The sequence below is a fragment of the Apteryx mantelli genome, chromosome 5 (genome assembly GCF_036417845.1).
Source record: "Apteryx mantelli isolate bAptMan1 chromosome 5, bAptMan1.hap1, whole genome shotgun sequence".
NCBI classification, from domain to species: domain Eukaryota; kingdom Metazoa; phylum Chordata; class Aves; order Apterygiformes; family Apterygidae; genus Apteryx; species Apteryx mantelli.
This window is the reverse complement of record NC_089982.1, coordinates 18,757,451-19,003,485: the sequence shown is the minus strand read 5'-3', so window position 1 is coordinate 19,003,485 and position 246,035 is coordinate 18,757,451. Positions and strand designations below refer to the sequence as shown.

General features: G+C 39.2%; 4 protein-coding genes across 11 annotated transcripts; 2 read left to right on the top strand and 2 right to left on the bottom strand.

The window, feature by feature from the left end:
* Nucleotides 1–17,564: 17,564 nt before the first annotated feature.
* GSTCD (glutathione S-transferase C-terminal domain containing) lies at nt 17,565–105,384 on the bottom strand. Of its 6 annotated transcripts, none has more exons than XM_013951880.2 (13): nt 104,305–105,352; nt 100,920–101,133; nt 95,943–96,374; nt 92,271–92,729; nt 84,072–84,326; nt 83,302–83,395; nt 39,206–39,321; nt 38,941–38,985; nt 36,234–36,362; nt 28,041–28,174; nt 26,217–26,247; nt 21,575–21,644; nt 17,565–18,243 (listed from the first exon to the last, which is right to left on the bottom strand). In XM_013951880.2, exons 2-13 carry the CDS (start codon nt 100,992–100,994, stop codon nt 18,107–18,109), a joined length of 1,977 nt encoding a protein of 658 aa, XP_013807334.1. In that variant the 5' UTR covers nt 100,995–101,133; nt 104,305–105,352; the 3' UTR covers nt 17,565–18,106. The 6 variants fall into 6 exon arrangements, with proteins under 6 accessions (XP_013807334.1, XP_067153685.1, XP_013807337.1 ...); XM_067297584.1 differs by lacking the exon at nt 104,305–105,352 and adding an exon at nt 103,404–103,517; XM_013951883.2 differs by lacking the exon at nt 104,305–105,352 and adding an exon at nt 100,067–100,184 and having other exon boundaries at nt 100,920–100,961.
* A 119-nt stretch (nt 105,385–105,503) lies between these two features.
* INTS12 (integrator complex subunit 12) lies at nt 105,504–134,239 on the top strand. 3 transcript variants are annotated; one of them, XM_067297582.1, is made up of 11 exons: nt 105,504–105,592; nt 114,029–114,194; nt 116,314–116,466; nt 116,944–117,131; nt 122,101–122,260; nt 123,591–123,743; nt 125,313–126,898; nt 127,389–127,515; nt 128,403–128,505; nt 128,688–128,896; nt 134,162–134,239. In XM_067297582.1, exons 2-7 carry the CDS (start codon nt 114,039–114,041, stop codon nt 125,895–125,897), a joined length of 1,395 nt encoding a protein of 464 aa, XP_067153683.1. In that variant the 5' UTR covers nt 105,504–105,592; nt 114,029–114,038; the 3' UTR covers nt 125,898–126,898; nt 127,389–127,515; nt 128,403–128,505; nt 128,688–128,896; nt 134,162–134,239. The 3 variants fall into 3 exon arrangements, with proteins under 3 accessions (XP_067153683.1, XP_013807195.2, XP_067153684.1); XM_013951741.2 differs by lacking the exons at nt 105,504–105,592; nt 127,389–127,515 and adding exons at nt 106,760–106,793; nt 111,281–111,523; XM_067297583.1 differs by lacking the exon at nt 105,504–105,592 and adding an exon at nt 108,074–108,216.
* A 96-nt stretch (nt 134,240–134,335) lies between these two features.
* ARHGEF38 (Rho guanine nucleotide exchange factor 38) lies at nt 134,336–171,030 on the bottom strand. Its single transcript, XM_067297581.1, has 13 exons — nt 170,853–171,030; nt 160,338–160,528; nt 157,623–157,746; nt 153,211–153,358; nt 150,278–150,295; nt 145,248–145,447; nt 144,592–144,725; nt 142,790–142,894; nt 141,469–141,588; nt 138,796–139,116; nt 135,813–136,011; nt 135,395–135,657; nt 134,336–134,521 (listed from the first exon to the last, which is right to left on the bottom strand). The coding sequence occupies exons 1-13, from the start codon at nt 171,028–171,030 to the stop codon at nt 134,336–134,338; spliced, it is 2,187 nt and encodes a 728-aa protein (XP_067153682.1).
* Nucleotides 171,031–181,751: 10,721 nt separating this feature from the next.
* Nucleotides 181,752–218,781, top strand: PPA2 (inorganic pyrophosphatase 2). The gene is made up of 12 exons (XM_067297580.1): nt 181,752–181,929; nt 183,708–183,772; nt 185,437–185,481; nt 194,268–194,321; nt 196,845–196,964; nt 199,364–199,450; nt 200,714–200,840; nt 208,193–208,320; nt 210,077–210,162; nt 211,680–211,749; nt 217,503–217,542; nt 218,589–218,781. Exons 1-12 carry the CDS (start codon nt 181,788–181,790, stop codon nt 218,615–218,617), a joined length of 993 nt encoding a protein of 330 aa, XP_067153681.1. The 5' UTR covers nt 181,752–181,787; the 3' UTR covers nt 218,618–218,781.
* The last annotated feature ends 27,254 nt before the right edge of the window (nt 218,782–246,035 follow it).

Genomic DNA, 246,035 nt, shown 5'->3' with positions numbered 1-246,035 from the left:
ATCCCATTCATCCTATAGTGTTACTTAGGTACGCAGTCACTTTAAAACATGACTCTCTTAAAGCATGCATACTCCCAAATGAAAGTAAAATTGTTTAATCTCTCCAGACTGCACTCAGAATTTAAGATTTTCTTAGCATACTGTTTGGCACTCTTGTACGTTACATACAGACCACTATGTAACACATACTTGTGTGCTGATGAGACCTGGTATCTAATTAAAACTGTCAGCTCTCGGTTAACTTCCGCTGCCGTTGCAATTTGTTTTGGAATATCAGTGTGAAAAAACAGTTAACCAGTCACTAGAAAATCATATATTGGACCTCCATACCCATCAATGGGACTGAACATCCAGTCACTTACAGAATTAATTTATTTTGGAAATGCTTTATCAATGTCAGTGAAGTTTTTAAAGGAGGTAGTTTCTCATATCCAAGACACTGGAAGGATTACTAAGTAAGTGCAGTAACCAGATCACTAACAAATGAAAGATGTATAAAGCTGTCTTCCCTACCCCACTGTTATGTGGATGTGCACCACAGAAGATGGAGAGGAGATGGAGAAGCTGTTGGAGAAGTATTACTAGAAATGCTTTGGTATCTTGCATTTAGTGAAGCAGTCTGAAAGCCTGGCAAATGTCCAAGTCATACAGTGGGCTGACCTGATACTCATCAAGACATTAGTAATAAAAGCCCAGTAGCAGTCCATCAAGCACTCAAATGGGACTAACACATACCCAACTACCACACAGATGATGAAGTGGAGCATGGACAAAAGAACTATTGTCTACAAAGCTCTTTCAAAGGTACTAAAGAGACCCTTGGTTGAGTGCAACTTGACAGTCAGGTTTTTAGCTGCAAATTGGCAACAGTGAAGCAGAAACATGGAGGAAGACACAGGATATTTAGAATAGTAATGCTGTACCCTTGTGTATGAAAAGCTTAAAATATGAAGTATGCAGCAACAGCAAATGAGAAGGTAAATTTTGCCATAAATGGTGCTTATTTTACACAAGCATGGTGAACTATCTTCATTCTGCCACGCTTCTTTTGCTTTTCTCCATTCCCCCATAAAGATCCTGTGATCTCAAACCACAAGGGACTTGTGTTCCCTGTGCCCAAGAAGCCAAGCTGTCAGACAAGATCCTTATTTCAGATTTTCAAGCCTCATGGTAATCCTGAACTCAAGTTGAGACCCTTCCACAAAAACCAAGACCCTAATCTTACTAAGGTACTCTATATTGAGAGCAGAGGAAAAGTTTGATAAACTTGTTGTAGCTTGTGCCACTAGGAAGTCTGTTAAGTTCTGAATTTGCTAGAATTTCCCAGGGGATGAAGCCCTATGTATGCATTGTATCGCTGCATTCTAGACTGTGAGTGACAAAGACGCGCACAACTACACATAAAACTGCATTTTGGTGATGAGAAGGCAGAGAATGGAGAAATGCTCTGAAGAGTGGGGCTTGCTGTTCCTGCTGCTGAGGAGAAGGCAGGGAGGGTAACTGCTGCTTCTGGGATGGGTAGTATGACCGAGAGGCGTTTGGCACAGTATATTATATAAAGCATCATGCAGGAATGCGTTCAATATACCACTCAGGACAGTAGTTGGCATTTTTCCGAAAACATTGCAGCACAGTCTTAAACTCTGTTAAATAATCAATGCTGTGAGCAATATACATAGCTGTTTTTCTACGTAACATCAATTAAGAAACAGAAAAACAAGTTCTAATTAAATGATGCTTACTTATAGTTCTCTCTGATGAAATGCAGATGTTACATGTTTGGGACCCTGTTCTTCTTGAACAGTAATACTTACTTTTACTTCAACTGGGGTAGTAGGACAGTACCCAAACTGGCTGTCTCAGTATTATCAAGATGGGTGCAGTGAAAAACCAACTACAGTCCTAAATACAGGTCTCTAAGACATTCTTTGTGGATGTAACCATTTCTGGAAAAAAAAAAAAGTCATGAACAGTTTCTGGAATACTCTCTGGCATTAACTGGACATGCAGTACTAAGAAAAAGAGCTGAAAAGATGCAAGTGGTAGATACACATAAAATCATAACAGAACCCATCTTAAATTTATTTTCATTGCTGCAGATAGCTGCAAATTAGACGTAATCACACCAGTAACAGCTATTGCCTGGAGGCAATCTGCCAGGTTAACTTTTCTTTGAGGAAGGCATTAAATTAGCTTCCTCTTGCAAATCTCCCTTTTTTAGTATTAATTTCCTCCTTGTTTTCTTAAAGCACATTACAAATATTAATGAGTTAAGCCTCCCATCCAGCTGAATCAGCAATACTTATTGTGACTCCCCAGTTTATACAAGCAGAAATTACAGAAAGAAAGTGATTTTTGCCACAAATCAAATCAATCTGTCATGAAACTGGAAATGGATCTCCTGTTTTCCAATTTAATACTTAACCACAAATCCATCCTCCTTTCTGACTATGTATTTCACCCCCATCCAGACTAAGCAACTTAACCACAAATACCACAGTATCTCCAGTCACTAAAGCACACTATGACATAAGTGTAAAATACATTTCACTTATTTGTAGTTAATGGTGTGCATGATCATATTCTGCACTTGTAGTGCTAATATAACACGAACACTTCTTGCAAAATGGAACAGAAGAAAAGAATCCAAATCTATATTACCTATGAAACCTTCAATGTCATTTTATTTCATTTGGGGCTATGCAATTCTGATTTTCAACCAACTTAACACACGGTGTATTTAACAGCAGTACTTATTAAATAAATATTATCTCAGCTATACAATAGGTAACAAAATCTCTGTCACTCCCACACTAGTAAGAAAACCGTGAGGCATCAAGAAGGTGTAGTGACTGCAGCTAAATCAAATTTGGTGTTTCATCTCCTTCTTAGTAACCTTACCTGAAAGGGTAAGAAAGTCAGCAAAACTATCAGACACTGTACTACCAAATTACTTTCTGTGTACAGATAACCACTGCGCTTTGGAAATACTAATTCAAAAAGCTTCCAAATGCTTTTTGTGAATCACATCCGACTAATTAATTTGCTGCGTTTGCAATAAGCTTCTTCCACATAGACTTAATCCTTCTTTAAAAACTGTGAGTGGTATTTGTGCTGAAGTTTTCTAGATTTCATTACAGTGTGAAGTATTTCTTCTCCCCCATAAATAAACAACAGTTTTCACTTCAAAGCCCACTGAAATGGATTTTTGTTTCATTTTCATATTGCATACATCCTTTAAACAGATTTCCAACTGGCCATGTGATCAAATTTTGCACCAAAAGTACAGCACATTGAACATCAGAAAATGGTGGTAAATTGCCTGCACTGATGCCAGCCTTGTGTATACCATGCTCTCTGTGGTGCTAACCATGAAGGTCATGCAACTGTCGGAAAACGTGGGTCTGAGAAATTCTTTTGCGGACAAGACCACAAGCTACATTGCATTGATCCACATTTGCAGGCACAAAGGCAGAACTGGGATAACTTCTGCACCTGAGAGAAACAATTGTGAATGCCTTCTTCATACATTGAGTAGAAAAACATGCGTATGGCCTCTGATGCTGTCTAATAAAGGGAGAAAGAGGAGAAAGCCCTTTGCTGTAGAAACCTGATGAATAAAGGATTAACAAACTATTTTGTGCAGTCAGCACTGAACAGAATGCCTCCAACAAGACATGAACATCATCGCTGTCCACTTCAGCCTGTTTCAGCCAGTTACTTCTCATCCACCACTCCAGTTGGGTCAGCCTTTGGGAAAGCAGTCGCAACAAACCATCTTGGTTCAGTGAAAGAGATGTAGGGCTAAGTATCCTAAAGAGCCTCACTTAGTCATCCATCTGTAAAATATGTTTTCCACATAATTTTTGTGAGGTCCTACTGTTCCCATAACATAATGAGTCCAACACAACTCCTAAATAGCTTTACAACATGTAAATCATACTACAGCTCTTCATGTCCAGTTTTACACCGTGCAGCCAACATTCCTCAGGAAAATCAAACACTTAAATACAAAAACATCACACTATGTATCACTAACACATTACGCCCTAAATCATTTCATAACCACCTCCAATGGCTTTATGCACACACATTACCAGTCAAAGTGAGAAACCAGAACTAAGGCATAAGGGAGCCATTTAGGTTGACTAGCGATAAACAAACAAGTATCACTTATATGGTACGAAAATACACATATTCTGGAACACTCAGCATTAACGCTGTACTTTTTCATGGGTAAAGAGTGCAAAAATCCTTCTGTTCAACAGTATTAAAAAGTAGATGACAGAACCTTTAAAAACAAAAAACAAAACAAAAATCAAAACAGCAGGTTACTATCTATAACTAAAAGAAAATATAAAGAAAACAAAACAGGAAGAGAGTTGCACATGTCCTACAGAGGATAACAATAAAAAAGCTGTTAAGAATCCAAGAACCACAAAGATGTGAGTTAAAACCAAACTTTACCTTGCACTTTGTGCTATAACTTCTATTAAAGAAAAAGGCAACTAAAGAGATCTCCAACATGAAGACGCGTTCCTGACAACAGTCCTATTGTGCACTAATTTGTAGTAAGCAGGCCAACTGTCTGCATGTTATTTCAAATAATTATGGACTTGACAAGAGTCTTCTCTTTCCACTTGACTTTCATGAGCCCAGGCTGCAAGCTAAAGCTTCTCGGACTGCTAAAGAACCTTAATGTGTAAGAATAGGCACAAATCAGCCTGAAAAGTTATTGGAATTATCCTTAGGACAACAGAAGCAAATGAATCTGGTGCAGCATGGATACAATTGATTCTGTCCATGAAATACACTCCTTAAAGCAAGAAAGGCACTGGTAGATGCAGACCAAGAAGGAAATGATTTATGGTAGCCTAAGCTATCAGCTTTGACTTCCATGCAGTTTTTGTATCTTTGTTTCTCCCCATATGTTAATACAGGTATGCCACCCACACTACCTATATCAATTGTGATGATGCCTTTCCAGAAAGAGAGTTAATTAAGCACTACTTTAACTTGATTCTTTGGAATTTTTTTCCATACTGAATCTGAATTGCTACACAAATTTTTGCAAAGATACAATAATTTAATTCAAAATACATAAATCACTCTGGGTCCTGATTTTCCCTCTGTTTCATTTGATTTCAAGTGTGGTGTTATAACTTTGCTTGCCTCAGCTGTGTAAAGAGATGGATCCCCTGGTACTGGTTCCCTCTAAATTAGTCTAGAACTATTGACATAAACGAGTTTAGATTGCTATTCTCGAGGGAAAAAAGGCTTGTCTAATTCATTCAAATCCTCATGTAACTTCTATCTAGTTTTGCCATACAGAAAATTCCTAGTAAATTCTGAGATATCAAAGGTGCCTAGCAGGCAGGAAAACCTACTACAGATGCTCAGAGGGAGAGTTTTCAGATAGTTGTGATATTGTTGACCCAACTCCCCTGTTCAACCCTACGTAACTGCAATTGATGAATGAACTTTCAAAAGCTAAAATACGGTGGACATGCATACATACATTTTAAGACCAAACCAAAGAAGATTCCATACAAGCATAGCCCAGTAATTGTTATATAAAGCACCTGACTGGTATGATGGAACATAGCACACATAGCTGTTTGTGAGCCTTTTACTGCATTTCAGGATTACAGATTTTGCTTGTGGTTTTCATTAGTTATGATTTAGGAGACTTTAAAATGTGCATGAAATTCATGTCTTCAGAATACATTAAGAGAAACAGTAGGATGCAAAAGACTTAAGATGGGCTTAAGTGCTCAGTAGGAAAGGAAATGAAGCAGTTTCCGGGTTATCTATAGGTTTTGGCAGAAAGTTACTGATTCTTCTATATTCTGCTAAAACAATACAGTACCATTCAATTTTACTTTGTAGTGTGTTCTTTCTGAGGCTGTATATTCAAAAACAGTAAGTAACTACAAATAACACATCCAAAACAAAAACAAAAGGCACCAATAAAAATCATAGGCATGGATTTTTATGGATGCCATGTGAGAGAAGACCAAATATTTGGGGTTCAGTATTACAATGTACTTGGACATATGCCTGAACTGTCTAAATATACACAGAATTTTCCTAAACTGAGAATTTGATAAGGTAGAGAATACAGTAGTTCTGGCTGAGATGGATGGCAGCTCTAGACAAGAAACTTTTTTCTCTCAGCAATGAAGATATTCAGCAGAAGGAAAAAAATGAGAAAAATGCAGAAGCAGAAAACAAACTGTTACCAGTGGGGTGAAAGGAGATGAAAAACCTAGAAAGAGACTGGAGCAAATCTGTCAACAGCTTTAAAAATTGGTTAGCAAACCATGACAAAATAATCTAGGACAAACTAGAAAAAGTCCAAAAGGGACCAGTACAGCTTTGAATAGTTGGATGCACTAGTAAGAGAATTAATGAAGAGGTCTATACATAAAGAGAGAAGATGGAACTGGTACAAATGGATGAAAGTTGTTTCCTGTCCCAACTAAGAAAGTATATTTTATTCTTGTCTCTTTAGTTCTAATACATGAATAACCACAACTGATAACTGTACCTGGTCCAGTAGGGGAAGTATTAAGAGTTGAAAAGACAGGAAAGTTTATAGAAAGCTCTACTGTTTTCCAAGAACTATTGCTTATATTACTCTCTAAATTATTTTGCAGTAATCTGAACAATATAAAAGCTGCATGTTTAAACTGACGAACTGTCAGCTCTTGAAGGCAGAGGGAAACTATCCAGATAAGTGAGGTGTCATTTTTCCTTTGAGCGAAGTTAAAGAACGTCAGCTGCCCATCAGAAGATTAGATTTGCAAGCTTGTGTAAGTCTCAGTTTCTACTTCTAATGAAACTAAAGGCAGTAATCTTATTTTAAAAAAAAATACATTTTAAGCATGGAAAAAAAATCAGAAAGCACTCAAACAAAATCCACTTAAAGCATCAGATTTCTGTTTGTACTGCAAATGACATAAAGGATGCTAATCTTTGGTTCCTGGCTCACAGAAGCTTTTGATTTGGGGATTCAACCCAACAAACATTTGAATCCAAACCTAGTTTTATTCACATGAATCATTTTGCCAACATCAACAGCATTACTGACATGCATAAGAAGTTGGGTGTGTGCACACTTGTAGGATAATACTGTACATTATATATGGCTCCTAAAATGACTGCATTGGTGGGCACTAGAGACATGTTTCATTAAGCAGACAGGTTGTAGAAATTATTCCCTAGAATCCTACTGTATGTAGAAGCCTGACTGCTTTTCTCACCCGTCACACAATGACAACACAATCAAGGGTCTGGAGTACAGCTTAGAATTAAGCTAGCACCTCATTGCATTTATTGCTTTTAGTCATTTCCTCCTACTCAGCTTCATGGGTGTCAACTTCAGCTTTGATTTTCTTGGTTAAAACTAAAATATTTTTCAGTAAAGAAGGGTATTTTATACCCTTCCCCTACATGTGGAAGATGCATACACTTAGGAGAGACAAACAGCACTTACAGAAAACTTGTTCTGCTTCATGTAAGGTACAAGTCTCCTCAATTTGATCACCTAGTCATAAAGTATTACTGTCCTAAAATACCTTGAGAGCAATAATTACAAATATTGTCCTACAGCTTTTTTCACCATGTTGGCTCTTTTCTGTAGACGGAGGTAGATATTGAGTCATAGCAATTTGGTGCATGTGGACGCCTACATTTTCATGGTCAACAGATGACCTTCAAAAAGAAGTTAGCATTCTTCAAACTCAGCTGCATAGTAATGACAATCCTGAAAGATTTAAAAACTTCTGATAAAATAAGCACAGTAGATGTCTACATGTCAGAATCCTGCTGTGTCATCCTCAGAACTTGAGGATAACTTGAGACTCCTGTTTCTTTCAAGCAAGGTAAGTGCTAACATCAAATGAATTATATTTGTAAATGTCCTCCAGATTGATGGTATACATGGCAATAGCATTTATTTATTCTTGTAAAGTAGCTATTGTGTGTACTAATTGTATACAGATATCTTGCTAATGTAAGATTGTCAAATGCTAAAAACAGCTGCAATTGCAAATTCTCTCAGTAAGGATTCTTCAGCTGGAACATGTTTTACTTTAGATGGCTTTCTGGTACTTATTACAGAGCATATAAAAGTAATCCAATTGTAATACAGATTCATAAACTAACTGAAGGTTTCAAATTGCATAATTGCTTTAAACCACTTAAAATAGCATTTTCTTTTCCAGATTCATACTTTGAACATGAAATGTTATTGCAAAGTGGGTGATGCACCTATTTATAACGAGATGTTTGTGTGTAATGGTCAAATACAAAAAAGAGGAATTAAATGTTTATTTTAATCTTGATTTTCATCCAGTACCTCAGGTAATTTATCCTGCAACCCTAATTATATCCCCCTATATAAGCAGTGCAAACATGAAAACTGAGAGAAAATCTATTTGCAAGGGCTTTTTTTTCTCTTCTTTTTCCAAAGTAAAGAGATGCCTGCGGTCAAATTACTTAATGAAAAGAATTCAGTGTGTCAGCAATCAACGCAACAAAGAAAACATGTCCATTTACAGTATTGTTTAACTATTTCTATAGTTGGTGACCGCATTAAATGGGTATTTGAATGGGAACATGCCAGATGAATAAAAACAACCTTCATGGGTGCCAAGTATTAGCTATTTCTAGAAAATTAGCTAAAAGCCTGTAAAAGCAATGTGCAAAACTACACATATCTACTACAGCTACTGGCCTCTTAGGCTGCCTGAGTTGTCTATAGTTTATTCTAAGTGATTTTGTTTGAGAAAGAAATGTCAATAAAATACACCGGGAGTTATTACCAGTCTATTATGCAATCCAAGTTTATATTGAACCACAGCAATATATATATCATAGCTCAGGGACTATAACACAGCAGGCATATGAAAACTAGTATCTATTCATGAATGTAATCTACAATTTATACGGAGGTACATGAAAAATAACATTAGTTGTTAAAAAACTGTAATAACCAGAAGATGTGCAGTTCAATAACCTTGTAGTAATTTAAGAATTAACTGAATAAAAGTTAATTTTAAGAAGTCCGTCACTGCTGACCTCAATTAAAAGTGCCTTGACAAACAAAGACACATGGGATTTGCAACAGTGAATCAGAACTTTGCTTTTTCTGGTTTCCAACAGCAGTCCAGACTGGAGGCCTCAGAGAGAGGAACTAGGATGTTTTTAGCGAGTAGCGGTTGGCTGAAAGGTGTTGGCCTAAGTTCTAAAACATGAGGCTTCCATCACCCACAACTCTTTCCTGTTGGCTACTGTAATCGCAGATAACTTCGTTATCCTTGTTTAAAAAAAAAAAAAAAACTTTATTTAAACCCTTGTTTTAAATCTTGGCTCAGTGATAGTTTGCCACAAGGAATTCCACTGGCTAAATGCAGATGCCACAAAGAAACACGCATATTAGAAATATGATCACTAACTTAAGTTTGCAAACTTACTGGTACACCGGAGTTCTACATTAAGTACTAAATTGGTTATGTTACCCCAGGCCACCATTCTTGTATTTGCTTTGCAAAATAACAGGATTCTTTGTACAAAAGCTGTTAAAATCGCTAACATGATTTTCTTGACTGCTGTATGTTTTTAGTATGTATTTTTTTGTAGACTGAATGCAACCAAATAGTAGGTCAGCTTGTCACAAAAACCACATAAGCAACCCTTTCATCTATCAATCCAAACAGCCACAAATAACCCAGAAATGATCCACAGCCCAGGAAACGCCAGATGAAAAACCTCTCTCCAAATATGTTCTGTGGGTAGGGGGAAAGAGGGAAAGCAAACTGCTAGAGGGAGTGAGTTCCACAGCTGGAGCATCTCAGATAACCATCCTCCATTCAATTCACCCTTCCCTCTTCCACATTTATACCCCACTGCTCCACTCCACATGCCTGCACCAAAAGTACCTCAGTTGTCTTGAAAATATTAGACTAGTCTGTATTATAAAAATCAGTTCTTTAGTGGAGTAGTTACTCCATTACCTTTTTTTCCTTTTAATCAGTAAATTAAAACAGAATTCTAGACTTCGTGTTTATTTGATAGGCAAGAAAATACACTCACTCCATGTTTAACATTGTCCATCATATCACAGCCACAGCCTGTTTCCTCCACTTTGAGGCTGTTCTCTAACCCATCCAAGTCCCTAGAACTAGATGGCCTGTATTTGAGAGTACTGAGAGAGTTGGCTGACATGCTCTTTATTGCCTTTGAAAGGTCATGAAGATTGGGGAGGATCCCCAAAGACTTCAGCAAGAAGGACAATGCAGGGAACTGAAGGCAGGTTGCCCTCACTTCTGTCCCTGGGAAAAGCATGGAGCAAGTCCTCTTGGAAGCCTTCCAAACTGATGATTCCCTGTAACTGCGTAGCCTCCTTAAGAATCAAGTCTCACCTCCCAATTCAAGCTCTAAAACCACAAAAATTCTCTCTCCTTTTCCATACCTGCAACATCTTTTTGTCAACGTTTATCCTGGCATATCAATCCTTAATCCTTCCGGAATGACTTCTTGATTCACCTGTAACTGGAGTCATGCTAAAGTCTTTGACATGCTACTGTTATAGGGTGAACGATAAAATTACAGCAAGCCTAAGGAAAAACCACTGAAACTGGGAAACACATCAAGCTGGGCATCAAGACAATGCACAAGATAAAGGAAAGCTAACTGTGAGCTTTCTGTCCCTTGGCACAAGATTAATTTACTTTCATATTTTTGCCTAGACATGTCTTTTACTCTTTATTTCTTTCCTATCCCGGTGTTGATTTCCCTTTGTTTCTTGTGTCCATTATTGGATGACTGCATTTCTCTTGAATATAACTTAGAATTATATTGCTATAATTGAAGGCATTTTAGCTCCAATAGAGGGTGATGTTGGTAACAGTTTAGAGTAGGGTAACTTTATTTTAATAAATTTGAAAATAATTCCTTCTAAAACCTCCAATTCAAATTATAATGAAAAATCAAAGGTTAGAACATTAAATGCAGCAAAAGCAACCAAAAGCAAACCAAACTCGTAAAAATGTTAGAAATGACAAAAATGACATATTAGAATAAGGGGCACTTTAAGTACACTGGCATGTTATTTTAAATTGACACTTTACACTCAGAAAAGCTGTTCACAATTAAAAACATGCATGGAATGCTATTCCAACACACCCAAAGTGATAATATGGGCTGGAAAACTAGCACCGAGAGAGGAGAGAAAAAGAAAAATGGGAGCTATCATAACACATTATTAGAAAGATAAAATAACAATTACTTAGGACTGATGAAAGTATAAGAATTTTAAGATGAACCAAAATTTTTGATGGGTTAAAGTGCTCCGAAATACTGACTAAGAACAGTTTCTAAAATTAGACCTTGGTTATGGCACAGGAAGTGAACACAGCTAAGAAGCAGAAATGCCTTTTCTTCTTCTGGGTGCTGCATCTATTTCTAATGCTTTTGCAATTAACAAGCTGTAGTTTTTCCAGATTTCATGGCCATGTATATCATAACAAGATTATTAAAATTATTTTAGTTCTCACATAAATAAGATGCTCCTGTTTGGCTTCACTATTCATCTAGTTGCACTCTGATTTTGAAAGCAGACAAAATAGAGATTTTTTTTTCTTTCAGAAAAAAAAAAAGGTGACTCAATCCTCACCAATTTGCAAAAACCACATAGGGCGCTAGTGTTGATGAATGGATACCGAATTCAAGACGACACATACTGAAAAGAAGGGATGAGAAGAAAAAAGAGAAAGGCAAGACCAGCAGTAACATTATGAGTAATAAATTATTTCTACACTCCAATATACTTGCTGCAAACTAAACATAAACCACAGCTGGCAGAGGAAGTGTATAGGGTCTAAAAAGGCAAACAAATGATATCACATCAGCATGATGCCATCACATCAGCAGCATTTTCCAGCTTCAGACTTTTTAACTGAGAACCAGTTATGGTTGTTCTCTGTAGGTGGTTTCTATGCATTTTCATCAGTGGGTAGTGTATACTTTTTACAAGATTTTCATGGCAAGTCCAATAAAACTGAGTTGCAATACATCTTACTTCTCCTTGTGCCATATATAGGTGCAGTATCTTATGACCTGCTAATGAAATGCTTCCTTAGCACTAAAAGAATGAAGTCTGCATTGCGAGCATCTGTCCTATTTGATTTGGGCACACTTGGTACATCTCTCCAGGCTAGCACTGTATTATTATGCTTCGGTACTTACGCAAGCCATGACCCAGCTCACTTGCATGTCTGTGAATGTACAAAGAGCTCATTCTGGGTTAATATTTTTTGTTCTAGTTCCACACTCCATGCCCATTTTCCTTTCTGCTGTGTGCATGTCTACTTTAGCAACTTACAGAATGCATAGGATTTCTACCACTGCTCAAGTCCAAAATACATAGAACAGTTCAAGAGCTTTTCCTCTCTTTTGATCTGGAGGTCACAACTGCAATATTGTATACAGATTCTGCTAGCTAATTTTTACACAACCTCTCAGAAGATCAATTTAACCCAAACATTAGTATTGACATTTGACACTAACTCAGGTGTTTTTAAAACAGAAGCTCCTTAAAACAGATCTTAAAATTCTTCAAATACCCACAACAATGGAGTCCAAATATAGAAGGGGCTCTGGATAAAAGAAAAAAATAATAATTAGGCAGTCAGGTTTCAGCTATGTAAAGTCTGTGGATGAAAATCTGTCATCTTCAACATCATTGAGAGGTTGCCATTATCCTCAGTACAGATTTCAACCTTCATATATCCTGAATAAGTGCCATTCTAAATCTTTAAGCTCAAGGGAAACAATACACTCAAGGGAGAATGATAAATTTATTGCAATGAATATAACAGTAAAACTGCTGAAGCAATACAGGCAAGCTACTAGGCAAAGACAGGGGCAGTGCCATGTACTGAAAATAAGAGCTAAAGTAGGAACAGTGGAGATCAGTTGCTCACAGACTGCAATCAATTAACAAGACTAATTTAAGGTGCATTTCAGCTCACATAACAGACTCATGTTTCTGAATGATACTAAAAAACTAAAAAAACTAGTTTAGCGATAGAATTAGTAGTACTATCCATTAAAAGTATCACAATGTCATTTATCCAACCTGTTTCAAGGTCTCCATCACAGTTGGTGCTGTACAAACTTATAGAAGACCTGCAACAAACAGGTCTAAATAGTCTAAAAGGGAAAGAGCATAGCGTTAGTCAATAAATTAACCTCTAGAATCACATTATTTAATCAGTTTATTTAACTTATTAATCAGTTAACAAGAAAACCTCAAATAGTATCACCCACTTTGCATAAAAAGAGCATCTCCACTAGCACCTCTGAAAAAAGAAAGTATGTGAGAAATTTAAACACTTAAGTCTAAAATAATTTTGAGTTACAAGTTAAGATATATACCACCTGACACACACGAAGTTAAAACCCCATTCTACTTTCACTCAAAAATGACCTGAGTGAAAGGCTTATTAGTTTATTAATAAAGGTTTATAAAGGTTTATTTATTATTACCTTCTTTATAAACATTTATTTATGAGTTTATTATAACCTTATCCTAAATACTTTTCCTTATACATGAGGCTGATCATGAGAATTTTCAGAATACAGGTTATCTTCATTAAACATTCATTTCAAGGACAGGAGTGCAGAATGGGACACTTCATTATTTCATTAAATGTCTGAGTAAATAAAAGCTATAATCAAAGAGAGAATGAACCTGGTTTCAGTTTTACCACTTACATACAACTTTAATCTACTATTCATTTAGAAAATCTAGTGTCTTTTAATGACAGTTGTAATAAGCTGAAACTTGCTAAGGGCTAGCTACTGAACTGAAACCATGAAAGCCAGGTAGTTTAAGTGGAAGCTTGAGCGTGGAAAGTTCTGAGGTCTGCTTCCTTTTATTAAAGACGCAAATAAATAAAACTTTTCAAACTAGATATGTAGAGGTACACATACCATATCTAGTCTTTCCTTTTTTAAAAAAGCAAAAGAAGCAATAAAATGGAACTACAGGAGCTCAGACTGAGACTACATCAGGAGTCTGACGGTATACCAGGCAAATGCTCCTAGACAAAAACAATAGCAGTACTTTGATACATTTAAAGAAAATTTTGAACTCTGCTCTTCTTTCTGCTGACAACTAAGCAGCTAAGCACCAGGATAATTCTAAAACCATCACTTCAGCTGTTCAGTTACATTTTTTTAAGCAATGATCTTCTAGCCCAATACTCTTAAAAAAAAAGTTAGGAATGATAATCATAGGCAGGGTAAATTACTAATCCTAAAGCAAAATCTTGACTGAAAATAGCTGACACTGATAGTGCCTAGCCAAGCTAATACGCATATAAACCCATTATAAAATCAGCTGTTGGCCATTTCAATGCAGACCACTAAAAGCCCATAAATTTACATATGTACACACTTGTGCACTTGACACCCTGGGCAATATCTGCTTCTTGTTACAAGACAGAGCATTGCATTATAATGGCATGTCACCTAGGAAGGTAGCAAATAAAAAGACATTTCTGCTTATCAACATTCCCTTTAGAAATGAGAGACCTACCAGTTAACTGAAAATTCAAGCACTAATCAGAAACAGAAAGCACCAATCTACAATTTATTGCAGCCCTTCGAATGAATCATTTTGCATGTGTTGTACAAATAATCAATAGGGGATTTTGACAACATGTGTAACTTTCATAAATAGAAAGATTGGTTTAACAGAATAATACTTACACTGCCTCCAGGTTTTTTGTTAAGATTAAGCCACAAAGAAAACCTAGGGGCCACAGCGTTCATACCCAGGAATGCCCTTTGTACATTACTACCTATGCCTAAATATGGCAATATTAACACCTCTTGAAAGGTCCTCACTGAAGAAGCAGATAATTAACATGATAAGGATAAAAAGAAACAAGGGAAAACAAAGATACTCATACCCACAGATAACTAACATACTGAGGAATGCAGTTCGGTTTGGTCATCTGTTCCTAATTATAAACTTAGTTTTTCCAGCATTACTGGCTACAGGGGTAACATTAAGTCAGACTGGCAAGACAATGGAAAATTATGACTATGTTAGGACAACGTTTTGTTTGCCCTGCTCACCCAGACAGTCCCAGTGGGGCCAGACACTTGACAAAGACCAGTAGTATACAGGCCTGCATCTTGTACATCAAGCTAGTTCCTAGCATAACAAGCTGCTGGAAACAAACCCACCGTTGCTCACTTACCAGAATCACAATGTCCAGTCACCTTGCTTACAAACTTCTTGGCCCTATTCATTCCATACCGTTTATGCATTAACAAAATAACATATCTAAACATTAATATAATTGAACTCACATTTCTAGAGCAAAGTACACAGCACAGAACGGTAATTTAATCAGTAGCAAATCAGCCATGGTTAGCTGTTAAAAATATGCTGCTTATGTTTTTTTCATGTTTCTCTTCAGTTTACAATAAAGAAAACATCAGTTCACCTCCAAGCATAGTTCAGATTTTACTATTCATAGTAAGGTAACTCCATCCTTAGCCATGAGAAAGGCTCTATGCTCCTGAGAGGAAAAGAAATAAGAGCCCATTTATACTGACAGTGACCAGGGCAAAAAGCTGTGTTACGAATGGGATGCAGTCTCACCGGCTGGTAAGGTTTCAGGGTGACGGATAAACAAAGTGTCATCAGAATACCCACAACCTATGAAGCAACCTGTCACAAAACTTACTTTCCATAGTTTGGACCATCCAAGAAAACCGAATGCCACGATGCATATAAATACCACACTAAGTTTGCTGTTTCTCTCCATTGCTTCTGTAAATCATTTTCTTCCTGTGAAGCCTAGTTCTATGCTGGACAGAAGATTTTTGCTGCATCTGTGGGACTTTTCCTGTCTGCATTCAGAAAATAAAATAATTTAAGTCATAAATAGGCACACCTATGGGAAACTGTCTCATTAACATGAAAATAAGTACTTTAAAAATGACCCAAAAAAACCCCAAAACCAGAGACTGGTATTTGGATTCTTGTAGGACTTTAGCTATTTTTGATTGTGCCAAGTATCTAATGATCTCTTGGACACTTGTTCAAATGAGGTTCCACCTCTGTTTCCAAGAAAGACTGTTTCTTCCCGTTCAAAAACACCAGCTTTATCTTTTATTCAGTGATACCCATGCTCCCCATGGCACGTCTCAAATGCACTCCCCCTTCCCTGTTTTCTGGTAGATTCAAAAACTATAGGCTAGTCAGATATTGCAGAAACTTTGAAATACGTAACAGTACAGATTTTTGGTCTACTGAAAGCTAATTAACATTGTGCAATATTAGAACATGTAAAATATTCAACATCACCATATTTAAAACCAACATATTAGTATCCGTTGCTTGGAGCACAGCCTTGTGAAAATCCTTACCATGAACCACAATGAAGCTTGCATCAGGTGCCTTACCTTGATGAGTTCTTCCTTCAGCACAAAAGGGTAGTGAACAGACATTTTCTCTTCCAGATATAATACCTGGAGTCCCAAATAAGTTAATTTAACTGGAATAATGTTCAGACTTGAGACACAGCTATCTTAATTTTAAGTTCTCTTTGGGCGAGCATGAGAGAAAAGCCTGGAAGCAATTGGTGCTGCCACATATTTTGTATTCGATCTACATCCTTCTAACCCGCAACTCCTTCTGTGATTATAAAAAGTTTAAAAAAAAGTACTACAACATTATCTACTCAAGAACTCAGGCTAAAGGTCTGAAATCATACCTACTTGCATGCCTTTGTGCTTCCAAATAAAACAGTGTGCAGCTTCCTTCAGACTTCACATAAAAAAAACAAATATTCAGATCTTTTAGAGATATAACTTTTACAAGGAATAAAATATTTCAGGGTCCCTTTTCTCTCCAACATCTTTTGCTGTCCTGTAGGTCTGTTTGCAACACTCACTGAAGATATGTTCACACTGATGAGACTTTGAATATATTTAAACTAATCCACAGCAGAATTCATAGATGTACTGAACCCATAACCGTGCAGGAAAAATTTCATTTTCCATTGTGATAGTGTCTACAAATGATTTGAAATTAGAGTAGAAAAGTGTCCTCTAATCAGAGCACAGAACATATATTTTCATTTTACAGCAGCACATCTGTGGTTGATCTTTTCACATAGTTCCATAACTGCAACTTTTTTCAAATTTTAAACCAAATGTGAAAATAAATGAAAATTATGTATATAGACAAATGATTTGTTCTTAAATATTGCTTTTGTCAGTGAGTCTCTTAAGAATGGGAAGCAATACACTTCAGCTAGCAGAGGTGGCAGTGAAGTAGCAGTTTGCTGATATCCTCACCATTTCCTGCTGTCTGGTCAATGGATAAACAGGGTTCTGCTTTCTTTAACTACACACACTTTCAAATACCTGATCACAGAATTCCAGCATCATATTTAAAGATGATAAAAAAAAAATTTTTTAAGGACTGACAAATTAGAATGCATTTTTCTATAAGCAGAATGATACCAGAAGTATTTCTGCAAACTTTATTAAAAACAATCTTGCTACAGTAGCGTGGAATTCTTTAGCAAAGTCAAGCCACCACCTGTTGCACAGCCTGCCCTCAGTAACACTATAAATTTGATCTTTTCAGTTCCTCTGTTGATCTGCATTATGGGCAGATAAATGCTCTGCCTATGGGCACAAATGCTGTTTTGAACATGAATGCAATTTTGAAGCAGCCAAGACAGCTTTACTGAAAAGGAAATCGCTTTCCCTTCAATGAGACCAACTCTCTTCTGAACTTTTGCTGGTGGATATGATTCCATGGACAGGTGTCAGATCGAGAAACTTCCCAGTAAGAGAACCAAAAGCTGCTTAATGACACGTTACAAGTACGATTTGTGATGCTTTGCAGGCAGTGCACTTTCTAAGACTTTTCCTGCTGCTTCCTTTTTCCAAACACAATGAGTTCAAGATGCACGATGTCTGGCTCCCAGCTCTGCTCGTATCTGCTGGACATCATCATGCACCAAGGATTTAAGTTCAACTTCAAATTAAATGCAAGTTTCACACTCTAAGTAGGGGTGCCCACAAGCATATTGTTCTTTGGGGAACAACTCTCTGGCTCCATAGATATCACTTGGACAGAGTAATTTCGTCCTTCTGCAGCCCATGCCCGATCCAGATCCACAAGCCCCATGCACTGCTTTCCTAAAATGAGAGCAAAAGGAGAGCATAAAAAGTCTAAAAACATAGAAACACATATCAGAAACGTGCACTTCAATATTCAATGTCAGGAAAACATATCAGTAAGTAATATAAAAAAACCCTAATCTACTTAAAAATAGACAAAGCCAATGTTCCTATCTCTTTTCTCTTTCTTGACAGCACAGTTTAATATATTTGGGGTCAGAGATAAAGGGGAGACACAGGACTATTCATTCTGTTTACCATTAGGATATAAGTCAGGTATTTTGAACTACCATCGGGAACTGCCTACTTCTCTTCCTTGAATATATACAGAACTTGAATACCCAACATTATGAGCTCTGGTATGAATCTCTTAGGTGCTCTGCAGAAGTTTATGGTAGATGGCACAAATATGTCCCCCTTAATATCTTTGGATTTCAGTACAGCTGATGCACATCACACTTAAATACAGTACTCACGTTCAATCTATTTTTTGCCTTTTCACAGTGAACTGATGGTCAGAAGTATGTTCTCCTCCCCAGCTCAACTCCTGAGTTACAAAAGAAATTCACTGCTTCTACATCACCCAGATGAAGACATTTATACTCCATTCTGTTGGTGGCTCGAAATTTGAGAGAGGCAGTCATTGGATAGGAAACACTTTAGTGATATGACAATAAGGACAGGCCTGAAAAAGATCTTTCCAACTCAGTCCTATACGGATTTATATGTTGCAGGTAGAAATTATCACCTTATATATCCAAGAAGGATTGATCTCTGTCAGGTACTTGTTGTGGTACTCTTCTCTACATTTGGGTTTTCAAAGAAAACTACCTTCTGTGATTGGCCGAACAAAATGGCATGTACACACACATGCCACTGACAGCAATATCATTATTATTCAGAGTTCACTCAAAACAGAAAATATGAGGTGGGTTGGAGTGATGTTCATGAAAACACTGAGCATAATTACAGTCAAGTTCCACTACTGCATATGGTAGATAAAACAGATGTGTACAGTGTAAACAGAACTTTTTTAATTTAATAGGGAATTGCTGTGTGTAGTGGAAGTGGGTACAATTTTATATTTTTATATTCACAGAAACTACAGAAATTGGTGATATAACTCCTTTGAAAAATTTGCTGTTTCAACCATGATAACAGTCACAGCCTGTATGCTGTACTTGGAGTACAGCGGGGCTTCCAGAAACAAAATGGTCTGCAATTTCACTGAAGCTGTATAAATTCAGTGGGTAATTGCTAAAATACATTTTATTAATCCTAAAAAGTTGAAAATGAAACAGAACAAGTCATTTTCCACCATCTACAATTAAAAAATGTGACCAGCTGTTCAGGGAATATTTTCATTAAATGAAATCTACAGAGGTTTCTCAATAACTGATCATGCACTGCACAAAAGTAAATAAATAAAACCTCACCATGGCTGTAACACTAGTCTGATTCAACCTTTACTCTAATTATCTGAAAGCAGAATTTAAACTACTCCAACAAGACTCCTGCAAAACCAGTTTCAAAGCTGAAAAAGAAACCTGGAATGGGAATAGTCTTCACTGAAACAAATTAATGTCATGTGGAACTTAAAAGAAAAATTAAGATTCTTTAAAACAGAAAAGCCAATGAGGTTTCCTGTGGGGCAGGAAGAGGAATAAGATTTATGCTCTTTTTTTGTCATGGAAAAGCACATGAAAGTGAAATTTGTGAAGAGAAGTTGTAGTTTCAGAGGTAGAGAACAGACAACAGTTACAATCTTTCAGAAAAGTTGTTGGGTCCTTTTCCAATTTTCAGTTTACCTGGCTAGCAGCAGGAGACAAGGTGGGGTGCTACACTGATAACAGAAACACTGCCAAATTTTTTTTATTCCAAATACTGTGATGATAGCAAAAGAGCAGACAAATTTATTATAAAATAGATAGTTATCTCAGAATCTGTATTATTTTCTTTCTGTGCAATAAGTATAGGAAGTACTTGAAATTCTTCAAACAAAGCTTTTTAAAAACATTATGATTATTTGCTCCTACAGCTTTGATGTACTTCATAAGTGTTTTTTGCAAGCCAAGAATGCACAGTTACATCCTGAGAGCTCCCAGCCCCTTCTCTCTCTTTTCTGACCTGGAAGCTAGTTTATAGCTTCCATCAGAACATTAATACCATACAGGAGCATATTATGCCCCTTAATAAGTCAAAGAATACTAGAATCTTGCACATAATGAATAAATTGCTTTGTTTTGCTCACTCCAAATTTTCTGTTCTTATATTTTTATTGATTTCTATGTTGTCAGAATTTAAAAAACATTGCAAAAATATTCAAGACAATAAGATGTGAAGTTACCTATAACATATTTTTATAATGATTAAATATTTGAAGTTTTAGCATTTTGCTGTCCTTCTGAGTAAAGAAATTCTCTCTACATTTATGATGTCTTCTTGCATATTATTTTTCTCAAAAATTTTTGACACCTGATTAAGCAAATGAAATCTGAGGGATGAATTTGCCTTGGCCATGAATTGCATGGAAGTGACCTAACAGAAGGCAGCTGCTGCTACCCAAACCCATAACAATGTACACACCTGACACAGAAGCGACTGCCGAAAGGTGAAAACTGAAACACGCACCGTTTTAGCTGTGCCATAACTGGTCTTTTCCCAAGGGAAGGCTGGCACACTAGGTAAGGAGTAAGCCAAACTTTCTTCTGAGCAAACTCCTCAGGTTACAATTATTCTTCATTGTTAAAAAAGAACAGCAAAAGAAACATAAAACCTTCTAGGATTTTTTTAATTGTGCTCCTAACAATGAGGTGGGCTGTACGGGTTTGTGTGCTCTGAAGCCTGTCAATACTGAAGCTAGCCCCACCGCTGCTGTTTAGCCTGATTGTTTCCACCTGGCACTAGGTGTTTGCCCTGCTAAGGGAGCTATCATCAGTGACCACAAGCACAGTAAAGGGAGCATGCAGAAAACCACTACTAGGATTAAGATGTGCTTTTAGTGTGAGATAGACTGGCAACAGTAGGGCTCTGCTGAGCTTCATAAAAACATCACTCTTTTCAGGGAATGCTGCGAGAAAGAACAGGTGCAGAGGCAGTAAAAATGAGTAAAATGCAAAACTACACCCTTTAGCTCATACTGAAAAATCTGAAGGAAGAAAACAGTTTCAACTACCATAGTGGGCAAGAGCAAGGGGAAAAAGCTGAAAAACTCAAATTTTTCTAAGTATAATGAGAAGACAGCAACTTAATGCCCTGCTGATAAATGTAGTATTTCTTCCTTTATAAAAGAAGGTAAGCACATTACTACGTATAGCCTACACAACAGCTGCTCTATAGAAATTCATACCTATTAGTCGGCGTTCAGGTGGAAGCTGAACAGCTGTCTGATCTGCAAATCTGCAAAGAATCATGTGCTCCTAGAAAAAAAAGTAAAGAAATCTGATCCAATATCATTCCACTCTTCCAAACAGCAAAAGAAAAATCTGATTAAACACAAAGTACAAAAAAATGCTATCAGTTGAAGATGACATTTCTAGAAAAATTATCTGTGTGCAAATCCTAATTTGCATGCTGCCCTTGCTTGTGAAAGTGTGTGTAAATCAAGTGTTTATAATCAATCCCACATTTCTACTCAGAGTATTTGTTCCTGGTTTAAATTCCTCCAATTCCCCACAGCAGTGCAGCTGGATGCAAACTCTACAAGATAGCGTTCTTCAGAGGCATACTGCAGACTAATTTTTCCTTCAACTACTGATGAGCAACATAGCCTTCTTTTAGCACAGTCATCACTGGGCAGTATGTCTGCATTAATGAGCAGTCAAGACAGAATTCTTAAATAGGCAATTTTAAATACTGGATGTTTCTCCTAAGCAGTTACTCAGAATCCAGGAAGAATCATCTTGTTGGGAAAAACTTCCTCTGCTCTGCAAAATCAATTCAGGATCAACCTAAAAGGTGAGGCAAAAAATATCTGGCTGTGGATGGGAACATTTCCTGCCTCAACACAAACATAAATCACTTTCAAATTATCCCTGTTTGACTTAAAGCTTGTGCAAGGCTTCCAAAACACGTACTGTTGATTTCTTCCTTCCTTGCTGCCCAGAGGTATGGTGCGGTGAGGGGTAAGCGCTCCCCTTACTACCTGCCTGAACACCGCAGAAGCAGCCCAGAACACCATCCTCACTTGCCTTCAAAAAATGCTGCCTAGGCTACACAAATGATCTCTCAAAGATAAGCCAACCTAAGCAAGGTGAGTTAACCAGATGGTGAGAGGAAAAGCCTTGAAAACATAACAACGGAATTGATGCTCTAATGACAACTGTGCTATTTGGGACAGCTGCAATATTAAGCATGAAGACAGATTAATCAGAACCATTTGAGAACTGTACAACCTCCCCAAGTCTCCCACAAGGAGAAAAGAGAAACAGATAATAACAAAAAACCTCTGCTATGCAATGTAGAAAGCTTCCACAGCTAGCTTTGAAAAACGAGTTTGTCTCTCTCAAATCAAAAGAAAAATGTTCTTTGATTCTTGTCTAATATACAATGATGATTTTAAAGGCTTGGTTCTTGTAATAAATGAAGAGACAGCAACTTCAGCTAAAGATACCTTAATTCCATCTTTTTACTAGGGAATCATAAACATCTAAAAGTCTGCATTTCACAAAAACAACTGAAAGAAATCCTATCTTTATTAAATAAAGATGGTAGCTCCTTCCACAGTATGCTCCATCCAATCCCATAAATTTTCTAGACACCCAATTGCAAAGAAGTTTGCTCATACAATGTACCTTTTTAATTAAAATAAAATATTCTTGCTACCTGAAACTCAAAGATTACTGATTTAAATGAATATACAATATCTTGAGACAGGGATGTTTCTTCCCTAATACAGCTGATTTACACAAGGGTTTTTGGCTCACAGCTTTATAACAAACATGCAAGCAAGACAAGAACATGCTATAACATGTTTAGGACTTGGCGTAAGTTTTGCTCAGTGTAATTTAAATAGTTATTTGTGTAGTACAAAAGAGCCCAAAAACATTAAATCCAGAGTGACTACTGCAGGAGAGGGAAAGCCAGAGGCAATGTGGCTGCTGTTAGGCAGGTTGGGGAGAAAAAGGGGCTGGGACTGGCTGGTTTTGGAGAGGGAGAAGAGGCAAGTTAGCACAGAACTCCCCATCAGCCTGTAGGTACCAAGCCAATCTGGCTTCTTGCAAAACCAAGCTCTTGGCTTGTTAGACTAGACCAGAGCCAAGGTGAGCCTCGCCACTCAACCTGAAAATCTGGATTGACTCTCAAATGCGCAAGAATGCCTTGGCTTTCTACAGACACAGTCTGAAAAGTTAAAGTCTGAGTTATGACTACATCATTTTCCCATGATATAATCACCAAATTGTCACACCCCCTGTTGGCAGAAATGAGGAGAATAACATTTCTAAAGTAGCAAAGGTTATAACTATAAACTGCCCAAGCTATATGTGTGGATAAACAGTTAACCTGCCTTCTCCAACACCCTCAAATTTTATTAAGTTTTCAAAACTGTATTTCAAAAGTAACTGACTTCTACTTTTCAGTTCTCCTACAGGGAGCAAAGCAAATAGAGTCTCCAAGCGTATCATGGTAAAAATCTACAGCTACCATAGCCTTATTCTTTGCAGCTATAAACTAATGAATTATGGCATAATGTTCTCATAAAAAAAAGTTTTGGAAATGCCAGACTTCTAGATGTCTTTTTAGATCTCACTAAAATGGAAGATAAGAGAAATGAATTTGAAATGGGAACTTGGGGGGGGGGGGGGGGGAAGGACACAGACAGTGCCTGGTTAACACATGGCAGCTTTGGCTACTAGCCAATAACCTTTAACAATTTATTAATATGAAATATAAAAATCACATATAGCTAGCAGTATAACAAAAGTTATTTATATCTAGGATTATCTGAGGCACCATCCAGCCTAGGATGCATTTGTATATTCTCTTACATTATTAAGGGAAGCAATATTTTTAGCATTGTTATTGGCCCCCTAGGCACTTCTGCAACACAAATAAAAAGTTGCTGGAACTTCTATTGTGGTGATAAGTGCTGTGATTTAAACCTCCATGGATTAACAGATTTAAAGAAAAAAATCTTCACTGACTTTTAATAAGATTAGACACACTATCCTAAGCTAGGTTTCCTTGATTTTGTACTTGTTACCCTGTCCTTCTGTACTGTCAACAAGTCCACATTTAATAGTACGTTAGTAAATAAAATTCTGAACTCAAACCTGAGTTCTTCTTGATTTCAGCCATGCTGAAAGAAATGTTAATTAAGAGAAAAACTAAAGGCAAGTCCAAATCCACTGTGCCACTTTTAACATCTCAAATATTACTTGAAAATTTATTTTTCAAATTTGCCAAATAATTTAATTTGCAAATTTATTTCCATGTAAATTAATAAAACATAAACCTGATTGTCATGAAGATAAGATTAGTGCACTATCAAATAACTGAACTTTCCCTTATAAAGTGGCTGGAAATTTTCTAAATTTTTTAAAAATGCCCTGTTACTTCATGATCAAAAGGGACAATCTCCATTTTTCTGCTACATATAGCATCTTTGCTACACCCACTGTTCCACAAAGCATTTGGAGAGTATAAATACTCTTTCCTGCACATTTCTGTAATACAGGATTATTCTGCATCATACTTCCAGAATTCATAGGCTTTTCGACATTCTAACTGCTGAGACCCCGGTCCAGGATTTTACCAGTTCTTAGTAAAGTTCCGAACACCTTGCTTCCCTCTAACGCAAACATTTTCTTCCCTTGACACATTAACTGTATCTAACCTTCAAATCTCTGAACTAGTTGCTCTTCACCAGCTCAGTTATATATGCTAGACACAGCTTTAGGGATCTGTACCAGTTGTCTTCTGGCCACTTCTCTGCTCCTGTCCTTTTTCACTCCCCATCTGTTATCCTCCTTCTGCCAGTTCTGCGTGCTTCCTTGCTTCTTTCTCTCACTTCTCTCTTGGACTATCTCCACCTAGACCCCAGCTCCCCAACTTCTCAAACTCATGAACCACACCTATAGTTTCTGCCCATCAATAAGCATACATACTTGAGAAACACAGGTTTCCCATATATCAGATGAGTTTTTGGATTTAAGTTCTGTGAACTATCATGTGAATTAAAATTATGGCGAGGAATTTAAGAAAAGAACAAAAACAAAAATGAGGGCATTTCTAGTTCAAATCTCTAAATACAAAACCACAAAGATCCTTAAAGAAGATATGAGACCTATCCCAAGAAATACACAAAACCAATAAAATCTTTCTGTCTCTGTGTGAACTAGCTATTGAACAAAAGCTGCTAACAAAAGTTGATTACAGGATTAACTATGTGTTGGTTTAACCTCATGCTAGATCAAACACACTTGAATATGTTTTAAATCCTTTTGAATGAAGTTTTAAAAATTATACTGTATAACATTCTTGCTGAAGAGTATTATCTCTTCCTACTCATAATGTCCAATCTTCTGGCCATAACTTAGAGGGAGAAATCTGGTGTTTATCAGAAAATAAGATCCCTAGAAGCAATAATTCCACATAAAAAATTATTGTACATTTACATAGTACAAACATCAGTATTTAAGAGCTAAATAAATAAAATGATTGGTAACCTGAAATTGTTAACTTATATTTGTTGAAATAGCACTTCTATCCTAATAATATTTTAGCAGAGCTCATTTATACTTTAAGATAATAAAAAAAAAAGTTCTTTTGTGGAGAAACCATTTTATTTTATTGAAGGAAAAAAGCCTTAAAAAAGGGATGGTGGAAAGAAAGCAACACAAGGACATCTGCATTGCTAATCATCATCACATGTAACACATGCTCCCTCTCGCAGTTAAAAGATAAACACTGATATTTAATTTGACAAGACCCAGTGAAAGGCAGGAAAGGGCACATAACCCCCCCAACTCACAGCAGTATGTTTTACATACCTTGTAGGATAAAATTGCTTTGAATTGATGGCTGGGAAAAAAAAAAAGACCAATTCAATCAACATTAAAAAAACAGAGATGGAAAATAGAAGCAATCCTTACATATCTGACTACATTTTAAGCAAAACAGTAATATCCGTAGCCTACAGAAAGGTATTCAAAAAACTACAACAGTTCCAGTTTACTAGAATAGAAAAGCACATTAGGTGTCATTTTATTTTTTCTGTTGTATTCTTCATAGAAATTCTCTCTTTAAATCATTATAAATGCTACAGAATTTACTGTTTTTTCCACATTTTCACATAAATACTTTATTTTACATGTATACAACCTCTAGACATGCATATATCTTATGTGTGTCTTACCACAAAAGTAAGCTATCTCTAGGATGGAACCTGAGTATGCAATCTGGCAATATGTGCATAAGGGCAGGCTATCATGTTTTCTAATCCTATAAACTTAGAAAGAAAGAAAAAAAACTAAACTGTTACTCAAGCCTGGGTTGATATGCTATGAACCACTTATTTCCTACAAGGGCCAGGGCTTTAGATCCAAAATGCTGGCAAACACAAAACCACAACAATTTACATTCTTGCATCATCCACAGCAACGAAAGATTCCTAACAGGAAGGGCAGTCTTCATTACCTGCAGATGTAACTGGCCAAAAGTTAAACAGCATCTAGTCAATTTTAAAACAAGTCAATAGAGAAAAGTTATATGACCGCTAACTTTAGAAGGCTTTAATTTTTTTTTTGCCTCTTCCTTAAGAATACTTATTTTACTGTGTTAGAGGAAAAAACAAACAAAAGGGACATTTATAAACAGATGAAAGAATCCAATTGACTAAGAAAGCACAGTTAAATGCAAAGTTCATCCAACTGAAAAATATAAATATTTACTCCTCAAGCACTTTTACGACAGCACACTTGGATGTTACGGAACAGTATGAAAAGTATTTAATATGGAAGCATAAGCTTTTTTTAGATTTGTTGATTCCTTTTAAGACAGAATGTTTCCATTTCTTACTTTAGCAAATATACCTAAGAAAAAGTTGTAATTCCTACTAGAATTAAATCCAATCCATCTTGGACATCCAAAACACAAAGCTCAACTTTAGAAAAATAACTCTCTCCCCCATCTAACTCTGCCTTGGAAAGCTGTTATCTTCTGCCACTTTATGCCTACCTTTTACACTATATTTATATAGTATAAATCACAGTATATATCAGAGCCACTAAAATTCTTAAGCCTAAGAAATACAAGCATCTCCAACATGGCAGATTTGGAGAAGACAAAATATCTGCACAGTCCATTGAAGAAGTATTAAAAATACAAACTGAAATACAGGTGAGCTTGTCTACTTGAGAATAAATCAGAAGAACTTCACAAGCAGTAAACTGTGGTATAAAGCAGACCCATTTCTTTAAGCTGATCGCTTACATCTTTCTCTGACATTAAACTGTTAGTTCCCCTTCTTACAGTACCTTTCTTGAGTCTTCTATTAACACAGTGATTTCAAGGTAAGAGGTCTACATATTACACATATTCCCAAGTATCATATCTACTGTATTGATGCTATAAAGTCTTTGTGAACTGCTGTGAATAGATAAATCCAGAAAAAATATTTCAGGAATTAATAATGTCTCCCCCTTTCCAGGATACATTTGCAAAGAGAAAGAGGAGGAGACAGTTGTATTAAATGTGAACCTATTTAGCCTGGACACTTGCAATTATTTTCAACTGACTGCTTGTAATCTCTTTTAATATTTTCTTTCTTCTTTTATATTGGCATTTTAAAATTTATTTTGCTAGCCTTAGTTTACCTTTGTGGATATGTAAACTTCACTGTGTTTTGAATGAAGCCATAACAACATGGGCAGATGACAAAGGCTGCCTGAGCCTTGATGCAGTGTTCAATCACCATGTCCGTTGCCACACCGCAGGCATGCAGAGCTACCTGCAATGAAGAAAAAAAAAGGGGGGGGGAGGGGGCAAATTTTTATAGCAGTGTTGTACATAAAATCCTGCTGCAGTGTTTTCTTGGTTGATTGAGTTACTTAAATATCCAAAGGAGAGTCTGCAATGAAAGCTATTAAAGCAAAGACTTGGTCCTTAATTCCTCAGCTTTTCATTTCTTTTATTTCTATGTCAAAGGAACTCCATGACCCCTCCACTTAAGGAACTGTCGACACTGAACAAGGGTCACTCACCAAAAGCACTTAACAGGCAGGTGCACTGCATCAGATCAACTCAATTGAAAACATAGCTCCAGAAAAACATTAAAACATAAGCAACCACAGTGATAAGTCAAGTTTTATTTCAAGCAAAAAGCACCTAGAAATACAAACACGTGATCCAAAGACAGATTTCAGTATGAAAGGACCAGCAAAAACAGTAAGAGAATAACAGATATAGCTGAAGGTCACATTTAAAGGACAGTATTTAAGCATAAGTTTTGATCATTTGATTGTAAGGTACTGTATAGACAAACTAGAGAGAGAGAAAGGACAAGAGAGCGAGAGTGCTCTGAATACATTAAACCTCCTCTCCAGTGTATGGAAAAAAAACAAACCCAAACCAGCTACTGAATTGCATATGAAGAAGAATACTTAAATAAGCTGAACATGAAACTTACAGAAATTAAATGACAAAAAGTCATTTTTAAAAGGTCATTTAGCACTGCATAAGAAAATAATTATGTAACATCATCACTAGCACTGGAAAAAAAGATTTAAAGACTTAAGTTAATGATTATATGTAACAGCTTGGAGAACATTTTGGCATATCCATCATTGCTGTTATCTATAATACTCTTTTTTACTGAAAGAATTTAGGACTGCAGTTTAACAAACCCTCAACTATTTTTTTTCCCCCAAGTGCAACAATATGCTTTCATGAGACTTTTTTGCGAGGAGCTCCTTATTTCATAAATGTTGGTAAGATTAGGGCCTTATCGTACTCTGAAACTATATATATATATATATATATATATATATACACACACACTAAATGGTTGCATCTTTTCTCCCAAATTCACCTCTCAACTACATATATGATTTTCTTAAATAATAATTTGATTTTATATAAAGACTTTTTGTGATTGCAATTATTTCCAATACACACTGATTATATAATGGATTAAATGATATTGAAGTGGTAAAAGTACCAGCTTTCAGCCTATCTTTGTCTCATAAAATAGACAATTATTTTTTTCCTGAATAACTATGGTTCAACAGTTCTCTACCATCTTGAAAATGTAGAGCAATGTTGCATATATACACAGATGAAAGACGGCCTCCTGTGATACCAACCTCATATCTGGCACTGCCAGAGCTTTTAGATCTACTCAACCTCACCTTGAGACTGTGCCAAACTAATACAGTGCCTGTACACAGCATTTCTGTAAAATTCCTCTCCATGTACATTTTTTGAAATGGATGAAGGATTGTTAATACGATTGTTAATATGTTCAGGGATCTGTCTCAAGTGTTACATACATTAAAATCTATGAAAATCTACAAACTGCATTAAAAATAAGTTATCTCACAACAATTTTTTACTTTCTCTTCTGCATGTATTTCCAAAGATTAATACAAACAAAGATGTCAAAATTCACCTTCAACAAGCTCTTTTTATTTCAAACATTTTACTGTTTCTCTTATTTATCCCAAACCTACTACCACAGTTTTGTTTGACATTATGATGAGATACAACAGGAATTATGTTACAAAGACTACAAGCAGCAATAAGCAACAGGGATAGATGAGTTCTCAAGGAAAAAGAAACCTGTCTCATTTATAGTTTTTATTAAAAGAAAATAAAGCAAGGAAAGCAATCCAAAACATAATGAGTACTTTAGATTACTCTAGCAGTGGGGAAAAAATAAGCCATTTACTCACCCCTTAAGGATTCTTTACATGCCAAGAGAAAACAAAACCAGAAACAAACAAACAAAAATAACAGAAGAACCCAGAATGACTCACAGAAGTGTTCTAGGAGAGTTCAGAAAAGCCTTGGGGGGTGGGGGGGGAGAAAAGAACAAGGTGGGCAGACTAAGTGGCAAGACTAGGTTAAGATTTGTAGTTAGTAGGGAAGGTGTTTCTGAAACTGTATTGATTTGTTAGTACTGTGGGACACGTACTTATGTGTGAATAATTAAATCAGCTTCAAAAGTCTTGAAGCCTTGATATAAGAACCAGTTTTCTAATAGGATACCATTAGGACTGTTCCTCAGCAGGTAAATTCCATCTCTCTCTGAGGGTCAGTGTTCATCATACGTGAGATGAAACACTTCAAGCATTTAAAACTGATGTTTGAAGTTAACAGACATCTAGACTAATAACTCAAAACTTTGTACATTAAATGAATTCATTAAAAAAGTCTGCCAATGTATTCTATGGACAGATCAAATTGCAGAAGAGACTAGACTGATGCCCTGAAGTGTAATAGCAATTTATGGGTATGAACTTGGGAGATGCTAAGTTTCACATGTGTTACAGCTTCTCAGTTGCATTCAACACTCTTGGCCACTCTAAAGAAAGAAGGATTTCTAGACTTTTTCCATCTTCCCTAAAAAAAACCTTGGAGTCTAAAGAGACTGGATAATCTCACTCATTCACATACAAATAACAGACGAGATGATGATAAATTTCTCCACTGTCCTTCACCTTGGCCCCTTAAAAAATAAAACTTATGTCTCTCAGCTTCCTCTGAGTTTTGGTTCTCCTCTTCTGTATCTAGAGCAGAGGTGAAAAGCCTGCCTCTGTTTTGCTAGGTGTCAAAAAACCCTCCTATGTATTAAACCAGCAACTCATTTAATACTACCTACTAGGCACTATGGTACAAGACAAAGCTGCTGCCAGAAAGGGCTTCAATCTAGCAGTGTTAATTTCTCTGCTGCAGTGAAAAAAACAAAAAGAAAACTGCAAATTTCATTGACATGCCCAGATGGAAGCCACAGGAGATGGTTCCTACAACACTTTTTTTTTTTTTTTTTTTTAACTAAACTCAATTCTAGAGATGCATTAAGAAAATACCAACCAGAGTCTTACCAAGCACAGTCATGCTTTGCAGAGGTAATTACCAATCATGGATCTAAATCAAGAAACCTTAAACAAGGCTGGATTTTTCAAAAGCATGCCTGAAACTTTGTTACCTTCTTGCCCTTTCTCTGCCTTCTCTATTTGGCTTCCAAGCACCCCGGAGCTGCAACCATCAACCAATGTTTATACTGTGCCTCCCACAGCAATCAGACTAAATCTGCTAGGTGTCACTACAGTGGTGCTCCCAAACATAGTTTATAAAACAGGGTCAGTTATAAATATGTTATTATTATATGCAATCTTACTCTGAACTTCATGGAGAAACAGCATTCTCAACACCTGAAACTTCCCAAAATCCAGGCACAGAGACCGCATTATACCATCTCTAACATGCACTCTCCTCCATGACTAGCTCTGGTTGCTGTCCCCTCCAGTCGCCTTGGGACCATACAGTGCTGCAGGGCACAGTTTCTGTGTTCAGCAGGGCTCAGGGGTTGGAAACAAAACTGCATCCTACACCAGAATGATGATGGTGCTACGCTGGGTGAGCTAATGAGATGCCACCCCACACTGCAACCATGAAGGGAGGCAGAGCTTTCTAGTTCTAAGCAAACACCCTACTCAGGGGAGCAACCGCTCCATCCTTAACAAGTTACCTTTGATGTCCACACTGCCCCTAAGCACCACGCTTTTCTTACAGTAAGTTCAGTAAATACAATATGCTGAATCCTAAATTATCATTCTTAACTGTAGTGAGGTTGTATGTAATAGTTCCTTATTTAATTTCCCAGACAATTAAACAACAACTTCCTGAACACTACAAAGAATCACATAAATGCTTTTATACTTCGAAAAAAGATCACCGCATCACTGACAAAAGCCGTTCGCACATCGGAGAGCAATACCCAGCACACTTTTAAGTGCTTGAATCTGACAAGTGACTCTTTAAATGGTTTTTAAGTCCCAAAGAAAAAAATGTTGTCTTTTGACAAATGGGGAAGACAACGATAGTAAGTTCTTAAGTTTTAAAGACAGCAAAAAACTCCCATTCTCATTTGTACCTTATTAGACAGGAGAGAATCCCAAACATCAAATGAAAAATCAAGAAAAGTCAGGCCTCAAGTAGATCTGCTTCTGCATCCTCTCAGCCCTGCAGAAAATATAGTGTGCCTTTCCCTTAATTAAATATTGTGCCTGTTACTTTATGCAGCTGTGCATATTTGTAAAATTGCGTTTTTTCTATGTGTTTTATTCACGATAAATTTAGAAATAAGGTTTAAAATGGCAAAGCTCACATTTTAAGTTTCAAAGTCAATTTTCAACTACAGCAATTGGAAGTAAAAACTTTGCTCTCAGATGTGGATTAAAATGAAGACAGTTTTTGTTGGAAACTGCTAGATGAAAGCTCAGCTGAACAGACCATTAATCATCAGCTGAACTGTAACCACATGCAGATGGTAACAAATATTGTCATCTCAAGCAGAATACTACAAAATTAATAAGGAAATGTAGTTATTTCACAATGAAAGCTTTCTGTTGATATGAATTTAACAACAACAAAAAAAAGATAGTTTAACATCAGAAAGAGATTCCTAATATCACAGCTATTTTAGATGAATCATGGAATATAATTATAGCTACATGCCCATTTCCCCAAGCAGAAGCCAAAGACTTCTGCTTTGTTTGTGTGTTTGGAAAAGAGACATTAAACCATTGCCGGATAAAAAAACAGTAGTTTCGTTGAGCCTGTATGAATTTCAAACCAATTGATTTCTTATTTGGGTTCCTCGGAATCAATTTAAGTTAAGTGAAAAGTCACAAAATTCAATACCAAGTTTTCTCAGGGTGCCCTACATATTAAACTTGCTATCTAAACTAAATAAAAAGTGAGAACAAAGGCAGCTAGCATGTTTAGCTCACAAATCCATACATCTGCAGACACAGGAAAGTAACGTGGCCAAGATCCCTTCCCTGAAGACAGCAATACCGCTAATGCAGCGCGAGTCCACCGCCCCGTACTACGCTTCTGGAGCCGAAACCCCCCCGCACGGCCTGCTGCACACAGAAAGGCGGGAGGAAAAGAGGAGCGTTTCCTGAAACCTCACCTTCACTTCAGTATTCTTAAAAAGGAGAACAACTCAACACACCAAAAAAAAAAAACCCAAAACTGAACTTTTCAACTTGTTTCAGCTTGTTCCCACAAATTAGCTAAGACGCTACGAGTACTATAAAATAATAAATGTTTAAAACAACAAAGAACTTTAAGACTATGCTGGTGTTGGCATGTAAACAAACACTACATGCAAATGTTTGGGAAGTTTTCACTTTTAGATTGAAATCCTCTAATGTTTGCTGGTTGTACTACATCATGTAATATTCCAATTTAATAGCAAGTTTGCCATTCAGATAAACTGCTTCAGAACCTTGATCTCCATTACTCCAATGATTTAGAAAAGCAGCAATTTTATGTGGAGCAAAAGAGAATTAGCTGGTTGACAGGTTTTTTCTTAACCTACTTTTGAACTCGTGGCAGATAACAGGTAAGAAAATAGCTAAATAATGTAATATAATTTTATGTCAAGGTAACTAAAAACGCATTTAAACACATTTTAAACTAATACCAAAACTAGAGAGCTCAAGGTTAATTTTTCTATACATCTCTATATTTCAAGCACTTTTTATATAGCAACAAGAAGACACATGACAATTCATTTCAGAATGAGAATATCAGAAAAGTTCTATGATTTAATATTCACTTGAGAAGTCCATAACCAGTGAATTTCTTGTCACCACATCCACCCTCGCAATTATGCTGTATTATTTTATTGACGATGTCAAAGTTATACAATGAGTGAAGAGCTTGCAAACTTCAGAAGATGGGTTTATAAATGATGAATTGCCAAACTTTGTAGATCCCTGTATTTTATGTATTATGATATTATATTGCCATTTTCCCTTATATGAGTAATAGTCTTAAAAAACGGGAAAATAATCTGTAAAATACTTCATTTACCATGTAATACAATCAGGATTATAGAACTTTCTACCTGGTTTGAGCTGTATATATCTTCTAGAAATTAAAATTAAACTGTCTCTATTATTTCTACAGGGCATCAATAATATGCAATTATGCTACCTTGTTATTGCAATGCACTTCATATTTTTATTTTTTCATTTTTCTTGCAAATTATAATAATTGTTTCAGCAGTCCAAGACCAGTGCTTATGAAATAATGATACAAATGAAGCTGAACTTTAAATTATTTTCCAAACACTTCTGTTACTAGCAAGTAAAACAGCCAGCTCCAGTCTTATTTGGGGAAAGGTTGTGTAGGAAACATAAGTTCATCCTGAAAAAGTGAATCAGCACGGGAGGCAACTAATTCTGAAGCTGAGATTGATATACTACTCCTGAAAAGGGAAAGTTCCAGCTTTGTCTATTGAATAGGTCACAGAATCAAGTCAAAGAAACTTAAAAAAAAGACCAGGATATGAAGAATTTTCAACTGAATTTTTCTGACACACACTTAACGTATTTCTTGCCATAAAACTTAAGGAAGAGTATAACACTTTCTTATTTAATAAAATCTCCAAGGAAATACTTAACTTATTATTAACTTTAAGAAAAGGCCAAAGAATTAAGACAAAAATGAGCACAAAACTGGAAACTGATTTTACCGATAAACTATAGTAACACATTCTGCACAAAGAATTTAGTAAATTATTCACGAGATCATGATTTTTCTGAAACAGAGCTAGAGTTCATCCACTGTGAGATTTATGTGACAATGCAGCACAGAGAATCAAGCTGGAGAACTGGAAATTTACACTTGGAAGAACTGGGCTAATATGATTTTATTCTCTCCTCTTTCTCCTGCACTGTATTTCATTTCCTTTTTCAGATAACCAAACAGTTAAATAGCCCTGGAGGATGTATGCCTATCTGTACCACAAACCTTCAGCCTTAAGCAAACTAAGCTACAGCCATAACAGGTCCTTGGATGAATGATTTATGGAACAACCAGACCACTAAAAACTAGGGACACGCTGTAAAAGCTCATATTCTATTAACAGAAGCTCAAACTGGAAGATGGGAATCCTTATGGAGTTACAAGAGACTGTTTATGCCTTATTCTTCACTAGGGCTGCAGAACTGTGGAGAGACGGACATTCACGTTATTTACTTTCAGGAGCTAATACGCATGCTCTGAATCAGCATTCAAATCATCTGCTTTGCTCTTGCAGAACTCAGGTCCCTTCCGTGGTCTGCTCAGTTACAATAATGACAAGACACCTAAAACAGAGTCAGAGTAGCACCTGTTGACCGCAACAGAAGTGCTCAACACGAGTCCTACAAAATTAGGATATCAGTCTGCCTTTATAAATCTAGCTTGAGTATACCTTTCACAATGAATATACTTATCAATATAATAATCTCTCTTTCATGATAGTTTGCTCTCAGTTTTGCATAATGTAGTCTTGTTTGCTTTGCTTTAAAATGCATTTACTGTCACCTAAAATACATCTCTGACCTCACTTTACTGTGCTCACTTTGTCCAACTCTGACTTTGACTCACTTTGGGTAATTTCAAGTGACAGTAGTCTTTTCTCCCTTCTTTGGCACCCTCTCTAGAGTACATCTGTTATTAAATCATTAATTTTAAAATAATGTTACTAAACCAAGAATCTACACTATTTTTATTCAATATGGCAGGCAAAACTTATCTATTTTGTACATGATTGGAGCAGCCACTTCTTTCTTCACTCTTCATATAATGACAAAAGTGATGCCAGTTTCCAACAAATAATAAATAGAAAACTAATTCAACTAATTCAATGGTTAATATAACACGAGTGCTTTGTACAGCATCAGAAATACTTGTCTGTAAGAATATATATAATTTTCTGTTCTCAAATATTTTAGTTGTTTTAAGAGTAATTAACCAAAAAGAAATGAAAAAAACCTCTCACTTACCCCAATATTAAAAGTCCCATTAAAATAGTCCAAATTTGCTTGAATGAACCAAATGTTGTTTAAACCTAGTTCATCACTTCTGTCTTTAGCACGGATCAGTGACAACTCCTTATTTTCAATGAGCACCACCTAGATTTCACACACAGGAAAGTAAGGCAAAAGTAAACTGACAAATCAAAATACATTACTAATAAGCACATAACTTCGTAGTTCAGTTGAGAAAACTTCTCCAAATTGTTTGTGACAGGGCTTGAGACCTCCTCCAAAGTGATCTAGCAGGGAACCCAATAGAGAGTGAAGGCATTTAAGACATACCAATACCAACCAGATGGTAAATATTTTATGTTTTCCTATAGGTACAGCTTTCATTTTCTTTAGGAAGCACCTCACAACATTTGGGATTAAGCTAAAAAATCTGCAGAGGTTTTAAATTTAAATCTCCTCTGCTGCCCGGTGTTTGCTTCCGCAGGTTTGATTGGAGACTGGATGATTCAACTCTACTGCTACTTTCTTGACTTCTGCATCAAATTTGTTATTAGGATGAAGAACCATTTTCCTCCAAATCAGACAATTTTGAATTGCTCCCCAATGACAACCAAAAGCTTTAAACTCAAAAGGGTGTATCTGAAGGATAAAAACACCCTAGAAATCTAGTTTTCTAAACAAAGGAAAGTCCAAGTTACTGGATAAGGCAGAACAGAAGTAAATAGGGTATATGGGGAATAGTCCCTGTCCACCATGTCCTTTCATGAAGATGCTTGCTTCCAGCCAACTCAGTAACTCCGAGTGAGCCTCGGTGGTCCCTGGGGAATTCTTCCCCTCCTCTCTGAGGCTTGGCTGCCTGCTCCTCCCTGCAGAGTCTTATTATTTTCACTGGTTCCCAGCTTTGGTCTGTAAGTGCTCTGGACCTTTCTCTACCTGGAGAATGTCCAGGAGCATGCCTAGGAAAGGTGCAGTCTCCCACTCCTTTCACGGGGTCCCATCTCACCCAGTCAGTTCTCAAAGCAATGTAACACAATTATGAACAGAATGAAAAAAGCAAGTAATGTCCATCACACTGTTCGATGTTCTTTCAGAACATTTTCCAGAATAACTGTGATATATTGTTTATGTTAAAAACAGAGAACTATATAAAACCAATATAGGAAAAAAATCTTGTTTTTCTACTAATATAGGAAAAAAAAAGAAAAGAAAGGTGCCAGGCTTTTTAATAATTACCAGAAATCATTCTCTTTATAGAATCTCTTAATTTTATCTTCATCTCTATGACACAGCATTACAAAATTAGAAGTTACTAGTAAATTCTTCTGGCATATGATACCTTTCTTCTAGAAAAATTTTACATCAGTCTGTGCATTATTCCTTAATTGGGCCTGTTGAGTCACAGGCAGAGCAAAACATATTAATTACCAGTACTAACATATAAGGATAGCTTCTTAGGAATTTCTAATAGCAAACATCTTAACATGTTATTTCCTTATTCTCCTTTATTTGGGGTCCACTAGGCCACATCTGAAATACTGTATCAAGTTTTGGACTCCCAAGACAAGAATATGACCGAGTCCAGTGGAGAGCCACCAAGATGGTCGAGGGCTTGGAGCGCTTGTTCTGTGAGCAGCAGCTAAGGAAACTGGGCTTGTTGAAGAGACAGTTTCGGGGAGGGGACCTAATAGCAGCCTGCCAGTACCAACAAGAAGGTTATCAGGAAGATGGAGCCAGGCTCTTTATGAAGGTGCATGGTGGGAGAACAAGATACAACAGACATAATTGAAATGGAAGGTTCCAAACTGATGTAACAAAAGAAATTTTCACCACAAGGACAGTTGGGCATGGGACCAGGTTGCCCAGTCATGTTGTGGCACCTCCATGCTTGGAAGTTTTCAACACCCAACTGGACAAAGCCTGATCCAAATTCAGTGTTGGGCCTGCTTCGAGCGGGAGTTTGGACTGGATGACTTACTGAGGTCACTTCCAGCCTGAATGGTTCTCTGATTCATTGTATTGTTCAGACTATATGAAGTCCCCATGAGGAAGTCTGGGTCTGATCAGCAAAACTAGTTTTCAATAGTGTTTGTTAAGTGAACCCTAGAGTTTACACTGCAAGCAGCTGGAACTGAATAGCCAGCCACTTGGTCACTCAAAGCCGGAAGTACAAGACACCTTCTTTCAAAAGGGCAGAGAGCATATACTGGCTGAAGCTGGTGGAATTACATGGGGACTTACGTTGCTAATAAGCTCTCAAAACCATTAAGATCATGAGAAAATGGGAGTAGAGACACTGCCAGACATTAGGCTCATAACAAGGGTTTCATCTTCACACTAACTTTACAATACAAGCTTAAGATCTTTGTTAGAGAGGGATAAGCTCACCTGTGCACTTTAACACTCTAATTAGATGCTTTGCTGAATCAAAGCATACCCAATTAAACGGTTGTACACTAAAGCAATCTTCTTTCTTTTCTTCTTCATTTTTTAAGAAGTACTTTTTTCTAAATCCTCCTTCTCAGGGATGGCATCTCCTCTTTTCCCAACTAATGTAATGTGATAAATACCTTTACATATGCTAATGAAGAATTTCTCACTAGATCATAAGACTTAAAATTAGCAGTTACGTCTTCATGCTTACTCGCCCTGGATGCATCCCTTTTCAAGATGATTATCAGAGATCAAAAGCTTACACTGTCTGTACTTCTGATTTAGAACTTACCTGACATGATGGCATCATGTGAGCAAGAACAATTCCAACATGGCCCTGTGAAAACAAAAATAAACAACAAAAAACAATCTATAAATCACTTTTCAGTGAACCTGTTCTTGACCCATTTCAGGCTGAGCATCCCATAACCAGTGACAGAACCTCTGAAAGCAGCTAAAATTTCAGAGCTTGGGCTTTTGCCTTGTGGCTGCATCCTTCAGGAACTGCAAAGATAAAGTCAAAAGAAATTGCATCTTGTAAAGAAAATATACATTACCCCTCCACTGCAAAAATCCACAATCACATCTCCAGGCTTAGCAAGCTTTTTCACCACCGCTACCAAATTATTCAATTGCTGCTGTTTCCTCAGAGCCCGGTCTCTGGACATCTTTCCTGGGGATGACAAATAAAATGCCTAACTAGTAATCAGCAAGTCCCAACATTGATAATTTTAAATGACTCATAGCAAAGCATTGAAAATCCCCAAATTTATGGCTGAGCCAAAAAAATATGGCTAGAAGACTTGGACATCCAAATCCCCTCTAAGCTAAATTCACAAATACTTGGAAGAGCTTTCTCTATACCTTAGCATATTTAAAATTTTATTTTCCAGCTGTTGCTGTTACTGAACCCTTAGGTACAGGCTCTTCTAAATTGAAAGCAGTATTAATATAATATAATCAAAAGTGTGTATGTTCTAACCCATCAATATTTCAAACCAATGAATCATAGTCAGAAATAGAGTTCAAACACATTCACAGTTCACTTGCCAAAATAAATCCCTACAACTACCTTTAAGCATCTTGTTTTAGGAAGTTGTACTCTTTCTCCTGTCAATTTTTACTTTTTATAATAAGCAGCCCTCTTTATCTGAGTGACTATCTATGCAATAAAATGCTTCTCAAAGTTGACTAAGAATTCTGTGTAGCAAAGTCTGGCTTCTCATCACATCTGTAGTGCAACCAGAAATGGAAAAACAACTAATTTCTTTCAAACGTGTTTGGTAAAGTCCAAAATATAGCTAATAGAGTGCCAACAGACCTATTTATTTAATAGACTTTTTGTTTGTTCAGGAAGCAGAGTTTGACGTATGTTGATAGTAAAAATACATCATTCGTAAGCTAATCTTTACAATAAGAAAAAAGGTGCCGAGACAACTCTTTTGAATGAGGTTTCATGAAGGAGGTTTAGGTGCACCAAATAAGCTTAACATTCTACTTTCTCTGAAATATGAACACAGTCCCTGCTTTGAGCACAACATTATATTTGAGTATGGCAGAGAAATGCTTGGGCCAGTAAGCGTCCACTGCTCCAGTTTTCTATGAATTTCTTTGTTAACTTTGTCCATTAAAAATACATTTTTTTCAGTACTAACAGAAATAGTATAGAACTAAAATCAGTGAATTTTCCTGATTACTACAAAACCAGTTCAATTTTACCCCATAATAAATCACATTTATTATACAGTTTATTAAATATCTATCCTGAAAGTTTCTTATTTTGTATCATATTTTATTATAAACAACACTTCATTTTACAAATAATCCATTAAATTCAACAGACTCCTCAGATAAAATTATCACTACACATTGCTCTGTGTGGAACCAAAGAGGATTCACTTTTCAAGATATTACATTCTACTCTGCCAAGGCAAAGAAAACGAAAAGCGACACCAAAATGTAGAGGAAATAAGGTAAAAATCACTCTGCAGTTACTGCACAGATAGTCATCTAAATAAACAGAGTAACAATGTTTAAAAAAACATTCCTAGGTGACTGCACTGCATGGTGACATATTGAAATGTTTACTACTTCTTAATGGAAATTAAAAGATTGAACACAAACTCCAAACATACCAAAATCCTATTCCCCTCATTTCTTATCACTGTTGCAAATCTAAAATAGTAGTTTTTATAAAAATAAAACTACTGTTACCTTTCTGAAACAATCATTTTTACTCCTTGTGAAAGATAATACAAGAGTCCTAGAAATTTAAGCCTTCTAATGACAAAAATGCACAGAAGTTCTGTGGATATGAAACCTTTACCAAACTATGCAATATAATAATCTCCTTTTTAAGGAATCACCTCTTTCACCTGAGAGAACATGCTAGGAAAACCTTTTATTAAAGTTTCTCTACTGGAAGCCATAACTCCTCTTGTGCACCAAATTTCTATGTGAACTACTCCATAACTTGCCTCAACTTTCACGCCTCTGTGATACGCTGATGTTCAAATGTTCTCAACACCTATGATTTTAACTGAGTCAATGGAAGATGCAGACTTTCCAGCACGTGTGAAATCAAGTGCTGTTAAGATATTTGACAAGGAGCTTGAAATTCAATTTGTGAGATCAAACCCATCATTTGAGGTAGACAAGTATTGTGACACTAATACCTGCGGAAAATCTGATACCTGACGAACACACAAATACATACTGTGCGTGCATTTATATGTATATGTGTACACACACACACACACACACAAACACATGCCATAGTGGATTGTTTGGGTTTAAAATAAGTAGCTGTTGTCATGTCCGCAGGTTTAATTCCACTGAAGCTACCTGGGTCAAAAAATGAAAAGAAAGAAAAAATCTGATTTACATTCGTCAGCTACGTCCCACACACCTGAAGTATATGTGTGGAAAGGGGGCATGTTTAACAGGAACTTTTATCTTGATAATACAGGCTGGGGTCTGTTTTCATGAACCAACAGATCTTGCAATCATTGCTTCAATTATTTCAACTACAACTGATAAAGTACTTAATAAAAATAGTTGTTGTTCCAAAACAAAAAAGGAATGACTGGACGCCTTCCCCTTTTATGGAGGTATCAAGTCATGTTTGCACTCTTTTATCTGATAAGCAATCGAGCAGCCAAACAAGTACAGACCTCTCAACTTGTACAGCTTCCTTAGAAGCCCACTAGAAGCTGTCCATGCAGAATATCGAGGTTTGGCTACGACTACACAGCAAGAAGAGGCTGGCAAATCTGAGTTTGTTTTAAACAACCTAGTTTGGACACCGACAGCAACACAGCTATGACAGCTCAGCATTTAGGGCAGGTTAAACCTCTGAAACTTATCCAGGTTCCTGGATGCATTTTGCAGCACCTGAGCTGCTGCTAAAACAATGCTACTTTATAGCATATACATATATACATTTACTTTGAGTAGAGACTCAAGCTACTAGCTCAAAATTAGGTAGGTTTATCTGTATAAACTACAGACACACTTCTACCTACAGTATAAACCCCCCCTTCCGATATGCCAGTCCAGAGCTAATGGACAGCAGCAGCAACTGCAGACACAAATACCAAAGAGTGGTAGCAGGGATGTATCCCCTGATCAATACTGAATCAAGTTGCAGGCGCAGCTAGAAACAGAAAAATAGGCTTTCTAAAGCACAATAAAAGCATCAGTTTTTTCTTCAACAGAGTTCAGTACGGGCTTGTCCTTTTAAGCTCAAGACAGCCAAAGTACATAAGAATCCCTTGATGAGAAAAACACTGTGAAGACAAAAGGTGCTTAAGCATTTGCCAAAGTGGGTTTGAACACAGCAGAATTTGCCTCAGAAGCTTAGGTGGCTTCATTTATGCTGAAACTCATTTTTTAAATAGGGGATGGTTCTCATGAACATTATCTGAAGAAAACCTATGGGTTTACTTCAACCTTCACAAATTTTCTTTAATTCAGTGAAAACAAATACTGAAAGTTCTTAAAGCTCATTCATAGTATAAAGTTGCAAGCTCCCCTGGTAAAAGCCTTCAAGAATTCAAGGCATCCTGAGCTAAAGTAATCTCTGCAATTAATTTAATGGGATTTGTTGTAAATGCCTTTTTTTCCCCTGGTGACTTTTGTATCACTCTCTTATATCCACTTTCCTCTTCAATTTTCTTAACTATAAGAGTGACCAGGCAAACAACTTTGTTTCCAGTTCCTCCCTCTCGACACACTTTACTACAAATGTTCTTCTGAACCACTTCTCCTGCCTAACAGTGAGGGACAAACCACACTTGTCAAGCAACAAGTGGCACAAAAATTCATGCACACACATGCTCTTACTTCCCTATCTGGCTTCCTTGTTTTTATTGTCCAACCCTAAGGCTTTCCCGAGACATCTGAGATTTATTAAGATCAAGTGTAATCCCTGAAAAACAACACCAAATCTTCATACTGTTCAGAGTCAGAAAATAGGTTCGAGAGTCAGTAAAGTCAGAAGTAAAGCATTAACAGGTTTCATCAGCAAAGGATCTACTCCTTAGTCTTCAGTTAGAAGACCTTCTGAATATTAAACTAATAAGTACCTAAAAAAATAGCCTATAGCCTTTAAAAACCTCTCCAAAAGTTAACTCTTCACTGCTACCAGCAAACAAGGCTTCATCCCCCCCTTAATGTGAAGATAAGTAGTAGCATACATTTCCTTAAAAGACAAAGAAAACTAAGCTCAAATCAACAGGTCTTTTGTCTACTCCTGTATTTTGAGCCTGGCAGCTAGAATTACAGAAACGCGGAGCACTGTGACACAGCCCATGGAGAGTGTTAGCACGGCTGGTCACACCAGTCCTTCATTGCAGCAAAACAGCAGTGAATTCAACTAAACCACCCACGTCTAAAAATACTACCACTCACTTAGCATTTCTCAAGACCTATAAAGGTAAACAATGCTAATTTTTGTCTTCAATAACAATACGAGAGAAGGTACCATTGAAAGTTCAGCCCTACAAGGCAAAATCTTTAGAAATGTGATCTTTTCCTAGAATACACTGAAAGGCCACTATAAAAGGCTTTGCTCAACTTGTAAGAACTCAGCTGACCTACTGCCATACATTCCCAGAAAGATCTATTTTTATTTTTTATTAATGGTCACAACCAAAATATTTCTTCTGGATTTGTAAACCTAAGATTGCTGTTAATTCAGCCCTTGTCAAGCAGCATTTCAAAGTCTCTGTGGCATTTACAAGTCTTGCATTTTGGCCCACAGAAATATAAAATTTCAGCAGGCAAAAACCTGTTCATTAAACTTGAAAAGCTACTAATGTTTCCTTAAATAAGCAAAACACAAATATCTCTAAGACCTTAACCCTTTTTAACTTTGAAGTCATAACACAGTATAACATAACATACAGCTACTAAATACATATAATACATGATGCATAGATCCTATTAAAACTTATGGTAGAATATTGAATACTTTTTTTTTTTTTTTTTTTTTTCAAGCAGAAGGCTCTTTTTATTAGGTATTCCATAAGCTTCAGCTACTGGACTCAACTGATTCTGTTCTTTTCACTAAAACTCAGAGTATATTTATTGCTATAAATTTATTAAGGAGATCTAATCTTAGTACAGCCAAAAGGCAAAACCTAAAAGTCATATAGTTTTATTATTTTATAAGCCAAACAAGTTTTTCTGAAATCTGAGGTGTTTTTTTCCAGTGGTTCCTTACAATAATCCAGCATATTCTAATTATTTCTTAATACTCAGCCCATATCTCTTTCACCTTGATGTATCTCCTGGCTACACTGTTTTCACTGGTTTTGATGGTGGTGGGGGGGAGTCGTGGCTTTTTGTTTGCTTGTTTGGGGGCAGGGAGAGGAAAGTGTTGGGTTTTTACCGCCCACCATTTTTTTTAAACATAAAATATTTCTCAGATTAATATAGCTGTACAGCAGTTTCCAAGCAACTCTTAAGACAAAGAAGAATTTAGACAGATGAAATCTGCCAGCTTGGCTGAGGTTTATTTGTAAAGAAATATTGTTCCTAGTTAGAAATAACAACATCTTGTTACAAAGAAATCTGCAAAACAAGCAATAAAGGTAAATTTATGCCATCAATTAGTCAAACACAAGCAGCAGAGACAAAGTACGTGCAGTATCACCTTGGTTACTTGAACAACATCCTCCTCCGACTTCAGCTGCTTTAAGCAGCCACTTCAATTCAACGGAAGTGCAGGCTGCTGCTGGAAGCTGAAGTTCAGCCCTCCCGTTCTCCAGCCCGGGCCACCTTGCAGCTGCCCCCTTTCACTGCGCTGACCTGTCTCCCTTCTGTCAAGGAGGAAAATTATTAGCCTCCAGCCACATCGGTTTCCTACTCTTACCACATGACCACAGCAGAGCAGTGAGAACAAGTAGTAGGAGACAGGCCAGACCACTCTCAGCAGCATCTACGAGTATGTCAGGATAAAGACCCAGCTGAACGACAGCCTCAGATAAATGCCACATCAAAAACCACAAACTTGCAAAAAAGACATGAGAGGCAAAGCATATCTCAATCCTCCTCTCCCTCCCACTCCTGTTTCATAAAGAAGGAGGGAGAAAACACTGTTAAAGCAAATAGGATGACTTGTCTTTTTTGAGCTGTACTTGAATTCAGCGTAGCTAATATTCAATTTGTGCTTTTCATGCTTGGGCATAACCCAAAGTGGGGGACCTGAGGAAGAAAGTGCGATTGTTGAGAGAGGAGTTTGATCCCACCCTCTTATCAGGAATTGAGCATCTCCTAATTAATATAAACCTGTCTATCTAAAAGCAAAAATCTATGTTCTTCAGAGTATGGCTTTAGCTTCAGGAATAAAGCACGTTCTTACTCCAGGGTGGGTGTAAAACTATTAAGACAGCAAAACATCCCTGATTCATTCCTCATGGAAGTACAGATCACAGATCGACACTAACGCTGGCCTTGCGCCAGTCAGGCTCTGTATAAATCATTTTCCTTGTATGTGATCCCTTATTATTGAAAAGCTTTGTGAGATAATTCAGCCTGGCTGTTTGCGGTAACACTGTACTAAAAGAAGCGTTGGTCCCTGGAAGTCTGCCTCTCCTTTACAAAGAACGTTCTCCTTTACTAAGTGCATGAAGGCGAAGGGTCAGATTCTGAGCTCCAGCGTGAATGAAGCATTCAAAGTCTGGCCTTTAACATGTAACTCAAATGAGCAATTTTGAAGAGCAGTTTTGTGCATTTTTTACTATTTCACACTGACATACAGGACAACATAATTTGTTAGCAGTGAGCTTTCTTCTTCGTCTTGAGGATCCTCCTGCTTTCCTTTGCTAAAAAAAATAATAAGGGGACACCTAAATGCAAGAACCAAGTACTTGAATCCATTCAAAAAAGGTAGCCTGATCCAGACAGTGGTCCAAACAGTGATCCAAACAAACTCAGTTTGACATGTTAAATGAAGTTTTATAAGCTTATGAAAATAAGAGAGAAGCAAGGCTCAAAATATCCAAGACCAAGAAATGCAAAAACTGCTGGATCTGGTCATAAAAGTATTTCTTATCGTGTAGGATATTGAAACTGTAGGAATTGACACCGACAAAGGCAACATCAGTTGAATTCTCAAAAAAAAAAGCTTCACCATTTTTACATTTTCTACTACATCAGCTTCCTTTAACAATCTAAGAAAATTAATTTGCGCAATAGGTGGATTTTCTGAATAACTCTCACAGAGCAGTAAATGGAATCGTTTAACACAGAACAGCTCTGTAGAATTTTAAAGTAACTATTTAACTAGCATTTTCATTATAATGAGGAGATATTTCTGGGTTGTCATACCTGCAGCAATGTACGAAGATTTAAGAGTCAAATACACATTTAGGAAGACCAGGGAACAGAATCATAGAAACAAAAATGACCTATTTTAGAGCATCACAAAATATCAAATGGTCCTGCAGCCAGAACTCCATGATAGAAATGGTGTTTAACCATAAGGAAAATTTTTATCAAATCTCAGTTTTTTGTCTTTCATCTTTCTGATCTTTTTGCCTTTCCAAGGCCTTCCTCCCTCCTAAGGCATATGCAAAAGGCACCTTGCAGGTGGGGAAAGTATATGCTTCTTAGTTCTGCAGAGGATCTCATCCAATTATAATCTGAAATAAAGAGAGAGGGCTCAGAGATCTGCAAAGACCACTGAGGGTAGTAAATGCTCAAGCCATTTCACAAAACGTATCTGCAAGGCACAGCAGAAAGATGCAGTTACACTAGGTGACCGCAACCAAACTGGGCTGTGAACTAGAAGCGATTCAGCCCTGGCAGCACAGTGTTAAACCTGAGCTCCTTTGTCTCTAATACTGCTTCGGGGGATCCTTGGCTGGTTTCTTGGTAAGGTGCTACTTCTGCACCACAGGGAGTAGATTTTGCCCACTGCTTATTCAGGTACATCTCCTAGAGCTATACTCCATGTTTCCACAGTACACGCACGCCCCAGTTTCCTCCTTGGTTTTTCCAGGCACTGTGACACTGTGCCAGAGAGCAAAACAGCATTTTAGGGTAGAAAGAATTGTTTTGTACTTAATACAGACTGCTTGTAACCATCCTTGCACTTTCTTCTCGTGGCTATGACCAAAGCCGCCTTTTGGCCATGACCAAAGCCTTCAAAGTATAAATCGCTTCCTCTGTTGAACCAGGTATAAATCCCTATGCAAAACCAGACTAGGAAAAAGAAAAACTTCACTACTATTATCAGCAAGGGACAATATCCACCATCCTTTTCTCTAATTCTAGAAACAATATTAGATGAATCCTAAGGTACAGGCAAAAAGCAACTTGCAGGTGAGAGTTGAAAAACTGTTTGCTTGACAATATTCAATATAAAATGTTAGTAAAGCATAACTTTTTAGCATTAACAGTGAGCAATCAGCTGCCTCCTAACCCTCCTATGTAGATGACTCAAAATAATCTATTTCTAGTTTTAAATTCTAAGACAAATACAAGCCCATTCTACTATATTTAATTTATTTGTCTTGTTTGTTCAAAGAGCCTAAACTGTATGTTCAATACAAGTTTAGATATCTTGGTGTTAATACTGTCTCATTTGCTTTTCCTTTACTTTTGGAATTGCTACTCTGACCTTCATTACCACATGTTGAATATGTAAAAATACGTATATATGTAATACATATAATACATAAATAGTGCTTATAAGACATAAAAATGTATTACATTTTAAGCAAAAACAATGCAGATATTCAACATTAGTTCATACATACACACTAGAAATATTCCAATGTCTCATTTTGTTCTGCTTGGACTTTCTGCATTGGCTTAACTTGATTTCCTTTTAAATCATTTTTTCCACCGAGTTAAGTTCAAAAGTAACTGAGTGGGGTCAAATGCTAAGAAATTCAAAAATCTGACTCTGATTGTACAAATATTTTCTTAATTCTGTGCGAGAATTTTAATGCATTAATCCTATCATGGAATATCCTAGGAACTATCACAGAGATAAGCAAAATGAAGAATAAGTGAGTAATGAAAACTAGCAACATTCACTAAAGACCGTGCTTTTTTTAAATTGTTCTCCACACCTCCCCCCCTCCCCTTTTTAAACCCCCTCTTCATTCACACTTGGAGAAAGCAAATATCAGCTAAAAGATTCAGGGAAAATACTATTTTATATTTCTGGTTGCAAATGAGAAAATAACTCTGTTCTCCCCAGTATTTAGTACCACCTTAACATTTTATGAAATTATTTATTATACAGTATGCCTGTTTCAAGCAGACAAAGATATCCGGCTGCCCTGAGAATATTTTTATCAATAGAAGTAATCAGCAGCCAGATTTATCCAAACAGTTCTGTGGAAGGCTTTTTCTGAGTGGATGTTTATTACAACATATTCTGGAACTATGAAGTTTGGAAATACCCCAAAGACTTACATGCCTTTACTTGCTGGTAACAGGGCATATCAATGCTTACTTTTTAAAACATGCAAGTAACACGTACATACCCCAATGTCTACAGTTTCATACACTCCTAAAAGCAGCAGTCCCTACTTAAATGAAGAAAATTATCATTAGCCTTGGCATACAGTCTATTTACCTTTTGGTATTAGATCACTGGATATTTTCATTGTTACTTTGTTTTTATTTTTCTTCAGTTCATCCCAACAGTAATTAGATCTTCAGTAAGGGTGTTTTGGGTTTTTTTTAACCTCTGATGAGGATCGTACAAACAAAGGGGTGACAAAATCCAGCATTTGTTGCCTAGAGTCTTGTTGTAACTAAGAATATACTGCTGGTCTGTGTTTTACAATTTAGAATGCATTCTGCAAACACCAGTAAGTTTACACACTAGAATATTCCTGGCAAGTGTAAGAGAACTCATAGCATTCATGAAGTTACTAATATGCATACATGTAGAAGAAGGGCCTTAGTGTTCACTTAAAAAAAAAAAAAAAAAAAAAAAAGGCAAAAAACCCCCACACAAATAAAGACCATAAACTACCTTGCTGGACAAGGTATAACATGCACTTTCAGTTGACAAATAAGGCCAAGAAAAAACTTCAGAGTACACATAGTACACATTATTTTTCACTATATAAAAGCCTTTATGATCAAATGCGGTGATATTTTAGCTAGTCAGGAGAGTAGGGGAAGAGAATGCTACGAAGTGTGGCTTAAAACACATAAGGCAATAACAAAAAGGACAGGAAAGACGACTGAACTCCACAAGAACATTCTACTGTTTTTTAAATAGGAATCCCTTCCTGCTGATCTGACTAACCAATCTGCTCTTTATTAAGGCAAGCTTTGTAAAATAGTTTTATCACTTCAGGCATAAAAAAACCCTTCCTCTCACATCCCCTACTTTGGTGTATTCTGAACAGGCCAGACAGCTATGAAAACTGACCTTTGACAACCTAAGCAGGAATGTGGCCGGCTTCCTTCTTTGTGTTAGATGAATTTAAACAGCAAAACTCTAAGTCATCTTTACAAAATAAAGATCAACAGATGCCAGTAATAAGAAATGAAAATTAAGGCTGGGCTCCCCTTCAATGTAACTGTATTCTACTTACAAAAGTACTTTTTTTCAATTGGCACATTCAAGACTGATCTAAATATCCAACAAAAACCAATTCAGACAAAAACAACTAACATCATTTTTACATGATGATGCCAACAGCAATCTTTAGAAAAATCTTGTATCAGCCCCTCTCCAAAAATATTAGATTAGTTCCAAAATTCTGAGCTACTACACATTTGAGCTAATCAACATTACATTCTGTTCATCTACCTCCTGATTTTGAAGCCTACTCACATTCATATTTTCAAACTATTTTTTTCAGAATCCCAGAGGCTATGGAACTATTTTGTTTTAAAATGAAAGCAAGTACTATTACACAATCATGGGATTTCAAGGAAGATATCAAGTACTGTGGCATGACAGACTAGTGAGAAAAGACAACACTGCGTCAACCCTTCCACCACCTAGTTTTCTCCCTCTGTTCTCCCCTTTCCTCATCTGCTGCCTCTCATTCACTTCTCTTTTCTCCTCCCTCCCCACCTTCATCTTTCTCCCTTACCTTAGGGTCAAGATGCCATGAAGACAAGTCAATGTGTTCAGAATGCATCAGCATTTGTTGGTGTTTGGAAAGAAAACCTCACAAGCTGACCCAGCTTTGAGCATTAAGTTGGACTACATGACCTCCTTGAGGGTCCCTTTCAACCTGAATTATCTTATAATCCTATGAATAGGTTATGTTACAGGTAGTAAGAGTGCTAAACACCTTGCTCAAAGAGTGGGTGTCAGCGCAAACACAATACGGCAGACAGATTTCTAACAGCTTTACAAAAATGAAGTTGCTTCAAATTTACACCTTTACGAGTATGATCAGAAGGAAACCCAGTGATCCTGGGTTCCAACTTCCATATCAAGACGATGTCCATCTCTCTATTTATTTGCCTAAGTTTTGTATGAGCTTACTGTTAAGACTGCAAAAATTAACAAGCCAAGTAATCCATAACCTTTTGTATGCAGGGGTTACATTAAACTGAACCCCCTCTGTTATACCTTATACTAGTTCAAAAGTCATAATCCCTCCATAGCCCATTTTTATTAAACATCGAAAAGGGTATTAGTTTTTAAGCAGTTTATGCTCTAGAAAAGGATATAACTTTTAAGGAGAGACCCTTTTATAAACTATTGGAACCCGCTTCTGCTCTTACCAGCAACATCAGTTGCAGCGAATAGCAATAACATGTTTGAGAGAACAGAAGTAACTAATAGAGAAAAAAATAGACACACATAGGACTCATTAGCTGATTTTTGTTTTAAATAATAATAATGAAAATATTTCAAGTATTATGCTAAATGGCTGTAAAATGTTCCCATTCAAAATGCACTTAAATTCTTTTCTTAAAGCAAGTAAATGAAATAGATCTGCGATAAAATAATCAAATACAAATAATAATCAAAAGGTATATTGCTCTTCAATCCTTCAGACTTGTTTTTAAACCTTTTTATTGGACTTCTTGGCTTCTTAAAGCCAAAATTAAAACCATTGGTGTAGAGCAACAGGTTGCCATTCTTTCAAGGATGGTGCACTAGAATGTTATTTTCCAAATTCAACCACAGATAGATGATTCTGCATCTCAAAGATCAGTGTGTTGCTAATCAGTTGACTAGCATTATCTTGTTCTTTCAAAAAACTGTATTTGTAGATACTGTATTTTTAATACTCTCTTATTTATGGTGAAATACATCAGTATGAATACAAAACCAATGCACTAATTCTGTCCTACTGAAAGCCTCTTGCTTTCTTATTTTACTGAGGTGAATTTATCCCAAATTTAACTTACTTAATATCAAGCATATATAACTTTTTTCTTTCTTAAACGTGAACTGGTATCTGACAAGACTGGGAATACTGATGTTTTAATTTTCACTCAAGGAAGCAAAACTTTCACTGTCTTTCCTATCTTCCATTGTGTGTGCTACTGAATATCACTCCCATCAAATGGTCTCTCCTCATGTGTATTTCCTAAACTTCCCTTTCCTTACCCATTCCCCTCCTCTAGTCTTTGAAGTTCATCTTCTCATGTCAGGCAGCATCGCTTTTGGTCTCGTTTCTCCTGTCCTCACTGGGCCTCTTCTGTTGCTGCTTTTGCTTTCTATAATCCTACTACGCTTGGGCAGCCAGGCAGCCCCTTTGCCTTCATCTTTTGCACCTCATCTGCCCAAACCTGCCTATCACTTACTTATAGCAAAGTATTTGAGTAAGAGACAGGGGAAAGAGAAAAGTAAATATCAGTACAAACCTTAAAAACCTCAAAGAGGATACACAAAACTTTCAGCGAAGAATAAAGGAAAGGGAAAGCAACTTCTGCTGTGCTTAAATGCGGAAAAAGTGTTTTTAGGACAAAGCGAGCACTGTTTTACATACATGCAAGACAACACTACATCTCAGCAGCATCCAGCCTTGTGAGATAGGGGTCTGCTCACTTTCTGCAGAACATCTTCAGATGAGCGAGTCATTGGCTAACAATGAAACGAGAACCCAATGTACATCTTTACCTCCCACGAGCCTAAGACACTGATTGAGAGTCACTACCTTGCTCAGAGAGGGGAATGGCTAACTCCTGCTGAATTCAGTGCTCATCAGGAGCTAAGAGCAGTTGTCTCTTGCAGAAACATGAGAGCTCCTTCCCCTGCAAGAACCAGAGATGGGCTCCTGTTGAGGTCAGAGCAAGGGCCAGAAGCCCTTGCCATTCACCCTCACAGCTGTTCAGCAGGATCTTGCCTCCAGGGAACCAGCTTGATTCTTAAGAGTCAAGCCCATTCCCAGTGCACTCAGCAACACAGCAGATGTCCCTTTCTGAGCACCATATGCTGAATATGTAAAATGTTAACTAAGGAAAAGAGCTAAGTGCCTCTGTGCAGTAAGGAGTAACAGCTCACGAGTAGATGAAGCAAAGACTAAAAGACACCTTCTGACCTGTGTCATCTCATTAATTCCACCCCCCCACAGCCTTTAAATAAACAAAAACCCTTTTAAAATGCTACGTATAAATTTTTTAGATCATTCTTGTCTCTGGTTTACCTCTCAATAGGATAAACAATCCTGTTTCAACTATTCAGAAACAAGGGAAGTTCAGTAGGGGCCACATCTGAAAGAATGCCTCTAAAATACTTTGCCTGATAAAGTAACACCTTTGCATTTCAGTCATTACAGATTAAAACCCAAACTGCAAAGGTTTTGATGACAGATTAGTAATTCATTGACATTTTAATAAACAAATATCCACATCTTTTCAAAATGTCTGGACCTGACTTCTAAATGAAACCATACTGGTTGCACATAGAAAGATCAAATTTACAGTCTTCTACTTTGTCTGAGTTACACTGCAATTATCATGGCACATATAGCTTGATCCTGTATAAATCTGGGATTTATGAAAATTTTAGTTGTTGTATAAAATGAGCTTCTCTGGTATTCATATGGTTTATGTTAGTTAAAAGGGCTGAAAAAGCATTCAAGAGTTCTTAGGAAATATTCAGGAATTATATCCATCATAAGGTTTTAATTCAGTATTAATACAACTGTTTGACTACTTACGGTTTTCCTTTCCTTCATCTTTTTTTTTTTTTTAGCCCAGTTTGGGGGAGGGGGTGGCAGGGGGGAAATCAAAGCAAACTGCAAGTTAAGCATTAAGCACAGTTAAATCCTGTGAATACCTAGCTAACTAGGATACTTTCTGCACAGCCTTAAAGCAGGTCACCAACTTTAGATAAGTGCTCTCTTTGAATCTCTCACTTATGTCAATATCTGCTTTTGTCAGGTTACCAGTCCACTATTATAAATGCTGATCATCAGCATTAAAGTTCATATAACCTCTAATAAATAGACTTTTGTCATAAGAAGTACACATGACAGACTGAAAAAATGTTTTTCAGTTAGCACTTCTCCTTCCACAGCCCTTTCCTATTCACTGCTTTCTCATCCTTCATATTATGAATGCAACGATGAAAATGAGTAAGCCAAAACTGGACGAGATGCCAGTCCTCTATCTGTAATTAAGTTCTTGTCACTGAATGCTAGATATGCAATTCTGCAGGTGGCGCTCCACAGCTAAGTGTGGTTACCAAGTATTCCTGAGATGTTTGTGGTTCTTTGGGTAAACTAATTTGGGTCACAATCAACATGTACTCTGCTTTTCTTTTGAAGAACTTTGTATGGTATCTCTCCTTAAATGCGCAATCCAGACTGCTTGCTCAGCAGCTTTGGCATTTAGCATTCTGAGAATAAAACAGGCTTCGTAACAAGTGGGTTCACAAAGACAGCGCACAGGTACCCTGCAGCCTTTAGAGCTGTAATAGATGTATTATCCACGTTAACAAAATAAGGCCTTTTGCAGAATGCACCTGTTCAACCTGTTCCTTTTCCCAACCCACCCTTTCAAATCCTTTCCAAAATAGGTAAAGCACAAATTGATCTTAATACCGACTCTAATGCCATAGAAAACTGACCAATGAAATAAACACAATAAACATCTCCTCCTACTTTGCAGCAGTTAGTGGTTGATTGCTAACAAACACTACTTCACTGAATGCTTTTCAAAAGAAAAATTGTGAAGTTAAACAATTCTGTCACAAACAAAGATGATCAATTTTTATTGAGTGGTCAAAACAATGCAACATGCAGAAAAAAACATTTTATGTCATCAAGTTTAGAAAAAGAAAATATAGTAACTTTCAACAAATTTTAATGCATTTTTGAAGGACTAGGTGTAAAGGAAAATGCCTCTCAAATAACATGAAAGTTACCAGATTATGCTATATGGGATTTACTCACAAAAACTGTATTTTTAGAAGATTTTCAGCACAAATATAAAATGCCAATTAAAGAGAGAAATCTGTATATATCAATTCCAAAAGCTGAATAAAGACAGAAAAGATTTTAATTTAATTCCTGCTAATCCAATGTTAACAACACGTTAGGAATATTGCTGAAAGGCTACTTGTGCCTACAGTTCTCTAATACAAACAAATGTCTTTTTGACATAAGAGCAAAAAAAAAAGTCTTGCCTTACTGATAGTATTAAGAAAAAAATAACTCCAGTTTGTACAGATTTTCATAGGTTAACTCATTTCGCTAAAATCTAAAACAGAAGTAAAAATCATCTTGAGTTTCCAAGACAATGAATGAATACAGCAGGTACTTCTTGCCTAATCAAAGGCTCTAATAACGAAATAAAGTGCCCCTTTTACTTGTGTGTTAAGCAGCTTTTGGCAGGGTGGCCTTTTGTATTACTCTTACATAGTTTATGAAAGCAAATAGCCAGGAAAATCCATAAACCCTTTCATCAACCTTTGAAACAGAGACCAGGATTTAAATGGAAAAAACAAGTTAATGAAACTGTGGGCACCAGCCCAGTCCACCACTACACTCCCCAAAGCTTCATATTTAAAGAACGTTAGGAAAGAAAGACAGGATTCGTTTAGCCCTTACGTAGCAAGCAGTTCTGAGCAGCTGGCTGCTGGACAAACAGCAATACTTTCAGCTTAACTTCCCACTTTCTGTCCTTTCACTATACAAGTTCTCATCACACTTAAGGCCATCTAACCAAACAGTAATGTCATACATAAACTTATGTCCAGCATGGAAACTTTGAGTTAATTAATTTAGAAAGGGAAATACATAGCATCTTCCTGCTCTTTCTGTGGCCACAAACCTCTTCACCTCCTAATAAATCTTGATGTTGGATTTCCAGCTCCAAAACATGAATAGTTCATATACCTTATAACAATGCTGGGCTGTGATGGAAAGTCTCAGCTAAAAAACACATTCTTAAACATAAAATTTATTCTAATATATTCATATATTTTTCAGTCAGATAGTACAAAATATTAAATAATATTGCATATATATTTCTGACAACTGACTGGGGGAATACTTTGCATCATTAACAAATGTAGACACTCAAAAATCAGTATATAACAGTGGAAAATAGAAGATACTCCGTGTGAAGTTATTTAACTTTTAAAGATGCATGGATAACTTACACAAAACTTAATGCACTTTAGCATCACTTCCTCCTTAAAATTTCTTCCTTTATGTTTAATGTAAAAGTATTAAGTTTTTGTTTTCTCAGCCAAACAATCACAGTCATCACATGACCTTGATGAAAAACAGTAAATAATATACCACCGCTCATTTCTACCTTAATCAAGTAAATCAAGCACCATCTGTGCTAGAAAGAGGGCATGAACTACTCAGAATACTCAAGTTCAACAGCATTCACATTATCACAGCTAAGACTAAGCCTAACAAAGAATCAGAGCAAGAGCAGTATTAGACATGTAAAAGTGCGTACTGCAGGATGTGTTTGGTATATTTGAACAAAGTTTGCCTTTCACACACGTGTGCATGAACAAGCTGGGTTCAAGCAAATGCACAGGAAGCTAAGATTATAACAAATTAGTCACCCACCATAAACTTCAGTCTGGGGGTACAGTTTGTCAAGTTTTCCTATTCATAAACTTCACACAGGAGGACATGAAAGATTTCTACTGCATCCCATCCTATCTACAATTTAGCCACTGCCAGACAGAATTCTCTCTCTGGACCGGTTCGTGTGTAGGTATACACACAACAGAGAAGGGAAGATCCCAACAATATCAGGCACAAGGCTCCTCACCAAAGTAGCTACACAGAACCGAGAAACATGGGAACTATTTACATCTGCATATACAACACCCATAGGAACAAGGTATATGCATGCTCCTTTGATATTTCTGAGACAAAAATCCAGCAGATGCCTAGGCCGTTGTACACCCATGGTGCAAAGCAAACATTTAAAGAAGAGTGAGCTAAAGAGGTATTGATATTGGGAGCAAATTCTCTGAAAGGCCAGGATATAAATCTGTTTGACAGTAGATAATACAGACACAGCATGGCACAAAGCCTAAACTACACAGAAAAGTGTCATCAATCAGATCAATACTGTTATACAAATATAATCCTTTAAATGGGTGTTTCTGGTATAAGAGTGGGATTATTTTGAGTGGGTTATTTTATTTAGATTAAACCATTTCTTGAGTAAATCAAACCAAAAAGGCAAGAAGCTGGAACAAGAATCTCTGTACTGAAAGGATTATATTGCATATACAGGGGAAAAGGCTCCTTACTTACAGTAGGACCATAAAGACTATATGTGAATATAGGGGTATCCAGAACTGAAATATTCAGTAATTTTACGGGGTACTTTTAATTAAAAACATCAAGGAGAACTTAAGCTGTGATAGTAACCACAACCTCCATCGAGTACCTGCATAATGGTGAATACCAGCAGAAATGTGAAATCTAAATAGCCCACAGTCACAAAACCAGGGGATGAAAGATGAAGTAATTATACAGTTTTTAATTCATTTCTCCCTTTCAGTTCAAAAGAGCCAAGTCCCTTGATAATGAACAGTTGCTCTAAAGCCCAGTTATTCTATTGTATTCCAGCTTCAGATGGCTGATGAACACAGGTCCTTCCTGCCTGGCATTACACTAGTTTGGAGGGAAGGGTTTTTTATTTTTTCTATCAATTTTTTCACGATATGACCTGGTATTACACTAGTTTGGAGGGAAGCTTTTTTTTTATTTTTTCTATCAATTTTTTCACGATATGACAATTTAATAATCTACCAAGTTTTATAAAAATCAAGTAAAATTTTGTTAATTAGATCCGTGCATTCTTGAAGCTAAACAACTCATTTAAGCAAGCAAGGCTAATCGTCAGAATGGGAAGGTATCTCCAGGTGACATCCTACTTCTAAAACACGTACGTTTTGTGATAGACTCTGCTCATGAATGTATTTCATTTAGAAAACCAACACAAATACTCTTCCCAATAAATATCCATGGACAACGAAAATAAAGTTATTTTTCCACTGAACTATTCCACCAACTATTTTTCCACAGAAATCTAACATTTTTCCCCTCTTCCCAAAATACATAAATTATTAATTGGAGTATATATCAGAAACATTTAATAGAAAATTGGAAGTGAAATTAGGATTTATTTCAGTATCATAAAAAACTGCCTTTTCACTACATTCCTTTGGAAGACTATTTATTTCACAATGTGTATGCTGTGAAAAGCAAAAACAAATTTTCACCCAGATTGCTTGTATTCTAACTGGAGCTCTCTTTGCAGTCAATTTTAAATTGTGAGAAAGTAATGCTTTCCAAAAAAGAAAAAAATTGCAGAAGAGTGACCCAAACATGAAACGATGCAGATTTCTAGGACATGATTATACTACTTCTTGGTACTCTCTGTATCACCAGGGTTTTGTTCTGTAACAGTTCAGTTGACATAACACTTGTGGTTGACTGAATGCAGTTTGTCAAATCAGATGTTTCACAACGTTGTGCTTTCTTTTGATATACACAAATTAAGCAAGAATTGTCTTATAAACGACCAGCACCACGTTGGCTGGTTCTGTTCTGACCCACTTTCAATAAATCTGACTGCTGCTGTACCTTCTGAATCCAGGAGAAAAGCGCTTAACATGAGGACTCTCATCCTGGTCACTGACCAGACATCTACAATGCTTCAATTTACAAGAAGAAGACAGACCAGATTGCTGAAAGAAGTTTATACCCCTGACAATCAGCCTTCAATAAAACTTCTGGCATTGGAATGCAATTAACCATAATACAAAGTAGAATATGGCTTTTCTACTGCAGCTGCTGTAGGCCCCAGCTCCAGCTTGAAGCTGGAGCAAAGAGAAACGTTCCCAGCAGAATACACCACGGAAAAGAGAACTGCGGCACAACGCAGCAGGTTAGAAGATGACAGCCAGTGATTACCAAATGCAATTGCCAGGGAAAGCCCTAAAAATGCTTCTTAGTCTAATATGGCTTATTTGTGCCACTGTAAATGGGCCCTATTTAATCTCTGCATTTTTTTTCTTATCTATTTAAGCCTATCTCCAAGAAGAACATTGTTTTATCTGGGAAAATACGCATTCTAAAAAAGAAACCATTCTACATGATATCATTGTTGTTGATCCATTTAAAAAGGTTAATATCCAAAATAAGAAAAAGATATTTAAAAACCTTTACATAAGTCAGACTAAGAATTATGATGATAAAATTTTCCCAATATAACAGAACTTTACATGCAGGAAGACACTTTTTGTGGAAATTCAGAGTAACTACCTGGGAGAAATTCAGCCCATCATTTGCTTTTAAAAAGGAAAAAAAGGGTAAATCATACATATCCAGCTAGACCAACTATGCACCTGGAATCAGTGAGTGGTCACAACACCTTAAGATCTAATCTACAGATGCTCCTTCAAAAAAAGCTAAGCAAAATAACTTAAATTTCTAAAACCAACAAGGCTTACTATTTGTAGTACTTTGATTTATTTCATCTTATCTTTCCATTGTGGAGAAAAGTTTGAGACATTCCACGTAAATTAAAGCGTGTTATGTCGTTGTTCATCCCCTGTCCTCCCACCATCTCTGCCGAAGAAAGGAATAGCAGGAAATAAAAGTGCATTTTATTACCATGAGCATTTGTTAAAAATATAATCATGAAATACGCTTTGAATTTTATTCATGCAGCAGCAGCTAGATGTGTTACGAATGGGCTAGAAACCATACTGCAACAGACTTGATTTCACTTTAAAGCTGTTTTGAGTTAATGACCAAGAGATTACAGGGCTGTTTTTTTTTTTAATTAATGAATTATTACTGAATTGAAAATACTTCAGAAAAGTAATTGACAAAAATGAATTGAGCACTGTGTTCTGTCCCTCACTGACACACAGAGAGATTAAGTCAAATGGGAAATTAATATAGCATGGATCACTCTGGTACGGAGCGTATTTGTCACGCTAAACTGAAAAAATGTGTTAAACAAAATGAGAGCATTAAAATTTATTTCATTGGCTTTGTGTATATTACACGTAGCACATCTAATTGAATCACCTTAATGAACAACATAAAATTAAAGCTGTGATTCTACTAAAGCTCTTGTTGCTCAGCTATTACACATGACCTCAACAGGACTATTCATATAACAAACTATATGCATGGTTGCAGCAGGGAAGAATAAGCTCCAAAAGTTATTGTAAAAATAAAATTTACTAAAAAAAAAAAGTTTCCTTACAGATTTTTAAAGCAATTTAAGAAAACACTGTTTTTTAGCAAGTAGTTCCTTATGGTATTCATTGAAATGATGAACAACTTGTGCAAAAATAAACAGCTCTATGTTTGTAAAATGCCTCACTAGATATTAACTTATCCTTGCAGGACCTTTAGGAAAAAATATAGCACAAAATCTGCTTACCTCCCAGATAACAAAAAATGAAGCAATATATTTGCATAGACCTTCATGCTTAGAACTCAAGAGAAAGCCAGGTGAAACTGAACCTACAGGCACAACCAGGCTGTTCTAGCACAAGGTACTGGTGTAATTTGCAGCCCAGACAGCCCTGCTGTCTAACATGGCAATGGCTACAAATCAATCTTTCAACAAAATTTCTGACATTATGGCTCAAATAAGAGTACAGCATTTGTTAATCTCAGCCATATGTTTTACTTCTTCCCTATAAGCAGGATTTAATTCTGACTATAATCTTTACACCATAGTTAAAAATATAAAGAGATTAAAATAGATTTATTAATCATTAAACAAGATGAAAAGATTTTGGAGATACAAACGGAGAAAGAACACAACCTAAACTTTGTTTACACAGCCGTTAAGATTTAAAATCTCACGAAAACTTGACTGAAGGTATGATTCATTTTCTGTACCACATTTTACTTAACATCATCCAAAATAATTTACAGAAAACTTATCAAGTGGGATCACAACTGGCCAAAGAGTCTGGTGACAAGCATAAAAGGAGGAATGTCAGATATGTGCTGCAGATAAGATGGAGAGTAATACATGTGGCCAGATGTTTTTCAGATATCATACAACACAGGCATAAGAATTGCTCTGTGTCAGCTCAAATTGGTTTTACTTTTCTTTCTTTTTTTTTTTTTTTTTAAGAGTAACAGACTACTTTAATAAATCACTTCCAGTCTTTCAGAAAAGAAACTAGATTGTAGTCAAAAAATTACAACAGGACTATTACGTTACATACGGCAATGCACTACACAAGTCTTCACAAAAATTATTCTTATTCTACAGCAGAATGCTGTGCTCATAAGATTCTTTGAAAACACAGGGACACCAGCAATTTTTGAATGATAGTCATATACCCATATATATTAGCCCTCGTATTTTAGATCAGATAAACTGAAAAGAACAACATGAACAAACCATAATTTCTGTAGTCAAAATTCCTCAGAATTGACACATGCCAGCAGGCAGTGGTTACTTCACATAAATCTGAATTACACTTTGGGGAGGACAAACCTGAACTTTATAAATGTAAGAGTCCAGCAGTGGGTAAGCAATGGAATGCTCAACTGAAGGATTTTGCTACTCCTGTTTTTATAATTTTTAAAAAATATCACTAGAATGAGCAAAATCTAACGTAAGAAAGCAGCAAACTTTCGCTTTATTCATTACTTCAAAAAGTACCTCTTCCCTCAAAAGCTAGTGCTATCAACAAAGGCCTTACACAGAGGTCCAAAACAATCTGACCCACAGTCTGTTATGGATTTGTTGTAACGTATTTAGCTTGACTGGTTTTGAACCTGGACTCCAGTGAATACCCATTTGGACAAAGTATAAATCAAAAGAGTAAAATTGCTTCCTCAAATCTCAAAACTACCAGTAAGAAGAGATGTCATACTAAAAGAAGGAACGAAGTAGTTCTGCAAACCTGGAGAAAACTTATGGGACAAAAGCTATCACAAAGCTATCATTTAGGCGCCAGACTTTTCTCAAATCTTTGCCATGTTGTGCAACAGAGAAAATAAAACTCTAAGATTAAAATGACTAATAAATGAAACATTTCCATTCTGAAGTTACAGGAGCTGGATGCAAAACTTGGGATTTGCTACACCATTTTCTATACTTGAAACATAGCAACATATTTATTTTTCCTTCCTTCCTGTTCGCTATAAGAAACACCAAAGAATGCAAACAATTTCAGGATTAGCAGACACAGAAAAGCTGTACAGCTACTCTACAGTTCAAGGGTCTAAATCAACTACAAATATGAATTTAGAAGCTGTTCAAAAGTAAACAGTCTTCCTTAACCCATTATCTTGATTCTAGAAGTTACTTATGAAAAAATACCTCTAAAACCGCTGGCTACAAGATATTTTGCAGTACTTGCTTACAGTTTTACATTTCCATGATAAATAAGAATGAAACTGAAAATAATGTCCAAAGCCAAGACAAAAACTGTAAGTAAATCTGAATCACATTTTCTGAGACATTGGCAAATAAGAGTTTGGAAAGCTTAATTCTGAATATTATTTAAACTCCCTTGCACAACCGAAGTCTTTTTTTTCTTAGTTCACTGATCCATAAACAAAATTATTTTAAGCATGTCATAAATTTCTTACCATACACTTTAGTATTAAAGTAAGTTCTTGCTATTTGCTTAATATAATACCACATTGGTCAGTAACAAGTTTCTGGATTATAGGTGAAGCAGGCCTGGGAATCCCAACTCTTTATTTTGTAAACTGTTCAAATTATCATCAGGATTCCATAGACTCTTCAACAAGCAACGCCTAAATTCTTAGGCTATGTGCTGCTGTAGAGAGGTAGATTTTTAAATTCCAATATTAAACAGTTGCGCTTTCTGGATGAAGCCATTTAGTGAATTCACTATGACTGTCCACATTTTGCTGTTTCTTCCTCCTTCCCTTAAACTTTAAAGGTGGGAAAATGAGGAGAACAGAGAGGAAACATTATTCTAAAGACAGTTAAGTCCCACACTCCAGCCCAGCACAATATACAGAGTCCAGCATGATTCATGCTTGCATTACTACAAATAATACCTAAAGTTTCAACTTTATTTGAGCAGAAAAAGATGGGTCATTGGCTCAGATACTAATGTGGAAACAACGTTCAGGTTCTGGCTGTACCACCTCTCTCCTGTGCAACCTCCTGAGGCACAACAGCTAAGTGCAGAACCTCAGCTGTCAGTGGGTATTACTACTGTCCCAAGTCACAGGTCACCCCTGAATTTAGACAGCTGAAAAGCTTTAAGTTAGGTATCACAGCAAGAGCAGCAACATAAACATCTAAGATAAAATGATACAATTAAGACTGATCCCATTTCTGGGGGAAACTTGTGCAAGAGAGCTACATTTAAAAATAACATGCCGAGAAACAACTAACTGTACTGCAACAGCCTGTTCATCACAATAAATTTTAAGGAACAGGCAATTTTTAGTGTTTCAGAAACTGCACAAACAAGAGGAAAAACAAAACAATTTGATTCCACAAAGCAAACAGGAAGAGAAATGAAGATGAATGTTACAAATATTTTCTTTGGGTATTTTTGATTTTATTTTTAGTTTCAATGTGTGCTAAAAAATTAAACACACATTAATCCACCTAATTCCCTTCTGTCACCTCTTCTCCCTCCCTCTATAAAAATCACCAGGTAGTGTTAGGCCAAATCTAATCGACATTCTCTGCGAAAAGCAAAAGTCTGTACTGAGTAACATCAAAACATACATCCCAGCTATTATGTTAAATGATTACATACAGACATATCTATGTCATTATCTTGTAAACAATTGCAACTGCCTGGATAAAGACATACTGAAGACTTGCTGCCATAACACATGTACTTTGTTCAAAAAAACATTATTATGACCTTGGACTTCCTAAGCCTTGATAATTTACAAAGATCAGACACACAGTCATCTCAATCCAATTACTTCGGACACGGTCCTGCTGCTGAATTAATGTCAAAAGAAACAAAACACTACGTTGTTTCTATGTTAGTCCCAAGTTGGGCTGAAGACAATCTCACAGAGCTTGTGGAAAAGAAATTTTCCAGTAATGAGATGGACAAACGAACAAAGACTGATTATATGCTCTTTCAGATGGTCAATATCGGAAGCGAAGAGGGACTTGATATTAGAACTGAGATGTCCTGAGAAACCTGTGCTGAATTCTACACCCTTATCTTTTCTTCTTTAGGAAACTGGTTTGCAAATGAACCAAGTGAAATTAGAGTTCAATATATGGAGGAAGTGGCAGAATCCGACCCCCCCTAGGAAGAAAAGGGGACAGGTACACTAGGCAACAAGCTCTTCTTGGACAAGGACTCTATGCGCACACGCAGTATTAAACACAACAAAAGATCCTAAGTCAGGTGGAAGTTGAACAAATTATTAGATCATGCTTCAGTGCTTCTAGCACCAGATCAAAAATGCAGCTTCCTCATACTGCAAAGCATTGACACGGTATCACCCTGAGGGCTCAAAGGCAATTTTTTTTTTTTTTTTGACATTTAACTTGTACTGGAAAGCTTTAAGCTAGATAACATGCTCTCCATCCATAACACTGAGTTTTCAAGCCAAGTCAGGTTTCAGGAGTCCTTTCATAGCTAGCATAGCAGTATTTAGACATAAATTCCAAATTGTGTGCTAATTTGTCACAGATATAGTAGCATGCCAATGTCTAATTCAGATCAGATTTGTACTGCAAAGAGATCTGGCAGTGAAACCACTGCTTCTATTGAGAAATTTAAGTATTATAGTAATACAAACAATAGAAAAGTCCCTTGCCTCAGAACTCTGCCTGCCAGCAGACGTTTACAACAGTTTGAAAGCTTGGAATAAGTAAATATTCGCAGACTGGAAGTGAAGTAAGTCACACCAAAATCTCCCACAACAAAGGTTATGGCAACATGACTAAGGCAGTCTCTCATACTTATTGACCCGGATTTTTGCACAGCACTGTACTGCAGAAGTACAAAGCAGTGCTCTTTTGAACAGAAGACACTTCAAAGTCATGCCTTCAAGCAGATATATAGCACAAGAACAAACAGAAGGCTTATCAAGAACAAGAAAGCTTTGACTTTTCACATGCAGCAACATCTTTGTATCTAACAGCTCTGTGAACAGAACACAGAACTAAAAGAACATAGTCAAACTTTATTTTGGTTTTAGCATTGTTGCTTCATCTCTCTTTCCATTTTGCTAAACATAAAAGTCACCTTTTTGAAGGTCTGGTAGGATACTGCATAGCAGATTACTAATAAAAAAAAAAAAGTTAAACTTTGCATTGCAGAATGAACTAGGTTTTTCCTCTCATTAAGAAAAATAGAAATTACTGTTTCAGAGTGAAAAGAACTCACTTCCAGTCAAACAAGCACCATCAATGCTTGTGAACTGCCACCCTCGGTGAACAACAGCCTTCAAGCAAACTGTTATCTTCTGCATTTGAAATTAAAAATTCTCCACACTTCACACCAAGGGTACATATGTTTTAAAATTCCACTGAAATATTTCACTAGCGGACTTGAAAAAATACTCATCAAAAAGAAAGACATGTTGAGAGATTCTGTGGAGAAATACAGAGATACTGCAACCTCTGAAAAGCAGCAAATAAGAAATTTCATTCACACTGAGGCATGCGCCAGTAACACGTAGTTTCTCAAAAGTAAAATTAACGTCAAAGTTGTCATTAACATCCATAAAGTTTATCTTGTACAGCAAGCCTGGTTTGTCAAGCTTACTTATGCATATTTGATACCCTAGTTCATTCTTCTAGCTACTACTTCTGAACAGAGACATAATTATACTCTTTGTCTATATGCTATAAATAGCAAATCCCCATTCATATTATTGAAACATGCACTTTGAGAATAGAAGATACAAATGCAATTATTTGTATCTTTTTTAAAAACAATAAAATCATCTAAGTCATATTTAATAAGCTGGACTCTTATTTATATTACTGTATTATACATATGCAAGCATTTTAGTGTATCATGTAGAATCATTCCAGATTTAACAGCATACCTAAAATAAAAGTTTGGGTTTTTTAAACCATTATCAAATAATCTAGAGATTATGCTGGTGAGGTGAATAGGCTTGAGGAGGAATGGACAGATCCTGCAGGTCAATAATCGGTTGTGCAGCTGTGCTGACAACAGGGATTTGGCTTTTATGATCATGGGACCCTCTTTGAGGATAGAGGACTGCTAGGAAGCGACAGGATCCACCTCAGGGTGTGGGGCAAAAGCATCTTTGGCAACAGGCTGGCCAGCCTGGTGAGGAGAGCTTTAAACGAGGCACAATGGGAGAAGGGAGATGACGACCCACAGTCAAGCGAGGAAGCGGCGGACCGGCTTGGCAAGCAAAGGGTGCAGGGTGACAGGGACAAGAGAAACCTCGAAAAACAACAAAACTGGGCAGAAGGGGGCCCAGCCCAAGCGTATGCATATGGTGTTATGGGGGAAGCTCTTACACCTTTCATGCAAAATCAGCACCACCGGGTGCCTCTCTGAAGTGCCTGCACCCTAAGGCACACAGCACGGGCAACCAACAAGAGGAATTAGAGGTCTGCAGGCCGCTGCAGGGCTACAGTCTCATTGGCACTAAGGAGACATGATGGAACAGCTCAGATGACTGGAGTGCTGCAATGGAAGTATACGCACTCTTTAGCCAGGATAATATTCCTAACACATTAACAGTGAGAAAAATACATCAGCCTCCCCTCAGCTTTAAATTATTCAAGTCTCCTAAATTCTATTTCTACACAAGGGGAAAAAAAAAGCATTTCTATAAGAACATATGCTGCCTTGTCTCATTTTCAACAAATGCATCTCAGTCTCAGTTAAGAAAAACCTCATTCGTTATAAAACTTAACAAAAAAACTCCCAAGTATTCTGATAAATACTGGGTATCACTCAATATCAAATATCAGTATCACTCAATAACAAGAAAACACCAAAGGATTTATTTTTCAGTGCTGTCATTTAGTAGGTCACTCACCATCAAAAAATGGCAGATTTATGGCAAGGTCTTTGTTTTTATTATCTCTCAGGTAATTAACTATGAAACTCTTGTTATATATCAACCCCATGTCATCCTCAGTTGCCACGGCTTTAATCTTTTCACAGGATAGTCTCTGCCTACATTCAAACATGATCTAACACACAAGACAGTCACAAATACGTCTGTGATGTTAGTAATAACTTAGCAATAACCCAATAAAGAAACTGCTTTGGCTTATCTATATAAACCATTTACAACTGCACCTAGAAATTTCAAATATAATAGTGAAGCTACATATTTCTAGCTTCTACTGCCATTGATAGAACATAATCTGTACCATAAACTGGGTAGCTCGAATAACCCTCCCTTCGTAATTTTCTTTACAAAGAACCGTAACAAAAGGTGAATTCTTGAATGCAAAATATCTGATTAAATTCAACCATAAAGTTGCATTTGATCTCCAAAGTGTTATACACAACCAGTTCTGTACACAGATCGTGTGTGTATTTATATATATATATATATATACGTGCATGCACACACACACAATTATAACGTTTTGCCTGTCACCTAAGCAATAACAATAGATTCCAAATTCATTGCCACAAGACCTTAAATTGCTACTACTTAGGAATTTATTTCTCAGGTAGCTTCTGTTGATGACAGAAGAACATAAGAATGACCATATAGCACAATATGCCTAATATTACTATAAAACACAATGGAAATAAGTGGTGCGATTTGAACTAGTCTATCTACAAATTATCTTCCTTCCCTTTACAAAAGGAGCCTGTAATGCTGCAAGTAATAGCACAGGCTTCTATTCCAAGAGCTACCAGCCATTTAAGTCCCACCCAACCTGCACTGAAAGATGTAAACCCATGTAGGAGGATGATGTATGAAATGTTAGCACGCCTAAGTCCAGAGCAAATACCAGTATTTGTCAATGTCTTTAGCTGATGGATAAGGAAAGGCAGCCAAAGTTTTCAAGTGCAGCTTTAAATGTCACATATGCAGTCTAGAACCATTTACAAACTGAGGTAACTTTTGGTGTAGCCTTCAAAATATCGGGTCCAAAGTCTAGGGTCGAAAGGAATATTTGTATGATGCTGAAAAGTTAATGAGGTTTTTTTTTTTTACATATATATTTTTCAACACACTCTTCCTAGCAAAGGATAGACTGCAGAAAACATGCAGAGCAACTGTGAGCCAAGAACTTTGTCCAGTTCAGCATTTCTTTATGGAAGCTGTTGGAACAGTTGAAAATTTATACTGCTAAGAGGTATCCTAGTCTTTGGAGGGCAGTGGGGAATCTTATATTGTTTCTTTTTCCTTGTCACTAGAAGTGCAAGAACACAGGAAAGATCAGTAAGTGGGATTTTCAGAAGCATTTAAGCAGACTTAAGAGCACTTCAACAATCGACACGTTCAAAATCAAAAAGTCTAGGTAGGGTGTGTTCACAGAATTATTAAAACAACACTATCTCAACTGGTCTACGCACAATATGATTTCAGCATCAACACTAAGCCCAACAACTCAGTGACAGATCTGAAATAGTCTTGAAGGAACTTCCTGGCACAAGCTGAAATAAAAGACTTGTATCTCTCTCTGTATTGCTGGATTTTTAGATAAAAAAAACAAACATAAAAACAGTGGTCAAATTTTACTGCTTTACATTAGATGCGACTGATTTTAATATTGGGATTATTTTCCTGTTATTTGTAGCATTATCATGTGAGCATAGAAAAATCAGCTGAACTACCTACTTGCCTTGGCTCTTCAATACTTTACAAGATTTTAATGGATGTGAATTCCTTCTGATATTGTTATGGCAAGATGCCAGAAATTTGACATGAGACATGCACCAAAAATTAACTTTCAGAAGCTATTCCAGACCATCTGGAGAAGACGCATTTCAAGTACAAAATAATTAATACCACCTTCACTAAAACACTAAGCATAAGTAGTCTGGCCTTTCCTTCAAATAATTAAAAGCTTTTAAAGTATCAGATTATTCAGAAGACATTATGAATCACTCAAATTACTTCTAGATTTATTTTTTCTACTATTAGGGTTTTTGTAACATATAGCAGTGCCTTCTTTCTCAAAACTGTTGATCAGAATTCTAAACGCACAACTGTAGCCTGAAACCTCACTTTCAGGAAGAGCTAAAATGCAACTCCTGACCTTATCCAATGTGGGATTGTAACCAATTCAAGCAATGCATTCACGGTTCTTAAACTGGAAATCTAAAAATACTGAAACTGCAGATGGAAACAATAAGTAACTTCAAGAGACAGAAAAATTTATCCTTATCTCATATTTTGTCACAACTGATTTACAAGAATTGGAAACAAAGTCTGTACCTGAATTCTGCAACAGATATTGGGGGGGGGGGACGGGACAACACACATATGTGAGGACACTTGTATAATGCTTAGAATGAGTGCATAAACAACACCTGTGTTTCTAGCAGAAACAGTAGATTTCAAAGTACATTTTATATACACAAGCGTCATTGTGTTGCCTTGATGAAATACAACGCGATCCATAAAATCTTTATAAAATGTCAATGAACAGCTCACAGAAGTCCACTAATGCTGTACAACGCTTGACAGTACATTAGTAGTGATAAGTTTTTTACTTTACAGTGAGAACGGTCCCAAGCCCCTCAAACACACAAAACTCTTACACCACAACGTAAGGTTGTTCGAGTCCTGTTTGCCCACATTTCTGAAAAAAACTGCCTAACTTAACAAACACAAACTAAACTTCCATTTTTGTTTATTGTCATCATATATGAATTGATCTAAGAATCTAGGCAACCATAAACTCTGGAAACAATCAACAGCTTTAGAAACCACTTCTTAAGGATCTCAAATACTAAGAGAGTTAAACAGAGTGTCATGAATCCAGTAAGCAAAATTAGAAACTGTTTTTAAAAAAGCGTGAATGTCTGACAGTTTTCAAATTTGATTTCTGGTATTTAATTTCTTTTATTTCAATCAAGGGAACCTTAAAAGCAGAGCTTATCAGCTATCTATTAAGTTCACATGATACAGACTGCTGCACAAGTAAGGGTATTTAGATATGCTATAATAACTAATCAGCACTACATTTCCTTTATAATTATTTTGAATACTTCACTAACAGCATCTAACAGGGAGAGGGGAAAAAGAATTTTCCAAGGCAAGAATAAATTCACATCAGCAGTTACCTAACAATCTGATACAGGCTAATCTTGCTGAACATATGATGAATAGATAGTTAACCTTACTAAGGTGTTGGGTGAAAGGTTTTCAAGCCACATTTAAGACTCATACCTACCTGTTTCTTATATAGTGATCAAACACTCATAAATTTAAGTCCAAAAGTCTGCAGTTCTTAAACTCCAGCCCTCTTGGGGAATCTGATCCTTAATTTGATTATGTCAATTAGCTTATACAATTAATGGAAACCCAACAAAGTCCTGAATTTGCAACAGGACTATATCTGTTTATATCAGTGTAAGCACTATTCAGAAGTTCTAAAAACATATTCAGGTTCAGAATAGGCATTCACATTTACCATCTCACTCTCTACATTGAAATGACACTTTCTGCCAGCTTTCAAGTTACTCCCTACATTTCAGACATCAGATATGTACATTCATAATCCACCCTTAGGTAAGATCTTAAAAGAAGAAAGCAAAACAGCTGGAAGCACTGGTTGCTAACTGCAACACTCACAGCTATGCTGGAATTATAAATCAAAAATGCTTAAAATTGCTTTTAAAGCCACATAATGAAATAACCGTGAATACTATTAAAAGTGCCTAACACTATAAATGACACCACCTGATCTGATTCTCTGTTGCTGATCTCAAGAGAAGAGTAAGCTGCAAACTGAGAGTAGATGTTGCATTATTTTTCTCCACAAGCAATCAAACAGGCTCTCTGAAGACAATTACAAAAAAAGAAAATGTAAATCATCTACAAAACATTTCAACCTTCAACAAAACCTCTCTTCCTTCCCTGCCATATCAATAACAAATAATGTTTTTAAAGAAGCTATCCCCAGAAGTGAATATGAGTGAATGTTAATAAATTTGAGTGAGACCAACATATGGATTCTTCTGGTATGTTTCCAGGGTTTTGTTACAGAGGAACAGGAGAAAGAGGCAAATTCTGGCTTGGTTTTAGTCATTCTCTGAGCTGCAGTCTTTTTTGTACCCAAGCACAGAAAGTATACCTTACTTTTCATGTTTAGTTAATATTTTACTTATTTGTAACTTCTGTGTAATTTCTCAGGGCCTACATTTCCTTTGTTGGAAGCAAGATTATATTACAGAAGAGAACTTGTGACAGCTCGACTTAAGAAAAAGAACCTTTGTCAACTTCTATCTGAGGAACATTTTCAAATGTTTGCATAGGTTAGACAGCTCTTTCACATTTTGACTAGTGCCCTCACACCCTAATGAAGAGTTGCATAGTCACATGAATTCAGACTGCTGCTACAAAAGAATTTTACTGCCAAATTACTTAAAAATTCATCTTTACATCCTTCATTTGCCTCCTTTTCTTTCTATTGTACAAACAAACTACTTCCCTTTCCTCTGAATTCCAACCATAATCTAACCTTCTATCCTATCATCTTTTATCAATTACCAAGATGTTGGCCATTGAGTATGACAGCATTTTTTCAAAAATTTTCAAGAAGTTTTTCAAAATTATTCTCATTTTATTATACATGCACTGGGGAAAAATTCCCAGAAATATCCATTAAACTACTCATTCTCTTCCAGATATCTGCCCAGTATTCTCCTTTATTGCAAAGCATACAAAGCTCCAGCAGAAGATGTTGAGCTGATCAGCTTTAGTCTTCTGTCACCCTCCTGCTCAACTGTTATCTCTTTTCTTAGACTTGAAAACTTTCATTGCAGAAGGCACTGTTCTGTTATGTGTTTATCCAGCACCTAGCACAATGGATTCTGCTTCATAATTATTGCTTTAGGTTCTACTGCAACACAAACAATATTGTAATGGTTAAAACATCAACTCTAATTTGAAGATAAAATGTTTAAAGCACTTTTTCCAACAGGTGGAGCCAAGCATTGGGATTACAGGTTACTGTGCTGAGAACTGCCACATAAAAAGTATCTTTTGCTTGGGTGAGTTCTAGTCCGAGGGGACAATCCCATCCACCCAGGTACAGCCTTTAATCCAAACAGATTATGCTGTCCTCTAGTGGTCTGCAAAGACGTTACACTCCAAAAGTCTCACCCTATAGCACCTGAGAAACGGTAAGAAAAACTGACCGAGCTGACCAATTCACATTTTTGTCTTCAAAGTTAGATTTGCCCAGGGTCTAAGAAAGTAAAAGAGCCAGAATGCTGTAGCAGAGTAAGGAAGATATGTTGATGTCTTTGCTTGAAAGGACTGCTATAGGCTTTGCAGCAGAAACGCAGAGGCCAGTCATGCTCAGCTAGCAGTTGAGCTGATAAATTTAAAACTTAGCTATCCCTCAGTTACAATGGGGAGAAAAGAACAATGTAAATGATCTATAAAACTACTAAAAAGAAATGGAATAAGCTAACTTTAAAAGCTTATGCTATCTAGCAGTGGCAGTCTATACATTACGAGTCCCCATTATCTCAGATATGTCAGACAGACAACACATGAAATTCTGGCTAGAGGACACATGCTGTACAAATGGATACATCCTATCATCATATAGCAGAGATTTAAGTCTAATGAGAAATCTTACAGAACAATCTTCAAAAAAGCAATGAAGACATTTTACAGCAAGAAATACCAGAATACTGAAGCAGATAAAGTATCTCATTTAAAGACAATGCTGGTACTCTAAAACTTAAATTTAAATTACACAGCAACTGGAATACTAAGATATTACTATATTTTAAAAGAACATTATGAAGACTAACGACATCAACATTTTTACTTTTTTATCCAATAGTATATTCAGAACACTTGGAGAAAAAGAAAAGCACTAATTCCCTCTCCCCCCAAATGTTTGTCATTAGTATAAATATGCTAATGCCTACGGACTTCACTATTATAACATTTGATTACAATGTTTAGAAAGTTAAAATACATCTTTTAAAAATAAAAAATATTGGCTTCAGTGAAGTAAAGACAATAGTTTCATTGATTTACATGGAAACAGGACAGTATTTCTTTAGAATTGTACCAGGTTTTTAGATACCCAAAGGTTTTTAAAGGAATTCACATTCCCAAAGTGGGCACAACATTACAGAAGCATGCTGAAAATCAGAAACATACAGATTTTAAAGTGGACAGGGTATAAAAATCAGTTTGCTCTAAGTCTGAACATTATATGTACACTGTAGAAAAGCTCACACCTGCTAAGGCAAAGAGCAAACTCCTGAAATAGGCTTTACTCATAGTGGCAAGCATTAAGTCTATTTTGAAGTATTCAGAGGCAAGTGAGAAAAAAAAATGAACATGACCATAATCCCAGCATTTTTTCCATGTAATTTTCTGTTTTTATTTTTGCTGAAGTTGGGAAACAGGCAGATTTTCTTGATAACTAGATATCCATTTGTCAAGAGGACTGAGGGCCAGCAGTGCACAAATGTGTCTGCATCTGTGTAATTCTCAATGATGGCCAGAATGCAAGGCATATATGGAGTCAATATTATGAAATGGCAACATTATAAAAAAGAGCTTTTTAAAAAGAACTCTAATGCCTTTTTACAGGTAGTTTTCCAGCAAAGACCAGCAAGAAATGTGTCACCACTGTCTTTTCTACAAAGTGTCATTTTGTACCAAAGCATCACTCCCAAGTACATCTTACTGACCACTGAAGAACACAGATATCAATACAGACTGGTTTCCCCACAAAAAATACCCCTGTTCATTATTTTGAGCCAGGTTTAGAAGAGGACCCCTTTGTGGATCACATTTATCACCTGTCCTGGATTTTTGCTGAACACTGTCCCAAACCAAAATTGCTAGAGTGGATCATAAAGCAACCTTTTCTCAACAGTAATTTTTTGTAAAAAATAACCTGCACCTCCATGCTTTAGACTACTCAGCAGACCCTATTCCTTCAGATTTCTGGCTTAAAAGAGTTAAATCATATAATTGTGAGGCTCTCTGACCCCATGAACATGGAACACAAAAATGTAATGGGGCAAAGAAACAAATGTACCATACCACAACAGTATCAGGAGGAAGAGGAGAAGATGGAGAGAAAAGATTTAGGCTATTGCATCATACGATCCCATAACATATGTTAGAATCTAACATAAAACCTAAAATTAAAAATCTAAAATTAAATTAAGATATTAGGTGACTGGACACCATACTGATCTAGGATGTGGAATAGTTGTACATAAGCAGAATGCCAGATAACTGACAAACTTCACTAACTTCTTGGATGGACAGATTAAATATCACTTAAATATATGTCAAATTGTTCTTTATAAGGAGCACCTAAACTAGTAGATGGACATGGCTAGTTACCATGTGAGGAATACATTCTCATGTATTCTTCTAAAGAAAAGAAATCAAGTCACTTACAGATGGCAAATGAAGAAGTAAAACTCAAGAACTGAGACAGCATAAAGAATTCAGTCCTCACAAACACTAGTAGTAACTAATAAAAGTGTTATCACCTCTTTCAGAAGCTATATAGAGACTATCATCTTCCAGCAAGCATATTCCCACCAAAAATATGAAATCACTTTTAGTAAGCAACACTGATATAGAAACCCTGTACAAAGAAAAAAAAAAAAAAAGAAAAAAAAAGGTTAAACAGTTTAAATGAAACAAAGGCCAGAGTTTTATAGCGGGCTATTTTATATTCATCAAAAACTTCAGAGGAAGACATTGAAGGTAAATTTATTGCCAATGTAAAAAAAAAATCTTCTAGTTTCCTATGAGTTAATGTTTTTGCTTTTTATCAACCCTATGGAAAACCTCTCAATCATTCTTACAAAACAGACCAAACAATATTTTTCCTAACAGTATCAAAATGCAAGTGTTAGAACTTGTTGTTATCCTGTCTAGTATGATTTTCAATAAGATTCACCAGCAACTGCTATTGTTTCTTTGCAAATTTTGAACATTTTAGTGGCTGTTAAGCATAACATCTTTTAGATCAAAACATGACTTAAAAATGCAACAGACTTGACTTTGAGCTAACATAAAATTATTGAACTTCTTTCCCTCCAAATGCATGTGAACCTTCTTTGTTTTCAAAAAGGATTAATTTCAGTGAAAATACTTGCCTAAAAAATCATAGTCGCATATTAATTTAACTTAGTAATATAATAGCTCTGCCTCCCATCTCCAGATCGGCTTCTTACAAATATAAAGTAATGCATTCCCTCTCCCTTTATACAATTAGGCAACCAAGACAAGCAAAAAAAGAAAAATGGGGGGAGAACACAGTAATAGTAGAAATGATGTAAACCTCCGCAGAGTTACCTGATTCATGTCATGCACAATTCATAATCTCCAGCTACTCAAAAGGAAAAGTTTTTTTTATGTCTAAAAATAAATAAGTGCATTCAAACTCCCATGAAGACTGACCTCAGGCCAAATATGGAATGCAGTATCCCTGAAAGATCAAAAGGCCCCTAAAAAATCAAATCTGAAATCTAAAGTTTTGCCAGAATGCTCTTTTTAAGGTGAGCCACATAAAATAAGAGTGAAATTGAGGTGACATGCTTCTTTTTCTTACGGTCTTTCTTACCACCTCAAATATCAAGCCACGAGCATTTCCCTTTCACTCTGTTACTGAAAATTACTGACTTCTCAAGTGTTTGTTACGAATAGGAGACAACTGGCTTCATTGTCATCTCATGTTTTTGAGATCTTGAATTGCAAAATATAATACAATCATAAATGTGGTTTAAACTTTTAAATGAGTGCAGCTAAAGTATAAAAGTAAGGAGAGGTTAATGAGAAGCAGCTTCAGTTGAGCTTCAGTTGGATTGCAACCCATGTGGCTTGCAGGCAAAGAGCTGTCTGATATGGAAAAATCAGCTGAAGAAGAAGGATGAGTTCCTGCTTCAGGATGCTTGAGATACTGAAAAAGGCTACAAAACTATAAAAAACAAATCTTCAAAGTCTTTCAAAAGTTCTGACAGGCTTGGAAGGGAAATAGAGAACTTTAAAGTGCTTCTTTTAACTCTTTTTGTTTCATAGAATAAATGACTGCCTGGATCTCATTTTAGAAGCACTGTTGCTTTTAAACAAAAACACAGCATTTGCATGTCTTGATTAGTGAGAATTTTAATAAAATATCAGATTCCCTAAAACAGCTTTGATTTTTAAGCATTATGTATTCTCATCTCAGAAAGCATCTCTTGGGTCTAAACTGCTCTGAAAGAAATGCCAATATAAAAGGCAGGACAAAATGAAATAACCGGGTGACCTATCTTCACAAAAGCAGCTTGGATGTCTCAAATCAATCTTGCCAACAGTCCAAAATCAAACAATTCTACATGTAATAAAGCACTTATTCCGCAGCTGTGTAAGTCAGTTTTGTGAGCAATTACAAACAAGTTTAATATGAACCCAAAGTCACAAACTCTTAAACCGGTTAAAAGATAATCACATAATTTAATGATGTTTTTCTTCAATACAGTAAGTTTCAGACATGATTAGAACAACATTAATCTCAATTGAGATTAAAAGCTATTATTGGGGGGTGGGGGAGAAGAGGGGAAAGTTTCTGTTCATGAAAAATCATTTTTATAAAATAACACCCTAGTAAATCCAAACACAAAAGAGAGCATTGCAACTACTCACTTAATTTTCATAGAAAGACCAGAGGTTTTATCTCATTTGTAGACACCAATTTAGCTGATGCCGTAAATTATGAGTTAGGTCGCTGGAAATCAAGACTAGAGAACACACTGAACAGTGACATTGGTCAAACTCAACCTACATGGACAGGCATCACGGGGAAGCTCATTTTGATTATGTTGTTTTGTCATTAGATGAAGGGACTGCAGCTCCTAAACCACACTATATTTGCATTATTATTTTGTAATAGCTCCTTCTAAATGGAAAAAACCCCTAAGTTATGCTTCACAGAAAGTAGATGAGGAAATAAGCTATTGAAACAAATTTCTCTGCATACCTTATCTTCAAACACTTCCTCAAAGCCTAATGTAAGTTTCTTATAAAGTGTCCTAGGAAATTAGTATTTATGGACAGAGAAGGGAGAGGAGAAGAGGGGAGAGAACATGCAGAGTAGCAAATTCTGATACAGTACTCAGCATTTGCAAAGAGCTCAAGTTGATCAATAAACAGTCTTTCCAGCTGACCCCAGAGGCCAAACCAAATTACTTTGAAATAATATATAAACGGAAACTCTAAGATCAATGGCTTCCCAACTATAAAAACATTTCTGAGGTCCACATCCCAAAGAATTTTTATTTAGCAGATTTATTTTTACAAATGAAGGAAATCACTCTTGCTTTTGGAAAATGTATTTTAAAAAATCCAGTGCAACAAGGTGTCAGCCAAACATTTGTAATTCATTTTTCTTTGTGTCAGAAAAAGATTTCTAGTATAGTAAGCATAAGTTCTGTCGGACAATAGGTTAATGACAAAACATAGTCTGCAAATAATTAATGGCACAAGGAGAATGCAAGCATTAGCTCTATTCAGTCATTGTGGAAAACACAGATCTTACTTCTAAAAAGAAACCAGTTTCACTACCTTGCAGTTTCAATGACGTGCTTTTAAAGACGGTAAGACCTTGTGACAAACTTAAATAATCCTTCTCAGCTGTATACCACCAAGCTTTTTTTTTTTTTTTTTTTTTTTTTTTTTAAGGGAACATACAGAGATACTGGCGACCTCTATCTTTCCATATTCTTAATCCATAAACAGATTACGAAAAAAGAAGTTTGAGAAAACTTTACACTCTTTATCTGGTCATGAATACTGTGATATTATTTCACAAAGCACCGTAATAGATTTACTCAAAATTTCTCACCATACTCAAATCATTTGAGATTCATTGATCATCAGAAATTATTTTCAGAAAACAAATAGTTTCACTTACATTTTTGCTACATAAAACAAAATCCCAGTCCCCAAAAGCAAGATTAGCTTCTCCTTCTGGGGAAAAATTATCACCTCTACCAAACATAAAGAAAGGTAGCACAATAAGGAGGATTACTTGTTATGAAAATACACATGGTATATTAACTATTCTTTTTCCAATTCAGACCAGCTGTCTATTTCTAATATGTATATTCTGTACTCTACATGTACAAAAATAACTCAATGGCACCTTCAATAAGCTTTATATTAATGTAAATACTAAAATATGCCTATTAATAAAAGCAGGTCTCCCCCCCCAAAAAAGAAAAAAACATTGAGGATCAGATTCACAGCTGACACAGAAGACAGCATAAAAGCAACCTTTTAAATATTGTATTTCTCTGTTTCCTGAATTCTGACCCCCCCCTTTTTTTAAAAAAAAAAGATCATTTACAGTATATTATTTTGTGGATTATATATGTAGGTAACAAATCTGTTGCCTCTTATCCATAAACATTTAAGGAACAGTCTTAACCCTGAATATTGAATGTTGAGCTTTTCAACTTTCAACTAGTTTTAAAAACTGAGCAAGCGTTCTAAAAATCTAGTGACTTTCTTAAAAGTCAAAAGACTTGAATGCAAACAAGGGGCAAGTATCAATTAGTGTGCCGTTTTAATCAGGCTGACCTTTCCCTGACAGTTTTATATAGTCATTTCATTTGGCCATCAACTTGGGGCTGATCACAAAGCAGGCATAAATCAAACAAATTTCGTCAGAGTAATTCTGCACTTCAGCCAGGCAGGCAGGCATTGCCTTGCAAGGGATTAACACCCTTTCTTGCACCAGTGCGCTAGACAGAAAAGATATGATAAGCCGTTTCTTCATAGTCTTTTTTAAATTCATGGAGAACTTCACCTCTAAGTCAAACACTCATTCAAATTAATTCAGTAGTAATGGCAAGGAATAAGGAAGCATACAGAATACTTAACATGCTTCACTGGGAACCATGTTTATACACAATCCATTAAAATACATTTGTTTAGAGAAAAATTGGTCCTGTGAATACAATCAACTACAAAGTTAAAAAGCTACGTAGGTTTTCTGTTAAAAAAGGTAAGAATGAACTTCACTTGTAAAATTTAATTTATTTTAATTTATTAGATATTAGATTGTTTAGACTTATTTTGATATAGCTTTATTCATTTGTATTATCTTTGCCTATACTTTTTAAATTAACTTTGCCCATCTCAGAGTCTTTACAGATTCTCTGAATATCATCCTCTGCCTCCTACTTTGAAGATATGACTCTATGCACTCCTAGCTTTTAGTATACTGGTCCTTCCACATTCATCTGGTAGTAGGTTATATTTAAACCAAGGAGCTTTCTTCTGAGCTATTGAAACTCCCTCATTTAAGAAAGATTGTTTTTGTGAGACAGACAGTATTATTCACAAGCTTATGGCATGCAGTTAATTCATACTGTGAGCAGTTTTACACCTTGGAAAGAACAGTACAGCATTACTCACAAGTAACCTCTGTGCTGTCTTTGTAAGTATAAGTAAATACCATCACATACACACTCTGTCAGTCTAGCTGGTAATTTCAGAATGAGATATTGCAACAGATAAAGCACTTTTCTTTTTTAAAAATACTTTTTATCTAACAAGTAGTTCATTCATGAGAGAAGGAGAAAGGGGTGTGAGACTGTGAGCTAGTTATTTCTCAGTTTTGAATTTCATAGTTGGATTAAAAAAAGCTAAATAAATAAAAAGCTGTTTTAAAGAAAAAAATACATTCTTGTTAAAAAGCATAACCCTTTCTCCCTGCTTTTCCTTTCACAGTGAACTCATTACTTGTGAAAAAAATGACAGCCTCACAGACTTGCATATATCAGCAGAATAATACAGCAGTGATGAAGGCCATAACCTGCTCCTCCCTCCCAGCTAATGTGCTTTGAGGCTTTGGGTGAACCTAAAGGAATCACCTCTAATCATCATCAGTCAAACTGATCTCTATATCCACCCAGCCTTTGCAGATTAGCAAGAAATTAAACCAAAGACACAGAACAGCTTCATACACACACATAGTCCCAAGAACACAAGCAAAGACTCCTGGGTTGATAGAAATTCCAAAAAGGATAGAAAATTGTTTCTACTGCTGCTTAAGACGACCTAAGAAACCACAGAAAAGGTACCCCATTTCTTTGTTGGGCGCAAATCTAATTAATTATAGCCTGCTCTTTCCCAAACCTTATGTCTAGTCATCAACAGCACACCACCTATAGCATTCTAATTTCAACCAGCTCCTCCTTCCCAGATTTTACCACCACTCTGCCAGGGAAAAAATGAAAACATTTTCTATGCTGACACGTCATGTTATTATTTCCCATTCTTGCTGATGCAAGTATCTCATTTTCCATCACTCTCACATTGCACATACCTTTTTTTTTTTTTTTTAACTGACCACCTATGTTTTTATATTCTGACCTCCTACCTTCTTCTTCCACCATACCCACATATTTACAACCATATATATCTACCTTTACTTCCACGGAAAGCTTAACACAACAGAGCACTGACCTTGGTTAGGCTCTCTGGGTTTTATCTATGGCCAAACGAAGTATTTATTACAAGGATAAGTATTTCACAAAATACTTTTGGTAAGCAAGTGTCCAGTATTTTTCTCTGCTTTGACTTAGAAATACAACATTTTCTCTTGAAATTTTGCAGAAATTAATTGTTTGAATATCAAGAGATGAATTTGGCAGACAGACTTGGTTTGTTTTTGCTTTTTTGGTAAGTGTTTATATACAATCTGATTTGTAGTGGAGTGCTGAGAGGTTTTGGTTTCTGTATATATCTGAGCCAACTACAGACTTGGAAAACAAACTTGGAAACATTAAAATTAAAGTACTGACCAAGCTTTTACAGGGTGAGCTAGAATGGTAAAACACAAACCAGTATTTACATTAAATTTTAAAATAAATTAAATAGTTTGTGTTAAATTCTATCCAAAAGTAAAAGTTTGCAACAATAACTACAATATGATACAACAGCAACAGCGGGCACTAAGATACTATGCATATTTGGGGATATTTTGCAACATTAGATATACAATCCAGATGGCTCACGAAGGCTTACAGGTTAACACAATTTTAGAAACCAAATATTTTAGAAAGCAATTGACGTAATGGCAGGAATTTAAAAAGCTGAAGGATAACCAAAATGTAAACATGAGTCCATTTTGATCAATCAAATACCAGTTAAAAATTGCATTAGGACTAGAACTAACAGAGGTTTACTATACACCTATGTCATTCTGCTTCAGAAATATGACTAAGCAAATAAAATGCAAACCATGATGCCATCTAAAGTAAATACTATTTATTAAAAAAAAAGAAGAAGAAATTAAATTTCCAATCTAAATAATACATGCTAGAATCACAGTAAGTGATGGTTCCTTTCTGTAGTAACCATGACAGCAAGGTGGTCTAATTATACTTACACACTGAACAATTCAGTCCAAGAACTTGCACGTACATATAACACAAATTATAAATATTTAATCTGAGATAGAGCAAAACTAGTATATTATGTATGCTATTAAATTATTATTTGCCAGCAAATTAAATTAACTGTGGATAAAAAACAAAGTGAGTTTCAACTGAAACATTCACTACTTTGTCTCAACTACTGTGAACATTAATAGGAGAAAATTTATTTACCAAATTACAGGGGTAATCCATTGGAAAGCTGAATTCCATTACTCAAATCCAGTTTTAAACCCTGTCGGATTCAGTGACTATTTTCTCAGCATGTCAGGTAGGATTTAGTAATAAAATATTGAGAATTCAGTTCATATAACAATGATTAGCCTCTACTAGCAGAAGAATCAGGCAACAGAGAAGAGCCCCAGTTAGAACAACAGAGGTAAGAATGTAGCTGTATCACTGAAAAGCAAAATCAGTTACCATCTCAGTAAATTTCTTTTTGTCCTGTGCAACTCTATTGCTCCTGCACTGAAATCACAACCAACTGGAGTTTCCCCAAGTCAGCAAATGGCATCAGCATCGCTGTGGTCTCAAGAGAGAGGTGGAATCTCCCTCTCTTGGCACTCTTGTTGAGCAAGCAAATCTTCCCATCATGTATACTTCCAAAATTGAACAGAAAACCAGTTTCAGGTGCTGATGTCATTATTGTAACTATTTCAGCAAATCTGAAAAGAGAGCGAGAGAGAGCATGCATGCATGCAAGAAGAAGCAGGAGCTTATTTTCCTTCCAAACAGGAGTTTCCAAGAGATTCCTTCCAGCACAAAATTCCCAAATACACATTCGTTATGTTTCCTGTATGTTACACATCTCAACATTTTCTTTCAAATAGAAGTGATATCTTGACAAAAGTGTGAGCCAAAAATTTGAAGATTGGAAGTAAGCAAAAATGTTTATTCACTTCCCACAGAAGTCTGAAACTTGTCACAGAAATTCAACACATCATCCTCCCAGAGCATTTTATCAGACTACAAACCTATTTTAACATAAGAAGTATATCCAGAATACCAACATAAAGTCTGAAGAAGCATGATGTGATGTTGACAGGTAAATACAAGATAACACAAGTTAATTTTTTCTTCCATGCTAAAGGAAACAAAGCATCAATAATTAAAGCAGGCTGTACAACTTCCCAGTAAAGAGTTCTCTCAGGAGAAAAACGGGGAAAAAGTTCATCTTACAAATCTATTCATGAAACACATGAGTGTTTTGTTATGGCACTGTGAACTACACGTAGATCCAAATCCGAATGGACCAACTTCAAATTTGATCTCACTTTTTTTACAGCTTCCATATTGTAGATAGGAATACATGCTTGTTTTTGCGTGGTTAGATATAAAGAAGTGGTTTGTATAAGTCCCTGTAGCCCTTCAGTGATTCCTAACATTCTGTGAGGAATTTCACAGGTTGGTTGTTCAACTGGCCTTGAAGAGCACCTATACATTGCATGTGTATTTCTGTATTTCTTCAAAGCAGAAGTCCTATGTCACTGAGGCTAGACTGACTCCAGTACCTAAGTTATCTCATTTACACACAAGAACACAAGCTTTCTTTCCTGTAGAAACGAGTTACTGTTCAGTAACTTTTTACTGTCCAGCAGCATGTATAAGACCTTCTAGAGAAAACTCTACTGCGTGGAAGAAGAGATATTTAATATTTACAACACTGATGAAAAAGAACAAAGCATGTTGTGGTAAGTCACCTACTTTCTTTGTAGAACTATAGCCACTTGACCACTCTGCAATCCAGGAAAGCAAACCACCCCCACAGGGCAGGGAACACTGCCACAAAAAGGGAAAACTGATTTATAGCTCCCAAACTTACATCACATAGTCAAAATTTACTGTCCTAGATATGAAGAGAAATTCAGGAAAGCAGCACAGTGGGAAAAGTATGGCACTGAAATCAAGGTCAAGGTTTTATTCCCAGCTTGGCCATCAGCCACAGATGACCTCAGGCAAATCATCTCACCATGTGTCCCAGACTGTCTGTATTTAAAAAGATTTAAAACTGCATACCTGTTTTGCCAAACCTTGAAATATACTGATAAAAAGTAACATATTTTCCTATGAAACAGTTATTTCATCAGAAAAAGGCATTGTTAAGAAAGAAAAAGAAAAGCAGCAAACAAACAAAAAAAACCTTACCTTCTCCAGGACTGACTGCAGCTGGTAGACCATTCCAGTCTAGGGTCCAGTTAGGGCATGGATGAGGAGAAAACTTTGCTTCAATACCACTTTCCTACATGAAAGGTGAAAAAAATTTAACTAAGGCTCTGATCCTGTATCCACTGAAGTTGGTAGCAGAATTCCCACTGACTTTAATGGCACCAGATCAAATTATATTCAACTCTCTGTCTGAACAGGCAGCTGACTCAACCTTATATGGGATTTGAATTATCTATTTCTTTCACAAGAAATCCCTGGATTTAGCAAATGCTGTCAGTCTGTACAAAAAAAAAACATATGGAGAGTTATGGAATGCAAAGGAGAGTCTCCTTTAACCAAAAATCATTGTTCAGAGCTCTAAGGGAATAGCAAAAAAAAATAAATAAATAAACGATGGAATACTGAAACCAAGCAAAAAAGCAACATTTTGTTGCATCATTTTTATAAATGTCTATCTTTATTATAAGAATATAATATTGCAATTTAAGCAAAAGGTTATTTTGATTATTCAAAACTGATTATTAGAGCTTCCAGCAGTTTTATCTTTGCTCAATTCCTAAATCGGAAACCAGAACAAAAAAAGGAAAATCACTTCTAAGTCAATATATATGAGACAGAAGACAGATAAAAATGTATTAAACTGTTGAAGACTGCCAAAGACTTAGCTTCTGAAATTGTAATAAATTTCCTCTATTCCAATTCAAGCAGAATATTACCATTAAAAATAACACGTTAAAATGTTAAATTACCATTAACTTAGTCATAGTTGGCCTTGGACCACCTATAAAATGACTGTCTTCATGCTCCTCTTCTAATTCATTGGGAACCAAAAAGAAGTTTTGTAGCTGTTCCTCTGGAGTAGACTGCAACTCTGGAAGTTGGAAGAGCTGCATATTGCATTTGTCAGCAGCTTTCTTTACTCTAGGTACTTCTTGAACTCTTCGATACCAACTGGATATCAGAGGCAAATTTAACAGATTTGTGCCTTGCTTTTTGCTGAAAACCTAGAAAATAAAATGGAAAGGTTACTTGCTACTGTAATTTTCTTCCTTGAAGTCACAAAGAGAAGGTGTGAAAGGGAGTTTGGCTCTGTGCTGTCCCTCAACACATTCACTCAGCGCACTGCTAAGGCAAAAAGCTAGTCAAGAGCTCAGGCCTGCAGGTGGAATTGTCAGTTTGCGATTTTGACATTATCTGCAATTCCTGTGCTTTATATAATGAAAAAGTTTAAATGACAAATTTTAAGCATAATTTCAGTCAGCAACAAGAAGACACAATTTAAATAATATTCTTAGTTATCTGCTATTTCCTCAAGAGGGAGTAATTCACTTTGGTTGGTAAAAAAAATACAAAATAAAATTTAAAAAAATACAAAAATACAGTAATTTGCAATGCATACTGTAAACAAGACATTTCAGTACCAAAATGCTTTTCGTTTCCCCACATATTCTGCAACCCTTAAAAGTTCATCCACTAACACCTGCTTAGCCAGCAACTGCAAGCCTGAAATGCCTGTGACTAGGTGGTAACAGCTGAACAGGATCAGGCTTATGTTGTCCCTGCCTTTGCTGAAGTTTTTGCACTACATGTGGAATTTTTCTTTACTAGCAATGGATTCCAAACATACTTATTAAAAAAAAATTAATCATCTTCTGTTTTTTCAAACTTTTTAGAATCTTAACTTCATATTTTTAAACAAAGATGGTGTCTAGCATTTTTTTAATTAAATATTTATGATAGCAGTCAAATTGCCTTCAATAGAAATTGGAATTTAAAGCATAGAAAAAATGAAATTCTTAAGTCTGAATATGGTGCACATATTACAAGAAAAGTTGCCCAATCATGTTTCTACATAAAGATCAGTTGACTTAAAAAAAGATGCGTTTGTTGCAGCTGGTGAACTGAAGTAATTTCTGTTCATGTTCCCAAATATTTGAGAACAGTAAAGTTCATCTTCTTACAATATTTTCAACTTTTTAAACTCTTCATAGTTCTCTACAGTGTAACTGCAGTAAATCAGAAATAGTCTCCGAACACCAGCTGCCAAAAGCTGGCTCTATCACACTCAAGCTGCATATGCAGAGCCATGAACTGCCACTAGTTCAGTATTTAGTTTACAAATTACAGGATAACTGATTTTCAAGGAGAACAAAGTGATGATATACTATAAACAAAAATATATTTTTAATAAATTGTATTTAAATAACAGTTTAAAGTTACTTTTAAATATTCTGGTTTTTATGCGCCCTGCAGGCATCTCAATGTTGGCTCACAATTGTGAAATTGATATGTGAGTTCTTCACTTGTAGTACTGCAGTGTCAGTTTGTGCTGTGTTTGCTTTAAAGGGTGAAAAGTAAGGGGAAAAGAAATATTGAACAGTAATAGTAACTTTAAAATGAAAGCGCTGGTGACATGAACGCTTGGGATTCCTTTGGACCAAAACTTCATTTAGCTGAAAAGAATTTGCATCTCTAACTGTGCACATGATCAAACTGAGATAGAACAATTTATTTCATAGTCATCAGTGGTCAGAGACTGCTTAACAAGAATAAATTAGTATGTTATTTGAAAGTTCATCTTTCTGTGGAACTTGGAGACCATAAAGGACTACAGCATGTGCATGCTAAGAGTAGGGTATTGCCATGATATGCTAATACTTGGGAAATGTAATTTGTTTAGGCATTTGCTGGATCAGAGAACTCACAATCCTACATATGGATTACCTAAAATTAATGTTATTGCTAGAAATTTGAGCGCCCTTTAGCAATATATCAACATGTAAAACAGCATTCCTTTATTTCAAAAAATACAGAAAACACAGTATCTTGTGCTATGATCTTCATTTTGGAGAACATCAGAAGCATGAAATGACCAAACTGTCAAGACAGCTGAAGGGTAGGCAAACTTCTGCCAGGTTATTCAAGGGAGATCAACAACTCTGACACTAACAAAAATAACTGTCTCTCTCAGTTTTACTTTTACCAAAAATAAGTATTTTTTTTAATAACAACATCACAGGATATGTCCAGTATCTCTAACTGCATTGCTAAAAAATGCATACAAAAATATACTTGTTAGGAATAAAACAGTGCTTTCATCATAATATGTTACATTTATTTTTCTAAGGCTACACTGTAAAACATCTCTTCTTTCTACCCTACCTGTAGGTCACTGTATACAAATTAAGAGGTTATAGCCCTGTATGAGATGCTATACAGAGTTGCCATGAGCATGGTATGAGCCGGCAACACCCTCTCATGGCAAGGGCCAACAGCATCCCGGGCGGTATTAGGAAGAGCATCGCTAGCAGGTCCAGGGAGGTGATCCTTCCCCTCCACTCAGCACTGGTGAGGCTGCTGCATTTGGAGTGCTGGGTCCTCCAGTTCTGGGCTCCCCAGTACGAGAGAGACAGGGAAATACTGGAGCAGGTTCAGCAAAGGGCCACGAAGATGATTAAGGGACTGGAACACCTGACATACAAGGAAAGGCTTGGAGATATTCAAAACACAACTGGACACGGTCCTAGGCAACCTGCTATATGTAGCTGACTCTGCTTGAGGACTACACAATCTCCAGAGGTCCTTCCCAAACTGCACTATTCTGTCATTCTGTGCCTGTTTTAAACATAAAATTACAAATCATGATTACATAAAAAGGCAGAAAAGAAAAGGCTATGGAAAAAAATGCTCTTGCACACATCTCTGTTCAGTGTGGAAACAGAAACTGGTAAAGAACACTTGACATAACACAAAATTTTAAGCCACTTTCTTGCATGATATATTTTATAATGTTCTTAGGATAATCATGAATAATTAGTAATAGCTAAAGGAGCAAAAAGAGGATGAATTAAGCGTATGTGTAATTTGAATATCAACTTCAATATCCTAATATTAACACAGGCAGAAATATATTAATTCTGTTAAGGAAGAAGTCTTTTGGAAGGCAATTCTGACAGGCACTGTTCCACTTGATAACAAGTGTTCTAAATTGTATTTTAAATAAGTGAATAGTGGTTTCTCCCCAATGGAGAACAGAGCTTTTGTTATTCTTCTATTAATTTTAAACAGTTACAACTAATGGAACATGTAACAAGGCTAACCTCAGAAAGATAACACAAATGGAATAAGGTAATGAAAAACAACTCTTCAGCTTCATTATCTTACTTTTGGTAATTATGATCAGCTAGACTAGTCTCCTTTTATTTATTGTATGATTCCAGACATACACCTGTTGAAGACTTCATTATTATTTGTATCCTTAAAGTGAAGTATAACGATAATTTTTTTTTAAACACAACCCTGGAAGTCCAGGTACAAAAAGCAATCAACAGCATTTTAATACAGGATTAAACACTCTAGTAATTCTATCAATACCAGTGGGACCACTGGTTTCAACCAATTACCTGCAAGAAGCTTACAAATGCAGGTTATTAAATTTGGGTAACAGTAGAAATCAAGATACACCTGCTCAGAAAACTGATCATCAGAGAACAGAGAGAAAGTAACTTCACCTGAGAGCTCTTACAACATAGACAAAAATGAAACTGAAAGCAATAGTTTTGTGAAACAATCCTCGACACAATCTAACAAAAAGCATTATACAATGTATAGTTCATAAGCTGCACAGCACCAGGATTCAAGGGTCACACGTGTAGCATTTCCAGCTGTTCAGGGTACATTTAAAGAAAGATTTCATTGGATTGCTAAAATCGATTACGAATCTGATCCAGGATTTTTCTCATGCATAGCATCAGTAAATCAAACATTGCTATAAAAAAATGCTTTTCTTATTTAGAAAAGGCCTTGAAAAAAGACTGAAATATACTGAAACTTTTAAGACAGTAGGGAAGCATTCTGTCTCACAGATTTTATTTATCATCATCCATACAGAAGTTACTGTTAATCCTCAATTACATGTGATTTGCCAAATAGACAAACAAAGCAGAGACATTAATAATCACTTCTGCAAAATAATTTATTTTCTTAATTCAAAGGTAGCCATGTAAATCTGCTTCTGGTTCCCCTATTGGTGTCATCACACAGAGATCCACTAGAGACAATGACCTTGGAAAAGTGGGCATTTGGCACATATTAGTGTTAGTATTTGTCTTGATTTTAGAGATCATTTCTCTGAACCTTACCAACAGCATCTTCTCCAGGAATTTCTTTTGTTTTCAAACACCATAAGGCAAATCTGGCAAAAGAACTTATATCAAAATGCACATACTAATTTCACTGAGAGCTCCCCTTGGCAACAGACACCAGTTTAGCTATCACTCTTTTTAGAGTAACTGTGGGAATACTGGTTATGGGCAACTCTGCTGTATCATTTTATTTGTAATTGTTAGGCGAAGTATAGATACTTCCTTAATTCTTTTCCGTGTATACATCCTCATAAACCTAACTACACTGATATGCTGAGCAAGACTCTCAGAGTCTTGCAACAGGACAGTTTCTCCCATTGTAAAATAGGTCCTGAAGCCAAGCTCAAGTGATTTGCACTACTCAGCCCTACCTCTCTTTTCCAAAGGTGAGAAAAGAGAAAAAAGGAGATCTGATGGCTGTATTAAGCTCAAATCATATTCTCACATATTTTCCTAGTCCAGATGTTAAGACATTTGCACAACAGACCTTGAATCTACATCTCCAGGACCTGCAAAACTGACATTTACTAGATGAGTGCTGTAAGCAATGAACTGCAAATGGAATCTTTCTTTCTCAGGCCCAAATAAACTTGGTACAGAGAGCGCTCCAGAAATAACAGGCAAAAGAGACCCACTAGAAAAGAGTCAATAATCAAGCAACTAAGGTGCTCTCTACAAGAGGTACAAGAGGTACCTCTAAAAAGTATAGAAACAAGAATATTTTACTGATCCAAATTTTAGCTGAGCTGACACAACCAAGAGGCTGGCAAACTGCATAGTGCAGGAACTTCTTAAATCAGCTTTGTCATTTGAGAAAGTATTTAGTAATGTCAGAAGAGAAGATTTATTCCCCAGTTTTCCACATTCCATGTGGTACCCTGACTACTAGCTATGTCAGTGCTTTTCCTTTTTTATTCTGGTGAAGTCCTTTGAAGATTTGAAATTTCCATACATATAGACTGGGAGACCTTTTGAAATCTCCAAACACTTCACAAGGCAGGAAATACTCCTACAAACATAATGAAATTTTTCATATGTCCACTATATAATATTTACTAACATATACTGTTTTTCCTCATCACGCTGCAAACAACTCTGATGTGTAGGAAAAACACAAGGATGAAACAACCTGTTGGTTTTTGTCCAATATTTGGAATGTGCTAGGGGATTGCAAAGGGGAAGAGAGACAAAGGCATCTTTGATCACACCACACTCTTGGTGTTTTGAAAATACATACAATCTGAAAGGAGAAATATAAACTGCTCTTACATAAGAGATTTAAAAAACAAAACAAAACAAAAAAAACACACACCCCACACACCAGCCATCTCCTCTGAAGGAAAGTATGGACTTTCCACCAGGAGGTTATTTGATCATACAGGTAACACAAGAATCTATTAGGGGAAAAAAAAAAAAAAAAAAACCACACTTGATCTCATAGCATCTCCTGGTAGAAGGATCATAACTTTTCAGTTATAAACTTCATTTCAAGAGCTTCTAGCAACCCAAAATTTTCCAAGGGACTTTTCCTTTCATTGCAGTAAACAAAGGACCTTCCACAAACTGTGAAAAACAATTCAGTAGCAACAATGCTATGAACAACACAACTACAGATTACGGAGGTTTGAGGGGCTGAAATTTACCCCCCAAAAGCTGGCTCCCTAGACACAACACCTGGCTTCTGAGCAGCATCACAGTGATCAGTCATTGCTTGGAGAAGAACATAGACCAAGTTTTGCAACAACAAAACAACACAGAAGAATAATAGCTTTGCTGATATATAAGTATTGCACTGTCCCGCACACTCATCTTCATCTACAGACATGCAAAGAAACAGGCTTATTTTATAGTGGGCTTGATAAAAAAAAGCACCCATGAGAGTAACTGTAAAACAGGATTGGCTACATAGGAATGTTTCCTCCCAACCAAAAGAGACATTTCTAGGAACCAGAAGAAAATAACAGCATAGATTAAGAATACTAATATACTAGAAGGAGAAATAAGCAATCAGAAGTCATAGTATACTGTGCTTTAAAAGGATGCATTTGTAGACAAAAAATAAGTATTTCAAGGGAATCTCAATAAATTAAACAGCACTAGCATACATAAATGAGTTTGTGGAAGTCTACCACTGGCTGATACCCGAGTATCTCTTCAGCTCCGGTACAGGAAAGGGAAGTCAAGGTTTTGCATCTCTAAAAACCCACAATAGTCTCTGAATGTCTTCTTATTCACTGCCTCCCTACAAAGCATTTTTACTCTTCTAGGAGACATCTATATTTTTAGACATACCTGTCCATACTGAGATAAGGTCAGATAAAGCTTCAAATCCTAGCTCAAAAGTATTTCAATTACGGTGATATCCATGCAGGGAGAGAACAGAACTGGCTAGGATCTCATTTTGCCTTGTCCCACCAGTACATTTTAACCAAAATTAAACAGAGAAGACTGTAGCTAAGACATCTTCATGCCTGCCTACTTCTGTTTTATGCACATTACAATGCACTTAAAGTATCCATTTAAAATCTCTCATGGTCAATAGAATAATTTGAAAATATGAAAATATGAGGAGAGAGATCTTTCTCAAACCTCCCTCCTAAAATTTGTAATTTACAATAGAATCAAAATTCCATATCTCAAAAAACTCCTCACAGATAAAGCAATCTCATTTTATTGAATTTTTGTTGAGTCATGGCTATAATTTAACATACTAAATTTGAGCAAGAAGGTGTCTTCCATGCATACCAGGAAAAAAGTTGTGTTTAGATCATGTTTGGTTAACACATCTAAATTAAACTATACTTAGCCAGCTGGTACAGACATCCACAATCAAAATGCTTCTGAGATGCATACATGATGGTTTTGAATAAATTTTCTGTCATTAACGATATAACCATTGGTCTTTTTCTGTCAGCACTGTCTAGACTTGAAGATGACCACCAATAACTTTAAGAACACCCTTAAATTTAGATTTATAAGTTGCCATTGCTAACTTAGAACAGTGAACAACTGCAGTGGGTTGGTTTTTTTTTTTTTTTTGGGGGGGGGGGGGGGTTGGCACCCTGAAACAATTGATATTTATCACCGAGTCCGGCTTTGCAACTTTTTGGCTGGAAACTAAAAAAATGTTTTTAAAATGTTCTGGAAAGAAATCACTCCAGAGAAGTGTCTGGTTAAACCTACTCCTCCACATACTGCTTAGTAATCCTTAAGGAACCCTTCCTCCACTCACTACATAAATCTTTGTCTTCGGTGTTATTTGTCTCACTTACTGCAACACACTCCAAACTAGACCACAATTGACCTTTGTTGTTTTCTTCTCTTTTTAAGATGCTGTTTCAGATATAACAGGTTATTTACTTCGGATGCTGCACCTCTCCTCATGCATTTCAAATAGCAGAAGTGATAGAAGAGAAACACTATTCTGTGTTATCACTAATAACCACACGTCAACACATATAAAAGCACAAAAACAAACAGTTAACGACAGTATGGAAGAAGGAAGAAATAATGTTTAGAAAAACAATTTTCTGGACAGCTTTGCACCCAAGAATATTTCAGCATACTAGTTTAAGAGCAAACAGCATTTATTGCATACTTATACATTGTGTATTTAAAAGTAATTTTGATGATCTCACCAATCACTACTATGTATAAAAACAAAAACAAATATAAGTATTCTGTTTCAGGTTGAGTTCACATAGCAAATGCTGCAATATAGTTTAAGTGAACATATTTTACAACTTTTCAGTTCTTAGAAAATACATACACACTACTTAATATCTGCAGAAGTTTTTGTCTTACCAAGAACTGATGGATGCATGGCAAAAGCACTATATCTGCCAAGGTGAAATAAAGCCCTTCTGCAAAAACATGGTCCAAAGGTGGAAGGTCGGAGGTTTTTGTTTTCCTGATGTCAGGGGGCTCCCTGTTGACTGTAGCTGATACTTCCTGGACAAGCAGTTTGGAGAAAGCTATGCTCAGTTCCAAACTTGGAAGTGGATGTTCACGCATTTCTACTGTTTTTTCTCCTGCTGCTTCTTTAGCAAGTACAGGCAGTGCAGCCTTGGCACCTGCCTTCTGTTGTTGAAGTTTTTGCCTTCGGATTTTGTCATCATTATGCACTCGGACAGGTTCTCCAAGCTTCCTTTCAAGCTCTAAAATGTCAGGAGGAACAGACTGACATTGCTCAGCAGATCCCGTCAAAAATCTTTCAACAGCCAGAGGTATGCTGATTTCACAAAGTCTGGTCCACCGGCTAACCTGACAGATAAACTTATATAATTAATACATTCTCTACTTACAAAAAGGAAGAACAAAATGCGGGGTATCTTTTTGACCACTTAAAGCAAAGACATTTCAGCCAATGGTGATTAACTCCAGCTTTAAATGCATTCTGTGATAATCTTAGAAGTTCAAATATTTTGCATTACGTCTGCAATAGAAGAACAGGAAAGCTAACTTTTACATATAACAGAATGGATAGTTATGCAGTATAGAATATTTTTATTCCTTATTACTGGCATAAGATTATGGTGAGAAGCAAAGCTATGACCAATTTATACATGTCATCTTTACTCAGTGCCAATAAAACCAGAAGATTACACCAAACATATCTTGAGCATAGTATTTATTTTACAGAAAAGCACTAATTTTTTTTAAGTATAAACATCAAAAAGCTTTAGTCTGACTGAACAATAACTTAACAAAGTTACTTCTGTTTTTTCATGTTCTTATCCTTGTCTTCTACCTTTTTTTTATTATTTGTTCTTAAAGGTCTTAAAATTTTTAACTCTTACTGTCTTTTCTTATTCAGCTTACCCACTTTGCAGCAACCCGAAACATGGAATCTAAATAATTTTTCCAGCTGTTCCAGCAGAGGTTTCTGGAGGAAACCATTAGAGGTTTCTGGAGAATGCCAGGGATAATTTCTTAATGCAGGTGCTAGATGAGCCAACCTGAGAATATGCTGCCTCAGATCTGCTACTCATCAACAAGAACAAACTGCGCTGGGGATATGGTAATCAATGGCAACCTTGGCTGTAGCAACCTTGAAATAGTGGAATTCAACATCCTAAGGGGAGTGAGGAAGGCAAGCCTAGGTGGTGGGCTGCCAGATGGGTAGACTGTTAGATAGATGAAAAATGGGCTGAACTGTCAACTCAAACAGTAGTGGTTAAGAGTTCATACCTTACCTGAAGGCCAGTTAGAAGTGGAGCTCTTCAGGCCTAGCCTATTTATTATCTTTACCAATGACCTGGATGGAATACACTTTCAGCAAGGTTGTGGATGACACCAGGTTGAGCGGAGCAGTCAATATATTCCAGGACAGGGCTGCCATTCAGAGGGACCTGGACAAGCTAGAGGAATGGTCTGACAGGAACCTCACAAAACCTCATGAAATTCAGTACTGAGTCCTATACCTAGGATGGACTAAGTCTCTGTAACAGTACAGGCTGGGGACTGAGGCCTTGGTCAGGTAGCAGCTCTGCAGAGAAGACCCTGGGTGTCCTGGTGGATAATATGCTAAACATAAGCCAGCAGTCTGTCCTGGCAGCAATGAAGGCCAGCAGCATTTGGCACCACCTCCACAGGAGCATGGCCAATAGATCAAGGGAAGTGATTATTCCCCTTCACTCATGGCTTGTTTTAGACCACATCTGGACTACTCCATCCTGTGCTGCCTCTCCCATCCCCAAACAAGAAAGATGTTGATAAACTTGACTGAATTCAGTGGAGGGCCATGACAACTGTCAGGGGCTAGAGCACATGGCCCATATGAAGAACAGCTGAGGGAGGTGGGCTGGTTCAGCCTGAAAAAGAGAAGGCTTCAGGGTGACCCAGTAGCAGCTTTCCTAAGAGGAGATTTCTGAGAAGACAGAGACAGGCTGCTCTGTGGGAGAACAAGACAAGGGACATAAATTGAGATATGAGAGGTTTTGATTTGACGTGAGGAAAACATTTTTCACTGTGTCAAGCATCAGACCAGGTTGCCCAGAGAGACTGTGCAGTCTCCGTCCTTGGAGGTTCAAGACTAACTAGACAAAGCCCTGAGCAACCTGGTCTCAATTCAGTGTTGACCCTGGTTTGAGCAGCCTGAATGACTCTCTGATTCACAAGTGCTATTCCACCATCTTCACGATGGTTTTACCCACCCATGCAAAATCAGCCATACATTCTTACATGACCATGTGTTTTCCCCAAGAATGCTACTGAATCAACAGACAGTTAGTATAATACATTAGTATTATAAAGAAAACACAATACTCAAATATAATCAGTTTTAAAAATAAAGATAATGGTTGTTGTCAAAATCTTCTTCTTGCTTTTTGGAATTTTTCCAAACAATTCTAGCTCAGTTAAATCCCATTTCCCTTACTCTTCAACAAAACACTAGGTGTTGGCAAGAGTGCATATTCTTGAAATGGTAACAGCCATAATTAGCATGACTCAAAATTAGAAAGTACAAAAATATTAGTATTTTACCAAGACATATCTTCTGTGGACAATTCTATTTCTTTGAAGAACAACTTCCACTGCCCAAATCCTTCCTGTAAAATTTGCCTTGACCTTTAGTTAAGGACCTTTACTTCTAGGAAAACAATTTGTGCTGGTCCCCCAGGTGGCCACTTAAGTTTCATATCTTCAAGTATTTGGTTTTGGGAGCACAGATTTGAAGTTCAAAATAATTCAATGACACTCAATTAACTGCACATGTGGACTGATTTAAGAGATGCACATAAACACACAATCCGCTGTCACATGCATTTCAGTACCAGCAAAAGGGGATGAAGCCACCCATGAGTCTGCTGGAATACAATTGGAAAGATCATTAAGATGTGAAACGAGGGCAGGAAAGTGATAAGTTTATATTTGTAAGGCTATGCCAAAGCTGACATCCAGAGCAAAGTCTTCAGGAGTGCTTAACTAGTTTAAACTATTAATTGTCTACATTACGTCTGATAGCGAGTCTTAGGTCCATTTGAAAATTCTACTCCTAACTTTGCAGATTTACAATCTGATCCTGCATTCTCTGTAAACCCAGAACTACCACTTGCTTATCACATATGACTCTACACATGATATAGCACCCTGCTTTTGGAAATCTGAATTCAGCAAATCAAGAAATACTTGATTTGTTGTTAATTTTGATTTCAGAATGCCAGATTCTTTGTTTACTCCAAACTGTCACAGTTGTAGTTTACAGCTTGTTGAAAATATACTGCTTAAAATGAAGCAAAGATTTCAACCATTTCTTGAATTTTATGGTTATAATTGTGCTGCTAAATATTTATGTCCCTGAAAAGAATTACTTTTCCTTATGCTAAAATCCAAAAGTTGAGTACCTTTCATTTCCTAAGCAAGAAGTTTCTCATTAAGGGACCTCAGTTTACATCAATATTAAAAGACTATTTAGGAGGATTCCACTCTACTAAAAAAACTATTAATATATCTAACAGAAAAAGATGCACTCACTTCAGCACAGGCTTTTAAGCAGGTCTTCTTAAAGCCTAAAAGTTCCAAAACATCCTTTTTGGATGGATCTGCCTCATACGTTTTCTGTATTATATGCCTTAAGACAACAGACAGGCCAGCTCGACAGAATTTGCCATCTTTCACGACAACAGCAGGTAAACAGCAGCTCTGCACCACCAGAGGAAGCTGATGTCTTGAGATTAAGCTGACCTCAAGATCGTGAAGTAGGTTTTTTGTCACAAGCTGATCATCTGCATTTTCACCAGTTGGCACTAAAAAAATTTTGAATAATTTGCAGTCACAGTAGGATAGCAAAAATAGTGAAATAGATGTATGAAGAGGAAAGATGCCATCTCCATACTGATGAGAAAAACCCAAATACAAATGTTCTTCAGGGACGCTATCTTTCATCTTCCTCCTGAGCTTAAGTTCCTGAAACAGAAATCAGAACACAACACTCATAAAAGAATACAGAACTGAGAACAAAAACATAGGGTTTGAAATAGCGGTCACTTCATTATTTGCTAAAACCAATTTTAACATCCTGCTTGATTAAAGGCATCCTGCTTGAATAATAAGTGGACTGCAATCCTTTCTCAAGAGGAGAGAGGTTTCAAATATACACTGTAGCTTCACATATAAAACACTGAAAGGGAAATGATTTGTGTAAAACTTTTTTCTATTTTTGCTTATTTCTGACATTCAACAAAATATACAAAAATCAAAAGAAAAGATTTCCATTAATTTTTTTTAAGTGTATAAGCATTTTATATCAAACAGGTTTATTTTTAAAAATCAATAGACTCCCACAATATTAACCATTCATTATTCAAAAATCAAGCTCCTGAGCACATATCCGTAGTAGTTTATTTTATAAGGCACTTATTTGTCTTTCTGTAAGTTAGAAGTCCTGCATGGTCCTACAAGTAAGCAACAGAAAGTAATATTGGTTTCTATATTAAAATGAGTATAGAATCTGGTGAGATACTAAATGAAGGCTAAGAGGACAAAGGAAAAAGAGTTAATTTCAAGAATGCTGCATGAACACCTCAAACACACAAGATTAAAGTAGTTGAATGAAATAATATAGCTGAAATTAATAGTCTTGAAATTATATTAGAAAAAAACACACTTAAATTCACTTTCCTTATACTTGGTTGAAAGTCACATTTCTACTATTAAACTGTTCCATAGCAGTTTAATAAAAAATAATGATGTAATAATTATTCTTCACCATCACCTAATAAAATTCTCCATTAACTTATAAATCACAATTCATATCGAAAAGTTCTAGACACTAGATGGCACTCCTAAAACAATCATTATAGAAGAAGGCTTTATTATAATTAGAGAAAGAAATTGGAATACTGCTAAGAAATGTCAGCATGACTTTTTTTTATATATATAAAGCACAAGTGACACTGGAGCACCGTTAGTCTTTTAAATAACTGTCTAGATTAATAAGGTCTCTGTACAGTTACATGAATATGATGTAATTATTTACATAATAAAAAGATCTGATATATCCAGGATATTGGACTTTTTTTGTATTTCTGTAAATGTGTACATCAAATTTATTGTTCTATCTATCACAAGCCAAAGCAATTGTCCAAAAAGAGGCAGCAGAAGAATAAAGTCAAGTCCATCTGACATTAAATAGAAATCATAATGATGATTGTTATATGAAAATATTTTTCAACCATTCCACTACACGACTGTCTCAAAACAACAGTGGCTCAACATAAAAGCACTGTAGCTTTTCTTGTATTAATAAATCTGCCACACAAAGAATAGTACAATAAATAAATATCTACCTTCCTAAAAGCTATTATACTCAGATAAACCTTGACAGCATACAAGTCAAGGTGAAATCAACATTGTAAGTATAGGTCTGTGGAAGACATGGTATGGTGGGACTATTGTTGAATAGAAAATTAATCAAGAGGAGCTAGTCTTACCTACTAATTACATAGCTACTAGCATTTAAACTCATATCTTGATTTTAAAGTCTGTTTTCAATATTGAGCTCCTACACAGGGATTAAAATTTCATTCAACTAAAAATAGGAAATAAAAATTTGGAGGAAGACAAATAGAGGCACTACTTAATCAGGATTAAAATGACGAAAACAGACTCTTTTGAAAATTGGTGGAGGAAAGGGTGAAAGCTGTCAATATTATGCCAGATGTGTGTGAATTCTCCTCAGATCTGTTGAGGAGAATTAGTTCTACCCAGCAGCAATGGATCATAGATAGCAGCCAGTCAGTCCCAGACATAGTAACTGACTGGAAATAACTTTCTGGTTATGGATCTGCTCTGTATTTAGCCCTGCAACTACCACATCTGACACCATCCTATTAGTCCATCTGTCTCCTTGAAGATTCTATTAGACAAATTCAACTGTTCTCCTCCGGTATACAGCTATCACATATAGAAGCTGCACAAACCAGATATGTCAACATCATTAAATCTTGCTGAAGCAAGTTAAGATGATGTCGTCCGGAGCTACCCACTCCATTCTCTTGACACCCTCACGGCAACATCAGAAAATAGGAACATGCACTCAGCCCACATACTTCAGTCCACAGCATCTTAACTTAAAGCCATCTTCCTCAACAATTTTAGGTAAGGCTCTGGATTTTGCACTGAAACAAAGGTATCCTCATGAAAGTTCTATTCTTCTGAATGCCATGAATAGAGAATCTCTGGGAGACAGCTGACATGATGAACTAAGTCAGAGAGACTGAATTATTTTTCTGAACCTAAATGAACTTCTACAAAGAAAGAACATGGATCACAGAAACAGTGACACTGCCTAATCAACTTACACAGCAGCACAGTGTTCATGAAGTAAAATGAGATAAGTTTGCTGATTTGGTTGAAAACAAATTACTTTTGGAAGGGTAGAAAGGAAAAGCCATGTTTCTCCTCTGCCCCCTCCCTCCCCCTCCCCCCCCCAGATCAGAGCAGTAAATTAATGTTATTCAGCAGGTAGCTGCAAAAGTGCCAGTGTAAAGGAGATTGCAGAAACGTGCAACTGCAGGTGACAGGGAGCCCAAGAAACAACTTGATTTGGCAGTGGCTCAGTCTTAGATAGCTTCAACTGATCTTGGCATCACACACTGAATCAGGTTAGTACTCTCTAGTCCCATTACTTGTCAGCTGGACCTTCTCCACAGCATCAACTCAAACTAAACTCCTATTTGGCTCTTTCCTGTATTTTCCTTCCCCAGGTAAAGCCTTCTCACAGTTTTGGTAGTGCTTAAAATAAGCTTAGATGGCCTATGAGAGTGACTCTCACTTAAACTGGCAAAGTACAGTAACTTGTGTTGTCCTTAACTGCTGGCAGTCCTCCACTACCTGCCTGTAATTATCTACTCATGACCCCAGAAGGGCAGACAAGTTCTGCAGTAAATCTCCACAGATGGTACAACTCAGCTCCATGAAGTACAAAGAGCCAGGGAACCAGTCTACAGAGGTGAGCATAATGCTCAGTACAATTAAGTTTAGCTGCCTGTACATGCACATCCATGATAACTCTGAAATAAAAGCTGAGCATTCATTGCTGACTGACAAGAATCTTAGGGGTCTTACTCAGTGAAGTTGTAATACCTGCTCCTGCTGTTGATATTCTGATAAACAAAAAGTCATTTTACATTTTCTTCTAGTTGGAGATAATGATAATTTTTCCAAAAGCTAGATTCTCCTTTAGCCAGGTTTTCCTTCAGCTAGGTTTTGTGCATCTGTTATAGTTGCATTTATCCTGGGAAACAAAGAGCTTTACATACCACTCATTTATAAAACCTTCATCAGTTATTCCATTTTTTTAAAACAAAGCATTCAAAACTTTTTAGATTGATGTTTTCATACATAGTATTTTTAAGCCAAGACAGCTGTTTCAGTTAATTAGACTCTCCCCATATGGGAGGAGAAAGAGGAGAGCCAAAGATAAAGATGGTCAATATTATGACAACTTCCTTTTAAGGAATCACATAAACAAAATGCAACAGTAACAACACAGCAACAATTAATCATTCTAGTCAGTAATTCTGAACTAATTAAAAACCAATGGTAAATTGCTAATTTATGAAAAAATGCAAACAACTCTAATACATCATACTTACAGCACAATAAGCTCCAGAGCAAGGAGCTCTGGAGCTCTCATCATGACAGGTACAAATGTCTCATTTCTTTTGTCTTCAAAGGAAGTTAAGAACATTGACCATTTCACAAGACCAGGCCCTAAATTTGAAAATAAGGACTTGCACACTTAGATCATTTCCAGACCCTCACAAACCAACTTGTCATTTCATCATTTATACAATACTCTTTCATTTTGATTCCTATAGGCAGTCAGACTTCTCTCAACTAAAGGCCCTGATCCTGCAAGTACTTGAGATGCCTGACTTGGAGGCATAATTGCAATATAATGTTCCATTATTTTCAGCTATAGCCCCAACTTCTTCCGATATAGCACACTACTACTTTTCCTACAAAAGTCCCTTTCTCTTCTCATATTAGTAGTACTACAATGAAAGTCATTTCTCAGAACTGCACTTCCTGTTCTGCTGCTGAGATAGTTAATTTAGATCTGAATTATTAAACCTGTTCTGTGGAGTGGAACAAATTATGTTCTTAATTAGGGTCCATTCAGGACACTAACACTTTTCTGTTTCTGCAGATAACCTCCCAGGGATGAAGTGATGAGCTTCACTCAACAGGGAAACAGAGAAAATGTTGGGCTCAAAGCTTCTGTTTGCACCCTCCAACTGTTTCCCTCCTCCTTTGCTCTTCCCAGCATGGTGGTCTAGGAACACTTCTCCTTTACCGCTGCCAAAGAACTTGCATCTAAGTTCCAAGGAAGCCCAAACAAGCACATTAAAACGTATCTTATGAATTCATAAGAACTCAGGCTTAAATATCAAGCTAAGTCTTTTTAAAACTCTACCTATTGATTTCATGAGGGTTAAGATTCACCTGCCAATTTGTTGAGGGTTGCTCCACCTCTTTCTTCCCAACACTCACACTTAACTCTTCACTTCTTTGTTTCATCCAATCGAAAATAGCAATTTTTCAACATTTCACTGCTGAAGGTGCTTATCCATGTAGCATACTCCTCCTCAGAATAAGATTAGACTGTATAGTGATTAAAACAGCTGTTGGTCTGTGACTCAGTCTCCCAAGTTTGCACCTGGAAAGGTCCAAAGACAGTGACAACCGTAAGAAATAAGGAAGCTGCAACTACAAGCACAGCCTATAGCAACTCTCTCCTTCCCACTCTGTTTCAGGCCCAGAGGTCTCCTGAAGTAGTGGGAAATAGCTTGAAGTTTGAACATCTAGTGCATGGAAAATTATCCTCACTGGCAGAATGAATACTTCATTCCTATGCTATTATAATCGCAGTCAGATCCTGCCTCTTTTACCATTTCAAGGTACACAGAAGCCACATACACATCATTTCACTCATAACACATTACACAGAAAATTACTCATTTCATTCTCGTATTCTACTATTGTATTTTTGTTTCTATCTTATAAAATCAACCATCTTCAGAAAGAAACATTGGCTTTTTTTTTTCTCTGTATAGCCCCAAGGATAACGCATGCATTTAACGCTTATTCTCCCATCGCTTGCACTCACAGCTTGTGAACTCACAATCATTTTATCTAGATCTTTTTCCTCCCATTTTCCCAGAGCTGCATCAAGTATAGCTGATGACTTTCTTCCCTTTTCTTCCATACATCCAGCCCCTTTAAGAAGCTCCATTTTGCCTTCTGCTCTTTCTCCAGCTGCACTGCATGTCATGAATTCTGCAGGTGTTACCCCATGAATGAAGCAACTAGAAAAACAGCCTGAGCTCAATTGTTGAGAAAATCTTTTGTAAGTCACCTTTTACCTATCTCTGACTTTTAAATGCAAGTATCCCTCTCTAGTACAATTTCAACTTCAGAAAGCAGTACTTAAAGTTCTCTTGCCTTTATTTTTCACAAAACAGTTACCTCGAGATGGGCAGTGTAATTTCTGACTTCTAAGTTTCATAGTCTGTGCAACTGTCAAATGATATGCCTATCTTGGGAACCTTGGGGGCTTTTTTATTCATCTTTTACGTTAGGAGATGTAGATTAATCCAGCAGGTTTCTCTTGCTCTTATTCCCCTAGACATCAAAAACCTTTTAGGCATGAAAAAAGATAATTCAGTGACACTACCTCAAACATCTATCTAGGAAACTTTCTTTTCCAGCCTCAGACAGATAGTGACCAATGCAAAGCCATCTGCTATGTTCAAAGGGCCACTATCTTTTACTGCTGGTAACTGTTCAAACAAGAGATTTTCCTCTACTCTTTAATCATTTCAGTTTCTAAAATTATTAAGATAAAGGCACTGTTATTCAAATATTATAAACAAAGATACTTTAGAGATCATGAAAGTTTTCATCATTCACATTAGCTAATACCAGAAACACGGCTTTTGACCTGGCAACAAGTTTTGCTGTATACGGTTAAACTGCAAGAACAGCATTCGTCACCATTGTCAGAAAAGCCTGAGTTTTGAAGTTTGTCCTAATCCATACACACAATTCAACTCTGCATAGATACCACTGATGTCTATTGTCTCATTCACAAATAGATTCCAGTAATCTCTCTTCAGTAGCTCCTACAGGAAGCACTGAATCTTCTTCCCTTATTGCACCCAAATACCAAAAGTGATTAATCAAACATGATGTTAACTAGTACTTTTTTTCCTTAACTTTCGTCTCCATTTAAATGTTTTCTTTCACGGCTTTGGAGAGAAGTTTGCAGTTTCTTAGCAAACTGGAAGAGAACTGGATGTTGTAAGTTATGTACTTTTCAGACCAAGACCAAGAAAAAAGGCAGGCTTTTTCAGACCACAAAATAGAGAAGGCTAGTAACAGAAAAATGACACCCTGCTTTCTGCACTGAGCTTTTCAAGACACTATTACTTTTATATTTCCATTAACTCTAAAACTTCTAAAAGAAGCATTTTTTAACAAAATGGGCTTCTGTAATGACTGTGGCTCATTATATAACAGACTTATTTCATTACAGCAGCAGAACATTTGATTTGGATTTATTTATACAGTTACTGTAAAACATTTATGCTCCCTCATCACCACAACATCAGAATTTCAAGACTAATGTAAAAAAGTATGCTCCCTCATCATTGGGACTTGCCTCCCAAAAGCCTTGTAGGGACAAAGGTTCTTGAATTTCCATTATATAATTGAAAAAGCTGAAACAAAGGGAGTTTTTAGCTCAGTCACACAGGAAAGCCTGTCCTAAAGCAACCCTAAAAACTGACATTTTCCTTAAGGGACTCCCTTGTGGATTTTGAAGTTCAGTCTATGAATACAATGTAAAACTACAACTAGGCTAATTTCGTTCCAAATGAGTCTATCACAGAAAAGAAAGCAAAATAAATCTCTCTGGGAGTGACTTACCTGTGTTTCTTTAAATTGCCCCTTGTGCAAATGTACTCAAGCCCTTCTTGCATAATCACTTCAACTAACTGCACACACTTGCACTGCCATATGTCAACCCACTCCCATCTTTCAGTTTAGATCCTAACAGCCTGTCTCTAAGCACAGACCTTTATAAAGCCTGGTTTCTTATCTTTCTTTTTTTCCTCCCCTCCTTTCTTCAAAAATTAGTTGTTTCTCCCCGCTATTTTGGCTCTGTAGGGTACATCTTACTTCTGTGTTTAAACACGGCCTTTCCTTTGAAAGGCTTAATATTCTACCTGGCTGCCTGTTCTCATGTAAGTATTTATATGACTACCACTCTTCCGTTAAATGTGGTTAATTTAAGAACCCACTGGCAGCTTACTGAGAGAGAAACACCCAGACACATGCGCTAAAACAAAACAGGGCACTAACAAACCTTACAAGATATCAGATTGTTCACTATCTTGATGGTAATGCCTCTTCCTGCACTTTTTCTTCTCTAATTAGACTGTAAATTCTGTGAGAAGAGATTGACTTTTATGCTATATTAGCCATATTTACAGTAGCTGCTGTTGATATAGTGGACCAAAGAAGTCAGCTGGACACAAATAACGAACATCACAGTATTTGCAACATAATTTAAAGACAAGAAAGAATGTTGTCTACATTCAGTATAACAATCATGTTAAGCTGTTTAATAAATATTAATCAAGCTTACTTTTCCCTAGCTACATTGTTTGCTGCCATTTCTGCTTCTCTCTCAACAGGCACTAAGTGGCAGTTAAATTAGTCTTACTGAGCTACCATGTTAGCAATGTAGCACAGAAAGTGTTTGTTTAAAAACAAATGTTTCCAGGAAATTTAAATGAAAAATAAATAAATAAACAAACAAACAAACCTTCACTTCCTTTTAGCTCCTGAGAAAGACCTTGTTTACTTGTTGATTATTCTATGGGAAAACAAAACTTGTTTCTAAAATAGGGACAGTGATGTTTGAGAAGTGTTCAACATTGTAAGTCTTTTAAAAACATAGTTTCCTCCAGCAAATATTCAACTTAGCAGAAAACAGCATTTGTTCTTTAAGAGACATAACTTCAGAAATCTGAATTCTATTTCTATTCACAGGATCGATTTGCTTGATGACTTTAGGGCTACCATTGTATCCTCACATGAATCCAGAGAATTGTATGATTTTCTTGGAGATTTTTTCATACCAGAAGAAGTAGAGAAGCATCAGAAGTTCAGACAAGTATACCAGGAAAATAAGAAAATACACATACTTCAACAAAGTAAAGCATAAGCTATGAAGAATACAAGACAAACTTTAGAAAGGCAGCACACTAAAATTCAATTATTGCTGAAAATAATACCAAGTGAAAATTCCCTTGCCAAATGATTACATGAAACCTGCACTGCAACCTTCACTTAGCAGTCTGTCAGCCCAGAAAAAGCAGACCAAGTATTAGACACAGAGAAACACTGAAAACCAGACTCCAAATTTTTTGTTGGGGGTGGTGGTTTTTTTGAGAAAAGCTTAAAGAGAAGTCAGCAAGTCTGTCAGGTGAAGAAGACCACGCGAAGACTACAGGTGTCTTTCCCTTCACCAGCTGTTAGTGCTCTTCACTAACAAACGTCTCGACTACGAACTTCCAGCCAACCCTCACTCAGGAAACGGAAAGGGGGCACGGGCAGACGCCGTGCTTCGCAGTCAGGGAGTCCCTGAGGGGAGGAAGCAGCAAACGCGGAGCTCCCGAGGGCAGCGCAGCGCAGGGAACCCCCGGGGCGGCTCCCGAAGCCGCCGAGCACCCGCCGACACTTCGGGGCCGCGCTGTGGGCGCGGCCGCCCTCCTGCGCCACGACCCCCGGCCTCTTCCTGCCGCCAGTAACGGTCGCGGGGAGGCCGCCCCTCCCCTCCCCCGGCTTCGTCCCCGGCGCGCGAGGCGGGCGCCAACCGCCGCTTACCCCGCCCAGGCCGCTTCCGCACTAGCCCCGCCCCTTCCTGCGCGAGGGCGCCCTCCGGTTTTATCCCTCCCTCCTTCTCGCGCGCGCGCCCGGAACCCGCCGCCTCGGGGCTCTCGTTGCGCGGGGGGACGCGAAAAGGCGGCGGACGCGGCGGTTGCTCTTGCTCGCTTACTTGCTCGCTCGCTCGCTTTCCCGGCTGCCGCCACCGCGCCGCGGGCCCGCAGGTAGGGACGAGGGCACCGGGTGGAGGGGTCAGGGGCGCGCGAGGCCCCTGCCCCGCGCGGCCGTTACCCCCCGGCTCGGGGGGCGGGGGAGGGAGGGGAGGGAGGGGCGGCCCTGTCGGTGGTGGAGGTTTGAAAAGAGTTTGAAACGGTTGCGGGCGGTTGCCCACCCCCCTCGCCACACATACACACACACACGTTAGGCTACAGAGTCAGCTGATTCGGTTTGTTAACGTTGTAATTAAACAGGGGGGTTCGTCCCTTTATTTGTGGTGGGGGCTTGCTCTGGGCTCAGCTCCGTAGCAGGGAGCGCACCGAACCAGCGGCGGGGACAGCAAGAGGGAAACCGAGCAAATAGAGGTGCTGTATGTCCTGCTTTACAGGGCAGACACGTTTCAACCAAGGCGTAAATTACTTTTTTGGATTAGAACATGGAGGCACGGAAGGCTTTTGTTTTCTTGAAAAACGGTTTTTAAATAAGAGGTCTTCCTTCATTCTTAAAGAAAGTATCAGGGGAAGCTTGCAGCAAATATGTTGCAAGATGTAGGGTTGTGGCTTCGGTGTAGCTGATCCAAAAATTCAATTTTAACTAAAATTTGGAGCTTCCACCTAGAAATCACCAGGAAGATGATATCTAGGGCATTTGCACACCTGATAAGTTTAAGTAAGCAAATCGTTCAAATTAGGAAAGTGTGAAAAAGATAATGAAGAGAGATAAGCAATTTGCTAGTGATTTAAACCAATGAACAGTGATGCCTGTTTAAACAGTGTCTTCAGGTCTGTTTCTGCAGAGCTCTGAACCTTGGTGGTGGTAGGGGTTAGCAAATGTCAGCCGCATGGGTATGATTATCTCAGTTACCTGATTTTAACAAAACTCTTTTTTTGTGGCAATATAACTTCAGCAGAACAAAAACCTTTTGTAGGAAGGTAACTGTTTTGTTCAAAAATCGTGTGCGAAATGTTATTCCAATGTAATATGGAACATAAACTTAGAGCTAGGGACATGCTAACTTGCTTTTGAACAATAAATAACCTTAGGAAAATACCACTTGAATGGGCTGTGAGAAACTTGTGTTTTAATTAATTATATACATATATGTATATAATTATATACATATATACGTGTGCATGCATACATATACGTATAAATGTATGTATAAACAGGAAACAATGCAGAGGATCTTCTCTATCCCAAGTGAATTCTGTAAGTATCAGACACTATTGTTCTGTTACCTCTTTTATGTTTGTTTTTTAATTACTTATTTTGATTTTTTGATCAAATAATAACTAAACAGAATCTTTCTTTAAGTTCCCACTGTTTTGCAGACAGCTCTTGTAAATAGTCTCTCTCCATGAACTTTAGGCTAAAAGATTCTTACTGGAACGGGATATCCAAAGGATTAAGCCTGTATCCTCTTTTGTCTGTGCACTTTATTTCAGGTGACGATCTGAAAAAAGTAGTGGATCACAGGAAAAGAATGTGAACAAAAATCAAATCTGATATTAAAGGGGGCTAGAATTATACCTGAACAGTAATTAGTTGGATAGAAAAACAAATACGGTATTGTATTGAAGGTAGCAAGAGAGATGTTGACTTGCTAGTCTAATAAGCTGTGTGGAAACCAGCTCAAAAGGCTGAGGTAGTGCAGAAAAAAATGGAATTATTTTCCTCTTAATAATTTTTTTTTAAACAAAAATATAAGTTAGAAAAAGATACATGCTTCAGATTTATGTATTAAAGTCTGAGGAAGTGTCTAGACTCTCAGATTAGAAAAGAAAAACATGAAATAAAATTATGAAATAACATGAAGTCAGCTAAATTAGCTTATTCAAATTCTAAAGTAACTTAATGACTAAACTACTAACAAAATTATAATGTTACTAAAATGCCCTCTTCTGCCACAGATCTTCATTTACAGAATAGATACAGCACCCTGGTAGCTGAGGGGGAGGAATCAGCTCAGTCAAAGGCAGCTTCAGAGACTGCAAAGCCTGAATCAGGTATAGGAAACAAGCTGAGGAAAGAAGCAGGAGGAGCAAGCGTGCTGTGTGCAGTAACAGAACTATGAAATGATTCAGTTACTGACACGTGATGGGATAGCTTGCCTGGCCAGAATTCTGAGATAGATGGAGACAGGCTGCCTGGGAAAGATGGACAGGAAGAATAACGTGTAGGGTTGCCCTTTAGGTGAAGGAGCAGTGTGGATGTGTGGAACACTTTGATGGAATATGAGAGACAGTTGCTGTGAAAGCTTGAGGGTCAGGAGCAGAGGAGGAGCCAGTAAGGGTGACAACATGGTGGGAGTCTGTTATAGACAACTTGATCCAGAGGAAAAGGTGGATGAATTCTTCTTTAAGCAAGGTGAGGAAGTCTCCTGGTCACAGACCCTCCCCAACCTTTGCTGGGAGGGCAGTGTGGTGGGATGCAAGCAATCCAGCAGACTTTTGGAGAGAGTTGAGGGTAATTTCTTAATACCGGTATAGATGGGCCAACGTAGGGACGTGCTCTCCTGGATCTGCTGCTCATGAACAACGAGGACCTGGCTGGGGACATGATAATCAATGGCAACCTTGGCTATAGCATCCATGAAGTAGTGGAGTTCAAGCTCCTGAGAGGAGTGAGGAAGGTGAGTAGCAGAGTAAAGTCCCAGTGCTTCAGAACAGACTTTGACTTCTTCAGGGAACAGCAAGTGGGATGCCATGGGAAGCAGCTCTGAAAGCAAAGGATCTCTGGGAGGTAATTGATATTTAAGGACAGTCTCCTCCAAGCACAGGAACAGTCCATCGCAATACTTAGGAAAGCAAGCAGGCAAAGCAGGGGGTGGGATTGATTAAGCAGGGAACTTGTGACAGAGTTCTGAAGCAAAACGGGCATATCCCAGAGGCAGAAGTGGTGACAGGCTACAAAGGAGGAATATTGCTTGGGTATGTGGGGATGGCATTAGGAAAGTCAAAGGGAAGCTAGAGTTGAACCTGGCAAGAGATGCGAGTGGTGACAAGCTGCTTCTGCTGCATTATCAGGAAAAGGATACACCAGGAAAATGTGGTGCTCTTGCTAAATGGGACAGGTTGTTTAGTGACAGCAGACACAGATAAGGTTGAAGTAGTCAATGCCGCCTCTGCCTCAGACTTCACTGACAAGGTCTCCCAGGCCTTTTTGCTATGAGGCAGGGCTCAAGGCAAAGAGAAACTATCAGTTGTGGAAGAAGATTGAAGCAAGAATTACCTGATGTGAAAACATGACCTGTACAAGACCATCGGACCAGATGAGCTGCACTCAAGGGTGCCAAGAGAGCTGACGGTATCATTGGAAAATCACAGTCTGTCATCCTTGAAGGGTCATAGAGACTGGGGGAGATTCCCAAAGACTGTAGAAAGGCAAATCTTACGTTCATCTTCATAAAGTGCAAGAAGAGCAATCCAGGGAACTACAGGCTGGTCAGCCTCACTGCCTTATGTCCCTGGGAAGATGATGGAGGAAGTCCTCTGGGAAACCATTTCTGGGCATAAGAAGGAGAAAGTGGTGACTGGGGATAGCCAGCTTGGATTTACCAAGGGGAAATCGTGCCTGACCAACTGTGTTGTCTTCTGTGACAAAATATAACTAGATTTAAAGATGAGGGGAGAGTGGTGGATGTCATCCACCATGGGCTCTGGGAGACCTAAAAGCCGCCTTTGTATACCTAAGAGGAGATGACTGAGAAGATGGAGCCACTCTTTCTACTCAGGTGCACTGCAGGGGAATGAGAGACAGTGGGCACGAATTGAAATGGGAGGTTCCGATTTGAAATAAGGGAAAAAATATTCACAGTGAGGACACTCAGGCATTGATTGCCCAGAAAGGCTGTGGGATCCCTGTCCTTGGAGGTTTTCAAGATCCAACTGGACAAGGTCCTGGGCAAGCTGATCTGTATCCACTGTTGACCCTGCTTTGAGCAAGAAGTTGTGCTGGATGACCACCTGAGGTCCCTTCCATCCTGGAGGATTCTGTGATTCTTAATGTTTTGTTTGTGAGGGCTAGAAAGCAGAAAATATGAGGCAACTATGTAATCTTAGCAATTTCAGACAAACTGGCTACTGTAATATTGATTGAAATATTAATTTAAAAGTACAGAATAAAATATGCTGGCTGTAGAATAGAATATAAAATAAAGGACACCAATACCAGTAACTCCATAAGAGAAGATTTTAGTCCAGTCTTCTAAAATTCTTTGGACAATATGCCAAATAAATGAGAACTGATTAATAAAATTGTTCTGATCATTGCAGTTGCCTGGGCTACTGAAGCCTTTGAGTTTTGAAATATCCCTTATGGGAGGTAACTGAGAAATCATGTTGTCATGAGTCGGAACCTGATTAAGAAACTAAAACAAAAATTGAGAATAAAAGTTCAGTGTTTTTTCTGCTTTTAAGATTTTGCCTTATTAAAAATAATGTCCTTTATTAGGACTTAACATTAAGTCTAGAAGTGATCTGGAAAAGGTATTACTGGCAAAACTTACTACTGTCGCGGTTACTAGATTAGTCAGGAGGAGAGAAAATCATGATGAATGGAGGAATCCAAAGGAGGGGGAAAAATGTGAACTGATATGATAGTGATAAGTGAAATTAATTATTGATAAATGCAATGTAGCACATTGGAAGGAATAATTTGTGCTACTGATTCACATTATGCAGTTTTAAGTTAACTACTGCAGAAGATGATGAAGGTAGCTGTAAAGGAGGTGTGAATGCAAGTCCTCCTTTTCATAATCAGTGTCAGGGAGAAATGTAAGTATTGTAGAGTTTATAAAGAATGGGTTTGATTAATAGCATTGCAATATGAATTGATGGCATGCACTTTCTTAGAAAGGAATGTTCAATTGTACATCTGTCTTAGAAAATAATGGAAATAAGAGTTCAGAAACAGACTGATGAAAATGTGAGAATATGACCATCTCTGAAAATGCAATGCAGTTAGATCCATTTTAGCTGGAAGTGATGATTGAAAAAACTTATAATACACTATGAAGGTGTGCAAAACAATAGCTGGTAAATATGTGGAAAGAAAGGGGCTCTGGTATCCTGGAAAGAGTGGCTGTTAAGTTGAAAGACCACATATTCTATATAGCATTCCATTAAGTTTAGATGTCTTTGGCAGAAGACAGTAGTTTGGTCAAGAGGTGAGAGAGTCGAAAAATTCTTAGACATTCGTATGAATGACAATCTACTCATCAACATTTTTTTCCCCATAGGGATTTAAACCACGTAGAGTAGTCCACGTTGGGAGGTTATTCCATGATCGTCCATCGTAGAGGGATTTTTAGTATTATCTCCAATACTAAAGAGAGTTTTATTATCACACATTTGGTTTTCTGTATGCATTGTCAAACAGTCTTATACAGTAGTGGAGTACTGTCATACAGAGACCTAGGTTGAGAAATGTATTTTTAGGTCTAGACTAATGGTTTAGCCACTCAATTGCAAGAGAGTGCACTTGAGTTCTTGTCCCTGCTCCATGAGTTGTTTATGTATTCCATTCAGTTACTACTTAATGCAAAATGCAAAACCAGTTCTGCCCCGGGTTCAAAGATTATAACACAGCCTTCTAATCACACAGATGCATATCCAAACTGCTGCACAACAGCATGTCATATTCACTTTTTTCCTATTTCTTTTTACTAAAAACGTTTGGCTTATTTTCTGTACAAGGATTCCACTGCCTCAAGGACATCGAGGAGTACTCTGGCCCAGAGTAGCCTGTGGCTTCATGGTTAAAACACTGTACTAGTTCTTGCTCCAGAACTATTCAGTTGCCGTATATTGACTTCACCACCAGAGGAGCAGTTTATGAATGAAAGCAGGAATGAACGTAATTGGACCTTGGCTTTCTAAGTATCAAACCACTGATTTGATCTGTGAACTTCTGGAAGAAGAGGCCACTATCAAAAGCAGGTTATTGGACCAGGCAAATTATTCATTTTAGTCTGTTTGACAGTTGTGTCATTGTGGTCCAGTCAAGAGTGTGTTTACCAATTTAATTTTTGCGGATGATACTACATTAAGATAGCAATTGATCTTTTCATCTTCCTATCACATATATTTTCCTTTAACTTAAAATAGATTTCTTTTTAAATCCGAAAATATATGCCTAAACTGAGCATATATGTCCCAAGTATCAAAGTACAGCATATTTGAGCTGTTTAATAAGCCTAGATCCCTCCCTTCTCATGAGAATCTTCTGATGATATTTTTGTTATAATTATACTGGCCTAATACATTATTATAATTTACCCTTGAGACTAGAAAGAGGATTGCTCCAATTTCATACATAAATAAAAGAATAAATACAAGACCACTTTTAAATTTTTGACAGTTACAGATTTAAAGACACAATAAGTGTCTTTAAAAGGCTAACACTAGAAATAAATTTGGGAAGTATTACCTTCAGAAAGATAAAAATGGGATTAGTATGCTTACAGTTGCTTTCTGAGTTCTCTTAGTTCTGCAAACATTCTGAATTGGCTACTAATGACTGTTGAGGCTGCCTGTTCCTAATGTACACATGTATATATTCCCAGAAAAAGCCTCAGAAAAGAACTTAAAGTTTTTTGTTTTTTGTTTTTTTTAATACGGCATTATTTCAAATTTCTGAATTGGGGTTTCAGTTCTACTGTTTTTATACAACAGAGGATTTAGCAGTGTCCTAGTTTAAGATTATCTGATATTGAAACTTGGAAACCGTAAATGCAAACCAAAAAAACAGAACAGATGAGTTACTGACGGAACTCAAGAATGGCCTGAAACTTTATCAGAGGTAGATGCTTGAAAAAAAGAGGATATGTACTTTCCATATGCACTGAATTCACTTTTTCTAAACATCAGAGAGAGGCTGAGTTGCCCTGGATGGGTTTTGCACTGTGGACTCTGCTTGATCAGAGAAAAAACAGAGTTACTGGTGTTCAGGACTTACTGGAGTACTGGAAAATGATTTGACAAGTAGCAAAGATTAAGGAGTAGAGAAAAGGTTCTTGAAGAGGGTTGTTAACTCTCTACTGGGTCCACTGATAAAATCTGTATGAAGTCTATTGGATTTTTGAACTCATTGATGATCTTGGCAGAGTGATTCTCTGGTGTCTTGTGAAAAGCCCAGCATGAGATAAAGGTTCCTGGAGACTTCTGGGAGTTGAGGCAGCAGCCTGCCACTGCTGGTGTCTTGGCCAGGGTGGTAGAGGTTCGCTGCCTTGAATATCAAAAGGAGTTCAGTTGTACGAGACCTCAGAAGCTCCACCTGAAAAAAAGTTGTCCAAGCAGCGCTTTTGAGCAGAACTAGCGAAAGCCCTTTCAAGGGTCTCTTCTAGCTTATTGCAGAAGAAATAAAATGTCCTGATACATTTCACATGAGGTTTGAAGGGATTGTTAAGAATGCTCTCTCTCATCTGTTTGGAAAGGTGCAGGAGCTTTCCTTTCCTGTGTTTTTCCTCGCTTTAGTAATTGTTAATTGCTGATTAGGTTACCAGGCTGTCTTGCTCTGTAGGGAGAATTTCTGATGCAACTGCAGATCCTGAGAGCTTTTGTTGAAGAAGTTGACAGAGAAGGCTCCTAGTGCAGGACACGATTGCTATCAAGCAAAGATATTTTTTATGTTCATTCTACCCTTTTCCTCACTTCGTTCCATTTACGTAGACACTCTGGCATTTAAAAGCTCTGAATAGTCTTTACTTGACTTGAAAACCAATCAACTGTCACAAGGGGACTTGGATAAATAACAGTCTGAGTTGTATATTTTCTTGCTGTTTCAGCTAAATTTAAAAGACAACTATATTTTTTTCAGATTTTTTTTTAAATATGTAAAATTGTAAACTAGCTGTTTTATATCTTCTCATATTGCATGTTACAATGAGCTGCTTTTTGAAAAGTACCAAAAGTGAATTTTACTGCAAGATATTCTTCTATGTTATTCTCAAATGAGCAATGAGATAAGTCATTGTATGTGCAACTTTAACGTGAAGGAGAAGTTTGTAAATTGCTTTTCCTGAAGTTTACACTTCTTTTACATATACTTCAGTATCCTATATATGCGGTATATCAAGATTATGGAATATTTGTTCCATTTATGTAAGCATGATGAGTTTAGTTTCTGAGCATTAGATATACCAAAGAGTGAGTCTAACATCATTTCAGATGTAAAGCTGAATTCAAGCCCTGTGTTTCTTAAGTTCACAAGCAGTCATTTTCTAATGCCGGTTAGAAGTGGTCAGTTTTCAAGGTTATAGTTTTCATCCCAATTATGTGATCTTTATTTGTTTTATTTTGTTTTTAATTCATGTATTACCTGAGTTGTGATTTAATGTAATGTTCTTTTGCAAAAAAAAATCTTCTGTGAGATAGCCCGTGCTGTTTGAGCTATGCCCCACATGAATAAAGGTTTCTGTTTTTCTTTTTTTACTTTTCCTTCAGAGTTACTGCTATGGCTACTACAGTGAACTTGGAGCTTGATCCCATATTTTTGAAAGCCCTAGGCTTCCTGCATTCAAAGAGTAAGGATTCTGCTGAAAAGCTGAAAGCACTCCTCGATGAGTCTTTGGCCAGAGGAACCGATTCAAGCTATCGTCCTTCTCAGAAGGTATCAGTAATAAGAGAGCATGGGTCATTTTCGTATGCTTTATTAAAGCTCTAGCTGTTCCTAGTTTGACTTTTACAGCTGAAATGTTAAAACAGAATTAGAAGTGGAGGGAAAAGGAAAAGTAAGTGTGGAGTGTTCACATTGATCATTCTGCTTTTATGCAGCATACTCCATTCCATTAACTGAAGTTAATGAAAAATAATTGTTTTTACCTTGTCGGTATGTTCAGACCTGTAAAAGACCTATTCTGCACTATATCGCAAGTGTCATGACTTTGTAATAATATATTTCGTATTTGATTTAATATTGACTTTGGCATTTTTGTTATTTAGCTATCATACGGGCTATCCAAGGTGAACCAAAATGATGGATTTTTCCAGTTACAATTAAAACTAAATGCTCATAAACATGATAAATATTAAACAAATAAAATAAATAAAATTTTTGCCAGGGATAAATATTAAACAAAAAAAAGTTATATTCTGATAAGATTGGATCTCCTTTCTTGAAATTCTGTTGATGAAGTCATATAAGAATGAAAAAAATCCCAGTGGTTTATAGCAAAAGTGATTGGCAAGGTGAAACCATTGATGTCCAATAGTGAAAAACTATTTTTCATCTACTGAAAATGGCTAAACACCTGCTAGAGAGAATATTTGATTCTGAGATTAGTGTATGAAAATAACCAAGCGAGGAAATCCCAATATTGCTATGTTATAGCCATATGGTTAATGAGGCTGCAGTCTCCCTTAGGATGCCCAGAAGTTAGGCTGGCATGTTCTAATGATGGTCTATTTGCTAATACATTAGTAATATGGTGTTTCTACATGTACGTGGTTCCAAATAATAAAAAAACAGGGATATAAGGCACTGTTACTCCTACTGTATCCATGATGCTTGTACTATGTGGTCTAACTCTATTCAAATTGTTAACTCCCTTAAACCTAAATGACAGCTCCCTCTAAACCAGGTCTCAAAACCCTCAGGAGCCCTCTTTGTCAGAGCTTAAAGAAACATTGGTTTTATAGTTTAAAGAAGAAGCAGGGCACCAGAATAACACCTCAAAGAGGCTTGAAAAGCTGATTCTGATAAAAGCCTGGCTGGTAGTCACCTGCCCGTGGGTGAGACTGGGGCTGGAGGAAAAGTTCTTTTGTTCTGTCTTCTGTGTGTCTCCAGTATCAGCTGGACAGCAAAGCCCAGAAATAGAAAAAATAAAAGAATTCCTTTCCTTACATTCCTGGGCTACAGGGTTAGTTTGTTGACAAGAAAATGTAAGAACAGAGTGAGGAGCACAGGGACATGACAGTCAGACACAGGAAGAAATCCATTTCTGACTGGGGATTCAACAGGAAGTCAGTAAACTTGCAGGGCTGAAGCTCGAGGCTCAGTCCCAGTCCCAGTCTACAGCAGAGATTCACCCATATCTTACTAAGGTGGAGGGGGGTACCTTGCTCGAACACGTTGTTGTGATTAATCACTCATTTACAGACTTGCTTATTATCCATTCCTGACACTAATGCATAACTAATAAGAACTATTGATTTCTGTTGAGATGTATATCTAAATGTATTAACCTGAAAGGTGAGTATGGACTGAGATTAAGCACAGGTCAATATTTTTCTCCATGAGGGAATGAAGTATTGATGTCCAGTGATATCAGATGTCAACTTACATTTTCAGCATACATTGAATTTTTGTCTTCAGAACTCTCTGAAAATTCATGTTCATTATCTTATTGAATTTTAAAAGCAGAAAAGTTTTCCCTTTTAATTAATGTTTCAAAGGGAAGCTGTCTTTAGAAAAGAAACACTTTTTCTCTGGAAGGTGAGTGATAAGGAGGAGGTTTTAATAATTGACTGCAGCTTAAACACACTAATTTGTGGAAGTGATATGAAAAAATTTGAAAATTATAAATATATTTATAAAATATAATATACATATATATATACACACATATATATATGTAGGCATACATAGGTGAGCAGTTGTTTGACAAGGAATGTCATTCCATGCTTTTACATGCGTGTAGAAGACATGTTTGCCTAGCCTGCAATCTAATAGGAAAGTAGGAAGTAACTCATGTAAGATTTGCCTTCAGTTTTTGCTTCTCTTGTTTTAGGAAGTAGAGCAACCAAAAGTATCTGTTACCAAACCTATTTCCAGTAAGCAAGAGCCTAAAGCTTCTTCTAGTTTGCCTTCAGGCAACAACAATGGCAAGCCCACTGTATCAGAAAAGGTGAAAAAAGAAACAGAAAAGAGATCCGGTGATAAAGTAAGTCTATTTTTTTTGTTCTCTAGTAAAAAAGTGTGGCTAATACATTTGGAAATGTTATACACAAAAGCTCTCTTCATGTGTAACTAGTGTAACTCAACTCTTACCTAATTGTCCATAACCTATGAGCTGTCTTATGCAATCATGTTGCTGTGTAGGCAGTCCAACAAAGCTTTTGTTGTATTTATTCTCTGAATGCTTTAAATATACTAAAATTTTCTTGAAAGGTTAATAAAATGTAGCAATCTGAAATAGGTGTTTCCCAAGGCAATCGGATTTTCAGCTAAGTACAGAAAGTGGCCTTGAGCTTTTAGTTCATAAATATTTTGGAGAAAATATCTATCTAAGGCAAAGGTGTGATGTGTGTGCTGTGTATAGTATACCTTCTTATAGTGTTAACCTAGTCTTTCCAGTCATTTTCTTGTTTTAGTAATATCCATTAGCTTTCTGCTTTTTCATATTCTCTGTGTTTAATAGTTGAAAGGGGAAACTGCTGAAGGAGTTGATGCTCCAAAGAAACCAAGGCTAGAGAAGCAAGAGGCTCGTTCATCTCCTATTACAGTTCAGACAAGCAAGGATTTATCCATGCCTGATTTATCTAGCTTTGAGGAAACTAGTGCTGATGACTTTGCTATGGAAATGGGTTTGGCCTGTGTTGTTTGCAGGTAAGTCAACATTGCTGCATTGCAATTGTGTAGTTACTTTTTTGTTTTGTCTGCATACCGTTTAGCTAACATTTTCTGAAGTTCATATTCTGGAAATCACTTAAGCACCCCTCTAAAATTAGTAATACATTTAAGCATCCTTCATGAATCAGAATGGCTTCTTGAAAATGGAGTCTTTAATGGGAAAAATAACTTTTCTTCTTCAGGAAAGATAAAGTCAAAAATAATGAAGTTAGACAAGATGCAAATCTAGCATGACAAATACTGATTATCGATTACTGGAAGACAAGTTGAAATATTAATAGCTAATGATAAGCAGCGCTCTAAAAAACAAGTTCTTTTCTGTAGAAGTATTCTTTTTAGTGGCATCGTTACGAGTTCTGTGTGTGTTGCTCCTCTCTCCATAATCGTTTGCCATTTGTTTACACAGAACCATGTTGTTTCAGTTAACCTTCTAAATGTGTTACATCCTCCAGTCCAGGCAGGTTTTTTTGCTTTCCAGTAAAGGCTCTAAAGTTGGAACTTAACAGTAGATGGATTGTTAACAGAATGTTGTTAACAGAAGTGAGATTTGCAAGGAGGTAAAATATAAAATATGCTTTTGAACATACACCCTGGGATCAAATCACTTCAATAAGGATTTGATTTCATAATTGGTTTATGTTCCTGCATGTCCCCACTGCTGCCAAAAGGAACAGTTTGGCTTTCTCCAGTTGCACCTCCTTCCCCGCCCTGCTTAGGCGGTGTACTGCTCACACAGTTGAGTGATCGGCTGGATCAGCTTCTGGAGCAGTTCCCTCTCTGGTTTTTCAGTAGGTTTCGATTTCAGTCGGCTTAGTGAGTGTAATGTGCTGGCACATGGGTGGATGCAGGAATGTGGGGCCAGGATAGGGAGGAAGATGGGGCTGGCTTTTCAGTGCCGGTATGTATTTTAGCTCAGCTTAAGCCAACTGTAAAAATACATCCTTTATAACTTTGTTCTTCAGTCATTTCTATGGTCATTCCTGTTGTGCAGATGAGGTGACTTAACTAATCATGGATTGATGAGATTTCATGTTGCATTATTCTCATGTATTAGCTTGAATGTTTACCTTCGTATTATAGACTTTGAAAAAGGAAGAACAGTTGAAACACTTGAAATGTAAAATATTAAAGAAGTCTTTCAATTTTACCTTTTTTCCTCCGCATTCTATTTCTGCTATTGTCTTAAAGGGACAAAGCCCGGTTTGACAGTGTTTTAAAATGGTACTAAAACCAGCATGGTATTAACTCATTCAGCAACAGGAGAGGAAGAAAAGTTTGGTTTAGATAGATGGTCCTGAGCTGCTGTGCTGTACTGATTCTGCATCTCCCCAAGGCAAAGGAAAACATGCACAGGCATAATGAGAAATGAGCAGTGAAGAAAGAAAATGAGCTATGGGGCCTAGTGTGGCTAACAGCTTGTTTTGAAAAGCACAGGCCAGGGTTGTGGTTCCATTAGCTGTTCCATAATCGATGCTTACAGAATCACAGAATTGCTGAGGTTGGAAGGGACCTCTGGAGATCATCTAGTCCAACCCCCCTGCTCAAGCAGGGTCACCTAGAGCATGTTGCACAGGATTGTGTCCAGGCGGGTTTTGAATATCTCCAGAGAAGGAGACTCCACAACCTCTCTGGGCAACCTGTTCCAGTGCTCTGTCACCCTCACAGTGAAAAAGTTTTTCCTCATGTTCAGATGGAAGTGTCTGTGTTTCAGTTTGTGCCCGTTGCCTCGCGTCCTGTCGCTCGGCACCACTGAAAAGAGTCTGGTCCCATCCTCTCGACACCCTCCCTTCAGATACTTGTACACGTTGATAAGATCTCCTCTCAGCCTTCTCTTCTCCAAGCTAAACAGGCCCAGCTCTCTCAGCCTTTCCTCATAAGAGAGATGCTCCAGTCCCCTAATCATCTTAGTAGCCCTTCGCTGGACTTGCTCCAGTAGTGCCACATCCCTCTTGTACTGGGGAGCCCAGAACTGGACGCAGTACTCCAGATGTGGCCTCGCCAGGGCTGAGGAGAGGGGGAGAATCACCTCCCTCGACCTGCTGGCAACACTCCCAGGATACCATTGGCCTTCTTGGCCACAAGGGCTCATTGCTGCCTCATGCTTAACTTGGTGTCCACCAGCACTCCCAGGTCCTTCTCGGCAGAGCTGCTTTCCAGCAGGTCAACCCCCAACCTGTACTGGTGCATGGGGTTATTCCTCCCCAGGTGCAGGACCCTGCACTTGCCTTTATTGAACTTCATGAGGTTCCTCTCCGCCCACCTCTCTCTGAATGGCAGCACAGCCCTCTGGTGTATCCGCCACTCCTCCCAGTTTGGTATCGTCAGCAAACTTGCTGAGGGTGCACTCTATCCCTTCATCCAGGTCATTGATGAAGAAGCTGAACAGGGCTGGACCCAGTACTGACCCCTGGGGGACACCGCTAGCTACAGGCCTCCAACTAGACTCTGCGCTGCCGATCACAACTCTCTGAGCTCTGCCATTCAGCTTACCTGGCTGCTGAAGGCATTGATTCTAGCTAACCATTGTGGTCACAACTTCATAGTGCTCTTGCAAAAGATTTATCTATCTTGACTAACTAAACTAGGCTCTTATTAAACTGACACTGGAGGGAGGGAGAAGTGCAGCAGGAAAAGAAACAGCCTGTTAAAGAGAAGATGGCATCAGTCACCCAAGTCTCAGGCTTTGTTTTAATTTTAGATGAAACCTGCTGGAGTTGATATCGTTTGGTGCTCTAGCTCAGGCTGGGTAGGAGGTTTTTCAGAGCATTCATGCCTCAGGTTTCCTGAAACCAACCCATTTGTTAAGACTGTATTTCCACTATTTACTGCTCAACTTCCAACATGTGGGCATTTTGGAGTCTGGCCACCCTGAATTGAAATACTAACTTTCATGTACCTGTAAAATATAAAAGCATTGGATACTTCTGTAAAATAACTCAGGTACGTATAGTATTCGGAAACCGACACCGGTAACTGGCACCTGTTAATATTTGTATTCAATCAACAGTGAGAGAAAGCATGATGTCCAATGGTAGAGTAGGTGGGTTCCCTTTTGTTCCGAGTCAAGTGGCTAATACTTATGTTACCTAAGAACGTAAGTTAAAGACAGGAACCCAGCTGAGGAATTCACAAATGCGAAAGAGTGTGTTTGAGTACTAAGTCTTCCCACTTCATAAATATAGAAACTAAAGCAGAGACATTGAATGTCTCCTCTTAAGATTTGCGTCAGAGTTCGAGTTAGAACTGATATGTTCTGCTCTCAGATGTTGCTCCCATAACACACACAGATTTGCTAAGGGTAACAGTGATCAAGAAAATTGAACTTTGATGCCATATTTCCTTTTTTTCCTCCCTGTTCTGTAATACCAAGTTAGGCACAAGGAGGGAGGGAGTATTAAAATAACTTCACTTTTTCTAACACACGCAGATTCTAGAAAAACAGAAGTCACTGGTATGGCTCTTCAGTTACATGAAGAAGAAATATTGCATGCAGTTTGCAGGTGACAGTGAGCTCTCGCACCCCCCTTCCCCCCCCCCCAAAAAAAAATTTCCTAGAAAAAAATTTTTTGAAAGAACAGCCTTATCTTTTATGAATAAATTAGTTTTTTGTTTGTTTTATAAGGTAAAAAATCATTAAGTTTGTTTCTTGATTAACAAATCATCTTGCAATAAGGCTAGTTTAACTTGGTTTTGGATATGAAAAGTTCAAGTTTTTCTAATCAGTCTAGGATTGTTCTTTTGTAATTTTAAAAATAGGATGATGTGTCTCCTCCCCTGAGACGTGATTGAAACACCACTGCTTTGTTCTGATCCAGTTTATTTAGGAAAAAACAAACAAACAAAATGGCATTTAAAATATTGTCAACCTAAAATAAAAGGCGCTGGTATTTCTGGAAGGTTTCTTCCTTTGTTTTTTGAATAGCCCATTTAAAAAAGAAATATTGCTTAGAAAATGCTCTAGTGGCCATATGGACAATATCTTCTGACTTCATTTTCCTGTTATAGAAAGAAATAAGGTATTACCTTTCCCCACCCATTCACAAATAGAGTTTCCATGGTTACCTGGGCACCTGGCTCCTCAGGGATATGAGCAAAAGCAGCTTAGCAATTAAATAGCCTGATTTGTCATCTGAAAGAAGAAATCATTAGGAAAGTGGTATTTGGCTAATTCACAGACATACTTCCAGTCATGTGTATATCACTAATTTGTCATTTATACAGCGTGATTACTTTCACCAGAGGCCAACATAAAATTAAGTCCTCATCACCAGCTTACATGTTTGCTTCAAGGCAGCACTGCACAGTTAATCCTCTCTGTTCCATCTTGCCATGATTTTGGTATTATCTCAAATTCCAAGTGTCTGTGTGTGTAGTAGGGGCCAACAGAATGGCTAATAAAACATCTGTAAAGTAGTATATCATCTTGCATGATGATGCTTTTAAATCCTTGAGCAGAAAGCACTCTTACGTGGTTGTCTTTGAGAAATTATTTGTTCTTGAACTGTATTGTTCAAAAGCTTACAGCAAAATTATCCAAATGTAGACTAGGCCTTTGGATGCTACTAGAACGGGGAAGTCATATCGTTGGTATACAGTGAGTCATCCATAAAATCTCCAGGTGAAGTGAAGCAGATGAGACTTAAATTTCTAATATAAAAATCAAACAGGTGAACAGTGCCATATATGCACATTTAATAGTGTAAAATTTCTAGATTTTCTTGAGAGAGAGCTGACATTAAAAAAAAAAAATACAAAGTTTCTAAAAATTTGTTAGGAGGAACTCATACCAGAAGAAAGGAATACATTTCATTTGCCACAGGTAGAAAATGCATGAGATACCAAAAATATTTTTAGTTTTTATATTAAGCCTTGCAAAATTTGCAACAATTAGATAATCCTTAAAGTGCTTTCTCCCATAATCTGTTCTTAACTATTTGCTCTGCAGGCAAATGACAGTTACTTCTGGGAATCAGTTAGTGGAGTGTCAGGAGTGCCATAATCTCTACCACCAGGATTGCCATAAACCTCAGGTGACAGACAAGGAAGTGAATGATCCTCGACTTGTTTGGTATTGTGCACGCTGTACCAGACAGATGAAGAGAATGGTAGGAGTCTTTTTTTTTTGTCTAGCATGAATACTACTTGAATACAGCAGGCTATTTCTGATAAATGAGGGTTTTTTGTTTTGTTTTTTTAAGGTTACAGAAATCTTTAGAAGCTTGTTCAAGAACCATTTTTCACAGCAGTGTTTCTATTGCTGCTGCTGTGCTTTTTAATGTAACTTCTGAAAGAGCAGTAATGTACTATTTAAACAATGCTTTTTTAGAAGCAAAAGTTGAATAAAGAAGAGTCAGATAGGATTCTTTCCTACTTGGGAAGCAATAGTTAAAAACACTTATTTCAGGTGATACTGACTTTTAGTACAAATCTACAATATAGCCCTATAGTTTTAATTTTCATCTCAGTTGTGGAAATGGATGTTTTCCTCTAACAACAGACTGCAAATTTTGGTCCAGATCTGAAGTGCTGGGTGTTCTGAGACTTCATAATAAGCTGAGTAGCACCTTCCTGGAAAAAAATCCCTTTATTTTGATTCATCTGTGTGTTAATTTCTAACTAAACAGACTAATTGTTCCTGATGCCACAGTAGAGTCAGTCCACTCATTTCATTGTGAGAAACAAATGTTGGAGTAAGAAAACATCTTTGGGTGCACTAAACATTAATTGTTAGTTCGCCCATCTTTAGTCGTCATCATACATCAGAAAACATGTTCTGTTTTGGATCTATTTTATGGAAACTTAGTAAGTTGTTATCTGTTGAAATGACTTTATTAAAGAAACAAGAAAAGGAGGCAATGTAAGATCCTGGCCAAGGAGCTATCATCACTTGCTGAAGTACTTGATTATTCTGATGACCATCAGGTCTTTGAACTCAGAGGGGTTGTTTGCTTGAGGGCAGTTATTGAATGGGATAGGCGTTGCAGCAATCCAACCTTTCCCTTCAAGATGCCAAGCTCCTCTTTTTGTTTCAGCATAAATTCTACCGTCTTACCCACCACTTCTTAGCGGACTCCCACAGCGTGGGTCCCAGTACTGCTGGATTCTGTCCATACCTTCCTCAAGTTCACCTTTCTTCTCCCTCTTCTTGTGAAGGCCCTGTGCTTTCCTATTCCCTAAGTGACAACACTGCCTCTCTCTCCACGCTGAAATAGCAAGTCCTATTCAGTATGCTTTTTGGCTGGACTCTTTCCATAGTAACATACTCAGCACTACTCACACAGCCGCAGTCTTGACTTATTTCTCAGGCACCATTCAGCTTGAAATCTAATATTGCAAAAGCTAGACTGCAATCTGATAATGCTCGTGCTTTTTGTTAAACCAATCAATGTTATGGGGGCCATAACTAATTTGCGTTTTTTTCTACCACTTATGCAGGCTCAAAAGACACAAAAACCACCTCAAAAACCAGCTCCTGCTGTGGTTTCAGTTGCACCAGCTGTGAAAGATCCGTTGGTCAAGAAGCCAGAAATTAAGTTAAAACTTGATACCCCACCAGCTTTTCTAGCATTCAAGAGAACAGAAGTCAAGGTAATGTAGTTTAAATTTTCCAGAGGAAGAGTTTACATTTCACTGCACAGATATGATAATTTTAATTAGGCCAATCCTTCCTCATAAGAACCGCAACTGAAAATAGTCTGCTATTCCATGTGTACTAAGTAGTACCATAACATAGTGGTTTTGCATTAGCACTAAAAGAGTTTTAAAAAAAAATTCTTGATTCAATTATGAGTCCCTAAAGCATCCAGCTCTTGACTGTATTTTTATGTTACAGAGGAGAGAACAGAATTTACTCATGGGATTTCTTTAATGATATTTTGTACAAGTAGGAGCCCTTATAATTGTATAAAAGATATGATTTGCTCTCTGTGGCCAAGTCACATATGCATATTTTAGTAATTAGAAGGCTTTTTCTCATGGTAATAGGGAAACCCAGCTGACCGCCGTAAGATCTAATTTAGAAGGCTGCTCCTTCTCATATATGTTGTCACATGTTTCTGCTTCTCTGAGTTATTCAATACATACTGTTATGAGCTGGTTAAAGATAGTAAACCAGAAGCAGCATAATAAATAACAAAGTAGTCTAACAAACCATGACCCTTATCTAGGAAAGCACATCTGTAACTCAAAATCATGATGATTTATTCATGTGCTCCAAGTTATGTTTGCAGTTGCTTTGCCTGCATGGAAGCTGTTGTGAATAATATGATGACTACTGCTCAAGCACTTAATGTATAAATAACTTTCACTGCAGCAGAGTTACTTGTGTTCCTAAATGGGGTTGTAGGAATGCGGTCCAATTTCATTCATCTTCTTTACTGTTTACAAAATATTTGGATATATTATGGAAGAGATATTATTTGAATATAGGATTTTAATTTTAGTTTTGACCCTGCCCTTTGTAGCTCTGGTTTAATAATTTGACGTGTGTTATCCCCAACTGAAAATTGGGAGTAGGTAGTATTGAGGTGTAGGAACCACAGTTAATGTCTGCAAAAAGTCTGTCTATCACACTGCCTGAATGGAAAGACTGAAGGAAAGAAGTTCAGTGACTTCTTAAGGTTTTTAGTTATGTATTGTGGTGAGGAAACGAGGGGAAGGAAAAGGAAAGTTTAGACACCCCTGTTTTGGCCAAAAGACTGTAATATCTGCAGTATTTAATTGCTCAGGGTCTGATTTTTGTCTGAGCATCTGTCATCTTGTTAAAAAGCAACACCAGGTAACCACAGTAAATAATAAAAGCTAAGCAATTGCCTCCATCATTTATACTTCACAAGTTTGGGCTTTTTGTAATTATTTCAGTTAAATCATCTTTTATAGTTTATTGGGAGATCACGATGCCATATGGTAGCCTGTTAGCTGTACAGAAGAGGGGAAAGAAAAGGTAATACTGGATTTATTTGGTTGGGAAATTAAAAGTTAGCTGCACCTGCATCCTTTCCTTTCCTTGTTAATGCTTTTAACTGTAGAGGCCAGTGATGAAATACTGTCCAATGGGTGTTCCTGGGGAAAAACCAGAAACGGAAGCTTGATCTATTCCTGTCATGATGTATTACACAAATAAATAGTTCTTATTATAGTAACATTTATTTATTTTAGACCTCAGCAGCAGTTTCGGGGAACTCAGCCAGTACAAGTGTTTCCTCTTCAGCAACCAGTGGCCTTACAGGATGGGCTGCTTTTGCAGTCAAAACCTCCTCTGCCAGTCCATCAACTGCCAAACTGGGATCAACAGTACAGAGTGCCAGTGGGAAACCTGCAGCCTCTTCTAATAATCAGAAACCTGTGGGTTTGTCAGGGTTGGCAACTTCCAAACCAGGACTAGGGTCAAAAGTAGCTTCGGCTAACAACAGCACAAACCCTGTTCAGCTGAAGCCGCCTCCACCTCTGACACTGGGAAAAACCACTCTCAGCCGTTCGGTAAGCAGCGACAATGTCAGCAAAGTAGGTCTTCCTAGTCCCAGCAGTACTGCGCCCAGCAGCAGCAGCAGCCAGGTGCCCGGTGGGAATGGCAACAGTGGGACCGCGGGTAACAGCGGGGGCAGTGCAAGCAAAACCGCAGCAGATACTGGTAATCAGTCGGCCTCCCTAAAAGGCCCGACTTCTCAGGAATCTCAGCTCAATGCTATGAAAAGGTTACAAATGGTCAAGAAGAAAGCTGCTCAAAAGAAACTCAAGAAGTAATACAGCTGCTTGTTAACTTTGTTGGTTGTGTTCTGTAAAACAACAGCATTGATGGTTTTTCTTAAAAAAACAACAACAACAACAACAACAACAACAACAACAACAACAGTTAGACTGAAACAGTAGTTAAATCAGGGAAGACCAAAACCCTTGTTCTACAGGTCAGACTTAGATGATCCTTGCAGTTCTCTCTGACTTCACAAATCTGTGAATTGAATATGATAGAGGAATATTCATTATAATATGCCTCCTGTTTTTTAGCTCAAAGATCTGAAATGTGACATTGTTAACCTCGGATTTTTTTCACATATAAAGAAAATAGATTTATGTGCACCCTTAATAAATTGGACTTCCAGAACCTGTCATTCTTAAATCGCATTATTAATAAAAGTATTATTAATCTGGGACATCATTGCCGCTTTTCTTTCATACCCCATTTTCCAATACTTAAATTGAGAAATGTTTCTGCTGTTCAGGGTTGTCTGTATTATGCAGAATTAATGAAGTTGATCCTGAATTATACAGTTCCTCAGGGGAAAAAAATCTTTCTTTAAATGATTCCAAAAATTAACAATGAACAGTATATCCTATCTGAAGTGAGAATTTTAAGTGGCCTTTTTTATTTTTATATACTGAGAAACTTCATTGGTCACTTTGCTGTTGTAATTCTCTGTAGGAGGCAAAAAGAGCATTGGCAAAAAATGAATGACCCCTAACCTGTAATAAGGGTGAAAGAGCTAAAACAGTATTTTTGAGCTCTTTTAATCTATGAAGAAACTTAAGACTGTCCTGTTGTAATATGAATGGAAAATAAGTGGAAGACAGTATGTATTTGAATTAAATACACAATCCTGTTGAACCACATCTAAAACCTATTGAATTCATTTCTTGTATTTCAATGATGTGAGAGAAGGAAATATAGAAGAAAAAAGGAAATATCTTGGGAGCGTATACATTAGCTCCCCTTCTGGCACTCCTGAAACACGAGACCTTTCAATCACGTAAGTATTCCATGCTGTAAGTACCGCTGTAAAATTCACAAGTCTTGCATGTGTTAAAGCAGTAATGCCTGCCAGCCTGTCTTGGAAAATGTAGCTTCCAGTCTCTTAACTGTTGCACTGTAGCCTTTATGATTGTTATTTAAAATACAGTTGCTCAAATCACTGCCTTCTCATACAAGGAAGGAGCAAGGGCAGAAATCTCTTTAGTCTGGTGTAGTTAGTGACAGTGTTGGTCACTAAAGTCCATATAAAGTGTTGAATAAAAACCTTCTAGCCCTAGCAAGTGTTGGGAGGTTTTTGTTGTAGTTTGTTGCTTTTTAAAAAATATGTCTATTAGAGTTTTCAAATCAGTAGCTTTTCCAGCAGTTTTGGTGGGATGATAGAGACAGAAATATATGTGTACAAATGCATGTCTTCCTTCGTATTACTCAAAGTAGCAAATGGATCTCTTATATTCCAGAAGTTCCATTTCTTTCTCCTCCCCTTGGAGGTTTGTCTTTCAGAAGGAGGATTCTGCTCATGAATGCCTCCTCAGATCTGCTGGAGGGCTCCTACATTTAAATTTATAGAAAACTGTTGCAGAATTTCTGATAGGAACTTTCAAGGCTTGTCTGTAGGTAAGTTTTAAGGCCAGGGAAGAAGGGTTGAAATTCCATATGCAATTTGGAGAGGAGGGCCAAAATACATTGGAGATAGAAGAGCCTTAAGCTTAAAGGAAGTTGACTCCAATCTTCTAGCTACGTAAGGCTATTCACAAAGAAATCATGGGACACAGACCTTACCCAGCTATATTAGGGTACTGGTTTTATCTTGTAACTCATAATTAGAGGAAAAACTGAGGTGAAAAAAAAAACCAGTTCTGAACTTGCACATACAGTTCTGTGACCGGTGGCAGTCTCACTACTGGATTTTGGGGTTGGCTAGACTGCCAGCAGTGCCTGAAGGCACAAGGGCCAGGATCAGGAACTGGGGAGGTCGAGTATTAGGATCCATGTAACCCGGAATGGGAATCCTAATACACCCTTGTTAGGGTTGTCATATAGACTACAGATGTGACAATGTTACAAGAGCAGACTTGACCTGAATTTTCAAGGAGGTTGTCCTGCTGTCTGTCCATGGCATTCATGGGACAAAGGTTTTTTTGTTTGGTTTTGTTTGGTTTAGGAAGGGGGGCAGGGACATTCAGAAACCTTTTTCTATTCAGAAACCCACGTTCTAGTTCGCTTGTATTTGCAAGTGCCAGAAATAATATCAGGTATGTTAGATGTTAAAATAGATCAAAAATATTTGTAATCTCATAGATTTCAAATATAAAAGATTGTTTAGGGACTTTTTTTTACGTTATTCCTTCATGGAAATGATAGTTCATATTTTGCGTTCACAAGGATTAACGAAAAAATTTAAGTTTTTTTTTTTTAACTCTACATTTCTTGTTATACTCAGTGACATACTCAAAGACTTGTATGGGAACTGTCATATCTGTTTACTTTGCATTGTTGCTTAGTGTCTCCATTCCAGGAGAAAATGAAGCAGATGCTATAGGATTATTGCAAGAGAGAAGCTGTGAGTTGCATCCAAGCATGTTCCAGCACGACAGCAGTGCCAAGGTGACTTTTATCTAGCAGCATCTTAGGTACTCTGCCTGACTGCCAGTAATACTAATAACTCCAAAGAGGGTGTGGGGAAAGGCATTCATCTCTGTGCATGGCAGTTGTTCAAGCTCAATGTATTAAATTCCTAGTTCCAAAGTGTTGGTAGGATCAGCTTTGTCTCCCTCTTCCTTTTGCAGCACCGGAGCCTGCTCAGTCCCCCAGCCCCGGTGCAGTCTTGCGCTTCACCTGGCCGCTGATAAAAAGGAAGTATGTACATGCTGTAGCTACCTCCTGGGAACTGCCCCTTCAGGCCTGCCTGCGGCGTTTTCCTGACTAGACCTAGCTTTCACACCCACAGGCCTGCCTTCAGCTGTTTCCAGAGTTTTACCCACTGCTGCTGAGAAAGGTAACGGAGAAAGCATGAGGTCTGCCAGCCTGTCCGCCTGCACCCCTGAGCTGTTCTTCCTCCCTTGTGCGCTCTCTGTTCGTCTCAGCTGCTCCATGTTTCATTCAGGTCTCAGTCTCGTGGTTCAGGCCGTGCACACTGAGTGCTGAAAAAGTGTCTTGAGTCTCGCCATTTGTGACCAGCATGCAACAATCCCCTCTCTGCCCTTTCCATGGTAAGGGGAGCATCTCTAAGTAGGGAAATGCCTCAGGCTTTAGGACAGGTGAAAACTACAGCTTATTTTATCATCCTACATTTTAAATATGTGTAAAGCTGATACATGCAGCTATTTTCCTCACCTCCTTTCCCCTCTGCGCAATCAAGACTTAGACCTAAGGTTTCTTAAACATCCCAAGAAATAGCTTCATTTGCTCAGGATTGTTCTTTGCTACCTGGAGAATTTGCATTCTTTTTCTAGTATCCCTTCCTGTGGGGGGGATGGAAAAAAGGTTTTATCTTTCTCTTGCCTGTAGCTTCCAGGGTGATTGAAAAATAACAGCAGAGAGGAGGAATCCAGAAGTTTTTATTGCCTTTGGATCAAGCTATCTTTCCTGCTCTCTAGCACAGAAGGCTTTTTATGATGGTATGGTAGGAAAAGACATTGAACCGGTTTTCATTTGCAAACAGAAGGCATTTTTGCCTCCTAAATGTTAATCTGAAGAATATAGCCTACACTACGAAGTAGAGCATGCAGATAGATTCTTTTAATGGCTAGAGTGCTCCTGTGTAAAGGCATTTGCTCTAGTAGTAAAATTTGCTCCCACAGGAAGATTCAAGATGTAAAACTGCCTCAGTCGTGCCTCTGAATATACATATAGTTTTGCTTGCGAGAGCCCGGGAGCTTATGTTTGAACTCTGCAGTTTGCTTGTAGGTATCATTTATGGAGAGAACAAAGTGGGGAAAATTTGATTTTTGTTTTCAAATTATGGTAGCTAGTCCCATTTTAAAATTCCTCTGAGACCTGATTCAAGGATATCTGGATGTTTTTACTTCTGGAATTCTGGTAGGGGTTGACTGTAGGTTATCTCCTGTTCATTTTAGAATAAAATAACTTATGCTATACTTTTTATGCAAACCTGTCTTTTCCCTCTAATAAGACCAAGTTGAGATGGTGTTTGCTGATATAGCTATATTAGCAAAATCTGTACTATAGCTGCAATTTATATGAGCAAAAGACTTTTCCTCTGTAACTTTACCAGCTTCCTAAATGAAATATAAAGTCTCCTTCTGTTGGTATAAAAATGTCAGTTAGGATTGTGATTCTTTGAAGTGTTATATCAGGAAGGATTTAAAGCATAGACCTGGTCTTTTAAATCAAGTGTTTTTCTTGAATACGTAAGATAGGCACTGTTGAAAAACAGAATAGATTGAGGGAATGGATGTTTTCTGCTTTGAAGTTACAGTTAGGATAGAATTAATAACTGATTTTTCAGGAAGGCAGTCTGTTCTACAGTACTGTTCAACTGAATTCAGATTTCATGCTGAGGAATCCAGTGTAGGGCAGAAAGAAGAAGGGATCAGAATGAAGTTTGTGTGCCTCATATTTAGGAAAGATGACTAGGAAGTCTTGTTTTAGGAAAAAAAACAACATATCTTTACAAAAATATATTTTTATTATTACAATAATTTAAAAGAAGATTTTTCACAATTTCTGAACAAACAATTTTTTAAGAGGAATTATCAGTAATAGATCTGCAGGCACCAGCGTTGTCATAGCCAGATTTGCAATTGCAGGTATGAGGTCTCTTTCACATACTTGCATTTTTACAAGCTATCTCAAAATGACAGCAAGAGTGTTCGTTAGTATTTGAGGTATTTACTCAGTGAAGCCTCCTAAGGTGCAATGTCAGCAGGAATCATTCTTCAATCTGTGCTGAAAAGGTGAATCCTTAGTAAAGGTTCACAAGTACCCTTCAAGCAGAGGGAACATGGTGCAGCACAGAGTTGCCAAAGATCAGAGCCAGAGACTCTGTGCTGTTCTTTGGCTTGGATATTTACTGGACTCCAGGTTATTGCACAGAAATCAATGGCAACACTCTAAATATATATCCCCTGAAGGAAGAAACACTTCAGTTCAAATGGACCCAATCTTGGAAATATTTTTGAATGCTCACTGTCTCAATGGGTCAAGTCAGTAAAATGCACGTTTGAATATATGCATGATCAGTCTATTAAACCATGGCCTGTCTCTGCTTCAATCAAAATAAATTAGTTTTGTCATTAATAGGAAAAAGAAAACTCTTAGAATACTGTAATCTCCTCTACATTAAGGAAACAACTGCAAAAACATTGCATAGTTTTTAGCAATTTCTGGAGTCCTAACGGAGCTGAGTTTCTAGTATTTAAAGTGCTACCTCAACAATAATGTGTCTGAGCAGGTCTAATCTGAAATTTTGTAAATCTCCTTAATGTAGGCAGGCTTTAGATTCCAAGAGCTTCCCTTCATTTTTGCAAAAATTCTAGTTTGCATTCATATGTTTTAGACAAAGATAAAAGCTTGCAATATATATGTAATCTCATCAAATTATAACAGCTAAAACTTTGAATTTCTGAAATGATTAATCCACCTGAGCCTAACAAAGTACTCTTTGTGAATCCCAAGTTTTTGTGAGGATAAGAAAGAAGATATAAAGTCATATAAATTCTCCCAAAATATAAAAATTATTATGGGTCTTATCCATAGACTGGGGTTTCACATGGCCTGTTAGAAGTTCACAAATTCCACAGAAATTCTATGAAATTTAGGTGGCTGGCTCCCTTAGGCTTCGTCCTTCATTCTTTGTTGCGTCAGGATACCTAGCGAATGTTTTGGAGAGCAGCATTTGAATACACTTTGAGACACCTTCACAGAGCCTGAGTTTTCATGGGGAACACACACAGTGCTCTCTCAAAATCAGGGCCCTCTATATGACTCAAGCTGAGCTCTCAGAACTAAGACTTTAGAAATTTTTTCTTCTGACTCTTAATTAATTTCAGTATCTGAAATACAAAACTTTGTCATTGTGCTTATATGACTGCGTTAAACCTATTAAATTCAATTCAGTCATTTCTAAAACTGTTTCAACTAATACAAAATATGGATCACATCCAAATAAAATATTCTGAAATGTGAGACGTTGGAAAGCTTCTTGTGTTCATCTTCACCATAACGTTAAAGTATAAAAGCCAAAGTAGTGCAAACTGTAGTAGGGCAATTCTACATCTTTCAGTCCATTCATCCAAGCTGATTACCCACCCCCCAACCCCGAAGATTTATTTTCTTCACTTAACCTAGAGGCAAGTTTTCTGTAATAACAATTTAAGTCATTAATGAAATGGATGGGAACCTTTTTTTGCTCGCTAGGGAAACAGCAAGATTTAAGTGCACAAGGTTGTGTACAGTTACACAAAACAGTATGGTATCTATTATTACTGCTCATTGGATTGCAGTAGTTCAGAGTTTCACACACCAGTTTCTGGATGTCCATCTCAGAGAATTTCAAAAGCTTCTCTATCATATGATTTAATCCAGCACAAATGTTAGGATTTCATCTCTGTGATCCACTGCATTCATCATCTGAGCAAATTCAAGAACATTCCCTAGCTTTTTAGCATAATAAAATGAAAATATGGGACACTCAAGAAAATGAAACCGGATTCATTAGTGTAGCAAAAACTGTTTGCTTCAGCTCCTTAACTCCTCTCATCCTCTATTTGCTGGCAAGTTATTCTTACTACATCTTAGTAAGGATTTCAATCATTTTATCTTCATACCCCACATTTTAGCAACATGAGGCAGAAACTTGACAGCCAACAGCTTTAGTGCATACCCTTGATCAGCAACCTTTCCCCACACACACATCTGTTTTAATAGTGTTGTCACTTTAATGGTCAGTCAATAATAAGGAATTATGCAGCTATGCAGAAAATACCTGACAGAGGCTTGTATTTCATTTACACCAACTGCTTCAAGCATAGCCTTTTTTTTTCCCCCCCTTTTGCACTGTTTAGCACAATAAGGTCCTCGTTCATCATTTGAGGTCCTAGGCATTACTCTAACAAAATCAGCTGTGATGAAATTAGTTATCAATGGCAACAGCAACACTATGTTGTTAGGTCACCGTTCAGTCTAGCTTAAATGCGGGGCACTGGCCTGTCCTAAAGATCACTGTAGTCAGTGAACCTAAACAACTAGTACTTGATATCATGTCCTTCCTCAGGCTTCTACATTTTCCCATGCTCATTGAGGATACAGTGTGAACTATTTTAACTTTTTAAATAGCATTAACAGTTCTGAAGGTACTTTAGTAAAATGCAGGCCTTGACTCTGAATCTAATGAAGAGTGAATCAGCTCATCAATACGTTCTTCACTGTTCAATCTAATGTCAGGCACTTTGCGAATGAGAATGATGATTTTTCCTGGAAGAGAGATCTTGACACATCTTGAGTCCTAGCTTATTTACTAGACATTGTGATCTCTGTATCTGACCTAAGGAATCAGATAGGCAGCAAATATTCATGAAATAGCACTGCTTGACTTTTTTTTTTTAAGCATAGATTTCTCAAGTCTAATAACACAAGTTCTGTTTCAGTACGCAGATCCTGCAATATAAAGCAGTTAGTGTGGAGATGTTTTTCAATCCTGATGCACATTCGTATTGCTACAAGCTGTTTCCTATGATATGAAATAGTTGTGTAATTTTTTTGAATATTGTAACTTCCAAATTTCATGGTACCTATTTCTTTTGTGACACCCCCCCTCAACCCCCAAACACATTTCCATGTTTAATTAAACATACCTTCTTCCCTGAGCCCAGCCACTGGTACCAATGTATTCTGTATGTTTTAAGTTATAATGTGTGAAATGTTCCTTAAAAAAATGAAGCCCTTTTTCTTTTCCAAGTCATTACAAAAGTGGCTGAAGATAAAAACAAACATCCAAAAGCTCAAGTTTTGAGAAGGGTCTGTGTTGACCAAGATAGAGGTTCAGGAACAATTCAGTCTGAACTACAGAATCCCTGAAGACAGAATTTATCCTTTTTCAAGGTTAATTTTCTTCATCTTGAATATTATTTGCTTAATACCATGGAAGAAAAACATAATTTTAGACGTGATTTATACTTGTAGGTTGATTTTTGATGTAGGACAGTGTTTGACAAAAGAGAAAATTATGGGGTAATGGAAGAGCAAGCTCTTCAGGACGTTAATCAGAATCAGTCTTCCTGTTAAATGTTTTCTTCCTCAGGTCTTGACAAGGTGATGGCTTTCGGAGAATGGAAGTTCTCAATATCATCTGTGTGCTGTACCTGATATCATGGCTTCTGTCAATCACTTGCGAGTTTGCCTTGCTTGCTGCAAACCGTAATAGATTATTATTCTGTCTACTTCAGAGAAACTGGCTCAATGGACCTTTCTGTTCCTAAGCATATGTCATCTTCCCAAGGTAATTAGATGGTACATATCCTTTCTGACCTTTGGCTTCTGCTAGCCACCATTCTTTATTGCCACTCAGGTCAGAAAAACGAAGTATCCTAACCCTCTGGTACTCCTGAAGACTGAGTTCCTGATCATTTCTTGCTTGAAATGCATAAACAGCATAAAATGTCTGAAAAAGGAAAGCCACAAAAAAAAAAGATCTGAATCCAGAAATGTAACCGCATCTTACCCTATCCTTGTATATTAGTATGAATTATGTATACACAAAATGTGTAATAACATATACGAACCAGTATATAATTACATGGTCTGTAATGGCTGCACAGAGTACAAATAACAGGGCCAAAAAGAAAAAAAGAAAAAGTAAAATTGAAGAATCTGAATATTTCTCCAAGGGAAGAAACAAACCAAGCTCTATTAGGCACCATCAAAAGAACACACCAGGCTAATAAGATTTTCAGTTCACATCAAATGTCAGCAAGCTTGGAGTGCTGGCCTGAGCATTTACAGCAAGGTTTCATCAAGGAGAACCACCTTTCCTAAAGCTCCTGTACTTAAATGTGGCAACTGTTAACATGAATCCCTCAAACCATCTTCTCGGCTGCCAAATATCCTATCTGCAGTAATTTGATCTGGAAATAGTACAAACAGGTCACTTCTGTACCTTGCTGATCAGCGTTGCCACAGCTTTCTCCTCAAAGGTAAGTGGAAAAACCCAGAACTTAGCTATTTCTGAGGCCCCCACTCCATAGGAGAGCCTTGAGTCATTGTACGTATGCTAGACTAATGCAGCTGTGTTTTCTGTAAGACAGAACTATGATTCACAGTTTAACTCTGATTATCTTTTCCCACCTTGTAGCTGTTTAAGAAACCCAAAGAATAGCAGAGGATAATGAGAGCTGTGGGACTTCCCTTGTCATACTGACAGGTTAGCGGAAGCCTTCTGCAGTGTAAAAGGGAAACCATTTAAATTCTAAGCAGTATAATTTTGGATTTGAAATAGGAAAAACAAAAAGACAGGCACAGTATATATCACACTTACATGCTGATCATCCATATCCTGAATACCATCAGTCTCTGTCCCCTTAATTGTTGGATTTTTGCAGAAATTAATAGGAGATGAGTTGCTGTCAGTCTTACTGTGTCCTGGACTTCTTACGCTGCTATCAGTGGTGGGCCGTGAAGAAACAAAGAGGCTGATATTATCAAAATCATCATCACAGAAACTGTTTTCTGCTATGTCCTTCTGCACCTTGGCTGGATTGTAAGGCTTCAGGAAGGAGGAATACACATACCCTTTAAGGACTAGATATCAGAATAAGAGAAAAAAATAAACATTTCGAAACCAACCATTTCATGCAGCTGTCAGTATGACAGAGGCAAACAGATGGGGCCAGAATGAAAAGAAATCAATAGCCCAAAGAAAAGCTGTTATTGGGATGTTTGTGCAAATAACTTACTTCCTGTATCAACAAGCCATCTGCTTGTACTTCCGAAGGGGTCCTTTTGCTCCACAACAGCCACCAGTTCTCCTTCATGTAAATCAATATCGAATTCCTGTGTGGCATTGCATTTGCGCTTAGCTTGAAACAGCAGTTCTGTGCTGTATGTAGACAACAGCTTGGATCTGTGGTCTTCTGTCTGATGTGGGGTTTCGAGCTGAAAAGAAAGAAAATACTCACTGGCAATAGTTCTGAGGCCATTTCTAGAGAAACAAGCATGCATAAAAGAAACTAGTGTATACTGCATGTGGCCACAGGCTCTATATTTTTTTACATACAGATCAAGGAATTATCTAAAGAACTATAAAAAAAACGATAATCTCTGAATGGTCTTCTATTTGTATGAAATTACCTTGCTCTATAAGGGCGAGATGCTATTAACTGCTTAAACCACATCCAGTCACAGTTTGCTTAAAGGGCAGAGAGGGAGGTGCTGCACACCAATGTGACCATAACACATCACACTAGCAAGAGCATCTGTTTCTTACTGATGCTAAAAGGAATCCTACAGCTTCCTTGGTTTCTCCAGTAAATCTGCACCTAAGTTTTTATTTTACTATAAACTAGACTCCTAAAAGCTTTGGAAGTGTCTGATTAGATGGGGAACTAGGCACACACAGATTTCCTGGTGGATTTTCTGCATCTTCTGATCTGGGTGTATGTATATATATGTGTGTGTATATATGTGTTTTATATATAAGTGTATGTATAAATATACACAAAGAAATACACAAAGGATCATAGCTGAAAAAGAGAAGCAAAAAGTTGTTAATCAGAAGATTGAGATGCACAGTAAGACTATTTTAAAAGAGCAGCAATTGAACTTTGCATGTACAGTCTTACAGTTAATGTGCTTAAAGACCTAAGGATTGTCAGAGATGATTTCAAGTAGAGTTTCAAGATACTAATATGAAAAGAGAGTGGAAAACCTTCAGAAATTACTGGTGAATGGAAAAGCTTCATTCCAACAACCCAATTCAGGTTCCCAATGAAGGGACCCAGCACAAACCTCTAGGTGGCATAAAAACTGATTTGTTTCAAAAGTGATCAAAAGAGGATGCTTCATACACAATTCAAAAGTATGACACAAACCACAGTTGGGACAGGCTTCTTTTTTTCCAAGCTCAATTTTCTCTCAATAAAGGTTGCACTGCTGTTTTCTTTTACAAAATTCAGCTTGTGAACCTCCTCCATCAACTGATTCTGCACTTCACAGATGCTTGAGGAAGACAGCTGCAAACACAAAGGTGGGTTAGATCTCATGAACAAGATGGTAAGGAGATTTTAGACAGCAGATTTGGTGTAATGGGATGAACACTAGGAATCAGGAAATCTGACAAGTTACTATTATATCCTGCAGAGCCCATGCTGTGTTAGACATAAGACAGAAAGAAAAGTGAAAGATCCTTGCTTAAAAAAATTTATAATGATTACTATTAGATTTACAGAACACAGTGATTTAACTTAAATCATTAAAAAATATTCCAAACTGTTGAAAATGATGAAATGAAACAGTGATTAAAATGAAAACGAGTGATGAAACAGTGATGAGAAATGATGAAAATGAACAGCCTTGTACTTATGCTACTGAGTCACCTGCTTTCAGATGCAAATGTGCATCCCAGCAGTTATCACAGAGTGGCCAATGTGCCATAAGGCTTGGAGTAACTTACCCCACAGCTGTGTGTTTATGAAACTGTGTGCCACTACCAGGTCAAAGATAGTTGGGTTAGCTGAAGTTCCGTCTGTGGCACTAAATAAGTGCTTTCAGCCTATACCTAACCCCAAATGTATTTGCTGATATAAACAGAAAAAAAAAAGGTAATTTTATAGGCAAATCCCCACTGAAAACAATGCTCAATACAACTGCTTCCAAAACATACAATGCTCAAATTATAGGGATGCAATTTCTTCATGCAGGAAAAGTGCTCATTTTCCCATTAATCAGTGCAGCTCTATGTTTTGATCCTGACCTTGCTTTCTAATTTTTTCAGCTACAAGTGACTGTGAAGTGCTGTGTTCAACCCCTGGTGGAAAGGAATACTCCAGAAAGACCTAACTACAAGGTGTTTCATATGTAGAGTCTTGTCCAGTCACAGTCACCTAAACATGGCTCCACTTCAGGTGAGTGGGCTTGCAGTTGTGGAGGCAGCCTCACAGCTGTGTTTCTCAGAGGGTTCAGCTTCTCCAGGAAAAAATACAACAAAACTGAAAGTCTGTGTGATTTTCACACAAATTGGTAAAGAATAATTTCTTAACATGAATCTTAACGTCATGATCACAGTGCACAGGAAGAGCTGGCTGGAGGAACTAATGTCCTCTGCAGCTCAGGCAGGCACCTTTGGTACCTTTGGCTACATCAGTGAAATGATTTGAACTTTCTAAAAATGCCAGTAGAGCCCGAGCTATTCCTTAATGCCTAAAGAGTCTGCAGGAGCTTCTGTGGAATACTTGGGTTTAAAAGCAAATTGCTTCTCATAGAAATTATTTCATCAGATTTCTCCTAGCCCACTTCTGCTCTGCAGTCTTCTGTGTGACTCCACAGGTCTAGCAGTAGCAGGAGTGTTCATGCACTTTCTTGGAATTTTTCTTCCTGCATTTTCTAGGCTGCTCATGGCAGACTCGAAGAAATTAAGACTAAAATGTTGGCAACGCCTCCTTTTTGCTTCACTGTAATGTTCTCACCATTAATATCACTGCAATAGCTGGAACAGCTTCATTAGGATCATTCTTAGAAAAAAAAAAAGTTGAAGGTTGACAAAGCTTAAGAGCTGAGTTTGTAAAGTATAAAAAAACAAAGCCTGCTTGTGCTCAGCAGTACAAAAGAAAAAAAACAGGGTTACTTATAGCTATGTGTTCTAAGTGTCTCTAGCCGAATCATACAGAAAGAAAAAAGACAGACAGACAAACACAGAGCTACATCCATTTCTAATGTCCTTACTGGAACAGGCACCACCACAGCCGAATTTGACTGAAGTGCTGCACACATAATGTTCCTGAGGAGGGTAAGAAAGCAATGCAGGCAGTTCAACACAATCTTCTTGGCTGCTCTGTTGAATATCTGAAGTTCTTCCACTAGCTGTGCATTTAGAGCCTCATAGTCTTTCTTTGCTAGGTCCAGCTCTTCTCCTGTTGACCTCTGAAGGTAGCTGTTATAGTCCAACAACTTGTCGTAGCGCTTCTGGATGAGCTTCTGTGGGCCTGGAAACAAGGCCTGTAGTGCTGAGAGAGGAGCCAAAATGAGCTTGTCCAGTTGAAACATCTGGAAAGGTATAAAACAAACCTACATATTATTTCATTCATACAGTTTTTTATTCATACAGTAGCAGGTTAAGCCTGATGGCAACCTAGCCAACAATCTGTTAATAACACTTCATAAAGCATTACTGTCAGAGACAGCCTCAAGCAGGGTCTAGCATGAGTTGGAAACTCCTTCATAACATTGCAAAAGAGAGGCAACAGTTTTGCCGCTAAAAGTGTCTGATAATAGTAATGGTCCCTCAGAGCATGTAGCCTACAGTACGGCCATCAGTGTGTTATCACTGAGGAAAAACCGAGGCAAGGATCGGTGAAGTGGTCCAGTGAACTATGAGAACTGAAACCAGAGGGTAGGTGAGCATGTTTCTTAGTGCCTGAGCCAACCACTGACTTCGTAGTGTGATGCTCCAATGAAACTGGGGTTTGCATAATTATCAAGGACCATGCCAAGATAAAGTCTAGAGGCAATGAAGTCTTGTTAAATGGCATTCTTCCTTTTTAATGATATCAAAGTGTTTTTTTTTTTTTTTCTGGAAACAGCTGTAACTCAAGTCCTGTTTAAGCAAACACACAGACAATCACCTGATTTGATTAAAATATGCTATGCCTGTTTTTTTTTATCTACAGTAATCAACAAATAGGCACCTGGTAAAAGAACAAACTCTTTCTCAGATCTTTCCATTAGTCTCAACAGATTAATACTGCATGAAATAAGTTTTATTCTTGTAGGTCACTTGTTCAAATACAACACAAGCTTGTGATGAGTGAAACACTCTGTCATGTTAAGGCTCTAGGTTTTTCTATATGAAATGAGTTGTTGGGCTGAGTCTGAGAATAAAAAAGTGGCATCCCTCTCCCCTCCATAATGCACCACAGAGGAGAGCACATCACCAGAAGTGCTCTCCCAAGGCCAAGCTGCTGTGCACTGCCTAGGTCGTTTCCATTTTATTTCCACTTGAATAACTGGGCTGTGTTTAGTAAAACAATTTTTGATACATTAAGAAAACTGAAGTTCTTCAAAGCTCTGGTCCTGATTTGTGGAAGAGAAGAAGCTATTGTGGATTTTAGCCCTGAAATTGTCCCTAAAAGAGGAGGAGAGATGAAGGTATTCATTATTAACAGTTGCACAAAGGAAAGAATGGCTTAAGCTGGGCCCATTGCTGAGTTCTCCATTGATAACATCTTTTCAGGAAAAGAAGCAAAGAATGCCATGGATTGTTCATTGAGAACATCTGCTCATTATGCAAGGTAAGGACAAAAGTTTTTTTTTTTAATCTTATACATAAAACAGCCTGTTGTAAATCCAAGACACAGAAATAAATAGAAAATAAGCAAAAATAAACATGGCTAATAACAATGTCCACTGTTAAAAAAACACAATTTAAAATGTTTTTTAGAAAGTATGTGAGCCTTCAGGCCAGTTGGGTCATAAGCCAGTAACAGGTACAAAGGTTTTTTCTGGAAAAAAATTTTTCTATTTTATCTGTTGTGGAATTTCTTCTGCTTTTTTTTTTGAAGCTTCTACAAAGGAGGATGTCTTCCATACTGGATGCAGTCACAATTGCAGTGATAGAGGAGTTGCTTTTCTGTACTTCATACATTCATTCATTTTAAAGAAAATGTCTTTTGATTATTGAGATTAATTTTTGAGATTTTTTTTAAATACTGGAACTTCAAAGGAAAAGAAATGCAAAATCTCATTTCTCTGTCATTATCTGGGAGGATGAGGTCTGTCAAAGATCCTTCTGTTTTTTGGCAGACACTCTTCAGTTTGTTGGAAAGGATTAAGTGGCTACAGTTTGGACGCTACAGGCCTAAGAAAGTATAAGAAAAGCTCCATCTCTTATTTGTCCAGCCTGAGCAGTTGTTTGAAGAAGCAGCCGGCTCTATTTTGAAGATACATTTTATTCTAGCTTAGTAGAACCAGGCTTAGAGTTCATTTGGGCCCTGAAAGTAAGACACTAGTTGAAAAACTATTATGTATAAATGTTTTTATTGATTTTTAAATTTTATGGGCTGTATCCAGATTTTAAAAGCTTTCCCTTTATGAAGGCTAGGAACGTACCTGAAAAAATTTTCATAGGTGTATGATTCCAGGAGCTAATAGTTTATGAGTACAACAAAGATCACAACACCCACTCTAAAACTGTGAGTGTTAGTAACAAAACTAGCAAAAGCAGAGTTCTGCTCCAAACTGAATTTTATCTCATTTCGTATAGAAACTCAACCGACCTCCCCCATCTTTCCCTATGGATTCCTAAGGCTTTTTGCTCTTTTCTGTTCGGAGTCTTACCCACATATACCTTTTCTCACACATACAGATAGCCGTGTAACATTGGATATTGCATAAACTTACAAGGCCTCCACAGAGATTTCCAGTGTTGTTCAGTTTATTTGAACCATCATTGACTTCTTCTTTATCTTGCAAAATTTCTTGAAGCCCAATTATATTCTGTGCAGCTAGATATATGGAATCCTATGAGAAGATGGTACAAAGATGAAAATGTAGTATGATTTCTTTAATATACTGCATTCACTCATGCAGGCACTGCAATAATATTGATGGAATCAGAAATATTTTCCATCTCTGGTATCTATTTGGTTATCAGTGCAATTTCCAATCATTGTGTGTTTACTGTGATAATATTTTCTTGTGTTCTATTTTCCATGTAAACTATTTAAGAATAATATTGTTAACGTTCAGCTGAAAAAAAGTATACCTGAAACTAATGAGCTTCCCACTGGAAGTTAGTTACTCTTCAGCAAGTAGCCAGCTCAAGACTCATGCAGCCTCAAAGGCCTATTTTGGAGGATTAAGTAGGACTGAAGTGGTACATTTCACTTATAGTGAATTTTAACGTTAATGAAGGGTGCATCCCTTTGGATAATGAACTGTCAACACCATCACAGTCAACAAGTCTGTTGGGTGAGTGCACAGGACTTCCCTTGTTTGTCGAACCAAACAAGGTGTGTTTTTGATAAGTCCTGGCCAGCTGGCTGGTGATCTTACTTACTTCTCAAACAAACTTCAAGACCAGCCTGGGCAAACTTATGCTTTGAAGGACCTTGTGTGTTCTGCAAAGTTGGGAACTCATCCATGAGAGGCAAAAGTTGGTAAGTCACAAGCCAAACCACATTTTCCAAGAGGGGGATTAAAGTGAAGACATTTACAGCACTTTTATCACTCTGTAAATCTAATGCTATCCCTTAACTCAACATAGCAAGAGGATGAAGGAAGGAGTCTTCAGTCCAGTACCTATTTTAGAACATACTAATTCATGTGGCTGCAACTTGGTTCTGCACTTTTTAATGAGAAGTAGTTGCTGCTCTACTCCAGCACAGGTGCATGACCTGTATGGTGGCTACGTACTGTGATCTAAAGTAATAACTGTGCCACCAGACAGCACCTTCTTTTCTGCATTGCACCCCCGGAGTCTCCATAAAGCCTGCTGTTTAAATTGAAAAATGCAGAACATGCATTCATGTTATGTGGCTTTGTAACTTCTTTGCCATGAACTCAATAATGCAGCAGAAGCACAGTTTGCTTGCTACATATTGTAATGCAGACAGGCCTGCTTATTATTAATTTGGTTTTGCATAACCAGTGGCAGAAATATGTGTTAAACTGGTTATGGATCTGGTTTGTGGCCACAGATTTCATAAAAGCATGTACCCACCTCTAGATGTTGTGAGGAGAATGAAATGTTCTTCATGCAAAATTTCACAGTCTTTTCTAAACTTCGAAACAGCTTTTCCTCTTTATTAAAAGTCTGATCTTTCACCTAAAATAGATGTTTGCACTATTACTTTGGCAGCACAAAGGAATCTCGTTAATGAAAGAAATGCCCAGAGCTTTGCTGGAAAAATCTAAAGCCTTCCCTGAACTCCTCCCTTTGAAGACAGAACAGATTGATTCTCTAATTCTCTCAAAACTAACTACTCAAGTTTTAATCCAAGAAAAGTCGAGGGCACTGGGCTACATGACAGAGATCTTAATTTTTGCCAAGCCTTATGGCAGTAGGGAGTTATAAGCACATCTACATCAGTAAACCCTTCATTTGCTATATATTGTTGTCCCATTTGGGGAAATAAGAGTAAAAATGTAAGACATCTATTCATGTCATCGCGTCGCTTTCCAAGTGCTGATGTATGTGGACAATGGGGAGATTTCCCTCAGGCAGGCTGTAGGTGGTGCTGTTACCTCTAGAGCAACGCCCGCTCTTTAGCTAATACTCTCACCATCAATGGAGTGGTTTTACTTTTTTATGCTATCCGAAGAATCCCTGAAAATATGTTTATATCTGCCTACTTTTTACTTGAAGAATATGAGAAATCTCAAAGTTGGTTTTCAGTGGTTTTGCTGTAAGGGTCACAGCATGTCTCAGAGCTGTGAATTGTGAGCTTTCTCAGTCTCTACAGAGGATGGAGGGATGAATCTTTAACAGATGTATCTTGTTTCAAAAGTCACTTGCAAATGTTTGCAAATGGAGTTTGCAAGCTTAAAACTATTTTTAAAAATCCAAACAAGCAGAAAACAAAGACTTGGAAAGAAAGAAAAATCACATCTCCTCTCAATCAAATGTAGCTCCATGGTTGTCTCTGATTTTATACTCTTTTCAGTGTTCCAGTCTGCCATGGAGTTTGGTGGGAAAACCAAAGAAGATACCAGAATTTCCACTGTACAAATAAATGAACAAAAAAATGAATGTGGGTAGTTTGCATCAGAGAAAGGGGGAAACCACTGATAAAGAACAAAACAGGAAAAAACAACACAAATCTTGAAAGGTCACATCTAGAAAGACAAGTGACCTTGTATAATCAACTATCTTGTGCAATGAGGTGCACCAGATATCATTTTTAAGGTCAGTTATAATTGATTTTCTTTGAGATTTAGATTTAAGATTTCCTGAAAATGTTTATCCTGACAGGTTTTGAATTACAACCTCAAAATTATTAAGGAGTGTTTTATTTTGGGGCACTCATCAGATTTATCACAAAGAATTCTTTGCCTCTGGTAGTTTTGACAGTTACAGGTTCTTACACATGTAGAGGCAAACTCATTGCTTTTACTAATCAGAAGATAAGTACTACTGATTTTCCTTGGTGGATTCAGGACCTGGATGTTATGATGCAGAGTAAGATGGATTGAACATGTCCTCAGCACCAACAATAACCATTCCCAGTCTATCCACAAACAGCTGATCTCAGGATGAGTTTCATAAAACTATTGGTCACTTCCTCTCTGTTGAAGATGTTTCAGAAACTCTTAGGTGCAAAAGAAAAGGTGGAAAACACATTACGTTATTCTCTATTTCAATCACAACAATCTTTTCTGTCTTTGACACTCAGAAAATGACTTTATAGATGATGCAAAAAAAGCAACACCCCAAATCTATTTCCAAAACATTGTGAAAAAAAACTTTGTGCAAAACCAGAACTAACACTGTCAATGCAAATGTGTGATTGGATGAGCAAGTACCTGAGGTTCTCCCCCCGTCAGTATTTTCAGGTGGCTGGTGACCCTCTTGGATTTCTTGCTAATGGAGTGAATGCTCAGTCGGGAGAACTTTTCTTTAAACGATTCATCATCATCATTTCTCTTATACTTCAGTACTGCAGACAGAGAATTTCATGACACTAATAATCTGTATTCATAGGGCCTTTCACAGAGTAGGGCACACAAATATGAAACCATTTGAGACCAGATACTTTGATGTCACTTGCTGTAATCTTGTGTGAAAATGCCTGAGACGATGAAAACCTTGTTATCAATCCTTGCCTTTGGAAGAGTGAGTTAAGGCTTCAACATGGCAAGTCTGTAAGAAAAATCGCTACCATTGTGTCTTAATTATTATTCGTGTTTGCAGCTGCATTACTGACAATGAACATGGATATAACATGGATTCTGTCTTCTTTTTCATTTTTATGGAGTCTGTGTCCCCTGTGAGATAACATAGTTGGCTGAGGACATGCAGCACCAAGGCATCTATTTACCTTCTTAAAGCCCAGCTTATTGCACAGCTTAAGCAGCACCCACTGAAACTGCTCTGGTAACATGACTGGAGTTGAAACCTCTCTTGTAATCATCAGCCCAAATCTACAAAGAGAGAGGAATTTACTGTGCCTTTTTCTTACCTAAGTCTTTCCTCCTTTTAAGTTCATTAATGTTCACATTAATGTTTTTCATAGCAAAAAGGGCATCTTGTAGTGCTTTGTGGTCAGGGTGAGAAGCAGGAGTTGAATTCAAGAGTTCACAGAGTAACAGGGGATATTTCATCACCCGTTGTACTGGTTTGATCATCAGGGATCCCATGTCCATTAGATTTGGCTTTCCTCTGTAATTTATACAAAAAGAAATTGTCACATAAGGAGAAACTCCTTGAAGACAAAAACTTCTTATTATTTCTCTCTAGTCATTGAAGCTGTTGCCTTTTATATTCTTCAGTTGAGCTTTCAACTACAGAAAATATCAAAACCAGAGCACTGCTTTGCACTGAGTCATAGAGATGCAATTACCACTTATGTCAAAAGTAAGACACATCTGTCAGGAAACATGGGCAGTTGTAAATGAAACCATCCTCTCGCCCCCTCAGTGAGACAGGTCTGAGTTTTCTGTATTTTCAGCAATTTGCCAGACTATTGCTTAGACATTACCTCTGAAATTGTCCCACTCGGTCTGAGGGGGTGCGTATGGTACAACTTACATATCACAACACCAAAGAAGGCAGATGTAGGTGGAAAAACAAATAACAGGAAGTTTGAGAAATGCATGTAAGTGGGGGTGTAAGTGGTGGCTGTAACCTCCTGCTCTGGCCCCTCAACCTTAAGATTGCAACATCTCCTTATTGTGAGTAACTGGGATGCCCATGTGCTGCTGCATCCCTTCTCACAACACCTCTCAACTTGCCACTGTGACCCCAGTAGTTTTACTGTCTTTTACCTGCTGTATTTCTCTACTGGGTTCCAGCAGGTTATATCTAATGATTGCTGAGCTTTCAAAGTATACTGGATTTGGTTTCGGGGAACACTGAACATATAGGATGTTTACCTAGGCTTGATGCAACCTGCTGGAAGTCGCCTTAAGCAAAGGCAAAGTAGGCAGTTGCCTAGAGTGGCAGAAGGATGAGGGTAGCAAAATCATAGCTTCCAGCATGGACACAGGGAATGGTAGCAAAATCATAGCTTCCCGCATGGGTGCAGGGACTCTCTGTGGCTCCAGGCTTGGTCCCTGCTGGCTCAGGACTGGCAGCAGAGCAGCTTCACGGGGCACCAAGTCCCGAGTGACTCAGGTCAACAGGGCCACCTGAGCTCTCTGGCCCCCATGCGAAGTGCTTATCAACCCACTGAATTTATGCTCCAGACCCATTCTGAACCAGGCTTTGTTCATGCTCTCCTGGTTTTAAGACAAGAGGTTGTGCAATTTGCAGGCCAATTCTTCCAAGTCTGAAAGAAAACAGGGAAAGAGGGCAGGACCAGCCACATGCATTTTCATTTCCATCCCTGTGGCTGATAGAAATGTACTGTCTTGACAGAGCAGGTAGCACCAGATGGCCAAGCCCTATGGGCCTAGGGCCAGGGCTGGCTATTACTGAGGCTGTGGCTTAGTCTTTGCCCAGGGGAAGCTGTTCTGCTGCTGTGGCACAATACTGAATTTTGCCACCTGTAAGGATGAGGACCAACATGCTTTTTTTGTACTTTTGCCTGGGATAACAAAAATGTTACCGGGGAGCTTTGAACTAGCCCTACTAAAATGCTCAGATTTCTTCATCTTTTTCTCCCATGCTGCAAAGCCGAGCCACCAAACAAGCAGCTGTTCACAGCCTGCACCTATCTCTTTTTGCAAGCTCTGCACAGTTTGTTCTTTTTGGCAGCACAATGACAGAATGGTCTGTTGTCTCTTCTCATCACAGCACTCTCCTGAGCAAACTGGGAAATGCGCTGCCACCAGTGCTGGTGTGAACTGCATGTGACTCACAGACCTCCCCTTTGAAACTGAGAGTGAGTTATTGGCAGTAGTGTGAAGGACTGTAATGCAGACCAGAGCTTTCCATTTGCATGCCTGGAAGGGCTATCATGGAGAGAAAAAGGTTGTCTGAGATTAAGTACAGGCAAGGTAATGCTAGAGGAAGAAGGATTTCTGAACATGGAAAGATAGGGAAATAATACCATATAGAAGGAAAGTGCAAACAACATTGAGCATCCACTTATTTTGCAGGCTGCTATCTATTGTTTTGTACAGCAGAAGGAGTAAAAGAAGGGGGAAAAGGCTTTCATTCCCACTTACATATATATATACATATAACAAGAGCCAATCCTTACTGCTGACTAATTAACTAACAATTTGAATGCCTTTGAGAAGAGTCATCTACATATTTAAACCATTTCTCTCACAGAGGCGTTATCTGTAAAAATTCTGCATGAAAAAAAATTAACAGTAGATGCCTTTTAAAGCTTCTTAATGTCCCCAAAATTTCTTCTCATTTCAATACTCCTCATTTCCCCTGTATCCTACATTAAATATAGAGAGCTATTTTCCCTTCTTTCAGCTTCTGGCAGCAATAATGAAAAAAATCTTAAATTGTTATTGTTTTCTCTGAAAAGCCCCATGAATGCAAATCTATAAAAGCTGCTTCATGAATGGAAAAATCTTCAAGTGTCTTCTCTTTATATAGTTGCACTTTGGACAGCTGCCCAAGTGATAAACAGCCCTCTGTTCGCATATCTGCATGACACAGTCTAGCAATATGGTTTGAAAGATAGTAGGTTTGTTATAAGATAATGACTCCCTGGGGGCACTAAATGCCACAAAGTTCAACTCATCTAATTCTCCCCAGCAAGATTATCTGATGATAACCACTCTCCCTAGATTAGTCCTGTTTCTAATACGCCCCGTCAGAACACCCAGCAGCCCGGCAGAATGTGGCCTTGCCACACAACTGAAACAGATGTGTAACGGCTTATGACATCTATTGTGCAGAAAATTAAGTTGATAATTCATTTGCGATGCTACTTCAGCCACCCCATCTTATCATGAGTTTAGCAAGTATTCTAGGCCAGAAGTAGCTGTACTAATCTCATTGCAAATTATTACTGTAGCTCTGCAGTGCATGTAGCTGTCTTAACTGCAGTGGGCTTCACAGCATACCTTTTTCTCCTCTACGCAACAAAGTAAGGTCTCCAATACAAAAAGAATCCCACCTGCTTAAAAAATGCATTGTGGCAAGCTATGCAGAGACAGGTGATTCAATATTTAGTTTCACATTCTCTCATTATCTAACAGGTAGTTCCAGTGGAGAACATGATAGCCGGTATGATATAACGGGGCTGAGGCTGGTGTCGTATTCCACTTGGCAGTTTTGGAACTGTGTACATGCATCCTAGATTGCAATACGATTTAAAGACTCAGGCTTTATGGTTTACTGTGTGTGAGCCAAGTACATTTTAGTACAAAACATGTAGGGGAAATAATTTACTGTGCCGTATGATTCTCATGCAAACCCAGGGAATTCACTGAGGCTGCACAGCTGTAAATCCAAGCAGGATTTAACCTATCCAGTTGACAGCAAAGGGCAGCATTGTTTGGTATTTATGTAACTGTTTTCTTTAGCGTGCTTGAATGTAAAGGGAGCTGGGACCAGTGACATCACAGATGGGTTGAGGTGAGCTATGCTCTGCTTTCTAGGTCAACATTAACCAGATTTTTAGGCACAGTCCTGCTGAATGGCTGCTGAGACTCCACAACTTCTAAGCTGAATTGCAGGAGATGGCATTTCTGAGTGCCCTGCCGTTCAGAGGACACAAATGCCACCACGCTGTGTGAGATAGCCAAGTGCAGGGAGGGCTGCTCAGCTAAACCTAGCTGCTTGCACTCTTATGCAGCTTTACGAGAGCCAGTTTCGATAGACCACTGCTTAGGGAATCATGTAAACTCAGCAAGTTGTATCCTAGACTCTATTAGAAACTGTTTGAAGGAGATAACTGGGCATTCATTTCTGATAGGGTTATGCAAGTCAAAGCAGCCAGTCTTGTGCTATTTCTATGTGTGTTGCTGTCTCACTTGATCTTATGGTTATTTTCTACATATTTGTGTCCCTCTTAAAGCCCCAGCTCCCTGAGAGAAGGGAGTATCCAAGAATCTTCTTTATGGAAACCCTATACAAAAAAACTATTTCTTATCATTGAATGAAGCTTGAAAACCCTAACTTTAGAGGTTCAAAACGCAATCCTTCAGTGTCTACTTAAGAATCAAGATTATTTTTACACTGATCTCATTTTTGATGTGTGACTGATTGACAGTTTGACAAATTCTCTGACCTTACAGGTGTTCCTCTCCTACCCATAGAAAGCACACCCGCTCCTCTTTTCTTTCTTAACATTTCTGTCTGGGATTGTAATCATTTTCTTCAGTTCAGCTAACCCTTTCTTTGACCTCTCCATGCAGGTAACTTCTGGATTTGTTGCATTTCAATGATGCTGACCTGCCGGATGTCCAGAAACTGCAGCCTTGATATTAACTCTCCTTTTTGGCTTTTCAAAGATGTGACATTTGGCTCAGAAGTCCCTTAACCACAACTTACTGGAGGCTGGGTGAGTATTCTGGCAAAGTGTTGTTATACGCTTGTTCTCTTCTGATGTTCTTCCAGCCACTGTCAGAGGGAATATCCTGGGAAAGATGGACCTCTTATACACTTAGGGCTACAGAAAGGTCGTCACTTTAGAAATAGCTTTACATGCGAACCTAATGTACGTTGAGCAGGTTTACAAAGGCCTGCACAAAATTATTTAAGAGTGCCTGGATTTCAAAGACCTCACTGTGTTGTTGAGAAGCACTCCGGAGAACTTCAGAACTCTCCGAGCCCATTTCATAGACAACAAGGTGATAATGAAGGGCTCTGAATGGGTTGGCAAGCGGATTAAATAGCTTCACAAAGCACAAGTTTTGCAAGATGCAGCAAAGCTGGTGCGGTAGTAATTAGCAAACCAGACAGTTATAGAAATTAAAACTGGAAGTCTTTTATCACTTATGTCCTGGAGAAATCTATGGGTTATGCTGAAACAAAATGCTTGTGTTCTTAACATTCCCAAATGTACAGTTTTAAGCATATTTAAGATAATTTAAAGATATTTAAAAGATTATTTTATATCTGAAAAAGGCATATACTTACTCTTCCTCGTATATCTTTCTGCAAAAGGAGAAAAACAAAACATATATTAGCTTCCTCCTGAAAGGATTTATACCAATCATGGGCCAGATTCCCAGATACACTTCAGTGACACAGAGCAGCCATAACTGGCCAGTTAAGTTAGGTTTATGGCTGCTATGTGTCAGCAGAACTGCACAAAACAGCCAGAGGGTACCAGTGAATCTGGCCCTATATCTTTGTGAAAAGACAGCCCAAATGAGAAAGGATTGTCAGGAAACTGGCTTTAGTTACCCTTCTCCTCACAGTATTAAAATATGTTATTCTTATACAGTTAAAACATGTAATCCTTGGGCTTTGTAAACATCCACCTCTATTTTATTTAAATAGAAATGCATTTCTAAATGAGAAAGAATGCACTTCAGCCTTTTAGGATATAGATTCAATGGCAATTTTAAGGTTTTTTTGTAGGATACACATCAGCTGAAACCTCTTTATAGTTGAATAGTGTCTATATATGTAGTGAAAACAGCAGAGAGATACAGCTGTAGTTTGGAAACACTCAGACATGCACAAAGAATATTTTTTTTATGGTATGATTAAACTTAAAGAAGATCACCTAAATGCATGGGAACCAAAATGTCTCCCCATCGCTATGTTAGACTTTTTCAGTATTAAGTCCTGACATCACATTGTCAGCCACTGCTATCTGACTGCCTTCACTAATACCTCCTTGCCCACTAAGGGCTAACTGAGCATCTGGAAGCTGGTGCTTTCATTGCTTCTGCACTGTCGGCTCTGGGAGTGCTTGTGATATCTCTTTGCCCTTGTAATAGTTGACCAGGCTACTTCAGACCAAAAGCAGAGCAGGTAGTTGCCAGCATCCTTTTTTACCAGCTGCATTTCTTTGGCTAAGCTAGCAAACATCCCCAGCTTGCATAATCACTGCTGAAACACGGGATTCTGCAGAATTGGTTTTTACACATATCTCCAAGGCAGACACCTACATTTTGGGAAGGAATTTCTCCTCTTTAGGCAGCAGGAAGAATAGGAATCCAAGCCTGGCTAATTAAATCTGATTTGCCTGTACAGATGTGCAGAGTGCCACTCACAAGATAGAAGTCATTTTTAACATGGCAGGTGTGGCATAGCTGAGGAAGAGAAGCCCACAGTAATGTCAGCCCATTTTAACTTTTTAAAAATGTGACAATACTCTTCCCGAGGGAAAAAATATTTAAGAAGTAAACATTGTTCAAGAGTAGCAGTCAGTGGCCCCTGAATACATTATATCTCACAGTGGAAAACAGTCCGTAACTTATTCGGTAAGAATGCTGCATTAATTTCCTCCTAAGACGAGTATTCTCTAATCGGTAGTAACAGGTTTAGATAACCACAGCTCCACATTTGAATGTGTACTTTCAGGCTTAACTTTTCAATTGGTTGCAATTTTTAGCCACTGGGAAAAAAAACACAATATAGTACATGTAATGGTGTTTTTTCCATTGGTTCCTGTTTAAAGGCTAATAGGAAAGAACAAGATAAAAAAGGCTTCATTGTGAGGTAGTTTTTGTCACTTCCTGCCAGCCAAGGCTACAATGGTTCAGCAGAAAATATCCTTTCTGTTCACAAATCCCAGCTGTGGTATTGGAACAGGAGCTTCTGTTACTGGCTCTAGCATTGAAGTGGCAACATCCACCCTAACATGTACACAGACACTATCTTTTAACCTTATTTCCTTCCACAGTCTCTTGCCTCAGCAGTAGGGATGACAGTTGCAGCTTCTCTTGATTAGCTGGAAAAAAATATTGTAGGAGTCAGCAACTGAAACACCCCCTTAGGGGAGATACCTGGCCATCCATTAGCCTGAAAGCCTGAGTTTATCTGAAAATCTATTTCTTTCAACTTCCAGGGTAGCTAAAGTCTAACCAAATGTACTTTGTTATGTATTTAATAACCAGACATGTTGCACAAAGAAGCCTTATTTTCAACACAACCAGTCTTCTAAGTAAACATTTTTCTTTTGATTTGTTAATATTTTTCTCTACCACCATTTCCAGATTTCATTCAGATATATTTCCTATGTCCTAAGTCTTAACACCTCTCTACAGACTGATCATTAGCTGAGGTATAGTTGAAATGTCTGTCATTGATTAAGTATTTGTGATAGCTTTACATCTCTCCTAGAAGCGTGCAGCATGGGCCTTTTCTAGAGCTCGACTTCTGATCTGAAAGGTGGTGGTCTGCTCCCTCTTGACAGTTCTGTGCTATATTTTTGAGAAAGTGAGGGGGAAAGAGAATTTGCAGGTGGGAAGAGAAGCGCTCTCCATGGAAAAGGTGAGGTGGTTCACATGACTGGGTTCAGGAGGAAGTCACACTGCATGAAAGATCCATTACTTTGCTGCACTCCAGTTCTCAAGAGGATTTTTCTATGGAGCTGGAGCTGGAGGCAAAGAGACTAAGCAAATTCCTCTGTCTGGACATGACAGCTTCGTTCAACACCAGTCACTTTCAAATATCCCCACCACGAGGTATCTGGCACTGCAATAACTCCAAATCCCTGGGGCCTTACAGTCTAGCTGGGGCACAGAAACACCATTGCATATTATTTTAGTTCAAACAATAGAATTGCTGAAAATGGGGGCAGTATGCTTCCTAGGAGCTGGGCAAGGTGCTCCCAACAGCCCATTATATGATGCAGCATTTTTTTTGCCAGTATGGGGCACTGAAGCTAAAGGAACTGCAACCTTTCTTGTGCTATTTTTGGCCATCTTAGTGAGAAAGAAATCTAATCATGGCCCCTGGCTTGTCATCTTTTCATGAAAGCAGCATAAGCCAGAGCTCCCAGCAAGCCTCATAAAACTCTGGATTTACAGGGGACCTTTCATCTACATCCATTTAAAATGTTCCCTGCCAGGCAACTGACTATGGACGGAAATCATCATTTGAAAAGATCTTACTTTAAGGACTGTACACAGTGTCTTAAATGCTGCTTCAGTTCTTCATCCTTTTCATAGGATTCCAGCATGGTGTGTGCATCATCGTGGCGATAGCAGTAGATTTTATATGTGTCTTCTAGTGGGCCTTTAATCTGCAAGAACACTTCCCCTGTTAAAGAGAAAAACAAAGCGTGTCAAGCCAGACAACAGCGTCTCAGAAGGAGTTTTATTATTCCATCACATTAGCCGTGAGCTAAAAAGGCTGGTTTCCACTTTACTTTCCTTAGAAATGATCTTGCGTGTTTATGTGCATTATTTATTACATGTATTTCTCAGCTGCTCATCTTTGTCATAGCTGGACACCATTATATCAGTGTTAATGCACAAAAATTCCCTTAGGAAAAGGGACGAAATCTCCACACCCTGCACCCCTTCATATGCAGCCCCCTAATTCACTGCCACAGCTTAATGTCTTTTATATGAAAACCAGACAGGAGGGCTTAACTCTTAAGGGGTGACCATTTTTTGTTCTGGGCTGTAAGCATGTTAATTTTCCTTTTGACTTTTTTTCAACTGAATATGAACTTAGATGAGTTATAACAGGAATAATGACTCCATCTCCCATTAGCCATTTCACTTTTATCATCTGTTTTGCAGAATCCTGAAATGGCAATTGTTATGGCCTAGAATAGAGGGTTTTTTTTTCACATGACAGAGGAAAAAACCTCCACCTGTCCCCTAATTAAATAAAACCACTGTGGATTACAGCCATTTTTATACACTATTTAGGTTTATATACAACTGAAAGGGGAAAAATATTTACATTTCCAGTCCTCTACAACACCATTTTTTCTTCAAAGAACAGTTGGGATTTTTAGAGGCACTAAAGTAGTAATATACCCATTTTCTATTTAATTCTGATGCCTAATTCTCTCAGCCTAAAATTCCTGTGCTGGTTTCTGTGTATGTAAGAAATATTATGCAAGTGGAAAAGGCTTCATCTCTTTTGCTGAGATATTCATTCTTACACCCATATGTAAGAGCATCCTGATCAACATCCTTGGAAATGCATATAATAAACAGCAACAACAGTGAAAACTACTGTCTCAAGCACTTACTGAAAAATTACATCTGTATGGTAACCAGTCAGATGTTTTCTAAACATTCCTGCTGAGTTATAGCAATGATTATTGAAGTTAAAAGCCGAACAGCACATTAATTGGGAGCTCTCTATTCATTCACAGAGTGAGCACAAAGCTGTCAGGCATCCTGCATGTTTCATCCTGACCAGAGTGGGCTGTTTCATAATACATTGCATTGAACTGCTCTGTCTTAAAGTGAAAAATGATTCAGTTACCACAGTAACACAGCTCTGGGTTTTTTCCCCTAGCAGCAAAGGTTAACTGGGCTGTCTAATGCATGTTGGTTTCAAGGTGTGAATAAGGGAACAACAATGACTGAGCTAAGACCACAGAAGTTCATTTTAGTTACTGTAAGGCCACAGTCGGAAAAGCACCAGCATCCTATAGTCAAATGTTCTCTAGCTGTCTCTCACCTCTGTCTTCTCTATCTCGTGCTAAATGTTAATGCTGACTGCTAAAAACACACATTGCATCCTGGCTTTCCCATGAACTCACTATACAGGCCTTTATTAACCAGCATTGTAAGGGAAATCATAACAAGCTTTCCCGTGATTCTGCTCCCTTGGGGCCTGATTTTCAGAGATGCTGAGCTCTCACAGTTTTCACTAACTTCAGCTGGAGCTCTGAGTGCTTAGCATGGCCCTTAATATGCTAACCTCTCGAGAGAGGTTATGTTTTCTGTAGCAAAAATGCAAACTATAGACTTACTGTTCATTTCAGCATACACTAGAGGCTGAAAATTATCATCCTCTCCTCCATAACGAAGGAGATGAGCAATATCTGTTCATTAATGCATTTTCCCATAATGACAAATATTTCCATTGATGCTAAATGATGAGAAAAATGATGTGCTGATTTCATAGACAGGTCCTTCTTGGTCCCAAGCCATATGTCCTGAATCAGCTGAGCTAGGCATATCACTGTGGGAGCTTGCTATATGGGCCAAAAATGGATTGTATTTGGGTACAGGTTTAAACATACTCTGAATCTTTTGCACACTCTGATGAATCCAGCTTTGTCTGATGCCTATTCTTGAGTGCAATAGTCAGACAGTCTTGAAGAGAAAATCCTAGGAAGAAGGCTTGAGCAACAGAAACAATTTCTCGCTATGGCTTTCAGTGGTGCTTTCTGTTTCGACAGCAGTGGGAGATGGAGGAAGAAGGAGTCAAATAATGAAAGCCTGGATAAGATCTAAACCATCATATTCCTCCACATACAGTGACTAGAACAGAGAGGAAAAAAAATGTGAGAGAGAACTGGAAAGGGCAATTTTATCTCTGCTGTGCATAGCTTTAAAAGACAAAACAACACAAGAGATGTGTCTACATTAGCATTTTAGCTCAGATTAGGAGAGTGCTCTCAGTTGTCCGTTTCCCATGCCTCGCTTGCACAGTGGAGCAGTCACAGACACACAAACTGGATTCTTTCGGGGTGGCAGTTACCAGAAAATGCACTCTGAAGGCACATCTTATGAAGTCCAGCCATAAAAGGGACCTCTCAGTCCACAGGTACAGACTAAAGCTAATCTGAAGTAAACCCCCTAAAATGTGTAGTATGGACATCAGGTCCTTAGCACCAACCGTTTTGCTCTACATGTCTGCTCCTGTTGGAGCCCACTACTTGTTAATACGGACACAGCCTAAGATGCACAGAGCATACCTCAACCTCACCATGACTGGGTTGCCTTCTAAAAGAAGAGTTTTTCAATGCAAGATGTTTAAATACCATAAACCTGTTAGAATATGATGGGTATGTTAAATAGATTCTCATCAGCCCACGTTTTCCAGAGATTGGCTTTAACAACCTTTACACTGACTGTGAGGATCCTGAAGTCAAAACAATCATCTCCTATACTTTCAGAGGATGATGACAAACTTACCGTTTATAGTGACGCAGTCATTCTCCCTGCTTTTGTCTTAATCTTTGAAAGAACTGCTCACACCTTATTTGCCAGTTTCTTTCCTTGTCATAATTTAGCCAACTCTGATCCAAAATCCCATACATTTTCATGACTCTTTGTCTGATTCTGGAGAAACACCCTAACAAACTGATGAAATTGTCTGTCTTCTGGATGTGGCAGGGAACTAAAAGGATGATTCCCTTTGCTGTGAAGAAAGCCACTTCCTGCTAGAATAGAACATTGCTTATTAAGGGTATGACTCATCGTGATGCACTTTTATTGAAATACCGCCAAACAACACAGTCTCATCAGACTACGTTAAGCTGTTGCCTTGGCAAACCAGATTGAGACGTGCTAGGATTCATACTTTTCCCAAGCCTCATATACTTCAAAATCATGTTGCTTAGTCAAATGGCAACTGATAATCTTTTGCTCCATTTTTTTGCAAGCAGAGGGGTTCTTTCTATAACATGTTACCTGTGGTATATGGTCAATTTAGGGAGGAAAGAATCTCTCTGACCTCTGAATCATAGCTGAAAGCTTTTTAAATTAAATTGGAGGACTTTACACTGAAGCAAATTGAGAATGCTCACCTGATCCTTTAAGGTGGCTCAGCTACTGCCTCTGCATTTAAGAAGCAGTTAAGGAAGAGCCAATGAACAGTAACTTCCTAAATCTCTCCAGCTGTGTCAGAGTGTCAAGTGAATAGATCACAGCCCTAACATTCATGTCCTGAACTGCAGAGCATATGGTTGCTGTGGTATATCCAGGGGTAATCCATTTGCTAGAAATACCCATAATCCCTACAGACATACCTTCACAGATTCCCACAAACTTAATATATCAATTAGAGCTTTCTTTGCTGACCATGTCCCTGTTAAGCACACTTAACCATCTCTTGCATGAATTATATTGCCTATAGATATGTTTGCAATGTTTGGGGTTTTTTGTGATGTATTTATTATTCCAATCATTTTTTTAGTGCTTTGCTTGAATGGTACAATTATAAATATGCAATATAAGAGCTGGTCTAAGTGTCAGCAGAGTTAGGCAATATCTATCTATCTAAATTAAAATGATATTATCAGTATATGGCATAACTTCAGTGCTGCAGCTTTTACTCATGCTAAACTCACTCTCATTCCCTCCTTCCCCTCAAAATCCCCTCAAAGAAGGTTTGAATAAGAGCATCTTGATCAGGTCTGATATGAGTACGGTAGACTCACTGGACAGACTTCACATTTCATGTTTCACATATTATTGCGGACAGCTAGTAGCATGTTAGTCTCTGGGAGTGGTACTAGTTAAGTCTGATGAGGGTAGAGGACAGGAGAGTGTTATATTTATTCTTTCGTGTAGCTCTGTAGAACTCAAGAGGACGGTAAACGTACCAATTACTTGCATGGGTGGCTCCACATCTGCCGTGGCTTCTTCCAACAATGACAGCAGTTTGGCTGATATCTGATGGACCGATTCAATGTTGCTAAACAAGCCATCGACGTCAAAGCGAACAATCTAATGGAATACAAATATTAAGCAGCTACTGACGAAGGATAAGGAAGGACATTGTGTTTTATAGACCTTCTCTTGCTAAGCCTTGAGTGTTCAACACTCCAGGAAACACCACTTCTGCAAAACCTCATATAAACATCCTCCTTGTGATTTCAAGGACACATATACAGTTTTCAGATTAGTGTAACAAAAGGCATTTTATCAAGTGCTTTTAACCTTATTTTGAACTATTCCTAATCTGAATGTGTTTACCTAGGAAGGAAATAAATATTATCATCTGAATAAAGGAAAGATCTTTAGCTGGCTTTAAAATGTTTATTTATTTTCCCATAGAGAAAAAGACTAGTTGACAGAGTTTTTGATTCCCTGATTACCAGCTGCTCCTAGGGGCTGCATGAACTGCTACATAAGCTGAGACCTGGGTGTGTTGGTGCCAGGTATCAAGTATGTAGACTTTCAACAGATGGTGGTACCATTTGAAATTAGGTGTCCCATAAATCCAAAAAGTACGATCAAGACCATATAATTTCCACTAAAACAAACAGATTTACAATTATAGGCATTAATATAATCAAAGAAGCTTTCCACAGAGACTGGCAGGACAACACTGACTTCAGTGAACTGCACCAATTTATACCAACAGAAAATTTGGCTCTGTATCCCTCTTCATTTTAAAGTAAACAAAAAATTTTCAGAACACGTACTTTTCATACATCAGTTATTCATTTCCATGCACAGCAGGGCAATAATTAATATTCAGGGACAATTGGAGATAGCCAGTGGTAATGTGCTAATACTGTATTGAGAATAAAGGCAAGACCAATTTAGAGTCATCCGTACTGATACACTCTGAACCTCTCTCTCCATTAGAAACAGAATTGCTTACTTACGTAGCAGCTCACCAGATGCCAGGAGGATCAAATTGCATGCTATTGTAACAGAATCAGCATTATACTTTCAGTGCTAATGTAGTTAATTTTTTTATAATTATTATAGGGGCTAAAACAATTTTTATCCATTTGGAAATATGAAACAGATTCATTGCTAGGTCAATTTTTTAAATACTATCCATCTCTAAATGCATTACAAACTTTCAAATATGGTTGTTTATCTGAGAAGCAGTCTTAAAACCATATAACATTCTTGAAAGCCTTTCAAAAACGCAGAGGTTATTAAATTAAGACAGTTATAATCTCTAAATTACTTTCCTGTATACATCTATCAAAGGACTTCTGATCTCTGCTCCAGCATAATGTCTACATAGTATTTGGAAATATATTGTGCATATATGCTTATATACATACTTACATACACAGTGACAAAGGACAGAATCAGGACATATGTTTTCAGTTGGCTTGAAAAGAGCAAAGAAATACAGCAAACTTCTTAAAAATCTCAGTGAATTCAACTAGACAATGCTCTTACTCAGTGCTGGCCAGACCGAGGAAAGAGTCAAGTGGAGAATTCTTCTAAGTGGATAAGCAAGTGTGGAGGAAAAAGAAGTCAAGAAGTCCTTAAAGTTACACTAGCAGATTCCAGCTCTGCTGAAAATAGGTTGGAACAAACTCTGATAAGTGGGTTTTTTTAAAAAAAAGAAAAATTTTGCAGGAGCTTAAATAGCATGGGTTTCAGCTGATCACGGAGTTTCCCAAAGAAGTAGGGTCAGTGCCATTCACTTCAGCACATGCACCGATACTTTGTGACCTATTTCATAAGGAACCATATATACAAAATACTTGGTTAAAGGCCAATTTAAAAAGATTCTTATTCTGCATTAGCAGCAGATACCATATGTACAGCCTTTATGAATCCTATGTTGCAGGCTCCACAAATATAAATCTTTCCCTGGACAACCTCTTCTATTCCTAGCTTGTGACTGCACAGTTTTTCTAGAAATTGCAATATTGTTGAGGCAAAGGTGCTCTTTGAAGTCTCCGCTAAAAAGGAAAATGGGTATCATTGGCCCATAAGCTCTTTTGCCTGAAAGATCATTTCTGAGCTATCCTTCTTAAGCTTAGCTTTGCTGAGTAAGATGCAGATCTCATACGTGCTCACTGGGCTGTCTGATATTCTCACCATAGCTGTCTGAGAGGCTGGATGAAGTCATCTTTAAGACTGAATTTAACCTTGATGTGGAGATCCATATCATTCAAGGTTGTTATTGTGGAAAATATTTGTTGTTACTGGTTGTTACTGCTTTTGGAGGTGGCAGTAATGGTGTGCCAGGGGATGGTACCAGGGGTTATGATTACACAGCATCCTATACTGCAGCATGGAGAAGCTGAAGCTCCTATTCCAGCCCAGGCCTGAGAGCACGAATAAAAAGAGGTAGGGTCTAAGCTGCTCTCAAGGGAAGTACATTTATGCAGGCTTTATGTGGGTGCAGTGAAAGTGTCAGAAGTGTATCTGCCTTCCCATTCTCCTCTCTGGAGTGCTGGCATGTCCCCTTTCCAGAAAGTTAGCTCTGAACCCACTCCTGGCACCATGCCACTCTCACGCTGACATTTGTGCTTGCATTAAGATTATCTGTAAACAGAACGTGGGTGAATTCAGATCTTGGCGTCACCACCTCATCCTCCGCCCCCGGTGCTTACCTGCTTGTTTCTCAGAGGCTGAATCACTTCCCTGATGCAGAGATCCAGGTCATTGATATAGTCTTTTTCTGTCTGCATCAGTTCTGCAATGATTTTCACCCTCTTGGCCATCATCTGTCTGGTGATTTGTTCTTTGTTCTCCTGGGATGAGGTGGCAGATGATGAGGACCCAGCCTGTGGGGCCATTTTTTCTGTTTAAAAGAGTATTAGAGGAGTGTCACAACTTCATCATCCTCACCATGTTTTGCTTGCTTGCTAATACAAAAGGTCTCAAGTGCCCTTTCTCCCCTGGCTCTGCCTTCCCCACTGAAAGCAAAGGCCAGGGAGGTACCCTGGTCCCAGGCGGGAGCTGTGCCATGGGAATCCCTGCGCTAACCCAGCTTGCCCTGCAGTGCCACGATGAAGGACTGAGGAAAAGGAACATTAACTAGGGCCTGTGGGAAACTCCCAAATCCTCCTGGGGGAGCAAGAAAAGAAGCACGAGAAATGGCAATGCTGGATCAGACTGAGGGTCATCCAGTCTCCTTCCTCTATGAGTGGTTACAGGTTTGGGGAAGGAAACCCTTCAGCTGGCAGTAAGGGGATAACCTATCATAGGGTACCTCTGCTTTGATATTGTATATGTAGGCGGAAATTTTCCATGGAGCATAAGATAGATCCTTGTCACACTGAAATCCAAGGGGGGTTGTACACCACATTCCCTTCTGCTCCTTTGAAAATACCGACTTGGGGGATGGGAGAAAACATGCTCCTGTGAAGGAAAAAGTTTGTGTTTACCATAAATAAGTTTCACTGGAATAATCTTTGCTCTGGAAAATGTAACGTCGATGTCTGTTTATAGGAGGCTGAGGGCTGTAAATACTGGAAGACGTACTTTCAAGTGATAATAATGATACTAATGATGACAATGAAACTTGTAATTCTGTTTAAAAGGATTCATTTGAAAGACATAAAGGAATTACAGGAGAATAAGGGAAAACCTTTAATGACCGATAACAACATTTCTTGAGACAGGAGAGATCATTGGGATCAGGACAGTCTTAACCATTTTTCCATATTTAAAACCTAGAATATCTGTTTTGTTCCAAAAACATGGAAATGCAAGAGAATCTCCTATAGACTGGTAGTTTACATATGTTACAGGACCTGGAAACAGCCTACTTATCTGTAACGATAGTCTTCCCTTTTGCTGGCTCATAAGCCACTCTGCAGACATTTGCGTCAGCTGTGCAAAGGGCACAAAATTTTATGTGTCTGCACTGACAATCTGCGTATTTTTCATTGGGAAAAACACTAAAAACAAGTGAAAGACTTCAGCGGATATGCTGGTGTTTTACTGCTAGCCACAAGATGGTGTAGAGTACCAGGAAAGATGGACATATCATTACTGTATTCATCTCTGCATTACCCAGATTGCGGCTTGAGAGCATGGGGTTTATTGCTCAGTGGCAAAGGACGGGAATCTCTGATGAGGATCAGACTGTTACGCCTTTATGTCAACTTCTTGTAGGAAGCATAGTGTATGAAGAGCCAATAGCAAGCAGTATCTGATGCTTTGCCAGCTGATAACCAATACTGAATGTACTGCAGTTGTTGAATTGATTTTCAAGGGCAAGGTCATGAACACGCAGTGAGCTTCGAAGCTCACCAATACAATGAAGGTCAAGGCCGTAGATTGATAACCTAGAGCTGGACTTCTGAGGAAACCAAGTGACTTTGGTTTCCCAAGAGAGAGGGCTTTGAGCTGTCATCCACTGAGAGCTGTAAAATGTTATAAAACCACTGTATCATCCTCAGCCCCTTATACAATTATGCTGACCACTGATACTCAGAAAAGATAGTTTTGTTATTACTCTTTCTCCTGTCAGATTTTCTAGTCGGACATACGTGGCCTTAACTACTGTTTTAAATACAGCTTTTGGGGCTGCACCTCTCTCTCTGTACTGATAGGTTTAAACAGTGAGTACCAGGAAGAGAAGTAAATCTGGAGGGCCTGTTTGTTCAGATATTTTTTCCGTTGAGATATACCTCCCTTCTTTAAAACAACCACTGCTTTTAACTTTGAGTTTTTAGCCTTGAAGTGTATGTATAATGAAGGCGTGAATGTTTTGTCCTCAAGTTTGTACACAGACAATAAGATGGAAACATGAGCAGGATGTTTTCCCCTCTCCAAGGCCTGGGCTATCAAAAGACTTTTAAGCTGAATTCTGCTCTAGTGAGTACATGCTAGTGTAAGGGCAGGGATTGCACAGGAGCACCCCTTTCTGCAATGCTCATCCACCAAAGATGCTGGGTGGAAGAAATAAACTGTCCTTACTTTGGTGAAGAGGAGAGCAAAAGAAGTACTATTACCATTTCATGGCTCCCTCTGAGCAATGTCCTCCTAGGGTCTTAGAATCAGACCTCCTTGCCTGCTGCTTACATGCTAAAATGGTAAAATAATTACCTCTAAACCTCTAAAATAATAACTTCTAAGAATTATGGTATTTAACCACACTAATAAACTTGCAATGAACCACCTAACAATCTATTTCAGTTCCATTTCTGCATCAAAATCAACATTCTTCTTGAGATCAGGTGTGAAAGTGTGTGTGTGTGGGGGGGGGGGGGGGGTTGTGTGACTGTGAGCATTGAACAGGATAATTCCTGAAGAAGTGCACAGAGGACAGGACAATCCAGAAGATCTTAGAAGCCTCATTTTGTCTTAGATGCAGCACTATTATGATATTAGATGGAATGTGAAGGTAAACACAAGATGCTCTGCAAAGGAACTTTCTAATCTTTTCTACTGGTGGCAGGGGAGGGCATTATATGAACAAAACAAAGCCAGTGCATCCCACTTCAGGCTTGAAGTTGCAATCCCAAGAGCGGTTGTTCTTTCAGTTTATGTCATTAGATCGCCTTGATCAAATCTGATACCTGAATTATGTCAGGGCTCATCTATTATCCTTATTGCATGATAGATAATAATGCCAGGAAATAAAAACTATTCTCAACAGGAAGAAATAACTATGAGAAATATCAGGTAGATGCTGTTTCCATACAGAAAACATGTTTTTTAATAAATGTACCTTTTGTTAAAAGTAATATAATTCTCCATTTTACTCAATATGTTCGCTTTTTCATTTTAGACATGTCTGTCTCTATAGAATGCAAGAGCAAGATACTGAAGTGATGATTACAGCCCAAACCTGTGATTTTATGTTCAGCCGATTGCTTTTGACCAGTTTGAGAACATTAGTAGCTTGCTGAAATCCTTGTGGAATGAGGGAAAGTTTAATGAATGCAGAAACATCAAGTGCATATTTGGAAGATAAGTAGGCTTGTTTCTACCTGCTATGTGTACCAACAGCCAAACAGTTTGAGAGAGAGGATTAGCAAGAAGAGACATTGCTGAGGCTTAACCATTACAGTAAGAATTTGGCTGATTTGTCCTTGAAGGTTTAGGAAAAAGGAAAAACTATTTGTTGAATGGGTTATTCATCAATTATGTCTTAAGACCAGTTTACAAAAATGTAGTTGGTACTTTTAATAGACACAAAAATGTAAAGCAAAATGTAGTGTTTGCAACTGTTGCTTTGCAATGTTAGTTGCCTGCAGTGGTTGCCTTGCTTCAGGACTTTGCTTTGGTGAGGACAAGGAAGATGATGACTTTGGTTTTTCAGCTGAGCTACTGAAGTATACAGCTCTAGCCACACAACATGAGAGGTTCTCTATGTAATGACATGGACAAAGCAGCTACATGTATTAGAAAAATAAAATTTTTTGAAAGTATGAAGTCTAAAAATATACCCCAGATGGAGACATCCAGCAACACAATGAGAGCATGGAGGAACAGAGATTGCAATGTGCGAATGCAGCTCTCTTCTAGGCCACACAGGAAGTATTGGGGGATCCACAGCAGCTGACTGGAGGAGCAGCCAGAGCAGGTCTACAAGATCTACGTGTGCAAATTCCCCAGGCTTTCCCACCCTATGGAGTGAGCAGCTCCAAGAGGACTGTTCTATCCCTCCTTCCTCCCAGGTAAGATAGTCACCTTGGATATTACATTTGCCCTTAGTGCCAGGCCCCAGATGTCTCAACATCCAATGCTTCCATTTGGAAGTGAAGTTGCTGGCACAGAATACAGCAACAAACACAACGGTGTCAACGCACGGAGTGAGTAACAGGCTGCTTTGTTACTTAAGCAGTATTTTGAGGACTCCGAAGGAACGCAAGTTCTGCACTCGCACTGTGCAGAGAGGGGAATTTTGCCTGGCACACGGGAGCAGTGAAGGCATGAGTTATCACGTCATGACAAACAAATTACAGTGTTACTGTGTTTTCACGTGTGAAACCTGAGTCTCACACCACCTGAGATAAAATTATTCTTCTGCAAAAGCGAGTCCTCAGATAGCCTGTACCCTCAGATAACCTAGAGATTATACATGGGAATGTACACCATTTTTTATCAGCTGGATTTGTAAGTGAAATGCAGGCAGCCAAATCCAGAGATTGCTGCTTTGGCAACTTCCCTCTCCCCTCTCCTCAGTGTCTCCCCTGGCAGCACCTCTGCAGCTCTGCCCTGGCACTTTCCCGCAGGTAAGGCAGGAAGGGGAAGCTGTGGAAGCCCCTTGCAGGTGCTGGGAAGGCTGTGGAGCAGGGGGATGCTGAGCTCCTCTCAAGTGAGGGGGCAGCAGGAGCCTGACATGGGACAAGCCAAGGAAAAAGACAGCATGTCCTGCTGCATGAGGGTGCAGAAGTGCATCACAAGAGCACTTTTACTCCAGATCCCTCTCCCCTCCTGAGGGACCACTTCATAGGAGTGTCACAAAAATGGCTTCACCAGTCTTGCACCAGAATTATTATGGTGCCAACTAGAAGAATTAGGTCCACTGAACTCAAATTTGGGCATGCAAATACAAAAGGATTGAGCAGCAGTTGTGGATAAACATCCTTCTTTTTACTTCCACACACATGTAACAGCAGTATTGTTCAGGAGCAGGTTTTTTGCACATAGGCTGTGAGTTATACATGCAAAAAGCCCCTTTTTTGAATATAGAAGGAGAATGCTGCAGGACCAGAATGACCTTGCACCAGTCTTCCTGGGCAACAGGTTTTCTCATAAAATCAACATCGGAGACTTACTCACAATTAGGTCATTCAATCTTTGATCATTTTTTGTTCCATAAAGTATAGAAAATATTTACATTCAATATGCACGGTCTTTCTTCAATTCCTTGACAGCCGACTGCCTTAATTATACGTGTGCTGACAGGACTACAGAGAGATCCCATGTGACCATGGTGGAAGGGAAGAAAGCTTATCACCAGGTGACAGAAGAATGCCCTTATTGTTAGCGCCAATACTTACAAATAAACTTTTCCAGTGTGTCATATACCGATACAAAAATACCACTCATGTGGCAGGGAGCTAATATGTTAATAAGGCAAGAACCGAGCAAGGGCTCCATCTGAACCATTTCTCCTGGGATACAGGCACCTCAAGATTTGTCATGGATTAGCCGTAAGGATTGTAAGGTGGGTAACCCACAAAGCAAAGTATTTTGATTAATACAACGTTGATGATATGCTCAGAAAAGGATCCCTAAATCTCTCTGGGTCCTTCTCTCCCTTAGCCCAGCTGTTGTTGCTGCTTACACTGTTACAGTACCTAGGAGCCCTAAGCCACACAGTAGGACTTTATTGTGCTACGTGCTGTGCAAACACGGCAGCACAAAATGGATCTGGCTCTTAAAAGATGAGATCGCTTCCCAGCCTGCCTGTCACTGCAATAAGTTCACAAGATGACTCCAGATTTACTACGGTACAAGTTAACAGAATTAGGTCCTCTGATCTCAAATTTGCACATGAGAAAATAAAGGGATTTGTTGGATTGCGATTTTTCATCACATTGCACAGTGGTATATTTTCATGAACCTATCTCCTGTACTTCAGGAAATTGTGCAGTCTTTTACTTCTTAACTGTACTTCAGCTGAGAAACAAACCAGCTGCTCCAAAGATCAATACATTTAGCAATGAAAAAATATATTATCTGCATTGTGCCACATGTAAAGTTAATCAGTAAGTATAGTCCAAAGAAGGAACTGTGGAGAGATGCACAGGATCTTCACTATTGGCAGGAGATGCCGAAGCAGAGAGGCTGTGCGAATTGCCATTTTCTGCAGGAAGAAGCAGTGCTGCGCTGTGCAGGGAGGGCAGGAGGACAGAGGGACACAAGAAGCTGTGGTACTTGGGATGGAGTGATGGGAGGGATGAGTTTCCTCCAACTGGGCTTTAATATACCAAGGGGTAGCAGCTTTCTAGGAATCTGTAAAACTTCACAGGTTTCGGCTTAATTTGTGGTGTTGGTTGCTTCTCATAACTGCATCAGACACAGACAAAAATCTGAAACTTTGGGTTCAGATATGAGACTCCGAGGTAATGTATTGTGGCAGCTGTGTGATTTGAATCAGTGTACCTATTATAGGTACAACACTGCTGGATTTTAAATTAAAGTATGTGCAAATCATTTGACAGTACAGTTGACCCATCCACAGCTGAAGTTATAAGGAAGTTAATACATAATAGACTTTTAACACAAGGAGTATTTTCAAATCATGTATTATCTTGCTGAACACTGCAAATTTTGATCTCAGATTCATTCTGGAAACCCACCATGTTCTATAGCTCATTTCTCCCACCAAGCACAAGTTTGGTATATGATTATTGACAAAAAACAACAACCTCTCTGAAACCTAACATACTGTGAACTATGTTTTAAATCTCTTTTTCTGGTCTTCCCTTTTTGGTTTATAGCTTCTACCCTTGTGATACATCATATCTCACTCTGCCCTGATCTTGCAAGCATTTATGTGTCAATAACTGCATCAAGCATCCCCTCTTACTGAAAAACACAGGTATTCACAGGATGGTAGCTTTAGGTTAATTTAAACACTGATCCCAACTTTCATGCAATATATAGATATTAATAAATTTATTATTAGAACTGATACTGATGGATGAGACCAACTCCTACCAGCTAAACAACTACAGATAATACTTTTGAAAACAGAGACGCTAAATACCATTTTGTGCTGTCATTGCTTAAGGAGAGTAGCAAGTTCTTCAGTCCTCCGGGGAGGATATATTTGCAGGATTTTCTAGTGAATGTAGAGCAGATCACTGCTTAGAAATATCATAGAAGCTGTGTCTATCTATCTACTCTCTTAAAATGACCCTCGGTATTATTTCTGCATCCACCACAAACATTAGTGAATTTATCTTCCTTGACCCCCTTCTTCCCTCTTTAGAAAAGTGATGCTTCCATCCAGCTGATGGAGTACCCCAGAACAAGATATATAAGGCTTGATCCAGGTATTCCTTGTCCGATCTAAGAATAAAACTACAATCCGAGTGCTAGATAACTGTATAATTGTATCATTAACCTGTCATTTGATAGTAATGCCTTATATTACCCTATTTAAAATGAGGCTGACAGTACCTAGTTACCTCACAGGATGAGTTGAAAAAGATGCCCTAATGTTTGCCAAGCTCTTCGAGAATATAATGGTTACTTTGCACCTTGTTTCCTCTTTAAAAAGAGTAAAAGCTGGAAGTGTGGAACATCCATTCACACCAGATAAGGTATTGAAGGGGTACGTCTGGTATAATAATTAACCATGAAAAGGCTTATTTGTATTTTTAATTAAATCCTTAATTTTAAAGTGAGAAAAAAACCCTTGCAAAGATTTGCACCTTTAACAATGATGTTGTTTTCATGTTTGCAGATTTACAGAGCAAACCACCTTGATTACCTTGGGGATCTGATCTGGAAGGCAGGCTCCCTGTTTCACCCTTTTTAGAAAACAGTTTGGATTCTGTATAAAAGCAAAGCAAAGGGAAATGCAAGAGCAAAAGCTGAATTGTCAGGATTTTTATACCTGCCCACCTCCTTGCTTGCTTGCTTTTTGGTTTATTGGCTTTTATTTGTGGACCCGTATTTCTAACATACTCAGCGGCACTTCAAGGATACACTTCAGAGTCGGTGGAAAAGGCCGGGGTGGCAACAGCACGATTTTAACTCAGGGAGCCATCTAAACCCGACAGAGGGCTGGAAGGCACCTTGCAAGGCATCCTGTCCATGCTTCACCTCGCACCAATGTGCTGCAACTCCAACCGAGGCCCAAGGGTGCAAAGATACCTTGCCACACGTGCTGAGGCTAGTTTGCCCTTTCTCTCACAGCGCCGGGCCCTGCAGCCTCTCGCTCTCAGCTTCCCAGCGGAAACCTGACCGGCTCAGGGGAGATTCCTCTTGCGGAGTTTGCTCCCTGGTGTCTCTCCCCGTCTTACACATCCTTGTCTGTGCTAACACTTACCGAAGCTCTGCAGACTGTCTACTAGTGAACGTATTAACAGGGGACCGTAGAAGGGAGGGGTAACTAAACACAGAGCTTTCCAGCTGTGTGCCTCCAATTCACATGGGAAGCAAGCACAAATTATTACCGTTTGTATCTTTTTGCAAAACATTTACCATTTCAGGGCAATCAGGGCCTCTGGACCTGGAGATACACCACCGTCTGTTTATACCACCAACAGAGCTGTATGGTTTTCTTACCAAAAATGCAGAACTTAAATGTTTTGTGCCAGCAAAAACAACTCCCTTTATCTTGAAGTAAACGGCTTCACGCTCAAGCACTAGTAAGAAAAATGAAGAAGATAAAGGCCTACAGGCATAGCACATCATCAGCGTTGGTGGGTAACACCTTAGGTCTGGGATCCATGATCATTAATATCAGATCCAGGCACATCTGGCTCACCAAAATTTGATCCAGATCCGGCCTTGGCACACCCCTGCATTTCTTTCTGTTGATACTGTGAGCTCACAGCAGAGGAATTTCTATTGGCTTTAGATTTTTACTGTGAGGATAAACTACTTCTAATCCAATATAAAGCCTGCAGGTACCTTGTTAACCCATCAACATTTTTCTTAACACATGTGCATAAGCAGAGTGAGCCCATAGCAGCCTAGTGCTTTGCAATTGGTGGCCACAGCAGCCTTCAGCTGGTGGCAGGAGCTGTAAAGCTGGATTTACTGTCTTGTTGGACCGTTGCCATAAACATAACCTCACACTGCCATGACGACCCAGGCTTCCCCGCCTCTTTTGCTCCTGATTTTAAGCAGGAGACGTTCATGGCATGAATATACGAGACTCGATACAGCAAGATCTCATGCTTGTTGCTGCATCCCATTCTAGTTACCACCTCCCTGGGCCAGTACCTCAAGACTAGCTTGCCAGGGCAACTCCGGCACAAGTGAAACTGCTCTTCTGGTGGGATGAAGGCATTTGCGACAGGGGCTTGCCTGCCCAGCCTTATCGATCAGTGCTTGCACCCCGAAACTCCTCTGACAGCTGCCTGCAGTGCATGCCTGACTTAACTGAAAATTTTTCATTTTCTTATTGATTAGCTATCACTAGGAGGGAACAGTATAATCAATGAACCTCTTTGTTGTTTTCAGCATATGCAGCCCCCATATAAATCGCATTATTTTCTATTTTATTATTTTATTTTCTACTTTTATTGTCTCTCTGAAGGACTGCTATTTCCTAATTAAATGCATCAAACCCATAATACAGTAATCTGAAGTATATTACTATTTTATTTCCCAGTAAAGGCTTATTGCCATAAGAGTGACTGTCACTAGGCAGTTTATGTCTCTATTAGTAATAAATGTTTATATTATAGCATTACACAAAACCCTCATTTGTGATGGTGTCAGGGCTCAAGACCCTGAAAACCCATGGAAATTAGTCAGTTTGTGTTCCAGAGCACTCCTGGAAATAGCCCTACACATTTTTCATGCTTTTATTCAATTTATAGCATTGCATTTAATTTTTGATTGACAAGTTCATTGCTGACATAATTTGACTACTTCTGGTCCTGATACAGTTTGAGTATTTGAAAAGAAGCACTCTTCATAATGGTACAATTTGAATCAGTATATACATTAAAACATGTATTTGGATGTATTTCAGTCCAGGCTTGTACAATCTGGGCAGCAGATAAACACATTATAGATCCTGATATTTATATCTGAAATAAAAAAATTGCCCTTGATGCTTCTAATTATTTATGATATATCCCACTTCATAAGACAACAAAGGACTGATAGCCAGAGATCGTGTTCTCAAATTATTGTTTGCGCTGCAAATACGTTCTGGAGATGAACGAGAAGGATCCCAGCTGTGCACGCATTTTGCAAGACCTCACCAAAACCTTGATATTAGCCTGAATCACATTTTGTGTCCTGGGGACACGAGACTATTTAGAGAGACCAGCGGGAAACACTTCGCACGCCGGCGCAGGGGCGGGGGCGCGAGGGGGCAAGAGCTGGCTGCAGCCGCCAGCGCGCCGGGGCGCGGGCCGCGTGTCCCTCCGCTGTCTACGGGCTGCCGCGTGGAGGGCGTCGAGTTCCCACCCCAGCCCGGCGCATCGGTGGCAGCGCTCGGAGCGCTAAGCGCCTTTCCCCGGTACCTTGTAGTTTCTGGCTGTACTCTGTCCTGTCCGACTGACTCCTCCGCAGGGCGCCGTGGTCCCCGCCGGCGGCGCTCTCCACCACGGGCTCCGTCCTCCTCCTCTCCCCCATGTACAGCTTGTGCCTCAGCAGGGCCAAATTGCTCCTCCGGGCGCCCGGGCCGTCCCCGCTCGCCATGCTCAGCCTCGGCTCGGAGGGGGTGCGAAGGACCGGCGGGCCCGGTGGCCGGGGCGGGCGGGCGGGCGGCGAGGGGCTCGCTCGGGGAGGAGGGCTGCCCCCGCGGGCGGCGGGCGGCCGCGGGGCCCGGGGCTCGGCCCTGCCACCTGTGCCGCGCCGGCTCCACCCCCGGCAAGCAATCGCCGCGGGCAGTGTTTGCCTTCGCCTGCCCTGCGCGCGAGCACGCCTCGCGGCGCGGCTCTGCGAGCCGGCCCCAAACCGCTCGCGCCCCCCCTCTCCGGGCCTCGGGGACGCCCCCGCCCACCGGTGGGTGCTGGCACCCCGAAGCCGGCTTGCATCCTCCCGCAGGCACCTGCGCTGGAAATGCCCCCGGACGCCGCCCCGTCTGCGCTGCCGGGGGCAAAGGGGAGGCAGGGGGCAGCACCGGGGGGAAGCGCCCGTGCACGAGGCCGGCCACCCCCTTGGCCCTCGCGCCTTCTCCTTCCCAGGGGGCTAGCGCCCACCGTGCCCCCTGCAGCCCCGCCGGGGCTGTCGGGGCCCCAAGCCCTCGCGGATATAATTGCACCTGCCAAGCTCCCGACCCCGCTGAGAGCTGCGGCTTGCAGGCTGGGAACTCCTGATCTACGGGTTTGAAGAGAATCAGATTCCCCAGGAGCAGGAAGAAATGTGTGCATGCATGTGTGTGTGTGTGTGCTGGGAGGGAGGGGGTCGAAAAACCCGCCGTGAGGTGGGAGCGGGCCAGGAGCTGGTGCTTGCTTCAGCCCGGGCTGCGTCCTGCCTTTCGACCGCGCCCCGCTCTGCAGAGCAGCAGCCGCCCCCCGCCCCGCGCGGACACCAGCCCCGCCGGGAGGGCAGTCATTTCCAGCCTGGGGAAGGAGCGGAGGGGAGCCTGGGCGCGCAGAGGCGACACGGAAGAGTGCCAAGCACCCGTGGAGCTGTCATAACAAATCACCGTGCTCCGATGGCCGGGGAGCGGACGGCAAACAGCTGCTCTTACCACCTCTCGATCGGCCCCCGGAAGAGATGCTATTGTGTTTGCGAGCAATGGCCTCTGGCATTCGGGCACCGTCTAGCGACCCTCCGTAGCGCTGGGCTAATCAAGCTCACGTTAAAGCAGCAGGAGCTGCTGGCATCAGCTTGGCCTGGACCTATCCCGGGAAGAGCCCCAACAGCCGTCGGCGGTAGTCACTGCGGCTGCCTCGGTACTGACCCGCTACAGCCCCTCCGCTCTAGGGAAGGGACGCGTGGGAGCCGCGGTACAGCCTCAGCGGTGTCAGGTCTCACACCCGCTCACTGCCACAGCACCCACCGAGCGACACGTCTAGCGTCCATCCGGCAGACACCAGCCGAGCAGATGGCTGCAGCAGTCCCACACCGCGTGCCTGAAGCGCTGTGCAGTAAAAAGCAGCGAGCGGGGATGTGAGGTGGCAGTGGGACCCCACTTCCCACTGTCATTTTTCTTTAAAGAGCTCACTCTGTGATGTTACCTCCCGCTTAACGCCCCTAATTTCCACCCAGCAGTGGAAAGATGATGAAACTGCTAAGCAATTACTGCTTCGAACTGCAGCAGTGTGCCAGAGCTGCACAAACTGTCCAGGCCAAACAACACCTGGCTGAAGAATAAAGCGGGGAGAGGGATGGGGGGAAGCTTTGGCACTCACACAGGCAATTCATGTGTTACGTCTTCTCTCTGATATTGCCCTAAGAAAGTCTTTTGTTTCACAAGTTAGACCACAAAAGTTCCTTAAAAGGCACAAGCAGTGGTGGAGCTAGCGAGGAGAAGAGTACACAGGGAGCAGGGACACTCTTGTGACAAGCATCAAAGCCACAACAGCCCCAAAACGAGTAAAAAGATTAAGGTGGGAGGTGAGGGAAATTAGCTGCCCGGTTTCTTTACAGTGGGGACTTCCTGAGGTTTTTCTCAAGCAGTGGTTCGACATTGAGCGAGGGTGGTAAAACTGGTTTAAGCAGTCACCACCGCGCCACCTCCCCACCCCCTCCCCCGAATGATTTTGCCCCCCTCTGTTCCCTGCAGGGGTGTAAACACCAGCTTTGGAGACTGGCTGGAGGAACTGATCTGGCTGAAAACCGAAAACCCCTCCCTCCCCCTCTCCCCCGGGCTGTTTTCCAACTGGACCGGCTCTCCTGTTTAGTTCATCACGCAGTTACGCAAGCACTTGGGGTAGCATGAGGCAGGGGACGACGCCTGGGTAGATGCGAGCAGCTGGAGGTAGGGTCCATTACTGCTGAAGCTGGCATTGCCCTGAGAAATTTCTTAGCCCAGCTAAGATTTTAGGCGCCATGCCCTTCAGAAGCCACAGAGTCCATAATTTCTATGAGATTTTATTATATCGATTTAAATTAAGACTGTTTGGGGGAGAACGGGGGAATACATCTTGGCTGGGTGGAGGTGGAAGAACAAACTTTGTTAAATTCTTGGCTCCGTAGGCTCTCTGCCACATATGCACAGCTACAGCCAAGATAGGATATAATAAGTTTGTTCAGGTGTTTATTACGACAGCAATCTGCCCACATGCAAAAGAGGTCTTCCTCTTCCTCCACGACTCATTCATAGGCTCTGAAAAGGTATGTGTTCATTCGGCACGGAAACGGTTGCAGGGAAAGTTGACTGTGGTTTGCTGCTGTCTTTGTACTTGTCATGGTTTACCTGGCTGAGGCAGCCAGGAGCCCAGAGCTAGCACCCAACACAATTTGGAAATGTAAGCGAGTGCTTTCTGGGACCTCAAAATACCTATGCCATTCTGCTTAGCATGGAAAAGGTTGAAAATAGCATGGCTTTAGTAATATTCCAACGGAGGGGGGTGCATTTAGGACTGGTGGCTTCTCTACCCTCTCTGGAGGGGGCAGTTTTGAGACCTGTTCTGGTTTATCCATTGGCTTGTTAAGTCCAGCAAGAGCCTGCATTGGGGGATGGTGCCAATGCAGTCAATAGGAGGAATATGTAAAAACAGTCAGATGCATATTTGAACTAGCTACCCCCAAAACCTCATATTACTGTTTACTGTACTTTACCTAGCCTATAATAAAATGCCACAGAAAGCATTGTCCAAACTGCACATGAAGTACTTGACTTTAGCTGCCACATGCAATACTACTAGCAACCATCTCTTAATCTGAAAATTACTCCTGTTCCTTTCTGGACAGAATAACAACTGATGGTCAAGCTGTATCGAAGTTACTAATCTGTAAAACAAGAGGGAATATTTGGCATCTATGTGGACAAAATGCTCTTTTTACAAATAATGTGAAAATCTCTTTAACCCCTGCATGTCGTCCTCATATAATCCTCCTAAGCAAATAGGAATCTAGTTGATATTAGCACTCACATGTGAGTTATTGACATGGAAGTCACTCTACTTAAGAGACAGAACAGGTGCTGGTGTCAACGCGGAAAATATTGGCATTGTGTTCCCAAGCAACTGTATTAGAAACATATAAGAGGTTGTTGTTGTATGGTCAATGCTAACCTTTATCTCAATCCTGGGCTATAAATGAACCAGCAACGCCATCAAGGCTGATGGCCATTAAGTAAGCAAACAGTTATTTGTTTTTTTGCAATTCCTTGCAGCTGTTACAGAAGATTTCTTTTTATAATTTAGAATCCCAGTGCGTATGTGAAAAATGTTAGTGCTGATTGACTACCATGCCTGTTATATTTCAGTGGAGGTGTACAACACTGCTTGAGTCCTGTGGCAATGACACAGGCCTACTATTTTCACGTTTGTTCATTGAAATGGGCCAGCACAGCCACCAAATGAAAGCAGTCTCTCATTATTGTTGCATTTTGACTTCACCCGCCAGTGCAAATTTACTGTGAACCCCTGAAGTCCAAAGTGTGAGTGTGTTCAAGTGGGTGTGTTTGTGACCTAGCCATCAAGTAGAGTGCAACCTTCTGACGACAGGAAAAATAGGATCTGTTCTGATGACTTATGTGAATGCTTCTTTTACTCTGAAAGACAAAGGAGAAGGTTCATTGCTGGCAACACTTCAGGGCTATAGTTGAGTTTCATCAGTACAAAATTTGGCTTCAAGAGGGAATGCAGGTCCTGAAACAGTATGATACAGTAAGCAGCACAAAGGATGAAGCACGTTCTCAGAGGCAGGTCTGCTATTGCACCGTAAAGCTGGAATCTTCTTCTGTTGAAAGATTAAGATACATCTGTTACCTCTTACCTGGAACTAATCCAGGCATGGGGACAAAGCCTGTGCAAATAGGTGGGCAAGTCCACTAATGCCGAAGGAGTTTCACTGTACCCTTTTCTGAGGCTGGTAACAAAGAACTGCTATTGAGGGAGAAGCAAGGAATGCACTAGCAGTGCAACACCAGTATTAGAAACCTTTCCCTGTGGAGAATAGTGTGCCCACCTTCCCTCCTGGGCCTGTAAATCACTCGAGAACTGTCATTATAATTAACAGTAGATCAATTGGTATGTTTAATGACTTGAATCCACGAGATCATTTCATTAGCAGATCACTCAGCCTCAGCTGCAGATCCATGAGCGTCTCTGTCAGCACCCACCTGTGGAGCATCCAGGCAGCACTGGCATCCTTCCCTACTCCTGGAAAAACTCCTATGTGTGTGTTCCCCTGCTAATTCTTCCTCCTACCTCTCCTTCCATAGAGCTACTGGTCAGAAACAGAGAGACCACGCTGAGAGGTGCTCCTCGCCCTTGCTGTCGGAATTAGCTCTCCTCTTTGCACGGGTTTGCCCATGTAAAATGATGGCATTCAAAAGATAGTGGAGAATTAGAAAGAAAAAGGATGCTGCTGCAGAGAGCTGTATTACCATCTTTATAGGTGGAATGTGACAGTAAAGAGTGCAGATGTCCCCGTTAGCTCCTGGTCTCCATACAAGTGAACCTTGCTGCATATAAAAGAAAGCCCTTATCTCTTGTCCCTCGCCTGTATGCATGGGCCATACCAAAGGTTCTTTTAGAGAGACAAAAAGTTGAGGTTTAAACAGTGATAAGAACAATCACGTGTCAGGCCCACCAAGGACTTTGAGCATTGGAAAGTTGCTAGTATGTATACACTATTTGTTTGCAGCTATAACTGTAAGATAAGAATAGGATGACAGATCAGGATAAAAGCAATAAAAATGGAAGACTTAAGGACAGGCAAAACTGGAGCCTACGCATTGATTTTTTCACAATGAATGAATCAAAATTACTTTGAAATATACACAGAAGAAAACTTCAAACACCTTTCAATAGTAGAAAAAGAGAAAAAATCCTGTCTTGCGGGTGAAATGTTATTTAGTGTGGCAGCGCCGCCTTCACTCCTCTGGCTGATCTTGCCAGACTGGTGATTCCAGTAGAGAAACAGGTCTTTAGAAGTAAGACCTGCACAGCAATAATTTCTTTCAGTGCTGTCTATAATGTTTCTTGTCTAAATATTTGTAGGAGAAATTAATAAAGCATATGCCTTCAGGGCTCAGACTAGACTGTGGGTATTTTTCAGAGGGGATGGCTCAAGCTATCAGGCTATGCAATCAACCTCCTTTGACTGCTGGGAAGCTTTCTTACGTTGAACAAAGACTCTGCCCCAGTTTACACATACAAAAGGCTGATGTGTTTTATGTATACAGAGAGAGACCCAGCTTTCAAATGAAACACCTGTCAGAAGAGAGGGGGAGAGTGAATGCTGAGAGAAGGGTCAGCAGGGCTTGAATTGTTCTCCAAGTGTCAGTGGATCTGTCATTGTCCAAGAGGGGCATTTTATTAGTTTATAAGACACGCTCAGAGCTGGGCCAGCTTTCAAAGGCGCATATCTAATAGCATTGCTTCTTTGAAAGGGCTAGGAGGTGCGGAGGAAAGGGGAACTTACTGAGAAACTGAGCAGCCTTTTGATTTGTTCAGGGTTACAGCCGCACGGTTATTTTCTAAGGAAAATAACCTGACTCTGTTGATCAAGTAGATGGCACTGTGATATCAAAGCTAATGAGGAAAGACAAGAAAATGAGTGAGGCATAGATAAAAGTACAGGAAGATGAATCTTGATTATTATTATGTTTTAATGTAAAATAGGGGGTGTAAAAATTACCAAAGAGAAAATATTTTAGGGGAATTCTTTGAGAATTTTATGTTTGGCAATTCAAAAATCAAGAGTGGAATGGAGCTTAAAATTATAGGGCTAAGGCTATCGTGAACCTGAGGTGAGATTTTCATTCTAGATTCGTATTTCCAGTTATTACAGCTTGCAACCTTGCACTGAAACTTTGTGTGTTTCCAAACAATGTTTTTCAGTGGAATTGGAACATGTTTTTTTTCCTCTGTCTCTCTTTCTCTTTGTGTATGTGCATGTATGTGAAAGAAAGAATGAATGAACAGGGAAGAAGACTATTTGGGGATTTCTGTTGTGTGATGTGAAAACTTCTTAGAAGTGATAAAGATCAGACTTTTAAAATATTGAAGTTAAGTTGCAGCTCATGCTTGTAAACAATTTTTGGTGGGAGTTATGGTGGGTTGGGAATCCTTGGTTCACGGGGCTTAAAATGAACCCTGCACAGATGTCTAGGAAGGAAGAAACAGGCATGTACTACAAAGCCTGACTCAGCCGTGCTGCCCTAGCCTCCTGATCAGTAAATCACTTTCTAGGCATAAGTCCAACCAGAACTGGTGGTGTGCCTGCCTGGCTAGCCTCAGCCTTCACTGCCCACTGCAGTTAGATTACCAGTGGGCCAAATGAGCACTCTGCGTGCCTGATAATCCTGCCTACTCCTGGAGAAGTTAATCAGGCAAGTGAATCCTAATATATGCTATGGGGAGCCTAATGGAAAGCATGGTTAAAAACAAAACTAACAGCTCACAGAAACAATTTATTCAGAAAAAAAACCCAAAAACCCAGGGTGTAAACTTGACATCTTTCTATACATGACACTGAAATTTAGGATTAGACTCAAATTTTGCTTGAACATAGAGGACCAGTCCCTTCAAACCAATGGGGTTGCTCATGTAACTGCTCACTGCTACAACTAAAGGTTCACAATCTGACCCAAACCACAGTTTCTTTGGGATAGGAGCCTCTGTCTTTATTCACTTTAAGATGTAAAGTAACATAACCTAATAAACCTTATCCTAGTTACTGAAACGCACAATTTGTTCCCTTTAATTAGATGATTGCTACCATCGGGTATTTGTCAGCACATAAAATGCAGATACTTGTGTGAATAGGCTGTGGATAGACATCCTTTCCCATACCCAGCTGTGCCAATGAAAGAGGTTACTGACTCCAACAACTTGTCATCCTCTTCCTGCTGGAGACTGTCAGTGCACAGATCCGCAAATAGAGTTGTTCATGCTCCTTAACTCACTTCGGTCACAAAGCAGCCTGGCTAACTTAGGCCACCTCTTTAACCTGCTTCAGCTAGCCTGGTTTGTTTTGATTTGAGCTAGGGAGCACCGCTATGGATTGATCCACCAGTATGTTGGTGGGATAGTGACCTCCAACCAAGCAAGCACTAACAAGCAAGTGCAAGCAGCAACCTGTTTCACCAGGGTAGCGGGATCGAGAGGACAGTCACCCGTGGCTGTACCGGCCCTTTGCACAGAGGTAGTTTTCATTCAGCAAACAGAAGGCTGGCAGGAATTGATTCCTTCTGATTAATGGTCTTATAAGCAATGGAGATAGAAGTTATATTACAGCAAAAGTTAATGATAATGATGCGATCACCAGTCAAGAGCAAAGGCACTGAAATAGCACATAGATGTACTAATGAAATTCTTCAAAGCCTTATTAGCTTAAAAGATGAAAATGACTTATTCAGGAAGAAGGGATTTTTTTTTTAATTATAATATAGATAGTTTTCTGCATTTAATTTGCACAGCATTTTCACAGGAAAAACAGATCCACAGTTTCATAGGGTATCCAAAATATAAAATAAAAAATAAATTTAAATGTACAGTGTGGAGTGCAAATTTATAAAGTAAGGATGTCCTTCAGGCTTAGGTGATTATAATGCTGTTGAGTTTTTGCTATACTCCAGTGGCATTCTGGTGGAATGAGATTCACCCCTGTGCAGAGGGCAAGCATAAAACCTATGCACCATGTATGTCCTACTTAAGTCTTATGGACCTGATTCTAATTCTGTTGAAATAAATAGTAACATTTTCATTGTCTTTCAGTGAGGGATGGTTCAAGGTCAATAGACAGGATTTAATCAGTCCCATACATGCCTCTTCTGGCCCAATCAGAATGGTGCTTTTAGATTTGCTTGGGAATAAAAAGAACTGAAAAAATACTTGGCTAGTAAAAGCCTTAATAGTTTTGAAGAATTTGCTTAATGTACATGCTGGAACCAAAACTTTCATTTGTTCCAACAGTCAAGAACTATTAGAACATTAAGCAAATTTATTCTAACAAGGAAGCTGCAGTCTTACCTAAATCTGACTTCAGGAGTATTGTGCATACTTATACTGTTCTGTGTAATATAATGTGTAATACTGGCAAATACAGTCAAACCTGTTCAGGGCTTTATTGTTATTATTCCCGTAGTACTAAGAGAATTTTGGATACCTTAAGAGTACTAAAATTTCATGTTCTCTACTCTGGCAGCATTAACACGGTTTCTGTGTGTTTTTTTGCTCTATCATGTATCCTTGCTAGGTGACACAACGGCATCTATTTATGCATCTAAAAAGTGCCTGCACAGAAACTCATTTATATTTCATAAATTCCAAGTGCTTCACAGGTGATTGCCCATTACAGATGAGAAAGCTTTAGATAAGACCACATTCACCCTACCAGGCAATGCAGAACTCTGCACTCAGATTTTGTGCATCTTACTGGGGCCATAGTTGTATATTTCACCTCATAGGTTGTCTAGGCAAATAAACATGTGGTGGGATCATTCTGGGCTAATATTACACCAAGCTGTAAACTTTACAAGTTTAAAAATACTGTGTGTGTACACTCAGTCAGTGACTTTCAAAGGGTCTGAACTTATACAAATGAAATCCAGATTCCAGAAAAGCAGAGGTGGAAGGCTAGGCCTATGACACATACTCGTTTCTAACCTTGCCAGTTTCAGCAGCAGGCCATCTCAAAGACAGTTTTTTTTTATAATAGAAGTTCCTCTACTTTTTCTTTTTTCTTTTTTTTTTTTTTCACATGAAAAACTTAAAAAACAAAAAACTTCAAAAAGAGGCCTTACATGAAGAATTTCAAGACCCAAGTGTCCAGTTCAGGAAGTCACCTCTGAAAAACTGAAGTTTGGTGTACTCAGAGAAGAAAGATGCCAACTGCTCTAGTGAAACACCAACTATTATTTAGCAGCTTCCATAGAGGTAAGTAATGAATGATCAAGTGGCCTGCAATATAGCCTCTCTGTTGTCCTGGAGATAGTCTGCTGTGACAAATTTAGCAAACAATGGCACAAATCAGTGAAAGATTCAGTAACATTTTTTTTTATAGCCCTTTTCATTAACATGAAAAATCCACAGGCTAGAGTACAGCTACCGCTAAGATCTAGAGTAGCGACTCACACCTTTCACAGCAGTGCATGGGAGAATTGTGAATGAGGGCATCACGAAAATCTCCTACTCTTGTGTAAAATGATCATCACGGGATCCTTACTGTACATGCAGAGCAGGCAATCCCAATGTTTTTACAGCCTGATCTGCCAAACACTAGAGGGGACAAAGAGTAAAAGAAGTTATGTCATGCTCAAATCTGATGAACGAGATTGACTTAGCCTTTCTGCTGCAAATAATTTATTCCCACTAACGTTGAAAATGGCATAATGCCGTATAAAATAATCAGGGTAACATGTGGTTATCCTGCATAGATCTTTCAGAATACCTCACATCAGAGTTAAAACTCAAAATCAATACTGATCATCTTTAGAGATGAATTACCAAGAAGACCGGCTTGGGATTTAAGGGATCAGCTAACTATACAACAACAGCAACAAAAATCGTTCTGCCTCAGTTTCCCCAATAATAAAATGGAAGTAATGATACCTGCCCTTTTTCAGGAATTAAAAAAAAATAAAAATCCATGAATAAGAAGCACTACTCCAAGAACTGCTACCCACATTGATGAATAAAATTCATTAGAAATCCTCCTCAAAGATCAATGAAGAGAGACCAGAATTCAAAGCAAAGTGGTATTGCAGGAATCAGATTATACGTAGGGGAATAAGCTTTATAAACAGCTCAATCTGAATGCAGAAGAGAATCTAATATGAGCATCAGCAGGGCTCAATGGTGCAGATACAGCCTGTTTTGGGCAACGGGGACTCCGAAAAAAAGTTAATGCCCCTCTCCTTTAGCACACAGGACACCAGTCCTCGCGCAGACCGCACGTAAAAACCTCGCATAACGACGACAACCCCGCCACGGCCTCTGCCCCTCGCTTTTAAGTGTATTTTCGCATGTTGCCACCGCGGGTGCCCCGTGCGGCCTCCTGCGCTGCCCTCGGCGGGGAGCCTCCTCCAGCGCCGACCGCTACAACGGCTCCGCGCGCGCCGCCGCCATTTTGAGTCCCGCGGGGCTAACGGCCGCGCCCTCCCTCAGGCGGCGGCGGCGGCTGCGGCTGCGGCTGGGCGTGCGTGCGTGCGTGCGTGCGGCGGCCGCGGCGACCCCTCCGCAGCGGGTTAGGGAGGGGATAAGGACCGGGCGGGGGCGGCCCGGAGCCCCCCCCCCACGGCCGTGCGAGGCTGCCCCGGCGGGGCGGGCGCGGCGCGGCGCAGGCCCGGCGGCCGCAGGAAGGGGAGGGAGGCCGCGGCCGCCGCCATCATGCGCGCGCCGTTGGGGCTGCTGCGGCTGCTGGCGGCGCGGGGGTGGGGGAGGCGGCCGCGCCGCTGCCTCGGCGCCATGGCCCGCTACGGCACGGAGCAGCGGGGGCGGCCCCACTCGCCCGATTACCGCCTCTACTTTAGTAAGTAGCAGCCCCCCGGGCTCCATAAACCCGTTCCCTCCCCGCCGCCCCCCTGGCGGGGCACGGTGCGGAGGGGGGAGAGCGGCTCCCGCCGGGGCTCCTGAGGCGTCGCCCTGAGCCTCCCCCTGCCTCAGGGGGGCCGTGTGGTGTGGAAGCTGCTGGGATTTCCCCGGCGAGTCGGCTGTTCGGGGGGATGCTCGGCCTGCTCAGCCCTGGGGGCTGGTGTGCCCCGGATGGCCGTGCCCCCGGCCCCGGAAGCCCGCGGGTTGGATGCCAAAGCGATGCCTTCCCCCTGCCCCCCCCCCCCACACACACACACACTCCCCGTGGCAGCTGGGGCAGCCAGGGCCATGCCATGCTATGTGAGGCCAAGCAAGGCCTTGATGGCAGGAGCCTCGTCTCAGCCCGCGGCTGCCCACAGGGAGCCTGACCTGTCCCCTGTGACCAGGCCAGCCCTCCCTCCCAAAGTGTCATGGTGAGGAGAGGCTGCTATCCAAAATGAGGGGTCACCAGCCCCATACGGCCTGTTGGGCCGGCACCTTGGGTGCATGGGGAGGTTTCCTCAGAACCCAGCAAGAGCTGTTGGTATGCAGTCTCAGTATTGCGCATTTTAGTAACAAAGCTGTCTGTACAGTACTTACTTCACTGGCACTGGTTTTATGCATCTGTGGTCCACTGACTTCTTGCTGGTGTGAGAGAAATGGCGGTGGTGTGTTTCCTGTCAGTGGTAGGCTGCCAGGACTCCCTTGTGTTCAGTCCCACCGGGGGTGTCTGCACAGGAACTCACCTAGAGCAAGTCCATTCAGTTTGTGAGAGCAAGCAGCCTACAACACAACTTTGTTTTATTTGGGAGAAACATCTGGGAGACTTTCAGGAGTACAAAAAACAATTGCTCTCCGCTCTTCCTTGTTGGGGTGGTCAAAGTGCGAGTCCAAAGCCAAACGAAGTCCATTGTCTGCTTTTCTCATTACTCTTAAGAGGGACCCAGGTAGGGGAGGAGGTACTTGAGATTTGTGTTAGCGCCTTACATTACTGATGATGCTTCTGTCTACATGCAGATCTGATGCAGTACCTTGGGCTTTTGGCATTTTAAAGGTTTCCCTGTATTTTGAAAAGCTTTGGTGTCCACTCCAGTGAATTCTGTTCTTCTCTGCAGTGGGAGCAAGGCATTGAAGTGAAGTTAATGTCAGATTTCTGCTGGTTTTGGAGGCTCGGGGTTTCAATTCTAGGGCCTGAGCAGTTATCTCTTCCCTTACATATTCTGTTGGTCAGTCATGATACGCTGGTGGATTTTTCTCTTTCTGGTTGTGAAATTCAGTTTATGAGAAATACAGTGAAGCCATATGGGCAGCGTTGCTAGAAACCCAGACAAATTCGTTGATCACTCATGGAGCTGAGGTTCTCTGAGAATTTCACATCATTCTCCCCCCCCCCCCCCAATGACTGGGTATTGCCAGGGAAGAGAAGAGGAGGCAATAAAAAGATCTTCTCATCTTTACATAGCTTGCATTGCCAGGTCGTGAGAAGAGAGAAGTGTGCTGCTGTTGACTACCAAAGCAATAATTCTGATTCTAATGAGTTCTTGTCAAACAATCAAATTTCTTGTCCTGAATATAGCTTATTTTTAGTCTTTAGAATTAAACTTCAGAAAAAGTTGCATTGATACATAATTGTTGCACAGCGTGTATTTCTATAATGCATAAGTGTTGGGAATGCAGACGTTTTATGGCATATGTTTAGATTTGTAATGCTACTTTTTTGTTTGTTTTTTTTTTCAGAGAATCCAGAGGGTAAATATATTTCTCCATTTCATGACATTCCGCTGTTTGCTGGATCTAAAGAAGTATGTATTTATGCCTTGAAATACAATTTATTTCCAAAATGATAGTGGTTGTGTTGATACTGTTTAGGTAAAAGTATGCTTTTGTTTCTTTTTCTCCAGCCAGTATTCTCTGGGTTCAGTAATATGTAGTGAAACATAATGATAACTATTTAAGCAAGCCTAGGTTTCTTAAGACTCCAAGTGATGGGAGAGAAAAAAAAGCAACAACCTCTCCCGGTATCTTGTGGTAATTCTCTTTGTTTAAAGTTTGTTTATGTGCTCTAAAATTCATTTTTCTACTGTTACTCCTTTAAAATGACATTTTTCTGCATCTGCAATTAAATGTGTACATTTCCTTGCTGTGGGAGATGTACAGCATGTACTTATGTGACTTATGGTGTATTTCTTTAATTCCCCAAAGGAGCACTGTAATTGGAAGCCAACAATAATGCCCAAGAGAAAAGTGGTAATCACACCTTTGGAGAATTACAAGGCGTGAGGTGCAGCTGAGCACTTTCACGTCTTGTTAGCCATACTCCCTGGAGTTTCATTATAGCAATAATGAAACGCCTGTTTTATGTGTCACCAGTGGGAACTGCCAGTCTTTGGTTTAGGCTTAGGTTTGCTTGTTATGGTATACTTGTTGCACAAACAGACTGGGAAGATTTCAGCTGTTTTCTTGATTTGTTGCTGGGATCCTTTGGATGATATGAATGGTGAGAAAAGTCAACAGCTCTAATGTATGTTCAGATTGAGACTTTTGAACTAATGAATCAATCTCTTGAATTATTTAAAGTGAGAGCTTAAAAATGTACTTGAAACTGTTTTGAGCAGCAGATGTAAGCATGCTAGTCAAGGGAAGAGGTATGCTTTATTCAGACTCTCATTGATAAGATGCCTGGTGCAGTTGGTACTACTGCTGGAAAACCAAAAGGCATTTTCACCCACACATTCCATGGGGGCTTTGTTGTCCCTGGATCCAGAGTTTAAGGTTTGGAGGGATGGATTATGGAAATTTTATAGATTGATCAGACATCACTGTTCTATGATATAATATGGAGAGCCTTTCACTTTGACTACTTCAACATGGGAAGAGCTTTCTGCAAAATATAGGGCCTAGTGGGAGGGGAAAGGAAAGGGATCATTAGGAAGGTCTATATTAATTTTATTTTCTTTGCAAGAGGAGAAGGTAAGGAGTTGTATGTTGTGTTCTTTCCCTTCTCTGATCTGAGCTTTGTGGGCTTTTTTTTAATGATGGACAACTCTAGACCTATTTTCTATACTGCTTTTTAATTTTGCTTTTTAATTTTGCTTTTTAATTTTGCTTTTTAATTTTGCTTTTTAATTTTGCTTTTTATCTTTTTCAAGTGAACAGGAAGATGATTCTGATGTGTTTTTTTTTTAACCAGTTAAGGACAGGCCTAAACCGCTGCTTAAAAATTTTGTGCAACTGGGAGAAAATGGATGTGTCCCTGTCCATTTTTATTTTCCTCTGGCAACATCTGGAAGGTTATAATTTCACAATCAAAAGAGACTGAACACATATTTTTAAAAATAATAGTTTAGGCTGTTATACTCACAGAAGGATGTTTCAGTTGCATTTAGAACTAGTACTATCCATATTTATGTGAATAAGTTATTCTTCTCTAATGTTCTTCATATGCTTCTTTTCTTCACTCTTATAGGATAAAGAGATTCCAGCAAAGAGATCAAAGACTACTGGAAGTGAGGTATTGCTAGGATTTATTTTTTATTAAACGTTACTTTGTTGTTCTGTGATTGTAACGGACAAGCTCTAACAGCACTTCCGGTCATGGTGGATAAAGTGAGAGATGTTCAGCATCGTGTGTCTTTCACTGAATATGGTTAACATATCTTCAAATGCAAGTGTTTTAGGAGGAGAAGGCTTAAAGGGATTTAATATTTTCCTCTTTGAATGGGCCAGAAATGTCAGTATATTGTTTTTATTCATCAAGACATTCTCTAAGACAAATACTCTTTTACCACTCTCTGAAAGGTTCATTATGGCTAGTGCAAAGTTCATACATTTTATTTTTTCCTATTGTATTCAGAAACATTTGCAAAGAAAGCTCCCATAATGAAATATTCGTTATGCTTTGACTGTGGGGTAATATTTGGTGAATACAAAACTTTGGAGATCTAGCTGGGACAGAAATTAGACTTACTATCTGTTTTTTAGACCTGAGGGTATGTCCTTTTCTTTTCTCATCTGGGAAATCCAAAGGAGAGAAGATCACATGTGCTAATGCTTTGGAATTAACCGATACCAAAGCTAAACCTAACAGAAGCCCAAAAAAACATGGAAGATCTGCTCTGGCTTTTTCTGTGAAACAAGATTTGTTTATGCAAGTGTTTCTTTTCCAAAGCGTAGCATTTTTTGCAATGCTTTCCTTGGCACAGGCATACATCAGAAATTGAGTAGAAGAAAGTGAAAGAAAAAAATGAAATAAAACTGTCTTAAGACCATGACATTTTTTTCACCCCTCAGAACTCAACCGTTAGAGGCAAGGTTTCATTCCATCTATACAGACATCTAAATGTCCGTTGGACTCCCCAGAATGTTTTGTCTTCTCAGTATAAATATTTGACCAGTCGTATCGCAAAACTGTAACTACCCATGTCCTGTGACAAAACTATCCTAACTATCTGGTTTCAGATTTGCAATTAGTGTGTAGTACACTGGTTCTTCTACTGCGCACCTGTCCCCATGCAATCCTGCACTAAGGCATTAAATGTGTTTCTTCTTCCTTTGCCCTGTGATTCATTTAGGCTACAATGCCTAGGTAACGCTGTATAGATTTTCTCATTATTTGGCAGATGAAGAGTTATGCCTAAAAGGTGAATTGTAGAGGAAAGAGAGTATGGCTGTTGAGAAAGGCTGTTGGGACATTGTCTTGCAACATGAATTCTTAATTACTGGTCTTGCTGGAAATCAAGTATTCTGTTTTATATCTGCTTATAAATTCTGTGACGATATCTGCAAGCTTTGAAGATGCAAAACCTGTTCTATGCAGTGTCTAAAACTGTTCAAAACTGCTTTTGTCTGTGTAGTGGGAAGCACGATAACTTGTTTAAAACCATGTTTCTAGTTCCCTTTTCTGATCTCTGGATCAGTCTATGGAGGAAAAAAAAAGAAAAATCCAGCGAGGCTGAGCAGCTATTTCCCCCAGGGCCAGTGTAGACCCCGAGCTGCTTCACATAACTCCTGCTGTGAGCGTGCTCTAGACAGATTTAATAGAACCACAGAAAAGGAGCAAAGGCAACTGTACCTTTTGGTCTTTGTGGGCTCCTGATGTGAGCAAGCAAGCAAATGTGTAGGCTATAGGCTTCCAGCCATGCTTGGTCTTTACTTAGATGGTGAAATGTGAGAAGGCAGATAATTTAGAAAACACATTTTTCTTCTTTCAGAGCTGGGGAGAAGAGAGAAAATAGAGGGGTCTTTGTGTTCAGGAAAGTAGTGTTCCTTCTTTTTACACTGGGTTCTTCAGCAGCTCTCCTCATCTTGGCCTGGTGGGAAATGCATCCCTGCATTTAAGGGAAAAAAGTGTAATCAGGGGAGAAGGGAGAAATGGGGAATTTAATGCTATTTATTGATTTCTAAAGATCTTTGAAGCACTGTACTCCTTACTGTCTTCTAGACATGTGAAAGTTACTATTGATATCTTGTGTTTAGTAGATCCTTGCACTGAATTTGGCCAGGATTCAAAGGTGATAGTTCCTCTTGCCCTACAAACACAGCTGCATCTTTAAAACTTGTGCTTTTAGGATGGTGATTATTCGTTGGTCTCCACAAGTGAATGGCCCCTTAAAAGTATGCGTTAAATTGCACCAAAATCTTTTTTATAAGATGGCAGTTTAGCTGTGGAAAATGAAGATAATTTTGCATGAGTCTCTTCAGTCTGTCTAATCTACTTCAAATTGTTCTTGGCATTTATGATAAGAAAAGAAGGTTTCAAAAACAGGAGTTTCAGCTTTCAACATTCATGGGATAGGGGAGCACACATCTTAGAAGTCTGTATGTTGGCTGGTTTGCAATTTCAGCTTGCCTTAGTTCTAAGGGAAAAGTTGTGGCATTACTGTTCTCAGTAGTGCAGCCATTTTTTGCAACATCGTAGACCTCCCCAAACTCTCAGTTAAATTTGGCTTTGCAGCTGCTGTTGACAACTAATCTTTTGGCTTTCATGAATGTTTTTCAACTATGTGAAGACTTGAGAGAAGATATGTTCAAGGAGGATCTGTGTTGGAAGAAATCATGTTTAGCCTTAGTCTCAAATTATTGCCAGCTTGCAGTCTGAACCTCAGCTTTGTCTTAAGCATTGAAAGCACTCAAAATCCACTCTTGCCCAGATAAATCTCTATGAAAGGCATCAAAAGTTTCACATCTCTGTCTGGGAGGGTGGATGTTCTCCCCATGGTTACAGTGAAAACTCTGTTGGAGACTGACTGTTGAATATGGTCTTCAGAGCCAGGTGGCAGGAAGAAGGTTCCAAGAGGTCATTGCTGTCTTTTCAAGACATGTTGCTTCCCTCCCTGCTGTACTGAAAGGGTTTCTAATCCCCTTGTCATTATATGTGTCTTTGGTGAAGTGTTCACGTATCAGCTCATTCAGAGGACTCAGGTGTTCTTGAATACAAGGTTTTATTTAAAACATTGGCCTTAGTAAGGAATCTGTCCATGCATGTCAAGATTATCTTCCTTTAACTTGCAGAGACCCACAAGAGCAGTTAAAAAAAAAAAAGGCGGGGGGAGGAAGAAAGAAACAGGACAGCTTTTGTTTTGTTGTGTCCTGTGGATTGCACAGTACTGCAGTGCCCTTGTGGACTTGAGTTGAATTCCCTCTGTCAGGCGAAAACTTTTGATAAATAAGCCAGTCACATGAGATATAAGGGGTCATCAGAGTGGGCAAGCAGTCTGAATAGGTGATCTGATAGAGGGCCTCATGCTTGGAACAGAGTTCAAAACTGTGGTGTCAGAGTTGTCTTATGATTAAGTCAGTACGTTTCATGAGGGGGAAAAGCTGGCAATGCTTCCCATACTCTACAGGTGCAAATTTTGTATTCTGTGCTAACTACAGCCTCTGTAACCTTCTTCAGTCATGCTGGACCCCTTTTTGGAATATGTCACCCAGACAGTAACGAGTCCATAACATGTGCTGTTGTACATTCCAAATTTTTGCTCATCAGTGGAGGTTTCATCCTGATATGAACTTGAATCTTTTTCTGTGGATCTGTCATAAATCTTGCTTTGCGCTTATGTAGATTAGCAAATGCAGAGAAGGACAGAAGTAATCTTCACTCAGCAATCAGGTTAGTATCTACTGGGGTAGAGATGGTTTGCTGACAAAGCTGCATCAGTGAATTGATCAAGCTTAACTTCAAAGAAACAATTTCTTAAAACTTAAGAAAGTCAGTGTTTCATTTTCATCCGTTTCAATGCTTTTCTGAGTAGTTTCACGAGTTAGTATGTCCAGTAACTAGTTTATCTTATAAGTGGATGTGCCTGACACCATTTCTAGGACACCTGTGGGTAAAAACTCTTCCACAGTGTTCTTGATTTCCTTTTCACTGCAATATGAGGGAAGTACAGTAGGAAAAGGCTGCAGAAATTTTGCATTTATGCTGGGCACTGCCCCCCCCACCCATGTGGCCTGTTAATTTGTATTGGAAAAGTTCCATTGACTTCTCTTTTAGGCAGAGAATATTTGGTCTCCAGATGTTGCTGGCATCTGTTCTGATGTTTTCTTTGGCAAATACCTTGTAGCAAGTGTTAGGTTGGGAATGGGACTCATGTTATAAGCAAACCCCTTTCCATTTATTTCTGGTTGTATTTCATGACAGTCCTTCTTTTCATCCTCCCCTTCTTTTTTTTTCCTCCTTCTTTTAAACTTCTATTATTGAAGGCATCATTCTTTGTTCAGACTGCTGCTGGACTGCAGCTCATCCTTTTCGTTCTCATTAGTTCTCAAGTGCATGCTGCTGTATTCAGTCCATGGCTGGTGAGAATCCCTGTAAGATTGCAAATGAGCAGACAGAATAGAAATGGAAATGGTAGCTGCTTTTTTCTTCTTTGTCTCTTGTGAGTTCAGAGCTTCTCAGCGAGGAGGGTCAGCAGCTCCCAAATGCTGTCTCTAATACTTTCAGGTTTTTTTTTTTTTTTTTTGGAAAGCACTCTACTGTAAAAATGACTAAAGTAATTGTAAGCTTCAGCATATCTCCTCTCCCCCTCACGCAAGGGTGATGGTGAGTGGTAATCAGGACTTAAAAAGTGGCGATGTTTGTCTTTTTATGAAATCTTACTGACTTTCTGTTCCTCATTTTATATCTTTTTCTACCTCTCGTTTTGTCACTTCCCTTGCTCTATGCGGGTTGCTCCCGTTTTGCTTCAAATTAGCTGAACCTTTAGAGTTGAGCGGTACCTGTTGCAGCCTTTGGGCAAAATCATGCCTGTTCAAAACCCTCCCCTCAAATGCACCAGCTCAGGAACTTGGGAAGACTGAGAAGGGAAGTAGTTGAATGAGAAAAGGGAAAGTTAGGCAGGAAGGAAAGAATTGTTTGTGGGAAGGGTGTATGGGAATCCAGAAAGGTTGCAAAAATGGAAAGGTGTGAGAAATATGCTTTGCTGAGTTCTACTGACCTGTGATACTCAGGTTTGTGATAACAAATCCTGATCTGAATGAGAATCTGTATAGCCAGAGCCAGCAGTTATCTTTGGCCATTGGTCTTAGTGGAGAGAACGCTGACTCATGGCTTATCTAGGTTCGACAATCTGTATTTTCCTTGCTTTTCTGAATACTTGCTGTATGAGCATCTTGAAGTATATTCCTATACCTTTCTATCTCTTTGTGGTTTTAAAAAATCAAAAGCTGCTCTTGTTGTCCATGTGAAATGACATCAGCAAAAGCGATATTAGGATAAATTAAAAATGATGTTCAGTTAAAGTGGAATGCAATAAATTGCCAAGCCTTGCTGCAGAAAACACGCTGGTAAAGCAAACACACACCTCCTATGTGTGTTCCTGTATGGTGAAGTTAGACTGTAGTTCTTTGGAAGTTCTTATCATTTAAAGGTACTGTTTGTTCCTTCTAATGTAATATTCTGCCTGCTTTCATACTCAGTTTTAGGAATTAGGAAATATACTTTTGACTTCTCTATGTTCAGCAAATAGATTTTTTTTTTCCTTACCTCCTCAGTATGTTTGATAGAGCGTAAGTGTCCACCTTCTGTTCACATTAACCCTAAGTCAATCAAGCTACATAATATCTTGAGTTGAAAGTCCTTCTGGGCTCTGCTAGGTCTCTTCCCCTAGCTGTTAGGGTCTGTCCCTTTTTCTGAATCTAGGAAACTGTTTCATCTTTTCTTTCATGCTCCAGGAGACTGTCTCTCTGAAGAAACCATCAGCCAGCAGGGTTAACGTGACAGTAGCCTGCAGGAACTACTTTGTCTGGCCTGTTGTGCAGTCTGCCTTCAGGAAGTGAAATCCCTTCTGCATTAGGCACTTGCAGAATTGGATTTAGTCTGGACTTTTGGAAGCAGTGATCTCATAGGCAGGCCTATTGACTGCCATCATGCTAAGGCTGTTAAATGTTAAACTAATTCACTAGATAGTTGATAATTGTTTGGAAGGCTATCTTTTTGTCGTCATTTAAAGGCAGTTCTTATTTCTGCCAGAGGTTTATGACTCTGGAAAGAGCACATACACAAACAGTGGATTCACTGCCTTACAGCACTGCTAGGGGAAGAAACTTTAAAGAGGGGGCAGTAAGAAAGGGCTGGGAGTTTCCTAAAGCAGGTAGTTTTCCTTTCATGAGAGATCAGCTTTTGGGTTTTCCTTTTTCTTCCTCCAGAAGGTGTGTCAAATGGTCTATTGGAGCAGTCTCACCATTGCTTGAGGGGGTAGAAGTAGCCACTTGGGTTTTCAGTGAGATGGCATATTTTCATTTTAATGATTAAAAATATCAGGTTCATTGACTGGGCAAAACTAATCACTCAATGGCCTATGCAGGTGGTAATCTAGGGAGACGCATGGTGTCTGACATTTGCATTTGTTTGCAGCTGAGGCGAGGACTATTTTGCAGCAAGGATCTTGGGAGAGAATGTTGAAGCGGACAGAAGGAATAAGTGCTTGGTATGAGGAAATAAGAGTGGTGGAAAAATCTTTGGGTGTTACTTAGGCAAGGAACAAGGAAGGGAAACAAGATGGAAAAGAGAAAGGGGGAAAACAGAGATAGTCTGACAGCTGGAAACAGAAGTATATTTCTATCTAATGTGTGCTCTCCTTTCCACTCCAGTGAATCCTGCCTCATCACTGTGAAAATCTGATTGTCCTATAAATAAACTTTTTATTTTTAAATGTAAACACTGCATGAAGTTATTAATCTCTTGTAAACGCTTGTGGCAGCTTAGCATTAGAGAGAGTACTTTCGGGGTTTTTTTGCATATGAATTAATCTGTCAGGCTGTCACATTTAAGACTCTTGGCAAATCACTTTTGACTGATACCACAAATTATAAAGCCCTGGTCTTAAAGCTAGGTTAAATGCAAGTGATTCTATGGGAGAAAAGCATTATATGCACTTCACTCCAGCTGTGGTCCAGCCATGAGAGCTCTTCTTGTGAAGACCCTGAGTAACTTTTGACCAATTAAAGTTCAAAAACAACATTTGCAAGCTCTTGAGGCCATTGCACTAGATACAGTCAGGAAAATACTTAGTGGCATCTCTCGCAGCAAAAACATAGGAATATGGTGGAGGGGAAGACACTGTGCGTCATTCCAGGAGTAGTTTGTGAGTTTTTTGCCTGTAGCTACCAGTCAGAACACTTGCTGGCGGTTCCCTGAAAGCTTCTTGTCAACACTGGCTTTCATGCTGTGTATGTCTTTTTCCAGGTGTTTCTCAGATGTGCAAACTTTATTTGGCTTCCTTACCTGCTGCTGTCTGTGTGTCACCCCTTTCTGTGTCTGCTTCCTTAGTGTTGACATCTTTGAGCTCTCTTTCTGGTTACTGCTCTATTTCAGCTATTCTTATGTGTAAGGGGTGCCTTATGAAACTGATCTGAAGCACCTTTCTCCCCCCCCTTTTTTTTCTTGTTTAATGTATTTGATAACACTGATTACAATATGGACACAATACTTACAGGTGGCAAACTTTTTTTAAATGTTCTGGGAATTTGCTATTTGTCAGGATTGTGCATAGCTTGTGATCTTACAGGAAAAACAGTGAGTGACAGCTGGTATTTTCCTTTGCTTTGTTGCTTCTGTCTTTGAAGGTTTGGGGAGAGGAGCATGGTTCATAGAACCACTGGAACGACTTTAATCAGACTGTGACATTGGCCCTGGCAATGGTATTGGTTTGCTGCAGGTGCAGGTTACAAAGAGCAAAAATACAGAAATTTAAGTGTCTGCTAATACCTTAATTGCAATGGAGCTAAAGAGTCAGTGCAACTTTTCATTTGGTTTGGCCTTATATTTCTCAAAAAATTTATTTAAAAATATAGTCTGTCCTTCCTTGGCTGGTGCATTTTTAATAACACTTTTTTAATACCAGTACTTCCTTGGCTGAGATGTCACAGTACCCTAGGCAATGTGATATTTTGGGGTTATTTTAGTAATTTTGGAGAAAATAGGTTGTAGGCTTTGCTGGATGGATTGGACTAGTGACCCATTTTGATTAATACTCTATCCTCCCTTGTAGTGCTTAGCTCTGCTTAGGAAGAAGAAACCTTACAACACATAGCTGCACACATAGTTTTTCTCTTTGGAAAATGTCACTTTAACCTCTCCAGTAAGAATGGTTTAGACTTTTTTTTTTCTCTCTTCTTCTCCTAAAAGCCTGAAAGCTTACATGCTTTATTTATTTATTCCCTTAAAACTATTTTCAGTTAGTTTCTGGTGGGAAGAAGGCTGATGGAAACACTAGGTGTCTGTGTCTAGGTCCTTCCTCCCCTATCACTTTTGAATTCATTTTGTCTCCCTTCAGCTAGATTTGACTGAGGATCAGGTATCTCAGTGGTTGTTATATTTGTATGTTTTTTTCAAAAATGTATGAGGCCAAAGAGGAAATCCTGAAGAAATAAATCCGTGGGGAAAAAAGCACTCTCCAGTGTTTGAGTGAAACTCAACTTTCTTATAAGAACATCCAATCCTCTTTGACTGGTAGACTCAACACTGTCTTGTGGTAAATCATTCCACAGGCTTATTAAACATTGTGTGAAGAATAGTATTGAGATTGGAATAAAAAGCATCATGTGGATTTCCCTGTCTTGTAGTTGTTTATCTTCTCAAAGAGGGAGGGAGAAGAGGAAGGAGGAACCAGGAGATTGAATATCATTGTGAGGAACTGGTGACTCTAAACCAATTGTGCTTAGCAATGTAAAAACAGATGGAATAGTGAGGCTTGATATGTGTTGCTGCTAAATACAGAGGAGAGAACTTGTCTTATTGCAAAGTGCTAATTATCAAGTGGGCTTTCATTTCAGATTCTTTCATTGTTTTTATTTTAGGTACTGTTTAATATGATTGTAGAAGTGCCTCGTTGGACAAATGCAAAAATGGAGGTAATTAAGAAAAAATACCTTGATTATATAGGTATTTATGAAAGTTATGGCAACTTAAACTCTGAAATACTGGAATAGATTAATCAGAATGTGGGATGCCTTTTATATGTAAAATTTTCTTTGTTACAATATTTATTTGAAGATGTGCATGCAAAGATTTTCCTTGTGGTTAAAGAAAATGCTAAGATTCTAATTTTGTTTCCTTTCTGCAGATGAGCAATGACTCTTGACAGCCCTCTGATTGCAGAGTGCAGAATACCTACGACAGGGTCCTAGAGTATTGGGTTCAGGATACTGTCCTACATTTAGTCTGACTCCTGCTCACTCATATAACATTCAGTTCAGAGGATTTAATTCCTCTTATTTCTGCTGTATAAATGATAGCTTGCCAGGCCAAATCCTGGCAAATGGAATGGCAAGTGAAAAATTATTTCCTTGTGACAAAAAATACTTGGGGACCTCACTGGTTGAAAATACCTGCTCTTGCCAGGAGATACTTTATAAGTAGAGCTTACAGGATTGTTCCTCTACTGTTAAAATATAGAAGCTGAGTAATGCTTCATCTGTAGTGTTGGTAAAACAACAGATCTCGCCAGGGTTTTTGCTGTGTTTTTTAACATTTATATTAATTTTAAGGATGTTTCCCAGATGTGTTTAAGGAAGTTGGTTGAGCTGTTAACTCTTTTGATTATTAAAAGTACCACAAAGAACTTCCCCAAACCATTATTTCAGAATTTTATCTTCTTTCCGTGATGCTGGAAATATCATTTGAACTGTGTTTACCATCTTGGCTGTTATTCTAGAAATAGGGTTATCTTGGAAAATTAGCTTGTATTTTTAAGATGATGTCTTATTGTGGAAGCTGAGTTCCCTTTTTCCAGAGTTCACCTTTACCCCTGCTATTTGAAGTCTTTGCTTAAAGATCAGAGTGCTCTCTTTTTTCTCCCCTACCCCCTTTGGCACTTTACATCAAGGGGAAAAAATTTTGCTGTCCTGTTAGGTTCAGAAATCGGTGGGTTTGAATGTTTTCTGACTCAACAGAAGACAAGATGTAGTATAACTACTGACATATATGAAAATTTTTACGTTATCGTTAAGGCAGACAGTTATCTTGCTTTGCCATTCTGCCCTGAGAATCCTTCAGTTGAGGCTGTGGTAAGGTGTAGGTACCAGCTCTGGACTGCATCTCCATGCTAGAATTCCCTCACTTGGAATGGAGACTGTAGGAGAGTAAACCTTGCTTTAGGATGAGTGTTTCCTGCTGTTATATCCCCTGTGCAAGATGTCCTGCTCATCAGTATTTTCTCTTTTCCCTCCCTTTTTATGAGTGCTTTTTATGAGGCTTTATTGGGCTACTGCCTACTGTTGTCAGTTACAACTCTTTGCCCCAGTTTACATCAGGAGAAAGGTTGTTGAGCACCACTTGCATCAAAATCCCAGAACAAGTAGGCCAGGTCTTCACTGTTAAGTTATGACCAGAGGCAGGTAGAATCAGGTGTGAAACTAGAAATGCGTGAACCGTGACCTCAGCTCTTGGGGAGGGTTTGCTTGCTTGCATGCTATTGAGTATGGTATGGTCCAAAAAAGTGCAGTTCCTTTGGGATAACTTTGGTCGTGTTTGTAGCTAAATTACAAAGATGTTGTGAAGTGTAGGCTAAGGATGGTATGCTCAGGCACACAAGCTGTGAACCACCGGAGCCAGTGCATGCTCATAGCCTGTAACAAATATGAGGTCATTCAAATGAGCGTTTCTGAGTAAGAGCCTAATTAACATGAATTGTGCTGTGTCTTGGAGTGGCAAAAGAACAGTTACAGTGAGTTAGCTAATGTGTGGTAGGTAACCGATACGATGATGGGTTTGTATTTAAGGTTTTAGTGGTGGATGATGTCCATGATAAACTGTTCTTCAATAATTGATTTAGTCCTTATGTGAATGCTCCTTTGGGAGTAGAAATGCCTTCTCCTGATGCGAGCTTAACTTGTTCCAAACTTGCATGAATTTGGTGTTCGGTGACTATGCACAACTAGGCCTTACTAACAGGATTTGTATGCTGAGAGGTGATGTAGAGAAAGAGTGTGTGCAGTGGGAAAGGAATGAATGGGGAGCGAGAAGAAGATGAAACACTTCCCCAATTGCTGTCAAAGCCCCTGTTTGAAGAAGTCATGCTACCATTTATATCTCTGTTGAACTTGTCTCATAAAGTGCAAGAGCTTCTAACTTAAGTTCCCTTCAGTATTTATGTTTGACCATGACAGTCTCCTTATAAATTTATGACTTCCTTTTCTAGATTCTTTTTTTTTTCTTTTCTTGCATACTTCACAACATTATTTAAAACCTTAATAAGTTGCTATTTGAACGTGACCCTTGAGATTTACAGTGAGGCCATCACACTTTTAATACTCCTCAAACCACAAACACATGCTCCCAGATGGAGCTTTCTAACTGGTTGGGTACAGAATGAATTGCTTTCCATTTTACAGTTCTCTCTTTTTCTCTCTCTCCGTCTTTCACGATCTGCTTAGATTGCCACTGAGGAGCCGTTGAATCCCATTAAACAAGATATAAAGAAAGGCAAGCTTCGATATGTGGCAAATATCTTTCCTCACAAGGGTTATATATGGAATTATGGTGCCCTCCCTCAGGTAACATTTTTGTTATAATGGTGAAACTTTTCTGTCTTCTGAGTAAATTGCCTTGTAAATCTTGAGTACTGCCTGAATGCAAATCAGTTGGAATAAGGATGTTTCTGTTTGATAGATTTGTAAATTAGGATTTTTTTTAATGTAGAGCTTTATTGTGGCCATAAATTGTGATCAGAATTTGGGTGTGGGTGTAGATAAGCACTCTATTTCAGGAAGGAGTTAAATAATCAAGGAATTTTGAACTTTTACTGTCTGCCTCTCTGTACATTAGTGACAGAATTAAATTGTCGTGGTCTGCCATTCAAGAATACCTTGTCAAGTAGTGCTTTCCTGTTTAAACAAGACATTCTTAAAACAAAACAAAACTCATTTAAGCTCTTCGTTTATTGCAGTGTGAATGTTAATTGGGATTTCTTAATATCAAAAAACAAGAATCCAAGAGCTGTTCTTTTTCAGATTAAACCCTGACTGCCTCAGTTAACTTTGTTGTGAACTATGAGACTTTTCTGATCATAACACATTTAAAACTTTCCATTTGAGCCCTGAAAAAAAACAGCTAACGGTAGAAATTTTGAACATAATGAAAGTTTATAAACTTGGTTATTTCATTTCTGTGAATAACACGTTGGTGTTAAATTAGTATTGAAAAACCTGATGGAGCCAGGAAGGGTAATTTCTTGTCTGTACAGTGATGGATTATTGCATAAGCAATGAAAGCTTACTCCTGAAAATCTGCTAATGTATTTAATCCCTGAAGGGGAGATATCAGGTAGGTGGTGGAGTATGGCAATGAAGTTCATATGCAGTCAGCCATCCCAGTAGACAAAATTTCTAATTAGATAGTTGGGAACCAACAATTCCATTTAATGTTTGGAAATTTGTTTGTACTTTAGTACAAAGCCAAAATTAAACATTGGAATGTTTGCACACATGAAGTGAAGTAGTTTGAACTGATGACACTTTCCCCAGGAGGCAGGTTCAACTCCCCCTGTTACCTTGTAAGTCAGAGGGCTGGAGGTAATTTTCATTGTTCTTTTCTGTAATAACTTTAAAAGATCACTTGGATCATTAAACCTCCAATTGTTGAAGTCTAGACAATACTCCAGATTCTTATTAGCAGCTGTCACAAACTCTGAGCCTGATCCAGTTAAGTGTCTCCATTATCACAGAAGGATTTGTCATCAAGATCAGCAGTTGCCAGAAGTTTAGCCATGGTATATGGCTAAAAGATGTATATTTGCTGCAGATTTTACTGAAGCTGCTATTTTATGCTGTGGAACAGAGAAGAAAAAAAGACAATAGGACTGTCATTATTTCAGGAGTTGCTGCAATATTGTCTGGAGAACACTGCATTCCTAGCTAACCATCCATCTGTCCTTACGAAAGCTACTGGCTGAGGGATCTGCTTTAATAGGAGGATCACTAGTGTTCTAGTGCTCATATACCAGTATTTATCTAAAATGTGACCTAAAATAAAAAGTGCTTTGGAAAAATATTGAAAAATAAGTTTTAAGTTTAAATTCTCTTTTGATTCACTTAAGCAATTATTGATAATGATGCTGCTACATAAATACCTTAGCTCTTGCTTTTTACAGTTTCGCTTTTTAGTGTTAGTCCAGTTTTCAAGAATGAGATTTATGTGGAGGCTTGGCTGTGGACAATAGGAACTAACAGTAAAGCTCCTCGGAAGAAAACTTTCTAACACATTTTCAGCGAAACTTCATTGGTCTCAAAATTCTCATCAGAGTAACTTCTCAACTCTGGGATGGAGTTTTTCATCCCAAGCCAGTAAGAGACAAAACAAATACTGGCCTGGTAATGATTAATTGCTAAAACAGAGCTCAAAGCAGGGATTTGAACCTATATCCCAGGAAAGCTTCTTCGATCTTGAGCTGCTGGCTGTTCTTGGGTATGTGTGCATCATTGTATTCAAAAATATTTCATAGCTAAATTTCAAAACTTCAAAGAGGTAGTTGGGTGCCAATAATTGCATACCTAGAAGCTTGGTCAGCTCAAAGCCTAGATGGTTTTGAAAGCAACTTATGTTAGCGCAGGTATACCCAAATAATATACTAAGTATGTGATTGTAGGGTATCCTAGCTTAATCCTGCAAGCAGTAGTAACCGGAATAATACATGTTCAGGGTCCTCTGACACCTTGGTCACTGCAAATTGATAAAGCCTGTATGTTGTATCCTTGATGCAGCTGAGATTTTTGTTACTGTATACCCAGCCTCAGCAGGTCTGCTCCCCCCCCCCTTTTTTTTTTCTCCTTGGAGCAAGACTTCTCAGAAAGCTGAGTTTTTTTACTGGTGTTTTCATTAATTTTGATAGTTTAGTAGTTAAAGGAATTGCAATTGTAGAACAGTTGGTAACTTATATTTCTCTTTCCTTTAACAGACCTGGGAAGATCCAAGCCACACAGATAAGATTACAGGATGTTGTGGGGATAATGATCCTGTTGATGTTTGTGAAATAGGTTCAAAGGTTTGTTGTCTTTATTAAAATTAATTTATCAAGATTATTTTAATAATTTGGTAACTGCTTTTGGAAGAGAAAGGCAGATAGGAAACAGAAGACAGGATGACAAAAGCAGTAATAGAAGATCTGGGGAGGGAATAGATATGAAAATGTGGAATTTTAAAGAGAAGAAAAAAGCAGGATTTGATAAAGTCTGGGTACTGGATAAAGGGGAAGGTAAGAGAACATTACCCCAAAGTTCTGTAGCTGGACAGTGAGTTTTGGATGAGGAAGGAGAGGGCTGTGATTTGGGGAAAGAAAAAAGACTTTTCTTTTTTCCCCTGTTAGCAGCACTAGAGTTAAAAGTAGGTTTCTGAAAGATAAGGTAATATGACAGCGTGATGCATATAAGATTACAATGGCAGACCTACAAAGGAGGTAGGTTTGAGAGTTTTCTCATAGGTGCAAATGGAAATAGATTCTTTTCCCTAGAGGAAGGGACAGGAACCCATTGCAGAATTATGGGACATGGAGTGAGTGGATGAAAAAGAGATACTGCAAACACGATTTTGAGTAATAGAAATAGGGGAGGGGTTGAGCTCGCTGAAAGAATAAAACCCTACAGACATAGAGGTGGTAAAGAATGGAGCAGACCTCCACAGTATCAGAGATGGGATTATGAAATGGCTGAGTTTGTAGGAAGTATCTCTGGGGCTATTTTAGGTAAGCAAAGGTGGCTTCATTTGGGGAAAGGAACCTATGCCTTGAATTTTCAGAGATCCAGAAGCCATTAGAAGAGGAGTATCATCTGGTAGGGACAAGGTTTCCAGGAAAACATGGAGAAGAGGTGCAGTAATATTTTTGGGGAAGGGTGGGCGTGCATATGTGTTGGGGTATAGAGGAAGGAACAGCAAGAGAAAGATGAAGACGAAGAGTTGAGAGAATCAGAAGGTGGTAGGAAGAAGGAATTAGAAAATGAGTAAGAGATACCTTTGACTTGCAGATTGGGGTGAAGATAAAGGTGTGGGGGAACTAGAGTAAAAGAGAAGAAAAGGTTTTTCTAGCATGTGTTTTCTCCTTGAATAAATGCTGACCAGAGAATTGAGAGTTGATGAGAGTGCTGGCAGAAGAAAGGCAAGCAACACTGAATGATGTGTATTGGGTTTACAGATCTGTTTTGCAGTTCTGCTAACTGCTGGTCAAAAAGGTAATAAAACCATTTTGTCTCTAAGGTAAAAGAGAAATTCCATGTGGCCTTTTCCCAGTCTGTGAGGTTATGCTCTGTTTCAGATTCGTTCGTCTGGTGAGATTGTTCAGGTGAAGGTCTTGGGAGTTTTAGCTCTTATTGATGAAGGAGAGACGGATTGGAAAATAATTGCTATCAGTGTGGATGACCCAGAAGCCCAGAAAATCCATGGCAAGTATCTTTACCTTTCCTAATACAAGTTATGTCAGCAACCTGCACAACAGAATGGTGTCTTACTTTGGAACACGCAGGACAAGAAGAGGCAGACAGCAAGAGACAAGGCTTTTCTCTTTTTACTTGTATGAACTCAGGTGTCTTTATCAAGGAGGGCATATGTGTTTTTACATTAAGCTTTTGGAAAGGTTCCTTGGAATTTCAAGAGGGCCTGTCATGCAGAAAGTGTTTTGACTTTTGAAACACAGCCGTCTTAGAAAGTGACTGCTGGCAGTTGCAAGTTTTGTGAGAGTGCGTATTTATCCACTCAGGTGATGTAGCACACTGCTCATTTTCCATGTTGAAGATTCCTTTTATTTTTGTAGCATCATCTTGTATTCTGAAATGGGTTGAACATTTCCAGTGTTTTGCCACTTTTAGCTGGGTTACTTCCAGGTATTGTTGCCTAATATGAATGTTTGGGTTTCATTTTTTAACTTGCAAATTTGCAAAGCAAACTGCTAATGCAGATGACCCTAATACCAGCCTAGCTGATTGCTAGCTGTGCAGTGTGAAATATCCTTGCAGAGTCGTCCTCATGACCACGCTTCTTGTATGCAAATGGAATTGAGTACTTCTGTGCTTCTGTACTACTGTCTGTGTGCAGCAGTGCGAATGCAGTGTGAAGTATCATATTCTGCTTGCAGACTGTCCTTTCAGAAGAAGATTCAGATGTGTTAAGCCTGGAGAGAATAAGTTTTTTACAGCACAGGAAAAGTGCAGCTCTTCTCTCAGTAAACAGCTTCACTTTCTCAAAGATAACTTCACTGAGAATCATGGGAATTAAGTGGGGAAATTTGTCTAAAACTTAATGATTGTTATGAGACCAAAATCTTCTATAGCCTCAGGTTTGTAAGATCAGGGCCCATTCTTTGTTGGCAGGGAGCACTCATTTTAATAGCTTTTCTGTAAGAATAGGATTATCGGTAATTTTTGAGGAATTATGTTTCTCAGCCATTGAGGCTTTTTCCTAGTTTCTGAATGTATAGTAAGTATGTCACTGGACTGGCCCTCCCATTCTCAGTTTTCTTGCAGGTTGCTCTGAAATGGAGAATACTTGACTTGTGGGGGAAGAAGGGGAGAAGAAGAAATGAGCAAAAGGAAACTCTTGGGGTGATGCTGATTAAAATCACTGGGCAGATGAAATTGCTGCTTAGTGTTTGACACTTTAACTACTTTGGCAGTTAGAGATTAAGAAGTTCAGCTTAAGAAAATAGTAAGTAATAGTTTGCTCTTAATGCTAGTATCAATTTAAACCTCTCCATGATGTACAGTGGGTTGTGCTATAAGTATAATTGTTAAAAGACAAGTAATTAGCACTTTGTTTCTAGACAGTGTTCTGTTCTGTTTACCTCTTACCTTTTTTCCTTAATAATTAGAGAGACTTTCATCAGAAAACTGTGTGAGAGTTTAAAAAGGAGTCCAGTTAAGTAGGGGCAAAACTGGGATATCTTTATGCCACTGAGTTAAGTAGCTCCATTTGAAAGCTTTCTGTTTTTCTCAAGTAATGTTTTTTTGGTTGTCAGTGACTGATATGTGTCAGCTATGACAGAGCTTTCATTGTTTGGGAATGGAGTAAGAGTTTTAAAGTCTTTTAAGAAACAAATACAAACTCTTGCCTGTAGTTGATATCTTTGTGCATCCTTTCTCATCAGAGAATAGCTGCAGAACTTGAAGAGAGCTGTCCTCCTGAGATTCAGAGAAGTGGAGAAATATCTCTCTGATTTAGTGTGATTTCCCTTTGGGGTTAGAGTTGCAGTTCAGGATTTAAAAATAAATAAATAAATAAATAAGTGTCCCCCATCTGCTTTCACAAAACATGACTGTAGCCTGCAGTGTTTAACAGCAATCCTTCTTCATTCCGAAAACAAACAAATCTGTTGGAATACGCAGTACAATATGTCCTTTTATACTTGTTTTTCCCCCTTCCCAGAGATGTTAATTATTTCAGCATAAAGGGGCAGCAGCTGCAGATAAAACTGATATCTCCCTTAATAACTGAAATGCTGCTGTGTTACAGTAGTGGGCTCCTAGGGAAAGAAGAGGCTAAGTATTGCCTTCTAAGTCTGTCCAGTCATTTTTGTATCATTCATTAAACATTTCCAGTTGGTCTGAGAATCATCACATTTGCTTTCAGCTCAGTGTGTGCACAGCCCCAGCGAACATTCGGAAAAGATAATTCTGAGGCACCAGAGTGGTGATTACTTGAAAAGTTGATCCTGAGCCTGCGCAGTGTGTTAATTCCTCTTGCTGCTTTAAGCAAACCTCAGGTACTCTGTATATTCTCCTTCTGGGATTGTGATCGTTCTCATAAGTGCAGTTGATTTTGTGAGACTTCACAGAACTTAAAACTGAGCAGTCCCAAATTCTGAGCAATTCTCATGGTTTATTCACAGCACTCCACAGTACTGTGTCCTGCAGGCGTTTATTGATAAATACTGGTTTAAATTGGAAACCCTGCCTAAGCTCCTTCTTTTACACAGAAAAATGAAAAACTCTAGTTTATGGTTACAATACTCAGAAAGGATCGGTGATGCTCAGAATCTATTCAAGTGGGAACTGCATCATCAGTAGGAATAGCAGGGGCTAGTGTCTTTTTGGACTGAGTTTTAGAAAGTAATCTGTTTGAAATTATAGCACTTAATACCAGTGGGTGTGGGGACAATCTTTCTCTAAATACAAGCTGTACATCAGACACAGGTGTGCGTATGAGAGGTTCCTTTATACTAAAACTGGCTGCTTTCAGATTTATCTGTTTAAGTAAGATCTGCCTTTGGAGCTACCTGAAAACCACTGAGTTGTCTTTCTGCTCAAGCAGCTGCTAGCCAGATGGCTGTTAGCAGACCACCAAAACAACTTCAGACCAAGCAGGTCTGGGAAAGGGCCTAAAATTTCCTTGCACTCTGAAACACTAAATCTTGGCAGTATAATAGTTCCTGGCCTTTTTTTTTTCAATGCAACATATTGGCCAAGGAAAGAAGCAAATTCTTGGAGTGGAAAAGCTTCCTGTCTGCTTATCTTACAATTTGGACTGAATTTAATAAATTGAAATTCACATATATATCTGATGTAATTTACAAGGGAACGCTGAAAGGATGAACAGTATTTTGGTGTTGTAATTTGGTCTAAACGTATACAGCATCTTTATGTTGGACAAGAATTTTTGTAAGTGACTGGCAATGGAAGCAAGAAGTGTTTGAAGCAACTTATGAAAAATCTGGCTCTCAAAAGATCTTCTTACCTTCCCTAAGCAAATTGGGCAAATCATGTAGGCTGGGCAAAGATGGCATTCCCCAGGTGATTTGCTGGCTTGGGAATTTAGCAGCCATTTTATGCTATTGGTCACTGGAAAGATATCTGGATATATTCAACAAAAGTCAATGACTTCCGCTGGCTTTGTTGCACTACCATTTGATATAGTTAACTGTGCTATATTGTCATGCTTTTTTCCCCATATGCCACTCAAGATTGGCTTTTTGAGTTATGTCGTCATACCCTAAATGGCAAAAATAAAGCATATTGCACACTTTGTACCATATATTGTTATATACCCTTGCATGTGAGTGTATTTATATGCAGAGCAGCAGCAGAGGCCCTGAAAACCTTTGTTGTGGATTTGTGTAAGCCTTCAATATAAAGAAATTAATTATCTGTACTGGGGCTCCACTCCTACCCACTCACACCATGCTGCACAAAATACACCAAATGCCTTTATATGGAATGTAGCTGCTGCTTCCTGTAAATGTTTATAGGATGTTATTAAAAACATATGTCCTCTCTTCCCACAGACCTTGTTTAGAAAGCTTGCTGCAAGCATGTTGTTTTAGCTTTGCTTGCAAGAAGCAGCATCTGTTGTACTAAAAATGGTAGTTCTGTACAAATGTTTTTGTCGCTCCCTTTTGTAAGGCCTGATAGAATTGAGAGCTGCGTTTGCATTGGCTCACTCCCTTGACGGAGAGCTAGCAGCAGTTGTTTGTGCCAGCCTCTAGAGATTTTCCTTATTGAGACTAAGCTGCAACCCATAATGTGATAGCCAACTCTTCTTACTTAACCCTTGGTGCATAACTTTGGTGCCTAGAAAACTTGGATCTCTAGTTGCTTGTAGGCAACGTAGAGAAGTTACCACCTAGAGCCCAGTGGGTGCATGTTGACACTGTGTTACCTACAGGAGCCTGACCTTTCTGTTCCCTGCCCTGTGTGCAGGGACTGCTTGCGGAGACGGAATCACATTAGACCAGGTATATGCTTGCGACTTCCATACGTGCTTAGTCCCCTTTGACGCTGGTATGAGTACGTAGCTCTAAGGGAAGGTAAGCAGTCACAGTCAGGGTCAAAAAGCAGGGTCTGCTGTGGAGAAGACACGTGACTCTTCTTTGTTCATATCCTCCTCGTAATATGAGACTAGCTCCTACAGATATTAGTGCATTAAATCAATGTACTGCTTACTGTTATCTTTGCTTTTACCTTTATTTGCTTCCTCTTCTATTCTCTGAGGATATTTTTCTCTTCCTCCCCCTGATATCCCAAAGCTGTTGTTTGGATTTCAAACAAAGTGGAGGACAGGCTGTCTTTCAAGCTTTTCTATGATGCCTTTTAATAAACTGAAGAAGTAGCTGTTGAGTGATGTGAAAGCTGCTATTTTTCTTATATTTTTGTGCTGTGTGCTGAGTCCACAGCAACAGGATTGATTTTTGTTGTTGTTGTTACACTTTTTCCTGCTACTTGACCCACAACTCCCATTGTAATACAAGTTTCTTTTTTTAATCAACAGTGTAAGCTTCATTTGGTGCCCTGTAACTCTCCTTCATAATAAAGAATAGTGAAGTGAAGCACGGGGGAGAAGGAAAATAATTTGCAAAGAACCAGTGAAAAATAAGCAACCACTCTACCCCTTCTCCAGTCCTCAGAACCAGAATATACAGCAGACAGTGCTTTGGGGCCTTATTGGCCTAGTGCCTTAGCCTGGTTCTGTGTAGTCAGTTTACATAGGCCAGGTGTTTTCCAGGAGCGAGAATATGAGATTGACAGAAATGATTTTGTTTATGAAGGTGGTCTTTCCTATTTTAAGGAGGTAATGAGAGCCTGCCAAAGCCTATTCTAGCATTTGGGTCTTTAAAAGAAACATATATAAGGAATGCCAGATGGGGAGGGGCTCAAATGTCTATCAGTGAAGACCTCCTGATGAACAGTTTTTAGGGAAATGGGAGACATATATCCAAGGAAGAGGAATGGAGAAGAAACTTTAGGTGAGAGGTTTGCTGGAACAGGAACCAGAAAAGGAACAGCAGTCTGAAAAAGTCTGCTTGAATTTGAGCACTGTCTGGAGATGGAGACCTGGAGTTCATCCACCATTGGGAGCCAAGGAAATTGCTGCAGCCTGGTTTGCTTTATAGACCTGAAGAGATTTGCCATAATGTCTCTTCAAGAAGTGATAGGAGTTGCAAGTTTGATCCCCACAACAGGAGATCACACGGGCTCAGGATGGGAGAAGGGATGCTCCCTTGCTTGGAGAGAGCAGGATGATGCACTGGAGTCCTGAAACCAATTTTAATATTAGTCATAGTTTTATACTGCTCAAATAAAGCATCCTGCCTCCAACCAAGACCCCACCCTTTTCTAAATCATTCATTCTTGGTCAGTCTCACACACTCACCCACCCACCCATCCACCCACCGCTATGAAAGGTTTCTTGTCCTTTTACACTTACATTCCAGGAAGAAGACCTGCATCCAGCCCAGCCTTACATGCCCTTGCTGCTTTTTCCTGGGGATTCTGCCAGTGAAACTCCCTAATTTTCTACAGGCAGATGGCCAGCAGCCAAGTTCAAAATGTGTTTTACTCTGAGTCCATAAACATGTAGGCCTATTAAGTGCATGCAGAAGCAAAAATTTACATAGAGCTCTTCAGGGTTTTATATTTTATTCTTTGGGTAATGTATGATTCAGTGGAATTTGGGAGTGGCACTTATCAGATGCCTATGAACACTTAGCATATCATCTTGTATAGGTTTAGTCTTAGGGTTCAGTCCACATGTTAACTCTCAGTGGTCTGTAGAGAATTGAATGGTCTGTAGTTTCTCTTGTTTTTGTTTTCTCTGTTTCTCTTTGGAAATTTGTGAATGTCTTTTCAGGTTCATAGACTAGACTTTAGAAAGATACTCTAGTCACTTAAAGCTGGAAAGGAGTGACTAGGAGTTAATCCCATAGACTAAGCACCTTTGGGTAGACAGAAGAGTGTCCATCAGCAGTCATTGCCAGCTGGGAGACGTCAGTGACTGAGACCCATCTACAGGAGAGGAGAAGGGAGTAGCCAGACGGGGTGGACAGAGTGAGAGACAGGATGAGATGCCAGGGAAGTGGGAAGGGAGAAACGAGCAAATGACTTGCAAGACACTGGAGAAAAGAGTAACAGTACAGAAGGTGGCCTGGGCAGAGTGAGGTTATGAAATAGCAGGAAGACTGCATATAGAGGGGACACAGAGATTAAAAAAAAAAAAAAAGTCAGCTCCTATTTCTGTCAGGAGGGGCTGTAGGAGACAGCTGGAAAGAGAAGGGTGTGACTATTGTAGAGCAGAACCTTCCTGTTCTTAATCTCTCAGCACCCGCTGGGGCGATGTTCATCTCTGTCTCCAAAGGGTGCCCTGCAAATGGCCTGCGTTCCTCCTTGGGTCCTGTCCCACTTTGCACAGCAGGACTGCAGAGGCAAGGGTAGAACTGGCTTATCACTGCAAGTATGCAGATAACACAGGGTAAGCAGCAGAGTTAGTGTTCAGTGTGCCTGGTACATGCCTGTCTCTATCTCATGGGTTGAATTTGGAAGTAAGAAGAGTAAAGATATGCCTTTAATACAACTTTGAGAAGTCAAGCCCATACTTTGTTTTGAGATGGTGGTTTAAAATCCACATGCTGAAATTGTTTTTACTAGCTATTATTTCATTATGAAAAAATTCCTGTAGTGCCTACAGTTGTTGGAAAATAAATCTTGTGGAATAATCTAAGTATTGCAAGAGGTACATGCTGAAATGAAAGCCTATAAATATGGAATTTTCTTCCTTTCTTTTCATAAGTATGGTCTTTTTATTCATTGTCCCTTTGGGTCTTAATTAATGAAGACCAGGAGGCAACTGTTTTACCTGTTTAGTGTGGTGTTGAAATCATAAAGCATCAACTATGGCAGCTGATGCAATAAAGAGAAGTTCCCTGATGACTTTGAAAGTATTCAGTGAAATCAACTTATATTACCAAATCTGCAAGTAAAAATTACCCCCCTCTTTTTTTTTTTTTTTTTTTTTTTTTTTTTAATATCAACAGATATTGATGATGTCAGGAAGCACAAACCAGGTTACCTTGAGGCTACGGTTGACTGGTTCCGATCATATAAGGTCCCAGATGGTAAACCAGAAAATCAGTTTGCTTTTAATGGAGAATTCAAAGACAAGGTGAAGATGATACAAAATTAAAGATGTATCTTGCTGTCATATGGCCTCCTTGATACATTCTAGGATTTGGGGGATTTCTTGCAAAGGAGGAGGAACTTTAACATAAAAATTTTTTATATGAGGGATCTTTGAATACAGTATATGCAGACAGTAATAAATAATTTTTGGTATCTTTCATTTTATTCAAGGGAAATATATGTTATTAAAGAAAGTCAGTAAAAACATTTGGTCCCAATCCTGAAGAGACTATGTTTGCAGTGCTTGTTACTATATTTTCATTCTCTCTGTGAGAGGAGCAAGCAGACTGTCTTTTTTTTCCCCAGTCTTGATTGATAAATTTTTGTGACATTTTTCAAGGCTGTGCAGTTTAAGAAAGACAATAGGTTGCAGATTTTTCCATATTTGGTATTTGCTCAAGGTATACTTTTTCCTGGTAATTTTATACAAGAACATTTGAGCTGTTTTTGGCTTGAAGGCTGAAAAAATATTTTTCCCTTTTTTAGAAAAAATGAATGACTTTTTAAACATCCTGCAGCAAAAATGGCCAGTGTTTGAAAAGAGAGTGGGCCTGGGAGTAGACTTTGCTGAGGAAAATGCCTGGACTTTTCCAGAGGAAATTGAGTTTGATTTGAGTAAAAAATACTTTGCAAATCATATATTGTGCACTCTGTACACTTTTTTTGGCAGAGAATCATAAGTTCCTAATGAATGATGTCCATGTGTCAGCTAGTCCAGCCTTGTAGTGTGCTTTTCAGAGTTGTAAAATGCTTTCTAACCAGCACAGACAATTTGACATTTTTTGCGTGGTTAAAGAGATGCTCCAGCTCCCCTCAGCACTAAAACTGTCTTTTAAATCAATCAAACATAGGGTTTTAAGGCTGGATAGCCTGATGTTCTGTTCCCTGTTCTCCCAGTCACTGCTCTTCCTGATTTTCCTGCTCTGTAATTCCAGCATAGCAACAGTTTAACAGGGATGTAGTCAAATTCTCGGAGTTGAGGCTTGAGACTCTAAAGACCCTGCCACAGCCAGTTTGGAGCATTTGGATACTTCTCAAGCATTTCTGGAGACCCAGGATGTGGTGAGGCGGCCGTGCTGCGTTCCAGCAGCTCTGGTGAAGTTCACAGTGTTCTGGTGGCGTTTCGCCAAGTCGCTCCTTGTTAGGAAATGTGAATGTTCTGTTGGCAGCTTTTTGCAAGCCAATCTAGATAACATCATCTGGACACTGAGGATTTTTCTTCAGCTCCCCACCCCCCATATTATTTTTGTTTTTAAACAACAAAAAAAACTTAAGCAGCTGACGTTACATTGTTGCAAATGCTTATGTGATTGAGCAATTAATGAGGTAAACACGCATTTTGGCATGGGAGGCAAAACCTTAACTCTGACCCTGATGTGCACATACAACAGAGGAGTTGTAGGCTCATACACTTTGTCCTGTTTAGGACCTGGTACAGTTTTCTATAGATGTAGATGTCTGTTTAGTATCTAGTGCTGATTTCATTTTTTCATGCAGCCTTCCAGTTCTCTGGCTGCGGACTGAGGGAAAGTCCTGAATGTGTTGCCAGTGTATTTGACAGATAGTGAAGTTTGTTTCTTTTCGTAAAAAGGGTGTTATTTTAAGGGGCCTCCTTTGAGGCCTCATTAAATTTCTGTAAAATATAACATGTGAAACTGTGTTTTAATAAACTAGTTCTGTGGCTTTTTTTCTGTTTAATAGCCTTTTAAATCATAAAACTTTTCCTTCATATAAACTAGGATTTTGCTGTTGAAATTATTAAATCAACCCATGAATACTGGAAAGCTTTGCTCCATAAAAAAGCTGATGGAGGTACTATTAAATGGTAAGTATCCAGTCAAATCTTTTCCTCTTTGTATTGTGCTAGTACTATTGGTATTCAACACATAGCAGCTGTGCATGAACTGCTTAGACTTTCTGCTTTGAGGTGATAGGAATATTCATGTTTTTAAGATCAATAATTAATAATTGACTGTGATAATTGCACCTTGTATAATAATGGTTTATTAGTAAGTGGTTCAAAAATATATTGATTATACAAAAATTATATAGACTACTTCAAGTTTTTAGTGATAGCTCCAGAGGGTGTGTTTGGGATCATTTGGGGGGAATCTCTGTATCCCATGCAAATCCTGATTCATCGTCTTGTCACTATTTATTCCATCCTTTCAGTGCTGTATTACTGTGATATGAATTCCTTTGCTGCTTAAGATTCCATAAATTCTTTACAATTATTCTCCGGAATGCTGAATTACTGTTCGTTACCAACCTTTGGCCTGATCTGAATTGAAATGGACTTTATTAAACTCTCTGAACTGGTTTGTATTGGCAGTTCTGGCAGCAGATACCCTGAAGAGCAGGAAGGTGTGTTTGCCTGGTGCTGTCCAAGGGCTGTAGCTTCACATTAGCTAAATCGGAGGGCAAAGCTCATGTAGTCACTGTCATCTTGTACTTTCTTGGGGAAATGTTACTTTCTCTCTTTTCCTTGGGGCTGACTGAACAAATTCAACAGTTGGACAGGTTAATAATTTTAGTATAACATTACAAAAATGTCGCAGGATAATATTCAAACTTGAGTTTTCATCATTTCAGAAGCACTTTGAGCTACATGTTAATGCAATTTAAAAATAATTAAAATCACAGTCTTGCTTTGAGGGATTGTGTAGAACCTTAAAAACTCATTTTGGTGTAAAAGGGTACAGATTCATAGTCTGCAGGAAGACTGACGCTAAATTTCTCTGCACTTTGTGGAAGCAGTACGGGTATCTGATGCTTTATGTAAGAGCAGAATTTGGATCTGGGTTTTCTTTTTTCTTGTCCATGCTTTTGAGGGTGCAAGCAGGTTACTGCACACCAAGAGTGGCCTGCCTGTCTGTATGCACGTAGAATCTGCCATCCTTTAAAGCACAAGAGACACGGGGGATGTTTGTGCCTTCTGTGTTAGCCAGCGAGGTAACTCCCTCAAGGAATGCCTGTTTCTCTCTGTTGACCTTTGGGTAGATTTAGATTCTTAGCTGTGGTTCTTTGCATTGTATCCAAGTTAGCTGCCAGAAGCAGAGTGTGTGAGTACTGCTTACATTAATGAAGAACATTGTCATAAAAATGACACACACACACACACCCCCAAACCCAATCCCAATCTCACAGAAACAAAGAACATCCCCCTAACTCCCCTCCAACATTGCTGGTTACTTTGGTTACTTTGTTTTTGACTTCTTCATTTCTGGACAGATAGGCACTTCTGAGCTCTTTGTGTGGAGGTGTTTGTTTTTTTTCCCCATGGATACTTAATCATCTGTCTCTTTTCTAATAGTTGATAAACATTAATTAATTTTTTCTCAGCACAAATGTTCTGGTGGGTGGTAGCCCGTTTTGCTGCAGTGAAGAGGATGCCCGATCAATTGTGCAGTCGGTAAGGGCAATATTTACTTTTATTTATTTATTTATTTATTTATTATTGATTAATAAGAAGAAAAGATTCAGAGCTCCAAAATAGAAATAAAGTAGCTAAACTGAAATGGTCCTTACTTTATGCCTTAAATTTCCTTTTAATTAAAAGGAAGAGCACAAAGGTTGTGGGGGAAAGGTAAGCATTATAATATAAACCTTTCATTGCAGTGGTCCAATTGTATTTTCTGTCAGGTTCATTACTATTCTGCTGGGGGGGGTTGGGTTTTTTTGTTGTTATTTTTTTTTCCCCTCTGTAGTGCTGTTTCTTCTGATCCTGAATAGCAAGATGGACTGCTATTTGTATCTAGCCTGCTGTCTTCTCTGTCTCCCCTGTTGCCATGAGTTACCACCCAGTGTTAGAACTCATTGACTAGCTGACTGTAGTCCCTAATCACTAAAAGCATCCTTTGTTTGTCTACTTGCATAATTAAATGCATTGCTGTAAAAGAGGGGGCTGCTTTCTTGAATGTTTCTTAAAGAATGCCTGTCATATTCTGCAAATTAACATAAAATTAAAACATGCAGGTTTCCCGTTTAGGCAACAAAGATGTCCTGCAGGTCTGATGCTTTCATGTGCAAATGCTAGTGAAGGAGAATTTCTTCCATTTTAAAATATGCTGGTTTGGATGCCAGAATGTAAGCAAAGTTACGAGAAGTTACCTGAAGAAAAGAACCCCCAAGTACTTACTAATTCTTTTCCCTTTTTTAACATATTCTGTGCTTGTGCCTATGCCCATGACCACAGGAGCATGCCAAGTATTTTGCACTTGTGCATGGCTGCCTGGGTAGCTAACTAACTAGGGCTGTGTGCAGTCACTGTTTTGCCTCAGTAGTCACAGTAATTATGCAAGTGCAGGTCTCAAAGGAGACAATATCCACTGTCTGTGCAGTTAAGATTCCAGCTACCATTTCTAGTAAAAAGGTATTGTGCTGAGTGGTATTTTGTCATAAGCAAATAAGACTTTGTCACTTGCAAAAAAGTTGCTTTAAGACATAAAGAGGTGTCACACTGAACTTTTTTTCTTTTCTGGTGTGTTGCTTTCAGCATTTGGCATTTGTGCTTGTGAATGTGTTTTGATCCATACTGATTAATGGGATTGTAAATTTTATATGAAAAAAATTCATTTTGGTATTCAGATATGTTTTTAGTCATGTCAGTCACAGCTATAAGCAAATATTTACCTCCCCTATACTTTCAAATTTGCAATAACTTTTAATGCATGTTTAAATTCAACTAAAATTTCAAGTTCAAATATATTCTTAGTTTGGACAGTGACGAATCTGCAAAGGAGTATTTCCTTTTGTGTGTTCTGTGCTGCTTGTACTTCGAAGCATATACGTAAATAATTATCTGTTTAAACCAGTGGTATCCATTATTTTGCCTCTTAATTACAAATTACATTTTTTCTGGAGTTTTGGATTTGTAAAACCTTTTTATAAAAATCCGTATTTTGGATCAAACTTAATTAATGTCTTATGAACGCTTGCCTTTTTATCAAATATTATCACTTCCTGCCTTTTTGTACCTCATTATTTTCTTTAAGCGATACTTCTGTTTTTGTGAAGTTGTCATGCCATACTCCTTTCCGTCATTCTGTTTCAGTACATTCTAAATACTTTAATTGTGTCTATGTAGGTGACTGTCTTTTGGTACTTTCCAAACAGGGAAAAGATGCAGTCCTGTTTTGCATACTGTTCTTACTGTATGCAATTTCCAATCTAAAGTAACTTGAAAAAGTAAGATACTCTTGAAATCAAACGGCAGACAATCAAACTCTAAATATAAGCAAATAAGTTGACTTGTACATTTTAAGCGGGTATCTTTTTGTCTAGTGTACTACATTGCCCAGTTTGGTTGTCACGCATTCATCTCTTTCAAGCAGAAGTCAAAATACGTGAATGTTGGCTGAGGAATCTTAATGGCCTTGGTAGTTTTAAATTTAAGCTGCCTGTATCTGTTTTTTTGAAACTAAAAGCACATATTTTTTCTAATTTATGTCCATATATTAATTTCTGGATAGAAGCAGAAGAATGAAAAGCCAGAATGGAGCTTTTTTATAGTGAGGAACATATTTCAGCTACTGCATAATTTCTGAGTTACTTGTGACACTGAGAACTGGTTCGTTACACTCCTGTTTCCTAGGTCAGACTGTAATTATGGAATTTTTGAGTTGGTGATAATTGCCTTTTATTAAATCAGGTATACTGGGTTTTCAAAAAATAAGTAAAAAGAACACTCACTATTGTTGTAAACCAGTTTTTATGGTGAAAGAGGAATGTAACTAAGAACCAAATGGTAAACAAACAAGCAAATCCTTATCAAGTGCTTACCAAATTATGCACAAATCAGAATTTGATACATTTTTGATTGAGTAATTCCATAGGTAGTCCTGCTGATTTCAATAGAACTTACTGTGCTAGAATTTGCCCTTTCATTATTTTACAGATGTGGGAATAAAATGGCTTGTTTGTGTTGGGGGATTTCCACTGCACTGAGTTACTTTCAGGACAGAAGGTGTGTTGTAGTGTCAAATTATTAGTGGCAAATCAGGAATAATTCTACAGCTGGGGAAGTTGCCATGTCCAGTCAATCCCAATGAGATGAGAAGATAGCCTGTGTGTATGAGAGCGTGTACTGAACATTTGAACTACCTAGAATTATGCCAGCCCCCCTGCAGCTACACACTCATTGGAGTTTTAAACTGTAGATGGTGAAAGTTTCTGGTGTTTCCTAGCATCTGAAAACTGTTTCATCTCTTTCTCAGCTCCGACATTAGAACACGCTGAGAACTAAACCCTGGAGGAATGCAGCTTTGTAGCTGAATATGGTAGTGCTAAGATGTACTGTTTGTTTCGGGCTTCTAAGTGTTGCCATCTGCAAAACTGACCAGGACAGCCAAACCTTTATTTAACATTAATCCCAGGAACTGCTTGCTCACCAGCTCTGTGAAGAAGCCGCTGAGGACTTTTTAAATTGGAAAACCTCCAAGGCAATCTATTTATAGTTAGTAGAGCAGTGTTTCTCAGACTTATCACATAATTCTTCCCTTGTAATACTGGAAAGAAAATGAACTAGAAAAGCTTTGCTAGATGAGGCTTCTTTGATAAAAGACAGAAAAATCTCTTTGAGGAAAATAGTTGGCTTTTCCTTTTAATTTAAAAAATATCCACCAAAATCATAACCTGTACATTTACTAATGTGTTTAAAATAATTCACATCTAAGCAGGGAGATCTGTTAACTGCCTTTCTCCCTACAACTTTTTTTATCAGGATATTTCCATTTAGAAGCAGAATTATCTGTTCAGTGGCCAATTGTGAACAAAAGATGCTGTCTGTTTTTTCACCTGTACCCCAAATGAAAGGATTCTGGAGTGAAGAGACTCCTGTTTCAGTGGGATGGGTTTGTTTGACCTGTTCCTGGTGGGAGGATCACAGAATCACAGAATGGTTGAGGTTGGAAGGGACCTCTGGAGATCATCTAGTCCAACCCCCCTGCTCAAGCAGGGTCACCTAGAGCACGTTGCACAGGATTGCATCCAGGTGGGTTTTGAATATCTCCAGAGAAGGAGACTCCACAACCTCTCTGGGCAACCTGTTCCAGTGCTCTGTCACCCTCACAGTGAAAAAGTTTTTCCTCATGTTCAGATGGAAGTGTCTGCGTTTCAGTTTGTGCCCATTGCCTCGCGTCCTGTCGCTGGGCACCACTGAAAAGAGTCTGGTCCCATCCTCTTGACACCCTCCCTTCAGATACTTGTACACATTGATAAGATCTCCTCTCAGCCTTCTCTTCTCCAGGCTGAACAGGCCCAGCTCTCTCAGCCTTTCCTCATAAGAGAGATGCTCCAGTCCCCTAATCATCTTTGTGGCCCTTCGCTGGACTTGCTCCAGTAGTGCCACATCCCTCTTGTACTGGGGAGCCCAGAACTGGACGCAGTACTCCAGATGTGGCCTCACCAGGGCTGAGTAGAGGGGGAGAATCACCTCCCTCGACCTGCTGGCAACACTCTTCCTGATGCACCCCAGCATACCATTGGCCTTCTTGGCCACAAGGGCACATTGCTGCCTCATGGTCAACTTGGTGTCCACCAGCACTCCCAGGTCCTTCTCGGCAGAGCTGCTTTCCAGCAGGTCAACCCCCAACCTGTACTGGTGCATGGTCCTCTGAGTTCTCAACTTAAACTTTCTGAGCAATTATCCCAGCAGCAGCAGGTACCTTTTGTACCTTGTGACCACTGGTTCTCACTGCCTTATGAGATAAGGCTATATTTAAGGCTAGAAAGGCTACGATAACACTGAAAAGAGAGGATGGTTTGGTGATGAGGCCGGGAGAACCTGGGTTATGTTCATCACACTGGGACATACTTTCTTTATGACCACAGACCAGTCATGTAGCCCCTCTGTGCACTTAATTACTGTGGGTAAAGCAGGAAGAATACTATTTTTCCCCTCCCTCCTCACAGACTGTTTTGGGGAGCCAGCCCTGTGCATGCTTGGAGACAGCCGTGCTCACGAGAGAATCCCACCCTGGCACAGCTCAGCTTGAGCTTTGCCTTGTGCTGAGCCCTCCTGCCACAGCTGCTGGGTCAGCCTGGGCTGTCCTCAAAATACTGCAAAGTCTTTATTAATGTCTTTAGGTGCCGTTAGTAATGGCAGAAAGTGTTTTCCACCTATAAATTTAGAAGACAATATTGTTCACAGTTCAGCTTTGTTCTCTTGAAGCTTCAAACTGCTGTAAGCCCTGTCTCTGAGGCTGTTTCTTTGCTGCACGATTCACCTAAGTGATTTGTCCCAGGGTTGTCTGTTTGGGTAAGCCTAGCTTAGGTGGGCCTGTGTCACAGCAAAGGCCAGTGTCCTCCCAGGTTTTGCACTTGATTTGTGCGTATGGGTGGATGTCGCAAGATCCTGTGTGCCGAGATACTATTTCTTTCCTCATCAGTTATGTCAGTTGGAGAACTTGCCTCTTTGCGAGGAACTGAGGGAAGGACAGTGGAAGATTATTGTCACTATTAATGTAACTACACTTGCATCTTCATTGCGCGGCAGGTTGGTTCCAGCTGGTGTTAAAACTGACTTTAATTTCTTCCCTTAGCTTTAAGTAAAAGAACAGGATACGCTGTGTAATACTGCGATAGACTAGTGCTGTATCCAGCTTTGCTGAGAAGTTGACCTGGACCTACAGACCTAAGTTTTAAAACAGAATTTGTCGTTCTCCGCAGAACTGACTCCTCCTCTGTCAAAATATAGTTGTAAAAGGGTATAATTATACATTTATTTTAAAATGTTTGAATCTATGTAGTAGAAATTGTGTGTATATACCCACGTGCATACCTTATAATAAAACATGTACAGTAACGTAACTGGAAAGGCATTCTTACCCGTTGGTATGTAAACAGCAAATCCTGTTATCCTCAAAGACAACGGAGTAGGAAAATCGCCTTTATGTTAGATAAGGTATTAATCTATCACTCACTATTAGTGTTTATGTTTTGTCATTTATGAACAACAAATATTTGTATGGTAGCTTTAAAAAAAAAGTGGAAGGTCTTTAAGGGTAAAATATTGCCCTTCAGGGCCTACAGAAAGTTCTGTTTGTAGTAATATTTCTTGATATTAAAATCAAGAGCAAATCTCTTCAGCAGTAAAATAGCTTTGAGTTTTGATACTACCTGTGAAACTTTAACTAACAACTAACATGCTGTTGGTCTTTTTTTTAGGCACCAGTGCCTGTGAATGGAGACTCTGTTTCCCAAGAAGGTATATTCTTTTTACCCCAAATGTCATATGACTTTTTTTAATCATTTGCTTTAAAAATTGACCTAAAGACAGTCCTGTTAAAAGAAGTACACATGAGAATGATGATAATGGTTATATTTTGGCAGACTGTCATGCCTGTTCCCTATTAAATAGATTGTGGACAGAAATTCAGGGGCTGTTTATGGGAGAAGGTTACTGTTACACGTAGTCTACATAAAAAGATGAGAAGATTAAATATTTTTTTTCTGTCACCTTGATCAGGGAAGGCAAATGCATAACACTTACCCTTTTTAACTGAGAAAGTTTGCTTTGCCTTATTTTTTGTCATTCTTCATAGTAGCTAACCAATCAAATAAACAGCCCCTTTTCCTAAAAGTGACATAACCACACTTACTTTTCAAGTGTAATTTTTAATAACAAAATCCATTTATTTTTATGATGTTGTTTTTCATGTTAACAGAACATGTGTTTTTAGTCAAGAAATAAGATTGCATCCTAGATTTTCATTTTTGTTAGCTACATTTACTTTAAAAAAAGACATTTTTCTACTGGCAAGAACTCTATAGAGAAAATGTATGCACTGTTTGAGATGGAGGGGGTTAGAGAAACACTAAGAGACTGAAAGTCATGAGTCAAGTTCCAAACTGTTTACAAAGTAACATCTGTGTAGTCCGTATCATGGGAAAGCAAGTTGCATTCCATTTGCCTTTATATGGCATGCCAATAAATAGCATTTATTTACTGAAGTATTACATCTCAGACATCTGACAGACAGCTGAACATAATCTGCCTAATCTTTGATGTCTTCCAGGGATGGTCACATCAGTGTTTGTGACTCTTTGCAGGGTAGTTTCAGCCAAGCTGTTAAAATGAGGGGCTTTTATTTTGAGGACATGCTTTTTACGTAGGCTGGGGATAGAGTTCACCCAGAAGTGTTGTGTTAGGAGGGGAGACAGTTGAAAGGGTAGAATGTTGCTTTTGAAATGTTTGTGTTTGGCTAGTTGCATAGAATTAATGCCATTCTTGATGTGTGTTTTTTGTTTTAGATGATGCCTGGCACTTTTTTCCCAAGTGATCGTCAATATGTTCTGAAGCCACATCATCAAATCTTAAATCATCCCTTTTTCTTCTGAGTTTTGAAGACACACAGGCAAATGCACTAATTGCTGGAGTCCTGTTGAGACAACTTTCAAATTGTATGAACTTTCTATCATGTAAATAAACACTGACATAAAGTTATGTTTCCTTTCTCTGACTGTCTTGTGCAGGGTGGAGGAGAGGGGAGGGGAGGGCTTGCTTAGTTGTTTGTTCCTGAACTTCAGAACTCTAGGGTTCCTCTTATCCGCTCATGAAGTGTAGTATCAAAAGAGATAGAGATAAGGTGGCTTCACCGCCTTATTTCTCCAGATTTTGGAGTAATCCAGTCATCAGGTGCATAGGAGGCTGTGTTAATTTGCATCTCAGAGCTTGTCTGTCCACCATGACTAATCTTTTTCAGAGAGACAGTAACCTTTATGTTGTGGGCTTAGCAGCTTACCATGTGCTCAGATATGCGATGTGCACTGTTTCCTGAGGTGTAGTCTTTTTTGTGCCCATGGATCTCTGTGCGTTTCATAGAGTAATGGGTGTAGCATGTTTGCTTTTAAAAAGCAAATGTAACTTCACTCCAAAAAGTAATTCAATTAGGAAGGGCTAATGCCATAACAATTGAAATAAGGATGCACGTGTGCTCTGTGTAGTACATCCTGTTTTGATAACTTCTTTGTTTCATCACACGGGAAGGACTTTCCTTATGGAATGTTTCCATTTTTAGAATTGCGTAAGCCCGAAGGCATCTCATAGTTCCTCATGCAGTGGGACAAAGTTAATAAGATGTATAGAACTGAGCTTTGTGTTTTCCTAGTAAAAATATCTGCCATATTTTCTGCTGCAGGATTGTGTCAGATCTGTCTGTGCTGCCTGGTGTTCTCTTAAAAAATATATATATATAATAATAATAAAAAAAAGCTGTTAAGTAGAAAGAGAGGAAATGATCATACAGAAAGAACTTTACCCAGCCTGTTACTGAGACCAGAGGTGAGCACTGTCTAGTTTGTACAATGACTGAAACAAAGGCTTAATATTGCTAACACTTGATGGAAGTGGGAGATAGAAAACTGAAAAATATGGGCTGTGGGCTTGACATACAGGATTAACTTTTCTTTACAAAGAATGTTATTAATAAGAAAACTTTCACCCTCAGGGTATGTTTCTTTGATTTTTAGGAGCTAATTTTCTGCTTTAGAAAACTTGATCTAGAAAGTTGCTTAGTGTATAAACACCAGCGAGAGGCCTCAGCACCTTTGAGTGGTCTGAGTTCTCCCATCTGCAAGGGGTTTTGCATGGGGATTAGTTGTAAGGCATGGGATGAAAAAATGTAACCTAAGTCTCAGATACTGAAGACTACTTTTTTTTTTTTTCCTTTTTTTTTTTTTTTTTTAATCTGGAGGTGTGTTACATCCAACGTATATTTACAATACTGATTTGGCATATTTGCAGAATTCTAAGACAGTGTGCATTATACCTACAGATATAATGGCCTTTTTTTTTTTTTAATGATTAAATATTTTCCCTAGTGTCTTGGGCTCATGTGCAGCCTCTCAGTATGAAATTACTCTGGTTACAGGTGAGCTATTGCAGAGTCCAGAACAGCTGCCACATTTGCCTGTATGGTGGTTACATCTAAGGGACTTGCTGTTCTGTAAAGTGCTTAGGGACAGTTGGACAATGAAGGGCACTCTGTAAAATGAAATTATCTTCCCTATACATAGCTCACTTCTATACTTCTTCTAATTTTTGAGGCATGTAAGGGAAAGGCAATGTGAGCATATGAAAAACAGCTATTGTTTCCAAATGGATGCCCATGCTAAACTATCAAGAGTAGATTAAATGGTAGATAGTATGGTTTTAAGTTATTTCTTTTTTACTGTAAATAACTTTAGTGCTTTTTAATTTATAACTACATTAATGACGTGGGATTAGGAATTGAGAAATAAATGTTTAGATCAGATTAGACTTTATGCACGTAAATAACAATAAATAGTATTTGGGAAAGCTGAAAACTGATATGAACTGAAATGCCTGGTGCTGTCATGAATTTTGAAAATGTTAAAGTATTTCTTTCATGGAGAGTATATAAACAGATGACTGCCTTGTCTTCAGACTGCTTACAACATCTGCTTATGTACGTTTTCTAAAGGTTTTTCCCAAGTGAGATAAAAAGATGTACAGTTACGTGTAACCTCGGTGCTAAAATGTGCTGCATGGTACTGACATGGGTTTTGGAAATGGAGTGCAATGAAAAAGCTGTGGAGAGAACGTCTGTTAATAAGAGGATCGGGGGATGGGACAGAGAAACTCGGGAATATGTTTTACAGATGACTTCAGGAAAAACAAGTTTACAATGAACACTTGGGTTTTGTTTTGTTGCTCAGGCCAGGTCTTCTGTTTGTCCTTATTTGAATTCCTATATGTTACATTTAAAACTGGATTCATTGTGGTGGGAAGCTTAGTATAGCAGTGTCTGCTTCTCGATAGCTGTACGATTTTTTTTTTTTTTTTAACTTCTAATGCTAATATCTTCTGGAAATAAGTCTTGAAGGGAAATAAATATCTCTTTGCAGGAAATAAATCCATCCTAATTGTATCTTCTGCATTGAATCTATAATACACATAGGTATGTAATTCTTTCAAGGACAACTTTGCTTTTTTTTTTTTTTTTTTTTAAGGAAGGAGAGATTGCTCTTTTCTCCCTATTGTGGTGATGAAGCTTCTTTTTACCTATGTAACTCATTAGCTGCTGCTCAAAATAGTGTCTTTGACTGACACGGAACCCACACCTCAGTTCCCCAGTTGAAAATGAGGCTTGAGTTTTACTTAATGTGAAAGTAATATCAATTACTCTTTAAAGTGTGAAAATGATAGGGTTGTAAAAATAACATGCTATTGTCACTGTTAGGATGTTATTTTCATGCTGTTAGTAACAATGGACATCCTCTAAAAATCTCCAAAAGAATAGAAAGTAATTCTGAGCTGGATTTGGGAGAACTGTTCATAGATGTTATGCGGAGAAAGTACCTTACCATAACTTGTTTGTTGTCGCCGCTCATATTAACACTTGAGAGCTATGACATGAAGCTGTCCTAAACTGATCAAAGTATTATTTCATGCTTTCCCTTGCTTTTGCTGAGATTGAATCTTTTTACTGGGTTGTGGTTAACAAGGCAAAAACAATATTAAGTCAGTAGGGTGCAAAATAATGTTTTTTTTCTACCTTTGCTGTAGAGCGTAAGGTGATTTCCTACCAGATTTTTATAACCTGGATTCCGCTCCATGAAGACAAGAGGACTGTGATTTAGAGGACAAGAGAGCGAAAAGTTAGTGAAAGGAGAACAGAAAGAATGGAACCCAGACCTAGGAGGTTCAAGTAAATAAAAAAGTGAATGAAATGTAAAATAGGAGCAGTGGCAATGTTTTAAAACAGTTTTTCCTAAATATTCCCACAATATATAAAAATACTGATTTCATACAACTGGAGGGGTCAGTGGGATGTATTTATCAAGGAAGAAGAACATTTACGTAGGGCACAAGTTGTAATTGTATCCCCGAAGTCCCTGGGAGTAGGATTTACTCTTTAGGCCCCCTGGGTGGGGGAAAGCAACAGAAAGCAACAATTTTATGTATTGCTGGCTTGAATTTCTGAGTGTTCAAAGTCTTAAGGGTTGTGCTAAGATGACGTAGATACTTAGCAAAGGTTGAGTGACTCGTTCGCAGTCAGTCTTTGATTTCGTATGGCTTTTCTATACAACAGGATGCTGGATGTATGCGGTGCTCTCTTAGTAAGTCTACAGACTGGGTCTAGAGGATAGACCAAAAAAGTCAAGTTCACCAGAGGAGTGTTACTTTGTTGGCTAATTCATTGCTGATTATTGTGGCAGAAGCTTTTAAATATTCTGGAGCTGTAGACAGAGTTCAGATACTGTAGCTCATGTTTTCTCTCATTCTTGATCTGATAGCTACATTATAACTGAATCTTCAGTCTTATCAGTGATTCAGTATACTGAGTCAGAAGGAAGATTTTTGTTGATGATTCTGTTTTTCTTTTGTAAGGGTCGAAAACCTTAAGTTGAAAATGTAAAAACCAGAAAGGATTGCACTATTCTGTGCATGGAGAATATGCCTTATGTGCCAGAACGCTGTTGCCCATTAGCTTTTTCCGTTAGAGCATCCATACAAGGTTTGGATTCTTACAGGTGTCACCAAATTTAATACTAACTTTTTTGGTTTATTATCTTTGGAAGAATACATACGTACAATACCCGAACATTACAGCACATATGCAAATTCACATGTTAAGTTGCATTCCTAGTCATGGTTTGCTTGCCTGGAAAATAAGAGTTTTTTTCTGTTTGTAGGTAAAAATCTGTTCAGATCTGGAGATCCTAATTTTTGCGTGTGGTGTTCATTGACAATAAATTGCTAGATGGTCCCCTAAGCTTCTCTTTCAGGATGAAGAGAATGAGTGCAGTTACTGAAATGTCTGCACTTTGTAAGTCTGATCAGCTTTATGCTCTTTTATTGATGCTTGGATCAGGCAGGGACACTGGAATGTTATGAAACTGGTTTGACTACTCTGAGTAGCTGACTATTGTCTGCTGTTTTTATACCAACTACAGGATTTTATAGAGCATTTTGCATTTCACACTTTAGATACGCTGAAGAGTAAACACCTATCTAAAGTGTCTAAAGCACTGGGTTGGAACACAAAGAATTAACTTTTACATTCTGCTTTTTCTATCCATGTGGGCTTTGCCAGACCACATAATCTTTATGCTATCTGTAAAATGCGTAGAAAAGTTTCTGCTTGTGAATGGTCTGATTTCTCCCAAACGCAGAGCTGATACTTCTCCAGTGTTAGGAGAGAGGAACTCCTTCTAGTTTCTAGGAAAACATAGGATACATTCAGCTTTGCTTAGTGTGAAAAGATGAACTATACTGACAGAATTTCTGAAGGCTTTTACTATAAAGATGTAGGTTTTGCTAGTCACACTCATCTGCCCTAGGGTTGTCTGATGGCATAATTATCTTAAGAGTGAAAAGAGTGTCAATGGTGGTGAAAGTTCAAGGTGTAAATTGGCGTCTTAGTCCTATGACTTTTGCGGTAGTCTTGACTCAGTTGTTAAGCAGGTCTTTAAGTCCCCTAATGGCCTGTGTGTGGTGTTTCTAGAGAGCAGAAAAGCCAGTTTCAAAGTGTAACTTGCGACCACCTGGGTGTTCTGAGCATTTTAACTTCAAATCCTAGCAGACCTAGGAACAAAGCTGATTTAAGACTCAAAGTGAAAAATATCCTCCTAGCGCCTGCTATTTAGAAGGCCTACTATGTGGTAAAAATTGCATCTCATAGAAGGGCGCCTGGCAGCCTGCTCTCTCTGGAGAGCTGAGATTAGAAGGAAGGCACAGTCAGGTTAGGACAGAATTCCCCTGACAGAGCTGTGTGGCAAAATTTACTTCTTGCCTCTCCTTACTGCCTAATTTTAGCTAGATTTATTTATGCCTCATGAATGATAATTTGGGAATGAAGAACTTTAGAATTTCTAGTCCTTTACTTGGGCACTGAATGGTTTTGTGTCTTGGACAAATCATATAAGCCTCTACCTCTTTTTTTTTTTTTCCATCTATAAATAGGGACAGTATCTGTTTATGTTACAGTAATGTTGTGGGCATTAGTTGCTTGAAAACTTTAAACATCATGGAAGCCTTATTACTAACAGATGTCTCTCTGACCCCATAGGTTGGCAGCACAAAGCTTCTAAGTGTTCAGACAAGAGAAGGTGGTTGGGAATCCTGTAAAATAAAGTTTCTGTAGCTGTGCGTGCAGAAGGGAAATCCTGTGAGAGAAGAGGAGCCAGGGTAAGAGCAGGGCAGCTGAGCAAGGGTCATTGTGAAGTGCATATGAAAAGAAAGCTGTAGCTTGTAATGCAATTGGAGAACAGGAACAGAACTAGGGGACCCAAATGGGATAAAGGATATGGCATCTCCTAATACTAGAAGAGGTTTGGGCTTCATGTTTTGGTGGACCTAAGTGTCATCAGTACACCTTGCTCTGTTTCCTAGAAGTCATGCATAGGTGTTATTCCATAATTATGATATTCTGCTTCATAAAAATAGTGAGGGAGAGCCCTATGCAGGTTGCTACATTGTATTCTGTATTTTGCGGGCTGAAAAGTAGCTCTTGATTCACTTAGCTCTCTGTCTTGAGCTGGAATAGTTTGTGGGACCTCTAACTGAAATGCAAATTAGCCTTAGATGTTTCTTTTCAATTCACACTTCTTGGAAGAAGTGACACAATTCTTGAAAATATGGTAATGATGTTTCTGTGACATGCAAGCTCTTTACTGTATACATGGTATAGCTAAACTGAATCATACCAGTATACTCAGTCTGCCTTAAAGTGCAAGGTGTGCTAGTTGTACTGCATGGGGTATTTTTCACTAAATGTATGATCTGATGATCTCATTTAAAAAAATAAAAGGGAAAGAAGTGTCCTTCACCAGGAAATGACCAAGCTAACTGCAGTAATTAGTGAACATATGCACCCCCACTCTTAAAACTTCAGGCTTTTCTTTTTCCTTTTAACTTTAAAAGCCTAATCCTGTTCTAAAAATAAGTTTATTTTAATAAATTTGGCAAAAATTGTTTCTTTCTGATGATTAGTTGCATAGTGAGTAGAAGCAGCCAGTGGCTCATTTTCAGTTCTCTTTTGTAGTAGTCAGTTATTGCTTTCTGAATTTTCCAAGGAATTCTTAAAATGTAAATTTGCCTATTTAGAACTGATATTCTTCAGAAGTTCAGTCTTCATTTTGAAACAATTTTACGCTAGTCTTCTGACCCTTCAAAAGATACCCAGTACTAATGGAACAATAAAATACTCATCCTGTATAACAACTCGGAAGCTATTTTTCCTGATTTAAAAAATGCTATTTTTCAGAATATGAATAAGGAAAAAACTAATTTTTGCAGTCATAACCATTTTCTGTATCGATTAGAACTTGTAATCATGATCAGAGACCATTGTACTAGGTACTTTGTATATACATAATACCTCAAAGAGCTAACACTGTGAGTAGAAAAGACAGATAAAAGATAGGAGAAAAATTAAATGCTATTCCTGTTTTGCTGTTGAGGGAACTTGAGGAGCAGTGAACTTCAGTTACTCAGGCGTCTGACATATGAAAGTCTCCAGAGACTTATCCTGACACCTCAACCTGTATAGTATAGTATCATGCTGTTGTTATTTGATAAACAGTTATATGAAGCAGTTTTGGCTGTTTGTAACACAAAGCAGTCATTTAAGCAGGACTACAGTTTGATAAATTTAGTGTACCTTAAATAGTTTAAAAAAAAAAAAAAAAAGATATCAGGACTTAAGATCCGTGCTATTTTATCTTCATGCTGCCCGGGACTGCATACCACATGTTGCTGAGGTCCAGAAAATGAAGCCTTGTATTCACAAAGGAGGTGAAGTACATGAAGCACCAGTCACCTTGGGGAAATACTTTTCCCTCAGATAAAAACTACCAACTGTGTCCTTTTGCCAGCTGAATCCTAGAGCTTCCCTGAATGAGAACAGCCAGCATGTGTTTCTCTAATGTGTAGCCAAACCTAAGGGTTAGGCTTTCCAGGAGTTAAGCTGGTCTCATTTAATCCTTTTTGCCTACCCCTTGAGCTGACATTTGGAGATTACTGACCTACACCGTGTTACTGTAGAGCACCCTAACACTGTTGGCAGAGAATTGTCACCTTACACCTGCTGCCAGGGGTAGGAGGTTAAAATCCTTTATTAGATGAAGGAACTTCTGCATCTAATGCAGACTTGTTGAGCTCTGGTCTTTCTGCTTTTCTACCAATCCTGTCATGTTGATAAAAGTGTGAAATAGAGGTAATTCTTTTTGCATGGTGACTGTAAGTTTTGATATAATGGTAATGTAGCCATTTAAGTTGAACCATTCATACAATCCCAATAACTAACTATATTTGTTAGTAGTTTTCTGTTAGAAAGGAATTTTGGTGTGGCAGCCAGTGTATATTTGGCTTTTTATTCAAGCTGATGGTGTTTGTTTCAGGAAAAGTGTGGTGTTTCAACCATATGCTCAAATGTTAATGTGTTTAATGCCAGCAGGAGCAGAATATTTACATTAAAGGACTTGGAGCCAAGTTAAACTCAATTGCAACTTTATTAACTGGATTATAGTATTATCAGCAAAAGCAGCTACTATAGTCAATTGAGAGTTCTCTTGCTTTTTTTCCTCTTTAATTTTCTGAACAGGCTCAGGCAGATCTGCCCTTATTGGAAGTTGTACTCTAGTTACTATCCTAAGTCCTAGTGCAGCAGGACAGCATGCGTTCCAAGAGGCATTCCAGTTGGACCTGAAACCCTCAAGAGGGAGGGATAGGAAAGTAAGCACATCCAGGATTTTTTTCTGTAATCCCTCCCTCTTGTCTGAGTAGAAAATGTTATATCCTTTTTTTTGCAGTGCACTATTTAACACTGATAAATTGAACAACAGTTATGGAAGAGGGATTTTACAGGTAGGCTGAGGAAGTTGAATAGACTGTCCCCCAAAGGGCTGTGTTATGGACAATATTTAACTGTAGCAATGTAGCAAAAGGCCCCATGAGGTTTCCACCCCTTCATATATACCCAGAAATCAGGTTTGTAAAGACTTGCTCTTTTGCTTACATAAGTGAAGTAGGGGCATTTTGATAGAAATGGCTAATGGAGGAATAACCAGACTAAGTGAGTCAGCAGCTTTGAGGAAGTGGTCACTTTGAGCAAGGCATGGGGTGAACGGTTAGTGGTGGAAGTCCTTTCTGCGCTGTTGCAGGCAGGGGAAATGGTCTATTCACAGACTGTGTCAGAACTGGAACTACAGTGCAGGAATCAACTCTTTGTGCTTTGTTTTAAACAGAAACAGGTTGTTGCTTCTCTAGAGGTCTCGCAGCTAGTGGTAGGACAATGTGACTATGCAGCTCAGAATTTGCACAAGGGTTCAGTCTTTAAAAAAAAAAAAAAAGACAAACCACTAACAACAACAACAACAAAAAAACTAACCACCTCAGACCCTGGATGTTCATCTAAAACTCTGGTGCCAGTTTGGAAAGAGGTTGAGAAAAGTCTTTCTTTTTACAGTTCCCCTTTCCATCTGAAAAAGAGAACCAACCAGCTGAGGAGGGCAGAAAGGAGAAGTTAAACAACACTTCTACAGTTTGTTTGTTGGCAAACACTTGGCTGGTTTTTTTTTTTTTTTCACCCAAACTTGCTAAGTCTGGTTAGGCCTATTCCAGATGATCTTGGAGAGGGCTGGCAGGGTGATCTTGCCACAAGTGAATTCTGCAGAAGGTGGAGCTTCTGCAGCCCACATGCATTTTGTATGCAATATGGCTGCATACAAAATGGCTGAGTTCTGGCTTTTTGCTGAGACAAGAAGGCAGCAGAGGGAGCATCCAGTTGAGACTGCGCTGAGAAGATGAGGAACTTGCACAGAGGAAAAATTGATCTGCTGCATAGGGTCAGGCAGCAGTAGAGACTGCAGACAGCCTTCCTTTTGCTAAGCTGGTGTTTCCCAGGCTGGGAACGGTGGGTGCTCAGGCAAGGTGGGGGCTTGCGTACTCATTTTTGGAGTGCACAGATTTACTGGAGGGAGTGTTAGGACAGGAGTTATTGTCTGGGTGCTCAGCGCGAAAGGAGGCAATTTGCACTATGGAGATGATGGACTGGGTTCCAAGAAGTCTGTGAAAATGAGAAGAACAAGTGGGGATTTTTTTGTGGGATCTTTTTTTCCCCACCTTGTCCATTACTGCTCTAGTTTCACATTCTGTGAAGGGGAGCAAATGAGAGAGACCCCTCTCGTTTGTTTCTCAACGCCCATCAGCTTTTTCGTATCACTCAGCAAAATCGTGTGACACATGCTTTGACTACAGCAGCTTGTTTCTCATTCTGAGGAGATGGTCAGCCTCAGGTGGCTGGTAGGTCAGCCTAGAAAGGGGGTAATGCAGATGGTTGCCTCAACTCCACCAGTTATTTTGGGCCCCAGCCACCTCTGAAAGGAGGACAAACTGAGGGGGAACAGTTGATTCATTCATTTCTTGATCCATCAAGCTCTTGAGCCGTCTTGTTCTGTGGTATTTTCCTAGTTATAACCTCTTTAAGAAAAGGTCATGTAGATGCAGGCACTCCCCCAAGAAGGAAAACAGTGGTTGGAAATGTCAGGAAGGATGGAAGGAGTACTTCCATATTTGCAGAAACTTTTAATGTTTGGTCGTGCATTTACTATAGTTTTTTGTTTTATACCTGTATTTAGTAAACTGGTCCAATTCTTCATAACAAATTAGAACAGACAATGTTTTCTTCATTAAGGTGATGACATTTGGAAGTCTGTTGAAAAACATAGCTCAGTGGTGCAGGTAAATGAAAATGAGTTCAAACATTAAGAAAAAAGTGTAGCCCTCCCTCCCCCCCAAATAGAAAGATTAAGTTAAAGTGAAAACATTATCCAAAGAAAACAGTAAGCTTGTCTAAGTTAATTTTTCCTCTTGAAATAATTGGAGAGTTGTCTCTTGCATTACAGATTCCAAATTTAAAATGCAGCCATGCTTTGTGAAACACTTTTCTCGAGACGTGTTACAGATGTTGATTTCTGTATGTGATTTAGTGGTTATGGCAAGTGACAGATTTATAGCATCAGGACTTTCAAGTTTTATTGCAGACTGAGTCATTTAGTGACCTTTGGGTGACTCGTGGTTAAACACCTACACACAGAGCTTGATCTTCAGCAGTGAGGAATGTCTGCATCTTCTCTCAGGCTCACTTGAGCTTGGCCCAGCAGCGCAGACCCGCAGAGAGGGGCAGAGGTGACCGGTCCTGCAGGCTGCCCTGTACTGCCCAGCACCTCGCCTTCGTGTCTGTCATCAGCAGGGGTAGCTAAGCAGCTGCCTTCTCTGACAGTCCTCTTCCTTCCCGTTCCTTGCTCTTCCTTGTGTTGCAGAAGGGGCTGCGAGAGTAACCACAGAGTTTCACCCTTTCCCTGTATGCACTGAGACAGGGACAGGAAAGGGGAAGTGGGTGCAGTATGTTAGCTTAGAGGATTGCTTTGCTAGAAACATGCTGCTTCCTATGGACGTGTGCACCCAGGCACAGAGATGGGAGTTGCTGTCATTGCTTTCCTTCTGATGCAAGACTTTTGGTTGAATGTCCTTAAGTTTGCTTTCTCAATGCTGAATTGGGTTTGTGACAAATCTTTCAATGCTCTGAATAGAAAAATGCCATTTGGATCTGTTTCAGACTTACAGGAGGTGAGGGAAGAGAAAAAGGGGAGTAGGATGAGGAGAAATGACAGCTTCATCCAAATTTGCTTCCTAGTTAGCACCACATGGTAGTCAGATGACTGAGCTCAGCTGCATGGCTGTGCAGCCACATTATCCACATCCTCACTGACTGAGTAGTTTCTTGGTTACTTCAGTGGGACTTCAAGCAGGAGGCAAAGGCAGGGACTGCTGGGACCCACTGTCATGTGGCAGAGGAGAGTCCCTGGTGCTACGCCTTGTGCTGGGGCATCGGGAACAGCAAAATCCCTTTGTGTGCAGAGCTTGGCTCTGTAAAAACCCAGGCTCTGGGGCAAAGCAGCCCAAAGGATTCTTGTGCAGACTAAGAAATACTCAGAGACTGCTGATTCCCACTTCCAGCATTGGCTTTTTCATACAAGGAGGTGTGGTGGCGTGTCTGGGGCTGCTGGCAGGGCACAGGAAGAAGCATTCAGCTGCCTGGGCAGTATTTACTGTCCCCATTTCCTGCAGAGAAACAACTGTAGGCGGGTCTGGTTTTAGCATGTATCACTTTGAACTAGCTTTGCACATCGTGTATGGTGTGTACAACCAGCTTGGGAACTCCTGAGCTAGATGAAGGGAAGCCAGTGAATTACTGCTCTCAGACTGTTTGAAACTACAGTACCATAAGTGAATGCTGCTTCTAAAAGGACTTAGGTGGTTACTAGTAAGATGCAGCAAAGCAGTGGTGGCGTTACTTAACTGCTGATCAGCAGAGCTGCTGAATCAGACCCCCTATTTGCGTTCTCAAAACTCAGTCCAACACTAAACATGAAAATAAGGCAGAGAAAGGAAAAGCAGACAGGGAGATGGCTAATTTAGTTCTCTTGCTATAGTCTTTTGGCTCAAGAGTGAGCTTCACTGAGCGCATCAGAAAAGTACAGGAGAGGCACACATGGTTGGATGTGGTGAGACAGCAACACCTGCAGAAAGTGTGTGATTCTGAAAGCCTTGGAGTCATCGGGACATCAGCTACATTGCACTTGATTACAAGGAGAGAGGAAACTGGACTAAGGAGTCAGACCCTGGCTGAAGGGGAGTCCGACTTCAATGAGGCAAAGGGTTTTCCAGAGTTGTGGTGAGGCAGGACTGGCAGCAAAGCAGGGTGCTGCCCTACAATTCGGGGTGGCCGCGGGCCCTTGTGCAGAAAGGCAGCAGAAGCAAGAAAGGCCCTTCTTTGCTATTGGCTACCTAATATTTCTTTGCCACTCTGGAAATGCTCCAAGGCTTCATATCTTATGCTGAATATACTTAATGCAGTCTTGGTTATTTCATCGGGCTGATATGACATGACTACATTGCTGGTTTTCATGAAAGACTGCTATGTGTTTGTAGAAGACGAGTGGGATTATATGTATTTGAGAGGTCCAAACATTGGTTGTGAGCTCTGCAGCTTTTTTCTTTCTCTCTTAAAAAAAAAAAAAAACAACCTTTTTCGTTGGGGAATTTTGAAATGTTCAAACTAAGCAGCTGTTTTTTCAGCTGTTGCAGGTATTAAACAGCAGCAAGAAAAAACCTCCACTATGACCCGTCACCAGAAATAATCCTTTCTTGATCATGGTGAACAGCTGGGTTCATTGCTTCTCCTGCAACTGTAATCCTCAACTTTTCAACTTGTTACCTGCACAACGGCTTGTCAAAATTATAAGCTAAAGGTATAAAAAAACTAAATAATGAAATTGCAGATGTATAAGTGCATCCTTGGGATTCATAATTTGTGGGAGCTACAGTAAATTGCTGTTGTGAATAAATAGATGTTTGGAAGTGACCTAGTTTGAAGATATTTTTCCTTTTTAAAAATGCTAAATGCTTTTGACATTTACCCACATTACAAGGACTGCCTAATAACACCACTTTAATTTTGTTGCTTTTTTTGTGATAATAAATAAAATCGTTTGAAAATGACAATACTTGAATTAGGCAATCAAATAGCTAATAGCTTTATTTAGACCCCCCATGAATCTGCAGTACAGTTTATTCTTTAGTATATAGGGCAGAGGAAGTGCAACAATGGCAAGGGGTGGGCAGACATATTTTGGATGCCCTGCTTAACTACATGTGTGCTGTGTAGTAGCTTAAAAAAAAAAAAAGTGCCTTAAGACTTCTATGGAAATCATAATTGGAATCACAATGTTTTGTGTTGTCATGGTCAATAAAGGGGCTGTTTCCAAGTTACTTCACTTAAATATCAGTGGAGCCAATCCTGAAAAATCTTGCTCTGAGAATATCCTGTAGGCTTCCTTTGCTCGGAGGCTAACATGTCTGTTTCTGGCTTGAATCTGCTTATTGTTTAGATTAAAATCTGCTTTGTGTGGTCAGCGTAGTCGAAAGAAAGCAAGCAGATTGCCTTCTGACTCCTACATTATCAACCCAAAAATAATTGCATCCACAAATAAGGCAGGAAATGGGTTGCTTGAAAAACAACACTCAACTTTCATGTTCACAGATAGATTTTTAAGGTTGACAGTTACTTTCCCATCTCCTTCTCCTGCCTTCAAATCAAAACAGAACCCTAGCCCAGAAAAACACCAAAGGCTCAGAAACAGGCAGCTACCCCACAAGATGAGAACCAAGCAGCTGTGATCTGTAATTGCTAGGACAAAGATGGACTTTTGCTCTGTCGTTTCTAGAATCACAGTTGAGATTGGAACTATGATTGAATTGTTGCTACATTACAGAAGTAAAAGCATAGGGACAGTTGGAGGCAGAGTTATCAGATTGAGCCGAACCACCAGCCCAGTGCACTGTGGATATGTTCAAATTCTGTCTGTAGCAATACATGTAACTTCTGGGCAATATCTACGCTCTCTCATGTACACCAGGCAAGGCCGTTTCAGCTGGCTGATTACATGGGACGAGAGTCTGGAAGGGGATAGGAGGACATGAATAGGGGGGACAGAAGAGTCATGAGAAGGGGACTTGGAAGTAGACTAGTGCTTGATCTGATACCAAACTTTGCACAATCTTGCATACATTAATAGTATTATGGTAGCTATAGCTGCAGAAGATGCATTCTTGCAGAGAAGATTAGATTTTCTCTATGCCATGCTTGTCTCTACCCTTCACCATCATTTTGATATTGTAGGTTTTTATAGGGAAATGCCAGGACATAAGGGAGTGAGATACATTAAAGAATTAGGTGAATACTAGTCCTTTGAAGATAAGTACAGTCTGTCTCGGAGGAATTGTTGATTATCCAACAGCAATTTGATCTTGTGCTCTGTTGGTTCAGTGATTTGACACACACAGTTGGCATTGTTATTTAGGGCGTTTTATGTAAACCAGTAGGAGCTGGTTTATCCTGTTTAGAGTATAAGCTAGTTCTCTCATTTGCACAAATGATTCTAACAATTTCATTACAGGGCATGACCTTATTTGGCTCTGAGGCCCTAACTATGATCATAAACAAAACGACTATGACCTTTGTCTTTGATGTGAGATTGTCAGACTTTTCTTAATATAAGACAGGGGATACTGCCTTGTCTTGCTTTGGATAGCTGTTTTCCATTATCTTTGGAAATGAAGTCTTTTAAAAAAAGGGATGGTAGTATCTGAAGAACCGTCGTTCCATCAGTGTTTCTCAGACAATGATCCTGGATTGCTGATCAGCCATAAAACATGGAACATCTTCCCAGAGAAGACTGGAAGTAAAACGCTCAAGCTATACCATAGGTGTGCTCTCACATATGTGAGCAAATCAGCAAAATGGGAAGAAATGGGGAAATAGAAATAGCAGACATTCAAAGTTTTAGCCTAATTTTTTGTTAGGAAATTAAAATAAGTAACAGTGCAGCAAGAGTGTCCTTGGATTTTTTTTATTTCCAGAAGGGGCAGATAGCTATTTATTTCTTAGCTGCTGGGAAGCGTTACATTTGGGTGCTGTTGCTGTGCTTCTGATTACTGTAGGTGAGAGACCCTGTCTCTGCCTGCCTCCTGCTTGGTGCACTGGTGTCACAGGCTGTGCAGGAGGCACTGGTACACCTTGCATCTCAGCTTGAGTTGTGACCATCCAAACTTGGAAGGTGCTTGAGCCTAGTTTTTCACACTTAAATCCTCAGACATGGACAGTCCTGCTACTGCTGTTCCTAGAAGCACCTGCCTTTTCTTCGGGGCTAAGTGGCACGGCGCATCCCTTTTGCCTGAACCGGGAGCAGGCTGTTCCCCCTGCAGAGCTCAACACAGACAGCTCTCGGTGCGGTGTGTTTGCACAACGGCTCAGAGGTTGGAGTACTCAGGCGTCCTGTTTCTGAGGAAATTCAGCTCCTGTGAAGCTGAACGGATGGATCTCAGTCCCAGCAAATAGGGAGCTACATTTAATTCCCACATCCTGAACGAGCACTCTAACCGCTAAGGAGGGGCAGGGAAACTGCTGCTTCCTCTGGCCACGCGCTGCGAAGGAAAGCTGTTGCCCTCCCTCCGTTGCATCAGAGCAAAGGGGTAGGCAGGGCAGAGCTCCACGTGCTGAATTGCAAATGAAAAGAAGGGCAGCACAGCTTGTGCCAAAAACCTATGCCCACAAATAGGTGAATAGTTTGTTCCTTCGGGGGCATTAACACCACAATACTCTGAAGAGAAGTATGTGTTTGCACAGAGAGAAAGTAGCATTTGTTATTGCTTTCCTCCCAAGCCCTCCCCCCAACAGTGTGCATATTAAAAATACATTACCAGTCTACCCCAGAAAAGCTACACAATTCTGACAGTTGAAACAGAATTAAAGGAGCTAACATAAAGCAAGCCCCTGTGTCCCACCTGCACTGTGGGCTGCTGTCAGAAGGCTTGTCAGTCATGATTTGCATCTGTGCGAGGGTTTCTTTCCTGAAAAAAAGCAAAACAAAAAGCAGGCTTCCTTCCAGCCTGCTGCTCTGATAAAGCTTATCAGTCATAGCGACAGTAAAAGTGCAGCGAGGATAACTTAACACTTGCATCACTTTGCTCTTAGAAGCGATTAGATGACATAGTGCTGAAAATCAGTTGCTTGCATCTTGTTGCACTCTTGCTGCTGGTGGGACATCTAGCAGCAGTTATAAAAAAAACCAACCATTGCATATGCAAAGCCTACACTGATATTTCTGTGGACCTAGCAATCAATTTCTCAGTGTCCCACTTGTATGTAAAACATCTAAGAAAACATGAATACAAGAAAAATCAGTCCAATTTCATTCGAGTGATTTAAGTTGCCTGAAGTGGTCTAACACTCAGAGTTCTGCTGATGTAGATATTACCGAAATTCAAGAGTAGATGGCATCTTTCTCCTGAATAAGCAGCATGCTAAGCAGGAAAAATAAGAAAGAACACCTTTCCAAGTGGCTGGTATAAGGCATCGGTATTTTCAAATGTATTTCTACACTTTCAGCATTTACTCAACAGCTGGCAGCCCTGAACTCTGAAGTTTATTTTGCATCCATGCCTTGGATGGATGCCTTCTTTCTTTCTAAGCTAAGACCAAGCACTGAGGCAATTGTAGTTTCAAAATAGTAATGTCTTCAGTTAAATAAACCCAAGACTACCATTTTTTAAATTTAGCTCTTGCCCATTTGTTGCAAATTATGGCTTTCCATGTTTGCACTGCTGTGTCTATGCTGGTTCCTGATGTGGGCTCATTAATAGATTATTTCCTTGTTAGCTGCAGGTAAAGCTTTGACCTAGAGCTGATTAGGGAAAAGAACTTCTGTATCTGTTATCTTTTCTCTCCGATAATTAGTATAATTATGCTTCTGTGCCCTAGACAGAAGTCTCAACAGTCTGCTGTGGAGCCACAGAAACAGTCTTCACTGTAGAAATGGGAGTTTGCTACTGAGCAGGGGATGGACGCATTCTGTAGTGGCAGGGAAAATTGGAACTGCAGCATTACAAAGAAAGTAGCCAAGCCAGCAGAGAGAGTTCCTGTCCTCCCCACCCAGTTAAATCCAATTAACTGGGAGGAATGCAAAAGCAGGTTCTGTCATTTCCACTTTTTTAAGATGAATTGGCATGTCTATGAGAAAGAATTATTTAAGGGCACAGTAGTGTATAGGTGGAAATCACAGGCTGTGTTGAGGAGGAAAGGAAAAAGGGGGGAGGAGGAAAGCATCCAAATGAAGCTGCTCTATTTTTGACACAGCAGTGTAGTACTACAGCTTTTCAGCAACACGTTCGTACGTGGGCCTGCTCCCTGTCAGCTCCTGCTTGTTATGCACATTTGCAGCTGATCAGAGTGGGTGTGACTGGCCCTAATTCAGAATTAGGGGGCGGTTGGGTGCCCTGCTTTCCACAGGTGTAGGGTTTTCCCTTGCTCGCGCGCATTGGCTGGGCCACAGTGCAAGGGCCAGCTGCCTCTGATGTTGGGTTACAAAACAGAAGCAAAGGAAGGAAGGACTCTTTTGAAGGTAGATTTTAGCAGCCTTTAGGGAGAGGCAAGTTAACAAGGTGAGTTCAGTTTAGTACCTTTGGTTTTTGTAAAGGTTATGGTGTGCTACTTTCAGAATTTTTTGAATGCTGATGCAATGCTAAGTTTCTGAAGGTCTCACGTCAGCCCGGTTAAAGTTCAGCCTCACTTGACAAAGCAGGATGGCTGAACTTCCCGTGTGTCTGGAAAGCATAAGCAGCTTAACTGGCAAGAAGTCCTAAAGCGTAGGAGTAAGCGTACGTTTGAGGGAACTAGCAGCTGTCTTTTTGTTGCCTCTTGCCCTTCCCATCGCATTTGCAACTCTGAGTGAGCATGTGCTGCTTTTCCTTGTAGTACAAATGACCTGATGTGACTTAACAGGCCTGTAGTTCTGTGTGCCCATCTCGAGGTGGTTGCTGTGGTGCTAGGGAAGCGTAACGCCCTGGATAAAATGACAGCTGTACCTAGCCAGTCCCGGCAGGACTGAAACGCAGAGCTTAATGAAAGGAGAAAGGAGCTCTGTGTGCTAGGTAGTTGTGGGGATACAGCAATTGTAACTCCTTCCTTGAGCTCAGCGCCTGAAATCCCACCTCATGCCTCACAGGGCAGGCGGAAACAATCTGTGGTGGAGTAGGAGCAGCCTTCATCCAACCTTCTGAATTAATCTTGCAACCTGAGAAGGTTGTGGTCTTAGCCCCTGCCTCTAAACGGGGGAGGGAGGCTCTAGTGTTTCGTGCTCTTCTGCATGTAATGTTAAATGCATGAGCGGCCCTTGGAAGGGTGGAGAAAGCTCAGGCCGTGGGATGCTGCCAGTTCAAGTGTTAGGGTGCTTTTTTGGGAAATAAGAACTGTAAATGGAGATCCCTTCCAAGCAAAGAGGGGGTTTAAGGCCTAATCTGCCATGCCTCAGCTAAATGCCTAAGTAGTTATGGTCTGGAGGGAACGGCTCCAACTCTGTTCCTTAGAGAAGGACCCCAGGTAGCTATTTTCGCTAGAGGACGTGCATCAGTAGGCAGTGCTGCTGCTTGTTAATGCCCGCCTCGAGGCTCAGGTCGGGGCAGGCCCTAGCGGCTCTCTGCCCGGGGCTCCTGGGCTGCTGAGGTGTGGGTCACTTGCCTGCCGGTGCCTCTCCTCTTGAAGCACCCAGTTCTCTCTGAACTTTGGGTAAACCTCGTGCTCGTGGTAGCGCGCTCCCAAATTCCCCTCGGAGCCCAGCAATCCGCAGTGAGGTATTGCAGCGCTGCCCGTGGAGCTTTGGGCTCCTTTGCTCTCGGCCATCCGAGGAACCGCTGAAGCTTGTGACAGGGCTTTGTGTGATGCACGGCCTGGCAGAGGGTAGCTGGGTTCTTTGTTTTCAGAGTATGGCTTTTTAAAAAAGATTTTTATGAATTCACTAGATGGAAAAATAATCCAGATAAAATGAAAAAAAGCGATCTGGGGTTGTGCTGCTGTGGTTTAAATATCCGTGCTTTTTTCCATGCTCCACATGCAATAAAATAATTTGGGAGAGAATAGGGGTGTCCGTAATCCACTGTCACTGGCTCCAAGCCTCCTCCATAAGCAAACCATAGCTGCGACGTGGTATGGGGTGTGAAATGTGTTATGTTTTTATATGGCAGGGGAATGTAAGGCTGTGACTAAGGCTTTGGGGATATGCTGTAAAGGAGGTAAAAGGGTTGTGTGTTACCAGTGGAAGCAGAGAAATTTCCTGAGGTACGGAGGAGTCTGCAGCTGTGCTGAAGTGTTTTCAGGCTAGGGTTAAATGGTCTCATAACTAATGGTTGTGTGAATTTTTAATATAATATTGGTGGGGCTGTTGTTTTAGTATAGTATTTAACACATTTGGAAGTAAATATGCAGTGAGCACAAAAGATGGTATGTGTAAACTAGGTTCGTGGCCTGGGGCCCAAGGAAACGGGTAACACCTTGTCAAGAGGAAGGATACCATTTAATCTTGGTTTACCAAAGAGAAAGTTGAGATCGTAAGCAAAGGAGAAAATGCGTGTATCTGGAAACGTTTCAGACTTCAGCTAGATTGTTACTAATTTTAAGAGACTGAGTTTCCGCTAAGAAATGTAAATTAGTTTAGTTACTGGCCATTACTGACCTTTCTGCCTGTTTACTTATGTTGTTACTGCTTTCTGTGCATCACAGCAAGAAGTCATGGCAGACCTCTTTTTGGGGGGAGAGGGGCAGGGGGCTTAAAAGCATTTACTTTGCAGTGTGGAACCTCTCACTTCAGCTGCTAAGGAGCAAAGGGTGCTGGATGTGCAGCTCCTCGAAGCCAGAGGTGGCTCAGAGAGCTCGGCTGGCTGGGGGGTTGCAGGGCTAACTAGCCCCAGCCGAACGGTGCCAGACCTCAGTGCGGAGGAGCCCTGTCCTAGCAAGGCCGACACAGGCAGGTGGAGGAAGTAAATGGTCTTAACCTGTTTGGGCAACATACTGACTGCTTCAACAGCAGCAACCACCAAGTAAATAAACTTGCCTGCTGACTGTATCCACAATGAGTCAGGTCACTTCGCAAGATGTCTGTTTTGGTTACTTAAGTGTACATGTTTTATTGTGAAATACACTGAAAGAGTGTGCGAGTGGCTTTTTTCTAATATGTATGAAAGTCCTGACATTCACTCTTGGTGTTTCCTTACCTCCTATTTGCTTTTTACCTGAAACTTAGTGTTTTTAATTTTTTGTAGGCTCTCCGAATGTCACTTATTTTTATTAGGGATCCAATAGTCATGCCATGTTCTAGCCTAAGGGGTTTTGTAGTCATCCCCAGCTCCTTTTTTCCTTGCTCGTTTTCTAGGTGCCTTAAAATTAAATATAAAGCCCTACAGCTTGGTGTGGCTCACCTGTGAGAGTACTTGAAGATGATTTGACTGATTTCTTGTTCACTGACTTTCCTTTGAAGGTATCAAAAATCAAGGTCCTTAATGTTTCTTTTTTTATGCTTCTCTGGATATATAATAGGCTATAAAAAAGGGTCAAAAGGAATATCGGTGAATTTTGACTTTTATATAGCATCTCAGTTTAGATCCCGTTCCCTGCCACTCTGTGAGAAAAGCCTTTCTGTTTATTTCCTTATAGATTACAACTCTTCTCTTTAATGTTAGCTTCTATAGGAATGGTAAACTGGTTAGTGAGTTGCTATGAAGGGAAGCGAAGAGGGTTTGGGGAAAAAAGAAAAAGACAAGATGGACTTTTGATCTTTTGGAAATATTTTGAGTTAGAAGTGCTAAGAGCACTTGCACTAAGTCTCAGAGGCTGCAGAAGCTGGTAAGATGTTCCCTTCCGGTGTTGCAAGTGAGCCCCTACTGATGGCAGGCTTTTTTCATCTTCTGGAATCAGTGGTCACGCTCCTACAGCTCCACGGCAAGAAAATGTCTTAAAGGCATCAGCAGGTTTTGTGGGCTGATGGCAGCAGACAAGCATGCAGAGTGAGACTTCAAAACAATTTACCAAAATAATCTGTTTTGAACAGAAATAACATAATGATAAATAGAAATCTCCTAAAATTTAATGCCTTTTTTTCCTCTGAAAGATTTATTTATTTATTTATTTTCTGTGGACTTGTGGTGTTGGGCCAATCAGGGTGATGAGACTGGCAGAGGAGTAGAGAGCTCGAAGAGGGCACTGTGGCTCCTTGGAAAGCTGCAGACGGCACGTGTTAAGACTTAGTGTTGAGAACGGAGGGGATGATCCTTTAGTAGGGAGGAGAGGTCTTGCTACTGATGCATTAAAAATCTGGAGATCCCAAACAGAGGTAACAACCTGGCTGTAACAGTGCACACTAAGGACACTTAATACGTTTTCTGTGAGGGCAATCCCGCTTGTAACGTGTTGAGCAAACTGACCCCTGGAGCACCTGCAAACGGATGAAGAGAAGCAAATCTTCCCAGGGCAGGTTCCCTTTTCACTCCTTCCAGTCCCTGCAAGAATTTGGAAACATGAGAAACTAGTGTGGCCCTGAAGGGGATTGGGACTTCTGGTTATGTGTTGAAATGCCCCTGAACTTTCCCGGTTAAAATGCAAAGCTAGTGCAGGTTGGTTGTGGTCATTATCGACATCTAGGTACTCCCGCAGCATCTGTTGTGCCAGCTCTGGCAGCTGCGTTCTGGCTGCCGAGACCGATCCCGGCCGTTCCCGAGGGCTCCGTTTGCACCCGACCTCCGCGTGCGCCGCTCCTGGGGCTTGTGCGGCAGGTAGCAGTGTCCGCTCCTGGTCTGCGCTCAGGCCTCTGCTTGTGCAGCCTGTCACATGGAGAGCGACATTATAAATACGGAACCTGGCACTCGGTAGATTACCTTCGCTTTATGAATGATCCTCTTTGTTTTGGCCTGGCTTCCTGTAGCATTGCAACAGGCAACTGTAAAATCGCATCCAGAGCAGGAAAGTGTTGCAATCTCGCTCCTCGGACTGTCCTTCCCCTCCTCGCCCTTCTATTATGCCAGGATTATGCTGATTTTCATTATTTCTGTTTTTAAGGAGGAAATTGAGTCAGACGGAGCTTTCTCCTTTTTCTCTACCTCAAGCCAGTCTCTCCTCTGTCACATGTCATGCATTCAGCAATCTCTGTCTCGTTTTAGTTGGCAGCAGTTACAAGATGGTGTAGCTTGGGTGTATTTGGGGGTAAAAACTGTATTGGGCCTGGCTGGAGTTAAGCAAAAATTGCTTGATGGTTATACTGCTTCTAACAAATGAGCAACGGTGAGTGCATTTCACTCATTTCTGTGTTATTTCCTACACATCTACAGCTATTCTGTAGAGCTTCACAGAATTCACGTTGCCTAGTCTTGACCTTTCTCACCAACTGGAGTCCTATATCCAGTATGATCTTACTTCTCTAAAACTTTACCAACAGCCTTTTTGGAAAGACCCTTGGAGAACTAAGCTGCTGTGAGGCCTGCTTGTGTCTTGAAATGGTGGGAGGACTCGGGCAGCACTGTCTTAAATAGCTCCTTGCAGTCTGAGCTTGGTATTGTAAGTGGGGCTCCATTTACAGTTTATTAAATGCATGTTTTTTTTCTATTTCCCAGAATCTATATTACTTATATCAAACTATTCTGGGAGAAATCAAAATTGTAGAAACAAGATTTACCTCTTTAAATTTGTAATTGAAAGTGGGAAAAAAAATGAAGGCATTTTAAGAAGTATTGAAATAGAGAGCTGTTTATGTAGTCTGGTCTCCATTAGGTTGTCACTCAAATACTTTCCAAAGTGCCTAGCTGACTGTTGGATGGTAAATGTGAGACATTAAAAAGAAGCTGAAGTACCTGTCTGTATTCCAGGTGGCTTTAAAAGGTTTCAAGCTGTGCACGCTGAAAAACTCGGATGGCTCCAAGAGCTTGTAATGTGTTTGGCCCCACGTTTTCTACAGGCTTCAAGATGTTGCTTTGCTCTCTGCCCTAGCCACAAAGGGGGGGGGGGGGGAAGAAAAGTGGATTCCTCATACATGGAGTTAAACTTTAGGAAGAGAAGTTAAATATCTTCGCGTCCAGTTGCCTTGCTCTGATAGACTAGAGGGCGCATGCGAGCAGAAAGCCCTCTTTGCCCCAAGTGCCGCTTGCGATGCCGGCAGGGCTTGGTGCTGGGGCTGCCCTTCCGCGCGCAGAGCGCTGGGAGAGCGGAGGTGCGCTCGCAGCTTTGTAGTGGCGGTGGCTCACTGAAGGAGGCTTGGGAAAGTTTTGCACAATGGGGGGTTTCGCTTAGCTTTTTTTTTGTCTTTCAAAACTATTTCCGAGCAGGGCAGTACACCACGTGCATGACGCTGAAAGCTGTCCCTGTTACATTAAACTTTACTGTCTGAGACACCTAGAAGCATCACTGTTGAGCTGTGTAGGATTTCACTAGCTGGAAGTTAATTCTGGCCACTGTTTTCTTCCAGCTAGCCAGTATTTGATGTGGTACGATTAGAAGTCAGGAAAGAAATCATTTTGTTTGGATTTTTACTGGAAACAAGTCAGCAAATCAGCATTTTTTTTTCCTCCCAGACATGACAGCATCTTTGCCATCTCTTGGTGATGCGCATAGGATTTTATGGGCCATAATGAAATATCTTATTGATCGCATTATGAGAAATCGATGAGAAAGTTGCCCTGGCTGTCGATTCTGTGCTACCTACTATATATGCAATGACAGGTTTGACTGCTCACCATTGTGGCTGAGAAGAGAATACCTTGGGGTGCCCAATTATAGCAGCAGCGAGAGGAAATTCAGAAGCGTAATTCTGGCTTCCCTCGTTGCCTTTATGTTGGCCTCAGAACGAGTGGCTGCTCCACTCCTTTCAGCTTTCACAGCAGCAAGAGCACTAATGGCAACTCTGTGCAATTTGGACTTCTCATGGCCATGAGATTGAATCAATGCTTTTCCTTCCACATTTAGTAAAACAATTTTCCACGCACACTGAGCAGCTATTCTTGTCTATACCTGCTTTGAGATAGGCTAGATGAACTGGAAGATTTTATAGAAAACCTCTTTCTCTCTCTCCATCCCTCCCTTTTTTTTATTTATTTTTTTATAAAATGCAGATTGACAATGGAAGAGTTCTCTGAAGGAGGCATTTTTTGAGGGGAAGACATGGAAAAGCAAAGTGTTTCAATAGGGCTGCTCTCATCAAGGGTGGAAGTTTGAAGCAAGAAAGAAGAAAATTAACATAAATAGAAAAGGCAGTTGAGCTCTCCTAGTTCAAGGATACATATTTTGGGCCCTGTTACCGTAGTATCTGAATACTTACATTTTTAATGTATTTATTGCAACAACAATCTTGTATGGTTTGGGAAGTACTAGTTTGCCAGACTCTTTTGCGAGGGAGCTGTGACCTAGAACCCCCTAGAAAGAAGGGAAATAGGTACCTAAATCAGGGCCTAAGCAGAATTTAAATGCCAAAATCCATAACTGCAGCCCTAATCCTCCCTGTTCAGCTCCTACCTAGCCCTGGAGATGATGCATCTCTCTGACCTCTATGAACAAGCAGATTTTGCTTGCATGCTTGCCCAGGACTGCTCAAGATGAGGGTTCTGCATACAGCTCACAGTGAAACGTGACCTGACCCAAAATGAGGTTTCCTCTACCCAAGTTCTGGTCAAAGTATTCGTTGCTTAGGAGAGCTGAGCTCCTGGCAAGCATCAGGTACCTCAGTTTTGGCTGGTTTTAAAGCATAACTAGAGAAGGAGAAAGCCTGGTGGGGAGGAAGCTTGTCTCTAAAGACGACGCCTGGGGTCAAGTGCCATCTCTGAGCACTGTCTTCTAACGTGCTGCTTAGCATTGAGGTCACATCCGTAAGCAGGACTGAGAAGAGGCAGCAGAGCTCTCCAGTCCCACACTACGAAGTCACGCTTCCCCTCAGGCAGAGCTCTTTCTGGCCCAGCAAATACAGTATTATAGCTTAGGTTGGACTTCTCGTGGCCATGAGATTGAATCAATCGGCAGGAGCAACCTCATTCCCCAAGGAGGGGAGCGTCTGGGACTTGCTCTCCTGTCCTGAAGACTTGAATCTTCTCTGGCTGTAGTTTAAAAATGTTCACCGTGCTTCCTAAAAGCAAGCTGGCTGCGTCTGGGGAAAATGTTTGCATGCTTGGTAGGCGACGGATCATGTGGCGAGAGGTCGTGTGTGACACATAATCTCCTCTTTTTAACTGTAATTGATTGGTCTGAGTTAACTGAACAAGCAGGAGTGTTGTTTGCTCTTTACCCAGAGCTGTTTGGGGCGGCTCGCTGGCAGCAGGCCCCTCCTCGGATCAAACGGTGTCTGCTGCCTGCTCAGCCCGTGCACCAGGGGCAAGCCGGCGGACATCAAATAGACGGCAGCTCTCTTGGTCTGTTTTTGATCAGCTCAAGGTACAATGCATAACCGCCCCTGAAAGAGAGCGGTGTTTTTCTGAGAGCAGTAGTCCCTAAACTGCCCCGCAGGGATGCACCTCCGGAGAGAGCTGTGAGCTGCGTGTAGCTGGTGACCGTCAGCTGGCGACAAACTTCTTTCTCGGGAAGAAAACAGCTGCTCCTGTTCTCGCCTGGTCAGATGTCAGCTGCCCCCGGCTATCTGTGTGCTGCGCGGGCTGCGTTCAAATAGCTCTGCAGCGCCTTGCCAGAAATGCACGGGGAGAGCGCAAGTAAAAGTTTGTCGGGTACTTAAAAACTTGCCAGGTCTCCTTCAGGCAGCCCTGAGAGGGAGGCTCGCTGTTGTCCTGTCGCCTTGCACATCTGGAGCTTGTGTCTGGCCATTTTAGCACTGCTGTCTGCTGTGGCGGCTCGGTCAGGTTGGGTGCGGGGGTTTGGGATGGGAAGAGCTCAGGGGGCCAGAGCACGCAGGGGGACGGGTAGTGGCCACCAGCTGCCCCAGAGCAGCGGAGCTGAGGCGTGTCTGCCCCACGCCTTGTGTGCAGCAGCAGCAGCTGCCTCTGTCGAGGTGGAAATAGGCTGGTTTTTGTATGCTGTGCCAGAGACATCGGAGGGGCTTGGTGTAAAGGGCACTCATTTCGCTCTTAAACAAGCCAGGAGAGCAAATGCTCAGAAGCCACGGCCCTCTGACAAAATGCCTGCTTTCTTCTGGTATGGAAAGCGTTAACAGCAGAAAGACGTGTGGAGGGGAGATTTGCCAGGGTTACTGATTACAAGACTATATAAATGCCTGATGAGCAGGCAAGCCTTGAGGTTTTAAACTTCTCCCTTATATGGTCTCTCCTGGCACTGGGTCCTTTAGCCCTAGAAGACTGTGCTGGCCCCGCAGAGGTTCAAATGCAGAGCCAGTAAGGAGCCTGAATGCTTTAACCGGGGCCTGAACCGAAGGGGTCTCGTGCAAAACAAATGTGCTGGGGGTGGCGGTGGAGGGAACAGCTAATAGATGTTTTCCCTTTGCCTGACATCTGCCACCTAGCCCCAGCCCTTCCTCTGTTTATAGCAAGCCATTTGCTCCCATTAATGAGCCGTGGATCGCTGCCAGTGCCCGGCTTTCTGCCTCTGCAAATGTCAACAGAGCCGGGGCTGCACAGGTGGGAAAGGGCTCGTCCTCGGACTGCGCGGCACAGCTGCTTGGGGAGGGCTGGATGCGGAAACACCACCCCCCGCCAAATCCGGCATGTCAGCTACAGCCGTCACTGAAGTGCAGCCCGGGAGCCCCAGGATGCCACTTTGCCCGTCCCTTTTCAGAGCAGGCTGCACTTTAAGCCATCCCCTCCAGTTAAATCTCTTTACCAAAGTGGTCTGTATGGAGGCTTATGTACGAGAAGATAATGGTGCTGTCATTTTTCAAATAATCACAACAGGAGCAGAAAAATAAGAGGAAGATGATTACGCCTGGAAATGCAATGAGGTTGCACTTGCTAATGTGGGGGAAGCTAAGAGAAAGCTGAGACACAGTCCCGGGCTGTTGCTGCCGGGCGCTGGGCTGGCTTTGCTGCCCTGCGGTAGGAGCCTACAGCTCTGCTTCCACCACGCTGGAAGGAATACACTCTCCCTGTGGTAGTTCTCCTGGTGTAAAATCCTACGAGGACAAAGTGGTTCATGTGCTAGTTGGAGCAAATCCTGAGCAGGTGAAACAGGTTAACCTTAATTAGCTCTGCAAGATGGTAAAGGAAGGACTGCACACTCTCATGGCCTCCTCCAGCAGCAAGTGCCTTGTTTCTGCTGGGGTTATGAATCCAGAGTGATTCCATTTTTACAGTGAGGATTAAAACCATTTTAAAATGAAGTGAAACAGCAGGTTCCTCCTCCCCCA

What these genes read in the sequence shown, in the direction of transcription:
- PPA2 (XM_067297580.1), top strand. Translation starts at nt 181,788, where the DNA reads ATGCGCGCGCCGTTGGGGCTGCTGCGGCTGCTGGCGGCGCGGGGGTGG. An exon ending in ATTATGGTGCCCTCCCTCAG is followed by an intron (nt 196,965 to 199,363) that starts GTAACATTTTTG and finishes TTCCTTTAACAG; the next exon opens with ACCTGGGAAGATCCAAGCCA. An exon ending in ATGGAGAATTCAAAGACAAG is followed by an intron (nt 208,321 to 210,076) that starts GTGAAGATGATA and finishes CATATAAACTAG; the next exon opens with GATTTTGCTGTTGAAATTAT.
- GSTCD (XM_013951880.2), bottom strand. Translation starts at nt 100,994, where the DNA reads ATGAAACAAAGAAGTGAAGAGTTAAGTGTGAGTGTTGGGAAGAAAGAG. An exon ending in AAGTTTACATATCCACAAAG is followed by an intron (nt 26,248 to 28,040) that starts GTAAACTAAGGC and finishes TTTTTTTCCCAG; the next exon opens with CCATCAATTCAAAGCAATTT. An exon ending in AAGCAATTTTATCCTACAAG is followed by an intron (nt 21,645 to 26,216) that starts GTATGTAAAACA and finishes TTTTTTTTCTAG; the next exon opens with GAGCACATGATTCTTTGCAG.
- INTS12 (XM_013951741.2), top strand. Translation starts at nt 111,423, where the DNA reads ATGAAAGCAGGAATGAACGTAATTGGACCTTGGCTTTCTAAGTATCAA. An exon ending in GCTATCGTCCTTCTCAGAAG is followed by an intron (nt 114,195 to 116,313) that starts GTATCAGTAATA and finishes CTCTTGTTTTAG; the next exon opens with GAAGTAGAGCAACCAAAAGT. An exon ending in TCAAGAGAACAGAAGTCAAG is followed by an intron (nt 123,744 to 125,312) that starts GTAATGTAGTTT and finishes TATTTATTTTAG; the next exon opens with ACCTCAGCAGCAGTTTCGGG.
- ARHGEF38 (XM_067297581.1), bottom strand. Translation starts at nt 171,030, where the DNA reads ATGGCGAGCGGGGACGGCCCGGGCGCCCGGAGGAGCAATTTGGCCCTG. An exon ending in AGCCTCTGAGAAACAAGCAG is followed by an intron (nt 157,747 to 160,337) that starts GTAAGCACCGGG and finishes GTATTCCATTAG; the next exon opens with ATTGTTCGCTTTGACGTCGA. An exon ending in TCTCCTCACAACATCTAGAG is followed by an intron (nt 141,589 to 142,789) that starts GTGGGTACATGC and finishes ATCTTCTCATAG; the next exon opens with GATTCCATATATCTAGCTGC.